General features: G+C 42.1%; 8 protein-coding genes and 2 long non-coding RNA genes across 17 annotated transcripts; 3 read left to right on the forward strand and 7 right to left on the reverse strand.

Moving 5' to 3' along the window:
- Window positions 1-4,616: 4,616 nt before the first annotated feature.
- On the reverse strand, window positions 4,617-5,356 carry LOC119657860. Its single transcript, XM_038064986.1, has 2 exons — window positions 5,139-5,356; window positions 4,617-5,073 (listed from the first exon to the last, which is right to left on the reverse strand). Exons 1-2 carry the CDS (start codon window positions 5,281-5,283, stop codon window positions 4,772-4,774), a joined length of 447 nt encoding a protein of 148 aa, XP_037920914.1. The 5' UTR covers window positions 5,284-5,356; the 3' UTR covers window positions 4,617-4,771.
- An 11,410-nt stretch (window positions 5,357-16,766) lies between these two features.
- On the reverse strand, window positions 16,767-46,070 carry LOC119657558 (NPC intracellular cholesterol transporter 1 homolog 1b). The gene is made up of 11 exons (XM_038064516.1): window positions 45,987-46,070; window positions 38,584-38,796; window positions 37,567-38,525; window positions 37,203-37,504; window positions 32,258-32,937; window positions 27,406-27,652; window positions 27,206-27,341; window positions 26,985-27,148; window positions 26,776-26,888; window positions 17,819-17,970; window positions 16,767-17,749 (listed from the first exon to the last, which is right to left on the reverse strand). Exons 1-11 carry the CDS (start codon window positions 45,997-45,999, stop codon window positions 17,000-17,002), a joined length of 3,729 nt encoding a protein of 1,242 aa, XP_037920444.1. The 5' UTR covers window positions 46,000-46,070; the 3' UTR covers window positions 16,767-16,999.
- A 17,018-nt stretch (window positions 46,071-63,088) lies between these two features.
- On the forward strand, window positions 63,089-74,921 carry LOC119657880 (transmembrane channel-like protein 5). The gene is made up of 11 exons (XM_038065011.1): window positions 63,089-63,423; window positions 63,480-63,570; window positions 63,623-63,743; window positions 63,802-64,210; window positions 64,574-64,722; window positions 64,805-65,099; window positions 73,374-73,480; window positions 73,540-73,660; window positions 73,722-73,831; window positions 73,894-74,184; window positions 74,310-74,921. The coding sequence occupies exons 1-11, from the start codon at window positions 63,235-63,237 to the stop codon at window positions 74,737-74,739; spliced, it is 2,313 nt and encodes a 770-aa protein (XP_037920939.1). The 5' UTR covers window positions 63,089-63,234; the 3' UTR covers window positions 74,740-74,921.
- An 18,516-nt stretch (window positions 74,922-93,437) lies between these two features.
- Window positions 93,438-168,359, forward strand: LOC119657128 (AMP deaminase 2). Of its 5 annotated transcripts, XM_038063892.1 has the most exons (15): window positions 116,812-117,365; window positions 125,784-126,001; window positions 136,274-136,436; window positions 156,729-157,033; window positions 157,806-157,841; window positions 158,921-159,036; window positions 159,101-159,195; window positions 165,132-165,257; window positions 165,313-165,643; window positions 165,699-165,862; window positions 165,927-166,217; window positions 166,281-166,575; window positions 166,662-166,772; window positions 166,840-166,977; window positions 167,801-168,359. In XM_038063892.1, exons 2-15 carry the CDS (start codon window positions 125,878-125,880, stop codon window positions 167,879-167,881), a joined length of 2,376 nt encoding a protein of 791 aa, XP_037919820.1. In that variant the 5' UTR covers window positions 116,812-117,365; window positions 125,784-125,877; the 3' UTR covers window positions 167,882-168,359. The 5 variants fall into 5 exon arrangements, with proteins under 5 accessions (XP_037919823.1, XP_037919820.1, XP_037919824.1 ...); XM_038063895.1 differs by lacking the exons at window positions 116,812-117,365; window positions 125,784-126,001 and adding an exon at window positions 93,438-93,884; XM_038063896.1 differs by lacking the exon at window positions 157,806-157,841 and having other exon boundaries at window positions 116,815-117,365.
- LOC119657129 lies at window positions 116,074-116,746 on the reverse strand. 2 transcript variants are annotated; one of them, XM_038063899.1, is made up of 3 exons: window positions 116,643-116,746; window positions 116,391-116,537; window positions 116,074-116,333 (listed from the first exon to the last, which is right to left on the reverse strand). In XM_038063899.1, exons 1-3 carry the CDS (start codon window positions 116,716-116,718, stop codon window positions 116,191-116,193), a joined length of 366 nt encoding a protein of 121 aa, XP_037919827.1. In that variant the 5' UTR covers window positions 116,719-116,746; the 3' UTR covers window positions 116,074-116,190. The 2 variants fall into 2 exon arrangements, with proteins under 2 accessions (XP_037919827.1, XP_037919826.1); XM_038063898.1 differs by having other exon boundaries at window positions 116,074-116,537.
- A 6,954-nt stretch (window positions 168,360-175,313) lies between the features above and the next one.
- On the reverse strand, window positions 175,314-209,791 carry LOC119656482 (transmembrane protein 94). 3 transcript variants are annotated; one of them, XM_038062804.1, is made up of 12 exons: window positions 209,197-209,791; window positions 208,503-209,136; window positions 208,354-208,450; window positions 198,643-199,269; window positions 198,393-198,510; window positions 197,616-197,621; window positions 184,307-184,403; window positions 182,945-184,252; window positions 176,408-176,977; window positions 176,213-176,336; window positions 175,828-176,077; window positions 175,610-175,682 (listed from the first exon to the last, which is right to left on the reverse strand). In XM_038062804.1, the coding sequence occupies exons 1-12, from the start codon at window positions 209,310-209,312 to the stop codon at window positions 175,610-175,612; spliced, it is 4,020 nt and encodes a 1,339-aa protein (XP_037918732.1). In that variant the 5' UTR covers window positions 209,313-209,791. The 3 variants fall into 3 exon arrangements, with proteins under 3 accessions (XP_037918731.1, XP_037918732.1, XP_037918734.1); XM_038062803.1 differs by lacking the exon at window positions 197,616-197,621 and having other exon boundaries at window positions 175,314-175,682; window positions 198,351-198,510; window positions 209,197-209,789; XM_038062806.1 differs by lacking the exon at window positions 197,616-197,621 and having other exon boundaries at window positions 209,197-209,790.
- Window positions 209,792-214,248: 4,457 nt separating this feature from the next.
- Window positions 214,249-216,315, reverse strand: LOC119658282. Its single transcript, XR_005250209.1, has 2 exons — window positions 215,459-216,315; window positions 214,249-214,872 (listed from the first exon to the last, which is right to left on the reverse strand). It is a non-coding gene; the product is annotated as an uncharacterized LOC119658282 (long non-coding RNA).
- On the forward strand, window positions 214,866-221,902 carry LOC119658281. The gene is made up of 4 exons (XR_005250208.1): window positions 214,866-215,405; window positions 215,470-215,545; window positions 220,808-221,092; window positions 221,156-221,902. It is a non-coding gene; the product is annotated as an uncharacterized LOC119658281 (long non-coding RNA).
- Window positions 221,903-230,968: 9,066 nt separating this feature from the next.
- Window positions 230,969-243,955, reverse strand: LOC119658488 (protein tweety). The gene is made up of 6 exons (XM_038065947.1): window positions 242,641-243,955; window positions 242,360-242,537; window positions 232,710-233,017; window positions 231,517-232,274; window positions 231,252-231,424; window positions 230,969-231,192 (listed from the first exon to the last, which is right to left on the reverse strand). Exons 1-6 carry the CDS (start codon window positions 242,776-242,778, stop codon window positions 231,110-231,112), a joined length of 1,638 nt encoding a protein of 545 aa, XP_037921875.1. The 5' UTR covers window positions 242,779-243,955; the 3' UTR covers window positions 230,969-231,109.
- A 6,297-nt stretch (window positions 243,956-250,252) lies between these two features.
- LOC119657325 (pyridoxal-dependent decarboxylase domain-containing protein 1) lies at window positions 250,253-262,057 on the reverse strand. The gene is made up of 9 exons (XM_038064187.1): window positions 261,822-262,057; window positions 260,879-261,703; window positions 260,748-260,819; window positions 260,479-260,682; window positions 252,991-253,059; window positions 252,721-252,933; window positions 251,692-252,207; window positions 251,443-251,636; window positions 250,253-251,387 (listed from the first exon to the last, which is right to left on the reverse strand). The coding sequence occupies exons 1-9, from the start codon at window positions 261,894-261,896 to the stop codon at window positions 251,201-251,203; spliced, it is 2,355 nt and encodes a 784-aa protein (XP_037920115.1). The 5' UTR covers window positions 261,897-262,057; the 3' UTR covers window positions 250,253-251,200.
- Window positions 262,058-288,358: the final 26,301 nt, after the last annotated feature.

Genomic DNA, 288,358 nt, shown 5'->3' on the forward strand with positions numbered 1-288,358 from the left:
TGCTTATCCAACAACTACCGAGTCGATAATGAATAGCTCTTTCCAACCCCTTAACCCAACTCGGCAGCCCTTCTGCTCCTCGCACAGAATATCGTTGGTCTCGAGGTGCACATTGACCCTTCCACTAATAATGGACGTTATGAATTTGTAGAGGGTTAATTAAGAAGTAACCGGTCTTGTATTTGCGGGGTCCTGCACCGTGTCCTTCTTAGGGATAAGAGGAATAATGGTGGAAATTCCTCCGGCCGACTCATGACCTGATTTATACTGTGTGCCAACCGACCATGTATGCTGGTGAACTTTTTGTACCAGAAGTTCTGCACTCGATCCAGACCTGGACCACTCCAGTTCTTCGAGCTGTTTATGGCTCGTCGAACTTCCTCTTCGGTAACATCCGCAAAATTCATGCCAGGCGTATTGGCATGGCGAGTGCATTAAGCGGGGTCCACTCAGTATGCTCAGCATGTGCAGGAGGGTCCTTCTCCTCATCCACGATGACGAACAGCTAACAGTGAAGTTTCACATTTTGCGGATAAAATGACTAGTCGCCATAACATGTGGCTATGGACTGCTCCTCCAAACAGATGAAAAAGCATTTCGGTCAGCAATGCAGTCAAATGGAGTAAAGTCGCTGGACTCGATGGTCTCCAAGCAATGAATTATTTATCGCTCCACCACCTCCAGACCTGTTGCTTCCATTCTTGCGGAAATCTTGGGAATCCGAGACTATTCCTAGAGAGTGTAGAAAGGGGATGATCGTTAAAATTCGAATGAAGGGCACCCGTCTTGAGTGGGATAATTTAAGAGGTATCGGCGTGCCCCCTACCGTTACACACAACTGTAATAACTAAAATAATCCTATAATGCATTGAACAACATCTCGAAAGTTTAATTGACAGACAGCAGACTGGTTCCACTCCCCATCCACCTGCATCGCAGATAAAATCTCAGAGTCCAAGACCAAAGTGGAGTCCGTCAGGGTTGCAACTCATCGATATTATTTATTCTTGCTATCGGTAATGTTCTTCATGCTGCCTTGTCAGGAACCCGTAGAGGAAACAATGAGCCATGACATGTTTCCTCAAACACTTCGACTACGCTTCTGGCATCTGTTTCCTCTCTCGCTGGGTCATGGACCTTGATCAAACGGTTCTAAATTTGGAAAAAGAGGAAAGTGGAGTTGGACTGAAGATAAACACCAACAAAACCAAGGTTTTCATTCTGATGGGTCATTGTACTCTCCCTATCTGTATTAATGGACAGAGCATCGATGGCGTTGATCAATTTGTATATCTAAAAATCTTGGTTTCAATGAATAGTCGTACTGAACGGGCTATTGGCCAACGCATTAACAGCGCTAGATCATTGCCTTGCCGAAAAGTAAAAATAACGGTTTTTCAATACCAACATCAAGTTGGGACTGTTCTGCGCTAGTGTCCTTTCTATTTTACTATATGGGAATAGCATATTGAAAGTGGCACCCACTTTTACTCAAAAACTCAAAGCTTCCACTAATATTTGTCCGCGTATTTTCTGAATACGCTGGCCTGTAATTATTACCAACGAAGAAGTTGTTCAGCGTACAGCCCTGGCACCCGCACGTGTTACGATCGGGAGGCGGAAGTGGCCATAGATAGGACACACATTAAGGAGGGACGATAGTTTCATTGGTGGCTACACTATGCAGTGGAATTCAAAGATAGCCGACCGGTAAAGAAATAGGGAAGAAGTACAAGTATCTCAATAAATCGTGAGGTGAGTCTAAGCGCAGTTCAGATATCCGCGAAATCCACTGAAATCACCTGGAGTGGATGGCATCTTTCCAGCATTATTTCAGATGTGGGAAAAGTGGTCTTTATCCCGAAACCGGACAAAAATGATCCATCGACCTTAAATTTGTCTGACTAATTTACCTTACATCGTTTGTACCGAAAATAATGATGATGAAAATAGGCAGCTACATTAAAATCAACGTTCTAATACGTAACCCATTACAGCAGAATCTTAACCCAAACTATTGGGAACTATTGAGATGAGAAATACAGGTTGAATACTTCGGAATTAGCCTGCATCATTGGAAATATATGTTGAAAAGCTACAAGAGCTTCGATAATTTGCATTTAGTCCATAGCAGGAAAAGTGGGGATGCATCCCGAAAATACTACTGGACATATTCTACAATAGCAGAGCCACTGGTTACTTATAGGGCGGTCATCTGGCCAATCTGAACATATGCATGTGCCCAACAGCATTCCTGGAGATTCTTTAAGAATTGACTAATCTTCATGTTTACATGCAGGCAAGGACGGCAACCTTCCAAATATCTGGGGGGTATCAGCAGCGATGAGCTGCCTAAATCGAACTAAGAGGTGTACTTTCTAGGCGATATCCCGAATTATTGATACAAGGTGGTAGCAACAGGAAATGTGAAAAGCGGTAGAGCAACAAGACAAACTCGCCTGACTTAAGGCTTAAACCTTGCAGCCTTTGGATTTGTTTATTCAGAGCACTGCAATGAGACCGGCTCATAGACTAATTCGATTAGATCTATGGGAAAACAATGGACGTGGAGGGCACAAAGCATTGGAACTGAATCTAGTTTTCGCAATGCCTTCCGATTCTCAGATCTCCATACATCTGTTTGGTAGAAGATATGATGTTATCTTGAGACGAAGAGAAAACTGGGACGAACCAGAAGAATGCGTGTCATACTGACGTCTTCTACATCGATGGCTCAAAGACAGAAAATGGTTCTGAAGCAGGAGTCTACCTCTCGAATAAAAACGAAAAGTGGGCTTTTCCCTTGGGACAATACACAACGGTTTTTCAGGGTGAAATAAATGCGATCTTAAAGGCTGCAACCTGGATGATTGACGAGAGGTTAAAGGACAGACGCATCGTAATCTGTAGTGATAGTCAAGCTGCGTTGAAGGCGTTGAATAGTACTTTGATCACTTCGAAAATCGTTCAGGAATGTAGAAACCGATTGAATTCTATTTCTAGATTCAATACGGTGGATTTACCCTGGGTACCTGGACATTGTGGTGTGGAGGGAAATGAAATCTCGGATGCCTTAGCAAAAGGGCTTCAACTTTCCCCATGCCCGGACCGGAACCAGCAATTGAGGTATCGGTAGCATTGGTTGATGATGTTATCAAAAACTGGGAACAATGATGACAGGTGGCGAAGCCTTAATGCTGCTAGACAGACCAAACTCTTCCTATCAAAACCAAACAAGCATATTGCAAAATTTATCCTGTCGAAAACCAGGAAGACTTGCAGAAGTTTTGTGGGCATTCTGACTGGCCCTAATTCACTAGCTGGGCACATGTTCAGAATAGGAATTATCCAAGATGATACGTGTCCATCCATAATGAAGAAGCGGAATCTATGAAACATTTTTATGTGAGTGGCCCGCTTACGGACGCATCGGACGTCAGATTTTTGGTGCTGATGTGCTCCAACTACAGCGGATAGCATCACATCCATTAACGGAAATCCTACGATACATAAACAAATCCGGGATATTCCTTTAGACCGGGGAATCGAGTACAGTGAACCACTAATGTCTGAGTCTCAGAGGTTCTGCGTCTCCCCCACCTCAAACACACACACACAAAGCTTAAATCTGAAATTGATTATTTAGTAACCTGGTGGATCCCTCACAACAGAGGAAGGAGCGCAGGGGCTATTAATCCGAAGGAAAATCACTTTGAAAGGGTAATCATACCAGTATATTTCAGGAGGAAATATACGCCGTAGGTAGGTGTGCTCACTTTAACCTTTGTCAAATTAGGTATTATGGTAGGCCTATTTACCAGAAATGGAATAATCCAGGGTACGCGTGGGGGAGATGAACCCAAGCGCTCGCAGGTTTATTTAAACCTCACCAAGATGAGCTTGAGGACTAGTGGAAACACTCACGGGACACTGCAAATTAAATTAGCACCTGGACAAGCTATAGATATCTACAGTTACTGGCTGAAGATTCTACGCGAGAGTGATTAAACTTTCATTCATATTCTGGGACAGTATCCAGAAATTACGCAAAGCAGGTTAAGACTTCTGGGATAATACTTAATAAGTGCCCCGTTGAAACACCTGAAAGTAGAAAACATCTTAAAATTTCTGTCTGGCTTTATCGACATAATATAGTTGGCACGTATGCTGCCATCATTTAAGGGGATAATAGTTGCTTTAAGGCGCAGTGCAACGTCCCTAAATACTATTATTATTATCCCACGCATCTTTCATGGAATCCAGTTCCTCTCCCTCATGTGCGCGTATCAAATTAGATTAGAATTCCCTCCATTGCCCTATCACTGCTGGCACTGGAGAGTAAAAAACTTCTGTCTCTCTGTGCGTCTTCATCCTAGTTATTTTATCTTCAGCATATCCTTCCTGAGTTTAAGCATGTCATGCATGGCGATACTCATCTGCCGCCAGTTTGCCCGCACTTAAGGCCCACCTGATGCTAGCTTTACCAATGTAGGTATGTTATGGTTGCCAATGATTTGTAAGGACACTATACAACAATGAATTTTATTAATATACTTCTAACAGTACAAAAAAACAACTTTATTTGAATGAATGATTTAATGACTTCAGCTCATAACTTTACATATTTCTATCTATACTTAAACTACATATCATAGTCAATCATGGGGACACTATTGCACATGCTCCACAATAGAATAACTGTGTCATTAAATATGAAGCTACTTCTATCTTTCCTACTTTTATCCTGTGCATCTATTTATCAACGCCAATTTTATCGAAGATAGAAACGGATTCCGCCAAATTTTGCCCGTTCAGTCACTCGGTTGCATGCCAGTTTCTCACCAAATATCGTTATTTCCGTCCGAATTTTCGGGTACAAGATATGATTAAGTTGAATCGTTTTATTTTGGAAAACCGCTTCTCGAATCCAACCATATTTATGACTCTCCAGAATCGGCTCCTTGAACCTTCTACTCGGAATTTCTAATGATGTATCCACAAGTTTGAAGTATTTCAGAAAAGGATTGCAGATGTTATCGTATTTGGAGTAAAATTTTAATGTCAAAGGGATAACTGGAAATGGAGGAAACTCTATAATTAGGCAGCTGATCCTTCGAGTTGAAAGAAATAGCACCAACCGTTAAGTACATTCGGAATATACTTTTCTAGAAGATAATTGTGTTTATTTTGTTTTTCCACCAACTCCTTCTCAACCATGTAAGGAAGTTCTCTCGGAGCACCGTCTTCACTATCATCCTTTCCACCGTACTTTCCGCAAGGCATCTTCTTAAAGGTTCACTTTCAATGCACAGCCTTTCGCGATCGGTAACTAACTAAATGTCTCCAGCCGTCGAAAAGCTAAATGGAAGCAAGTGTCCTTGTCAACCTATAATTGAACAAAATGTGGTTAAGCAAGTTCAAAGGACAACCAGAAGTAATTGTCTTTCCTATTGTTGCTGCTGTTATTTGAAAACATGCTGTGGAAAAAATTAATTGTAAAGAATCCTTGAAAAATATTTTCCGGCGAATATACATACATATTACGTTGATATGTAGAACCTAAAGTAATTCAAGGGTAAGAAGGGAGAATAATGCTTTCGACCGCCTGTAATGCTTCCATTTATACTTTCAGCGCGATACAAACTATAGGAAAAGTTTCAACACGCGACAAAAAAGTGAACAGTTTAATGTCCCTTTTGTGGATTTTTACGAGTTTCCTTAGAGAAGAGAGTAGTTGGGTTGAATGAATTTGTTGTAAATATTACTTGGGAAATTTATTATAATTCAAGTTTACCAAAGTTTACCGCAATTTCTAAAGAATTGAAGAATCCACTATAATACTATTTGAGGACTGTCGAAATTGCTAAGGATACCAACGACTTTAACCTTACGGATAAACAAACAAAGTTCCAAAGGACAATGTTTTCCCGTATGTATTTTGTATAATGTCGCAACTGTCCTTCGGCGCGTTTAGGAAGGGCAACAAGCTGATTTTCTTGCAATTATCAAGGCTAATATTATTATTAGTCAGGTAAATTACATAAATGGTAAGGAAATGGCAATAAAGTTATTATAAATGCGGACCGAACTTCATGCAATCCTTAACCGGTGCAAAATCATTCCAAGGAGGACCACATGTTGGAATAAACGAAATGATTCACAATGAATTAACTTTTATTCAGGAAAACTCGACTAACAGAATTCCATAACACATTAAAGGTTTCTTGGATATCCTTATTTTGAATGTGATCAAGATGGGTCACGCTATTAGTCCAACGCAACATCGTCGTCTCCATTACCGTAAGACGCCGTTTATTAGCTTTTATAGTCGGCCAACACTCAGAGCCATAGAAGGCGAACAATATTGCGGTAAATTTTGAATTTGAGACGTTCGTTGATACGCGGATCACAAAGAAGTGTTGAATGAGGCAATCATTCCACTTTCGGACCAGTTGCTTGAGATCATTATTATTAAGGTTTTGAGCAAAACAAAACCTTATTAAAATCGGCTTACTGTCTTTCTGTCTGTCTGGCTTTTTTTATGGTAGTGGAAATTTTCAAAAATGTCTGCCCTGGGCTCGCCAAAGTGTGGGATTTTTACCCACTAAAACCACCCGCGACTCCCCCCTCCTATCTCGTAGAACCACCTTTAGGTATTACATCATGGGGCGGAGTTAGCTTACTTTAGCTAGGTCTCCTTCCGTCTACCCGCAAGGTTCGTAACCGCGTCTTCCTCACTTCTTCTGCTTTTCGCAGTTTATCCTGGATTTCAGCGATCATTGAATTGATCGCATCCCAGCCTTCCTAACAGGCAGGTGATAGCACTTCACCTAGAGTTTCCTCTAGGTTCCTCCTTTCTTCCACGAACCTAGGACACTGGAAGAATACGTGAGACCCCGTCGCAGTTTGGACAATTAGGCGAGTTGTCCAATTTAAATCTACACAGATATTGACGGTATCCTCCATGGCCGGTGAGAAACTTGGTGAGATTATAATTTATCTCCCAAAGCTTTCTCTCCAGCCACTCCCCGATGGAAGGAATCAACCTGTAAGTCCAACGACCCTTTTCTGGCTAGTCGCATCGGTGTTGCCATTTGTTTATGGATCTCTCCCTTTCGTCTTTTTTCACCTGAGATAAGAAGAGAGGACCTGGTGTTATAAATGTTCAACATTTCGGTTGTCAGGATGTCAATCGGCATCATTCCCGAGATGTCGAACGCTGCGTCGTCTGAGACGGTCCTGAAGGCAGAACACACCCTTAAGGATGCTCTTCTGTAAACCCTACTCAGTTTATGTGTATTGCCTAAAATCCGCAGTGCTTTTCCCCAAACTTGGCTTGGAAGTGATGATACGATTCCCGATTCTAATGCAGGCGTAATTTCTTTTGCGGCGCTTAGTGTTGAGGACCGCTTCCGTTTTTTCCTCCGCGAGTGCCAGTCCAGCACTCTCTAACCAAGCCTTAACAACACTGATTGCAGCATCCTCGAGATGCTTTGCGAGCACAACCAGTGCTATATCATCGGCGTAACCCACCACCGTGGCCCCCTCCGGAACCGGAAGGCTAAGTACATCATTATGCATGATGTTCCACAATAGTGGGCCCAGTACAGAGCCCTGTGGGACACCCGCGGAGACAACGTACTCTTTAGGTCCATCATCGGTATTATACCAGAGTGTCTACTCTTTCAAATAGCTATCGATAATAGCGGCGAGGTAGGTTGGAACACAAATCGTCGCCAGAGACTTTCGTAGAAGGTTCTAATTGGACGAGTTGAATGCATTCCTCACATCCAGGGTCACCACCACACAATATTTGCTGGTACAATCCTTTCCGTGAATTTTTCGGCCAAGCCAGCAACCATTTTGATGGCATCAATGGTTGATCTGGCTTTACGGAACCCATACTGCCTATCAGAAAGACCCCCTTGGTTCCCGACGACTGGAAGTAATCTGTTATAAATGACCCGTTCCAACATTTCCCCATAGTGTCTAGAAGACATATGGGTCTATAGGAGGACGGTTCCCCTGGAGGTTTGCCAGCCTTAAGCAACAGCACCAGCTTCTACCTCTTCCATGGTGCAGGAAAGATACCCTCGACCATGCACGTTTTGAACAACTCCGCGAACATATCCGGCCTATATTTGACGGCAAGTTTGAGGGCTTTATTCGGTATGCCGTCAAGACCCGGAACTTTACTGTCGCCTACTCGACTGCAGATTTCCAGCAGCTCGTCCCTGTTGACTGGTGGAATCGGCGTTACATTCAAGGGGCGCTGGAAGGTGTCAGTACCCCCTCTTGCTGAGGAAACAACCCCTGGATTATTTTCAACAAGAGTATAGGGCACGTGATCTGCGGAGATGATCGGCCTCTGAATCGTCCTGTCACGATTTTATAGGCGCTACCCCCCGGATTTATGTCCGCTTCCGAACAGAGCTCTTTAAAACATTCCCTCTTACTCCGCTGGTGGGCGAGCTTGCGGTTCTTGCGAGCTTCCCTATAGGCATGCTCCCATCGATCCTACCTATTGCCGTCCGAGCCATTCGTCTAGCTTTGTGACAAATCGATCGAAGGCCGGCAAGTTCACTATTCCACCAAAACTGGGTCTTCTAGTGGGGAATGAGCATCTCCTAGGCATCGACGCGACACATGCTTTAGAGATGCTCTGTGTGACACGGAAAGCTCTATCCGTGGAGGGGCCTGCTTTGCTAGGCAAGTCTAGCCACAACTCCGTGAATGTTCTTTTTTACTTCGGCTTCCGGGGTGCGGGTCTTCTGCCTTGTGGCTCTGTACTTAGTTCAAAGGTGATTGCCTGGTGTTCGCTGTACGTGAAGTCCACGATAATTTACCAGGACCTGTCGCATCGTAACACAGGGGTGACAAAAGTGAGATCTACAATTGAACCAGTTCCGCCTTTCCGATAAGTGTTTATATCGCCTTCGTTGGCCAGAACCACACCCAACTGGGCGAATTCTTCTAACAAGCACCGCCCACTTGCGTTAGTCTCTTTGCTGGCCCACTCGATAGTCCACGCACCGGTTAACACCTTTGGACCTCGTCCCCTTGCGTCGTGAACAAGATCGTCTAACAGGTCTTCAAACTCAGGCAGTGTGAGGCTCGGTGGGGTGTAACAGCTATATACGAATGTACCGTTTATTTTTACCCACACAAAGCCAATAGCCGCCTGACCCATGCTATGTTGTATGGCTTGACGACCGCACGCCCCTATCGCCGCTCCAGCAGTCAAATCGGTGACCCCTGCACCACCGTCAAGATTTCGGTGCGGTTCACTAATTATAGCAATCTCCATCGCGGATTCGTAAGTGGTCTGCGCAAGCAAATATTGTGCGACCCTGAAACGATTAAGGTTTTTTTGTATTAACCTCATTTTTTCACTGCAGTTAACGCCTTCCTAAATTCTGGGCATTTACCACTGCCGGCAATATGCTGGTTACCCTTGCTCATTTCTCAGCAGAACCGGGACCCACCCTGCCGCATCCACTGACGGGAACGCCCTAGCATTTTCCGGAGGCTTATGTTTTGACTTCAGACGACCATTTTGTTTTTAATGACATTGGATGTACATTTTTGGCCTGTCGCAGGACCCGTCACCAAGAGAGATCAGATTAAATTGAGCATAGTGGAATAACTCCAACTATATCTTATTTATTAACTTATTTCAGCATTTTATTTTTAAGGTTTTGTGTAAAACAAATGAGCCCCTTGTAGACTCAGGTCTGATCGCCATTACCGCAAAATGCCGTTCATTATCTTTTATAGTCGGCCAACACTCAGAGCCATAGAGAGCAACAGGACGGACGATATTGTCTTAAATTTTAGACTTGAGACGTTCGTTGATACGTCGATCACGAAGAATTAGGCATTACGCAGTTCTCCGTTGGTTGATTGACTTGATCAGAGATATTTAAATCGCTCAGTTCTGGCGTCACTGCCGCTAATAGAGCTGAGCGATTTAAATATCCCGAGTCAATGCTATCAGCCATTGGAGAAGTGCGTTTTACTTCTCACATTGGAGAACACAAAACCTTTTATACCTGAAGCATTAAGTTTCCGGTTTCCCAACTTGTTGTTTCCTTAGGATTGTACAAGGTACATTACCTCAAACCTTCTTCCTTTACCTGGGCATTCTATAAAATAACATGGCGGAGGTCAAACGTGAACTTTTTTGAGGCCTTTACCTTATGGCTAAGTATATACTGACTAGTGGTGTAATTACTATAAACAAAAGTGAGCAAATACCTTATTTATCAACCTTAATATTGCGACCATTTATCCCTTGGTGGGGTACCTAAAATGCTCTTTAGTACCCCCACGATTACTCCAGACGCCTTCTGTTTTGCGTCAAGTGTCCTTCGAACGACCCACCCATCGGCAATCTTGGGAAAGTGGACTCCACTGCACAGTGTAGCCCATAATACAATTGTCGCTCCTTTTTAATGTATGATCAATCACTTCCACCTTCCGATCACAGTGACTGCGAGTGCTAGGTCAGCGTAATCCGATGATACGACGCAGACAGGTGTGGACGAAGACTTGAAGCTACAAATGGATCGACGATTTCGATGTTCTACCCATTAATGCAGAAAGGAATGGAAACTATCCCTGACCCGTTGACCCCCTTGGTTTCGTTAGTGTTTATCTCCAGGGCCAACTCCACTTACCACTCTTTCCAAACCTAGATCCATTTGACCAAGATGCATGACCCAGTGGGAACCAAACTGATATCGTTAACGTATACGAGGCGCTCGGCGAAAGATGACGCGAACGGCACCGATAACAAGAAGAAATAATATGTGTGACAAGATGTGAACCTGGCGGACTCCCTCACAGCATGTGACAATTTGCGCCATCATAATTAATTAATTAATAATAACTACTAGTTTCTCCGGAATACCCCTCTTAACTTCCAAAATGATTCATTGGGTGTAGATGTGGCGAATGCAGGAGGATCCGGAGCGGAAGCCGACAGCAGCAAGCACGCAGATACCCCCACAATTATCCCACTCGAAATGGTTGCCCTTCTTTGTTATCGTCATGATCGCCCCTTCTTCTACTCTCTGAGAAAAGTCTCGGATTCCAAAGATCTCCGTACGAATGGAGACACCAAATAACCAGAATAACTGCTGATGCAACGATAAATAACTCCGCGTTGAGACCCTTGAACGAAACGGCTTAACTCCGTTTGCATGCATGATGGCCGAGGTGATTTCTCTACTGCTTAAAAGAACAATCCGTATCCGCCAGTAATGATAACTAGCGATTTCATCGGTTAAGAACCATAATGAAATGTTGTTTCCACCTCATCAGTTGCGCGCCATCTTGGATGAGAAGTCGGCCGCTAATGTCCTTCATAGGATCGTCGAAAGATTTGTGATCACAAATAAGCTCTTACGTGATGCGGTGTACAGTTCCGAAATCATTTCGTTCTGTGGCATCTTCCGCTTCCCGCGATAACAAAATCTATTTTGTCACGGTCCATACTACGATAAAATTCTCGAGATTTCGCACAGTATCGGAATTCGAGCACTTTATACTGGTCATCACTTGCAGCAGCCGAAGGACTTTCATGGGTCCGTTGCCATGATTGCGCAATCAGGAGCATTTTATGACACCCTTCGGGACATGGTCGGCGACCTGTCTAGCACCAGAAAAAAGAACATTTTTGATGGCGGCCCAATGCTCATCGACATTCTCAGTCGGGTTATTCAGTATATGTGCCAGTCGATCAAAAAAATAGCTCTCCATCTGCCCAGGAGCAGCTGGATCATATAAGTGGTGAACGCAGCAGGCAAGCGAAGATAAGCGACCATCAAATAGTAATCCCGTTCGAGACCGATATCAGCACCTCTCTTGTTACGCACATCTAGGAGGCAACTTCTAAATCTTCTACCGATCCCAAATTAGTCGATCTGATTACTCGTATGGTGTCGGTCAGTTGAAACCGAACTGCCAGGCTTTGTACTCAAACAATGTGCCACCAACGACGAGGCTGCGGAAATTGCAGAAGTCCACAAACCCCCCACTATTATCGTCGCAGTTACCAAGATCGTGTTTGCCCATCACATGAGCCGAGTAAAATGTTGTTAGAGCCCGCCTTGGCATTCAGATCACCCATCACGATTGCAATGTAACTTTTAGGAAGCCTCTCCTGAATTGCATGCATTTGCTCGTAGAAAGCATGATACATAGCACTATACAATTGCTTCTTAACCTGGACCGGAAGCTTGCAATCAAAAATATGTCGGAAACCGGCTCCCAAAGAGCGCATCTTGGGGTATACGTTAGAAACTACTCGACTCCGAATCCACGCTCCACTAGGCTTTCCAGAGTACAAAAAGACATTGCTGATGGTGTGGTAAGAGGAGAAAAATACTCTGCAGAGTCTCACCATCTTCCTTTCTTAAGACCCAGAATGCTCAGCTTATATCGTTGGAGTTCGCACTCTATTTGGAAAAAGCAAGCATTCTGAGGAACCCCGATACCGTTGCCGAGGAGTGCTCGCGCATTTCAGAAATCAATCACAATCCGTTTTCGATAGCCAAAATTCTTATGCGTGAGTTCAGTCTCAATCCGAGGCATTGTTGACGCTCCAGAAGCAAGAAAGTTTTAAAATTTGCAGGTTGCCAGCCCACAAGTTTCTATTCCTTTTAGTGGCATCTTACGAAAGACAGGGAAGACTTTGAACTCATAAGGCACATAAGGTCGAACGTTTCAGTAATGTTGCACTTGATGCTTTATGCGTTCCATAATAACAGACTAATCGTTTTAACCATAGATATATATACTTAACTGTAATTTGAAAGATAGTATTTAATTGATCCTCACAGATTTTGTAATTAGCTAAGTTCTTTACGATTACTGCCTCACTAACTCATTTGATGTGATCAAATCATGGATGATTTTAGTTGTGAGTGGGTATTTGCAGTTTTTTTTTAAATTTTCAAAATAAAAAAATAGAACAGGAAGTTGGTTGATGTCTTTGCTGAGCGGAGCTTGTATGATGCATATTTTTGGAGGGAGGGTAAGATTTGCTGTCAAGCTCGGAAAGCTTTAAACATAGACAACGAAGTTCTATTATGTCTGTTGCGTGCAGCCAATTTTGATGTACTCCAATCTTTCATACCGGATTCACATGTTTACCAAACCTCGAAAAACCATGACAAATTCAAATGCAGGGATAGACTGTTTGGCTTGGTTTGTGTAACTTTGCTTTTGCCGCCGATCCAATCGAGTGTTGGTTTTTGGGACAAATCAAAAGGAAAAAACCCAATCGCACTTGGAAACGTCTGGATGGCGATATTTGGGGTACAAACATTTGTGGAAGTTTGGAGTTGGCAGCAAGTGACAAACATGTGGAGTCGGCACTAGAGCAATTGGTGTCATTGGATAAATGACTATGTCCGCTCTTGGCAAAATTTGATTTTATTTGGTAAATTTTTTTTTTGACGGTACATATTGTGTAATTGTGTCGCCCACTAGATATGACTGTTAGCAATGGGAGAATGATAATAATATTTGGCACAACAATCCATATTGGATCAGAGTTTTGAAGTGTATTAGAGGACCTCATTCAAGGCCGTAACGGCACAATACAGTATACTGTAGGGAGCAATGTGGTCAGCATTGCGCTCGCCCGCGATTATTACACTGACTTGACTCAGGTACTCATTCACAACTGAGTCGGCTGGTATCCGACATTGAATTACCATAACAAATCCCTCTGCCACCAATGAGATTTCGACCGCGACCCTCCGCTGCGACAGCCAGCACTCTAACCACTTGAGCCATCTGGAGAGAAACCATGTTGATATAATTGGCCGTACATTGAGTTCCACCAGTATATTTCCGAGTGTTGTAATTCCAATACACAAAAGTATGCATTTTCGTCCTTCTACTTCGATCCTTTCTTTCCCTATTCCCTGTTCCTTAACATCTCCTCCCTGTTTTTTAACATCTATCTATACAATCCCGTGCTCATTGTAAAGACAGAATGGATTGGCGAAAGCCAAATGACCGTCCTGACTGACCGGAGAGACCAAAAGAAAAGATGGCGAAATCGACCGCAAATATTTAGGCTCCATCGAAGTGCTCCGTCGATATGTGCTTGCATGCCTCTATGCTAACCAGGCTCGAGAATATGGGAAGTCCTTCGATGGCTCACGTGTCATTATACAAACATGCACGTATCCTTTCCGATGCGTGGGTCCGCACCGGTTCCTAAAAATTTACAGACAGAGAATTTGCGCGAGCCCACCGAAATAACATGACGCGAACTAAACTAACAAGTCGAAATACCGAAAAGTGGGCGCTTCATGTATTATATAAACGTTTTGTGATTATCGTATGTTCCTATGCACGTTTTTTTTTCGTAGGCAGTTACAAGTTCAAAATATTCCTTCATATATGTATTTCCAAACTTGCAAATATGTATAATATTGGAGGCATAAATATTATCATCATCATCATCAACGGAGCAACAACCGGTATCCGGTCTAAGCCTGCCTTAATAAGGAACTCCAAACATCCCGGTTTTGCGCCGACGTCCACCAATTCGATATCCCTAAAAGCTGTGTATTATACTTATCCTAAACAAACATTGTCTATTAACGCAACCTGATGTATGCATATATATTTTTTGCACATATCTACCTGAATTGATAGCATGCATCTTAATATTTCCATTTTACTGTATACAGACGTGCATACATAAGTACAAAAGTTGAATACCGCTGATACCTAATAACCATATGGATGAAAGACTGCCAGGAAAAAATTTTTGTAGGTGGTCGTTTTTGATCTCAGAGGCGTTAGAGGCGATCTCATCAAATGCTGCCTCTCGCTTTCATCCTGAGGAGCAGCGTGATCCAAACCGGCATTTTGCTCTATATTTGTTTAATTAAAAACCCACCAAGGGTATGAATTATTGATCGAAAATGCCAAATTTGTTGAGGATAGCCAAAACATTGAGTAGTACTGAATCGATTCAACAAAAAGTCATCCCGCAATATTATTCTTTTTTTCGAGTCATTCATTTCAACAATTGTAAAATCAAGATCCTGGATTACTACTTTTCAAACACTAAGAAAAAATTTGCAGAACGTTTATATTATCTCATCATCATCATCAACGGCGCAACAATCGGTATCCGGTCTAGGCCTGGCTTAATAAGGAAGTCCAGACATCCCGGTTTTGCGCCGAAGTCCACCAATTCGATATCCCTTACAGCTGTCTGGCGTCCTGACCATCGCTCCATCTTAGGCAGGGTTTGCCTCGTCTTCTTTTTCTACCATAGATATTGCCCTTATAGACTTTCCGGGTGGGATCATCCTCATCCATACGGATTAATTAAGTGACCCGCCCACCGTAACCTATTGAGGCGAATGTTATCCACAACCGGACGGTCATGGTATCGCTCATAGATTTCGTCATTGTGTAGTCTACGGAATCGTCCATCCTCTTGTAGGGGGCGAAAAATTGTTCAGAGGATTCTTCTCTCGAACGCGGCCAAGAGTTCGCAATTTTTCTTGTTAAGAACCCAAGGTTCCGAGGAATACATGAGGACTTTGTAAGCTGAAATAGGCTTTGTTGGCTGACAACAAACGTGCGCGGATTTCATCATCGTAGCTGTTATCGGTTGTGATTTTCGACCCTGGTTAGGAGAAATTGTCAACGGTCTCAAAGTTGTATTCTCCTATCCTTATTCTTCTTCGTGTTTGACCAGTGCGGTTTGATGTTGTTGGTTGATTCGTCTTCGGTGCTGAAGATGCCACCATATATTTTGTCTTGCCTTCATTGATGTGCAGCCCAAGATCTCGCGCCGTCTGCTCGATCTGCATGATGGCAGTTTGTAGGTCATATTATATTATCTAATAAACCAAAAAACAACAAAATCTACAGCGACCATTTTCCTCGAAAGACAGCATCAATCTCCTCTTCTCTACTCCGTCCAGTCAGCTGCCAACCTCTACCTGACGGTCACCATCCAGCTATTTCCCATTTTTTCCGAACCCCCTCTGAATTTCAAATTCCAAGTTAATGCCGCGAAAAGCAGAATTACAAAAACACTAACCACGTCTCGCCCAGAAACGAACAACGGCTGAAGCATGCCCCAATAACAAGATAATCTCTTCGACATGTTAAAGTAACTTAAAAAGTAGCTTAAACTTAAGTACAAGCGAAAGGTAAGCATACATTTTGCCCCTTCAATATTCGCTTTCACTATTAGAAAATTATTATTAAATATAAATTGGAATTGTTCAAATGAAAATTCACTTTCGGATTTAGGGGAAGGCTACCAATTGTTAGGTTTTTTCTAAAATAAATAAAACTACTCATTGTAAATGTCTGGATAGGAATTGAGAAATTGAAAAGAGTACATTGTAAAAGCTGAAGGGTGTTAAAATGTGAGAAAACGAATTAATGTTGCATATGGCCAAGGTAAAGGAAACTTTGCATATGTCGCAAGGCCGAGGGCATTACATCATTTTTTAAAACTTTTCTAAACTCTTCACAATTTATATCGTGAATGCCGAAAAGCATTAGTTTTACGTGGCATTGATCCTAGCCCTACGCTTGGTAGAAAAATCGACCTTCTTTCCTCTCCATCTTTTGCTTCTTTCCTAGATGATTCTTCTGCGACTGACATCAGCCTAACAACGGAGTTGATAATTCCCAGCTCTCATTCATAATCACAGGAATAGTTCCCTCCTAGGGGGTACGAAATGATTTAAATTAGCTAGGAGCTCCAATCTCTTTGATTTGACGACATTTATTTAAAATTATAAATTTTCCTTTCATACAATAATTAATTTATTGCTAACTTTCTTTCGCAGAAAATACATCTAAGTATTGACATGTCTTGGCATCATAAAAGATAATTGAACCAAATTTTGTTCAACTGCATCACTTTCTAGATTAATTCTCTTAACCTATCATTACCTTACAAATATCTTAAATGAACAAATAAATTACATTTCAAAACCTACAATCGTGTGTCAATCCCATTTTTCTGCGTCTTTACCGCAATACTTTTCGGTCCAAAGTAAGTGAGAACAACCGGCAATACAACAAGCCCGTGAATAGCTCCAAGTAGTACTATCAATAGATACATTCTAAAATAAAAGATCTGGAAAATGTTTGATTTCGCAAACGCCAAAACGATGATTCCCGCGAATTTGGTTAATGTTATTCCAGACAACACACTGCTGCCTGTTTTTGTAAAGGCTTGATGAGCTCGTTCAATGGAAGTACCCTCCGAAATCTTAAAGGTTCTCACAATATGCGATATAAATTCAACTGCGATTCCAATACAAACTACTAAGTTAACTAAGGACACTGCATTCAGGGTGATATTCCACAGCCACATTAACGCAAACATATGGATTAAGATCATAATAACCATTAATAAAACTATAAGCGACGAAATCACATCCAGTCCAGTTATAATAAAGGTCACGACAAGTATAGCCAGCAAAGATAATCCAAGAAGATACAGAGCATCTGACCAGATGGTGAGATATTGCTCATAGAACACAAAGAATACACAGTAGGGGAAAACTCGCGCATCCACCCCGTACTTCCTCATGGTCTTATTGATGTCATCAGCAACCTTTCTAGCTTCACTCAAAGATGTGTAGAATTCCTTGGAAGTGACTGAGGTTACGGAATACTGCATCAAGTATGTATCTCCCACAGTTGCATGATTGTCGTAGTCCAGAACGTAGTTGACGGCCTGTTAAAAAATAACAAGGACATTTTAAAAAAACTTCTTGGACTTTTATGCATATACAAAAGCACTCACGTCAGCATAAGCAGCTCTTCCAGCCTTAGCGCACTGGGGTCCTGGCAAATCGAACAGGAAGAACGGAATATATTTTGAGAAAGTCTCCACTGTCGGTCGTAACCCATCTGGATTAAACTCTCTCGGACATTGAATACAGTCACTATTAGTTGCTGAAAGAAAGATAAAATATTATTTAAATAAGAACAACCATACAGAAGATTCCGATAAAAATAAATAGAAGTTTGAAAGCCGGGACTGAGACACTTCAGTTGTGAAAGATTTCGTTTGCTTATGTGCGGACTACGGGTGGACCACAGCATCATTCGTGCGTGTTGACAATTTAATTGCGTAACATTTTATAAGACCATTTTACAAGACTAATTCATTCTGGCAAATACTGTAACTCCACCATAAACAATCACAAGCATGTTTAAGAGAGAAAGAGGGCACATCCTTATAATTTAAATTATCGTCTAACACCTGAAAACCTCAGGGGGTAGGTGGAATAAACCTAACTAGGTCAAATAGTATCTACTTTCAAGCCAGGAAGTTTATGCCCAGCTCAGCTGGTACCGCCATTTTGAACAAGGGATTGCAAATTGTCTACTTCCTTGCTTATAGTGCAGGGAGCAAATACACGAAAATTTTACCAACAGGTCAGCAGTATGAAGCTTTATAGACCTCAAGGCTCATCCTAATGAGAGAAAAAGACCGGATTTCCCACCGTATGCGCATGTTGGAACGATGGGTTGAATACTTTGATGAACTTCTCAATAAGCAAGATATCGGCTAATCGGAGGTCCGGGCAACTGAAGACGACCGACAAATGCAGCATCACCAAGCATGGAAGAAACAGTCGATGCAATCTATCAGCTTAAAAATCATAAGTCGCCAGAGGACACTGGAATTACAGTTGAACTATGGCATAGCCAGACTATTGGCAAGGAGGCATTATCTGCCCCATACATAAAAAGGGAGATATGACGCAGTGCAATAATTATAGAGATGTCATGTTGAGTAGCATCTATTAGATATTCTCCGCTATTTTACGAGGCCGGACAAAAAGACCTCACTCCAGGCACATCAGCAACAGGTCAGATTTTCTCTGTGCACTGCAAGCGATGGAACAACTGTTGGCTGACTCTGACCAATTTGCAAAGTCAGATAAAAGTAGCAGGTTCACTGTCGAGACCATATCACATCAACAACGGTCTATCATAAATGCATCATTTTTAACCTGGCACAAGAAAAGTGAGCCGCTATGTAGATTTTATTCGAAAGCATCATCCTCTTCCAGTCTACTCAACTACTGGCCTGTGTTAACAATATTGACATTATGGGAAGAACGACCCGAGATGTACAATCCACCATCCATATCGAGCAGGAGGCGCTGGATCTTTGGCTCCACATTAATAAAGACAAGACGAAGTACATGGTGGCAACACCAGCACCAAAAACCAAAGAACAAAAAATATCAAATGGCATTAGTCAAATGAGAACAATAAACGTAGGAAACGACAACTTTGAGATCGTTAATAATTTATCTTGTCTAGGATCGAGAATCGTAACTGATAACAGCCATGACGATGAAATCCGCGCACGATTGGTAGCTGCCAGCAGAGGCTATTTCAGCTTACAAAAACTGTTTCGCTAGAAACCTCTCACCATAGGGTCGTAGCTCTCACTGAAGAAGACATGATCTCGCCAGTTGTTAAATATTAATCGGAGACCGGGGTTCTTAACAAGAAAAATTGCGAACAATTTCTGGCTTCCTACATGAGGATGGACGATTCCGTAGCCTACATAACGACGAAATTTATGAGCAATACTACGACCGCCTGGTTGTGGATAAAATTCGGTTCAATAGGTTGCGGCGGGTGGGTCACTTAATCCGTATGGGTGAGGATAATCCACCCCGGAAAATCTATTAGGGCAACGTCTATGGCAGAAAAAGAGGACAAGGCAAACCCTGCCTAAGTTAGCGTAGGCCAGGACGCCAGAAAGCTTTCAGGAATAGCGAAATTGTGAATCTCGGTGCAAAACCTGGATGTTTGAAGTTCTTATTGAGGCAGATGTAGACCGGACACTGGTTGTTGTGTCATTAGTGATGATCGTGTAACACCTAAGAGCCTCAGGAGAGGGTCGATCTAATTGAATCTACTACTATGCCAGGAAGTTAATACCCCTCTCAGGTGGTAACTCCCCTGTGAAATGGGGATTGAGAACTCTCTGAAGGTAGTCATACCCAGTGTCCGGATGGATCAAGCGCTGGGCTATCGTAGCGGAAAGTAGCGGTTTAAATCCCTTGATGACAGAGGGATTTGTTATCATGATTGGATGTCAGATACCAATCGACTCAGCTGCGATTTAGTACCTGAGTCAAATCAGGGTAATCATCTCGGGCGAATACAATGATGACCACATTGCCTTCTCCAGTATACTGTAAGGTATCGTTACAGTCTTAAAGGAAGTCTTCTAACACACTTCAAGGCCCTGATCTAATATGGATTATTGTGCCCACGATTATTTGAACACCAGTAAGGTTTGAATCGCAATCTTCCGTACGACAGGCTCGCACTCTAACAACTGAGCTAACCGGACACACATTGATGCCGATTTGAAATAATTAAGATTTGATTTTGCGTTTCGCTAGTATTATAGTATAGTATAATAAATACTTGCATATACCTCTATTTCGGGACCCACCACTTCCCTTCATCAATGCAACAGGACTTTCAGCAAAAACAAGTCTTAATTATTTCAAATAATCGTTAAAATCACGACAACATAACCTTTAGATATACCCGATTTTCAATTCGATGTAGGAGTAATATTTTATCTGGTAGGGAGTAGTACTTTGACGTGCTAGCCTTAATAATAGTAGAATTCCCACCAAACTTTCCAACATGATACCCTCTCCCGATAAACTTAACTATACTATTCGTAACTTTATTTGAGTAGATATCAAAACCGAGGGTACTTTGAAGCCTAGATAGCAATTTTTGGGAAATTAGTTAGTTGCCCCCTCCCTCTTGCAACCAGTATCCGTTTCGAAAAGTACTAATCGGCGCCTTTCGTTTGATACCCCATATGACTATATTCGATGGAAAAAACTCCAGCCATATTTTACGTGAATTTGAACCCTCTTAAGTTCAACTTGTAGCAGTTTAATTCACCTCATGCCGAGTCTACCGAATTTTGTGTCAATCGATGCAGTCGTTTCTAGGGGAAGTGCATGTGACAAACGGACTGATGGGCGGACGGTGAACCGAACCAACAAAACCTTATTATAATAATAATAATAAAAAAACCTTAAAAACACTTATGAATGAAATTCAAATTAAGGTAACATAAAACAGGAAGACGAGGCAGACCCTGCCTGAGATGAAACGGTGAGGTAGATCAGGACGCCAGACATCTTTTAGGGATATCGAATTTGTGGACCTCGGCGCGAAACCGGGATGTCTGGAGTTCCTTATTAAGACAGGCCTAGACCGGATACCGGTTGTTCCGCCATTGATGACGGTGATGACAAACATAAATAGATTGAAGCTTGGAACTTTCATTATAAATGACAAGGAAAGTTATTACTTCTTATATTATTCCCACAAATAGAAAGAACATTGGCGCTATGGAGATTATGGAGAATTGACAATAAAATCGACGGATTTTATAGTAGCAACGGAAGGGGCGGACAAGGAACGAGAAGTACGGCCATGCGTCCAAAATGATCTGAATTCCCGACTTTCAAATGAAATCAAATGATTCAATCCTCGCTAAACACCGCGAGTATAAGAGATAATTTTCTTTATAAGAGATAATTTTATTTTCAAATTCTGGGCAAATAGTGAAAACAGATTTAATGCTAGGAAGGATACTGATTCCAGAATGGAAACCAGCCTAGTTTCAGCCAACGATGTTCCTCGATGAATCCCAAGATGATTTTAGTTAATATCTCAGCGATTTCTGGAATCACGCAGATATGCCTTTAGTCTTCAAGGGTTTTGCCCTTTTCTGGAATCTACCCCTGTTCCACTCATTGGGGAAAGTCTTAGATTCCCGTCATTTACGAATTACTGGAAGTAACATCTCTGTAGAAACTGCAGTAACTGCACGAAAAGTTACGCAGGGACACCGTCAAGGCTCGGGAATTTATTTTGTTTGAGTGCGTTTATAGCAAAGATAATTTCGCTTCTGTAGTCCGTATCCGCATGGCTGTCACAAGAGGTGAAATATTACTTGATGTCATATAACTTGGAATCGTAGTGAAGTCTTCCTCCATGTTCTCATCATCGTGGTGAGAAGCTTACTGTTAACATCCCTCACAGGACTATCGCAACCTAACGACGGCCAATAACCGCCTGCAAGTTCTTTGGTGGTGGATGCTCTATACTGTAACTGTGGAATTTGTTTTGCCTCGGTATAAGCTTCTTGTACTTTTTCGCGGTAGTGAAGCTCCAGCACGTCGCAGCCATCAATAACGCTCTCAGCTGCTTACGTTTGTCGACCCGCCTCCACGTCCCTGCAGTCAGCCAAGTATTTTATCAACCCTTTACTGTGTGGACAGCAGCTCCATCTACACTAGGGATAAAGTCGCTCTTGATTACGGACCATTGGTCATAACTATTGTTTAAAGTGTGTTGCTTGCGCTGCAAGAAAGTGTTCTCACAGTGGATAACAGCCGGTCAAAATTCTGCTCTGCGTACAAGCGAAATTAAGCGACCATAAAATAATGACCGGCACCACTTTGATTACACATATTCAGAAAACAAGCTCTAAATCTACTGCTGATCACGATTCGGTCAATCTAATTAGATGTTCATTGAAACTCGTTGACCTTGCAGCAGACCTTGTGCTTAAATAGTGTGTCGTCGATGAGTTGGCCAGCTAATCCTTTCACCATTGCTGTTACAGTCAACAAGAACATGACTGAGCTAGTGTTGCCTCTAGGAAGCCTGTCCTAAACTGGGTGTAATTGCCTATAATAAGCACCTATCTTCACTATATTAAACATCTCCACTGGAGCACAGCACTACATAATTCGGTTGCAGTTTAAACTGTAGTCAAGATGTTACACACTTGAGCCCATATTCTAAAAGTTGGCGTGCAGGCTTCTGCCTGAACCAAGCGTTCCCAATCCTCATCAGCCATCTCACCTACAGTAGATTTTCCTAAGCGTTTGTGTTCGTCTTGGGACTTGTCGTCTTGTAGATGACTACCTTCCAGAAGTGTTTGTATTTACGATTCTTTACGGCTATAAACTGGAAAGCATTGCTATCCGAGCTTTTAAAATACACTGGTCGGCGCGCATTAAATGGTGGTGATTTCGTGAGAAGAAAGAAGAAATCATCTCACGATTACTAACCGTTACGAATGTGCGAGAATCGTGGAACCAAATTAAAGACACGATCTGCAAAGCGGCTATTGCAACCCTCAGGGTCACCAAGCTAGGTAAGCGCTTCATCAACCGTGATACTTAACTTTGGAATGATGATGCAGAAAAGAAAAGAAACGCTTCTACCACAAGTTTCTCGACAATAGAAAACTCGTCAATTGGCAGCTTTATAAGAATGTCAACCGGGAAGTGATCCATGTCACCCGAGCGGTCCATTACAAAGATCTTTACGATAAACTGGATACTCGGAATGGCGAGAGAAATCTATATCGTCTATATCGACTTACCAAAAGCAGACACGAACGCACGCAGGATATCGAATACTTCTGTTGCGTTAACGGCAAAAACGGTACTTTGTTTACCAACCGTCAAGCCACGACGGATAGATAGCGAGATGTTGGAAGAGATTTCGTCATTGCCGATATTTGGAGCAATTCCACCTGTCAGCGCAACTGAAGTCAAGGAAGCAATAAAACGAGTGAAATCGGGGAAAGCAACAGGATCTGACGACATCGAATCTGAGCCCTAGAAAGCGAAGAGCTGGGACCCATCACTGTAGCTAAGTGAATTCTTTAATCGGATTATTCAGGAAGGTAGAACAACATCTGACTGGCAAGAAAGTAGCACAGTTCCAATATGGAAAAATATAGGTAGTCCAGCAGAATGTTCAAATTACCGTCCGATCTGGTTATTTTCGCATACCATGCTAATGGTCCATCACTAAGTTGCAATCCCTTTTTGGTTAAATTTTCTATCCTTACTTGCATTTGAATAACTTCCATATTTTGTTCTCCTTTTTCTACTTTCTTTCTGAGTGCTGTTTTATCAACCTCGCAGAAGGATTTCGGGCTGCTAAATTGTAAGATGTTATCCAGCTTAGAGAGGAAACTTCTCCACTTTCTTATTAGTAAGGCGCGTGAGCTGTGCAGCAGGGAGAAGATTTGGAAAATGGTACCTCAAATTCCCCTTCTTACCGAACAGCGGTTAATGCGAATAATGTAAAAGTGTAGTCTCTATTACCGCACAGTTTTCACCAACTGGCCTAGCCATAATATCCAACGTTATGCAGATGCCACCGTCTTGGGTGAACGAATCTCAGAAGAAGATCATTAGTGATGGTCATTACAAATTGCAGAGGTTGAACCTCGATCTCAAGATAGCCGACGGGACTAGTTTATCAGGAGTATCATTCTCCTTCTTTGTTCATTATCATCAACGGCGCAACAAAGAGCATCCGATCTAGGCATCAGACATACCGGGTTTGAGGTCCACCAATTCGATACCTCTTGAAGCTGTATAGAGCAACGTTTGCCACGCCTTCTTTTTCTAGCATAGATCTTGATCACTAGTCCTTATAAACTATACAGGCTGAATCATGCTCACCCATGCTAATTAAATGACCCACCGAGCGGCCTGGCATTGCTCATAAATTTCGTCGCTATAGAGGCTATAAAATCGTCCATCTTGAAGAGGGGACCTAAAATTCTTCAGAGAATTCTTCTTTCGAACATAGCACTCCCGAATCATGTGGCGCCTGCTCGATCTGTCAACATAGGCCAGTAGTTAAATTGAGTTGAAGTGGATGGTGCCTCTTGCATTGACTTCAGCATTTTTTCCAGGGCTAGATTAAAGAGGATGCATGATAGGCCATCCTGTTTTCTTAGACCGTTGTTGATGTTGAATGGTCTCGAGAGTGATCCTGCTGCTTTTTTTGGTCTCAAACATTGTTCAGAATTAACCTACTCAGTCAATTTTGTCGGTATAGTAAATTCTCTCATGGCTGTTTACCCTGATGGGCTTGAAGTCGATGAAAAGATTGTGTAACTGATGGCCATATTCAAACAGTTTTACCATCATTCGCTAGCTCCCGACGTTAACTCATGTATTTTATCTCGGTGTAGATTTTGTGCGCAAATTCGAACTTGGACAAGATTTATGTGCACTTTCTCTAGGTTCAATTGAAAATGTCCAGCAAGTCAACCAATGTCAAATACCTCAATGACATATTGTATATCAGCAGTGTCACCGCGGAGGAGGCTTTTTCTTTATTTCTCCTCAAGACGATTTTCAATCATCACAGATTTATTGCAAAGATACGTTCTTTCACTTATACAATTCCAGGACCACCTCTCTATTAGTTGGTGACCGCTTGAGCTCAACACTTTACCTGAAACCATGACTTGCTTCTTGTTTCTTGACACATAATTTTGGCCAGCATTCGCTGCCGTTGAAAGAAGTTCGTCGCTGCATGAGCCGCGCTCGCGTGATATTGAACATACTGAAAAGCTAATTCGAAACGAAATTCTTGGGGCACATCGTTGGTAATAAGTTGATTTGTACCATCCGACAAAGAAGGGAAATGAAGTTCGTATGACGTGTGGAATAATTGTGTGTTGAAATGCTATGTGGTACAATGTCAAACTGGATCGCAATTTTTTTAAGACAAAGGTTATAGGAAGGATGCAACCGTTCAATACGAGTTGAATGACGTGGTTGGCCGTAATCTAAATGTAGCCCCTCCTCTTGGTCTCTGGCTATCTTTCGTTAAGCAACTCTCGGAAACCCAGCTGCCCTATGGTAGCCGTGCCTCTGATGGTCATTTTGGCCAACCAATACTATAGCGAATATGGACAAAAGGCAAAGAAAAGGGGTAGAAAGAGCATAAACTTGCCTGCAATTTGGAGCAGGTATTTTTTCTAAGACGGTTTTTAAAAAAATCCAAAAAAAAACCGGCATAACCCGTCGGACCCCGCGAAAAAACTAGCAGTTGTTGAAAAATATTTACGGTAAAACTGACACGTTCGAGTTATTTAGTAGTAAATGAAGACACATTTATCATTAACATTCTTCCTTAGATTTCGAGAGGCCTGCAAATAACTTAATAGGCAAACTTTCGGATTAAACATTCCAGAAGGTAGTACAGTAGCTCTCTTCCGGCCTGCTTGGTTGGACGATTCTTCCCATTACTCTTCATCATCATCAACGGCGCAACAATCGGTATCCGGTCTAGGCCTGCCTTAATAAGGAACTCCAGACATCCCGGTTTTGCACCGAAGTCCACCAATTCGACATCATTAAAAGCTGTCTGGCGTCCTGGCCTACGCCATCGCTCCATCTTAGGCAGGGTCTGCCTCGTCTTCTTTTTCTACCATAGATATTGCCCTTATAGACTTTCCGGGTGGAATCATACTCATCCATACGGATTAATTGACCCGCCCACCGTAACCTGTTGAGTCGGATTTTATCCACAACCTGACAGTCATGGTATCGCTCATAGATTTCGTCATTGTGTAGGCTACGGAATCGTCCATCTTCATGTAGGGGGCCAAACATTCTTCGGAGGATTCTTCTCTCGAACGCGGCCAAGAGTTCGCAATTCTTCTTGCTAAGAACCCAAATCTCTGAGGAATACATGACCATTACCATGTTAATTGTAATATTCGCCAGTGGTTGAATTTTTTCTAGTTTCATTTATGTATGATAAACAAACCTACTTCTAAGCGATATATATCAAAAATGGTTTGCCCTGTAAGTCATTGGCGTTACCTTAACAAGAAGAGATCGTATTTTTACTACTTACAAGAACTAGGGCAAAATGATCCATCAGTTTTATTTATTCTACAGCATGTGTCAACTGCTAGCCAGTCGATATAGTCATCTAACCAGGAAGAAGCGGGACGCGCTAACTTTGTTCTGAAAAAAATAAGTATGTTTGTGTTTTCATATATATAAGAAAAGATTGGTTTTCCACCAAAGATTTGACAAATGATAAAAATAACAAATACTCACATTTCAGAATATTTGGAATTCATATATAAAATCGCCGCGGCAGAATCCTGATAGCATTCCTGACCACCACAAACTATATTTTGACCACTTCTCAATGTGTAGTTAATTCCGGGTGTGATAACCCAAAAGATTGGGGCGCCCATCTCAAGATATTCCGACATATACTAAAGAAGTGAAATACACAATAATTTCCAGAAAGTTACATCAATGCTAATGCATACCTGAAAATATTTTACGATATGAGAATCCTTTGGCATAGATAATTGTTGATCTAATCCCAACTCAACGGATGGAATAGCTACGAACGACACACATACCAGTGCTGTAGTAAGGACGATTGTAATTAGACGACTTGCTCTGTAATAATGAAAGGAAACTGATGCCATTGACAACATAAAAAGTTTTTGTTACTAATACTTACTTCGTAAAAAGCAACGGCGCCAAAAACTTATCGAACAATTTCTCCAAAAGGCCAACGTCTATTTCCTTTGATATCGGTCCCTTTGATTTAACGCACCAAATCAAATCCCAACGGCCAGACTCATATCGTTTTTGGTCCAAACTCATCAGAGCAATGAAAGTGGTAATTTGAAGCAAGAAATTCATTAAAATTGCAATGGCAGCATAAAAGGCAAATGTCTTCACTGCAGGCATCTCGGAGAGGCCACCTAAAATATAAATTACAATAAATGCTTGTAACAACTCTGAGCCACAAATTTAAAATTTGAAATCGGAAATTGGGAAATTACATATCGATCATAATTCCCTATAATGGTAATTAACGAGCAGGGAGACGCTTTGGAGGTTTCGTGTTTCCACAAAATGATGCAAACTCCACCATTATGTTTAGAAAGCATGCTGCTCCCAAGCCTAGATAAAGACAACGCACTTTGTACTATCCTTAGTAAAGTAAAAATAAAATGCTAACATCCGAAAAAGAGATAAATAAAACATCTGATCTCGCTTGACGGTAAGTCTCAGTGGACCAGGCTGGACGCCGTTCTTCCAAGAAAACAGCGAGGTTACTGGACTCATGAGCGGCCTCAGGAAGTAAATAAACACCCCAAATATTGGTGCCCTCACTGGAAAAGACGGAGGAACTCGCACGAGCCCTTCGGAAAACAAGCTCTGATGTTTGCGCTCCTCAATAAATTTAATGGTTGAATGCCAAAAGCTGTAACATAGAGCTCGTAAAAATGGTCATAAACTTAGCTATTTTCATAGTCCACACACTTAATATGATGCCAAGACCAGAGATGACAGATTATTTCGGATATGCTATTAGGCGGTAAGCGATTCTCCAATAGAGGTATTTAGCTTTGGAATGATGACATCCAAATTAAGGTCCATGAAAAGAGACACCTCTATCATAAGTTTCTCGACAATGAAACACTAACCAATTGGCAAATTGACAACAATGCCAACCAGCAAGCAAAAACCAATCGCTTTTACCCACTCGACTTGTCAAAAGTCGACACCAATGAACACAAGGCATCAAACACTTCTGTTGTGTTAATGACAGCGGTTCTTTGCTTACCGATCGACAAGCCACGACGGAGATATTTCAAGCAGATTTTGATAAATGAATTTGCTCATCGTCCGAGTTTATACGGCCTCCCGACATTTGAAGCAAAGTCTACCTGCCAGTGCCATTAAAGTCGAGGAAAAAATCCAACGAATGAAAAACGCAACTGAGCTTTAGAAAGCAGAGAGCTGAGACCTAACACTGTGGCTCAGGTTCAACAATCAGGTTATTAAGGATGGTGGCAAGGAAGCACGACTGTTCCAATATGGAAAAAGAAAGATTGTCCAGCAACGCCCTTTCTTCATTACATTTTTCCATCTAGAGAAAGGCGTTTGACCATGTTCCCCAGAAATTCATTTGGTAGGAAACACTGTGTGCCGATGGAACTCGTGCTTTAGGTTAAATTACTCTACCAGGATCCAAATAAGTGTAAAGTTCGAAGTGCGGCAGATAAATCAAAACTATTTCGTGTCTGTGTCGTTGTTTATCAAGAAAGCGCCCTCTCACCACTCCTCTCTGTTCTTGTTATGGACACTGTCACACCCGATATCCAACGAGCAGTGCCCTAGAAACTGATCAGATGATGTTTTCCTAACATCTCATAACAAAGCGACTCGTCCAAAAGTAGAATGACCACTTCAAGCAACACGGTTGAAACTGAAACTGATAAAACTGAATTTTTAACGACCGATCCGAATGAAATAGGCACTACCACCGCAAATCATAACCCCCGAATTGTACCAAGGTCTATACCGTAAAGTATTACGGGTAAACTTTGCTGATAAAAGTACGAACGATTGGCTTACGCAGTACTGGTTCTCCTTGAACGCTGTGTAATAGGATGCGCGGCTAACCCTGAAGAAAGTCTCTAAGTCAAAATAACCGTAAAAAGTCAATGGGAAGATAAATATTTTCTTTGGTGCGCTGCTTATTTCCCCTGTGGCGAGGACGATGTTCCAAAGGAACATACATAGGAGCTATCCAGTATGCCAAAAGCTGATATTAATCGATGGCAAAATCAAAGTTCGATCTAAGTCTTGAGACGTGTTGGAGCATTACATTCAAGACTGTAACGGTATACTAGGGTTAATAACAAGACGGAATATTAACCCACCATTTCTGTTAGGGAAGTAATAACGTCAACACTAGGAGATCCACATTACTAGAAAATGTTGTAGTAACCGAACTGCAGATCCTAACCTAACCTTGTGTAATGCTACTACTTTCTTCAATGTGGTCAGTCAAGAAGTCAACAACATCACGGTAGCATCTCTTGATATGGCGGTTCTTGTCGGCGAGTGGAAAGTACCAAAGGAAATATTGTTCTAAGATCACAAACGCATTGATTTCGTAATGACCATGAATCCACCTCCAGCAGTTTAATTTGGGAAAACGAAAAAGACAGATCTGCCCAACATACAAACTGAAGCAGATCCCTGAGAAGCGACACAACATCAGTCCTAATAAAAGGAGTGGATTCCCTGGATCTATATTTCGAAATATATATCCTGTACAGGCGTATCCAATTGTGTGGCATGATGTAAAGGTGGTATTTACTCCAAAACTAAGGAAACTCACATTAATGCAAAAAATTTCCGACCCATGTGTCTAACTTCCTTTCTACTAGAAGGACTAGGAAGACTACTAGACTAGTATATAGCTACACACTACTCGCCGTATGAGGGATGTAAATCACGCTGGTGCAAACTGTCAAGTATTTGTGAAGTGTATTTCGGCATCAAACGAATGTGCAAACATTATTACCAGGACCATATCAGTAATCCTGCTTATTGAGAAGAAATGCTGAGAAAAATGATCAAGAAATGGGCAGAGTCTTTTGGGATTAGAGACTTAATCATCTTCAATGGAAAAGATTGGGGTAGTGGTTTCGGTTGTGTGCAGCCAATGTGAGGATGAGGAGGAGACGGCCCTGCACTTTTTATGCAGCTGCTCGGCATCCTCAGATCTCAGACGAAGACACCTTGGCAAGGTTTTCTTCAATGAAGAATCTGCACACTCTCTGCCTCTGGAGAATGTTCTAAGATTCGCTAAAGCCACACCGTAGGCGGGAACCCATTGAATAGGCAACTTACGGGGATAGTACAATGGGCCTAACAATAGCTGCGGCTCCCCCCAGTTAACTAAACTAACCTAACTAAACAACTAATCATCTTCACCTACGTTTCAGTCATGAAAGATGGTTGAGATTTTCGGAAAACCCGTTTAGGGTAATATCTTGATCATGCCATTTTATTGGTAGCTAAAGAATGCCTTGCCACTTGCCTTGGCCGATTGACTGACCAAGGATCTAGCTCCATAATAGTGGATCAGAGTCACCATTTGGCATCAAGCCATCCACTGCCAAATCTACTTTAAAGGACAAAGTTGCAAAGGTTCACTTTAAAAGATCCCGGGGCCTCTAGAGCGACATTTTTATTGTGCCTTAAGAGGGAACGTAGAAACCCTGATAAGCCTTTTAACCAGGCACTGCTCATTAAACTACCAAATGCGAAAGTTGAAGTAATAATCCTCGCTATGTGTAATCAAAGTGAGGAAGAGAAGGCAACGACCGGCTGCTTAGATCTCAAATGAAGTTAGCCCGAAAGAAATTTCCCCTACAAAGAATGAGCGCACTTTCTGTCTTTAAAAAACTTTCTCATATTTGCAAAATGCTGTAAACGCCGCAGGAGAAACTAATCAGCAAACTAACCTAACCAATAGATTTTTCGTTTGACGCCCAATGTGGGTAATGACATGAATTCCTAATTTATAAGGTGTTTGTGTAAAACAAATTGGCGGGGGAAGGGGGGTGGGTGGGTTTAAGAACAAAACTGGGAACTGTGAACGCTCACGCATATCCTGAATTACATCCTTTTATTTCGAATTTTAGAAAGGGTCCCGATATACATGCAAAAAGTGGTCTCCTTTTTTTTCACCAAATAAAGTACCATGTGGGATATAAAATGAAAGGTCTCGGTTAGTACTTTCCGAAGCTGGTCCTAGTTTTGACGTATGCTGCAGATGTGGGGAATTCGGGGGTCGAAAGTGATCATTTATTTAATGGGCCCGTTCTCGGAAACTGGCGAACCAAAAAATTTGAAAAAAATCAAAACACTGCCACTAAATGGTGCCTAGGCTCCAAAATACCTTCCATACCGGTATCCCCTCAAATAAAGTTTGGCTTGTTGGCTGAAAAACCCCTTAAGTTCATCGTCGTACCACGTAGGCAGTAACAGAGAGCACCAATCAACCAAGTTTAGTGAAAATCGCACTATTACTAACAAAGTTATAATAGGTCAAAGTTGCCGTTTCTTTACAAATTCAAGATTATGAATGTCAGTATCACCTGAAAGTGGATACTCTCACATAATATAATATATGCATATATTACGTGGTAAACGATCAAAAGGCAAGCCTAAACAACGGTGGCTTGATACGCTGAATGGGGATTTAAAAGCCTCGAGATTGCACCCAGATCAGGCATTCAATGGAGCCAAATGGCGAAACTGATCATGACGAGCCGACCCCGCTTGTGAACGGGACAAAGGCTGAAGAAAAAGAAAGAAAGATTACGTGCTACCTACTAATGGAGCAAATGCTCACTCAAATGTCTTCATATAAGAAATACAGAAAACTTTTCATACCTAAAGCTTTCCCCGGTTTCCCCACTTGTTTACATTTAAATTGAAAATAATTATTTTACCATAGCAAACAAATTTCAAATTATCGATAATCATTTCACACTTACCAATTAAAAAGCAGAAAAGCTCAGACGATGCCGTCAACAATATCGATGGACCAACATTACCCACAGCTTGACCAATAGCGTCATGCAAATCTGGATACTGGGTGCGGTCGATGCGATTAAAGGCGTGCACCATTAGGAAAATATTATCAACTCCGACAGCTAAAACCAAAAACGGTATAACCTCTATGGCAAGCATAGTCGTTTTCAGCTCCAAGTACCCCCAAAATCCAAGACTGCAGAGGACAGACAATAGCACTATCGCAATTCCTCCGATAGCCAGGACAATTTTCGTTTCACGCAAGAGATTCTTAACACTTTTAATTTTGCCCAACGCTATTGCGATATACACGAACATGACGGCGTAGCTAATGATAACAGTGGAAGTTTCATTATCGGAAAGTTCTTCAATGTTGTCCTGCACGGACCGCTCTGCTGAGAACGCTATGTCTAACTTGTCATTTGTATAATTTTTCATAAATTTTATAAACTTCCTCTCCCATTCCATAACTGGTCCTAGTTTTGCTTCATCCACGTGATTTTTGGCCAAGAAGGTGAGGACAATCGCATGTGCCATATGGTAATCGGATGAGTTTGAACTATACTTTGAGAATCCGCCAACTGAAATGGCCGGTTCGATCGGTCCACCGTAAGGTGCATAGCAGTCGTAAGACATCGGCGCTCTGAAATGAAATATGGAAAATTTTGTTGCAAATGGGTTTTGTTACTCGAAAGTTAAATAATATTATGAGAGAGGTATATGAGAAGTGCGTGAGGTGAGGTGAGCCTTTATCGAACTATTCATAAACAAAATAACAAAAATAGGTAAATAGCCAAGAGGTTTTTCAGACCAATAAGACCCCTTGATGGTCGTCACCAACATATTATCATATAACATAACATTAAAGCACTAATAGATTGATTTTTCCATGATCTTGATCTTAAATCTACGTGTGATTAACATCTTATTATATACTGTTGTTACGGGATATGGTAACCAGGCATCAGAATGATCGATTTGCTGCTTACTGTTAGTGGACTCATATTATCGGACTCTTAAAATCAGTAGATGTAATCAGGTAGACGATGATACATGACATTCTTCCTCAGGAAGACTTGGAAGGTCTACCGGTGGTCCACAGATGTATGTAGAAAAATAAAACTGATGAAACCTTTCCTACTCCACATAAATGGGGAATGCCTGGTGACACTGGAAAAGACGGACTACAAACGGCTTCGGCGCCAAAGAGAAAGGATCCAATCGGCACCCCCAATAGGCTCTTGAAAGATAAGAAGATCCACGGTCCGGAGGGGGGACTGACGCAAGAAGATCACACTGAGAATAGCTGAGATACATAAATCTCCAGCACTCCAAGTGCACCTAAGCTAATCTACTGTCCTTCGCGGGAGAAGTTTAATACCCAGGCAAAAATCAGGGAAATTGGCCATTCACATAGGCTTACTTTCCTCTATGAGCCCTTCGATCCCTCACTTGTAATTTAACTAAACTTCACGTAGGCTTGAATTGGGACTTGATAAATCAACAAACATGGGAATTCACGTGAACCTAGCAAAAAATCAACACGCAAGTTAAGCCCGGAAATTCAAAATAAAAAAAATACAACTTGACCGTGCACGTGAAGCCGTTAAACTCAGGAGCCGACTACCGCTACCAAAAGCGAAGATCAACGACGGATCGCATCCTCAATCGATGCTTCTTCTGCCTCGGATGTGCAGTGAAGCGCGACCTTTGAGGTTCCATCTCTGCCTTGGCATCCTCAGGCCACTAAAGCTGGTGGATACCCCTTGAATTGTGTTCAGCTTGAGGTCATAGCGGAAACTGAGGACCAAGAGTCGCTGAGGGCAGGGCGACAGGACCAACAACATCATGCTGCACTGCAGTTTCTGTACTCGCCGAATCAATCTTCTTCACCGTCTGGCTCCGCTAAGGTTCAGAATGAATTCCAAAGACCGGGTATAGAATTTCCGGACCAGCACTATGCATTTTCAACAATTCAGAGAATTCTATCCCGAATCAATGATGAAATTGCATCTCAACTGCTTGCTGATATGTCGCTACTGCAACTACAATCACTTGTGTATTGTGGTGCAGTTACGGTTGTCAGATTGTACGGTGAGAAGATGCGTTATTGGTTAAATAACCAAGAGATTCACCATGAAAAATGCGTATAGAACGTCGACATGATTCACTACGGCAAGTCAGCACTGGCAATACCAAAAAAAGGGGGAAGAATAAAGTGCAGAGGGTATACGAACGTAGAGAACTGGAGAATATATGATCAGAAAGCCTTTTCTGATCTCAGTTGAATAAGTTTCAATCTGAATCACGCTGCAAAATTCTACTATCCTTTCAGAGCCCCCAGGAGGATCGACTGCAGAAAATTTGTGCCAAGTTATCAAGAACAATCACTCCGATGCTCAAAATAGTAGCTTGGAAAATGTCCGTGCTCTAGAAAAGGCATAAGAAACCGCCTCTAAAGTCCCTTGGACTGAAAATCTGGCCAGCCTCAGGAAGCTGACGAGGGTGGTCTACTTTCATGCCGTGTTAAACCATAGAAAGCACCCGCGAGTCTGCCACACTCAGTAAGATACTAGTGGAGAAACATTGGATGCCATTCCTTCTTAAAACGTTAGAAGGCTGCTGAACAGAAGACAAGATCTACTATTCCACATGCACTTCCCCGACAACGAGGATGATTCTGAGTCAAAATTCAATTTGAAGGTTATACAGCCTCAATGGTGTGAGATTATCGTATCGACAATTACAGCAGGATAAAGTCAGCTGGGCTATAAAGAACTTCTGGGCATATAAATGTTCAAACCAAGAAAGCATAATGGCAGCCATGCAACAAAGGGTTGCGCAGTAGAACCAGCGTAAAAACGTGAAAAGTCGCTAAATATTAGTACCCTCACTGCTAAGACAGATTGGGCTCTGTAAGAAACGCAATGATGGGGGCTGAAAAGCCACGCACTCAACATAGGGTCGATATTACTATCTCTGAGAGTTTTCGTGACTCTATTATAGAAGTTGTGCGTTTTCCGGTGACCGGAAGACATACAATCTCAACATCGAACTTTGGTCGCTTACCTGTGACCGGTGAAACACCGCGAGAAAAAAGAAGAAACAATCTCATACACACGTCTGCGATCTCAGTAAGGGTCGAGGAGTTTTTTAGGGCTCCGGAATGTAAATTTCAATGGAAAAATAGGATTTTAAGTAGACCCGCATAATTTTCTCCCCGGTGCGGTATATTTTTCACAGCGGACTCCGTTTTTCGGCATAATTTTCACCAAGGACCCGGATACTCTCACTACGGCCCTGGCTAGATTCAGTTAGTTTTTCAATTGGATTATCGAGGAGAGTGGAGCAGGAAAATGAGGGTACCAGAATATTCAAATTATCATCCAATTCAAAAAATTTTAAATGCACACTTAACAACTGAACTCGCGACATCGTTTAAATTACCATGGTTCCAGTGGGATATTGTCAAGCACTACGGAACTACTGGTGCAATGTACGCAACGCGGTTACTCATGCAAAAATACAATAAGTGACATCGCCCTCTTTACATTCCATTCTTAAATTTAGGAAAGATGTGTGACCGTGCACTACAAACTCATTTAGTCTGCATTGAGCCAAAACGTTTTACAGCAATTCCAAGAGTAACATGTCGGTGTTCATTAAGGAACCGCTCTCTCACCACTCCTTTTTGTTCTTGTTCTAGACGCTATCACAGGGGGCAACCAACTACCATCACTCTATACACTTAACTATGGAGATCATGTTTTGCTGGCATTTCACAACGAAACTGGCCTTCAGTAACTTCAATAATGAAATAATTGTCTTATGCAACACGGTCTTCGAGTGGATTTGAACAAAACAGAATTTTTGATAAACAGGCGCTATGATTGTCAGTTGTAAGGACCTGCCCAGAACTGAGCGATCAAATTATCTCAAATCAATGATATCAGACCAAGTTGAACTGCACCATCAGATTGTTTCATGCATCAACTCAAGTGGGATGAACTGGCACTTCACAATTGGTATTCTTCACGATCAATGAATCCAGAAGATCAATTCTATCCGCCCTTTTGCCCTCTATAGTTCTGAATGCCGATCATAGTGTTGTTAGAACATTGCAAGAAACATATGTATCTTGGATATTGGAGTCATCCAATTTACGGTGGCGGAAACTGACTTGCTAAGACACAAATCGTTGAGAAAAGATCCAAAACCCTACCGATACTCTAGATAGCGATTCCAGAGCTTCTCGACTCAATCAGGACCATACCTATAGTGGAGAAAAGTGGTGAACTAAATTTAGACGTGCCCACTCCGCCACGGAACTGGACAAAAACTAAAGCTGTCACAGGTAGATGCTCACCGTCCGTAACCAATCCTGATTTGCTGCCGCATCTTATTAGCACTGTTTTCCATAAGTCCCAAATAAGGCAAAACTTTTTAGGTAAACCCTGACGGAATTCTTAATATAACCAAAAATAAACCTCGAGCTTAAACGTTATCCTAAATAAAGCTCTGTCAGTAGCTGTTAAGACAGTTCCAAAGGGGTTCGATCAAGAATATGTGGCTTACTTGAAAGACAGGGTTTTCCCCGCAAAGTAGAAGCAAGTGCTGATTCTAAATCCAAATAATGAAAAGGTATCTGTATCCAACTAAAAGCAATTTTAGGTCTACCGGTTGTAATATCCAGCGGTAGTAGTTAAATAGGATATCATTTCAGTGATAACTCTACGAATCGTAATCCTGCTTCTTCGGACTTAGAGGGCATGTACAGCGGTCCTGTCATTCGAAACCCAATTTCATATGAGATTCTCTCCCTACAGCCTAACGTTAATAGTAAGTTCAATAAAAATTTTTAATCAAAAAATTACTTCTTATTATAGTAAATTGAACGGTTATACTCACGTTAAGCACAAATCGAGCTTATTCAAGTAATTAACAGTGAAATTATCCTTCTCAGTCTCTTTCAAGAAATTCGCCATATTATGACCGAAGAAACCATATATCGACTGTATCAAACATTTATCGATGGTTACCTTCTCTCCAAATCCTACCACAGGTGCGTAACAAACATTTTCGAATCCCTCTCCTTCCTCCTTTCCAATATCCATAATAGCCTCTTGCAACTTGAATACCTCCGTCAAAAATTCCTTTTCAAACGCTGGCCCGAAAGTTATTGTTCCAGCGTCAGCAATTTCATGATAAACCTGTGAATATGAATATTTTCACTAAAGTCCTTACATTTTGAAAAAAGTTTAAATATCATTACCAATTCATCAGAAAGGGGTCTGATGAATAATTGATTGGTACGGTAAAAGGGTCCAAAATGTGAATCAAAATAATTTTTGTCCAGCCGCGTTTGACTCGTTTCCGATGCCCACAACTCCACGGGATCTGTTGTTATCTCCATATACGTTATTCCATAGCATAAGCCACCAATCACCCACGAGGCAATTGCAATTACCAGAATAGCATTTTTCGCGCAAAGTCTTCCCCACCAACAAAACACTGAACCCATGACGTCGTGAACCTCATTGAATCCTGTCAGGAAATCGTAATTCAATTTTGGCATTTCCCTGTCTCTGCAGAAATACGTTGTAAGGAGAATGGTCGCAACTCCAACAACGCCGACGACAAGTCCAATAATGAAAGTAACTCCATTCCACTCGCCAATTATAAACCCTTCATCTTCCGCTTCTGGAACTTTGCCAGCTGGGCAGGACTGAGGACAATCTATGCATGAACACGCATACATTCCAGGATAAGCCTCATTGCATGATTTCGTAGAGCTGTTAAAGGAGCTCTCCTCATCTTCAATCGTGAAATTATATGATATTCTAAATGGCACAAATTCGTTCATGTCAGGATCCCCCAAATACCGATACCATCTTTCTGCATTACAGGTCTTGGAATTGTAAGGTGGGCATACGATATCCATAACGGGACTACCCGTCGCTGATAAAATCGTGTTCTTACAACTATCGTAGACGTTGTCCGCAAGGTCCTCATCAATTCGGAACTCGATTCCACTCACATAACCAACTCCATTGTGTTCATCATAAGTGGGGGTCAAAAATCTGCTATGGTCGGGCGCGCATGTCATCGCGCATATGCCCAACATGAAGTTCTGCAGACATGTGGAGCACCGTTTAAAAAGTCCTGCAGCTTGGCCCAGTTGTAGTTCCATTGAAAAGATTTGAGCGGCATCGCAGCAGACAGGTGTATCAGCTGAAAACCACATTGTGAAGTAGATAAATCGCTTTATGCCCAGGTCTCACAAACTTACGTCCATCATAAATATTAGGGCAGAGTTGTTGCAGCTTAGCCTCAGCAGTGACGTTTTGGAGCAGTTTCGCCGGTCCATCGTAAATACAATTTTGGTGGTGACCATTCAGATTGGTACACTCTCCATACCAGATGCAATGATGCTCTTCCTCCTCTGGTTCCTGAGTGAGGGCCCCAGTAGAAATGCAAAGAATTGCAAGGAGTTGAATGGCTTCTGCAAATAGGAATAAAATTTTTCGAGATTATTTCAGTATACTTCGGTTCTTGACAAGTAAATGTGATACCAAAGGGGAGAGTTAATTCTTTCTTTGCGGAATAGAAAGCAATTTTGAAATGTTAGTAGAAGCAAATGCAACGTTTAGCACATCATAATAGTATTCATATTCGGTGGCAAAGAGTCACGGGACGATTTTCAGGGCAACATCCTTGATAATATGTAGGATACCAAGACCTTCTTATAATATCACATAAAAACGCTTATCTATACGGTATGCTGGACCAGACAAATATACGGAAAAGCGGAGCCACAATCCCATCATGGATATACCAACTTCATTGTGGAATGGTACATTATGCTAAGCATAGTATTAACATTACACTCTTGTATGTTTTTAGGCATTCCTAAAGTTCTAAAAGCAATAGTACTGTTTTATGCTAGTTTTCTCTGGAAAGGTACGACATCATTCGTAGAGCAATGTGTTGAGTAGACAAGTGTCAAATTCAGGACTTATCTTATTTTGGCTGATTTTTAATATCGCTGATGAGGATTGTCTACCCTTCCTTCTTTAATCGATATGTACTGAGACAAGACTTAGTAGTTGTACAACTTCCAGTAAAGCTTGTGACACTGCAATATATAGAGGTTGAACTCGCTGAGGTTGTGGTCGAGATTCAAACAGACAAATGCATGCGGTTGCATTTTCCTAAAAAGTTGCCTTGTACTTGGCGCACCAGAGGTTCAGATAGGCTTCGGTTTAACACAACAACATTGAAGAGACCAGCTTCTTGTAATACACTTCCTGTTCTTCAACCTTTGTTTGGTTCTCGATCATAGGCTTGATCCGGGAATAGTCGAAAGGCTCTCAACCTACCACTTAGCAAAATAACATTGTTTCGGTTGGCCTTTTGGTCGTTTCCTATAGGCGTCGATGTTATAATCCAAACTTCCCTAGTGAGTTCATAACCACACCGTCAGAGATGTGTCTTTTCCAATGAGTATAATCCCATGTCAATCGTCAATGCCCTCTTTTCGGATGTGATTATAGCGTATTACTATGAAGCGGTATTCACTGTTCTGGTAGTCGGGCATCACCCAGAAACCATTAAAGACGACAGAGCAAACGACACTGCAGTGAACCAATCGTATGACCACTATAAGGCCAATTATAAGCACTACTTCATCTAGGCCTACTTTATTAGGGTCCATGTTCAAAAACTCCCTCTGTGTGGAAGGGTCCGCGACAAAACAAAGAAACGTGGCGACAGCTTCCGTAGCGAACACCGGATCGTTACTGATTACTACCGTAAGGTGAACCCTTTTATGCTTGTACAAAATTGTACAGTCCTAAGCAAAAAACGCAGGCTCGGATAAGAACATCCCTTATTCGTCGCTAACTTTCGCTGGTTTATTGCATCCGCAACTTCTAGCGAGGGTGGGGAGCCTTTACCCCAAAAGTTTAAGGAGTCCCTCTTCATAACCCAGCCGTCTTTCGACAAGGAAAAACTGTCTTTCTGATCATCATGCCGTCAACAAAAGTGCTCTTTTCTCTGATGCAATGCTAGTGAAACTATTGGTCACGTGCCAACGGGGGCCTTAATATCTGGCTACTAAAACTTTCAAGCGAATCAGTGAGCTTGGCAACCGCAAAGAGGGTAACAGATAACTGATAAAAAGAAACGTGGGGAAAATAGTGTAGATTTGCCGCGAATAGCGCAGTAAGGAGAGTTCCACGACGTGAAAACCAAAGTGACAAAGTGGCGTACAAAAAAGATGAAAATACAGCAGCAGTGCTGCAGCATAGTCAACTATGGCGGCAACATCAGTGTCAAAGAAAACAAGGATGAACGAACCATTATCAGAGGTCCTTCTCATGAAGTCTCAACAACACCAAACCAGAAAGCACTGGGGTAAACTTAAATATATCTGGCAGACTGACAAGAAGAATATATTCTGCAAGTCAACGCAGAGCATTCTAAGCACGAAAGCAGTGGTTTCCAGCCTATCATCCTTGTGCCCCTTCAAAATAAGCAATCTGAACTGTCTCCACTCCGACATTCAAACACCCTGATTGCGAGGGCACTGATGTGACCTTTGCTACGGGGTCATCACTGTCAGCGTTATAACGATCGACGGTACTGGAAGCTTTCACGCCGTTGATCACCAGTACATTTGCGTCGAACTGACAAACGGCTCCGCCTAATGTTCTGATTTCGGGCCTATCGGGTCATCATCATCATGAAAATTGATATTAAGCCGTCCTAAGTAAATAAGCCATAAGACCCGTGCCCAGACAAAAGAACTGCGACTTGATCGTTAACGAATTCAACAATGAGCCTCTTTACCACAGCATACAATACATCGGTGCCAAATGGGACTTTGCACACTAGTGGACGGCTGAAATTGTGAGTCTACAAAGAAACGGCCTGAGAATCGACAGATTGCTCAAAAAGCCAAGAGCAGGTAACCCTTAGATACGCGGGGAGCAAAAAAGCACACTGCTAGCACAAGCTAATCAACGACATTGACACCCAACTTGCCACGGGTGCAAATTAGTTACCAAAAACCTCGATCCCATCGATCACCTTTTTTCCATGCAAGCAGTGAAAGAAATCGTGCAGGCACTTTTTCTAATCACCCCATCCGAGCTGACGCTGTCAATAAAGGGGGCGTACTGAAGAATGCCCATTTTTCACTGTAAAGGAACTGGAAGAGGCGGTCTTGTCCATGAAAGAAGCAACAGGACCGGGCGGTTTTCCTAGTGAATTGCTAAAACTTCTGTTTGAGTATAAGCGGCACTTACCACTCAACACATTCAACCCGAGGGAAGGTTACGAGACTCGTGCTAATAAGCAAAGGCAAAGGCAACCTCATGGTTCCTATCTAAAAGACCCAAGAAGGACGACGTAGAATGAAGCTCACTTCGGGACGGTTCAGAGTTCTATCCTTGGCCCGGTTCTTCGAAATACCTCATAGGATAGTCTGATACGAATAAAGATGCATAATGAATCGCATCTGGTCGGATATGCGCATAATGTTGCGGGACTGGTTGCCGCACTCACGATTGCTCAAGCTCAGTGCATACTGGGAATGCGACAAGTCACCAGGGGAATAACTGAATATTCCTAATATATCTAGCTCTCGAGAAAGCCGAAATAATTATCCTGATCGAGGACATGATTTCCACAGTCCCTATTCATTCAGAATACCGCAAACAAGACTGCAGTTAGCCTATTTGCGATTTGGCGGCTAATTTTCAACGTCGGAGGTCCCTTATCCAGTAGGCGTCGTTTAATGATAAGTGCACCTCTGTCTGCCCTTTTTTCCGGTTCCGAAGAATGGGTTATGCCCTCAGTAAAGTGGTGTACCAAGCGCAAATACATTACTGGAGACATTGCCAGTTACGTTCGCCTATTGTAGTGATCGCTTTCCATACTGCTAAGCGGAGACCTATGTACTTCACTTATTACAAGGTTGTGGTAGATAATGCCTGTCACACCTTTTTCTTCTGCAGAAGATAGGAGCACCATCGCGATCACCTGGCGACGGAAGGGTGTGATGTGCCTTCGGACATCATTCGGGTAAGTACCAAAGTAGCTAATACATCCGGGACCAAGGATGTGTACTCCTACACTGCCCAGCCCCCAGAAACTGGATGCTTCAGGCATGAAAGGTTTTATGTAATTTTTTCCTCTATTTACTTGGAATTAACACTGAAGCGACAACTTTGACCTATTATAATATTGTTAGTAATAATGCGATTTCAACAAAACTTGGTAGGATTGTGCTTTATATTATAACATATTTTACAGCAATTTCATGCTTCTAGGATAAAGCTAAGGGCTAAGCTAAGTCAATAAATTACTAAAAGTTGTAAGAATAAACTATTATTAACTTTATTTGAACAGATATCGATATAGAGGCCAATTCGGAGCCTAAGAACTTATAGTGGTAGCTTCGTGATTTTTTTTCAGAATTTTTGGTTGGATAAGTTTTAAGAAGTTCCAGTTTCAAGCTCCCGCCCTTTTCCCTTTTGCGGGAAATGCCAGCTTTGAATAGTACTAATCGAAACCTTTGATTTGATACCCTGCATGGCATTATTCGGTGGAAAAAAATTTTACACTTTCCTTCCACGACACTGTTTCTGAGAAAAGTAAATCAGACAGACAATATACCTCCAGATGAGCCATCCTCCCATAGGCCCATATACCTTCTAGACACAATGGGGAAAATGTTTGACCGGGTATTTTACAATGGATTACTCCCGGTTGTCGATTTCAGATTGGCAGTATAGGATCCGTAAAGCCAGAACCATTGACGCCATTAAAATTAAAATGATTACTTGCTCGGGCGAAAATGCAATTCGCGGAAAGGGTTATACCAGCCAATGTTGCATGGTGGTGACCCAGGATGTGAGGAACTCATTCAAATGAAAGTCACTGACAACATTTGGTGCCCCCACCTATCTCGCTGCTATTGTCAATAGCGACTTGCGAGGACGGGCACTCTGGTATGACAGCGATGATGGACCCAAAGCATACGTTGTCTCCGCGGCGGTGTCATAAAGCGGTCCCATGAAAATGATGTACTTAATTTTCCAGTTCCGGAAGAGGCCACGTAGTGGGTTTCGCTGACGACATAGCATATCCTCATAGCCAAGCGCCCCAAGAGAAATTACGCACACATTAGCAATGAAAATCATATCATCCCTTTTAAGTCGGCCATCAAATACTTGGGAGTGATGGTATATGCAAAACTCAATTTTAAGCAGCCCTTAGAGTATACTTGCGAAAAAGGATCCGCTACAAGTATGGCTCTAGTAAGGATAATAATTATTAATAATAATTAATCTGCAAAGGAACTACAGGGGGCAGAACATAGCTATTCTCACCGATAGCCAAGCAGCGATCAAGGCACTTAGGTCCAACCAGGTGAACTCTAAACTGGTATGGGAATGCCTTGAGAGACTGAATACACTCGGCTCGTCCAACAAGGTCTGGATACTTTGGGTTCCAGGCCATGCTGGGCTGGAAGGCAATGAGGCAGCGGATGAACTAGCCAAGAAGGGAGCAGGGATGCCTTTATACGGGCCAGAACCCTTCTGTGGAATCGGAAACGGTTTCATGGCTATGAATCTAAGAAACGAAGAAAAACGATTGAGGGAACTATATTGGGCGGGCCTACCAGGGATGGAGCAGTCCAGGGTGCTTATTGGGGGATACGAACCCATGCGCACAAAGGATTGCTTAAACCTCACCAAAAAGAACCTCCGAATCATAGTGGGAATTCTCACTGGTCATTGTCGGCTGAACTACCACCTAGGGAAGCTAGGGATATCTACGGACACTGCCTGCAGGTTCTGTGAGGAGGAGGACGAAACCTCTATGCACGTCCTGGGACAGTGTCCAGCACTTGTGCAAAGTAGGTCGATACATCTGGGAGAACACTTAATACCAGATGCAAAGCTGAAACTTCTGGAAGTGGGGAACATACTAAAGTTCCTAACGGTTACTGGCCTGCTTGAGATACTATGATCAACAGGTACACTATAACCAGTAAAAGGGGCACAATAGTTCTTCAAGGACGTAGTGCGACTTTCCCTTAACAAAATAATAATAAGGATAATTCCGAACGGATTAGGGCCGCGGTATACTTGCAAGCTGCTCATAGTCAAGGTGGTGAGTTTCATGTAGATATATGTAGTCCCAGTTTGGGAAACAGCGCCTAAACTGAGTGGGGTCTACAGAAGAACCGTCCTAAAGCCTTCCGGACTGTCTCAGATCATGTCATGTCATCTGGGGAACGATGCCGATTAACGTCTTGGCAGACGAGATGGTGAACATATATAACGTCAGCTCCATCTCTACCTTAGGGCAAGTGAAAAAATCCAAAAGGGAGATATCCATAAGGATATGGCAACAGCGAGGGGTCCAAACAGAAAACAGTCATTGGACTTACATGTTAATCCCTACCATCAGGGAGTGGTTGAAGCGAAAGCATGGCGAGATCAATTATAATCTCACCCAGGATACCATCAATACTTGTATAGGTTTAAATTGGACACCAAACTGCGATGGGGTCCCGGAGGACCTAGCGCACGTGTTCTACCAATACCCGAGTTTGGTGGAACAAAGGAGAAACCTATCCGGAATCACCGAAAAATAATGTCCGAAGAAAGGGGGATTGGGATGTAATGAACTCCATCATCGCAGAAATCGGGGATAAACTGCGAAAAGTGGAAGAAGTCCGGAAGGCTCGGTTACGAACGAAGAAGATAGAAGAAAGGAGACCTAACTAGTGGTGGTTTCATGGGGCAGGGGAGAGTCGAGCGTGGTTTTTGTGGGGGAAACTCCCAGACTTTGGACACGCCCAGAGCCTTTTGAAGATTTCCACCTCCTTTAAAAAAAGAAAAAGACAGAAAGACAGACAGACAAATAGTAACCCGATTTTAATAAGGTGTTGATTTATACAAAACCCCTTGGTTATAGATGTATGCTCATAATCTGAGTACATTGATCAGAGCCAACCGTATTTTGATCTTCTCGCTGTTAAGAAGTTTCTTCTACGAAACGAAAAATGCTTGTTCAGGCGTTAGTTACCACTGAGCATTCACGCTTGATGGTCTCTTTTACCTTTTTTTCTGTAAGACACTCAGGATCTCGGATTGCCAAGCACATAGCCCTTGGCTAAAAACGTACTCCCTACAAAGCAAATTACACAATACTTATCATAGTGCAGAAAATATTTGTGCACTTTGTTATTTCCAACAATAGTATCGGTGCCAATTGTGCTTCCGGAAACCCTCGTGAGATACCCACATAATTCAAGGCTGAAATGCCAAATACAATTCGTTGTAATTGTTTGCTGTTGTGGGCGCTTAATATAGTATGTAAAACCAAATATCCAAGATAACCACATTCCAAACAGAAGACTTTGTGCAGAAAATGATAAGGAAACTATCATTCCGGTCAATGCCCTATTGGCCCTGCATGTGGCATTCAAAAAATGATTACCAATCCACGCATTGAACTTGATAGATATTTGAAGGGATTCCTCCTTTCCTTGGCTTTTCCAGGGTTTTCAAAGCAAATTACAAATCCTCCAACTTAAGGACAATATCCAAATAAGGACACTTCTCTTCACTTCACTGTATTTTTGTGGGTTTACACACTATTTATTTTACTCACTTTTCATCGTCATTTTCACTGAGGAACAATAACGACTTATTAATCCATTCGATTTGAGTATCGCGTTCGAACTGATTTCTGTTGGCCTTGGGTAACAATTAAATTAGAATTAATACTTCAAATCATTCAGAAATACCTAAATATTTGAGATAAATGGAATTCGATTAGAGCGATAACAATAACACCTGCATCCAACACCTGGATTTTCGTAAGATAATCAGCAGAAAAATTGCATGATAAGATTAAACGCCTTACACAGTGTCGATAAGGTCATGATGTGATTATTCTTGTAGAATTAAAGATTTTGATTGTCATAAAAGGTGTAACAACTGGAGTAAATAACAAAGTGAAATTTTCGAACTAACTTTAAAGAAACTATAGATAAGCAAGTATCTGTCTCCACTTTTTGTGAAAATGAAGTGTTGAATTTTTAACACGTGGAAAGTGATATTTTCTTATGTATGATACTATATATGTACTCGTATGTCCGTTACATTTGCAATTTGCGTGTCCGTTCAACGGCTCTGCCTACCAAATCGGTCCTTGACCTCCGAAATAGTTTGCACCTGGTTTTTCATTCCAATGATCATGTCCGCAGTTGGTGAGTCTTAAAAGCGATCTGTCTTCCGCATTGATTGAGTCCTCCCTTCTCTTGCTGCAACGAGGGGCTCTGCAATTGTCCTTACATCTTACGTGTTCAGCATGGTCCATTTTCTCGCACCTTTAAGGAAACGACGGACGCAGATGGTTCTCTTACTGGTCCTAAGATTGCTCACCTTGTCGCCCTTTGTGATTTGTCTTGTAACATCCACCCATATATTTACACAGGACTTACTTCCATCCACTTCCCATTCGCGACGTGTCGTAAATTTATTTAATGTATTGAGCCAAATCGTCCCGGTAAGTCATATGGGCGCTTGGGTTTCTATAAGTCGAGTGTAGTTGAAGATACTTTCAGCGATTTTTCGCCTTTTTCAGTGGAGAAACCACGTGTGTTCTAAGGTGAGTCCGATTTGAATTTCGCGTTCACCGCTTAAAAATGCAACCACATATTTTTTTTGTAATGGAATCCAAAAGCTTATTCATTGCGAAAAATAAACAAGTCGGAATTCCGGAAGCTAGCGCTTCGGGTATAAAGGTTTTGTGTTCATCTTATGTGAGAAACTTTCACATTTTACAATGCATGAAGTTCACACAAAATTAAAAAAGTTTCACCTTCTATAACTTTGACAGTATTAGTTGGATTTCCTTCAAACTTCCCAAAGTTATGCCTTATGTTATCCCTTATGCAAGTATTTTGTATTTCCTGCATAAAACAAAGGGCGTTTCCGGCTAAATTTGTAAAATATGCTAATATATACTAGTATTAACTTTATTAGGGGGTCATATTTTAAGCCCTCGCTCCCCTATGCTTCACCCGATATCAAATACGGGACTAGTTTCGAAAACTACTAATGGAGCCCTATCATTTGATACTCCATATGGCCATATTCTGTGAAAAAAAAATGTATCCGTCCATTCACATGTATGGGGAGCCCCCCTTAAACTGTACAGGAAACAACAGACCACACGCTCTCACCAATTTTCGTTACAATCGGTCTAGCCATTTCCGAATAAATCGGCTGTGACAGGTAGACAGACATCGACTCGATTCTAATAAGGGTTTGTTTCCCACAAAGGATTAAGGAGGTCATTATTGAAATACAGAGCAATTTATACACCTATCTCCAAAAAAAGGTGTTTTTCTACTAGAGGATGCTGCGATCATCTTAAAAAAAAGTAATGGCATTTTAACGTGCGAACTTAACTACAGTCCGCAAACTAGGATTATTAAAAAATACTAAAATCTAAATTTTTGGTGCCTTGTTAAACTTTTTTTGTGAATTTTGGTGTTTTTTCAAATCTTCTGCATTTATCCTAGTTTGGGGGCCATAGAAATATGTTCTGAATAATTCGTTAAAATTTCAAAGGATTTCGTTGAATCGATTTTGGGCTAGATTTTCCATATGCAGTTTCGAGAAAAACGCATTCAAAAAGGAGAATGTGAATTTTAGCCGTAAAATATTAACTGACCATTAATCTCCTATAATAATAATATAATAATCGTTGGCGCAACAATCCATATTGGATCAGGGCCTTGAAGTGTGTTAGAGCACTTCATTCAAGACCGTAACGGTACACTAGGAGGCAATGTGGTCAGCATTGCGCTCGCCCGAGATTATTACCCCGATTTGACTCAGGTACTCATTCACAGCTGAGTCGACTGGTATCCGACGTCAAATCACGATGCAAATTACACTGCCACCAGTGAGATTTGAACCGCGACCTTCCGTATGACAGCCTAGTGCTCTAACCACTATACCTAGCCGATAAACCTTAGGCTTCTTCAAGAAACACATGTACAGCCTTGATGGTTTTAGCGAAGTCATTCGAATGTCATTCGGACCACTATAACTAGATACGATTGATGCCAAAAAAAATTCGATTCCGCGGATCCGACAGACAGGATGACCTCCAAAAAGAAAATAGCAAAAGATCTATAAGAAGAACAAAGAATCACTTTCTGATTATTCGGCATCCCGATACCGAAGTGCATATTTCGCATGTAGCCTTCCCAGTGGGAAATTCAACGGATATCAAGTCAGCCAATAGTCGAAGTCTTGAAGCATAAAATGCAAGGACTCATCGACAACTTGAATTTCCTAGTTTCTCGCAAACTCGCACAACTTTAATGTGCTCTTTCAGAAATTGACAAAATTGACAACCCTAAGACCTGAGTTAATATTTCAAGAACTGATAACTATGGAACTGCTGCTATACCTTGGAGTGTTTTGCCAGTAAAACCTACCACACTGACAATCTACCATCTCAAATCTCATCAACGACGCAATAACCGGTATCCAGTCTGAGTCTGCCTTAATAAGGAACTCAAGACATCCCGATTTTGTGCCGAGGTCGACCAATTCGATAGAAGCTGTCTAGCGTCCTGCCCTACGCCATCGCTCCATCTTAAGCAGGGTCTGCCTTGTCTTCTTTTTCCACCGTGTACATTACCCTTATAAGCTTTCCGGACCGGATCATCCTCTTTCATACTGATTAAGTGACCCGCCCACCGCAACCTCATGAGCAGAATTATATCCATAACCAGACGGTCGTGGTATCGCTCATGGATTTCATCACTATGTAGGCTATAGCCATCCTCATGTAGAAGACCAAAAAATCTTCGGCGAATTCTTCATTCAAACGCGACCATCGCAATTTTTTTTTTGCCTCTGTTGATTGCCAACAACCGTGCACGGACTTGATCGTCGTAACTATTGTCCATTGTCATGTTGTTGCAGTCTCTTATCTTTATTGTTCCTATTTGACCAGTTCCATTTGATGTTGTTGTTTCTTTGGTTTTTGGGGCTGACGTTGAAACCATATATTACATCTTGTTTTCATTGAAGCGCAAGCGAAGATCTCACGCCGCTTGCTCGATCTAGATGAAAGCAGTTAGTACGTCTCGGTCCATTCTTCTCATGATAGTCAACATAGGCCAATAGTTTGGTGGACTTGAAGAGGATGGCGCCTCTCGCATTTACCTCAACATCACGGATCACTTTTTCCAGTGCCGGGTTAAAAAGGGTGCAGGATGGGGCATCTCTTTTTCTTAGACCGTTTTGGATATCGAATGGTCTCGAGAGTCATCCTGCTGCTTTTATCTGGGCTCGCACATTGGTCAGGGTCAGCTTAGTCAGTCTTATTAATTTCGTTGAGATACCGAATTCTTTCATGACCGTGTACAGTTTTACTCTAGCTATGCTATCATAGGCGGCCTTGAAATCGATGATGGTCAATTGATGGTCAGATTCCAACAGTTTTTCCATCACTTGCACCAGAGCGAAAATTTGATCTGTTGCAAATTTGCCTGCAATGAAGCCTCTTTAGTATGAACCAATGATGTTCTTAGCATACGGGGCTATCCGATCTGGCAGGGTAGCGGATAGCGGAAAATATTCTATAGATAGTACTTCTTCTTCTTTTTCTTCAGCCTTCGTCCCATTCGGCTTGTCGTGATCGACCTCGCCATTTGAACCGATCAAATGCCTGATCTGGATGTAATCGCAAGGCTTTTAAATCCCCATCAGCGTATGAAGTCACCATGATATCTCTATAATTACTGCACTGTGTGATATCTGCCATTTTATATGTGGGACAGATAATGCCTCGTCGCTAGTAGTCAGACATTGATTCGCTGTCCCTCACCTTGAGCATAAGTTGCTGAACCGCTTAGTATAGTTGGTCGTCTCCATATTTACCCAGTTTGGTTGTAATTCCATCGGCTCCTGGCGACTAATCGTTTTTAAGCTGATGAATTGAATGAACTGTTTCTTCTGTACTTGATGATGACAGCGTTTGTCTTCAGTTGGCGGGACCTTCAGCCCGCCAATGTTCTGACTATTGAGCTGTTCATCAAAATATTCCATCCATCACTCCAATAAGCCCACTCGGTTGGAACTCAGATTTCCCCCTTTTCGCGACAGGATGAACATCGAGATGTATAAAGCTTCATCCTGCGGATTTGTTGGTAAAACTTCCACTCCGCTTGGTGCGGCCGGTCCTTGCCCTTTTCGAGTTCACATTTGGTTCCCCAGGCTTCCATTTCCGTCGGTGGATGGCTTCAGAGTTAACTTTCCGCTGATTGTCAGAGGGGATCCTGGGTGGTGTTGTTATTCGAGCTCGGAGCACCATGCCAACGAGATAGAGATCCGAGTCTATATTAGACCCCTATATGTTCTGACGTTTATCAAGGCTAAAAGGTAGCAGCATTCAATCAACACGTCATCAGTTTGGTTGAAAGTGGTCTCTACTGAAAAGGCCCACATATGTGCGTGGACCGCTTTCCGCCCAAAACCAGGTACTTCCAACAACCATTTCGTGTGACACTGCTAATTGAATAATCAGCGGGCCGTTATCATTTGTATTTTGATGTAAGCTATGAGAGCCAATACGGGCTTCGTCCCTACTTGGCCGTTAAAATCTCCAAATATTATTTTGATATCACACCTGGGACTGACTTCGAGGGTTCGTTCTACTGCGTCGTAAAAGGTACCCTTCTTCGACTCTGCAGTCTCCTCTGTAGAAGCGTGAATATTAATGAGTTTATATTTCCAAATTCGCTTATATTTTCAAAGCCGATAACGGTAGGTTTCAGTTTTTAGCTGACTATGAAATCTACTCCGAGCACATGGTTTACTGGATGGCCGCTATAGTATATGGTGTAGTGACTCTTCTTCAGGAAACCGGTCCCTGTCCAACGCATCTCCTGCAATGCTGCTATATCAGCCCTATATTGGGGCAGAGTATCGACTAGCTGCTGGGCTCCTTCTCTGTGCAGGGAGCGCACGTTCCATGAGGAAATCTGCAAGTCATTATTCCGTTTCTGTTGCTGGAATCGTTGTTGTATTGTCCAGTCCGGGACTCCTTTTGTGGCTTCGTAGCAGATTATTTCCTGTGTAGGATTATTACCCTCAACCTGGAGGACCAGTTGGTATAATTTGTCCCGTTTTGAGACGCGGAAGACTCGCCTTCATCCTTCTCCCTCTGCAGTTTTCGTTAAAAAAGAACTGCTAGCGGTCACCATGCGGAGGTAGGTTTGGTAGTAGTGCTGTTAGTGTTGATTTAGCAAGCGATTCCCAGGTTTAATATCCCATCCAGGGTACCAGTTCACATTTATCCCTGGGACCTACACTACACTTTGACCACTCACTACTTATCAGACAGGAGCAATCAAAACTTTGCCCAATTTGACAAAACACCATCCCCCCCTACTGAAAATGATGTTCTAAACACTAGATTAAATAATATTCAACTATCCCTGAACCTAGAAAACATAACGTCTGAAATTCAACAGCAAGCTAAGTCCTCCACCTTTCCAACCAATGACCGTGGCTCTGCTGGTGGCTAACTAACCTTAACCCCTCCTTCATAAATAATCGAGCAGTTTTCAGATCAGTTAGAAATTCTCCCAACCTCAAAAACTGTAAGAACTAGAGGAGTTATAAGCTTTAATGGATAACCAAAGTGCTAGAGGTAAAAAAAGCCACTGAAACAAAACAGTTGAAGGTCTTTGCCAATCTGACAAACAGCATGAATTCCTGTCAACCACGGTAACTTACCTTGAATTTCTCAAATCCCTCCAACACAATATTAGCGCTTCGATCATCACAGGCCTCACAACTCCCCCCAACTTCTAATATTTCTTCATGGAAGAGCTCCGCCACGTATTATCCAAACAGAATACTCGCTTAACTCCTGGCACGAACTCTATTTTCTACCAACATCTCACCAGGCTAAATCTTCGGGCAAAGTCAAGTTTCTTTCAAGCTTACAACAACTGCTAGCTTAGCCTCCCCATTCCGCAATGTACATACGCTCCTCGACAACGGTATCGCAGACCTCTTTATCCAACATATATGAGAATTCATATAAGCTGGAGATCCTGGGCTTAAGCGAAATGATATGTTGAAACCCTGGAGAGCACTCTTTTCGCTTTACCGGCTGACGTGATTCCGATGTTAGCCTGTTACTGACATTCTCGGGAAAATGCTGATCTGAGTGCGGGTGTCTGACAGAGCCTTGACGATGAGATTTCGGCCCAGGCTAAGGAGTATCACAATTGTGCAGTGCTACCGATCGACGGAGATTTCCGATCTAGTGAGAAGGGTGCTTTCTACATACAATTACACGTGGTTTAGGAGGGGTTTCCTAAAGGTAGGATTGCGATAGGTGGTCTGAATGTTATACTGGGCGCTGACAACTCCTAACACTTTACTCGGGCATGTGATGGGTTGCCATGCTTTTAGTGTCCGAAAGAATAACGGTGAAAGGTTTACAGTCTCTACAAGTTTCACCGCCTCGGCATTGACAGAACATTGTTCGAAAACAGGGCTTGTCACAAGATTAGTTCAGTTTGGACTGACCAAAGAACATCTAATCAGATCAATCATATCGATCAGCAGAAGATTTGGTACTTGTCTTTTTATTATGCGTAATAGAAGAGAAACTGACCCCAAGAAGACCATTATCTGATGACTACTTACCTTCCCATGCATGCCGCCACTAGGTCAGCTTTCAGAGGAACTGAGCATGCCCCCCGTCGTCCAGCAGTGCGAAAACTTTCTTGCTACTCAAGTGAGACAGGCCACCCAAGAATATTAATAAGCGCTAGATGCTATCAAACCTGCCTTTGTTTCTGGCGTGGAAGTCGCCGGTTAATAGTTACGAGCGGGTGTGACCCCGCTCCGTTAAAAATGATAAAGTACTAAAAGTGCGACAAAAGGAACTCCAGCATCCCTTCGCATAGGAAAGCAGAAATTCTATCTCTTGTCAATGATATGGCAAGCATCATACTATACCGGTCCTCTAAACAGAAGCGAAATTATCTTTGCCTTAAACGAAATAAAGCCACCAACCTTAACGGTCACCCTGAAGTGAACAGTGAGCTGAGTTTGAATCACCCATTTCGATTTCAAGGAGAACGGTGCAATTTGAAGTCCAAAGCGGAGTGCGTCAAAGTTGGATGAAGGATGCGGATGGTTTAGTATACGATGCCATTTTTCTTCAAGCACCTCCGCTACTCTGATAAGACTGCTTGATCCTCCGCCGAGTCCGAGCCGAATGGGTCTGGGTTTGGAAAATTTTAATTGAAGATAAACAAATACGAAGCCAAGGTTCGGGCTGATCATGCAGACTTTCTACTTGCATTAATAAATAAAACGTCAATGGCGTCGAAAAGTTGGTATATCTAGGCAGCGTTATTGCCTCGAACGGCGGTATCGAACTCGATGTCGCACGACATATTAACAGCCTTAAATCCGTCTCTGCTTACTTATACAAAATACGTGAATGTTTTCTGTGTGCTACTATATAAGAGTTATATATGAAAAATTAACGTCACTGTTGCTATCATTTTGCCAAGCATCTCACCATGCAGTGCTTCTAGCTCAGCTGACTCTCGGGAGAAAATACCCTTAGCGGTAGTATTCTTCCCTGACAAATTCAGTTGGCTAAAAACCGGCGATTTCTCCGTCTTGCCGGCTTGGGAGTCAGGGGCTCGCCATAACTGAATCCGCAAGATGCGTGTAATACTCTAAATACTGTCTACCAACAGCATGGGCAATCAAATCCACATTGCCCCCACTACAGTAAGTATAAATCAAAGACTGTCCACAATCTGTCGCCATTTCTTTCCTGATGCCTCCCTTAGTCGAATACCTCATTAATAATGTTGACACCAATGTCGGGCTTGGTCCCCACTAGCTGAGAATTGCCTTAATTCACGACAGGAGATACACATTATTTATACCGATTTCGCCAAAGCCTTTGATACCGTTGACCACAATACTCTCCCATCCAAACCCTCTCTACGCAACTCCTGACCAAGCAATCTGTACTTCAAAAGTGTTAGAGAAAAGAGGAGAACCAGTTCGAGAAGTGAAAGGGAGAGAGTTGGCGATTCCTACAACCCCTTCAACAAGGTGAATTGAAACACTGCAAAAATGGTTGCCACCAATAAATACCTGGGAGCCGCTATATTATCCTTTGAACACTTCAGAGGAAGATATAGAGAACTTAGAGCGACTGCTAAGAAATATTATTCTAGCTTGTCTTGCTTTGGGCTACGTGCTTACATCTTGACAGAAGATTAAGGTAGTCTTGATATCTAATCCTGGGAAAGAAAATTATTCAAACTCAAAGCACTTCAGACAGATCAGCTTGACATCATTCTTCCTAAAAAAAAATGAAAACCAACATGATTACCAGCGTAGAAAATCCTGTAAGTCTGCTGTTCATTCTTTGGTTTCAAAGATAGAGGATACAACTCTGAAGGGTGAGTACCTTAGGATGGTGTTTGCCAACATTGAAAGAGCGTTCGATTGTACACCTTTCCAAAAACTTTGTGACCCGTCCAGAGCGCATAATGTTGATGATACTTTGATTAAGTGATTGATCTATGTTATGTAACGCAGAAATTGCTTTGCGCTGAGGTGGTCGTCAATCGCTACCTAACAGCAGAAGAAACGAAAGGCTGCCCCCAAGATGGTGTGCTACTGCCACTTATGTAGAGTATGCTATACACACTCGAGCTTATGCTGATGACGTGACTGTGCTTGCTGTTGATCGGGATCTCGGAACTGTGTGTAGAAATATACAACAAATGCCATTAATTTGATTGGCAGTTGGTACCTCGGGCATTGGCTCTTTGTAAATCCAAACAGATTATTGGAAAGCAGAACTGAATCCAGCTCTTACACTGCCTTGCGATTCTCGGTCACCATACATCTATTTGGTGGAATATAAGAAGTTATCCTGAAACGTTGAGAAAACTGAGAAATTTCGGAAGAACGCGTGACGGCATATACGGAAGTCTTCTTCACCGATAGATCGAAAACAGAACTCGGTTCTGGAGCCGGAGTCTTCCTATTGAATAAAAACGAGAAGTGGGCCTTTCCTTTGGGACAATATGCAACGGTTTTTCAAGCTGATGCCTTAGCAATGAAGCGCTCAATCTCCGCCATTCCGGGACCGAAACCAGCAATTAGAGTATTAATAGCATTGGCTAACGCTGTTTTCATAAACTGGGAACAAAGTTCCCATTATTACAGGGACCAGAGCCTAAATGCTGCTAGATATACCGGAGTTTTCCTTTCAGAACCGTGCACACCGCAAAGTTTATCCTGTTGAAAAGCAGGAAGACTTGCGAAAAGATTGTGGGCAATTTGTCAGGCCATAATTGACTAACTGAAATAAGTTCAGAATAGGAATTGTTCAAAATGATACGTGACCCTCCTGTAATGAGGAACTGAAATCCACGAAGCATTTTCTATGTGAAATGCCCACTTGTGAACGCATCAGACATCAAATCTTTGGTGCTGATGTCCTCCAGTTGCAGCGGGTAGCATCAAATCCACTAGCAGATATCCTGCGATACATAAACCAATCCGGGGTATTCCGTTAAACGGGGAGTGGAGTGCAATGGGCCATCACTGTCAAACAACCACACAAAGCCCCTCAATTTGTCAACAAAAAAAAATTAGTTCTCCCAAGTTTAGGTTCTCCCAAAGCGGTTTTTGCATTTGTGTGGGAGCGTTTGATGAGTTTCCTCAGGCCTAATCGAAACCGTCCAACTTAGAACATCGGTAAACTCAAGCGCATTGCCTTCTTTAAAGATAACCATTCTACCATCGTAACCACTGGCGTTATCATGAATTTCTGGGGCTGATCATATATCATCCAGCTACCGATAATAAAATTATATTAATAGCAAACTACAAGTTAAGGCATACTTGCATGAATTGATTGAATCACCCAAGCGGTAATGCTACGTAGGTAATATATGGGTTATTAGTCTTATTAGCCCCAATAAAGAAAAAAATATCCCATAATCTGGGGAACGGATTATTTAAAAGTCAAAGTCAACGTGTTATCATTGCTTCTCCTAAAAGATTGCAAGATTGTATCATTATCTCAGTTTCCAGTGGGTGCCTGCTCAGATTATCAGAAGCAATCATCAAATTGTTTTTACTTTTGAGGCAGCTGTGAACATCTGTGTAGCGAATACATTGATATCCAGAAACAGATGTTTTTTTGCTAAGTAATCATTATAAATTCGTCTAGTCAAGCTTCGATTGGTATAAATTTTAAATATTACAAAAGGTCAACTTTCATGGTGATACTGTTTTACCAAATACTGATGTTTCCACGAAAGGTATCCCTGTGGATATTACAGATTTTTTCTTACGGAGCGCAACTCTCCTTCACAACAAATTTAGACAAGAACTAATAGCAGGCGCACTCTCTCGGCGATCTGCCTTGTCGTGGTAAGGGAACTCAGTAGGATAGAACCTCTAGAGAACCAGATGTGGCAACTGAATCTAAGCGTTAATCATAACCTCAAGCCAAGATGTGCCTACTGTACCGAGGGTTGAATGATCACAGGGTTGAAATGTGGCCGTAAACTCTGAGTACCAGACGATCCTCATTTTCGCCTAACCTTGTTTTCCCCAGTAGAACAAAGAATGTGGCAGCCAACCATGACAAACTTAAAAACCTAAAACACAAAACAAAACAAAAGCAAAAACTAAATTTCGATCATGGCGATCTCACCCTGATCGAAGAAACAGTCCTGAGTTCATCGATGGAGATCCTGAATCTGGACTCAGATTCTTCACTGGAGGAACTGATAGGAACCAATACAATTGGCACCCAGTCCTTAACGGATGAGCCGCAACAGTCCTCTTCTGTCAGCACCCTAGGCTCCAGTCGGCGCCACTTGCTAAGGTTAAAGCCTTATTCACGGTTTCGCACTTACCTTTGGGCAGCAAACAGCCTCTGGGGAAATGGCCTTCGAGCAAAACAATGCCTTCGAGTTAACCACTAGGTTTGCCCATGTTGAGGGGATAGAATCCTCCGGGGCATTTGCGGCTAACGGCAAACCAAAAGGACAACGGTCTTCTAACGATTAATGGGTCTTGTGTAACGACACTAATCCATGCAGTTACGATACCGACCAGTGCGAACAGCTTAGGAGGAAATTTCTCCTAGCTGTAAAGAATTAGCAGCCGTTCAGTTTCTCTTTGTTTGTGGGTATATACCGTACACACGTAAAATATAAACGACGTGGCTCAGGCAGTACTACTCCTCACTGAACGATATCGTTCTGCAACAAGTTGATGTCCAGAATAACTTCAACACCTGCGCCTAAATGCTGCTACTCAGCAAAGCAGAAAGAATCAGCAGGCCGGGAACTTTACTTACTATCGGCATTCCTGAATAGGATATTAAGAAGGTTCAAGAATAAACCGGCTGCCGTCACGTAACAAGTGTCGCATCCTAAAACCATCGAAAGGAACGTGCAACCCACGCCATTTTAAACTGAAGCGGAGATGAGGTAGCATATTCCGAAAATAAATTTGCAGCATTGTAAAGTGGCAAATGCACTTATCAGTCGTCGAATCAATAACTGACAAGAACCAGGTGTAACTTATGTCAATGGAAATGACAGACCTCGCTCCAAGATGGTGGTTTTAAAAGACCTCCAGGCTAACTTGGTTAAGAATCTATGTGATGGCGACACCACAGTTGTTAAACAGACCATAAAAAGTCAACAGGGAGGTAAGGAGATTCTCTGATTCTCTGCTAATTTCCTCAATAACGTAGACGAACTTCCCAGGGGCACATTCATCAGAGCTAACCAATATGCGGAAAGTAAAGCCATGGAGATAGTGACAGGATGTGTTGTTACCGCCCATCATATATGCTGGGGGAAATTTCAATATCAGCATGAGAAGATTAATTTTCGTCCGCTGTCAAAGAATTCAAACCTTATTGTTAGTGTCCAGCCCTTATAGTGCGAACTGAGGCATTCCCATACCAGTTTAGAGTTCACCGGGTTGGACCTAAGTGCCTTGATCACTGCTTAGCTGTCGGGCAGAATAGCATGTTCAGCCCCCCATAGTTCCTTTGGAATTTGAAGGAGGTACATCCGGCTATGGCGTATATATCCGCATGGAATATACTAGTGTGCTTACCCATTGGTTCAAAGTATGGTTTTCTTGAACCAGTGACCTCGACAGCCGCTCTCCCCTTTGTGAGGGGTCCGTCAGGTAATCAGTTGCTGGTTTAAGCCGTATGTCAAAATCACGCTCTCCCAGTTTGCCCTGCCACTAACCGAAATTAAGTCTCGTTTTCATGTTATCCCTTGGTGTTAGTAATTCCTGGTACTGCCTAGAAAAACATCAATTTTCATTCGATTTAGGCAGCTCCTCGCCTCATTGATACTCCCGGCTATTCTGAGAATTGTCCTCAACTAATACACACACAAGCCAGTCTTTGAAGTTTGTGTAACTCCCTGGGCGTTGTGCTACGTTCAGTTCTTTCTGCCCAGATTCGGCCCCATAGGTAATCATAGGCCTTATTATTGCAGTCTATATCCAAAGTGGTATCTTTGGGTACAACCCCATTTTTTTCCTTCTATGAACCTGAAAGTCATCAGAGCACTAGCAGCTTTTTGACAAGGGTTTCCGACATGGGTCTTGCAGAGTAATTTTCTGTTTAGCCTAATTCCGAAATCTTTGACTTCTGTTTCTCTTTTCACCTCCCTGCCATGTAACCTAATGACTCTCAGGTGATGAAGCTTATGCTTCCTAGTGAATGGTGTCATGGCAGTTTTGTGTAGATTGATGCACAGCCTCGCATTAACACACCAGGCTGGATTACACACTCGTTTTGTTAATAGTAGGGACACCTGGTGCAGGGTGCGGCTACCACTACACCGCAAGGAGTAACCCGGCACGTGGAGCTGACTTTCGAGTGTGCCTAGCATATCCGCAATCTTACAAAATAGAAGGTATTTCAGACATAAAGCATTACGAGAAGCACTACATGTCGATATCAGCGATGGGTGCTTCACCGCGAAGAACAGCATCCACGACCTCCATGTCAACATCGCCTGTGGATTTCTCTTCTCTTAAATTAAGCTGTTTTGTCGATTTCCGACAACAAGAAAAACTGCCCCCTTCAGGTGAGCATTGAATGCAACGAGCAGTATGCAGGTCCAGCTGATGGCAAACCACCAATTTATATACTTCTGCCGGGATACCGTCGGGTCCTAAGGTCTTCTTATTTTTCATAAAAAGCATTGCCTCTTCCAAATCGGGGGTCTCGATTTTTCGGGTGTTTACCGTGTTCCCACGGAAAACTGTGCACCTCGTTGACTGGCTGCTTCCAGCATCGTGCTACGAAGTCTCCTTTTAGCTTATCTGCACAATTTAATGAGATGAATGCCTCCTCTCGGTCGTTTAAGCATTGTGTTTAACCGCGGAGCTTACGGCACTCCTTACGCAGCTCGATAATCACCGCCATCCACCAATACCTAGAAGGCTTGCTACGGCTAGGTGCAACTGATGTCGATATTCCATCGCTTGCCGCACACAGAAAATCTGATATGTTGCTGATTTGTCTGGGGTGAAGCCTCTTTGGTCCAGAATGCAACATACGCGAGGAACAGGCGGAGTTTTTTCAGATCTCTCAACGAATACCAGCAGAGCGTCCAGACAGTGCAGTTTTCGATAACAGAAGCGCAAGAGTGTTCGGGTGGACTTTGAGGGTTACCCGCCCAGCATGCTGAGTGGATCACCGCCGGAGGCACCCGCCATGCCAATACGCCTGGTATGAATTTTGCGGATGTTACCGAAGAGGAAATCCGACGAGCCATAAACAGCTCAAAGAAGTGGAGGGGCCCAGGTCTGGATCAGGTGCAGAATTTATGGTATAAGAAATTTACCAGCGTACACAGTCGGTTGGAATACAGTATAAATCAGGTCATGAGTCGGCCGGAAGAATTTCCACCCTTCCCCACTGCGGGGATTACCTACCTTATCCTCCAGAAGGACGCGGCGTAGGACCCCGCAGATACTAGACCGATTACTTGCTTACCAACTCTCTACAAATTCATCAGGTCCATTATTAGTGGAAGGATCAATGCGCACCTCGAGACCAACAACATTCTGCCCGAGGAGCAGAAGGGCTGCCGAGTTGCGTCAAGGGATTGCAAAGAGCAGCTCATTATCGACTCTGTAGCTGTAGGACAAACAACTAGAGGCCAAAGAAACCTCCTTATTTGCTATATCGATTATGCCAAGGCTTTTGATAGCGTTCCGCATACTTGGCTAATCGACATCCTACATCTGTATCGCATTGATCCGAAACTAATAAAGTTTTTGGCGACAGTCATGGAAGAGTGGCAGACTAGCTTATCAGTGCGTACATCTGAGGGTGCTAATACCTCAGAGCCCATTCGTATAAGCAGGGGCATCTTCCAGGGGGATTCGTTAAGTCCCCTTTGGTTTTGTATGGCACTGAACCCCCTTTCATGGTTACTGAATGATGCTAGAGGGCATGGTTTTGCAATAAAGTATGGCCTACGTGCTAAGTGCGAACTGACACACTTTATGTACTTAGATGATATCAAACTGTATGCTGGCAATGACGACCATCTTAGAAGTCTGTTGCGAATAATAGATATGTTCAGCCCTGAAATTCGGATGGAGTTTGGATTAGACAAGTGTCGAATCCAAGCCATTCGTAAAGGTCATCGCGAGCCGCATGCCAGGCATAGCATTAGTGACCTCCACATCAAAGCTATGACCGAAGCAGACTTCTACAAGTACCTAGGAATTCTGCAAGGAACCCATGCTCGAGTTGGTAATCTGAAGGATGCTCTGCTGTCTGAATTCCTGCGACGTGTAAAGCTGGTGCTGAAATTGCATCTCTCGGGGAAGAATAAAATAAGCGCGTTGAATGTATTCGCTATCCCTTCACTGGCTTATGCATTCGGAATATTGCCGTGGATGAAGACCGGCCTGGAAAACGTCCAGCGGCGGATACGGACAACTATGTCCAAATTCCGAATGCATCACCCAAAGTCTGCCGTGGAGCGGATGAACCTGCCTCGTGACATCGGAGGTAGGGGCGTGGTTGACGTGGCGGCACAACATGATCACCAAGTCGACTCGCTGCGCGCTTATTTTTACAGCAAAGAGCAGGCGAGTCCCTTGCATGCGGCTGTCTGAAAGGCAGACTGTGGGTTGACTCCACTTAACTTGAAGGATCGATTTTTCGAGTGGGGTGAAGTCAGACCAAGAGCGGATCGATGAATGGAAGTCGAAGGCAATGCACAGTAAACACGTGAATTGTCTTTGGCAGCCATTTGTCGACTTGTATTTGTCAAATAGATGGTTGTGTACTGGGGAGCTCTTTGCTGAAACGGAGCGATTCATGTGTGTTATTCAGGACGGCGTGGTCGCCACCCGAGCTTATAAAAAGCTCATCATGAACGAGCGGGTGGAAAACGATCAGTGCAGAATGCGTTAAAGACGTTAGACCATCTCATTTTTGGCTGCACTGTTATGGCATCGGTACAATACATCACCAGGCATAATGCTGTATGTAAGGTAATCTATCAAAACCATAGAAGCATGTTCTGATCACGGGAACATGTTCGGTTTGATGATATGAGTCGGGGACCGGAAATTTCTGACTGATCGCCATATTACACATAACAAACCTGACGGAATGTTAGTTGACAAGACGACTCGCTCCGCGTATATTATTGATGTTGCTATCCCCCATAACAGCAACATCGAACGAAAATATGTGAAGAAGAAAAAAAACTATGAGCCACTGGTTCTGGAAATCAAAGAAATTTGGCGTCTTGAGCGGGTGGTTGTAGTTCCCATAATATTGCCAGCTACAGGTACCTAAATCCTTCACGGCTTCCCTTGATGTCCTAGGACTTTCGCATAGTCTGGTTCAAACCATGCAGGAGTACACCATTCTGCACACGTACTCGGTGTTGCAGGGGTACTCGACGGATTCTCCCATTGACCTACCACCGGTCACTACCACCAGCGCCCGTTTGAATTTTAAGTAGGTAGGATCGTCCGAGCCTAAATGCTTGGCACTTAGTGCTAGTATTAGGTAAAATCCAGCATCTGCCGAGATTGTGGTAACTCGGGAATAATAATGGTAAAAAACACATGTCATGGGGCTTTTCGGATATTTGACTTCAAAGTGTATTGCCGTAACTGTCAAACGTTTTAATTGGTTCACTGCACCTAATTCTGCTAATGGCTTCCTTAGCACGACTAAGTAAAAGCTTTCTAAAGTCAATCTAAAATGTATGACTGATTCACGTTCTAATCTTTGTAATTTACTTTTCTCACTATTTTATCCATTATACAATAAAATCTTTGCATAAATACGCATTCGTGTGTAATCTTGTCTAAAACTCTTTTGAAATGTGGTAATGGAGTTTTTTTTAGCATTATTAAAAACGCTTGGAAATTAGAAATTAGATTTGCCCAAAATTGTTTACATCTTATTCTCGAGCTGGTGCTCCGTATCATTTAATTATGCGTTTCGCAATTCAAATAGACCGAAAAGACAGAAAAGTTGCTTCCGCCACTGCCGCCAATCGAAACAGCTGATCCCAGACAACAGCTGCTAATTAACAGTCGTTTACCAGGGGCTGCTGTCACCCTTAAGTTGACGTCTCCAGCTGTCAGTTGGCAATTACTGCCATTGGGTTGATTCCCGTAATTTGGCCTTTTGTTCTCGTATTTATCCCTTTTGTCACCGTTCCGCGACTCCATTTCACAACTCACCTATTTGATGAGAAGTCGAAGAGTCCCCTGTCCCAGAAATGAGCCACCAAGGACACGTGAACGCCGTGTTCAACGCCGATTTAGATCGGATAGAAGTGGCTCACTCGTCAACAAGTGATCTCCACTCGACAGGAAGTCAGAGTTTCCTCACAGATTCCCACACAAATTTTCGATTCACGCGAGCAGAATCGCCAGATGGAAGCCGTGTGGGAACGCCGAGTAATATGGTAAGAAGTCTACTTTGCTTTGCTGTCAGAAAAAGGCCTTGAACCCTCTGCAACAGGTCCGTAGGTGGTCGCAAAACCTGTCGAAGTTTGGAAAAGGAAAAAAGTCGATCCGCGAGAAGACTATCTACAGGTTGCCATCCAGGAAAAGTAAGTTATTCTGAGGATATATGATTTTACGTATCTGAGCATCGCCTCCCAGTCTTCCAGGTGGATGGCCAGCTCCTCGCCCAGAGTGACCTCGAAGTGGACGACCTGGCAAACGAAATCGAACAGCATGAGTACTTGATGCAAGACAGTGTGACCGGCGAACAACTGAGGATGTACGTTCCATCAATCCTTGCACTCATTTCCTCCCCAAATAAACAAATTCTCCTCTAGGGACACGATTCGCGCACTCCCGCACTCTCTGGCCACCAAGAGGCAGATCAAGGAGCGGCTTTCGGTCAGCATCACGCAACACGCTCAACAGGAGACGTCGACCGTCTTCAAGCGTACAAAGAACAAGACCATGAAGGCTGTGGTTCACTTCTGGAACAACGCGACGAGTTTCATTGGCGGATTGGAGCTCTGGTATGGGTCCATGAAGCAGATCGAGGGCCACTTTGGCAGTGGCGTGGGCACTTACTTCGTATTCCTACGTTGGCTCTTCTTACTGAATCTCTACTTGCTTTTATTCACATTCGCTTTCATCACTTTACCACAAATCACGTATAATGCAATCGAGAAAGAGGAAAGTACTTTGGGAAACACCAGTTCCGATAGAGTGTGGGATGTCCTAACCGGAGAGGTAAGCAAGGATTTAAAATTATCCAAGGATTACCGCTATAATCTAATGTATTATTAAGGCCTAACACATTATGTAGGGAAAAGGTAAGCTACTTTGTCATTTTCAGCATTGAATTTACCAAGCATCCATATGTGTTACTGCAAAATTTGTATTCATTTGCGCTTCCTGCAATTGGAAGTTCCCCCATCCCATTTTCATCCCCTCAACCTCGTAGTCGATGTATATTGTGATATTTCATGCTTCATGTTTAATGTTGACTGCTAAATAAAGTTATGTCTAAGTTATATTTGTAGATAAATGTTTGTGTTGGTGTTCATTATCTATCGTGAGGTTGTTCCGCCTTTCTAACTCCTCCTTTTCCAGGGCTTCATGAAACACTCGATCCTCTTCTACGGCGCCTACGCAAATGAAACGTTCAAGATAACGCCCCCAAAATACTACAGCCTCCCACACGCGTATTTTATGACCATGTTGTGCCTCTACATCTCAACGTTTGTCATCATATCAAGCAGGTAAGCCCCTAACCTAATCAAAATCAATTCATCTTTCTTTATTCTAATAATTTTCTGAATTTCTCTTAATCCATTCTCCTAGCATGGCACGATCATATCGGCGCAGTTTCATTGAAACCTCGGGCGGAATACGCCACATGTACACACATAAAATCTTCTGCGCGTGGGATTTTGGCATATCAAACTCGAAAGCGGCTCAACTGAAACATTTAAGTATCGCGAACGAACTGAGGGAAATCCTTCAAATGATCAACAACACCGAAATTAAGTTGACGAAACTGCAACGGTTTTGGATAGCATGCACACGGACGACAGCTCATCTATTGGTTTTCGGGATGATTATCGGATTAGGTGTCGGAATGTGGATGCTATTGCAGGTAAGGTATTTAGCCATCATCATCAAAAGCGCAACAACCGGTATCCGGTCTAGGCCTGCCTTAATAAGCAAACTGCAGACATTCCGGATTTGAGCCGAGGTCCACCAATTATATATCCCTAAAAGCTGTCTGGCATCCTGACCACGTCTTCTTCTTCTACCATAGATATTGCCTTTATATACTTTCCGAGCTGGATCATCCTTTTTCATACTCCCACTGCAACCTGTCGAGCCGGATTTTATTCAAATTTTTCGCAGAATTCTTCTCTCAAACGCGGTCAAGAGTTCGCAATTTTTCTTGCTAAGAACCTAAGTCTCGAGGAATACAAAAGGGCTGGCAAGGTCATTGTCTTGTACAGTAAGAGCTTTGACCCTCTGATTAGACGTTTCGAACGGAACAGTTTCTGTAAGCTGAAATAGGCTCTGTTGACTGCCAACAATCATACGCGGATTTGAGCGTCGTAGCTGTTATCGATTGTGATTTTTTACCCTAGTTAGGAAACTATCAACGTTCTCAAAGTTCTGGTCTCCTATCTTTATTGTTCTCGTTTCATCGCTGCGATTTAATGTTGTTGGTTGTTCGGTTTTTGATGCTGACGTAGCCACCATAAACATATTTCGTCTGGTCTTCGTTACTATGCAGCTTAAGATCTTGCGCGGTCCTCTCGTTCTGGATGAAGGCAGTTGACTGTCGGCAGCGTCTAATGAGTTGCCTCTGCCCTGAACGAAACCGTCAGTCAACTTTTTTAATAAACTTGGGTGATTAACCCGAAAAGGAGGAATCCGGAAGGTCTCTAAGTGGTCCGGTCCGGCATCATGTGGATGCGGACTCAGGACTCCCAGCATCCTCAACAATGGATGAAGGCAGTCTGTACGTCTGGGGTCATTCTTCTCACGATGTCGATATCGTCAGCATAGGTCAGTAGTTGGGTGAACTGAAAGAGGACAGTACCTCCCGCATTTACCTCAACATCACGGATCACTTTTCCCAGGGCTAGGTTAAAACGGGTGCACGATAAAGCATCTCCTTGTCTTAGACGGTTGTTGATGTCGAATGATCTCGAAAGTGATAATAATAATCGTTGGTGCAACAATCCACGTTCCATGAGAAAGTGCTAAATGTTAGTCCATTTTTCATTGCCGGGTCCGCCGTTTTGTTGTCAATCCTCTCCGAGGCCGCTTTTGTGGCTTCATAACAAGTTGTTTTCCATATAGGGTTGTCAGCCCTACCCAACTCTGCACAATTTACATCGTTTTTAGCCGCGGGAGACTGGCCTTCATCCTTCTCCGTCTGCAGCTTTTCGCTAAGTGCTAAGGGTTTTTGGGGATCTTAACAAATGCTATGGTTTAGACTTACTTCCGCAGCAGCCGAAAATGCTCTATTAGAGGCATGGATTATTTTGTTATCGTGTTCAACCAATTTCGCCCTTACGCGTTTTGCCTAAAAATCATATACTGTGCATTATGGAAAAGAGAGAATCACCCGCTTTCCATCCCCCATGGAGGGTAATCAGTAGTTGCCATGGATGCCAAACTGCGACCATGTCTTTCGTCAACCACGAGCACTGAGCTATCTCAAAACTTTAGCAAAAGAGACGATGTTAATCGTACAGGTCTACTGAAGTATCCCCTTGACACAGGCATTTTCTCAAGAGATGTTAGTTCTCAATTTCCTTTTTAAGGTTTTGTGTAAAACAACTTATCTTATTTCTGATATTGGATGAAACACTGAGGGCTCAAAATGTGTGCCCGAAAAAGGGAGACAGGTCTCGCTTTCAGAACATATTCAACCGAGAAATCTAAAAACAAATACACTGTGATGCATCTATATGAAATCTAGGCCTGAAAATACATCCCGTTCCGATATCTCCATCTACAAAATCTCTCTTACTAATCCGAACACGAATTTAATTATTCAGTCGATCAAAAAATTCACCGGGCAATATTAACGAAAATACCTATTCCACCGTCACAAGAATTTCCTGAGCACTTTCTTTTCTGATATTGCAACATGCTGGCCGATGCACCAGTTAGCAGTTTTGGTTTAATTTTGCAATAAACTACTAAAAATGGATAATATCCCACGCCAAACAGTAAATTATTAATGACAAGGTTAGTTTACAATACAAATGTATTATATCGAAATCAAGTATTAGCTTAGGTTAATGGGTTTAGTGAAATACCTACGTGTGCTGGTTACAATGTTTGTATATATACATATTGTCCAATATTGGTTGTCGGGTAATTTTGAATATTCAATATCGATTTGATTGGTAAACGATTCACGGGACCATTTCCTTAAAACTGTTGATAAGAGGCAGTTGCCTCCCGCCGGGTACTCGGAACTGCTTTCCCCAAACTCCCGGCTTCCTATCCTTTAGAGACAGGTGACTCACAGAGCTGGGTGCCCCTCTCGTAGTTAGCCTCCTCCTTCTAACCCAAAGCCCAATAGCACCCATAACGATACCCTACCCCCAACAACAAATCTACCCCGACGCATTCGTGCGAAACATATTGTAAAGACCTTCCTTCCGACCCCAACGTGTCTTCCAAATTTTGCTTCAGTGCCCTTATTTTCCCAGTATCCCATTCCGATGCAATTATTTTTAGATATCAGGTTCAGTGAAACTGGGTGTCGCGGTCAGATATTGTTTATTCCAATTCATTACTGGACCTCGGAGTATGCTTGTATAGCGATCCAAGATTGGCGCACTTGTATAGCAGTCGATCGAATGCAAAATCCGAAAAACCGAAAGCAAAATCCGTTCAAAAAGTTAGTAGTCATAAGTAATTGCGCCACTATCGTCCTCAATAGCGGATGAACAACAATTTATGGCTAGGTTCGCAATTTACTGCACTATATTCACAATATGACACAACTTTATACTTTAAAACTGCTCGCATGTCTAAAATACATTTTTTTCTTCTTAAGGTAATTAAAAAATTGTAATTGAATTTTTTTTAACCAGAATTTATTGCAATGGAAATTCAATTACAAGGTAAGGAAACGTGTGATTTGTTGCTGACAAGAACAACATTCAACAAATCAAAATAGAGTTATTCATTGGCTAAAACTAAAGAATATTTATAATATATTACGGATTGTTGTAGCGGCGTAGAATTCTACCGCATCCTTCTCGAAGCAGAATTTGCTTTTGAACGCACTTATCAAAAGTCCACGAAATGGAACATAGGCCCATCCCAAATGAGATTCCTGTGACCGGGGGTTGTAATAATTGCGACGTGAGAAAGTCACTTTTATTAGATCGTCCTTCTCCCAGGCTATCTCCGGATGAACCTCGAAAATACCCTTGGGCTATTACCTCAGATACTTCAACAATTTCTCCACAGGCTTAAGATTGGTTAGTTTAGTTAGGTTCCTCCTTTTTCGGAAAGAGAGGAACCAATTGGCGCATTGCCCGATGAACCTCCTTCCTGCTCGCTCTTTTAAGATTGATTGGGGTTACGATCAGGAAAGGTTTCAGCCATTCTCCAGTTCAGCGGACTATGGTACTTTTCTAAAAAACCATAAAAAAAAACATTTTTTCATAAATATCTTTTTTGTAACTACTCGTATTCGAATTTAGTCCAACATTGATTTGCAACTCCTTGATTCGCAGCCATTTTTTTGTCGCAGGTAGATTCTTCCTAACGCCTTTGCCCAGGCATACGTAGCTCCCGCTGAATCAGTTAATGTGTGAGAATTAAAACCTGAAGATCGCAGTGTGCTGCTGGGTATGAAAGTCCTCGTACGTCAGGTTCGCCACCGAAGGCATCTTCTCACATAGCGTTTGAAACTACCGACCGCGGCCTCGAACAATCCTTTATAATAGCTAGCCCTTGGGCGCCAGAAAATACGCTACTGCGCCATATTCTCCTCGAGACTGGTTAGCTATTGCTGCCAAGTTTTGTCTAAAACTTCGTTGTCAGACACTACTGACCTCGGATGACCTCGTCGGCTTCCGAATCTTCAGAAAGCGTTCAGATACGCATTTGTATTAAGATCGATGCACGCTTCCAGATGTAGAGCCTTGGTGGAGAGATATACAAAAATAACAACGTATATCATCATAGGTTTCGAGTTCCGGAGAAAACCACTTTTTATTTGGATAGGACCGCATAGATCGGTCCCCACATTTTCGAATACGAAATAGTGAGTCACCCTTTACGCTGGTAGTTCTGCCATCTTCGGCTCCACCGTTTGTGCTCTCAATCGAGTACATTTTACACACGTTCTGATCAATTTGTTGATCGTTGTTGCAGGGTGGAAACGTTCTCTCGAATCAATGTCACAATCAGTCCTATACCACAATGATCATGCACTTGTCTAATCAATAAATCCGTTAAATGAAATTTACCCGTGAGGTGAGTCGTATCTTCTCCCCGTACACCTGATCAGTATGGCTGACAGCTAACTCTTCCCGGGCGACTGAACGGAGGCCAAGCAAAACGAAAGGCAAGACTTGCAGCATCCCAGCATCCCATTGCACCGCCACAAGAGAGCAGATTTGAATTGCATTCGCTGGTCTGCGATTATTGCGGCTGGAACTCCAAAGGGTGATATTTACTGCGACACTGCTAATGATAGTCCAGCATAGCTGACCGTGAAGTAACGAATGGTTGAATTTTCAACATTTTGTGGTAATTGCGTGTTTGATAGTAGTGTTCGAAAAACGCCTTGATTCAGGAGGTGCTGGGAGTTAGACTATTCCTATCTTAGAATACGAGAGTCGGTCATAACTATCCTGTTCGTGGTGGCTGGAGATGGTAAGTGTATCGTGCCTCAAAACATATCTAAGCTAAATTTACAATAGCCCCGACCCTTGGACGGTGATTGACGACCTTCTATCTTCGCAAACTGCATGTGTTGTGGGTTGTTTGAGTGCAAAAATCCATCGTTTTTGCTGGACAGTCGTTGCCAATATTCCTTGCCTTCAAGTTGGCGATTTTGTACTCGCCGATATGTGAACTATTGTTATTTAATTCATATTAGCGAAATACCTAATTGTAATAGATCGGATGTAATTATTCGCAAATGTGCGTTATTTGCCTGAGAACGATACAATCGCTTAGTTCCCGGTCGTTCATCATGTAATAATTGTCACAATATAGACTGAGGACAAAGATTGGGAATGATAGCTGTATCGCAACCAGAGTGTCGTTCGTGAAGCCGGGAATCAATACGAGTTTGGAAAGATCGAAACTCTGATGTAATTATTGGAAATTTAAGATGGAAAACGACAAAGTCATTGTGAATCTAACTTTGCGTGGACATCAGTTTGTAGATTGACGGTGGTTGAAGTTTGCTCTTAATGGCACGAATTTCTTGTGCCAATCGATCTAGAGTTAAAAGCCTTGGGTTGATTTGTCGATGATGTGCGTCGATTAGTGTCTCCGCACGTGCAGTTTGAATCTGATTAATTTTCTTCAAAGCAAGTATAACTTCAATTATTATAAGTTGATAGTTAATAATTTCATCCGTTTCGATGCTGCTATTCAGTTGACCCAGCTGAGAATCCAGCTCCTCCTTCTTCGGCATTACAGCATGATTTAAAATTCATTTTATTGATCGTAATGTCAATGATTGCAGTCTGATTTTTTTTGCAAGGACACTAGGTCTTCCCGGTGCCCTTAGCATATTCTTCATCTAGAATCCCAAACAGCGAGTTGGCGATGTTCCCTGCAATATTAGGTGGTCCTCTTTTCACCCGATGAGTTCGCAGAGATTTCGTCGTTCATTTGATTTATTTGTGAAATTATTGATTGGAATGATATGTTACGAGACCTGGTCTGGCAGAATGATTACAACATCTGGATTCCCTTCTCCAACATTTTGTTCTCATTGCAGTATTGTTGAAGATGATAGTAGTAGTGTGACTTCAGCTTTACCGTTCCAATGTTATCACAATGAATACTCAGTCGATTTGCAGAATTTTCCATTTGAACTATTTGATTTGAAGGTAATTTTGTCGTGACCGCATAATTGGCTGAGAATCTTAAGCATGCGATGAATCAAGTGACCATAGCCGAACCTAATGTTGCCGTCTTCCTCGGTGTTCATTGGTTGCTTCAGAGCGTATGTTCCTTTCCTCAGTAGTTGTGGATGTTGTCGATTTGTTGGTTATCTACGCTAGTTCTGTTTCGGGCTCTGCATCGTTTTCAATGAGGAGCGGAGCTACTCGATGAATTGCAATGACAAGCAACTGAAGAGGTGGAAAGAACACTTCACCACCGATGAGATTCCTCCTCTTGAGGATACTACAGACTGCTTCCCCAAACAGAAGAAAAATCATTTCGGATATACATGCACTCAAACGGAGTAAAGGGGCTTCACCGGCTGCCCGCACAGTTATTTATCGCTGCTACTTCCACTCGTAAAGAAATTTTGGGAAACCTATACCGTTCCTAGGAAGAGAGAGGTGAGCGTTAAGATTCCGTTTTGAGGGCGACAATTGCAAGGGTATCTGCGTGCTCCGTCCCGTCCCAAAAGATATAATCCTGGAATGTATCAAAGAACATTTCGAAAGTTTGATCGGCAGAGAGAGAAGCCTCTTCTTCTTCTTCTTGCATTGAACACATCAACACCCTACAGATAATTTTGGAATAGTGCGTGGAGGTTAGATCTTCGCTGCATCTGCTCTTCACCAATTTGGAGAAGGCTTTCGATAGCGTGAACAGAGAGTGTATCTGGCATGCTGTACGCACAAGGGGCAATCAAGCAGTGACGTGGCGATTTCAACCTTCAGGGACATGTAGATATTAAACCGAAAACAGTGCGGATCTGGAATAAAGCCCACTAGGCCAGACTATTACCGGACAGAAGTCTAGCATGGATTGCAAGGATGGCAGCTTTTTGCATCTCCACGTATACATAGTCCAGCCCTTAGATCGTCTTCAGCGACTTATGTAGATCTTGCGTCGGGATCTTGCGTCGTCGATGAAATTACAGCTGGGACTACTTGTATCTTTTATAGTTTCCATGTCTGCTTCATTGATGAATGATACAAGGAGCCGCAATTCTGATTTTTTTTCTGGCTGTGGTCGGGTCTTTTATGATTAACACTATGGTCGGTGGTAATAGTGTGATCCTACAATAGTCTTAACCGATAATTTTCTAACATATATATATAATCTGATGAAAATAGTTTGCCAATATCCTGTAAGTGCTCTTGAACTGCTAAACTTCTCCTGACTACTGCGTTCACAGAGTGTCTAATAGATGGAGTTTTTGAGTTGCTCCTTTGATTAGTCCGGTAAATTGACGACTCCACACAGAGATCAAGTGAAAGATCTTGGAAAATTTGTTGCCTAGTTAGTAAGGCAACCCGGTTATCATTCACTATCACCTGGTATTGGTTAAGGACTTTCTGTTCCTGAACATGACTTAATTCCGCGTAACGAGTTATAAACACATGATGTAGCCGATGTTTGTACCCTGCTGAATTCCCTTCCAAATCTGTGACACGGCAATAGGCGCGGACGATAAATTCGTTTAGTTGATTCTTCCAAACCATACAACGCCTTAGTTTTTCATCCCTGGTGATTGACGGCAGAACCACCAAAACATCCAAGGTCGAAGAGCGGCTCTAGTGTTGTTGAGCCATTCTCAATCATGTTGGGTGCTGTCTCCGTGTCCCTGGGGTCCTATTTATAGAATTTAAATTGTTATCGCCATTTTCTTCATATAAGTAATCGGCAGTAAGCACTCAACTCTGCTACAGAGGGCGAATGCTACAGTGTTCCACTGTTACCCCCGAAGGTAGAGAAGGTATTGTAACCTATTGTAAGGTCACTGCAATTTATCCCATAGACTGTCGATTCCGTCACCTCGGATTACGAATTTTTTTAAGACGCTTTACTCCACCAGAAGAGAGGAAAGGGTTAAAGAAGGCGAACACAAAAGGAAACGTTCTGCTTATCTGCAGCTACTTATTTACAAGATTAACTTGCGATATTAATAACTGACCGGGTGGGCCAAGTCATTATCCGCAATCCATGGCACGCGCCTGATCGCATGCAGCTTTTCATTTGTAACTCAAGTCGGGATTAACCTGGTATATCAAGTATATATAATTTGAAGCGGCTTCCGGCGTTCGACCCCGTACAAACTAAGCCCATTGGTCCATTTGTTCTCGGGAGGATATCTCTAAATAAGTTTACAACCGAACATTCATGAACATATTTTATTGCTGAACATCAAAATTATGCTGAAATTGAAATACCTTATCCAATTAGCATAAAGTTCATCAATCAATTGGTTTCTTTCCATTTTCAGGAACTCGCTAACGAAGGTGATACTTCTACGTGGACCACACTTTATCTTCCTCTCTCCGTTAATATAACAATGATAATTCTGCAGAATGTTTTCTCCTGGATAGCGCAGTAAGTTTTCTTTCGCTTTTTATCAAACCACACTCAATTACCATCCCACTTTATTCCAGCATGGAGGATTACAACACACCACAAAGAACTCTTCATGTAACTTTATTCCGCAATTTCCTATTAGAGGCTGTGATAGTGGGAGTTCTTGTTTATTTCTGGCTGCAAAAAGCCCACTCCGAGGTATATTCCAAATCAAAATTTAACAACGGAAAGCATTCTCAAAAGCCACGTTTCATTGCAGTGCTGGGAAACATCAATTGGTCAAGAAATTTATCGGTTGATCCTGATGGATTTCATTATTTCTATTCTAGGTACATCTGCCGTCCAAGCCTGCCAAGGGTTGTTGAATCTGTAAGATACTACGATACTACGATTGGAATGTAAAGTCTCATTAACCTTGACTTAACTTTCAGCAAATATCCAGAATTTATTCAAGTTCCCGAGTTCGACATTTCACGAAAAAGTTTGGGATTAGTTTATAATCAAACCCTTCTATGGGTTGGTTTGTTGTTTGCTCCAATGATAGCTCTTGTTGTGACTATTAAGATGATTCTCACATTTTACATTAAGAAGCTAACACTAATCTACTTCTGCAAAACTCCAAAGCATGTATGGCGTTCAGCTCAAACTCAAACGCTTTATCTGGTATTCTCATTTCTGTCGTTGCTGGGAGTGATCGTTGCTCATGGATATATTATGACACAGTAAGTACGAAAACCAATAAGTTTTTGAACCAAATGTCTTCTTAATAATTTCGATGTTGTTGCGAAAGTAGTGATAAAGCCCAAATTGTTAGAACGGACATGAATAATTTGTTTGAAATTCCCAGAGTTCCAGTAAGCAAAACTTGCGGTCCATTCCGTAACAAACACTACATGTTCCAAATATTCATCGAAGGCGTTCTTGCATTGCGTGCCAACCATTGGGTTTGGCGATTGATTATGCTCCTTGCCCGTCCAGCTGTCATGGGTGGAATTCTGCTGACTATGAGTGTTTTAGTCTACTATCTGCGCTCCAAGTCAAAAGCACGTATCGGCATGGTAAAGCTTTTGAAGGAAATGCTCTACATGGAAGCGAAAGACAAGGAGTTCTTGCTATCCTGCATTACTCGGATTACACAGGATAAGGAGTGGCTCTTCGAAGATGAACAGGTGAAAGATGAAAGACGTGGCAGGCACAACTATGCAGAATCGAGCTCAACGTGGAAATATGAAAGACCTTTACGAAATGGTGCTACCATCCGTAGCCGACGCATATAGAATCGCTTTTTTCTGTTGAGTAATTAGTAATCAGTATTACTAGGGAAACTATCTTTAGAATATTAGAAAATTGGTTTTACATGTTTCTCGGTTTTTAACGACACTTAGTACAATATTTATTTGTATACTTATTTAGATGAAAATATCATTTTATCATTTTTAAATATAACTACTAAACAAAACTGCATTCGTTTTTGGCTGGTACATATAGCGTTTGAAGTTTATATAGACAGACCAACTTTATCGGTTTTTAGAAATGTGTTGTGCGCTTGCCCGAGAAATTCATATTCTTCTACAGCTTGAGAGGTATCCCATGTTCAGCCTTAAAACAGGACGCGCCGTTCAATTGCGTCATGGTGACTTCAGTTTATCCCCAACTGAATTTTTTACTGCAAATAAGACACTTAAGCCAGATCACGCAACAAACTGAGCAATCAATTAGACGACAATCGTTTGTTGACCACTGAAAATCACCAGCAGGTATGCTATCGACACGTCCATTCACTAATCCATGTCGAAACATCATGCAAACACGTAATTGCTGTTGCGTCAAGCTAATTGAAAAACCGTAACGATGCATTGCAAAAGTTGAAAGAAAACACAATTGGGGAAATGAAACATAAATCTGAAATCAGAAACCAGTTGAAATGAAGGCTTTCAATCAATCCAATGAAGATATTGTATAATGAGATAATGTGGACCCTCCGTTTCATTCTTAGATGAAAGTCTAACTGGAACAGAAAAAGCGTATCGAAAAAAACGGAATGACAGACAAACAGATGGCGAATATAATAGGTAAGATAAGTCAACCCAATGGCAAATCAGCACGTTCATTGTCTATGAGTCATGTGTGAATCAAATTAGGTCGTCGTTAGACGTCCAGGAATCATATGTGATCTGTTTCTTTCCTTTTAAGTTGAAGCTATTGTTAAAAACGTGCTATAATGGATGTTTAATGAAGTCAAATAAGCGCAGTATTCAGTCGTATGTGACTCATGAACATTTTGTAAAGACAGGTAAACATGGTGCGTAAATAAAAAGGTTTAATTTTATTATCTATCCCCCCAATAATTGTCACTTCTAACATCTTCATCTTCCAAATGCAAACGTATACAGCCAGTCACGTAAAACAGTTTATCATATCATAATTCATATAAAATTTATTCAATAAATATTTTTATACACATGCACACATAAAAGGTGTTGCGAGACAATACCGAAAAATATTAGTAAGGAGTCCAATCTCCAACGTGGCATCTCCTTTTCGGCGCATTCGGTCGGCAGCAATTGTCAAATGCGGTGAAGATGCTATTTTCCCGTTTCCTGACTGTGTCAGATCCTGTCCTCGTTTTCTGAAATGAATTGGCGCTTGGCAGTCTATCTCGACCTCCACGTGGTGATCGCTGGGAGTGCTTAATAAAAACCTGTAGACGTGAAAGGATGAAGGTGAGTCTCTCGCACCTAGCAACGGAACAAATTGTACAAATAAATCTCTCTGGAAGAAAGCCGCTACACCATATAGTGGCTATCCGCAAAACCATGCGCTTGGAGTAGCTTCCTAGTCAGACAAAGAAGAAACCTCCCACTTCTGATACCCGTTCTCCCGAGTGGTGTATTTCCAAGAGACTCTTTATAGATTCAACTTCGGAATTCGCGAAAGTTCTATCCGGTTTTCTAAGAGATTCCAACTCAGCCGACTCTTATTAAGGACTCTGCACAGTCTGGAAGTCTCCCTTTCACTTTCCAGCTCCTCACAGCAAACTCTAAAGCGGTCTCGCTTTAAACGTTTTACAAGCCTCTTATATTCACGCTGTGAGTTCCGGAAGTTTAACTAGTCTCTATTCTTCTTCCTTTTACAATCAGGATTTAGAAGTCGTCTGGCATATTTCCTCAGTCTTTTAAGTTCTCGGTTCCAGAATGGAAGCATTTTACTGCTTTGACCTAGGGAAATAAGATTAACCTCTTCCAAATGCTATAAAAGTAGGGTCCCAACCTAAAATCAAACAGCTTCTCACCACTAGGATTGTATTTGCTACGGCCCCAACAAATATCCTGAGCTTTCGCTTCACAACCTATTAAAAGTTCAAGGCCAGTTGATTCTTCATACACTACCTCATCCCTTATTTCTTGTGCCGGCGATAGACACAAAGAATCACAGGATAAATAAGCAGAGGCAATTATGACGTCTCTCCTCTTGCCATTAACCTAGTATTGTAAGTTGAATGTAACTAGGTACTGGTAACTGTCTCAGCATGGTTGCGTCTAACGATTTTGGTATCAGGACGCATGCCCTCAGTCTCGAGGCATGTTTCCACATACCGGAATTAAACCAGTTCGTCCACATCATCAGCTTCCCTTTCTTCAGTTTTCCTTGGTAGAGGTGGAGAAGAAGATTCTGACAGGCAAGCCTTTAATCCTTTCTCCTCTACGACTGAAGTTTCCTTCTGCGGATCCTTACTTTTCCGGTTTCTGGAAATATTAAGCAACAATGTCACTGACATTCCAGCTGTGGTCAGGTTTCCAGTTCCTCTTATTAAGGAAGTTGCTGCACCATCTTTTCTGGCCGACCGAACCGTAGACATCGGGCTCAGGCTTTCCACTGAAGTGCATGCGTGGGCGTTCACAGTTCCCACCTTCTCATCATATTTCTGAGAAAAGTATCACTATTCAGTATATCAAGTCATCGTTGTTCCGGCCGGCCTTTTGGTCGTTTCCCATCGACTTCGATACTCATACCAATCTTGACAATGAATTCGCAATCTCTCTTGTAATTTTTTACGATCGGAAAAAACCCCATATCGATCGCGGATATCCTCATTTCGGATGTGATCATATGCCACTGATCCAACCAAGCATCGTCGTTTCCATTAGCGGCGTTCATAATCTTTCATAGTCAGCCAACACTCAAAACCATAGAACGTGACATGGAACACGATACTGCAGTAAGTTTTAGATTTGAGCGCGTTCGTTGATACGTGGTCCTTAAGAAAGGCAAGTTACGGAACGTCACTTCATGCACGTTGTGTTAATGTGTGAAACAATTTTATAACGCAGCTTACCATTGGCTAATAGCATTGATTCGTAATACTAGACATAAATCTTGGGAACACCTGATGAGCGGCTTGGCCAGGAACTGGATGATATCGGATGAATCTTCTATTTCGGATCACAAAATAATTAGATTCGATATTTAGGGCAACTCGGAAGTAAATAGAATGATAAAGAATCCCAGGAGGACAGACTGGGACTCCTACACAACTCACCAAGGGGACAATATGGCTCATCTACAGGTGACATCAGGAGCAAAGTAGAGCTGGAAATAGTATCGGAAGGCCTGAACAGAGTCGTCATTGATGCGTATGAGGCCAGCTATCCGACTATGACTGTCAAATGATCAAGGAACGCAACTTGATTAAACAAAAATCTAGCCAGTATGAGAAAAGAGGCTCGAAAACTCTTCGACTGGGCAGAGATACAAAAGAGCACTGACGACGTTTAGCAATGCGATCAGGGAAGCAAAACGATACAGCTTCTGGGAATTCTGTGAAGGGATAGAACAACCAGAAGCATCCAGGCTATATAGCGTTGTAGCCAAAAGCAAGGCAATACCCTTTGTCTGTCTGAAGAAGGAAAGTGGTTAATTTGCCGAGAATGAGGAAGACAGAGTAAATCTGCTTCTCAGAACTCATTTGCCAGGATCCTACCCCACGGCAAAAGGCAATAGAATTCTGACTGACAACCCATCAACGAACAGAAAGCGAAACGGTGAATTCAAAACTAACAAAAGAGGTACACTCGGAAGCTAGTGTGAAATGAGCAGTTCGAACCTAAACTCACTGAAATCTACCAGAGTAGGCACAATTTTCCCAGCACTACCCTAGAGAGGCCTAGAAATTATCTTATCTTTTCTAAGACTGGTAAGGGCAGCATAACCTCGGTATATATACCTAGGACATAGAGGCGTAAAGGGTGGACTTTATTCCGAAACCGGGAAAAAAGAATGCTTTTCACTATATATCTTTGTTGCTGCAGAGAAAGCTGCTTTGGAGAAAGTCATAGACGACTATATTAGAACTAACGGTTTATTGCGTAATCCCCTACATCCGTGTCAACACGCTTACTCGGCAGGACGGTCAACGGAAATTGCGCTGTATCAACTGACGCATGTAGTACGGGATACCATAGAAGCAAAGGAATCAGCTCTGTGTGCGTTGTTGAACATCGAAAGAGCGTTCGATAACATGTCGCACACAGAGATACAAGATGCCCCAATCCGCATGGGAGTGGAAAACACCCTGGCTCTCTACATGGCCATAATGTTAGAGAATAAGCAAATAAAAGTACCAAGAAGTACAAATTCTGTTGTCATCAAGGTTGTTCATAAGGTGGAGTATTATCACCATTAATGTGGAGCATGGTAGTGGATGAACTCCTAGAAGAGCTAACAAACACTGGAATACAAGTCCATTGTTACGCAGATGACATTGTTTTCATCATTTGAGAGTCATTAGGTTACATGGTATGAAAGTGACACGAGTAACAGAAGTCAAATATTTTGCAATTACACTAAACCGGAAACTTTTCTGGAAGACACATGTTAAAAACATATGTCCAGAAGCCCTAAGGGCTCTGATGACTTGCAAGTCCATAGCAGGGAAAAAATGGGAATTCACCCCGAAAATACTGTATTAGTAAGGCTAATGATTACCTATGGGGCGATAATCTGTACAAACAGAACGGGACTCAGCACAACAGCGAAGTGTATCAGTGGGGCAATTAGAACACGCTCAACGGCATCCCTACGGGTCCTTAAAGGATTGATTCCTCGCTATCTTCAGAATGCCCGGAAGTACCAGTGGGGCGGCGAGTTGCCTAAATTGAAAGTAAGAAGCATCCTAAATTACTGATACCAAGAGATAACATGACAACGAGGTTTCACTTCGATAAGAAGTTTAAAGCTCGATGAAGGTACAGGGCAAACTAGGAGAGCGTAAAAACGAACAGGTGAAGCAATTATACTGGAGGAACTTATCGGATATAGAGCACTCCAGGATGCTCATGGGGGACACAAACACAAGTGCGTGAGAGGTACTTTATACCTTACTAAGAAAAACCTCCGGATCATTGTGGGAATTCTCACTGGTTACTGCCGGCTAAACTATCGCCTGGGGAAGCTAGGGATATCTACGGACACTATCTGTCGTTTCTGTGAGGAGAGTGGCGAAGCTTCCACACATGTTCTGGGACACTGTGTAAAGTAGATTGGGGACGTTGGAGAATACGTAATACTAGATGCTAGGTTGAAACACTGCTGCGAAGAAGAATAATGCCACTCACTGGCGCAGATAAATAAAGTGATGAATCACAAAAGTCCCCTTTCCTCTTCTATAACGTCACTATTAGACTTTGGTAAGTGTACCGAAACTAAGCCTTAGTCCAATGAACAGTTAATCGAAACCATCGTGAAGACAACAGAGCAGCTGAATGTATTCTAAGAGTGTTTCCTTACAGTTATACTTTGACCGTAATCGGAAAGAGGATCCTGGCAAAAGTCTGCTCGACCATTATTGATGGTAAATTTCAACTACTGAGAAATTTCTCCTTCAGTCACTGAATTATCCATTACTTAACAAACTCTGGGTATCTTCATCGATTGGACCAGTTAAATTGCATAGCATGAAACATTTTTACACAGAATTAATAGTATTCCCTAAGCAAGCGGAATAGGAATCTGTACTTGCTCATACATAGACGCATGCCTGCCTCTCTGGTATTGCTTAATTGTTATCTCAGCATTTCACAATAGATTTGCTAATCTACTAGTGTCGCATTCAAGCGATTACTAATTACTAACTGTAGGCAATAAAATGATTAAGTGCTACCATGTTAGATCATTTACATATATTGTTAGGCTCAATATAATAAAAATAAGCTTCAGCAATTGTGTTAAGCATATACGTGGCAGCCTGTTGTAAAATTTTACCTGATATAAAGATATGACTAGGAAAGCGTATGTAAATCTGACTCCATTTAGACTGATTCGTTCAATGATTGAGTACTACACATTGTAAAATGTAAATAACGCACTTAACACGGGGCTTGGAATTCAGCCAGGCAAGTTGTCTTAGAACGCCTGAAGAGGGGAGACTCCAAGAATTGTGGCATCTGAGGCACAAATCTAAGCCTTCCCAATATGATAGGTGGTATGCAAAGAGATAGCATAGGTAAGTGGACAATAAAACGAATCCCCAACGTAAGAAAATGGGTCAAACGCCATTTCGAAAAGGTGACCTTCAAGGTAACGCAATTTTTCTCCCAACATAGATATTTTCTGAAGACAGTTTAGAGGAAGACTTCAACGTAGCCTTAAAGTCACGATCGCCAGGGAAAGCTCGGCCAACAGCTAGATTAGTAGACGAAAGCATAATAAACCTGGAAAATGTCGCGATCTTGTGGAAAAGATAGCTATGGAATAGTAAACCGAAAACTTGTTGATGAGTTAAGACCGGTTAGCAGTAATTGCGTTTCAGGACATCCAAGCATCGATTATTGATTCAGGCTAATGCGGTAACTGTCTTTTTCGCCATTCGCCTGCTCGCTTTGGCGATATAGCGCCCCAGGAAAGCTGTGACTGATCGCTTGAGAAGAGCATTCCCTACGAGTTTCAGAATTCAACACACCACTTTGCGTCAATCTCTGACAGCCAATGGAACTTCCGTGAAAAAGACATTTTGAGGAATACAAATTCCTGTGGAACGCAGAGGTATTTAGAAGCAAAAAGTTGGCGATTTCTACAGTTCCGGTACTTAAACGCGAGCCTATACCTGAATTTTGAGGCAAATACGCAAAGAAAAGTATAGAAAAAAGACAGGAATTACCTTTGGAGGGAGGAGTATCAAATAACTCTACAAATAATAAAAAGAAGACAACGACTGGGTTCTGAAGATAAAATCCAGCAACTTCTGAAAGACGTTTCGCCAAACTAAGCCAAAAGCCGTAGGTCGTAAACAAGCACTCAACTTAACCTAGCAAGTGCTACGCTAAAGGTCTTCGAAAAGCGCCCCTGCAAATGTCTTCTTGAAAAATTGCCATTCTGCCGCCAACTCATGGCACTCTGCTCTCCACTCTTGTGGCGAATTCTAAACTGAGTGGAAAGCGCCGGTTGCGTCATCTGATCGCTCGGATTCGCAACATTCGAAATAAATTTCGAATGCCGAACCACATCACTCTGCCCCCAGATGAAACCGAGGGGTTTCAGCGACCGAATCCGGAACTGCGTTCCCCATTAGTCCGTGAAGCGAACGTGCCGTTGTTTTGGGGCGCACATGGGCTTCAGCCTGGACAGGGAGACCGCCGTTTCGTGTCCACCGATCTCGAGCTGGAAGAAATGTTTTCCCCGCTCGAGAACGCGGTACGGGCCTTCATAAGAAGGCTACAGCGACTTCCGGACGGCATCCGTCCTGACCAGGACGTGCGTACACGTGTCCAGTTCTTTGGGCGCACAGACAGTGCGGACGAGTGTTGGGTGGGAGGTATGGTTTTGATGTGTGAGATTGTCTCTTAGCAGACGCACCAACCCCGACTCTGTGAGACCCCATCTCTTGTCGAAGACCGGAACACTTGAGAGTCTTAGGTTCTCCCCGTATACCAGCTCCGCGGGACTGGCAACAAATTCCTCTCGGCGGGTTGTACGTAGGCCGAATAGTACGAGAGGCAAGGCTTGTGTCCAGGACAGATCTTCACGTGCCATAATGGCGGCGTTCCGGTGCCAACGTTCTAGCATCCCATCGGATTGCTGGTGGTGTGCAGAAGTCCGCTGGCGTTTAAATCCCAACAGCAACTGGCTGATGCTACACCCTTGGCATTTCCTCTACAAGATGCACCTCTAGCCGTTTCTGTTGATGCCTCTGACACCGCAGTAGGTGCCGCTTTTCACCAAAAAGTGAGTCACGTCTGGCAGTTGTTGAGCTTCTTCTCTAAGCAGTTGAACCCCGCTCAACGGAACTACAGTACCTACGATCGTGAACTGCTCGCCGCGTACTTGAGTATCAGATACTTCACAGTGTTCACGGACCATAAGCCTCTCAAACAAAAGCCCGGCAAAGCGTCCCCCGGGTAGGCTCCGACACCTGAGCTTTATAAGCCAGTTTACGTCAACATAGTTGCTGATACTTTGTCTCGTATCTCCAAGGTTAACATCCCCGCTTCACTCGACTTCTCGGCTATTGCCAAGGCACAGGACGATGATGCAGTACTTCAGAGCCTCAAATCCAACCCCAAATACAAACTTCGGGAGTTGCCCATCTTCGGCTCGAACCTCTCTCTCTGCTGCGAAGACTCGGAAAAGGGACTTCGGCCATACATTCCGGACACCTTTCGCAAGGAAGTGTTCCACGCGGTTCATGACTTAGCGCAATACTACTGACCGTCCATGAACAAGGAACTCAACTCCTGGGCCAGAGAGTTCATCGCATGCCAAAAGTGTAAAGTCACCAGGCATGTAAGGAAAGAAGTGGGCTCATTCCCCCGCACTACCAGGCGGTGCCACACAATACACCTCGACATAGTAGGGCATTTGCAAGACTCGCACGGTTACAAGTATTGCCTCACAATCATCGACAGGTTTACGCGGTGGCTTGTGCCGAAGCCCTCTGTCGAGAGTGGAAAGTTTGTATGTAGAAAATCCTCATAAATGTAAGAACAATTGCCTACTATAGAATTTGATTTGCAATGGATTTGGCAAGTAACCGGTACCAAAGGTGTGAATCCTACTTAACAACGTCATAGTATAATGGGTAATATTTTTTATATTTTCTTCGGAACAATGTCATGTTTTACATTACCAGTTATCATAATGGCAATAATGTAGATAGATTTAACTACGTCGTGGTATAACGGTTGAATTTTATATATTTTACTCGTGTAACCATAAGAATATGTTTGCTCTGAAGCCAGACACCTTGGGCTTTACTAATACCTGCCCCACATTTTAATTTCTAAAAAATTGTCACCTTTACACCATTAAAATTATAATAACTCAAAAGCACCGATAGCTGGAGCATTGGAAATGAATGTTGAATCGTAACTAAGGCTTCACTCTAGAAAATGAAAGCTTATTTGTGAAAAAAGGTAAGCTGTGTAGAAGTAATAGCTTCCCAAATGCAAAAATTATATTTTTCTTCCACAAAGTGTTACCCAGATTTCCTCGAATTTAAACATACTCAATGTACTAATTTTATGGCAAAAAATGAATCTCCCTTTTACTATGATAAGATTTTGTTAACATCATTTTATCTTATTTACTAAATTTGTGGTAGGTATAGTACGTTGTGGTGGTATGGTGTTCAAAGGGTAATATAGGTCCCAGGACGAAATGTGGATTGGTACCCACCATGGAGCATAGAACCTGGAAAATGCCTGCTGAACCAATATCAACAGCTCTACCACCAAACCCTATCTCCACCTCCACATGGGAGCTCTTTCTTAACGAAAAGCTGTAGACGGAGAAGGCTGAAGGCGAGCCTCCCGCGCCTAAAAACGGGACAAATTTTACCAACTCGTCCTCCAGTTTGGCGGTTGGGTAGCGCTGACAACCCTACACGGAAAACGACATGTTACGAAGCCACAACAGGAACCTCGGACTAGAATACGGCCACAAACATACTTGGTCCCAGCCGCAAAAGGACTCGGAACGGCTGGTTTGACGATGAATGTAAGCTAGCAACGGAACGGAAGAATGCCTTGTACCGAGTAATGTTGCATTCTCAAAGAACGCGGGCACGCGCGTCGAGCGGAGAAGCGACTTTATAGACGGAAAAAGGAAACCTGGGAGAACCAACAAGTCTGTGAACTAGAAAAGTACAGGGAGCAACCGCACCAGGCGCGGAAGTTTTACCAACAAGTCAGCAGGATGAAGCCTTATACACCTCGATGCTCATCCTACCGAGACAAAGAGGGGAATCTAATTTCCGACAGAATGGGCATATTGGAGCGATGGGTTCAGCACTTTGATGAGCTACTTAACAACCAGAACATCGGCGAGCTGGAGGTCCCGCCAACTGAAGATAACGGACAAATACTGCCACCACCAAGTTTAGGAGAATCAGTCCGCGCAATTCATCGGCTAAAAAATCATAAGTCGCCAGGAGCCGATGGAATTACAGCCGAATTGGTTAAATATGGAGGCGACCAATTATACCAAGTGGTTTATCAACTTGTGCTCAAGATGTGGGACAGCGAATCAATGCCTGACGATTGACAAAGAGGCACTATCTGTTTCATATATAAAAAGGGAGATATCACACAGTGCAGCAATTATAGAGGTATCACCTTGCTGAGTACCATCTATAAGATATTCTCCGCTATCTTGCTAGGCCGGATAGCTCCATACGCTCAGAACATCATTCGCCCATACCAAAGAGGCTCCTGGGAAATCAGCAACAGATCAGATTTTCTCTGTGCGGCAAGCGATAGAAAAACGGTTGGAATATGGACAACAGTTGCACCATCTATTCATTGACTTTAAAGCCGCCTATGAAAGCATAGCCAGGGCAAAACTGTAGACGGCCATGAGAGAATTCGATATCCCGACGAAATTGATAAGACTGACTAGGCTGACCCTGACCAATGTGCGAGGCCAGATAAAAGCAGCAGGATCACTCTCAAGACCATGCGATATCAACAACGGTCTATGAGAAGGGGATGCCCTATCATGCGTCCTCTTTAACCTGGCCCTTGAGAAAGTGATCCGTGATGTTGAGGTAAACGCAAGAGGTACAATCCTCTTTAAGTCCACCCAGCTATTGGCCTATGCTGACGATATCGACATGATGGAAAGAACGACCCAAGGCGTACAAACTGCCTTCATCCAGATCGAGCAGGCGGCGCGAGATCTTGGGCTGCACATAAATGAAGGCAATACAAAATATATGGTGGCAAGGTCAGCACCGAAAAACAACCAACCAACAACATCAACGGGAAGAATAAGGATAGAGAATACAACTTTGAGACCGTTGACAATTTCTCCTATCTAGGGTCGAAAATCACAATCGATAACAGCCACGATGATGAAATCCGCGCACGGTTATTGTCAACAAACAGAGCTTATTTCAGCTTACAAAAACTGTTCCGCTCGAAACGTCTCACCATAGTGTCAAAGCTCTTACTGTACAAGACAATGATCTTGCCAGTCCTCATGTATTCCTCGGAGACTTGGGTTCTTAGCAAGAAAAATTGCGAACTCTTGGCCGCGTTGGTGAGAAGAATCCTCCGAAGAATTTTTGGCCCCCTACATGAGGATGGACGATTCCGTAGCCTACAAAACGACGAAATCTATGAGCGATACCATGACCGTCCGGTTGTGAATAAAATCCGGCTCAATAGGTTACGGTGGGCGGCTCACTTAATCCGCATGGATGAGGATGGGCCCACCTGGAAAGTCTATAAGGGCAATATCTATGGTAGAAAAAGAAGACGAGACAGATCCTGCCTAAGATGGAGCGATGGCATAGGTCAGTACACAAATAGCTTTTAGGGATATCGAATTGGTGAACCTCGGCGCAAAACCGGGATGTCTGGAATTCCTTATTAAGGCAGGCCTAGACCGGATACCGGTTGTTGCGCTGTTGATGATGATGATGATCCACAAACAAATTTTTGAAGTTAAATTTAAGTTGTTGATTCTTTGCCTCTATGTTTTGTTTCCAAGTGAATCTTCTATGAACGTGCATCTCCAGGTATTTAATGTGATCCGATTGGGGTATAGCGATGATGTTGATCTTCACTTGAGGACAATTTCCTTTTTGCAAAATGAAAGTTACTTGTGTATAGTACAGTTTGATTTGTTAACTTTCATCCTCCAGATCTGAAGCTTGTTTTCTACTTCCCTTTAATGCCGTTCCAATTGCAAAGAAGCTAGTTTTGGGTCTGCATGTAAACTTAAGATTGCGTTGTCGTCAGCAAAGGTAGCTGTGGTGGTTGTAGAAGGAAATCCGCCGTGTAGATAACATACGGTACAGGACCGAGTACACTCCCCTGAGGAACTCCTGCGCTGATCTTATGTTGTTCACTAAGAATGTCCTTGTACACTTGTCTATACTTTTAAGTTTAGAATTTATTGTTTTGAGATTATTTTTGCTTTTATTCATTTATTTAAATTATTATAGATTTCACATTGGAATTTCCGCTTCGCTAAATGTGATATTACCAGATTATCGAAATAACCAGGGAGTAGACGTAGACGCCACAGCTAGAAATACTGATGTGCAATATCTTCTGCCCTTGGGAGCATTGTTTATTTCTGATACAATCCGGTGGAAGTATTCTGTTGCATTGTGCTGCTTTCTAAGCCCGAATTGGTGATCAGGTGTAACGTTGCTGCCTGCTAGGATTGGCAATAACTTCTGGAGTAGTAGTTTTTCGAATACTTTCGACATTGTCGGAGCAAGGCTTATAGGTCTATCCGATTTGGCATCCATTTTATGTTTTGGAATCCATTTTAGGGCCTTAACTGGCAGTTATTTCAACATGAAAGAAGTAATTAAATTATAGAGTCTTTCTAGGGTTGATTTTATCTTTAATGATGTATCATCTTTGAAGGAGGTTTGCATGTGGCTTAACTTGGTGCTAATTGGACGCCCGGGAAGTTTAAATGGCATTCCGAAAAACAACAATGTTTATTTAGCCTATAAAATTACACGTCTAAATTAACCTAACTTATGTACTACCTTAACAGCTTAGCTTAATCTAAGGTAAAAACTATGGCTTAAACTGACTTATCACTAAAGAATACATTGAAAAAATGAAAAGTGATCTGGAGGAAAAGTCGAAAAAAAACCTCCACTCGTTGACGTTTTTATAAAAGCGGGCGGGCGGGGAAGGAACTAGGATGTGAGTTGGGATGGGGGGCATGCGGGGGGGTTTGGGAAAGGAAGCTAGGAGTGGCGCTATAGATGGGTAGGTTTTGAAAACTGGGATGACGAGTAAATGCCGTTGTAGAAAATTACACTACCGCCGGGGTCGAAAAGGAGGTTACGGGACTGGAGAGATAAGACGATTTGAGGGAACAGATGAGTTCGTAGAAGATTCTCTTCGACGATCACTATCTGCATGGCCTGGGAGATAAGTGGATTTGGATGGGATATGGATTTGTCTAGGAATTTGAGGGCATGACGGGCTAGGACGGCGTCAATGAGTTTAAATGGCATTTGAAGATCGATTGGTTTAAATACTTCTTCCCAGTGGGCTGCTTTGCCCTCATTATTTTTGGCCCAATTTCCTTCCATAGTTCTTAGCGGGGACTCTCTGAACATTGCCTTATTAATATTTTTAGCTGCTTTCCACAACGAATAGTCACTGGATTCCGAAGTAGACATTCCGCCCAGAAATCGTTGAAGATGAGATTTCTGATCCTTTATAAGCGCTAATTTAAGCTCAGCCAGTCCTGGTTGAGAGTTATTGTACATTAGTTTATTTTGCACCGTAATAATTACGGGAGAGTGGTCTGACAATAGCCCGTAAATTGTTTACGCTATTGTACATTGGCGTGGGATTCCCTTTAAGACCCCAAAGTCGATTGAGTCCGGAATTTTATTGATATCAGTCAGCCAGTGAGTAGGCTGACCTGCAGATATGTGGTCAAGTTGGCTGTCTAAGCCTGCCTCATACAGTTCTTTACCTTTAGAATTGACTAGTCTTGAACCCCAGCGGATATGCTTTGCATTGAAATCTCCAACGGCGGTGAATTTGTTCCCTAAAGTCCTGAAGAACTGAGTAAATTGCTCCTGTGTTATTTTATTTGGCCGGAGGCAGTAAAACGATGATATGACAAGCTTTCCTGACCACATGTGCAGGCATAGCGAGGTCGTTTGAATGAAATACTTATTGGTTACGTCAAGTAACTGGCTTTCGATCCAGGGTGTTTAGCTGCCAAATGATCCACATAATTGATTTTAGCCAACTTTGATTGATTGAAAGACATCACCAACGCTTCCATGTAATTGATTTTTAATTATTAGGGGTTTGTAAGAGCAGTGGAAAAAGTTAAATGAAATTTTACTGCACCTTACTGAAATCATCATAAACTGAAGCAAACACAACTCGAAAGCAATCTCTCACATTTTCCTCTTCGTCTTATTATTATTATATAACTTACAACCCAAACCGATTGATAGCTGAAGGGTATCTATATGTATATTTTTTTTGGTGTCCCGCTCGATTTAGTATACCACTTATCAGAGGGGAAGAGGATGTATTTTCAACGGGATGCTAGAGGATGGGAGGTTACATCCTTCTTAACCATCTTCCTTTTCTTTTTCTTCAGCCTTTGTCTCGTTCACAAGCGGGGTCGGCTCGTCGTGATCGGTTTCGCCATCTTATTCAATCAAATGCCTGATCTGCCACCGTTACTTCGGCCGGCCTTTTGGTCGTTTACCATCGACTTCAATGTTCAGACCAATCCTGGCAAGTGAATTCTCGTTACCACGAATTACGTGACCGTACCATCGAAGCGGCCTCTCTCGTAGTTTTTCCTCATGAAAATAGAAGGTGGAGGTGAAATCTCATTTCTTGTCCTGAAAATAATTCTGTATACCATATGAAGCGTAACAGCTCCCTCAAAGTATATATTGATCCAGATTGATCCAGTTCCAAGTTAAGGAACATTTACAGAAGAACTAGCCAAACGTCATCATCATCAACGGCGCAACAACCGGTATCCGGTCTAGGTCTGCCTTAATAAGATATCCCAGACATCCCGGTTTTGCGCCGAGGTCCACCAATTCGATATCCCTAAAAGCTGTCTGGCGTCCAGACTTACGCCATCACTCCATCTTAGGCAGGGTCTGCTTCGTCTTCTTTTTCTACCATAGATATTGCCCTTATAGACTTTCCGGGCGGGATCATCTTCATTCATACGGATTAAATGACCCGCCCACCGTAACCTATTCAGCCGGATTTTATCCACAACCGGACGGTCATGGAATCGCTCATAGATTTCGTCGTTATGTAGGCTACTGAATCGTCCATCCTCATCTAGGGGGCCAAGAATTCTTCGGAGGATTCTTCTCTCGAACGCGGCGAAGAGTTCGCAATTTTTCTTGCTAAGAACCCAAGTCTCCGAGGAATACATGAGAGCTGGCAAGATCATTGTCTTGTATAGTAAGAGCTTTGACCCTATGGTGAGACGTTTCCAGCGGAACAGATTTTGTAAGCTGAAATAGGCGCTGGTGGCTGACAACAACCGTTTTCTCGTTTGACCAGTGCGATTTGATGTTGTTCGTTCTTTGGTTTTTGGTGCTAACGTTGCGACCACATATTTCGTCTTGCCTTTATTAATGTGCAGCTCAAGATTTCGCGCTGATTGCCCCCTGCTCGATCTGGATGAAGGCAGTTTGTACGCCTCGGGTTGCTCTTGCCATGATGTCGACATCGTCAGCATAGGCCAGTAGTTGGGTGGACTTTAAGATTATCCCGCCTCTTGCATTTACCGCTGATCACTTTTCCAGACCAAGTTCAAGAGGACGCATGATAGTACATTCCCTTGTCTTAGACCGTTGTTGATGTTGAATGGTCTCGAGAGTAATCCTGCTGCTTTTATCTGGCCTCGCACTTTAGTCAGAATCAGCCTAGTCAGCCTTACTAATTTCGTCGGGATATCGAATTCTCTCATGGCCGTTTACAGTTTTACCCTGGCTATGCTATCATAGTCGGCTTTAAAGTCATGAATAGATGGTGCAATTGTTGTCCATATTACAACATCGCTTGCCGCAGAGAGAAAATCTGATCTGTTACTGATTTGGCTGGAATGAAGCCTCTTTAGTATGGGCCAATGATGTTCTGGGCGTATGGGGCTATCCGGCCTAGCAAGATAGCGAAGAATATCTTATAGATGGTACTCAGCAACGTGATACCTCTATAATTGCTGCATTGTGTGATATCTCCCTTTTTATGTATGAGTCAGATAATGCCGTGTTGCCAATCGTCAGGCACTGATTCGGTATCCCATACCTTGAGTAGAAGTTGATGCATCCATATTTAACTAATCCGGCTGTAATTCCATAGGCTCCTGGCGACTTATGATTTTTAAGGCGATGAATTGCACTGACTATTTCTCCTATACTTGGTGGTGGCAGTATTTTTCCGTCGTTTTCAGTTAGCGGGACCTGCAACTCGCCGATATTCTGGTTGTTTAGTAGCTCATCAAAGTACTCAACCCATCGCTCCAATATGCCCATTCTGTCGGAAATCAGATTTCTCTCTTTGTCTCGGCAGGATGAGCATTGAGGTGTATAAGGCTTCATCCTGCTGACTTGTTGGTAAAACTTTCGCGCCTGGTGCGGTTGCTCCCTGTACTTTTCGAGTTCACAGACTTGTTGGTTCTCCCAGGCTTCCTTTTTCCGTCTATGAAGTCGCTTCTCCGCTCGACGGAGTTCGTGATAAGTCTCTACGCGTGCCCGCGTTCTGTGAGAATGCAACATTACTCGGTATAAGGCATTCTTCCGTTCCATTGCTAGCTTACATTCATCGTCAAACCAGCCGTTCCGACTCCTTTTGCGGCTGGGGCCAAGTGTGTTTGTGGCCGTATCCATGATAACGTTCTTCAGGCGATTGTGAAGATCATTTGTTGATGCTTCACCTCCAGGTCCTCTGTTGACTGCGGTTATTGCGGCATCCATTTCCCTCTTATAGGTGTTGCGGAGGGCTGTGTTGTGGATGGCTTCAGTGTTAACTCTCACTTGATTGTCAGAGGGGATTCTAGGTGGTATTGTTATTCGAGCTCGGAGCACCATGCCAACGAGATAGTGATCCGAGTCTATATTGGCTCCCCTATATGTTCTGGCATTCATCAAAGCTGAGAGGTGGCGGCGTTCGATCAACACGTGGTCAATTTGGTTGAAAGTGGTCCCGTCTGGAGAGGCCCACGTATATTTGTGGACCGCTTTCCGCGCAAACCAGGTACTTCCAACAACTGTTTCGTGTGACACTGCTAACTAAATTCGCAGTCCGTTATCATTTGTATTTTGGTGTAAGCTATGGGAGCTAACGTATCGCCTGAATACGGGCTCCCTCCCTACTTGGCTGTTAAAGTCCCCAAGTATGATTTTGATATCATACCTCGGACAGGCTTCGAGGGTTCGTTCTATTGCCTCGTAGAAGGTATCCTTCTCCGACTCTGCAGTCTCCTCTGTAGGGGCGTGAACGTTTATGAGGCTTATATTTCTAAACTTGCCTCGCAAGCGCAGAGTACACAGCCGTTCGCTTATGTTTTCAAAGCCGATAACAGCAGGTTTCATTTTTTGGCTGACTAAGAAACCTACTCCGAGCACATGGTTTACTGGATGACCGCTATAATATATGGTAGAGCGGCTCTTCTCCAGGAAACCGGTCCCTGTCCATAGTATCTATTGTAACGCTGTTATATCTGCCCTATATTTGGACAGGGTATCGGCTAGCTGCTCATCAGCTTTATCTCTGTACAGGGTGCGCACGTTCAATAAGAAAATGCGCAAATGATTGATCCGTTGTCGTTGCCGGGTTCGTCGTTGTAAGATCCATCCTGTCCGAAGCTCCTTTCGTGGCTTCGTAACATTGGTTTTTCGTGTAGGGTTGTCAGCCCTACCAAACCCCCAGCCAGGAGAACCAGTTGGTACAATTTGTCCCGTTTTTATGCGCAGTTGTGAGAATGCTACTAAATAAAGGCGACCCAAAGCCGATCCTTCGACTCCTTATTTCGATCCAACTGTATGCAGCCCCAGTATAAGCATATGAACTGAAAAATACAGCGAATAAAAGGAAGATTGGATCTGCGTATCGCATAACTGTACTCCAAACATGTTGTGCTTACAGAGCAATATCCAATGAAGTAGCTTGCGTGATAGCAGGAATGGTCCCGATTGATTCTAGCTAAAGGAAAACAACGACTTTACGATAGAGCATATCTCACCGGAGAGTCTCCTGAAGGTCGGCGACAGTTCGAATGAACTGTAACTATCGCGGAATGGCAGGAGAAGTGGGACGAGTCAGAAAAAGGCCGCTAGACTCACGGAATCATATGGGATATCCGAAAAAGGATAGAGCGACCCCACGGCGAAGTAAGTTTCGACCTAACTCAATTTTTGAGCAGGCACGGAAGCTATCGAGCATATCTGCATCGATTTGGGCATGATGATTCGCCATATTGCCCAAATATTGGGAGGACGCAGAACACTTTTTTTCATTGCCCCAGATTCGAAGCCCAAAGAACTGCATTAGAAGGGAATATGGACCGAAGTCGAAAAGATGATTACATTCATCGCTAAGAAGCTTACGCAGGAAGAAGTCAGCCGGAAGAATGAACGCGAGAGAAACACGAATGTTAACACGAGCGCAGAATAAATTCTCTCAAATCAGAAGTATTTCTATAGTTATGAAATGCACTACGGATGATTCACTTTGGTTGAATCACTTTGGATGTCCATCACATCTTATGAGAAAGGGAGACCGGCGAAACAATGACAAGGACTCTACTATCGCTTTGAAAGGATGTTATCAACCAGTTTTACTTTACTGTAAAAAAAAGGTTCCGACACGTCTCCCTGAGTCACAATTCACTCCCAAAGTTCAATAATGCATAGATTACACCAGTAAAACCCATCTGCGCCTCAAACGGCAACCCCGCCCGCCCAGCAGACAGCAGTTGCCGCGCCGGCAATACAAATCCAACGTCAGAAAACGCCGTGTCGTTGCCGCGTGGAGAGTGTTCTTGGGACGAGTTCTGCGCCGCCGTTCGTTCATTGCCACTTTGTTTTCTGTTTGTTGTCTCCTCGCCTAGTTTTCCGTCAACAGTGGGAAGGGAACAAGACACAAATTACCGTTCGCATTGTTTGCAAGGCCGTCGTGAAACAATAAACAAAGTGTTTGGTTGTTTGGATGCAAGATCGCGACGTTGGCGAAATTGTGCAGTTTTCCCGGTTGCAGTGTGTGCGTGGAAAGCGCCGCGGAGTGAGAAAAGTGCGTGCGGGAATCCGTCAATTTTGAGTTGAAAAGTACCCGGAGGAAGTGGCCAGTGGTAGAAATGAGTGCCTCCAAGATCGAAGACTACACCACGAAGAACTTCGCCTTCGACGTGGACATGGAGATGGACTTTAAGGAGTCCAAAACGGACATGGGTAAGTTGGCAACTTCTAGCTCTTAAGGGCGTGCGGAATTGCGTCGTTCAGATGACAGGACATTTGCACCCTCGTCAGCTGTGTTGAGCCCGCACTCAATGAATCCGCAACAGAATCGAGGAAGCTGTCTGTGCGTATCACAAAGCGGAGTCATGCTGGTCCATTGTTCGCGAAAGCGGTCGAGCGGGACGACCGCCAGACTCCGGCGCCCCAGCCTCGGATGACTGATTGGGGCGACTTGGTCAGTGGCGCTTTGTTCCTCCGAGCCCCGGAGTTCCCGCGAACCTGCTCCAAGCAGTTTCTATTTTTGGCCATTACTGCGCCATGGAAGTGATTTCTCGAAATCGCCTCGCTGAGATATTAATTCATTACTTTGCGAACGACTTTGATGTTCCCAAGTGTCGAAGGCTCCACTGCCAAGCTGGGCGGTCGTCCCCTTGCGAAAATGGGTGAGCGAGTTTCACTGTTGCCGTGCACCAAATTGCAAAGTTTGTTAGCCTTTCATCCCCCCAGTACGGAGCCCCCTTCGATTTGCTCGCACCTTCGAATTTTATTGATTCGGAATTCGAGTGTGTTAGGCTTTCCACCATTCTGGCATGCCACCGTGCTGGCTCGACTGCCTCACTCACGATTTATGGCCAATTAACTGCAACGGTGGCAGCAATACGTTTCCAATTTCGGTGTGGCTGGCAAATGTTTACAAAGCGCCGCGCAAGGCTCGCACGCGTTCCAACTACATCGCATGCTATCAAGCAATTGAAGTCATTGTGTTGTTGCAAAAGACAAGTATGGAGCGAATTGCCGCCGCTTGGAGTGATAGCGATGAACTGCGACGCTTTCGAGTCAGCCGCTCGGTGTCTGCCAAGTGGAACTACTCAAGCGAAAGGGAATATCGAAGGTCATGCACATTCGTTCGCTAGATAAGCATCTCAGATAGGTGCTAATTAATGTGGAGTAAAGAGCCAACTTCTGGAACTGTTATGGTGTGGCAAGTACGTGTGGAAAGTTACCTAGTTCAGGCGGCAGGTAACCTTTACATTAGTGCACCCTTGCATGTAGGCAAATCTAGCGAGCCCAAACTAATCATCCCCATTTCCTGCGCCAAAAACATGTTCCGAATTACCTCCCACTATCATTTCACTATGTTGGGAAGTTTGTCTCGTACTTTCCCTCCGTGGTGATAGAGTATAGACTTGGGGATTTTGGTCTATACGGAATTGCAGAACAGGCGATTTGTTTTCGATTTATCTACGTAAAGATGAACATAGCCCAGGTTATGATTACTTTAAAAATACATTTAGAACCGCAAAAACCTATATAACTTGCCTCTAAAAAATCTTTATCATCGTCTTCTAGTCCAGGGAGATTATAATGTTGGTGGCGTCGCGATTTGACGATGATAGCTCATAATAAGACGAAAGTAATAATAATCAGTTTTTAGTGTTCGACTTATCAAATTATTTCATATTTCGCTGCTTTCAACGTCTAAGAACATAATTCACCTTGCTCTCTCTTTAATTTACATTTTTTAACATAAGTAAGCATTCATTCGAAGGAGAGGAGTTTGATGGTTAGCAGACTATTATGTATTTAAAAATGAGATGTATTTTTTAAACAACTACCTCCATCATCAGGGATGAAGTAAATCGCAAATCGAGCCTAGGTCTCCAGAGTACATTGCTTCTCCTGACCGAGTCCTCCAATTTTTCTTTTATGGCTGATGATTCCGGTCCTTGGCTTTCCGGAATCTTCGACTTCCCTTTTCTCAGTCGCGTGACCGCGTTTATCCGGCTAGATACCAAGAGCCTGACCGCCTGATAGCATCGCTCCCACCTTGTAACTGGAGATCTCTTTGGGGTCTTCAAGGAATGGTTTAGCTGATGCCCGCAGTCTAACAATGTCAGGGAAATCGCTAAAGAAGTATCTGAGGGTTTTCCCCACCCCTCCGCAGCTTCGGTAATGCGAATTGTATGTATGATCCCCTATCCTATAGTTCATCGTGCAGACTGCCGTAACCTTGTTTGTTGCATTTGGATGCATCTGGGATAAAAAATCTTGTGATCGGGTCTTGTTATAGCCGGGGCAAATCCTCCTTCATTTGGTATAAGCTCTCGCCATTTGAAGTCAGCGGCTGCTAAGTAGTATATGTAGGTTTCGTTTCTGACAGTCGCCAACGGTATGCAGACTGCACCTACCACCTGTTCAGTCCGTTAGCCCGCTCATTCTCTCTATGTTCCTATGACCGAGAACCCAGAAGAAGATGACTTTGAGCGTGCGGCCCTAACTGTTCAGCGTCTTCAGTATAATGTCTTAATGGCGGCTTGACCATAGGTCAGAATGGGTATGTTACGCTTGAGGTTAGGATGATGCTCCAACCATCGACACAAGCTTCCATTATCGCCACTACTTCCGCCTGGAATACATTGGCGAAACCGAGCCAGGCTTTCTATATATTTTTTTAACTAAATTTATTAAAATAAACTCAACCTTTCACCAAGTTGACGAGCAAACCTTTGTGCCGTCTTGCAACACGTCTGTTTGGAAAGCCTGTAGCAGACTGCCTCTTGAAGATCGGCTTGCCTGTGGCGTAATCTGCCGAAAATTCCCAGAGTTCCATAGCTGTTTGATTTGCTGTCCTCAAGGAGCTGTGCTATCGTCGCTGCTGCCGAGTACGCTCATCGCCTCTCTACAAGCTCAAGCTTATGCTGATGACGTGGCTGTGTTTGCTGTTGAATGGGATCTCGGAACAGTGTGTGCAAATATACAACGTACCTTAGGCATGGACTGTCAGTTAGTCAAAATAAAAGCACAATGATATTATTTATAAATAAGAGAAAACTTGAAGGTTTTTGCCTCCCCGAGAGGAAGTGGAATATTTGGGAGTCATCATCATCATCATCATCAACGGCGCAACGAGGTCCACCGATGTGGGAGTTACTCTAGATAAAAGACTTCTTTGAAATTAACATATGGAGGTAAAGTTGAAACGAGCTCTCACAGCCTATTGGTTGTGCAGGCGAACTTTTTCCTCGAAGTGGAGACTCAGGCTTCATGTGGTAATGTGCATATATGTTGCTATCATGAATTATTTGTTTGCTTATGCATCCGTAGTGTGCTGGGTTAAGGTGAACCAACAAATTTTCACTATAAATTAGGCAGTCTGCAAAGAACTGTGTGTCTGGCTATTACCGGTGCCATTGGCACGATATCCGGCGCAGCTCTAAACACATTAGTTAATTTGCAACCCCTGGATATATTTATTCAAAGCACTGCAATGGGAGCAGCTCATAGATTAATTCGTTTAGATGGAGAAATAACGGATTTTGGGGGGAGGGGGCAAAGACCATTGGAAGACTGACATAACTGAAACCAGTTCTTACAATGTCTTCGGATTCTCGGATCTACATCTTCCTACATCTGGTTGGTGGAAGATGCGAAGTTACCTTGAACTGTAGAGAAAACTGGGTAGTCCCAGAAGAATGCGTGGCGGGATACATGGAGGTATTCTACACCGATAGCCCAGAAACAGAATAGGGTTCTGGAGCAGGAGGGAGCAAGAGTCTACCTCTCGAATAAAAACGAGAAGTGTGCTTTTCTTTTGGGACAATATGCAACAAGTTTTCAAGTTGAAGTATATGCGATGTTAAGGGCGAAAAACTGGGTGATCAACTAGTGGTCGAGGGCGTTCAATAGTCTTTTGATTACTCCAAAAATCGTTCAGGAATGTAGAAACTCTATTTCTAGATTCAATACCTGGTCATTGAGATGTAGAGGGATATTAAATCTCGGATGCCTTAGCAGAAGAGGGTTCGATCTTCCCCATGCGGATCGGAACTAGCAATTGAAATATCAATAGCACTGGTAAACGTTGTCCTCATAAACTGGGAACAAGTCTCCCATATTGGCAGGTGGCAAAGACTAAATGCTGCTAGACACACTGAACTTTTCCTGTCAGCACCTAACATGTTTACCGCAACGTTTATCCTGCTGAAAAACAGGAAGATTTGCAGAAGTATTGTAGGTATTTTGACAGGTCATAATTCACTATTTTGTAATATAATCAAAATAGGAAGTGTGCACAAGGATACGTACTCTTGTAATGAAGAAGCGGCAAAGCAGGATATTACCGATAATGAGAAGAAGAGGTATCGATGACGAGATGCAATCCTGGCGGGCTCGACTTTAGACCTCAAATTCCTCTGAGATTTTAATTCCTCCATCATATGTCGCTCTGATCCCAGCAATTAGTTTCTGCAAAATGCTCCTCCCTTCCTCGAAATCGATGAACAGCAAGTGTAAACTACTCTACACTCACGCAGAGAAAATGGTTGCAATGAACAGTTATGTCCGCGGTTTTGCTTCGTTTGAATGAGTTGATGGGAAAGATAATAATTACGTTACCATTTGGATGAGCAGTCCGCGTTCGCATTTTACGACGGGTTGCCTTTGCCGTATCAGCCACAAGAAGTGAAACTTCGCCGAATGATACAGAATTGAGAATTATGTTGAAGTTATCCTTCCACCTCTTCAGTTTCTTATTATCATACATGAAAACCGTATCGTTAATTCCCTCTCCGAAATATTTGACTTTGCTTCCCAGACCAACGCAATGGTGCAATTTCTTTGGTAAGGGCTTCCTCTAGGCTGCACATTCCCTACTTTTCCACGGTAATGGAGTTCAATCTTACCCTACTTTCCTCTGCTCGCAGCGATCAACACAGCTTTCAGTTCCTCAATTTTCTCGGGCGAGTTGTTCAGTGTTTGGGTCGTTTGCCATACAAGGTTTTCCCACTGCTAGATGGTAGCCGGACCGCGGAAACGTGTATTGAATTTGGCGCGGTGGGCTCTGTTTCCCTATGAGTAGACGTAGTAGTGAGATGCACGCGAAGGTAATTGATCATGAGACGATGGTCCCTTTTGAAGCCTGAAGGGATGCTGACACCCTTTTGTTACGCACATTCAGATGACGACTCCTAGATCCACCGCTCATTCCGATATGGTTGATTTCATTGGATGTTCGCTGCCGGTGGGTTGAAACCCATCTGACCCTACCAGGCTTCCTTATCACATCCCAAGATCAGGCTTTCTTATCACATGTTTCAGTAAGATGTCAGAGCCCGCCTTGGCATTCAGATCGGCCATTACTATCACAATGTCACTTGTAAAAATCCCTACCGATATCCTTCTCGCATATTTCAGAACGCAATTAAAAATCATTTTCGATAGTTCAAAGTCATAGCTGTGAGATCAAGCCCAATTTGAGTGACTGTAGAAGTTTCGATAGTAAGAAGATTATGAAATTTGGATGGATTTTGAAACCCCAATTCAAAGGGTAAACATGAAAAACAAATCAGTGATTGGATTTTATATTGTTTGGAACGCAAAGGGGTCATAACGGCATAAAAATCATTTTTGTGCATATTTGCAATCCAAATGACAGATTTTTTTAAGGTGACATTTCTCAGAGGGTAAAATATATATATTTTGAAGTGGATCGATAACGTATGTTAAAAAAATTCTCACCAGTGCTGTGTTGCAGATATATTGTAATGAAAAATCTAACTTATTGTGTTTTAGTTGCCGTGGGGCAAGATGTTGAGCCCAACTATAGCAACGTTGTCGATGTATTACCTATCCTGGGAACTCCGCTGCCAGATTTCCAACCGGGGGAAGTGGAAGATCGGCGATGTGTTGCGTGCGGCTATGACACATTATTCTTGATTAACAGATGAAAGATGGTCGGCGGAATCGGGGCGAGGGTATATTCGAATTCGCATAGTGTGGCGGACTCATACGGCCCTCCAGGATGTCTCAGTGCATTCCAAGCAGAGGCATTGGCAAGCGCAACAAACTCATTCTGATCGATAGTCAAACTGCTATCAAGGTTTTCAACTGAGTGGCGACATTCTCGATCCTGGTGGGAAAAAGTGACACTCCTCTAGATTCACTGTCATAGGAAACTATAGAGGAATGAGCAGGCGAAACGACACGGCCACCCAACCCGAGTATTTTCAGTGCCTTCCCTGCATTATGCGGTTCTCGAGGCGAAAGCTGGTACCAACAGTTTTACTTGCCCAGAACTACTCATTATTACATTATTCAGGAAATATTTTCCAACAACATTGGATCCAGTTGGTTTGTGATCTTCCGGCTAGATATTGGGATTCCATATGTCACAAATTTATTAGACAGTCCCAACGTTTAGGCCACTAGTTTTGGCCTTGCATCGGTTCGGATTTTTTCCCGAAGATATCATCAATGGTGCGCATCCAATACGAATCTTATAGTACGTTTAATAGCGATCATTGTAAGCTACAAATTTGTGGATACCCCTCCAATGAAATTCCCCAGTTTCTGATGGAAAGGGAGCCTGGTTTTGAGGAAATTAATCTGGATCATGCCATGAAGCCATGGGACCAGGTAGTTGAAAGAAAATTGGATTGGAAAATTTATCTTTAATCCGGGCCTCATGCAGGTTTTAGGTGTTAGTAATATTTTGGATATAATACAGGTGTTATGTTTTCTAACTTCGGGGCCCTTCTTTTGGTTGGTAAAAGGTCTTGTCGGGTAATCAATTAAATTCAGGTTCCTGCCTGTGATTATAAAATATCTCCACAATGGACAAGTGACGTTTATGCATAAATGAACTGGGAGTTCTATCAGATATCGTGGTAGCTATCTACTTGCCTCATTGAAAAATGGTTGATACTGCTAGTCCAAAGTAAATTTTATAATTGTAAGAATTTTGATTAAGATTCATTATCAATCGGTTTTGTATATTTAATCAAATTGTTAGCTATCAAAGAGCATATCAAACCTAATATGCAATGCGATGTTTTACTGAACCCTTACGTCTCTTACGCCAACTTTCATACAACAATCACATAGGAATCCTTTTATTGTAAATAAATTTACCCTGTACTCTTCTTTAACTTATCCTGCAACTGCAAGACAACTAAAATCGATTCCTCTTAGTGTTTGAAGAAAGGACAGAGCATTTTCAAGGGTTGGGGTTATGCGCCAGACAGACGACATGAACTTCAAGCAAATAGTTTTCACATTATTATACATACGTAGAAAGACTATTTTTGGCAAACGTGCTATTTATAAATCAATAATCTTCAGACATGATCTGGAACCGGTGACTCCTTAGCTAGAAAAGTTGGCACTAGTTACTTACTATAATAGTTCCTTAGACTTATGTCGAGATTTTATATATCGGAAATTTGATAAGACCACACAAACTTCTGGTGTTATGTATGCTGATGTAGACGGCAATTGCAATGATACCAGCTTCCTTCACAATTTACCCAAATCTATTCTTGGAAAAGTTCTTGCAACTATCAAAGAATCAAATAAATTGTAGCGTAATGCAGAGCCTACTTACCATGTGTGTACTAAAAAATGAAAGAGAGAGAGAAGAGGAAATTATATAAAAAATGCCTGAATTCATTGTTAATATAACAATTCTATCGCTGCAATTCTGAAGAAATGTAATATCTATAAATAACTTCGCATTTCTCTTACGAATGGATCACGTAAACATATCAAATGAGTTGTTTTATTGAAGGTCTTCAGCATTCGAACAAAACAATGGGCTCTGTAGTGTTGATTCATGAAGTATTGCATCCTATTACTGCCAACATGCATTTTCTAAATATAAATGTGACAATCAAATATTTTTGGTAGAACTTTATTCTTTCATTTCTGCTTTGTTTGGAAAGAAAATTTAATCATTTGTTTAGAGTACTAAGCTGCTTCCTATGCTGTTTTTGTTTGTTCATTTGGAAAAAGTAAACATAATGTTTAAATGTCAACAAATATTGCATTGGTCAAAGTTTAAAATAATATAAAAGGGATAACCGCTAATGATGAATACACAATCGAAACTGAACCGCATCATTTTCAACTATCTATTCCATCCTACCCTTCTTTGGAATTCCTTAAATTTTGATACACTTGCTAGTTACCTTCCGAAAGCCTTTTAAATATGCTAAAAGTATTGAATCAATATATTTATGATTTTTAAATTGAGAATTATATGATGATCTATAGATGGGGTTGTTGCGAATGAAATAGGTAGGAAGAAATGGAACAACACTTGTATTATTCTTCCAGATTCCTCAACCTACTTTGCACAAGTGCCGGACAACCTCCCAGAACATATGTGGAATTTTCGTCACACTCCTCAAAGAATCTGTAGTCTTGTAGTTCCTCCAGTTTACCCAGGTGATAATTGTGCCTACAGTGACCAGTGAGTATTTCTATTATGATCCGCAGGCGTTTCTTGATGAGGTTTAGACAGCTTTTCGACCGCTTTAGTTCGTATGTCCCCATGATCACCCTAGACTTTTTCATTCCCGGTAGATTCGCCTAGTACAGTTCTCTCAGCTGTTCTTCGTTCAGCGTCGTAGTCATGATCCGATTTTCGATTCCACAGAAGGACCCTGGTCCGTGTAGTGGCGTCGCTACTCCTTTCTTGGCCATCTCATTCGCTGCCTCATTGCCTTCTAAACCAATGTAGCCTAGAACCATCCAAAGTATTTCGACTTTCTTGAGCGCGCCGAGCATGTTCAGTCTGTTAAGGCATTCCAGTTTAGAATTCATCTGGTTGGGTCTAGCTTCCTCCAAATTACAATTTTCAGTTTTCAATGTAATTTGTAGCTTTGTACTGATGAAAAGGGTAAGTTACTCCCGAAATATATATTACTATTGAAAACTAAAAGTTGTAGTTTGAGGAAGCTATCTCTTGTCTATCAATTTTAGGCTAGACTACAAATAGCAGGCAAAAATCCAATCTCTTAGAAATGAGTCTAAATAGCTGCCAGCATTTCGGGGTACCGCCTAGGTAAAATCAATCCTTTTTCAATTTAGGCAGCTCCTTTCCTCGCTGACACTCGAGGATACTCTGAACATCGCCTTGCTTGCCAGCATCTGTAGTTGAAGGTAGTTCCTGTGCGATTTCCAAATATTTGACCTCTGTTACCCGTTTTACTTGTCATGTAATCTAATGGCTCTCAGGGGATCAAGCTTACACTTCCTAGTGAATGGTACCTTATTGGCTTTGGCTGGATTGATGCCCAACCCCGCCTTCCTGCACTAGGTGCTAGTAATTCATAGTCCAGTTTTGATTCTGACAGATAGGGTATCGTCATATTTCCCTCTACAGATTAAAATAATGTCGTCGACGTAAGCCTGGAGCTACATTCCACTGTTTGTTAGCGTCCCTAGAAGTTCGTCAACTACCCCCTGTGGAAAGTCCTCGAGTAGTGTTCATGACAATAGGGGTTGTATCTGTATATCTGTATCAATAGGGTTTGTATTTGTGTCTAATATCCTGCCCATTCAGAACGCAATGGTATTTTTCACTCTTTTGAGCAGCAGAGCATCTTGTATCTCTGTGTGTGATGTATTCTGGAATGCTCCTTCGATGTCCAAAAACTAAATGGTGCTATTTCTATAGTTTCTGTCATATGGTGGCCAGTAGTACATCCGTCAGTTGACATAGAGCAGTTTTGGTTGATATTCATGCTCAGTAAGCGCGTTGACATGACGGTAAGAGATTATCGATTAGGTCGTTAGTGCTAATATAGTAATTATTTGAGTACCCGCTTTTGGATTTTTTATCTCCGCCATGAGGTAGGATTCCGGGAAATAAGTTCTAAAAGGCAAATATATTTCGTCCTTCTCATTCTTGGTCAATTTTCCTTCTTCAAACCGACAGAAGATATTGATCTGTCTTTGACTACGGCTTTGTATGACCTGTATGCTTCTGTTTTCTGATCTCGTCACAGAATTCCCTAAAACGGTTTGGTTTTGCTTCTCTGATCTCATTCCATGTGTTCCACCACGGTACATCCATTGATGTTATGATTGTTTTAGTCGGACAACTGGGTTCAAAAATCTGAATAAAAGGGAAGGATCGCACAATAATTTGAAGCGAAGCGACGTGAAATTGGGAATAATAACATAATGAAGGCTCGTTCCCGCACTTGGAGCCGAAAAATCCAAAGACCTGCAGTCGCAATCACAGAAAGGAAATCTATGTAGAGGAACTGTCCCCTGCGAATCAACCTGAAAAAGAAATTGATTACCAACGGTTGTTGCTAAAACGCTTTAGAAGCAGTCCAACTAACTTCGCCCGCGCAATTTACGTACTAGACTTAACAGGGAAATTGATTTCATCTTCGGATAGTGATATATATAGTTGCCATTCATCCTTTGATGGGGTACAGCGCATCAAACACACGTTCACTGTTGGCTGAAAGACGTCCTAATTTGCCCAGGACTTTTCGAGCCGCCCGCACTCTTCTACTCTTCTGCGCCAAATTCTCTTTGGGCGAGCGACTCGTCGGTCATCTAGGGAGAGTGGGCTCCACGGCATGACGTAAACCAGTAATGAAATTGTCGCCCTCCACCCTTTATGCGTGACCTATACACTACCACTTCCGCCTTTCGATCAGGAATGTGTGTCGGCCAAGTTCCTCGTTTGAAATATAATAGTATCAAGCCTGCGTACTCCGATAAAGTGGATCTAGCTTTGCTGATGCGTCCTGTGACATCTAGTTCAGCGTCGGCAGAAATCAAGCTTCTTAGATATACAAAAGTGACAGATTGAAAACCTTAGTTTTGTTAATCTTTATCTTCAGTTCGACGGTACTTGCCTCTATTTCCAAATCCAGAGCCATTTGGCCAAGGTCCATGACTTGGGGAGAGAACAAACAGATGCCATTGTCCATGGAATTCCTCCATGTCTTCTGGACAAAGCAGCATGAAGAACGTCTCTGATTACAAGAAGAAATATTATCAGTGACAAGATCCAACCTTGGTGGATTCCGCTTTGGACCTCAAGTACCTCTGAGTTTTCACCTTGACGTAGCACGTGCGCCATCGCCATCGCATATCGCCCTGATAATAGCTGTTAGTTTCTCCAGAATGCTTTCCTGCACATCAGATACACTCTGTGTTCAAGTTATCGAAAGCTTTCTGGAAATCGATGAAGTGAAGTGAAAATCTAAACTCAGCACTGTTCCGATATGATTCGTAGGAGGTTGAATTGATCAATGCAGGAGGATCCAGAACGGAAACCAACCTGCTTTCTGTCGACCAAGCTTTTTTATTTCGGGATAGTATTCTAACATCTTATATGATAAACAAGAAAAACAGAAAGCCTTTCACTGCCGCCTGCGCTAACGCTTAGAATTAGCTAATAATATAATTGACATGGATAAGTGTAGTGAAACGGTGACTTGGTGAAGGAAGTTAATGCATAGCAAAAGGACTTAAGGGGGTCATGCCATGTGAAGCCCGTTTTTTTGCCTTTTTTTGAAAAATTATTTTGAAGGACTGGATAAATATAGAAACGTGATTTTTTCACCATATGTTTATTGACATCTCTAGTATATGTGATAAATTTTTCAGCTTGATTTCGTAGCTAATTTTCGGAATAGGTGTTAATTTATGCACCCATCTCCAAAAAGAGGTGTTTTTCTGCTGCCACGCTGGAGGGCGCTGTGTTCATCTGAGGGAAAAAAACTAAACGGCATTTTAATGTGGACAATATTCTATGGTCCGCAAACTAGGATAATTAGAAAATATTAAAAGGTAAATTTTTGGTGGGCTTTGAAACTTAATTTTTTGGATTTTGGTGTTTTTTTACGGTTTTTTTATGAATAAAACAAAAACTACCCGTCCGATTGCAATTATCCTAGTTTGCGGACCGTAAAAATATGTACTAAAGAAGCCGTGAAAATTTCAAAGAATTTGGTTGGATAGATTTTGAGCTATGGTGGCAGCCGATTTTCAAGATGCAGTTTCGAGAAAAACGCATTTGAAAATTTAAATGTGATTATCAACAGTAAAATTTTAGCTCACCATTAATCTGCTATACCTGGTCCATAGAGAGCACCCTCCGTTTCTTCAAAAAAGTCTTGTAAGGCCGATAGTTGCTCTCTGGTGTCAATTGTGGCTCTTTTAGCGAGGTCAGTCGATCGTCGTTCGGACCGCCAAATTCGCGCTTCATTACGGCGGTCGGCATAAACCTGACATATGTGACCAACTTGACATCACATTGTCACTAGGATTTGAGAATACCATTGAAACCTTCATTGAAAATAATTACAGCCAGAAAAGTGGCTATTTCTACTACCTTGGCCCCAGAATGAAGGTGTTTAGGAGCGAAAGTTCAGATCAATGCATTTAACGACTCATTGTTATTCTGGGTCTCTGCTCCTAAACATCTGATCAAATCTTCGTAGATTGGTTTGATAACTGTTTGAACTTCTTTAGTCGAAGGTGCCTTCTCGTGGTGGAAACTATTCAGTTCTCCTTTAGCTTGCGCTTTGCGCCATTTGCACCAACTGTCCTCGCCTGCTCGACAGTTTTGATGCTGAGAATTTTCGTCTGTAGAACATTTATGAAAGAAAGTTGCCCAAATTTCTTGCTTCATTCCTTCTATCGAATTTGCGTGTCGACGAATAGTTAGCCCAGAAAATGTAGTGAGGTCCTTATCAGTAAGTTTTGCAGCCCCTTTTCCACCAATGCCTTTGTGATTCTTCTTTGCATTTCTAAGCCGCGTTCCCATTCTTTTCTCGACATATCCTACGTACTCCTTTTTTACTACAACATATATTTTAATATTTGCAGAAATTTGCAGAAATACCGGAGAAAACTCCAGCAAAAGCCAATATACAATATACAAAACTTGTCGCAATTGGAACATCCACGTTCATGCTTGCTAAAAGTTTCTTTGCTGATGTTGATGCGAAGTCCTTTTTCTTCTCTGATAACTATTGATTCCCATGAAATACTCGTTTTTTAGTGCGAGCATGACGGTGAACGTTAAAGCGATCTCCCTTCGTACTATCCATTTAAAAAATCACTGAACACACAAACAGCACAATACTTACCTGTTTAACCCTGTAATTTCTGAAGGACTCGGAATATCGGAAAATCCCTTTGCCCACATATTCTCCACTATATATAGATACAATTCATGCAAAAAAAAATCGATTTCTCCAACCCGACACACGGGATGACCCCCTTAAATAAAATGTATCATCGTGTTCTATATCTTCTTTAGATGCGGGATGGGTACCGTTCCGCTCGTTACCACAAATTAGCCGCCTTTCTTTTCGAGGATTTCTATGTTAGAGGGCGGCGTTAATACTATTTCTTTCTTCAACAGAACCTCCTCGCACCAACTCTATGCTTCCTATTTTCACCTACTAAAACTTTTCGCTACTAGTTTTTCTTCGTTTAACAATTTGCTTCCTCTTTCCTATGCAGCGCCATTTCCTTCTGATCCCCCAACTCCTGTCAACCCGTTGGGAAGTGTCGTCCCCACGAACTTGAGGAGGGTAGTCAGACGCTCTGTCTGTCATGGGACTTATCTAAAGTAGTCCTTGCCACGAGGCCTCACCACCATGGGAACCAGGATTGGCCCTCTGAGATTATATTCTCCAGGGGAATTATTGGGGAATGTGTTCTCGGCCCGGTTATTTGCGAATAACCTCCTTGTGAGAGTTTCATGGTGGTTCTGCCTATATCGCGGTCGGAGTACAACTCCGGCGCCCTATACCTTAGCAGAGGTAATAGATGGGCCTCGCATCCACTGGTGTGAATGCTGAGTCGCCGCTCAGTATAAACCAGTAAGCTGTGTCAGTCACGGTGATTGATCTCCAAGTCAATTCGTATCCGAAGAGGACATTTTGCCTAAATGGCAGTTACTCACGTTGAAGCTCAAGGATTTTCATGATTTCCCACCTAAGACTTTTTTTTCGAGATATCTACATATATCGTTTTTCTTTCGCCTCCAAAATAAATAGGAACAAAGGCCAAGATATACTACCCCCCGCGTTTAGATCCGCGCCTTTGAAAAACGTTCTTTTGCAAAACATACTTTTTCGCGATGGTTCTGTACTCTATTCGTCAACAACGAGTCATCCAGCGAGCCATCCCGACAGTAGTTTTGAAACGCCTCATCAAAACGATATGTTTTGTTTGTAACTAGTGAATCCAGATGAGTATCTTCAACTGTGCCCAGTTGTCATCAGAAGTGCAGAAGGAAAATTCCTTTCGGAAATGAATAGCATGTGGTTTGGAAAGTCTACTCACACGGACATAAATGTCTGTTCTTTCATTTCTGTACATAATTATCTTCTAAAATTTTTGCAAAGTTATACGTTAGACTCAGTTCTGAGCAGATTAGATTTCGTTGGAATTTACTGAGATACTTATCTCGTAAGCTAATATGATTTGTTTTTCAAACGGCTTTTATCAGATAATGAGTTAATCATTACTGGATTTAGTCTTCAAACATGAATAATTCTCCAAAAATTTTCCTATGGATGATAAGATAACCTCGCCCTTATCTTTGGTAGTCTATATTGATAGAATAAATCGTTCTACTAATAACAGCTTGAGTCAATTTCTATGAAGAAATTTTTACGTGATTTAATCCATCTAATTCTCGTAATAGCTCAATAAATAAATGATTTTCTAATAAGTTCGATTTTGTTTGATAGAGGCAACATTTCAGAATAGAAGCTCCATTTAAATAGATTAATACTGCACGGTTAAGCCGTATCCATAAAGATAAACATATGATTAACTAGCAAGTGCAATAAACAAAGTCAAATATAATAGAACAGAAAGAAGATTGAGTCAACACTTTTTGCTCTTTGTTTCTTTAGAATTAAAAATAAAAAGGCAATTCACAATTTGAAACGAAGTTTGGAAATGCGTTTCTACCACTGGCTTTCTGTAATCCCCATTGGCTTATCAGGGCGCGTTTTTCAAAGTCAAGATTTGGGTGACCTCGTTGAATTCAAAGCATTTTCTCTAATCTGTGGCAAGTGCTTCACTTGTTTCTTCTCATTTTTTCATAGCTCCCACCGCCACTACATATTTCAGAAATATCATCCCCATGACTTGGTGCATAAATATTATATTTAGATATAGATGCCAGGAAATTTCCAGAGTATTGTTGGTATTATATTTCTTAACAGATGTCAACGAAAACGTGCCAATTTTAGTGTCAGATATGTATGTATGTTCTATTTGTAAATGCAAATATTCATTTGAATGGTGTTAACAAGTTTTGTAAATATAAAAATAAAATTGAAAAGAAATACATTCTGAGGAGAATTATCACAAAAATAAACTTAAAAGAGTAAAGGTTTATTTAGAATGTGTAAATTGCATATTGGTAGAAACGTTACTTCTTCGAGCAGATAATTTGTTCATTCACGTTCTGGCATATTCATATGAACAGCTGTAATGTTTCAATTGCTATTGTCAGCGAATTTCGAGGTACTGCTCTTTCATTATTTTGTTTTAAATTTTTCTAATGTTTGATTTCTTAAAAGGTACCTTTAGTTCTCAAAAATACTCATGTCTGACTTTAAAAAAACTGCCGAGAAAAGTAGTCACACACAACCGCAAAAAGTCTTGCACGCAAAGAGTTGATGCGGCTCTATACGCTCTATGTGCAAGTCGACCTAGCTACGGTGGCTGCCATTGTCGTCTCTAGTAGTTTTGCTGTTTCCATCTGATTGTTTCCATCGATTGCTCACAGCTTCTAATGGCTGAAATCGTATTTTTAAGATGGTTGTCATTCACCCCTTAATGGAACGTAGCGCGTCAAATATCTCTACGCGCTATCGCTGACGGTTTGCTGAAATATGCTTCGACTCCCCAGTTCCTGAGATGCTTGCACTCCTCCTCCATTGTTTTGTGTAATGTGCTTCTGGGGTGACCCATTCATGGACCATCTTGGGATAGTGGGTTCCATTGCATGTCGTAACCAACAATGGAGTTGTAATCCTTTAATATGTTGCCTATCCATTGTCACTTCCCCGTTTTTATCACGCCTAACTGGTCTATGCGCAGTCAAAATTCTTCATTCTTGTATCAGGCCAGAGTATCCTGATGAAATGTCGCACACAAGTGTTGATGAAGGTTTGGAGCTACTCTCATATAATAACACAGAAAGAACAGTTAGAGTGTTCTAGTCTCTCATTTTGATGTTGGCGATCGGATAACTACATTTCTAGCTTTTAGACATAGCGGCAAAGGCTAGCGCTGTTAATGCATTGAGAGGAATTAAATTCGATGTCACTGCTGGCAAAAGAACGTCTCCTAGATATATAAATTGATCTACTTTTTTTTTTTTATTTTCTGTCCATTAATGTGGGTAGGAAGAGCGTGATGACGGCTCAGACTGAGAACTCTGGCTTTGTTTGACTACTTCTCTCTTTTCAAATTCAGAACCATAGCATGATCCGATAATGATTGCAGTGCCGTACAGGAAGCAATGTGGAAGTATTGCGCTCGCCCGAGATTATTACTCTGATTTGACTCAGGTACTTATTCACAGCTGAGTCTACTGGTATCCGACATCAAATCACGATACAAATACAGACAATCAATTCTCGATTGCGATGGTAATCTAACCACATCAAATGCATAGGTATTCCTGCAGTATTTTTGGAGATTCGAGAAAAAAAAAATTCCCAACAACATATCCTATCGCTGCACACCTGCCATGGCTCCACCCTGTCGAATACAATACAGTTGCTTAATAAATAGACTACCACCTTGGCAGCCATTCAGTGCGACGTTGAGGCTTTTACTTTGGTACCGCATTTGCTTGGTATCTCTTTACCGGCGGTATGCTCTGCTACGACGGATTCAGCTGTTTCTACTTTTCCGGTTTAACCAAGCCTAGCAATTCAGCATTTAGTATAAATACCCTCGAGAACGTGAATCGCAACACTGGTGCAGGGTCAAAAATGCCATGACGAATTGCGGTCCACCAAGTCTTCGATCCTGTCTCGCTCCATTGCGTCTTCAATTGGATAATATCCGCAGCCTCCTTAGCAGGACAAGAATCGGAACACAGCCGCCTCACCTTTTGACATCGTTTCCATCGCCAACGAAGCTCCACTTCCCGCCGCTGCTCTATACCCTAGTACTTCATCCATCGGTGTCAGTGGTCCCGGGTTAAAGATGGCCTTCATCTCCAGCCTATTTCGCTACTTCTACGATGTACGATGATGTGCTGGAGTAGATAAAGAGTAAAGTTGGTTTACTTTCTCCTCTGTCCTGTGTCAAACTGTCAAAAGACAGCAACCCCGGCTGAGGGATAGCGTCTTTCAAGGTCACTTATCCTCACGAATTTGTCGTTATGGGCAATTCTTCTTTCTGGCTTGAAGGTGTATTCATCAAGCCACACATGCGCACCAATTCGGGAGTAAATTTCAGGACAACCCGCCTGCCTCGCCGGTCAATGTAACTGGATCTGTCTTTACTATCCATCTGTTCTATCAAAGTGTTAGGGGTTTAACATGCAAGCGGCTTCTAACTTATCCGCGCCGACTCACCAGCATCACGCCATCTGTGTTTCTGAAAGCTGGCTGGACGATGCCATATTAAACTCCGAGCTCCCCAAAAGGCACTCCACTTTCCGCCGTGACAAGGATCAATACATCACGAGTGCACTGGCATTGGGGTCCTAATTGCAATAAAAGATATACTTCGCGCCGAACCCGTCTTTTCCTCCTTTGGCTCTCCTTACGACTGTGTTGCTTTTCGTGTCTACCCGCCCAAATCGCTCCCGCTGTGCTTGCCCTTCTGACCTGTACGAAGAATTGTTTCACAGTGTGTCGGAACTCCTTATTCTCAGATTCCCTTCCTTCGTTTTTTTTTTGCGAAGACTTTGGCTTCTCTATGCTAAACTGCCCTAAATATCCTGGCCTTTCGATTCCTTCCAGCAATCTCTTCTTCCCTTCTACTTTCTTCCCTTAAGAACATTTGCTACGCCCTAGATTTCAATACCACCAATGTTTCATTAGCGACAAAGATGCCCATAAAATATTTGTTCACAGCCTAAACAAACATGAAGTCCTCGCTCACATCCTAAACAAACATATCTGCCCGGTTGGCAGAATCTTTTTCAGTCGGTCACCGACCACCTGAATACTCCAAACTGACAGACAAACTACATCCCATCTACGTTACGGTCACCGGGCAAATGTTGATTCTGCAGGCGTAACTGACAGGTCGAACTGAACGTGAATGGCGGGCGTTAGTGAGATTCTTCGATCCCCAAAAAGTGGGTGGTCGGAGACGACCGTGAAGGTCCGTCCGCAAAAAAATGAAGTGTTCCGTCGAAACGCGCTTTCCACTAAGCTAGTCAGGCTCGGCGATGGGCTGGGTTCTTTGAACACTTCGCCTCCCGTGTCATTTAATGAAACTTGACGTGTCCTTAACTTGAACTAGAAAAACCATCAAATATGGGGCTTCGCGCGACCCAAACACGTGAACTAAACCTGGAGTTGAAGACAAGAAAAATAACGAATCGACTGCGTGCGTGGATCCGTAAAACGCCGTATCCGACTGTCGCGCTCGCGGGAGAAGATCCACGACGGATGGCATCTTCATTCAATGCTTCTCTTGCTTGCCATCCTCTGGACATTAAAATAAAAGGATGCTTCTTTGTTAGCTTGAGTTCTGTGGGTTTAGAGAAGAAGTCCTCAAATCGCGATTCAACACAGATTGTTTGGACGAACACGCCTTCTTTTCAAATGTTCGTTACACTCAATAATTGAGGTTAACTTCTAAAATTCTCAGCTAGGTGATCGGCAGAATCGCGCCTTAAGTTTATAAGTGTCAATTTCTGTACAAGTACAAATCCTCCATCTAATCCATACAATCCCCCAAACTCGACTCCAAAAATTTAAATGACCCAATCCGTTCTACCCTGGCGGCAACTCTTCACCAGCTTGATGAGCCCAGCATATCTCTCAGCTGGTCCAGGTCCCACTAACTTTGCTATGGTTGATCTCGACCTTGACCTTCAAATTCCATGGAACCGTAGCAAAAATTGCCTCGAATTTTTTCTAGCTTGTATCCAGTAACAAACGTTCAAAAATCTACTAGCTTGTACCTTCTTCCAATCCTCTAACCTCTTGTGCCAATGATCATTTGCAATATTAAGAAATTGCGTCGGTAGAATTTAAAATATTTAGATGAAAATGGGTTTTAGAGTATTTTTTTTATGGGTTGAGGTGAAAATCTTAAGAAGACGCTGCTGCACCAGGTTGCAGCAGTATCAGGATTCTCACTTACGAAAACCAGCCCCACTTCTCCGCCGTCAGGGACAGGGACAGTGTGGGAATTTATTCAATCCGAAGGGATGCAAGTACTTCTGTATCCACCGTGTCTCGTAAGCAACTGCGTTAGGTGGTAATTTAATTCTCTATGTAGAAGATCCAAGGGAATCATCCCCGGGATGATACACACTGCCTTACCAGGTACCATCTTTATGCACACCGTCAGTTTGATTGGTCGGTATGCCGATTTTACCCTTCCCTGTGTTACTGTATTATCCAGTGCGCACGCTCATACAGGGGCCGCGTATAGCAGGATGGGTTTCACTACCCCAGCGATAAGCAGTCGGCGGCTAGATTTTGCCCCTCCAATATTAGGCATCATTTTTGCTAGAAATGAGCTAGCGTTTGCTGCCTTTCCGCGTGCATAGTCCAGGTGCCCCTTGAAGCTCAACTTGGCATCGATCATTGCCCCCAGGTATCAAATGAACAAGATAGGTGGTACCTACACCTGCTGTCATAACATATTCCCTCGGCCCGTCGTCCGTCTCGTAACAAAGATGTCTCTCCGAAAGATAATTCTCGATTATTTGAGCTAAGTAATCGGGGACATCCAGTTTACTCAGAGTGCCTTTAATCCAACCCCAGTTGGCCGAGTTCAAGACATTCTGCAATCTAGCATCACCACTGCGCAACACGGCGCGGCTGATGCCTCCAGAGCCATGGCATCGACTGTGGACCGCGATCTGTGAAACCCGTACTGCCGCTCCGATAGACCATCCGCAAGCTCGACGAACGGAAGCAGCCTATTGTACACCACCCTCTCCAAAATCCCTACAATGTGTAATAGAGAGATAGGGCGATATGAAGAGGGTGTGGCAGGTGGTTTTTGGGGTTTCGGTAGCAGAACCAACCTGCACCTTTTTCATTGCGCGGGAAACACTACTTCCCCCATGCACGATTCAAATGTGCTTATAAATCATGCGGGCCTGATTTTAGCTGGCAACTTCAGGGCTTCGTTCGAAATCTCATCCAATCCCGGAGCCATATTATCCCCAATTCGTCCGCAGATCTCCTGTAGTTCATCCTCGGTAACCCCGGCGATTGTGAAGGTGTCCTTTTGGCCTTTTGGCCGTTGGTTGAGGTCCACTTTCTTCCTGTTGTGGGAAAAGAATTGCGAGTATTTTGAACACGAATCCCGGGAATTTCATAGAGGGTGATTTTTGTTCACGAATCTTGTTCATTACAACCTTGTAAGCAGCGCCCCACGGTTTCGTATTTGCCTCAAGGCACAACAGCATTTGCGCTTACTTTCCCGTAAAGCCTTCTTAAGTCTACTTCAAAGATCGCGTTTTTCATACTCCGGCTGCCGATGTTCTGGCTTCCCTCTGGTCCTTTGGCTAAGCTTCCTCGTTCGCAGTCACGATGCCCTCAGCAGCGCGATTTCTTGGTTCTACCAGTAGTTTGGTTTCCTACTCTGGTGGAACTTCCGTTGACATAACTGGCTCACTTTTCCAGCGCCGTTCCCTCTGGATCCTCCTTCTAAAATCGCCAGTAATGCCTCTTCTTCGAAAGCTCCAATGGACCACTCAACTATCCTCGTTTTGCCGTTTCACTCGACCGTCGCATCCCCCGTTCCTGATGTCAAGAAAGATGGCCTGGTGGTCACTGTGAGTGTAGTGTTCACTCACCCGCCAGATTGTCCCTCTTGTCAACGAGGTAGTGAGATAGGTCAGATCGACGGTTGGGCCTAGCTCTTTGCCCCGGAAGGTGGGCACGCATCCAACATTGGCTAGTACGATATCTAGCTCTGCCAAGATTTCAAGCAAGATTTGGCCCCTGGTGTTTTTCACTCGACTTCCCCAGTCTAAGGGCCCACGCATTGAAATCACCATCTAATGATGTTGGGGCTGTAGTCCCTATCGTTGCACTTGGAGGAGCATAACAGCTGTAGATATGGAGCCGTTGACTTTTCCCCTAATAAAGTCGGCTCCTGGGACTGCCATTGTTTCTTGAATGTCTTGCCGTCCACATGCCCATATAGCCGCGTTTCTCGATCAGTAGTTCACTCATTGAGCACTATCGTAATCTCGGTAAGGTTAACATATTACTGCCACGTCCAAATTCGACTCTTGAATGGATTGCGAGAGCAAGTCTTGAGCTACCTCGCAATGGTTGAGGTTGATTTGTACCAACTTAATTTAGCCCTACGATTCAACTCCCTCCTATATGCCGGGCACCTGTCACCACCTGCAACATGCCAGTCGTTCACTCCCTTTATCCCTTTGCACATCGTGCATCGTCGATCCCTTTTGGTAAGGTGGCTCTCTTCTCCACACTTCCTGCACCTTCTCGAACTATTGTGCTCATATGCTGCTGCAAAGTGACCGAAATCAAAGGATCTGAAGCAGGTATACTTGCTCCCTAATTCAGCATATGTCCTCTTCATCCTTTTGATCGCACTTTCTTCTATTCCGCTAAGGTTGAATTGTTCCCTTAGCGTAACACAGATATCCTTTCCCTTTATTCCTTACGCCTGATATCAACGCTCTAATATAGGACAACTTAATGCCCCGTATCAGAGCCCTGATAGTTTGGTGGATATTGCGTCTCTCCTTAATGAACTAACAGAGGTCATTTATGCGTTCCACGAGTGAAGCAAACGCGGTTTGTTGCCTCCCACGATCGTCTTTTACAGTATCGATATTTATGTCAGTCTGGGGACTCTCCAAATTCTGCTTCGAGTCTCGCGACGAATTTCGATTGCCTAGAGGTAATGTTGCCCTCAGTGGTGACCTCCCAAGTTATGAGCTTTTGCGAAAAGGATCCGGTGTAGATCTCAAGTAGTCAAGTTTCACACTACTGAGGCATTCGTTCGCTGGATATCAACGGCCGGGAACCCGCTTGTTCACTCCCAAAAACCGCGGGCACTGGGTTTCCGAAGCCCTGCACCACTTGTTGCAAAGTCACAGATAAATAGGGTGGTCTTGTCCAATTTTCTTACTAGTACATGAAAAAGTATGGGATCGCAGGTCTTTATCGAAATTCCTAGATTAATGCAACGATGCAACGGTGCCGCTGACCCCACGACCGATTCTACCAAAGATAACTGAAACTAGAATCCTTGTGTTACTGTATCTCTTTTGAAACAATTACCAAACGGCTGTATGACTTTAATTCGATAAAGTTAGATGTTATATTAGATGGTGGTGTGGATGTCTTCTCCTTGATCCCAATAGCACTGAATGATTGTTCCCTGTAATTGATAGAATTGTTGAGATTCTTGTTCCAGCAGTGCTTTTCGCACCACTCGATTTAACGCGCTTACCACGATTTACTTGAATGAATGGATTGAAATTAAAAGTTGACCCAAAGTTCTTTTTCACTAACTTACCACTTAATTCCAAAATATTTGAAGGATAATGTGTTAGTTGGACAAGTGTCCTTCTCATTATTTCCGATATGTCATTATTAAAGTTTATACAAATGAACGGAAGAATAGTGAGCGTGATGCTTGTCAGGCGCTTCCAATCCTTGAAGGCTGATAGGTATCAATAAGTTCCCCATAGTTACCGCTTTTATTATGTATTGGAATAGAAACCGCGTAAACTTGCAGCGGAAAATCAATAAATATAACCATACGTACCTCGGCTGTTTTCATAGCGACACATTTCATATTTTATAGGCATTCGAAATATAAATATATTTTCCAACAAAAACATCCGAACTTCTCGTGCATTCCGGTCAACATCTAAATATACTGGATATCGTCAAAGGCCAAACTTTTTGGTCCCGGTTCCCATGTTTTTCATAGACTTACGTTATTTTTAGTTTTCTCTCCCGGTTGAGAAAAACACGTTTAGACTTTTAATAAGAAAATAAAATCACTTTGCTTTGTGTTGTGTTCATGTTATTTCCCATGCCTTTTGTATGTGCAACATTTCTTCTGTTCTCGTGCCAAACACAATCAGTTCATTTTCATCTAATCAGTGAAAATCGGTTCTCCTTGTAGACAGGTAGTTTGAAACGTTATCAAGGAGTTCGGGGTTGCTTGCATGCTCAGTGCCCTAAATCGGTGATAGACTACATACTCCTTGGCTTTTCAGTCAAATGTCCTCACGAATTGTAATTTTTATCTTCATCTGTCCTAAAACGTCATTAAATTATCGTAAAATCTGTGGGCTGAGAAGTGAAGTGCAAAATTTTTCCGGTGTTATGCAATATGTGAACTAACAAATAAACAATCTGCGTTTCAAACCTTAAAAAATTAAGCGTCGGTGCTGCGGTTTTGCTACTCAATAATCGAATCAATCTGATATAAGACGGCGTTCTAAGTGGTGCTGTTTGGGTTTCTATTAAACAACTTTGGGTAAATTGGAAGAATTGAAATATTTATAATATCGGAAAATGTGACTCACGTCTTGCTTCATATGCTCTAATTAATGTGCGTTTACGGGCCGTGACGGTAGTTCAGATAGTTTGTGTTTAGAGATTCATTAGCGCAGTAACACTTTAAATATTTCAAAGATGACAAGATGACAGCAATTTACATCTTCTTTGTGCATTTCTATGACTAATACTACGTAGTTCCTCCGACAAAGTCTGTAAATGTTCTGTCGACATGTGGCGAAAATGAGCCACGACTCGCCATAGCAGCTTAAAAATAGAAGTTGAAAGTCATTCATCATTGCAATTTGTATATTGGTTCAATGTACTAGAGCTATTTATTTACGTTTGTATTTTTAAACAATATCTTTGGGAATTGTTTATCAACCGTAGATTTAGTGAATTTTATTTACAAGTATTAGGTTCATTTCCTCGGAACATTGATTTAGATAAAATGGAAGGGATAGTGGTAACAAGGAAACATTTTGGGAAAGTTCGTTTAGAGCTTTTTTTAAGGTTTTGTGTAAACACAAAACCTTATTAAAATCGGTTTACTGTCTGTCTGTATGTCCATCACGCGCATTTTTCTCGGAGACGGTTATAGCGATTGACACCAAATTTGGTAAAAAGGTGGGAACTGTTAACGCTCACGCATATAGTGAGTTACATCCTTTTACGACGAATTTAAGGGAGGTGTAAATTTTTTTTTTCATCAAATATAGTCATGTTGGGTATCAAATTAAAGGTCTCGGTTAGTGCTTTTCGAAGCCGGGCTTAGTTTTGACATTTGTTGAAAATGTGGGGTGTACGGGGGGTTGAAAGTGGTCATTTTTTTAACGAACCCATTCTCAGGAACTACCAAACCGAAAAATCTAAAAAAAATCAGGGGGTTGCCACTATATGGTGCCTAGGCTTCGAAATACCCTCCATACCAATACCTGTTCAAATAAAGTTAATAATAGTATATTACTATAATTTTTAGTAATTGACAGGAGAACCCCCCTTAAGTTCACCCTAGAATCACAATATAGGCTACAGTATAGAGCATGATCCTGCCAAATTTGGTGAAAATCGCACTATTACTAACAAAGTTATACTAGGCCGAAAGTGGCTATTTGCACATAATATGTGCATATTTTACGTGCTACAAATCTCTTTATAAAAGAAATACACAAAACCTTTCATACCTGAAGCGTCTAGTTTGTTTTATCTTTTATTGATGTTTACAACTTATACTTCAATATATATATACTTCACAGATTAAGTTTTGTTGAAATATCCTGGTTAGGAGAAGATAAATATTTTTCACTGTTTGATTTACGAAACCACTGGCTCGTCAGAACTATATACTCGGCAGAGGAATACTTACTGTGTTTGTTTGTTTTATTTCTCTTGGGATGTTCTATTTAATTTAAAGACGATTTCTGTCACGAACACCTGTTTTAATAACATTTTTTGTAAATGTTTCATGGTTCGCTACAACCTGAACCAAGAATTTAAAAGGTCGGGAAACCAGAAGCTGGACGCTTCAGGTATGAAAGGTTTTGTGTATTTCTTTTATAAAGACATTTGAGTGTGGATTTGTATATATTAAGTGAGAATATCCACGTTCAGTATTGAATTTGGGAAAAAGCGACAACTTTGACCTATCCTATCCTTATAACTTTGTTCGTAATAGTGCAATTTCCACCAAACTTGATAGGATCATGCTTTATGTTGTACCCTACATCGTTGGTGGTGGTAGAATGAACTCAAAATTTTTGGGCTGCATAGTTTCTGAGAATGTGTCCATTGAAGAAATGATCACTTTCAATTTCCCGCACTCCCGACCTTTCAAACAAATGTGAGACCAAAACCGACTTCGGAAAGTACTAATCGAGACCTTTCATTTGATACCCCACATGACTATATTTGATGAGCAAATATTTACACTCCCTTTTTGCATGTATGGGGACCCCTTCCCTTAAATTCGATGTAGAATTATGTAACTCACTGATGCATGAGCGTTCACAGCCTCCACCAAATCTGGTGTGAATCGCTACAATCGTCTCCGAGAAAAATGCGTGTGACGGACAGAAAGACAGACAGTAAATCGATTTTAATAGGGTTTTCTTTCACACAAAACCTTAAAAAATGCGGGAATTCCAAAAGCCAGTCAAAAATTTCTCCTGTTATCAGAACTCTTTCCAAAAAGAAATCGAAAATGCCCATGTTTACGGCTATAGCTACAAGTGTTTTGCATAATTTGCATCCAAATTTATTCAAAGGGATCGCCTACCTTCTATCGTTCGAGGCTATTTTTGGGAATTAATTGTGAAGGAACTCTCGATGATAATTTGGAATTTCTCTCTTTATTTTTTTGATATGCAGTGCCTGTCCATCGAACAATGAGCGTTAAGAAAATATGCAAAGTTTCAATTTTGAACAGTAATAAAAATCAAAATTTTCAATATAATTAACCGAACATGACTTTATTATTTGAGGGCGTTTGTAATATTATTGAAGCCCAACAGCTCCTTACATTTAATTCTTTGTAACCCTGCCCCCATTTTCGATTACATCTCTTATGCGATTAGGTATATTGCCGGTACAATTTCTAATTATCAACGTCAGGGTACCATATATCCTTAATGTTTTCTTTCAAATTTATAGGCGTAGCGTTTCTGCACTACCTAGTGTTTCAGATAAATCCCATAATTCCCAATCGTAAGTCCGATGAATTGCCGGGCCAAGGCGGTAGATCCAAATCCAGTGAATTTAGATAATTCATGCTAACTCATGTTGTACGGCAAGGTTCGCCGCCTTGCATGAAGGTATGCTCCGTACGCGGAAGCTGGACTGTTGATATATAGCACAAAGACGTTTTGCATTACGTTAATGTACTCGATCGCATTGTACCTTTAATAAATTGTATTGGATCAGCTCCTTCTTCAATAATGCAGTCCCAAATCATATAATTTGCCGCTTCAGTCACCGCATTAAGTGACATTTATCGCTAAAGATGACCTACACAAATTAAGTGGGGAGTACAGTGTAGAAGGGTCCAGATGAGGTCTATTTTCGGAAGTAAATCAGGGCTGAAATTGGCAAATTAGGTATTTATTGTTTAGATAGAATTATTGGCCATATTTTTGGCGTCGATTTAAAAACAAGCCGGGAAACCGGAAGCTCGACGCTTCAGGCATAAAAGCTTTTGTGTTTCCCCAGGTGAGAAGTAATGAGTGCATTACAGTTCCGATGCACATACTTAAAAGGTCATCCCGTGCGTCGGATCCGTGGAATCGAATTTTTTTGTTTGGCATCAATTGTATCTAGATATAGTGTAGAATATACGGGAAAAGTGATTTTTTGATATTCGGAGTCGTTCGGAAGTTATAGTGTTAAACACGTAATAAGTCACATGCCAGATTTATGTCGATCGCCGTAATAAAGGGCGTATTTATCGGTCTGAATGACGTTCGAATGACTTCGCTAAAAGGATAGGAATTGAAGCCAAGGATGTACATGTGTTTCTAGAAGAAACTTAAGGTTTGTGGACGAAGTATAGCAGATTAATGGTCAATTAAGGTTTTATGGCTAAAAATCACATTCCACTTTTTAAATGTGTTTTTCTCGAAACTGCATGTTGAAAATCTACTGCCACCATAGCCCAACATATTCAGAACATATTTCTATGGTCCGCAAACTAGGATAATTGCGATTCATTCAGTAGTTTTTTTATTCATTCAAGAACCTTTGAAAAGACACCAACATTCCCAAAAAAAAAGTTCAACACGGCACAACAAATTTGGCCTTTGATATTTTTTAATAATCCTAGTTTGCGGACTGTAGTTAAGTCTGTACGTTAAAATGCCGTTTCCTTTTTTCTCCAAGATGATCGCAGCGCCCCCTAGCGTGGCAGCAGAAAAACACTTTATTTAGAGATGGGTTTATAAATTGCTCGGTATTTCGATAACGAACTATGCTGTCGGGCTGGAAAATTACTACGCATGCTCAAGATATTAACAAATATATGGCGAAAAATTCGTATTTGTATATTTATCCAGTTCTTCACAAAAAATTTCTAAAAAAGCCAAAAAGCGGACTTCACACGGGATGACCACTTAAAAATTCCATTGCCCTCTATTTATTAGAAAGCCATTTAAATAACTCATTTAATGGAAAGCGTTATCTTGATACTCATATGCATCACACCCCGAGTTTATTGTATTATTAGCAAATGTGAAGAACTTAACCTACAACAGGTACAAAAAAGGCTGGTGAGAAGTAAATTCTTCATGAATGGAATTTTAACATTTCACTCAAATGTCAATTATTCTCGTTAATTATGAAGTTAGCATGTTATTTGCATGGCATTAGAAGCAGTGAATTTGCGCGAAATTGCTAAGTTTGAACTGCTATAACTTTGGCGTTAATGGCCAGATTTCCGTGAAATTTGGCACTTGTATGCAAGATTTGGTATTGTTGCAAAAATTGGTATTCCTAAAATGAACTTAAGGGGGGTTTTCCAGTAAATTTCTAAAAGTTGGTAATGTTCTATTAGTAAGTTTATTTGAGCAGATATCGAGAAGGCGCATATTTCGAGGCTTAGATTTCATCTAAGTGCACCACTCTGATTTTTTTCCGATTTTTGTGTTGGGTAGTTTCCGAAAATGAATCCTGTCTCACTTTAAGTGTGTACATTTTGACTCCATACTCGCGCAATTTACAATTCATGTCAAAACTAACACCAGTTTCGAAAAAGTACTTACCTTTAATTTGATACTCCGCACGGCTATATCCGGTGAAAAACATTTTTAAATCCCTTATTTCAAGCCCCCTCCTTAAATTCCACCCAAATTTATGTCATCCACTGTATGCGTGGGATTTCACAGTTCCCATTTGCCCACCAAATTTCGTTCGGATCGGTTTAGCCGTTTTGGAGTAAAGTGCATGACAAACAGACAGACAGTGAATCGATTTTGATAAGGCTTTGTTTTACACAAAACCTTAAAAATATCCTCCTAGCCCCTCTCTAGCTCCATCTATATGACAAGACCGTTTCGCATGTAAAAAAGCGGTATCCATTCGTGGGCACGATTGCAGCCCTCCGATTTGATTTAAAAAATGACAGAATTCTTTATGAATACTTGGATAAAATGGTTCTTCATGTCCAAACCAATTCCCGGACCTTACAGCACTCTAACCTCTTCTCAGTTCAGCAGAGAGGACAGTCATTGCAAGCATTCTGTAGTCAGCTTTGACTCGAAGATGATCAGAGACCAACACACAGTTGGGGGAGGGGGTTTCGCTGCTAGATCTTGAGCCACATGATGGGATGAAAACTTAGTTAAAACTTAGGATCTTCTGTTGTCCAGGTATTTGGGCATCAAGAGCGTGGAGGCAGCAGCATAATCAAATATTGGTCTCACAATGGTCCTAAACAGTTTTACGGCTCTTTCAGGTTTTAATCCCCATGAGAAACCTATGGCAAAGTTTACTACCATCCAAGCCCGACGTGATCTTCCAGGGACAGGGATTTCGTAATTGTCCTGCTCAGAAATGTTATCTCCGGTATCTGCTTTAGCGGGGACTGATGTACCAAAATTTTACATGTTTTGCTATAATTTCTCCTAAAAGCAATAACGCTAGACTTATGTCTGTTTACTGGGAGTTTCAGGGTGTTACATTTATTCATAAAACGGTTAACCTGTTTTTGTAGTAGCCTATCCACCTGATCATCTCCTGTCCCCATAGCAAGGATAATAAAGTCGTCTGCGCATTGGTAGATGTGAGTAGAGCCATTTAGTTTAGAGTGAGGCGAGGTTGTGTACAGATGGAAAAGTACCGGGCTTGGAACACTTCCTTGGGGTAGGCTACTGTTTACTGAGCACGACCACTCATCCAGCTTCAGCTCCCTGTATTCCAGAAACCACAGGCTCCAAATGTAGATGTCAGATGGCACCTTTTTCTCTCTCATAGTTTCGGTAAGAAGGAGTAGGTCCACTTTTTCGCATGCTTTGTTGATGTCAAGACACCGCTTTCACGTTTCAGTTATTACTCTTGGCTATAGATATTTTTAGTAACAGGTCGTTTAAGCACGCCGTGATCGATTTCCCTTTTCTATACTCATAGTAATGCTCTGTAAGCACGTTTTTTGCTTCTAGGGACAAGGAAAGTTCTTCCTTGACCATACCGTTGAGAATTTTGGCGAAAGTGTTTATTGGGGAGCAAGGTCTGAAGTTCATGGTTGAGTATAGGAATAATCTTCATTGTTATCCATTCTTGTGGTGGCTGGAGGCCCCTCCAAGTGCTCAGAAAGTGTAATTTAATTTCTTCATTCAACCAGTTTACATAATAGTAAGGTATCTTATCATTCCTTGGAGCGGTCTACCGCTTGTGCTTAGCAAAAACTTGGTTGAGATCATCCATGTTAAACTCCGTATGGCAATAGGTAGCATAAGTTGTTGTATCTAGGGGTATAGATTTTTGCCATTTCTATGAGAAATGTTTGTTTCTTGTCTTTATCCCATGATGTAAGTTGTCTGGACTCTTCCTGAAAGTTTTTGAACCTCCTGATCTTTAGTCAGAGGTGTTTGGTATCGGTCAGGTTCGACATTTCTTCCCTAAGTTGTCCCAGAAGTTTCTTTTTGCTCTCCTGATTTCCCCCTTGCATCGTTTAGTTGCCTGTTTGGTCCTGAAGAAATTCTCGTAGTTTGGAGTTTGCCTTTCACCGTTTCCATTGTTTCCCTTAGATGGGATGGGATCGTAGGTCCTTATTCCACCAGCCCTCGTGGTTCTCTTAACTTTGAATATTGCCAACTTGATTTGCTCCTGTATTTGAACCTTGAAATTCCTAAGGTCATCTTGGGGCTGTAGGTTCTGAATCAGTTCCCTAAGTTTGACTTTAGCTACTCTTAAGACATATTTACGCTTGACATCCAGGCTCTGTATCAAGATAGGTTTGTGATTGCGGTTAGAGTAGGATGTGATGGGGGAGGTGGTGTTTCTGCAATTTTTTATTCCGTTGCGAAAGGCGAGCGCCACTCCACCATATCCATCGTTTCTCAATGTGGGCACTAAACAGTATCCTGTTATAACCTCGGAAACCGGAGTAAAGTGAATGTCATAGGATTCTTGAAGGGACACTACGTTGACGTTGTTTAAATTGTAAAATCTGGTAGTCTTATCCTTACAGTTAACTATGCTTTGCACGTTGTGTTGAAAGATCCTTACCATCGAGGTTTTCCATAAATAGTACGTCGCTAGAGTTGTTCAACTTTTCTGTCATAAGGTCCTGGAAGTTGTAACGGGGTTCTTTTTCTTCACAGTCGTACTGTACTTTTTTGACCCCGTTCTTAACATTTGAATTAAGTGTCAAATAGTACGTTTCGCAGTTTGTCAAAAGTCTTCTCAAATCCATGTACTTTGGCTCTGCATGTAACCTACATAGTAATATTCACGCCATCTCTTGAAAAAAGACTGAAATTTTTTCACATAGCCAATACTTCTATAGCTTTTTTCATACCTAGTAAAATTTTTATATTAAATTATAACCTATGAAAGATAATTTCAGATACACTACCTTTTATGTTTGAACTTTTTTCTTAGTAAATATCAGGAAAATGTAGACAGCACTTGTTGAATGGCTTTTCGCCATTGCCTCTATAAACTATCAAATTAAAATTCTAATATGAGTTGGATTTTCGTAATAGGTGAAATAAGAACTGTTGTGTACAGTTTGGCATTTATTCAGATTAATATAATTAATATTTGCCAAAAAAATGAGGGGAAGGGTCTATTATGCTAACCTAGAACCAACGCAATTGTTAACATATGTGTTTGCTCATTTTACACGAATCTCTAGTCTATAATTACTAAGCAAATAAATTAAATTAAATGTGCATATTTATCTACAGATACATAAGCACAGGAGTCATTAATTGCACTGCCTCATCACAGTTTCAATAGTCATATTTTACTTAAGTATAGCTCAGATATAACGTCAATCTAAGATATTCGCGCATGTGCAATTTAGCGATATGTGATAATTAATCTGTTTGTTGTGCCCTGTTGGTAATAGATATAGTAAATACTCCATAAGGAAAATTCTCCATCAGTTCTGCGTGGCGACCCATTTTCGGTACTGGTAAACGATCTAAATGCATAATAAGTTTGAACCCTGAACATGGGGCTCAGTTATAAATCACCATTGAAAGTGAACCGGTTGAACTACAAATTAGATAAATTGCACCGCATAAAAAGCTTCATAGAAAAATTCACTTTGTGTGTACACACACATTTGCATCTTGTTATCTCAGAAAAGATAAACCGTGAAACCCAAACAACACTCGATAATAGATAATTCCCTGGAGTTTGCTAATAATTGTGACGCTATTGCATGTCTATACGAATATTTTAGATTACGTTCAGTTGAAAACAGTTTTCCTGGATTGGTGTCGGCTTTTTACTATAAATTCTTGCATTTTGTGGAGTGAAATTTCGAGTAAGCAAAAATGAGTGCCCGCGGAGTTATCAATCGACAAGGTTCAAATGATTCGTGCTTTACCGAATGCGGTAATGTCAGAAAAATTCCTCAGCCCAAAAGTCCAAATATTTTGGATAAACCATTCTATTTTGGTAAGTATTATATAAAGTGTGTTGTCGATATTTAGACCGAAACAATTTGTCTTTTGATTGCAATTATAAATTCTCTCGTCCTGAATTATGTGCTACAACATGGTTGAAAATTTTGAGATTAGTGGGATGGCAAATTAACAAGCTCCGAATCAGTGCACCATTGATTTAAATCGAAATAGTACATTTGATTTGTATGCTTTAAAATTAGATTTCACACACTAAGAAATAGTGAGTTCAAATGGATCAGGAAATGGGTTCTAATAGATTCACTCTGTGTTTATCCATTGGCTGTTAATTGATTGTTTAATTAGTTCGCATTTTAAGCATGGCTGTGCCAAGATTCTTTTTGCTTTCCTTTGAAACGTAGGAGACGTCTGAATAGTTTAGCCTTGTTCCCTCTGCTTGTTTTCACTTTCAATGCTGCTCTTGCAACATACAATCTATTTTCCTCGAATCCAATATATTTTGAGGCATCTCCATATACCTGTATTTCCATCGTCAAATAATAGCAGCTACCTTCCAAGCATTCCAACTGCTTGACTCCAGTTTTAAAGGGAGTATTCCTATCATTTAAATTTAAATTATTAGGTGGATAAGGGTCAATTTTTTGTTGCTAGCTAGATGTTCCCATTACTTGTAAGCAATAAGTTCCAAAAGCTGTTGAACCCTGTTTTTGTGATGATACTTTGTCTATTGGAATGTTGTTTTGAGTGCATCTAGGTGTTCCAGTTATGTTCTGATCTTCGTCGTAAAATTTAGTTCAATAAAACTCTGTTGCAATTGATTAATTGGTTACTTCTAGCGTTCGACGCATTTTGGCCTCAGTCAATAGATTTGATACTTATCTAGCCCTTTTCACTTTTTCTACTTTGATGATTTACGTTGCCAGTAGATACCCAGAACTTTCACGTTCCTGGTCAGCTTTCAATTCCTTGTCATCGAAATTGTTAGTCGGTCGTCCATGATGCAATAACTTACTCTTCGTTGGTTGCACATGTTCAAAGTAAACACGTTCGCAACTGGAGAACATCGGCACCAAAGATCTGATGCCTGATCCGTCCATAGGCGGGGCATTCACATTGAAAATGCTCCGTGGATTCCGCTTCCTCATTACAGAAGGGACACGTATTATCTTGAATAATTCCTATTCTGAACATATGCTCAGCTAGTGAATTTTTGCCTGTCAGAATGCCCACAATACTCCTGCTTTTCGACAGGATAAACTTTGCGATTCCCATGTTCGGTTCTGGCAGGAAAAGTTTGGTATGTCGAGCAGCATTTAGGCTCTGCTACCTGTCATTGTGGGAAGCTTGTTCTCATTTTTTGAAGACAGCCTTAGCCAATGCTACTGATACTCCAATTGCTGGTTTCGGTCCCGGCATGGGGGAGATTGACCAGTCTTTCGCTAAAGGAACCGAGCCACAGTGACCAAATACCCAGAGTAATTCCACCGTATTGAATCTAAAGATAGAGTTCAAACGGTTTCTGCATTTCTCAATGCAGCTTGGCTATCAATTGCGATGTGCCTGCCCTTCAATCGCTCGTCAATCACCCAGTTTACCGTCTTTAGGATCGCATGAACCTCGGCTTGAAAAACCGTTGCATATTGTCCCAAAGGAAAAGCCCATTTTTCGTTTCTATTCTATTCTATTTCTATTTGGGAGGTAGACTCTGGCTCGAGAACACTGTGCTGTTTTCAAGTCATCGATGCAGAAAAGTTCCGTATATCCCGCTACGCATTTCTATGAGTTTTCCCAGTTTTCGCTACGCTTTAGGGTAACTTCATATCTTCTACCAAATAGATGTATGGGGACACGAGAATCGGAAGGCATTGTAAGAACTGGATTCAGTACTCCCAGCAATTCTTCCAATGCTCTGTGCCCCCACATCCATTGTTTCCCCCATAGATCAAATCGAATTAGTCTATGAGCTGCTCTCATTGCAGTGCTTTGCCCATAAGCTGTGAGAGTCGTTTCATCTTTACCTTTACATGATATTTCGGGGAGGCAAAGTCCATCCATTGCATTTCTTTTTGTGAATAATACCATTGGGGTTTTATTTGGATTATCCAACTGTCTATCAGATGAACGGCACGTTGTATATTTCTACACACCGTTCCAAGATCCTGGCCAACAGGAAGCACAGCCACGTCATCAGCATAAGCTTGAGCGTTTATTGGCAAATTTTGCAGTTTACATGGTAGCGAGTCGATCAGCATGCTTCACAGAAGTGGCGAAAGCACACTTCCTTGGGGGCAGCCTTTCGTTGCTTCTGCTCTTAGATATCGGTCGAAACCCACCTCAACGCACAGCAATCTTTGCGTTAGCATAGCATGGATCCACTTAATTAAAGCATCATCAACACCATGCGCTCTGGCGGCATCATAAAGTTTTTGAAAAGGCACAGTCAAACGCCCCTTTAATGTCCACGAACACTCCCATCGCGTAACCAAAGAATGAAGAGCAGGATCACAGGACTTTCCACGCTGGTAAGTATGTTGGATTTTCATTAAGTGGGTGCGACCTAAGTGCGTTCCCACGAATGTGACGCTCGATCAGTTTTTTGGATTAGAATAGTCATCTTTCCCAGGTTTCGGTATGAAGACTACCTTAACCTTCTGCCAAAAGAAAGGCACGTTAGCCCAAAGCAAGACATCCACGAAAAATATTTCTTAGAGGTTGATCTAAGTGCTCTGAAGCCTCCTTTAGCATTGCTGGATAAATGTCATCCATGCCACGTGCGTTGAAATGTTCTAAGGACAGTATGGCAGCTCTCACCTTTTCATAGGTAACAACCGCTTTCGCAGTGTTCCAGTTCCACTTGCAGCACTTACGTGTTGACGGAGTTGCAGGAACCCTCAATTCTCCCCCTACCACTTCTCTCACCCGTTCTCCCGGGTGGTGTACTTCCAGGAGGGTCTGTACTCATTCCAGTCTGGAGCTCCTGAAAGTACCGTCGGGTTTTATAAGAGAGTCTAACTTGGCCGACCCATCCCTTTTAGGGAGTCTGCACGGCCTTGAAGTCTCTCTTTTGCCTTCCTGTTTCTCATAGTATGGTCTAAAGGAGTCTCGTTTTGAACAACTAACGAGCCTCTTATATTCACGCTGTGAGTTCCTGAAATTTTACGTCTTCCTTCTTATTACTTCTGCAAGCGCGATTCAGAAGTCGCCTTGTTGATTGCCTGAGTTTTTGCAGTTCCCGGTTTCACTAAGGAACCGTTGATCGCTTTGGCCTCGGGAAATAGGACGAGCCTCTTCATAGCACTTTATAAGTGCGCAGTTCAGCGTCAAAGGAGTCCTTATTCGCTTAGGGAACTGTACCTTATTGCCAAGAAGTTCATTGAACTTTGTCCAATCCGTTTTCCTAACGTTCCGTCTTTGTACTAGAGACTGTTCGCCCGCAATAGTCAGATTGAATTCTAGGTGTCGGTGATCTGACAGTCAGACCTCGTCTAGCACCCGCTCTGTAATCAACTCTAAAACTTTTGATGTACAGATTGTTAGGTTAATTACTTCGCTTCTTCTCGGTCCCACGGACGTAGGGACGCACCCTACTTTTGCGATACGATTCCTTCGTGTTTGATTTTTCTGAGAAAAGCCGCACTTGGGGGTACCGCAGTTTCCATCTCCTCATCTAAGCAAAATTTCATCTCATCCCGCAGAGTATTCCTCTGTTTTCCACTTAGCACCTTGACTGGTTTGCGGTGTTCGGTTTGCATAGATTCGATCACTCGAACTTGCGTCAAGTCAGTTCCGTTCACTACTCTGATTTCCGCCTATTCCTTGGAAGGTCTAGGAGAGGTTACTAGCAGGTAGGATTCACTCTAGTCCCTTCTCCAGTGCGAACCCCCATACAGTTCCGGCACTGTATGCACTATCCCTCCCGCGCTGCTCCATTGTAGGAGAGCGCTCCGGAGATGCTGCAATTTGCTCTATATTGTGTGAGTCGAAGACCATCATTGTTTTTCGCTCTCAAAATGGAGATGATGCTCTACAATTTCCTGATATGGCTGAATTTCAGTCTATCTAGGAAAAAGTGGAGCACCATATGGTGACTTCCCCTGAGCATATTCAGACCCTTTTGGTCCAGTTCGAGTACCAAGTTGAACTCCTCCGCCTTAAACTAAGGAACTATTTTTATAAAAAAAACAAACAGAATATTCCATTAAATCACATTGCATACAATTGCGTAAAGTATTGCCTAAATAGTCACCTCCCCAAAATCCAGTTTTGACAGGTAAACGCTGACAATCCAAAGGGAACGACTTTGATCGTTCTCGTCGTCCGTGCACATTCGGAACCCCTCTAATGAATTTTGCAACTGGGAATCAAAAGTGCTAGTCATTGGTTCATTTTGACAGTCAGTAAATATTTTTCAAAGCGATATAAATATCATCCTTGGGTCGGAACAACAGAACTTTTTGTTTTTCTGATTTCACCTCCCACAAGTATTAAATCGAAAGGATAAATCAGACCAAAAACTCATTTAGCCTCGAATAAAAACTTCAAAAAGTTGTTATTTCCATTTGGCAACTCGAGATAGCTGTCAGCTAAGTAAACAAGAAATGAACACATCTAAAAATAAGACAAAAATTGATTTATTATGATGGCAGTCTCTCTCGTGTCAATATTGATTCCAGAAATAAATTATACTTATAAGCCCCATAAACTCGCTGTTGATAGATTTCCTTCTTTATAACTTTCTTCGAACATTTACCATTCATCATTTATTTACTTAACTGAAGTGCGAGGATGTGGATTAGTTTCTTAACCAGAGAAGAATTGATCAGGAAGAACTAGAAGAAGTCTCTTTCGTTGGTGTTTGAATTAAATTAAGAAGGAAGGGTAGTGATGAGCTCGCATTAATGAAGATATCAATTGACTTACGAAGCATACCATTTGCAGAATAAAGATATTTCAATTAAAAAATGAGATATTTTCTGTTTTCTTCTAGTTAACAGTGTAGTAATAGGTTCAAATGGAGTGTAGAAAGGACGATTTGCGTTTTCGTCCAGAGCAGGGACAGCCCATCGGACGCCTCATGCGGTTAGGCTATTGTAGAAATTTAAAAAAATCTATCTTTTGTTTCTTTTTTGTTGTTGGAATAATGCCCTAAAACTTTAAGAATGACATGCTTAAAGCAAACGAAGAACGAAATTTGAATATGAAATGCCACGCATACAGTGAATAACGTAGATTTATGTGCAATTTAAGGGGGCTTCCTATACATGCAAAGGGTGGATATAAACATTTTTTTCACTGTAGATAGCCATGTGGGGTATTAAATGAAATACTTTCCGAAACTGATATTAGTTTTGACCGGGATTGCAGAATACTCGAGGGACCAAAATGTGCACACTTAAAGTGAGACAGGATTCATTTTCAAAAACTACTAAAACCAAAAATCTGAAAAAAAAATTGGCCTCAAAAAAAAAAGACGGGATCACTTTCAACCAAATTGACCACGTCTTGATCGAACGCCGCCACCTCTTAGCATTGTTGAATGTCAGAACGTACAGGGGGGCCAATATAGACTCAGATCATTATATCGTTGGCATGATGCTCCGAGCTCGAATAACAACACTATCCAGAGTCCCCTCTGACAATTAGGTCAGAGTTAACACTGAAGCCATCCACAACGCAGCCCTCCGCAACACCTATAAGAGGGAAATGAATGCTGCAATAACCGCAGCCAACAGAGATCCTGGAAATGAAGCATCAACAAATGATCTTCACAATCACCTGAAGAACGTTATCATTGATACGGCCACAAACATTCTTGGCCCCGGCCGCAAGAAAATTCAGATCAGTTGGTTTGACGATGAATGTAATCCAGCAACGGAAAGGAAAAATGCGGCATATCGAATAATGTTGCATTCTCAAAGAACGCGGACACTCACAGAGACCTACCAACAACTCCGTGGAACGGAGAAGCAACTTCACAAACGCAAAAGGCAGCCTGGAAGAACCAACAGGTCTGTGAACTCGAAAAGTACAGGGAGTAACCGTACCAGACGCGGAAGTTTTACCAACAAATCAGCAGGATGAAGCCTTACACACCTCGATGTTCATTCTGCCGAGACAAAGAGGGAAATCTGATTTCCGACAGAATGGGCATATTGGAGCGATGGGTTGATTGCTTTGATGAACTACTAAACCACCAGAATATCGGCGAGTTGGAGGTCCCGCCAACTGAAGACGACGGACAAATGCTGCCACCACCAAGTATAGAAGAAAGAGTCCGCGCAATTCATCGGCTTAAAGCCGAATTGGTTAAATATGAAGGCGACCAATTGCACCAAGTGGTTCATCAACTTGTGCTCAAGGTATGGGACAGCGGATCAATGTCTGATGATTGGGAAAGAAGGATAATCTGTCTCTTACATAAAAAGGGAGATATCACACAATGCAGCAATTATAGAGGTATCACGTTGCTGAATACTATCTATAAGATATTCTTCTCTCATTGGCCCATGCCAAAGAGACTTCACTCCAGGCAAATCAGTAACAGATCAGATTTTCTCTCTGCGGCAAGCGATGGAAAAACTGTTGGAATATGGACATCAGTTGCTCCACCTCTTCATCGACTTTAAAGCAGCCAGGGTAAAACTATACACAGCCATGAGAAAATTCGATATCCCGACGAAATTGATAAAACTGACTAGGCTGACTCTGACCAATGTGCGAGGCCAGATAAAAGCAGTAGGATCACTCTCAAGATCATTCGACATCAACAACGGTCTACGACAAGGGGATGCCCTATTATGCGTCTTCTTCAACCTGGCCCTGGAGAAAGTGATCCGTGATGTTGAGGTAAATGCGAGGGGTACGATCCTCTTTAAGCCCACCCAACTACTGGCCTATGCTGACGATGTCGACAGCATGGGAAGAACGACCGGAGACGTACAAACTGCCTTCATCTAGATCGAGCAGGCGGCGCGAGATCTTGAAGTGCACATCAATGAAGGCCAGACAAAGTATATAGTGGTATTTTTGGCCCCCTATATGAGGATGGACGATTCCGTAGCCTACATAACGACGAAATCTATGAGCGATACCATGACCGTCAGGTTGTGGATAAAATCCGGCTCAATAGGTTACGGTGGGTGGGTCACTTAATCCGTATGGATGAGGGTGATCTAGCCCGGAAAGTTTATAAAGGCAATATCTATGGTAGGAAAAGAAGACGAGGCAGACCCTGCCTGAGATGGAGCGATGGCGTAGGTCAGGACGCCAGACAGCTTTTAGGGATATGGAATTGGTGAACCTTGGCGCAAAATCGGGATGTCTGGAGTTGCTTATTAAGGCAGGCACCGTATACCGGTTGTTGCGCCGTTGATGATGGTGATGAATTGACATTCGAATGAAATATTAAAATTCAATTCATGAATCTACTTCTCCTCAGTACTTTTTAAGTTTTTGTGTGAAACAAAACCTTATTAGAATCGAGTCTGTCTGTCTATCCGTTTGTCTGCCACACCTGATTTATTCGGAAACGGCTAGGCCGATTGTCATCAAAAATTTGTCAGAGCGTGTGGTCTGTAGATCCCTTTACATACAACAAGAGGCGCCATTTTGCTTTAAGTTTAAGGAGGGCTCCCCATACATGCGAAAGGAAGATGCAGATTCTTTTTTCACGGAATGTGGCCATGTCGGGTATCAAATGAAAGGGCTCAATTAGTACTTTTCGAAACTGGTCCCATATTTGATCTCGGTACGTAGCGTAAATATGACCCTCAAAAAGGACAACAGGTCTCCTTCTCAGAACCTATTCAACCGAAAAACCATTAGGATACATATGTATACTTTTATGCACGAAGTAATTCGAAAATAGGTGTACGATCAATTTATATGCATGCATACAGTATACAGTATCCCGTAATAGGCAATGTTTGTTTGTTTACCATGAGTAATAATGAACTCCTAGTGTGCCTATGAGGTTGACTATTGTCAATACAGTGCTTTCCAGATCATTTTTTTTGTGTAAATGGATGTTTAGAAGATAGGGCACAATTGATTATTTAACTGTGTACCCGCGGAAAGTTCGTGCACTCATCGTTCCTCACATAGGGAAAATAAAAAACCTTTTATACCTGAAGCGTCTAGCCTCCGGTTTCCCAACTTGTTTAATAAATAATTTTCCGACAATTTTTGCCGAAAATGTTGAATTTTTTTTAAAAGCTACCATTTTTGCAAAAATTGATGTATCGGAAAAAAGTCCATGTACTTTTCCAATTGTATATATATGTGTATAACTGAATAAATACAAAATTTGAAAAAGCAAGCGTCATCGAAGTTCGATAGTTCTGCACTCAATTATACTCACAGAAAAAACACACAAAAAAAAACCTTTTATACCTGAAGCGCTTAGCTTCCGGTTTCCCGACTTATTTACAGACTACCATATGTACAATTAATGTCCTTTATGAGAATTTCAATTCACTTCATTGTCCCGCTCCAAAAACAAACCCTAAAATGCGCTTATTATTAGGCCGCTAGAGTGGCCTGCCTAGCCCCTTAAACCAAGTGGTCCGGTTCGGACTTCCTCAATCCCAAACAAATCTTCAGGAGAGTAGAATATTTCTCTGAGGATATTTAAAAGGCTATCTTGATCGTTTATTCTATTATAGCCGCACTTCTTCGTAAATTTAACTTTCAATATTATAATTGTTATGATTGCAACAGATATCACACGAGACAGGTTTATTTATCTGGAAAGTTGCACTTGTTAAGTTGACACCTAAATCTCGTTCAACACTAGATATACTCGAACCTGCTCTATCGCATTTTTTTTAAATATTAGGGCCGTCACAGATATTTGCTTTTTCGACTCGATTTCCTGATAACATTTTAAAATTTCGAAAATACTTATTTCCCTCGGAAAAGAATTGATATGGGCGGTGGGTAGAACTTTTTGCATGGGTTCTGTGCGTTCAGGTTCATCAATTCGGAAAGCGAATCTAAAAGTGAAAGTCTGTTGCGGGCTTTAATAGCGAATAAATCTAGAAAGTGAGAACGTTATCTTTCTTGTATTTTCTATATGAACCCGTATCGCTCTCCCAATCGCTACAAAAATGTTTGGTTTATAAGACGGCAAATGTTTACCTTTCATAGAAAGATTGCTCGTTACTTGTACGTAGGTCGTTTAACGTCGGACAAATGGTGGCCGTACATGCTCGCTGTACTCATATGCGATTTTCATTTATGGAAATATAATTTCAACGATGCTGATATGAATGTTGATAAGAGAGCGCGAACATGAATCGATACGCGTGGGAATACATTTGCATTGTTGAATGGAAGACTGAAATTATAAATAAAGAAATGAAACAAATCTTGTCGCGTAGTCGTCATATCAGAAATGCGCTTCTGCTGTCCACAGAGTGCTGATGATTTAGTTACTAAGGAAATTGGTGATCGGGCAGACGCAGCTTTCGAGTGCTTGGCATAGTTTTGTTGATTTGATATTTGTGTTTATTCTATCGCAGACTGTTTTGTTTATCTGGTTGCTATTTAGATGAAAAGTGCTCTTTTCCATAAGACATTCCTAATTTCCTACGATGCTTTTTAATCGAATGTCCTCGTCGCAAACAATTATTGATGATTTGAAACTGTTACCAAGGAAGAAATCTAAAATTGAACACCAGGAGGAAGAGGAGGAGGAAAGTGGGTGATAACAAATAATATTTTGATCACTAATTAACCAAGATAAAATTACTCTTGTAAAAGCACTAAGTGCCGTAAATTACGTTCTTGAAACGATGATAACAATAAGCGTATGATTGTTCTATGTATTGTCTGCTGAAGGTGAAGCGTTACGTTCCGAATGAAATCCATATCGCTCTATAATTAGTTTATGGTCGCAATAATAAAAATGCAAATTAGTGAATCTACAAATATTTTTTGTGAGCGCATATACAAGTTCCTTCTTCGTAAATTGAGTATCGTAAAAATTTACATAATAAAGCCGGTTATCTGTTGATGATTTAGAATTGAATTGCGTCTAATAAAGCTACTTAAAAATAGATTTTGAATGTGTTACTTTGCATAATTAATTGCAAATGTAGAGCAGTATGAATTGTCTAAATCTTAGTGCCCTCATAACCTTCCCTTGACTTCTCTGCGACTCAATGGTTACTAATTAAGCAGTTATCTTTCCAGATTTCTAAATCCGGTGCCTATAAAGAAAAATTATGATGTACCATTAAATTATAATAATGTTGCGAAAATTCCCATGATTTCTACTAATTTTTGTTTGTTTTATTCATTACAGGGATAGACTCCCCAACAGCACTAGCGGCCAATGCTAATTTGCCACCTGGAACTCCAAATGGACCAACTTTACCAAATGAAATATCTGCCCCGTATGAAGTACCTCAGTTACCTATTGAACAGATTGAAGAGAAATTACAAATACAACGACAGCTCAATGTTAAGTAAGTATAGTAATTTATTTTTTCTTTACCATAAAAAAAGCTATAAATTCTATGCAGTTTTCGCATGGTTAACATTCAAGCCAAGGTAAATAAAATTGATATAAATATTGTAAAAGTGAAGACTGATGAAATCTCAAGGATACATAGTTGCTTCTGTCCTTTACATTGGGAATTCCTTTTGTCAAAAAAAGTGACGATCGTTAGGGGTTGTAAAGAAGTAGATATAAATCTATATGTCGATCAATTTTGGGTGCAATTGACCAATTATAGTGAAAACGGTCCGTAGCTTCCTCATACGATGAGAAAACAGGTGGTGGTTCTTTGGAATACTTCAGTCCTTCAAGTGTCATATTTCAAAACTTGAGTTTTCCTTATACCGATATATGAATCTGCAACAGAATTTGAAAATTAAACAAACATCGGGAGTTGAAATTTGCGTCCATGTTTTTATTTTTTAAAGTAATTATAGATTAAGAAAAGAACTAGGTTCTTTAACATGCAATTGTTTCGGGGACTTCCTTCACGGACGGACAGACAGGCAGACAGTAAACCGATTTTAATAAGGTTTTGTGTAAACACAAAACCTTAAAAAATGCCAGTTCGACCCCGAGCTAGCGAGGAACCGTAAAAGTCCATCACATCCTTAATCGATGCTTCTTCAGCTTCAGATGTTCATGAGACACATCTTTTGGAGTTTCCACCCTGCCTTGGCATCCTAAGGCCATAATATCAGAGGATGCCCCTTCTATAATTGAGACTTTCGTTGGAGTTAAAGAGGATCAGGAAAAGAGGGAGTCCTGAGAGTTGCGGGCCTTAGAAATAAGACTTCAAATTTTAATTGATTTTGCTGCAGTTTAGTCTGGGAACTGGTGTTGTCTACGCAAAGTCAGAGCAAACGTTGAGATGCAATTCTGTGGACACTATGTCGACAGTTTCCGGGATAACTGTTATGTATCTTGAATTTTTATTAAGCTCAACATCTTATTCTGATGAAGAGCAAATAATTGCAATAATATTCCCTGAAAAGCTATTATTTGGAGAATTGAAAAAGGCGTGTAGAATTCCTCCTTGAGGATGAATTTTCTAAGGAAAAAAATATAAAATCTATTATCGTGTAATTCTTAAACAATTTTCTGGTTTACCAAAATTTATCAAGGAGTCAGTAGGCGCTTATTTTCACCTACTGGTCATAATGATTAGCTAAAACTGCGCGTTGTGCGCTGTCACGTCAACCTGCATACAAACACTACTTGCACAAAACTCACTTCCACAAAATTCACGGTGAGTCACGTCACATCACCTTGCTAACTGTGTCTCAACTTGCTGTCGCCTCGGCATTGACATCCTTAGGAGTTTGGTGCTGGTATTATTGTGGAGACCGTTCGTAAACTTCTAAATTCAAATGTTGAGCGAGGGTATTACATTCACATACAGCATATCAGATCGAGTTAAATGCTTCGGAGTTATAATTAAAGCACTTTTTCTTTCTATCCCTGACAACAACACAACTCTCTCAACTTCTATTCATTAAAAGGAACGGTGTGACCGACTATCGACCTACTCGTCGGCCATCTTGGGAGAATGAATTCCACTGCATTGGGAAGCCAATAATGGTATTGTAGCTCCTCTTTAATGTGCCACCATTGCCACTCCCGCAATCACAATCACATCACTTACGAATAACTGGTCCATGCGAAAACCAAGTCCTTTGTTCGAAATAGCTTCCGACCAGCGTATCCCGATGACATGCCGCAAACAAATATTGATAAAGGCTTGAAGCTTTTGAGCAATAGTGGGTGTCACATTCCATGTGCTACTTTCACAGAAAGAACATTAACCCAAAACCGTCTCAACGTGATCTTCGTTTTCTTCAACTTGATCTTTGTAAATTTTCTCATTTTAGACAAGCCAACGAAGGTGCATTTTGCGCTGTTATGTAACGGTAGTCCTTTTTTGGAATCATGAAGATCATCCCCTTCTTTTACTCTCTGGATTCTCGGATTTTCAGGATTTCCTAAGTTGATCTGCAGCATGTTACGATGACTAACCATTTAATTTGCAGGAGGCGGATATGATACGGTTGATAATCGTGTTGAAGTGTTTTTTCCACCTAGTTTGTTGTTCGTCATTGTGTATGAGGAGTCCATCGGTAACGTTCTTCGCAAGACCATCGAATGGTTTGCGACCACATACAAGATCTTTCGTAATACGGTTGATTTTCTCGGAATTTCGCGCAATATCGGAGCTCAAGCGCGTCGCACTTGCGGTCAATAGAGCCTTCAATCCCTTCCGTTCATTGATCCGCTTCCACGATTGCGGAGTCAGCCAAATTTTGTAACATTCTTTCGAGGCTCGGCTGACGGTATGCATAACATTAGAGGAAAGAGCAGCCTTGATGATGGTCCAGTTCTCATTGATGTTTTTAGGTGGAGTAGATCGGACGGCATCTGCAAATTAGGTTTTCCACCCACCAGCAACAGTTGGATCATATAAGCGGTTGATGTGGAACTTGGGGGTCGCGCCTCTCCAATCCTGCGAGAAGTTATGGACGAAACACACAAGCGAAAGCAAGCGACCATTTGGTAGTGATCCTTTTCGATTTAAGGGCTTCTCTTGTTACGCACTTTCAGAAGACGACTAAATTTACTGCTGATAGAAGTCAATAAGCTGATTGGTCGTACGGCGTCGGTTAGTTGAAACTTAGTTGATCTTATAGCTTTTCGGTAGCAGCATCGCAGTTTTCCGCTGTCGTTTAAAACCGAGGACCGAGTAGAGGGCAGGTTTGATGCATTCCTTGGTCTGTAATAATAATGGCTAGAACACCAAAGTGCGAATTCCACTCTCTCGAGAGGGCTTCAGCACATGATTTGAAACCACCGCGTAAATCGACCAATGATAGTGAGGCAATATTTGTAGCCGTGCGAATCTCACAGAGGGCCTACAATATCAAGTTGTATGGTGTAGAAGCTCTTTTTCGACCTAGGAAATACTTCTACTTCTCTAAGTGTAATTTCGCGATGTTTCTAGCGATTAAATTGTTTGAAATAATTAAGTAAATACTTGTTAGTACTGATGAAGGGAGTAAGTGGTTCCCGAAATATCGGCATTTGCAAGACCAATAAATACATGCAGTGCACTCTCTGGCCTAAGAATTAAAGTCCTTGTTCATGGGCGGCCAAAAATACTTGCCAGAGACTAGCCGGTCACTTGCTGACGAAAAATGACCAGAATATATGACTTAGGTCCCTTTTCGGAGATAGAAGAAGGTGAGCCGATGATGGGGAACTCCTGCAACTTGTATTTGAAGTCCGATTGCGGGCTCGGAAGAACTGCGTCATCCTCCTGAGCGACAGTGGATCCCGAAAAAACGTCTGTGGCTGGAATGTTTGAAATGTTTCATTCAACATTATTATAAAAAATCTCAGAGATCCGGGACAAAGTGTCGGCAACTAAGTAGTCTTTACCGGAAACACGATATGTCGAATATCGCAATGCCGAGTGTTATTTTGGTGCGTGCGGGGGTTTACCGAAATTCTTAGTTTTTTATAGGTGCGTTTCCTATTGATGACAAAAAGAATTCCTTTTTCTCTTCTAATAATTTTCAAATCCATAAATTCACGGTTTTCGATTTCCATTGTAAATCGCACATTCCAATGCATCTTTTCTGCCACTTTTTCCTTAAGGACAATGGTAAAAATCTCATTCGCAGATTTTGTGCAGAGTTTAGGAAGTGGGCATTTGGGTTGTAGATCACTCTTTACTCTCCATAAATAGGTCATTCGAGAAGGGTGACAGAGGGTTTATAAGCATGCTGGTTTCCGTTTCCCACATCAAGTTTTCGCATTTTTTTCATAACAGCCATTCCTTCAGGTAAAGGAGCGCTTTGAAAAAAGGGCTCACACTAATCGTTCATTCAGTGATGGAAAATTCACATAATGGAGCCTCTTGGTGGTAGTTCGTTGAATGTACCTAGTGGCGACATATTAACGCAAAGTGTCTTTCCTTAATTCAAAAGATCCTTCCGTTCAAAGCTTTTCTAAAATTGCACGCCTCACCTTCAATGGATAAAAATATTTCCGTTCTTTTCTCCTAATGATTGATTTTCAATCTGTCTATAAAAGGTTTCGTCTGTCAGTAATAAGAGTTTTCGTGGTTGACAAAAGTGTCACAGAATTTTTAAAATTCTAAATTTAGCAGAAGTTTGAGACAATGACCCATATCACATTGTTTCTTCTTTTCAAAATATTGGATTGTTGGGCAGTGTGGAGATAAATATTCCCAATTATGACCGAAGTGCCTACAAGGTGATATTTATGCAGTTGCCTCTGGCCTGGACGTGACCGCAAGTCACATCGTTTGGCAACTTGTTTGCTTGCCAAGAATAAGGGGTCCGTCGACCACAATCGTGGAAAAAAGTTGCTTCTCAACTGGTCCGGTTTGCCATTAAGTGGAAAGCAAACTCAGGACTCTCTCGATTTCCCAAACAGAAAGTTAGTAATAATATTCACCAATAGGTGCCAACTCCACTAGTTTTTCTAGGATACCAAGGTTTGCATCCACATTAAAAGAGTTCACGGTAGACCCACTTCTTGTTGGGCGAGGGAAATCTCAGTCCTGACTTATCTTCGCAGATGTTAACCCATGTTGAAATCGTTTTTGAAGATTGGGGAGTAGAGTGACGTCGAGTTATGATTATCTTTGTTTTTCCTCAATGTTGAGAACAATTCCTGAGGCTGCAATCTAGTTCGTGTTGTTTTATGGTGACGGTTGATAATGCCTCGGTTTCGATTTCGAACTGACCAGCTGGGGTAGTTTCTTTTGAAAAAATGACAAAACCTTGACTGTGACTTGTTAAATTGGCTTTAGAACAACTTCCTTCGTGTGGCTTCGATATGTTGCTTGTATGAATTATACCGGTATTAGATATTTCTTTTCCCTGTATAGCGTTAATCTAGCGAAAATACTTCTTTTCTAATTCAGGGAAATAATTATCTGCAGAAAGATAGGTTGAGATAACCTCAATGTTTATTCTGATAGGATCCACTTTCACATACCATCTCGAAATTTGATTAATCATGGCTTCGATATGAGTAAATCAAGTTGCTTCACTTTTTCATTTATGTTGCTGGTTGTTTGGTTCATCTTTAGATTGATCAGTAACATTTGATGGTTTGCGTTGTATAGGAGGATTTTCTGGTTATTTTTCAAAATTTCGAGATTGGTGTGGACTTCGTCGTACAGGAAACAAACTAATTTTCAGGTATTTCTCTCCGTTTCCTCCCGACTGTTGGTGATTAAGTAACCACCTCGCTCATGCTTTGGATTAGGTTTTGTTTTTAGGTATCCATGCGATGCAATAAGCTATGATAATGTGTAATATCCATTTGATAACTTTGTATATGTCGCTTATTTGAAGCCAAGTGTTGTTTACTTCTAGCTGATCCTAGGTCGTATTCGTGCTTTTTGTAGGCGAAATGTTCATTGTCTTCTTAGCCTAGGTCTCTTCTTTTTGTCACCTTTTGTTTTTAGGGAGAGAATTCGTTTGAATTCATGATCTGCTGGATGCAAACAGGTCAGGAATCTCCTGTTTTCGATTTTAACTTATTTTAAGTTAAATGCTTGGGAGCATCTTCGTCATCCAACCTGTTTGATTCCTAGTAATATGCAGAGCTGTTTAGAAGAGACGATTATCAAGATGTAATTCTGGCTTCGAAGGTTTGAAAACAGATTTGCTCTGTTTTTAAATATTTCTTTGCATTTTTATCTATTTGATTAGAACTTATTTCTTCTAAGATTCAGAAAGAAAATGATTGTATAGGAATGACAAAAATTATACCTTAGTTGTTTTTTTTATTAGTAAAAAGATTCGAATTTTTTATTGGGTCTAATCTCCGTCTGATTGATGAAATCTCTTTTTTATGAAATCTACTAACAACACATATCCTTGAATTCGAAGGAAAAGATCAAACACTCTCCTTTCAGCTAATTTAATAACGTTAACTTGCAGGGTTTCAGCTCACACTTGCTAATGTTATTGAACAGTCAAACTTGTTGCATCCACGGAACACATATAGTGACGAAACGTGGAAGGGAGAATGATAAAATGTTTGTTACTAATTACGAATGTTTCTAGTTTGAACTGAATCAGTTCGCTCTGAGCCTTCTTCCGATCCAACAAAGAATTATTTTTTGTGCGTTGTGTTGAAATAAAAAACATACATATGTGGCCGTTAAGAAGGTAGAATCGGAAACTAATCAATATCGATTACTCTACTCGTCGGAATTTGTTGCTAGTTGAACTGAGAATTCGGCAAAGCTATCAATTAGGATTTTTACTGATGCAATCATCAATTTATTCCGATTGAATATAGTATTTCATTTCGCGTAAAATAAATTGAAGTTTATTAAATGGTCATCATTTGAGTTTTTGTGCGACTTTCAACGGATTTAGATGCCTTCATTTTACGGAATCGATTAAAAAATATTTCAGAAATTTATCCATATCACTCCAATAAAATTTCTAAACTGTGTCATAGCCGATTTTAATTAACGTGTAAATTCGGGGTTGATTCAAAAAGGCACTCTCTACGGTGAAGTTTATTGTTTTGTCATATGTTAACTCACGGACCATCACAAGTTTTCTAACATGAAAAATAAATTATTTTTGAGTTGATTTTCTCAACTGTAAGTTCAGAGAGAATTCAGCTTCAAATTAATCGGGATCAGTCATGGAATACATTGCCATGCGGCTGTACTTTAATTTTTCCATTGCAATTTTAAGTGATCCGCTCCTTGCTCTTTGTCATTCTTGGCTTTTCTATACTTTTGCCTAATGTTAGTCTGTTAGCATAAAAATTTCAATTCCAAATCGAAGTTTGCGATTCGTATGGTAAGTTATTATGCTAGAGGGTGCATTAACTGAAACTGATCTAAAGGAGATACAAACTCTCAGTGCCATTAATCGTTAAATCAAATTTACCTTCCAGGACTATTCAACTTTCTTAGCCTCTCTGTCAGGACGAGTGATACATACCAGAAGATTATATCAATCCAGCCATGATCAGCTGTCTATGATTCAAATGTCGATGTCGGATGATATTTTGGCAGGTGCTTTAATAGCATTAGTCGTCTTTTCTAGGCATAATCTAGCCACCTCACGAATTCAACTTAGTGACAGTCATCAACCCCTACATATTTATTGGCTTTGAGATAACCCTATGCGCACTGTATTTAATTTAGATCGCCACTCCTGATTCCGTTACCACCAAGTGTCCTTTTTCTATCACAACTTAACTGTATTATTAAATTATGTAAATCACCCAACTTCTAGATGTTTTGGGGTGACGGACCTCGGTAACTTATCTTCAAACCGCGTAATTGTCCTGGTTCTACTAGAAGTTAACTGTACTACTAAATTACGTAAACTTGCTGATATGATCCTGAGTTTTGCATTTCTATAACCAATCATTCATACTTAAACATATTTTAGCTAACATGATGAAAGCTGATTTGTGTAGGCTTCAAAAAATAATATTTACCTTTATTGCTTCTCGAAAAAATTTCTGTCAGTTTCTTCAGTCACTTTCCTATCTCTCCTCCACTTGTTTGTTCGTTGAAATCTCTTTTCGTCCATGTGCACCTTCCGGAAAGTGAACAGATGATAATCTGAAGGCAACAAGCCAGGAAAATGCGTGGTTCAAAACGGCTTATCCGGAATGCAGGAGTTGCCTCGTGGTGTTGGCGATGTAAGATTTGGGATTGTCCTATAGCAGGCTGATCTCATTGCCAATTTCAATCGTCCTTTCCAATTTTTTTAGGGACTCAGAGTATTTTCCCACATTGTTGGCTAAATTAGCACGGATGTCGTGATTGTTTCGCTGAAATTGTGGTTTAAAATTTCTTTGGCGGAGGTGGAAAATGCATGTCGCCACTGATGAGACATTTTTTTGGTTTCAAACGTTTCAGTCGGCGTGTGAAGGGCAATCCTCATAAACATTTTTACCCTAGTAAAAACTCAACTGGAGTTTTTCCCTTCAAAATGAGGTAAAGGATGACAGCACGGATCTCGCATTTGACAGGAAATTGGATTTTACAAACGATGTTCCTGCGTCGAAGAGCATTCAACATACTAATCTCAAATTGTTCCCGTTTTGAAGGTGAGAAATCAGGCTACAGGAGACTTGCCGACATATTGAAAGACAATTCTCTACAGCCGTGAGAGCCGTATACACTTTCTGGATGTACCTCATAACTTCTGTGATACTAGTTTCCTGTCACCTTCTCCGATCAGCTGGTGGCTAAATCTATGCCCCGCTGCATGGCTTCCAATGTAGACTCTTGAAATTCGGTTTGCTCAAATTCTCATGCCAAGGTTTGCAATGGGAGTTGGTTCAGATACATATTCTTCAATTTTAGAAGTTCCATTACATGTGAAGCGGTTTGGGAAAGATCAAAGAGAGTAATTACTCGGACATTTTTATAGCTTAGGCCGATAGATCGAAAGCTTCCGTCTCTTTCATTTCAAACCAATCCGTCTGGCAATTATAATGGGGTGTATAAGTGTCATACCCTTATTACACGGCAAATACTATCATAGTTATGGGTTTAGAAACCGTACTGATAGCTTCATCTCGATTGATTGATTTCATTTTGGAAGGGAGTGAAAGTGAATGAAAGTCTCTATTCATTTCCAGTACTAGATACTGTTATAAATCATATCATCCGGGAAAAATCGGAGGAAACTAAAAAGAAAACTATATGCTAAGGTTTTAAAGGCAAGAAATTTTCGTTCTGCTTCCGAAAACTTTTAGCTGAAAGATACAGGTTTTCAGGTTTTATTTAGTAAAAAAAGTGTTTTTTTTTAAATATGTTCCTGCTCCTTCATTTCCCACATATTTCTGCAATTGATTGTACGCGCGTCATTGACGAAAACAAATAGTAGCCAGAGGGGGCGAAGTTCGATGACTAGAGCGGCGTTTCCAATCAAGTTGCAAAAATGCTGCTTAATGGGTGTTTTCCATCATTCGTTGTTGAGTGAACTGGGGCGTAGTCCTACTGCAAAATGGGTATGTCGTGCCTCTATGCTCATTTCGACCCTTTTCAATGAGTTCATAATTCAAGTTGTAAAAATGCTGCCAGTAGTAATCAGCCGTGACCATGTGATCGTGTTTTAGCAGTTCCTTTTACTACCCTTTTCTAGCTGAATCGATTGGCTTTGGACATGAAACCTACGATTTCTTGCGCTAACACACCGTTTTCCGACTCTCTATCTGCCTTTGCTTCAGTTGATGAACTCGCTTTTCTGCTTTGTGAAACTTCCCTATAGCACATAGACGATCGGAGATGGTTTGCTAGTCGACCAGTTGTTGCTGACTTTGTGTAGGATCCAATAATGCTTAGGGGATGGTGTCTTCAAACTTTTCCGATTGGCCTTCAAGTCGAAGTCGCTTTTTCGGAAGCGTTGAAATCAGCGGACGTAAGTTTCCAACGTGTTCATTAGTATCCTATGGTTTTTCTTCGCGTTTTTTCCTCGAATAGAGCAGGCAAAACAATACGTGTCGCAAATGCTCCCCAGGTGGCTTAAAACGTCGACACTTTTGACGATTTGTGATGCTTGTAATCAATCACGTTCACAGAGGTATAGGGTTCGGAAGGTTACTGCACATCATTTACCGTTTTATCTTCTACAGCGAAAAAATTTGAATCATGGGAGGGGGGGGAGGCTTTCACTCTGTAATCCTTCGTTATTAGTTCTTGCGTATCCAAGAAGTATTCCTGTATACAATGAAATTTCCTAGGCGCAATTTGATTTTGTGGTACAGATTTGTCCTGAGTGCAGTGTCTGTGATTGTTATGGCATTTGTTACCGCTGCACGATGAGGTGCATAGCCACTAACTTTGGGATGTATAAAAGATGAAATGCAACATCTTACATTGACTATACAATGCACTCTGCCTGTGAATATGGAATCCACCACCATACAACTTCGGGGTAATCATATAAGTTGCGCAATCTATCATGCTCTGGAGACCGTATAACAATCGCATATTTTTGCATCCTTTAAAGTTATCCACCTCCAGTTCGTGTTGCCACGGGGTCTACGCGATACAATTTTTCTTGTATTATTAAAATGTAAGAGATCTGTAAGAGGATTATCCTTAAATTTGACATTATGTTCATCACAGAGATCTGACTGGTATATCTGAACCTAATTTTTTTTATTGCGTCTGCGAAATCAACTCTCATCGAAATCGTAATTGATTTAGTTTCTCCAACATTGCTGACAATCGCTTCCTTTTACGTTCAAGTGACGTCTCTTATCTTAAAATCGATGCTCATCGCCCCTTCAATTATTTCTACAGGAAGAGCATTTCAATTTGCAGCTTCCTCGTCCAAGTTTAGCTTTCACGATCCGGGTTTCAAGACTTTCAATACATCTTCCTCTATCTGTTGATTGCAATTGGCTCTACATAGTCTATGTACCGTGGAATTACATTACGCTTTTCATATTTTGTTCCTCCTCCTCATTTTGGCGTGCGAAATATTTTCTCTGACTTACCGTAGAAATTTGTGATGCTCTTCGTACTAAACATGTATCTCCACTGAAATGGTATCAAAAATCACGCTAAGTTTATCGCTCAGATGTCTACAATTCGCGGTCTATGACAACTCTTTACTCATTTAACAGTAGCAAATATTCTATTTGATTATGCTCAGTCGGTGACACCTAATGCTTAGCGGTAACCAAAACCCCAGGCCAAGGTGTCATTACCATGCCGAGGGCTGAATGGCCACAGTATGAACGGTGAACTTTAGATATTAGGCAACCCCAAGTTTCAACTAGCCTGTCTTAGCAAAAAGGAGCTCTTCCACGATAAAACTAAGGCCGTGGCCAATAATGAAAATCATAAAACAAAAACCTAAAAGAAAACAAAAGCTTGAACTAAATTTTGATAGTAACGATCCAATCCTGAGTAAAGGGCAACCCCGAGTTCATTAATGGGGAAACTGAGTCTAGGCGCCAATTTTCTCCACTTATTCAAATAGGGGCCAATCCAATTGGGACCTAGTCCGTAACGGACGATCCGAAGTAAGTCCCTTCTGTCAGTACTCCTGATTCTGGGCTCCAGTCGGTGCCATTTGCTGATGCTAAAGTCTTGCCCACAGCTAAGCATCTATCTTCGGAGAGCTCCCAGGCAAACGACCCCCTGAAAAATCGCAAGCCAACGGCTGTACCAAGGAAGAGGCCAAAGGAGAATCCGGGGCATCTGTGGCTAAGGGCAAATTGTAGCGGCAGCCGGCCTTGGGTGATCATTGTCAAAAACCGTATCCAGAGGATGGGTTATCTATGCTTAGAGAGCGGGAATTACACAGAAAGCGGTGAAGAAACGGCAAAGCATTTGCTCGAAGGGCATTTTTCAGGCAGCATCCAAAATCTCATTTCGGGACCGACAGGTCCTCAAACGAGAGACTGAAATCTGGCGTGCTCTGTTATGGCTCCTGGTAATGGACACCTTGCTTTGGTTCCTGTAGCACAGAAAGGTCTTTCCGCAAGTATTTGCAGACGATTTAGTCGTAATAATTACCGGGAACTTTGCGAATACAGTATGTGACCCCTTGAATGATGCATGTAATGCAAAGTTGGTACCCCCGCAATTTACTCATGGTGAATGCTAAGAAGAATCGACTAGTTATGTTCACTAGGAATGTGGTGGAGCAGCCACACGCTGCCCACCTTATCAGGGGCGGAAATCTATCTGGTACAAATATTCAACTTTTTAAAAATACATACCATATTCAGGAACAATATCAGACATTTTGAAGAGTACTCTGGTGCTTTTGTTTTCACCCCAACGGATTCATGTATACATTCATTACCAAACCCACTTTGATGTATTCATGCATCGTCTGGTAGCCGATACTGAACTTTGCTAACAGCAGGAAGCTGCTGGCACAGATTCAAAGGCTCGGTTGAATAAGTATTATTAGAGCAATAGTAGGGTCAGAGTCCGTTTTTGGCATCGAGTCATCCACTGTCAGGTCTACTATAAAGGATGAAAATCTTACCGGCAGGCGAAAATCTTTGTGAAAGAACCCTCAGCCGCTAGAGCGATATCTTTGTTGTCTCTTTAGGGGATTTTAAAACGCGACACTGACCTTAAATTACTATGTAGGAAAATTGGAGTGGAGGTTTTGACTATATGCAGCCAATATGAGTAAGAGGAGTAGAGGGCTCTGCACTTCACATGCAATGTTGAAGGTTTTTTTAACGAAGAATCTGTGCACTATCTGCCTCTGGAGAATGTTAGATTCGCAAAAGCCTGCGAATACCGCTGTCGGGAGGCTTACTAAAAAGCCCGAGTACTCGGAGCTGCTGTTTCTCCCACTAAACTAAACTAACTACAAAAAATACTCAAATATCTTTTCATAATTTTGGCTGAACAAAAATCCAAGTTATCGAATAAAACAATTTAGAAATTTATTAAATGTCCTCATAGCCATCGGTAGATCGTAAAATGCAATCGAGACTTTTCTACAAGTGGGCAGACTCTAAGAAAACTGGCTTTGCCATAGGTTTGTTATTGTTGTTCTCGAGGTTTTTGCGTGTCCTTTATTTGGACGACTCCCATTTGCCAAGTAGTTTAAATTTATTTTCTCATATAAAAAAGGAGGTACATATTATACTTCCAATTGAGAGCCTGCGTAGTTTCAATTTCCTTCAGTAGTTTCAATTTCCTTCTACATTGGAAACATCATCGGGGAAAGGTGTAAAGGTTTGGTCCTGGTTGAAGTGTATAGATGATTTGTTTGGAAGTATATCGAGGTTGAATAACAACCAGGCAGGTAGTAGCTTACCCTTTCAAAGAAACTGCTTGGGCCTTAAGTATTTTTTCTAAAAGGTGCCATTTACTGCCCGCATCCAATACTGTAGATGCACGGCACCAATGAATACACTCTAGAATCCACTTATGCTGGTCTTGAATCAATTATATTCAAAGACAGATTCTTCCATGAGTGTACACACGTTAATCATTGCTTGTTGTGCGTGCCTTATGGATAAAATTTGCTTTCAATGTGAATATCAATCAGAAAGATCCTCCTGCATATGTATTTTGGATTAGATTCAGTTCAGAGCTCGATTTGAATTCAAATCACGCCTGTTAAAACCATTAGACAATATGCATACCCTTTTCTACGCGGCAGTATGTCTGGTGATTGATATTGTTCTCGTGCTTCTGCTTTAATCAATTTGCCACCATCATCTTTGAAACGTGATCGTTTAATGTGTACTGCGGTAGCTCCAGACAGAAGGTTGTTCCTTAGAAGTCAAATGCCAAGGTTAGAAAAAGTGAAACATTAGTGGCTTCCGATTATCAATTATTTTCTTTGGTGGATTATACCTACACGTTCGTGTATATGAATCATACCGGAAGGCAACCGGCCAGAAACGCAGCAAAAGCTCATTACCCACCACCCTTGTGAAAACTAAAAGATTGTCGTAATTCAATAAGTCATCAGCGGTTATACCAATATTTGACGTCATTATTGCTGGCACTTCACTTGAGGAATCCGACAATAAAATGAAAAGACTTATTACTAGTGGGTCACCGAGAAAATTGTACTTATCTCCTTCATGTTTGCTTACACTCCTTGGAGATTATGTTTTATTGTTTATGGACTAAGCAAGTCGACATTGGCCGGGTGAGCACGAGATATTAGTTTTCGATCCATTTTTTTCTGTCTCGATAACATTTTTGCCTGGGCTTATTTGGCTATCGTGCAGCACGAAACCTCTTTAAAGTTGGTGGCATAACACGATAAACAACAACTAACTCCTTAAAAGTGCGCTCTCGACTAAACTTTCGTCGAAATCGATCCTAATGACCATTTTCATACCTCAATGACATTCATTTTTCGCGCTTCGACTCGTATTCAACTCAAGTTCGCCGCAAACTGCCAATGAGCATTCGTAATTGTTCTTTCATAACAGCGTACATAGGAGAGGATTCCATGATTGAAATATGACAGTGATAAGTGGATTAAAAGGCATTCCGAACGGTGTAACGCATCTCATTATTTCAAGTCCCCTGCGGTACTTAAGTGGTGCAAAGAGCTATCCGGTCGTTATAGGCAAAGTGGCTGTGAATATCAGATAGAATTTCTTCATTGTTGCGCTTGTGAAACTGAGTGAAGAGTGTTCAGTATGTCATTTCTGGTGGATACGTATGTTTGGTAAGTTATCCTTTTCCTTCAAGCAATTGTAGATGTTGGCCCTATTGTAGTCACTAGTGTAACATTCACGCTTCACTTTACACGTTTATTCATAAATTATACAAACTCTTAGCGGTAGTTCTGTCAACATCTGAGGTAGGATACCTTTGCTATATTGGTTTTGCATAATTCATACCAATTCCTTACCATCCGTTCTCAGTTTTCGGTATTATCTAAGGTTCCTAGGAATTTTTTTTTTCTGAAAATTTCATCAATTCGATGTTGCAGAGATTGTTGATTTAAGTTTGAATTTAAGATGATCGCCTGCAGAAAAGCTAAAAAAATATTTTCTTCTCAGTTCGCATGTTTTCCTCTTCGTCTGGTCATTTTTCAAATTTCATCTCTGGATGACATCCCTTTGTCGATTTTTCCGACTAAATAAGAAATTCGCATTCGGGCAAATTCTTGGATTGGAAATGTTATTGTACATTGAACAAAACAGCTTTGAAGGTTAAGCTCTTTTCAAGGATAATTGCTCATCTCTCGGAAAAATGCCTTTTATGGATGATAAAACTCCCCTAAGATTGGCTTATCGCTTGTTGGTGGAAATAAAGGAAAAATCAAATTGTTTAATTTTCGCTTAACATTAGTACTGTCGCTTGTTAATATTCCATTCTATGATTATTCGATAAAGAAGCGTTGGTACCCTATTCCAACAGTTTCGACGATCGTTAAAATGACTTAGAATATTGTCGCAGATAGCTGTCTAGATAGCTCTACATGGAAAAATTTCGAAGTAGCCTGAGAAATGGCGGACAATGTTTCCCCACAGGTGCAAGCTTGCATGGTCATATTTTCGTTGTCTTATCGGACGGAAGTGGCAGTGGACAGGTCACACTATCCCAGAATGGCCAATGGGTGATTTTAAAGTTATATGGCGCAGAACAGTGAAGGAGGAGCGCAAACTTCATGTAGGTATGATTCGATAGCATGTAGGTATGATCCGCTACCATTCACATACAAGAACCACAACTGATCACTCTCGTCGCCCCTGTTTTAAGTTTTTTATTCTTGTATATATGTACAGTAATGTCATTTATTGTTGAACAGTTCAATCTTGCTGGAAAAGTGTGTGCCAATCCATAACGTGCCATATAATATTTCAATCTGCTTGAAGATTCGAATATTTTCAAGTAAAGCCACCCCTTTTTTGAAAACTGTCAAATTTTCTATGATTTTACGACTGGCTGGGTTATCTCTTCAGCATCATCATCAAGGGCGTCGTAACCGGTGTCCTGTCTTTGTCTGCCGCAATAAAAAGTTTCAGATACCCCGGTTTCAAGTGAACGTCCTTCAGTTTGTCATTCACTATAAATTACGCGTCTCTTACCGTAGATATTGCTTTTATAAACTTTCCGGGCAGAGACTTGCTCATCGGTTCAGTTGGTGGGATCACCAGTTCAATCGACAGATTAATAAGAAACTCATCAAAGTATTCTATCAATGGGTTTAATATTCCCATTTAATCGGAAATCAAATTCACCTCTTTATCACAACGCAAAGAGGAGGCGCAGCGTGGCGTAATTGTCACGTTCTGTTTACGCTTGGTTAGGCCTCGCGAGAGAGGGGTAGAAAGGGGGGGGGGACTTCCCTTGGGCCCGGAGTGTCATCGAAGGTCCGTAATAGAAATTGCAAAGAAAAACAAAAATAATAGGAAGGCAGGCATAATTTTTGCTCCACATCCATATAATCTCCTCCCAGGCCCTGTTTTTCCGGATACTTACCATGTTATGAAATGACCTCGTATATCAGTGTAACTTAGATGAAAGTTGCCTCCAAAAGTTAAAGTTAGCCTGAATACCGCCTAAAGGCCGAGCGAAACAGCGACAGTAACAATGATTTGAAAAACTTTCTAATCCAGTTAGCAGATAATTACAGCAATGTCTAATTGCAGGATAATTTCTTAAAGATTTACCAAGAGACTATAGTTGAGTTAGGCAAACTGATTGCACTCGAAAGCGTAATCCTGACAAGAGTATGGGCTCCAAAAAATGCTAATACCTTCCTCTAATGCGATTAACGTTTTCAGTCAGTTGAAGTCTGTGAACTCTAACAAGGATCCTGGATTCTAAGTTATCCTGCTTTGTAGCTTGGCAAACATAGTTTACAACTTTCACACCTCTATTCACATTGAACTTATATGTATTTCTGTTTCGTCCTTCGTTAAGCATAGGTAGGCTCGACGAGACGGAAAGGGAAAGGGTTGATTCACCCCGGGCATGGAGATTTCTCAAAGGTCGGGAAAAGCGACTTTAAAACAATTATTTTTGTTTGACAATACAGAGGTACCCGTATTCACATCGGGTACGACCTTTCTTTGTACAGTCCTTATCATGCATGAATACTTCATCAAAGCATATATTAGGGTACTAATTGGTTTGATTGAGGCAGAAACGCATGTTGATATAGGTCACAATGTCATCGAATGGGATAGGATCTCAAATTGATATTGTGCGAAGGAATCAAGGGTTTACATAATAGCCATATTGTTGGGAGCACCATTTACCTAGAATTGAGATCGATATTAACTGGAATGGAGAAATGAAGTCAATCTTATATAAGCCCTCTTAATAATATATGGATCACCGATTAGACTAAGATGCACATCCCCTCCTCTCTACTTCGTTCTTCGGCTTGATTTAGACTGAACGGAGAATCCCCTAAAGAGTCGTCAAGTTAGTTGCGTAGCCAAGGAAAGGGCTCGGAGGCGAACATACGTCTTTCATGGATGAAGGCATATGTTCCCGCGGATCACGTTGACTAATCTTCTGTTGAAAATCATTTAAGGATTTTTCCTTCAGCAAAAAGGAGAAAAGGAAATCTCCACAGTCAAGTAGGAACGGAGTCCGTATTCAGGCGATACGTTGGCTCCCATAGCTTACATAGGGATATCAATGATAACGAACTGCGGATTATTCAGTTAGCAGTATCGCACGAAATGGTTATTGCAAGTACATAATTTGCGCGAAAGCCGGTCCACAGAGATACGAGGGCCTCTCCAGACGGGATTTTTTTCAACTAAATTGACCACGTACTGATTGAACGCCGGCACCTCTCAGCCTTGATGAATGTCAGAACATATAGGGGGCCAATAAAGACTCAGATCACTATCTCGTTGGCATAGTAGTCCGGGTTCGAATTACAACACCACCTACAAATCCCCTCTGACAATCAGGTGAGAGTGAATGCTGAAGCCATTCACAACACAACCCTCCGCAATACTTATAAGAGGGAAATAGATGCCGCAGTAACCGCAGCTAACATATGTCTTGGAGATGAAGCATCAACAAATGATCTTCACAATCAGAGAAGAGCGTTATCATTGATGCGACTACAAAAATACTTGGCCGCAGCTGCACGAAAAGTCGGATCGGCTGGTTTGACGATGAATGTAAGCTAGCAACGGAACGGAAGCATGCTGCATACTGAATAATGTTGCATTCTCAAGGAACGCGGCCACACAGAGATCTACCAAGAACTCCGTCGTACGGAGAAGCGACTTCACAGACGGAAAAAGGAAGCCTGGCAGAACCAACATATTGCTAACACTCAGAACCATAGAGAGCAACAGAACGGACGACATTGCGGTAAATTTTAGATTTGGGATGTTCGTTGATACGTTGATTACAAAGAACACCAGTTGTGGAACGCCACATCATCCAGGTTGCGTTAATGCGTGGAGCAATTTCATAATGCAGTTCTCCATTGGCGGACAGCGTTGACCGGACGTATTTAAATCGTTCAGCTCTGGGCAGATCACTGTCGCTGAACTTGTTAGCACTGATGAAGGGAACAAGTGGTTCTCGAAATATCGGTATTTGCAAGAATAAATATCCACACCAACGAAAAAGAAACAACAAGTTTTTATTATTTCAATTAATTAATCGTTGGAAACACTGCATAATTTCACTCAGACTATGGAGGTTCTACTCGGCCACTTGGTTTTGGTTTGGCTGACAGGGCTGCCGCCCCGTCTTCCTCACCGCCACCTCTGAGCACCAGTTGTGCTGACAGATGGAACTGGTCCAAATGTCGGTAATGATTGTGGAAGTGGAGGATGAGCAAATTCTTCAGTTGAAATTTGCTCGAAGTATTCTCGCCATCTATCCGTCGCGGTTCGACGATTGGTAGGCAAAGTACCGTTCTTTTCATTGACGCAACAAAAATGTTCGATATCCTGTGTACGTTTGTTTCGGATTTTGGCAAGTCGATATAGATCTCTCTCGCCATCTCGAGTGTCCAGTTTATCATGAAGATTTTCGTAATGATCCTCTCGGATGTCAGCGACTTCTTTCTTATAAATTTGTCAAAATTGCATTCTTATAAATTTGCCAATTAACAAGCGTTTTATCGTCGAGAAATTTGTAGTAGAGACGTTTCTTTTCACGGACCTTCATTTCATCATCAACATTCCAAAATCAAGTATCTCGGTTGATGTACCGCTTACCCGGTTTGGTGACCCCGAGGGTTGCAGAAGCCGCTTTGTGGATTGTGTCTTTCATTTGGTTCCATGATTCTTCCACATTCGTAATGGTCAGCAATCGTATGAGTGAGATCGTTTCTTCTTTCTTCTCACCAAATCGCCACCATTTAATGCGTCGCGAGTCAGTGCGTTCCTCACGCTGTTTTATCGGTGGCTTAATTCGCAGGACGGCAATGATTATATAGTCGTCAGCAGGCACGTGACAAGCCTTTTCATCGAGAAGTTGCCAGAAGAGATCTTTCTCGGCATCAGGTCGACTTGTCTGTGGTGGGTACGCGGTGAAGAAGTGAATAGTGCGATCAGCAGATATAATGGTGAGCTTCATCAGCCGATCATCAAATCGTTCGACTTCTTTAATGGCATCACGGAAACCCTCTGAGATCGTAATGCCAACACCATATTGAGTGTATGGACTACCAAAATAGAGAAGTTTATATCCATTTTTACCGCGTTCGCGTTCAATGTCGCAGCTAGACCATTGGGTTTCTTGCAGAGCGCAGATATCAATGGGCCTTTTTCGAAGGACTCTTGCGAGTTTCTCGGTCTTTCCAGTTAGGGTACCAACGTTTAGCGTACAGACACGTACTTGTTTTGTTCGTTTTGTTCGGACTAACTTGCTTACGTCCTGATGCCGTCCATGCGTCAAGAACCCTTGCCCATTTCTCGACCGGACCGGGCGCCGGCCTGCTGCTGAGGTGAACGCCCTAGCATTTCTCCGAGCCTTGTGACTCAATCCGTCTGGTTTGTAACATTGTATGCATTTAATTGGTCAGCCTGTCGCGGGACCTGCCACCAAGAGAGATCAGGTATGATTTAGCTTAGTGGAATACTCTATTTATTTCTTTCCCTGATCTGAGCATTTTATTTGTGTTTTACTGAGGACAGCACAGAGTACGTTGCCTCAGACCTTCCTTTACCTGGGTTTAGGACAAGCATACTATGTTAATACCATGGCGGAGTTTTCCATATTTTCCATTCCTCTAATAGTTGTTGGTTCATTGTTTATTCCCTTTCCAGCTTATTTTAGGCTTTTTATTCCGATATTAAAGAATTTAAAGTAGACGATGGATTGTGAATGTCACTTAATATTTAATTTGAAGGTTGGGCACGTTAGTTATCGCATCGGCAGGAGAACAAAAGTAGATTCCTTTTCTCCCTTAGAAGTCTTCTTTAGTTTTGGTTTTCTAAAGAAATGTTTAAGTAATTTTATGAACATTCACCATTTTGGTAGTTGTGATAGGTTTATTCAATTCATCGACTGCTAGATGATTTCACAATGTTACTTCTCGCTACTCTAAAATTGCCCAAATAATTCCACACTTTCATGTAATTTATGACAAATTTAGATAACCATAAAAATGTTCATTTATGACAAAAAACAGTTTACTGAGTAGCAAACATTCGTCGCAACATATTAAATGCAATTACGTCATATGCCACACATTTTTTCGGCTAAGTCTAAAAATAGCCATCGCTTCTATATACCATTCTCGCAGTTTTTGGAAACTTGATAAATTATTTTATTCTTATTTTCCAGGGCCTTGGGTGATAAACTTTCCATAGCGGCCGAAGTTAATTCAAATGAAAACCTCTCAATCCACGAGCAGGATATTGTGCCACATTTTCAACGGGTTTCAATTTCTGGAGAGGACACTAGCGGTGTTCCTCTAGAAGATTTAGAACGAGCCTCACGTCTAGTCATTCAGGCCTTAGAACTGCGTGAGAGGTATATGTCAACCTCATTGCAAACTTTCCCAACAACCACAACGAGATTCCTGAAGTCTGTACATGAGAAAGATCGTTTCAGTCATATTGAACACGAAGACAGGAAAACCATTGCAGGTAAGAGAATCGCAAGCCATTCTATATCACTCACATATGAATGATTGCAAATCTGACATTTTTGATAATGAAGAGAATGTTTGAATTTTTAAGCTGATGTATCCAGTATCGTGAAACAATCTATTTTCGATGTAATTTCTTAGTTCTAGATAGATGTAGACTAGTACGCTAGTATGTAGCGAGACAATAAACATTTGTAGATATCTCCATTTGAATATCTGGTTTGTATTCACTTTTGAATATTTGGTGTCGAGATGCAGGTATTAATTTGATAGAAATATATATAAAGAGTCTATGGACAAAAAATCTAATATGTACATTTAAATAAAACAAACGAATTCGCCATTAAATATTAACCAGCTGAACTCTGCAAATTTGTTATTGCAACGGACTTGTTTTTCAAAAATATGACCAATTACATTCATATGGCTCTAGTCCCATAATTTGCTCTTTGTGCCAAACAATGGAAATATGTTGTAGAGACCAAACAAAGTTGTGCAAGTGCAATTTTAAATTCTAAACTTTTGATATGAATTTTTAAATTTCTCGGAAAAAGTACACAACGCAATGAATCATACAGAAAAGTGTGTCTCGAAAGAATATTCAGAATAGAAAAGCCATACTTGAATACAACGTAAAAATCCAGCGAAATTATAATAGTTGTAGTCATACCGATAGGACGATTTGCATTTAAATTTTCATTTTCCATGAATTTTCTTTTGGTTTAATGTTTTTTTCTTAAATTCGTTTTTTCTTTGAACACTATTTATAGAGTTAATCCGCAAGATCAGCCTTCCTCCTGCTGAAGGTAATTCGTGCGTTTTCATGCGAACGAATCAATTTCATTGTGAAATTAAAAAGAAAAGAAACTGAAAAATCTTTGTATCATTAGTTATGACATTCCTATTTGTTTATTTTGACCTTTCTAAATGTTGATTTACAATTCTGTGGAATTTTTGATGCACTCTCATTTCGTAAAGTTACTCTAGAAATTAGACAATTGTTTTTAGACGTTTCGTTTGTGTTGACAATATGTTCACAGCTAAGTTTTTCGTCATTTCAGTGATATTAATTAACTGTAACTTGTAGAAATGTTAAGTTATAGTTGATTGCTGGTGTAAAAAGGAATTTTGTTTCGCTATGTTGAGCTTAAGCGGCTTACGCAAATCACCATACGCGGACTATGGTCGTGATAGTTAACAACGGAATCAATCGCAAACTTATTTTCTTACTTGGAACCAAATTCAGAAGTTATGCACATCACATCGTCATAAATTTGCTTCGCGTACTCATTGTAAAACATTTTTGACATCGAAAATTCAGGACACATGAAAATCACACGTTTCCTCGACAACCATTTATCCCCATTCTTATTTCAAATAGAAAGCCCATAAGTCCTCTGAATCATTTACGAATTTGTGAAGAATTCACTATTCCTGAAGCTGTGTAAAAATAATTTGTAATTACTTTTAGGCGAACTGTATCGTACGTAACATAATTTTTCCTTCTAATTCTAATTGACTAAATCCGATGTTACTATACCTTTTCCAGTAACTTATAACACTATAAACCACAGATCACTCTGCAAATTTTCCAGCTAGAATAAGCTGCATTTGTAATCACATTCCTAAGGCGATTAATCTAAGAGAAATGAAAATTTCCTACTAGAAATCATTTTAGGCATTGTGAATATCAAAACGAAAGCTAAACTTACATTCAATCAATTCCCGGAAAGCGGTTACACCCGTTCTTAAATCACACAACATCAGTGCTACATTTAAGCCATTTGTTGCGTTTCATGCTATGTTTCAGTTAAAATTGAAATAAATACATGTAAAATGGTAGAAGCCATACATGATATTTTAATACTTATCCGGCACGTTTCAGATCATCCAATACATCCTCCTGTAGATGGAAGCGATCCTTGGGATTTGGAATTTCCACCAGATAAGGAATATTGTATCAAAGCTGTAGATGGTGTCTTTAATATTTTTGAGGATAAGGTAAGCTGAAAACTTGGACAAATTAAGATACTTGATTTTTTCAACACTTCTATGCATTTTACAGGAATGTAAGAAACCTATAAACTATGAATATACAAAGCTGGACCAGTTCGTAAATGATATGCAAGTGATGTGCTTTATGATTGCCGATGGACCATTGTAAGTATTTGTTCCTTGAATTCTCTCAAAACTTCATATTATATTATATGTACGACTCTCGACATTATATTATTTGCATACTGAAAATTATGTAATAGCCGCCTATGTTAATTTAGATACTAGTAATCGGAAAAAATCCATGAAAAAGTAAATTCTGTCACGAATAATTTTACTGGCAAAAATGTCTACATCTATTTACAATCCCTGCCGGTTTCTGATCATTTCGGTTTCCTACACGTTTCTCGAAAACTTGCCCTCTTCCCTTGCTGCTCTGTCTACTACGTAGCTCTAGGGCGTCTGCAGGTTAGATGCATGGTAAGCAACCACTAAATACAAAAAGCTACTTGACATTTGAGAAGGGCAAATATTGGACTGTCACTGACTGCAAAGTCATTGCAAAGTCGTTCCCTATGAGACTATCGCACCTCAACATCGACCGTTGATTGCCGTCCTGCGAATTAAGCCACCGATAAAACAGCGTGAGGAACGCACTGACTCGCGGCGCATCAAATGGTGGCGATTTGGTGAGAAGAGAGAAGAAACGATGGCAGTCATACGATCACCGACCATTAAGAATATGGAAGAATCATGGAAGCAAATGAAAGACACTATCCACAAAGCGGCTTCTGCAACCCTCGGGGTCACCACCACCGGGTAAGCGGTACATCAACCGAGATATTTGATTTTGGAATGTTGATGTTGAAATGAAGGTCCGTGAAAAGAAACGTCTCTACCACAAATTTCCCGACGATAAAACGCTTGTTTTGTTAATTGGCAAATTTATAAGAATGCCAACCGGGAAACAAAGGAAACGGTCGCTGTCACCCGAGCGAACCATTAGAAAAATCTTTACGATAAATTGGACACTCGAGATGGCGAGAGAGATCTGTATCGACTTGTCAAAATCCGAAACGAACGTACACAGGATATCGAACACGTCTGTTGCGTAAATGACAAGAACGGTACTTTGCTTACCAACCGTCGAACTGCGATAGATAGATGGCGAGAATACCTCGAGCAGATTTCAAGAATTTGCTCATCCTCCACTTCCACAATCATTGCCGACATTTGGGACTGTCGGCCAAACCAAAACCAACTGGCCGAGGAGAACCTCCATAGTGGTGGCACCGGGAGGCGTTGTACTCACTTTGGCTTGCCGGCCGTGATGCAGTAGGCGAATGCTCCAAAGGCCTATCTGAAGTGGCAATTTGGTCACGAAACCTTACCAGGGGTATATTGGCACCATGGGAACCGGCATAGCCCCTGGAATCTCATACTTCGAGTGAACTCCCGTTGTATGTGAGTACAGCTCGGTTGTTTGCGGTTGGCCCCCTAGTGGAAGTTTCATGGGGGTTGTGGTTATGCTCAAGCGAGAAGAGACTTTCGGGCCTTGGCGTGGTGTTGCGTTTCAACACGGGTGCCGTACTCCTTAGTTCGGTATAGATTTAGGTAGATCTTGCATCCACCAGTATGAATGCTAAGCCATGCCATGCCATGCAACTGGTACCATTGTTGCTTGTCTCAGCGAGGCTTTGATTGTGGTTACAAAATCAATCCGTGTCATAAGGAGACCGTGGGATTAAGTCTTCCAGACAGGTGCTCACGTAAAACCCTCAAAGACTTAACTCTCAGCGCAACTGCAAGCTGCAAAGCTGCAGGACCTGACGACAATAGCATCTGAGCTCTGGAAAGCGAAGAGCTGAGAATTTTTTAATCGGGTTATTCAGGAAGGAAGAACACCATCTGACTGGCGAGAAAGTACCACTGTTCCAATATGGAAAAAGGAAGGTAGTCGAGCAGAATGTTCAAATTATCGTCCGATCCAATTACATTCCCATACCATGAAGATTTTTGAACGCATTCTTGACAACCGTATTCGCGAAATCAGTGAAATAACCGTAAATCAAGCCGGATTTATCAAAAACTGCGGAACTACTGACGCAATACACGCTGCGCGGTTATTCACCGAAAAACACGATGAGAAGCAACGCCCTCTTTACATTGCATTTCTGGATCTAGAGAAAACATTTGACCATGTGCCACACGAACTCATCTGGTATGCTTTACGACAACACTTAGTACCAGAAAAACTCGTGCGCTGGGTTTAATTGCTCTACCACGATCCGAAAAGTAAAGTTCGAAGTATGGCCGGTGTATCTAAACCGCTTCGTGTATCTGTTGATGTTCATCAAGAAAGCGCCCCCTCACCACTCCTCTTTGTTCTTGTTATATACACCGTCACACGGGATATCCAACGTCCAGCGCCCTACCCACTGCTTTATGCAGATGATGTTTTCCTAGCATCTGACAGCAAAAATGATTTCGAGCAACTTGTCCAAAAATGAAATGATCAAACTGAATTTTTGACGACCGATCCGAATGAAACAGGCACAATCACTGTCAGTGGCAGTGATCTGCCCAGAACTGAAAGATTTAAATACCTCGGGTCAACGCTATCAGCCAATGGAGAACTGCGTTATGAAATTGCTTCACGCATTAACGCAACCTGGGTAAAGTGGCGTTCCACAACTGGTGTGCTTTGTGATCGACGTATCAACGAACGTCTCAAATCTAAAATTTACCGCAATGTTGTCCGTCCTGTCACTCTTCATGGTTCTGAGTGGTGGCCAACTATAAAAGACAATGAACGGCGTCTTGCAGTGATGGAGACAAAGATGTTACGTTGGACTAGTCGCGTGACACGTTTTGATCACATGCGAAATGAGGATATCCGCGATCGTTATGGGGTTGGGCCGATCGTGGGAAAGTTGCGAGAGAGGCGTCTTCGATGGTATGGTCACGCAATTCGTGCCAACGAGAATTCACTTGCCAAGCTTGGTCTGAACATCGAAGTCGATGGTAAACGACCAAAAGGCAGGCCTAAACAACGGTGGCTTGATACGGTGGATGGGGATTTAAAAACCTCGAGATTGCACCCAAATGGCGAAACCGATCACGGCGAGCCGACCCCGCCTGTGAACGGGACAAAGGCTGAAGAAGAAGAGCAAATATTGGATTAGGTTTCTTATGAAAACATAAGACATATTCGTTTTGAGGCCAAGCTCTGGTCAATAAGGCGGATTTGCCCTCAATATAATTCGTAGTCATGTTTTGTTCTACGAATTATATAAAGCAGCACTTAACATCTGCGAGCCGCTACGGTCACGCTGCTCCCAGGGCAGAGGTGAGGCAGCGTCTGACGATTTGCTTCTGCCCTGGTGAGAAACCGTAAAGTCGCCATCGCTTCACTTTTTTTTCACTTTTCATAAGACATATATTAAAAATATTTTAACTTTATTTGATTAAATATTGATTAAAGCGATGTGCAGAATTTGATCGCGGTAGCTTCTCGTCACGGCGCGCGCCGCAACTACCGGGCTGTCAAAAAATAATAAAATATTAAATTCTGAAGTCGTGCCCGTCTGTGTTCTTTCCAGTGCGTTTAAAATGGCGTACATTCGTTTCGCAAATTGCATACAATAGTACTTCGCTTCCGCTAGACTCATCGCTCCCTCCGCTCGCAATTCTCAAAAAACAATCCACGAGTGTTTAAGACTTGACCTAATATCGAGTGCAGGGTCTGTAGAGAGTCTCAGCTTTCCCCGTATACCGGCTCCTTGGGGCTTGCAGCAAATTCTTCGCGATTGGAGGCCAAATAGAACAGGTCGTCTTGTGCTAATGTAGCGGCTCTCAGCGTCCTGTGCAATATTTCGAGGATCTTGGGCTGCAGGTGGTATGTGTTGTCCACGTTTGAAGCGTTGAGTCTAATCCCGAGGAAATGGGAGGGCTCGAACTGCATTCCCTGATCAGTGATTATAATTGCCGGCACACCAAAACATAGAATAAACTTTGGACAAAGCGCCTCGAGACAAGAGTGTGCCGTAATGTCTTCCAAACGTATCGCCTCATTCCTACACCCATGATGATTATCAAGCAATACCTGAAACATTGCGAGTCTTGCAAATGGCCAATTATGTTGAGGTGGGTTGTGTGACCTGAGACAAATACACCTACCAAGAGATTAGATTTTTATCTGCTATTTGTAATCTAGCCTAAAATTGATAGACACTGGGTGGCTTCCTCCAAACTACAATTTTCAGTTTTTAATGTAAATAAATATTTCGGGAGCAACCCGTACAGTACCTCTGTATTGATGAAGGGGGTAAGTTGCTCCCGAAATATAAATTTACTTTAAAAACTACAAATTGTAGTTTCGAGTCCAAATGTCGGCAATGACTGTAGAAGTGGATGATGAGCAAATTCTTCAGTTGAAATCTGCTCGAAGTATTCTCGCCATCTACCCATCGCAGTTCGACGGTTGATAAGCGAAGTACCGTTCTTGTCATTAACGCAACAGAGGTGTTCGATATCCTGTGTACGTTCCATCGTTTACCATCATTCGAAAGCCAAGTATCTCGGTTGATGTACCACTTACCCGGATTGGTGACCCCGAGGGCGCTTTGTGGATCGTGTCTTTCATTTGGTTCCACGATTCTTCTACATTCGTAATGGTCGGTAATCGGGTGAGTAAGATCGTTTCTTCTTTCTTCTCACCAAATCGTCACCATTTAATGCGCCGCAGGCCAGTGCGTTCCTCACGCTATTTTATCGGTGGCTTAATTCGCAGGACGGCAATCAACGGCCGATGTTGAGGTGCGATGGTCTCATAGGGAACGGCTTTGGAATCAGTGACAGTGGTAAAATATCGACGTCTTATGAGAATATAGTCGATTTGCGTTTTACTGTTCCCACTATAAACTGTAGGAAGATGAGATAATCGTTTGTTGAACCAGGTATTCATAAGTACAAAATCATGGGTGTCCGGAAAATCGATTATACGCTCGCCACTCGCATTGCGTGCTCCGAACTGCTTTCCCCCATGGCACCTGTTACTGTCTGCCTTTTCACTCACATGACCATTAAGGTTGCTGGCAATGATGATATAGTCGTCAGCAGGCACGTGATAAGTGTTTTCATCGAGAAGTTCCCAGAAGGCATCTTTCTCGGCATCAGGTCGACCTGTCTGAGGTGGTTACGCGGTGAAGAAGTGAATAATGTGATCAGCTGATATAATGGTGAGCTTCATCAGCCGATCATCAAATCGTTCGACTTCTTTAATGGCGTCACGGAAACCCGCTGGGATGGCAATGCCAACACCATATTGAGTGTGTGGACTACCAAAATAAAGAAGTTTGTAGCTGTTTTTACCTCGTTCGCGTTCAATGTCGCAGCTTTTGGCACCATACCATCGGGTTTCTTGCAGAGCGCAGATATCAATGCGCTTTTTCCGAAGGGCTTTTGTGAGTTCGTCGGTCTTTCCAGTTAGGGTACCAACATTTAGCGTGCAGACACGTATTTGTTTTGCTTGTTTTCTTCGGACTAACTTGCTTACGTCCTGACGCCGTCCATGCGTCAAGAACCCTTGCCCATTTCTCGACAGGACCGGGGCCCCTCCTGCCGCGTCGACTGAGGACGCCCTAGCATTTCTCCGAGGCTTGTGACTCAATCCGAGTATCATGTTTGTAACGACATTATATGCATTTTCTTGGTCGACCTGTCGCGGGACCTGTCACCAAGAGATATCAGGTAGGATTTAGCTTAGTGACATAAGATGAAAACAAAACCTTTTACCTGAAACGCCGAAATTTCAGTATTGCGATTTGTTTTTTATTCCGTACGTTATTATGCGTTCCTAAAGCGACTCATATCCTTTGTGGCTCTTTCCTCATTTATATGCTAGCCACTGTAGATAGAAAGAAATTTTACCCTCTCACTAACGGCACCAATAGTTAAATTTTATTGCATTGTAATTTCTCATTCCGCAAGCAACTTCCTTCCAAAGTGCAATCATTACAATTAAATTTACATGGTTTACATAGCCCTGAACAATTTGAAAATACTAAATTACCAAGTTCTTTCTATTCTGCCAATTCCAGAAAATCGTTTTGCTACAGAAGATTAAGTTATCTTTATTCGAAATTCCAACTGCACGTTCTATTGAACGAATTACGGGAATTAGCGTCACAAAAGGCTGTACCTCATCGTGATTTTTACAATATTCGGTAAATAAATTTCTCTAAAGATGAAGCCACAGATTATAATACTTTTTTATCACAGTAAGGTTGATACTCACATACACGCAGCATCTTGTATGAATCAGAAACACCTATTGCGCTTCATCAAGAAGACCCTAAAGAAGAATGCTGATGAAATTGTCACAATTACCAATGGGCAACCGATGTCGCTACAACAGGTCTTTCAATCAATGAACCTAACAACGTACGACCTCACAGTTGACATGCTGGACGTGCATGCAGATCGGAATACCTTCCATCGCTTCGATAAGTTCAACGCAAAGTATAATCCGATCGGCGAGTCACGTCTCAGAGAAGTATTCTTAAAAACAGACAACTACTTGAATGGCAAATATTTCGCTCATATTATCAAGGTATGTATTTTTCGTATGTGAAGTTACATCAGTAGATGAACGTCCGACTTTGCAGGAAGTATCATTCGACTTGGAGGAATCAAAGTATCAAAATGCTGAGCTTAGATTGTCTATCTATGGGAAATCAAGAGACGAGTGGAATAAGTTGGCGAAGTGGGCTATCGACTACAATGTTTACTCTACAAACATTCGCTGGTTGATTCAAATTCCACGTCTATTGTATGTGTCGGATGACTTGTGTGCCAAACTTCGGCTTTATTAAAATTTCTTTTCTCTATTACAGTGATATCTACAAAACAAACAAACTGATGACCTCATTCCAAGAGTTCATTGATAACATCTTTCTTCCACTCTTCGAAGCTACCAACAATCCTTCGAAGCATCCTGAACTCCACCGCTTTATGCAGTACGTAATCGGCTTTGATTCAGTCGATGATGAGTCCAAACCAGAAAATCCGATATTCGATGGCGAAATTCCACCGCCACAGAAATGGACAGACGAGGACAATCCCCCATACGCCTACTATATTTACTATATGTACGCCAATATGACGGTTTTGAATCAATTCAGGAAGTAAGTGCTTGATTTTCGTGTTGATTTTTGAATCAGGGGTTGATTCTCTTGTTTTCCCTTTAGGGCGCGTGGAATGAATACTTTTGTGTTGCGTCCCCATTGCGGTGAAGCCGGTGCTGTCCAACATTTAGTGTGTGGCTACTTAATGGCTGAAAATATTTCTCATGGTTTGCTGTTGCGCAAGGTGCCAGTACTTCAATATTTATATTATTTAGCACAAATCGGTATCGCCATGTCTCCACTATCTAATAATTCGCTGTTCTTGAATTATCATCGCAACCCGTTGCCCGAGTATTTGGCACGAGGTCTGATTGTGTCGTTGAGTACAGATGATCCGCTGCAATTCCACTTCACTAAGGTAGGTTCCGCATTGATTTACTTATTTAGATTATCTCAGCGAAATGGTCGCAGTGTAGAGGATTTTCACACTCTCACTTCTCGTAGGAACCCTTAATGGAAGAATACAGTATTGCTGCTCAGGTCTGGAAGTTGAGCTCATGTGATATGTGCGAATTAGCACGGAACAGTGTCATTATGAGTGGTTTTCCACACAAGGTAAAGTATTCTTCTACTACAGGTGGCATGTCGACTAACAGGATTTGCGTCCACGTTTAAATTTCAGGTAAAGCAACATTGGCTTGGACCAAACTACACGCGCGAGGGTGTTGCCGGCAACGATATCACACGAACCAATGTACCGGATATTCGTGTTGCCTTCCGTTACGAGACACTACTTGATGAACTCTCGAATATATTCAAAGTACATGAGTTTCCACAAGACAGTTAAGCTTCTGAATTGCTTTTCCAATAACTGACAATGTTTTCCTAAACAAAGAATTTGAATCTTCTTTCACGTGAAGTGTTAATTTAGCCATTCTAGAACTTAAGTCTTTGTGAAGAATCTTAAAACAGTATATTCGCCGTTAGGTTGTTGTTTCCATCTAATATCTTGTAACAAAATCTAAGCCTAATAGCTGGAGTTTTCATATTAACGATAATTTACCGACAACTATCATAATTGAGATTGAACATTATTTTTCGATGATATTATTGTTGAAAAAACATTTTTATGATATAAAAAGTCGATGCAATCCATTAGACTATGTGTTTACGGAGTTGATCCCCACCAAATTCAAGCAATTGCATATAATCAACCACTACTGAATTCAATCACAATTGGTTTTATTAGCTCTTAGCGATATGTGTTTTCTTAATAACTGTTGTGCGTTGTGTTTGGTGTGTCATATATGTTTCGTATAAGCTCCAGAAAAACTACAAACCAACCGGGAAAGGGACAAGACTTTGGGAGATGTGTGCTATTCTCTTTAATTCCAGATAACATTACGAATTTAGTTCTAGCAAATAATTTCAGCTGCTTTTATTGCTTCTGTATATAATGATGAAGATTTATTTTACTTTCTTTTTTTAACAACTAGTTTGTAATTGAATCAATCTTTATAATATGTTTCCTAAGATACATACAGTTGAAAAGTCTATGCTATTTTTTATGAGTGCGAAGATATTTATGAAATATATTGAGAGCATGTTAAACGACGCTTCAAGTTTTCTTTCTTTACTTACAGAATGGTCTGCTTTGTGACAAGGTAGTTATTCCGAAAGGATCTGACAAGTGGTGGTCAGATGTATATTTGACGAAGAATTAATTGGACAATTGGCTATTAAGGGCGGAGGTGTTTCGAAAAGTTGGTTTCAGGGAAAATATGGTCGCAAGTTCTGCTGTTTATTATGTGGAAATGTATATTTATTGAACACTTCTATCCATATTAAGACGTTTTTTTTTATTTATTTTATTCTTAAAGTGTCGTTACTTGTGAAAATTGATATTCGCTTTACAGTTCGGAATCTATCACAAAAGATTTACCCTTAAACTTCAATTGGGGATTCATAGTGCAGTTTACTATATTCTGTGAGTTCATCGAGAGGAAGGTGAACTGCGTTCCACGCTTCAAAGTAATGCATCTCGTGGAAAAACAAACTCGCTCTTAAGAGAAAGTGCGCGCAGAATGTGTTAAATTAAAAGCATTTTCTGGATAGGCTAGTTTTTCATATGAATCTACTTTCATGCCGTGGGGCATGTTATTTTATTACAAAAATATCTGAAATAAATTATTTTTAAGATAACGTGGTTTTAATGTGTTCCTCACCTATTCGGTCGTTTTTTTTCATGCTCAGCTCTTGTAATGAATCCTGGTAAGCTTAATACTATGAAGAAAATTAAATAAAATGATGACATTGTATACCGTCGATTAAAATTTGTAGTAATGGCAGTCAGCAACGAGGCATTGTATAAGAGTAGACCGAATTTCAGTAAGAATATTTGTGAATATCAACAGCAGTTTTTCAGGTCAAAATTCCCGCACACCAGCCCAAACAAATGACTGTGCGTCTAACTATTAGTATTTTACGTAGCAACTGCACCCGCCTTCCTAAAATTACGCGGAAAGAGCGAGACGTAGAAACACAGAAAAGGTAACCAAACAACCAAAACCGTTAAAGCCTACAAAGGAGCAACAGTCGATGACGGCGAGTGGTAAGAACTTTCGGAGCACGAAACCAGCAAGTCAAACCGACTCAAATGGCAACCATAAAGGCAACGCAATTTCTCGGTTCTTGGACCTCCAGCCTATATTTCGTTTGTGTTTCGTAGTAGTGATCACGAATTAATCTCCTTTTCGCGTAATTCTAAACATTAACGGAGATATGAGCGTTTAAAGTTCTTCCCAAGATTCCTCAAAAAATCAGCAATTTTCCTGGCACCCAGACGCCCAACCTGTATACCATTTTGAAGCTCAGACCCTCTCCCGGTAGCAGTCATCACGAATTAAGCTCCTTTTTGCGAAATTCTCAGTATTAACGGAGATATAAGTGTTTAAAGTTTTTCCGAAGCTTCCTCCAAAAATCAGCAATTTTCCTGGCACTCGTTCTCAATATTAACGGAAATATTGCCGTTTAAAATTTTTGAAAAGATTCCTGCACTTTTCGGCCATTTTTCCAGCTCCTAGATCATCATCATCCACGACACAACAACCAGTGACGGGTCTAAGTCTGCCTTAATAAGGAACTCCGGACACCCCGGTTTTGCGCCGTGGTCACCAATTCGATATCCCTAAAGGTTGCCTGGTGTCCCTAAGCCATCGCTCCATGTCAGGCAGGGTCTTTTCTACCATAGATATTTCCCTTTTAGACTTTCCAAGCGGGATCATCCTCATCCATGCGGATTAAATGAGCCGCTCACCGTAACCTATTGAGCCGGATTTTATCCACAACTTAACGATCATGGTATCTCTCATAGATTTCGTCGTTATATAGGCTATGGAATCGTCCATCCTAATGAAGGGGGCCAAAAATTCTTCGGAGGATTCTTCTCTAGAACGCGGCCAAGAGTTCGCAATTTTTCTTGCTAAGAACCTAAGTCTCGGAGGAAAACATGAGGACTGGCAAGATTATTGTCTTATGCAGTACGAGCTTTGACCCTATGGTGAGACGTTTCGAGCAGAACAGTTTTTGTAAACTGAAATAGGCTCTGTTGGCTGACAACAACCGTGCGTGCATTTCCTCATCGTAACTGTTATCTGTTGTGATTTTCAACCTTAGTTAAGAGAAATCATCAACGGTCTCAAAGTTGTAGTCTCCTATCTTTATTGTTCCCGTTTGACCAGTGCGGTTTGATGTTGTTGGTTGATTAGTTTTTGGTGCTGGCGTTGCTACCATATACTTTGTCTTGCCTTCATTAATGTGCAGCCCAAAATCTCGCGCCGCCTGCTCGATCTGGATGAGGGCAGTTTGTACGTCTCGGGTCATTCTTCCCATGATTTCGATATCTTCAGCATAGGCCAGTAGTTGGATGGACTTAAAGAAGGTCGTACCCCTCGCATTTACCTCAGCATCACGGATCACTTTCTCGAGGGTCAGGTTAGGGGGACGCATGATGTCGTGGACCGTTGTTGATGTCGAATGGTCTTAAGAGTGATCCTGCTGCTTTTATCTGGCCTCGCACATTGGTCAGGGTCACCTAGTCAGTTTTATCAATTTCGTCGGAATACCGAATTCCCTCATGGCCGTGTACAGTTTTACCCTGGCTATGCTATCATAGGCGGCTTAAAGTCGATGAAAAGATGGTGGAATTGATATCCATATTCCAATAGTTTTTCCATTGCTTGCCGCAGAGAGAAAATCTGTTCTGTTGCTGGTTTGTCCAGAGTGAAGCCTCTTTGTATGGGCCAATGATGTTCTGGGAGCATCTCTGTAAAGTCGCTTCTCCGCTCGCCGGAATTCATGATAAGTCTCTGCAAGTGCCCGCGTTCTTTGAGAATGCAGCATTACTCGTCATGCAGTATTCTTCTGATCCGTTGCTAGCTTACATTCATCGTCAAACCAGCCGTTCCGACTCTTTTTGCGTCTGGGGCCAAGTATGTTTGTGGCCGTGTTTATGATAACGTTCTTGAGGTGATTGTGAAAATCATTTGTTGATGCTTCATCTCTAGAATCTCTGTTGACTCCGATTATTGCGGTATCCATTTCCTTCTTATAGATGTTGCGGAGGGCTGTGTTGTGGATGGCTTCAACTCCCACCTGATTGTCAGAGGGGATTCTGGGTGGTGTTGTTATTCGAGCTTATATTGGGTTGGGGAAAAGGAAATGTCGCGTTTTGCCAATAGATGGCGGCACTTAAACATATCTTGTGTTGTACTTATCGCATCGGGTCATACTATACGGCGATTTGAAAACGACAATCTGTGCTACAAGTGTTTCTTTGACAGTGTTCTGATCGTACGTTTCAGTCTCAAGTTATAAGGCGTCAAAATGGAGTCCACCAAGCAAGAAATTCGTCATATTTTACGTCTTTACTATCTAAGAGGTAAAAATGCAACGAAGGCAGCCTAAAAAATTTGTGAAAATTATGGGCCCGATACTGTAGCGATTCGCGCGTCAAAACTGGCTGTCAGAGTTTTTTGCAAATAAGGAAGGGTGTTGTAATGATAAATGTGGAATAGGAGATCAGGCCGATCATCCTGAGTGGCCGATACCGACCTAGAGGGCAGAGCTATCCCAAAAAGCTAAACAAATTGGCAAAATTGACCGTGAAGGTCTGCCCACAAAGATTGAAACTCTATCAAAGCGCTCAAAGGAACCCCCCCACATTCCCGAGCCTGGCTAACACAGAGGCGTGCAAGAACGTGTCGACCGAGCACTTTGATAGAGTTTCAATCTTTGTGGGCAGACCTTCACGGTCAATTTTGCCAATTTGTTTAGCTTTTTGGGATAGCTCTGCCCTCTAGGTCGGTATCGGCCACTCAGGATGATCGACCTGATCTCCTATTCCACATTTATCATTACAAATGCATATGAGGTTTGCGACTCCCTTCCCCGAGGGAGCGATTTGTCCAGTTTTTTTTTTGCACTGAACAACGAGGACATTGTGGCTTCATGATATTAGGAGTTCCGCAACCGTAGCAAAATCGACGCAACTCCCCCATACAATCCTGCCATTGGTGTTCTAACTCCCCACAGTTCCAACAACCCCTGGGCTGTACCGCTTCGACCTCTGCTTCGAGCATATCATGGCGACTCGAGCTGCTGCGTACGCCAGAAGGTTCGGTAGCGTCCACTTCCGACAAATGTCGCTTCGGACCCGACCATTTAGCCAATTGGCGTACGGCCAAGCGGTCTTGCTCATTCTCGAACTTTTCAACCCATTCACGCAATTCACGAATTGTCGCTAGGTGAATGGGGAAAATAGCCCGCATGATTTCCGGCCGGAGATTGCGCCGTAGAGTCTCCACTAACTCAGCTTCTTTAGGCGGTTGTTGGAGTCGGGACACCCAACGTCGGACGTCCTTATAAAATTCATTGAAAGGTTCCCGATCCTTTTGAGTCCAGCTCCGAATTCGCTCCCAAAGATCAATGTCCGGCAAACGATCTCGGAGAGCGTCCCGCAGATCCGTCCATTGCGCGTCAGGGTTGCTTTGCCGATACTCCCAATACCAGTCAGCCGCTTCCCCAGAGAACAAAGTGTAGGCGAACTCCAAGAGAAGAGAAAAGTTCCCCTGCAGAGTCGAATGAGTCAAAGATTCGACTCTGAAAAGGAACTTCTCTATTGGCAACGATCCCTCAGAGCCGTCATATTTTAAACCCCACGAGTTTATGATGTGAGTAATTTTGTCTGGGGACATCACGCTGCGTAGTCGTCCTGAGGAATTGGAAGGGAGAGTTAATGGGGGTAATGGCGATGAAAGAGAAACAGGTGCCGGGGGGGCGATCCACTCTCGGAGGATTTTTAAGCGTGGAAGAACGCTGTTCCTCGTCCAGCACCTCCTTCACAAACATGCTTAATCGCGACATTAATCTAGCTTCTAGATATGATACCGACGGTGATTCCGGTGTCACATCATATGGTCCTCTAACCTAAGTCGCCGTGCTAGAAGTTCCCTGTTGGGTGTTGTCTGTCGCTGGATAAGCAGAGTCTTCGCAGGTTGCCGAAAGGCAACGCTGCTTTGTTCGCGCCCCTCGATTATGTGTCGACGCCCAGGCCCCTGCCCCTCGTTCATCTCCATGCGGCATTGGGTCACCTTCATTCTCGGACATTTTGAATGAGAAGAAAAAGAAAATGAATAATGACCAAATAAAAAAAAACCAAATTTATCTGTCAGACAACCCGAAAAATCACAGCAAAATAAAACCAAAAATGCAGTAAAATGACTCCTCTCTCTCCAAATGTTCACTCCATATTCAACTCCCGGATGACCAAAATGCCATCCCAACCTCATAATTTTTTTTTTTTCATCTGTGTGCAGAAAACTTCCACACACAGTGTTTTTCATGAAGAGACAACAATCGAGCTGCTCCCCGTCGCAGAATATTAAAATAAAAGAACAAGCAAAAAGGGAACGCGAGAATTCAATCTTCCTCATCTGGAGTCAGAGAACAAAGTGAAGATGAATCATTGAGGACGGAACGGCACAGCATATAGCCGACTACCTCCGTATTCCATCAAGGATCCATCTCACCCGTCACTTCATCCCTACGAAGAAGAAAGAATATTTAATTTTCTTCAAAATTCCGAAACGAAGAGATAGCCGTTTCACATAAAGGTAGGGAAGGACACTCCTCAGAAGCTCGGACGGCAATACCTTTCAGCTTATAGCCGCAAAGGCCCGTAGATCCAGAGGCTTCTGGGAGGCAATCACCTACGAGACGTTAAGTCTCAAGACAAACACAACAAACGACTAGCTCTTTTGGTATTCTACCAAGGATAGGGCAGGAAACTCTAAGTTACAAGGTGGGAAAGGAAATTGAGGCTTAGCAACACTTGCTTCCGGGGAAAAAGGCGTGAAACCTAAAACTAGAAATCTGAAGACAAGTGTACGTGGAGCCTAGCCGGGAACAATATTGAGAATCTATTGATTCTCTATCCGACACCACCAAACGAAGTTGTGAGCCGGAATAGGCTATCTTCCACTTGATTCATGAAACCTGTAAATAATAAATTAAGCCTGAATCCAGGAAATGTTGGGCCCCACGTTGGGCGCCATTTGTAATGATAAATGTGGAATAGGAGATCAGGCCGATCATCCTGAGTGGCCGATACCGACCTAGAGGGCAGAGCTATCCCAAAAAGCTAAACAAATTGGCAAAATTGACCGTGAAGGTCTGCCCACAAAGATTGAAACTCTATCAAAGCGCTCAAAGGACCCCCCACATTCCCGAGCCTGGCTAGCACAGAGGCGTGCAAGAACGTGTCGACCGAGCACTTTGATAGAGTTTCAATCTTTGTGGGCAGACCTTCACGGTCAATTTTGCCAATTTGTTTAGCTTTTTGGGATAGCTCTGCCCTCTAGGTCGGCATCGGCCACTCAGGATGATCGGCCTGATCTCCTATTCCACATTTATCATTACAGTGTTTTATAAGGGGAGATAACGAAGTTGCCTTCTAAATGGCAACAAGTTTGCGAACAAAACGGCGCATATTTGGCTCAAATCGGATAATTCTAAGTATATTAAATAAAGCGTCAAATTTCGATCACAAATGCGACATTTGTTTTTTCCCCAACCCTATATTTCTAAATTTGCCTCGCAAGCGCAGAGTACATAGTCGTTCGCTTATGTTTTCAAAGCTGATAACAGCAGGTTTCATTTTTTGGCTGACTATTAAACCTACTCCGAGCACATGGTTTACTGGATGGCCGCTATTATATATGGTGTAGTAACTCTTCTCCAGGAAACACGTCCCTGTTCAACGCATCTCCTGTAACGCTGTTATGATATATCAGTCCTATATTGGGACAGGGTATCGGCTAGCTGCGTGGCAGCTTCATCTCTGTACAGGGGAGCGCACGTTCCATGAGAAAATGGGCAAATCGTTACTCCTTTGTCGTTGCCGGGTTCGTCGTTGTGTTATCCGTCCAATTCGAGCCTCCTGTTGTGGCTTCGTAACAGGTTGTTTTCCGTGTAGGGTTGTCAGCCCTACCCAACCCCCAACCTGGAGGACCAGTTGGTACAATTTGTCCCCTTTTCAGGTGCGGGAGACTAGCCTTCATCTTTCTCCGACTGGAGCTTTTCGTTAAGACAGAGCTCCCAGCGGTCACCACGTGGAGGTAGAGATAGGGTTTGGTAGTAGAGCTGTTGGTGTTGGTTCAGCAGGCGTTTCCCAGGTTTAATGCTCCATCGTGGGTACCAATCCACGTTTCACCCTGAGACCTATACTAACCTTTGTAGGTACCGACGTCGAATTTTAATCCTTTTCTCGAAATTCTCAATAGTCTCCCCTCTTCCCAGCATGTATGGCTACTGCTGGCCTCATATATTAGTTCTTTGGTAATTTGTCATGTTTTATGAATTCATTGCTTGCGTGTGACGTGTCGAAATCTGGGTAATAGGTCTTGAATATCCAAATCTATTCAGATCTTTTGTTTTCTGATGAATTATCATTCTGTGGGCTGTAAAATCATGGTTCAAAGTGTGTTTGATGTCATGTTCATTGGGTTTGATAATGACTTTCCATCGATGTCGAGCGCTATACTTCATCAGCCTCACGTAGTTGGAAAAAATATTGATTTGGGAATAAAACGCAACGTGAACTTTTAAACAAAAATATAATTTTTCAGTTTCATCCTTTATATTCTGACTATTATTCCTAGAATATGAACAGTACAATATGTATCCTCTTTTTTTCTGTTGGAAGTAAAAAGTCTGTATACAACTACTTAAAATAGTCAATAATGTAAATTACAAAAACAGCGGTAATAAATACCTACACGAAGACAATCCATATAAAATACTTTGTTCTTACGAGAAAGAAAAATAGAACACGAAGTACATACTAACAACAATGACAAATTGGTGAAGGTTACTTCTGGAACAAGTGTGATGATTTAAAAAGGTGAATTCATTCCAAGTTTAGTTCCAAAATCTAGTCTGGCACGTCTTTGGTAGCGTAGGTTAAATCTAAGTAATTATGAGGAAAAAAATGTTGGTGTGAATGACAAATCTTCGATATTTCGTGAAAAGTGAAAAGGAAATGGTGGATATGTGAAGATCTAGTAAAATGGAATCATGGATTATGAACAAAATCACCCCCGCTCATACTTACTTAATCTCCTGCCATTTACAAATCTCCGTCACAATAAAACTTAGCACACTTGATGTTATCAAAAATAGAACAATGGGCCATACTTTTGGCAATTCATGGATTATGTAATCACTCAACGATACTTGTAGACTGCAAATGATAGAATGGCACACTATGAGCGCTAAACTGCAGAGAATCCAAATTCGGTTTGTACACGGATTCTTGCGCCAGATGAGATGATCACGATGGACAAACGACGCTGATATTATCACTAATGGGAGAAAGAAGGAAGTTGTTAGGAGGGTTTCAGTGATAGTCTATTCTCGGATCGGTGCACGGTACGGTTTTTCTAATGATCTAAAAACACATAGTGTTTGCACTCGTATATTAAAAGCTCTAATCTTACCAAAGTGTAAGACGATTGCCATCAGACAGAAAGATCGTGAGACTTCTAGGTTGCCCTCATATCTTTCTTCGTTTATATCTAGAAATTCCATCGGGTGGCCCATAAATGCACAGTAGGAAAGCATCTAAGAAAGAAATTGAACGGCATTGACTCGGGAATAAGACTTGAAACTTTACACTTTAAAAGAAAACTTACCACAACTAAAATTGGTGTTAGAAATTTACAACCATAGCACCAGATAACAAAGCCAAAAACTCTCGAGTCGAACTTAGTCTGTTTCTTTCCAGTCGCTCGATTCATAATATTCAAATCCAATTCGATTCGAATCAATGCCAAAGATAGTAACGGTACAGCAATACACATTAAGTACAACAAGGTTATTGGTGTAAATATGGGTGGGAGCGATATGCAAGCATTTAACATATTTATGACGGCAAGAGAACACCCGCAACATGCCCAGAACTGTATACAATTCCAAAGGCCGGCCGAGAACCGTCTAGACAACTCAATAATGGCAACAATTGAAAACGGGTCATCACGGCACACAGATATTGAACACGGAATTGAATTGAGCATGCGACTTAAATATATTGGTGATATGGTCATATTGCGAGAAATTAGGTTTGGTCTAATCGATTGGTGTTGTTTTAGGAACCGTTTTTGATTTGCTGATGTTTTCTCATCAAAGTCTTTTCGTTGCTTCGTAACTCGAAGCCTGTTGTTTAGAATGTTCGTATCATCATATGCCGCGATGTCCTGGCAAACCTGGAAGTAAACATTGATATTATGGCTTTGCTATCGCACAACTTAAAGGACTATTACTACAGCGCTGTCATCATTTTAAGAGCCACCTCGTTTGTTGACAAACAAACAATTATTGATAAATCCGATCAATCTGAATGTTTACAGGTTGTTATCATTATAATATACAATATTAACTCTAACTCTTAGAACGGACCGTAATGTGAATCTTGATGTTTCGGGTATGTAAAAACGCCAATCGCTTTTTTATAAGAATCTTTGATTGATACAATTATTTTCCTTGGAAATTTATTTATTGAGCTGAACCAGGCGCTAGAGTGATTGTTCAATGATATATTTAAGTTTTAGTGATATCGGTAGCGGAATTGGATTTAGTAGATTTATAATGAGCGAAAGAGTCTGAAAAACCACCGCTGATGAAGACCGCTTAGAAAAGAAAATGTGGGATCGGCTCTAAACTGCGGCATACATTAGAATAGTGCTTGAATAAAGTGAAGAACAGGGACCATTCCGCGAAGACTGCAGGAGAGCAGCTTATGTGCTCGAAACCCCGCCAAAAAGCCAATATCAACCGAAAAAATTCGCAAAGATCTTTAGAATGAGTTGAAAAACAGCACTCGACTTCAGAAGAAGGTTAGAATTTTTTGCAAGACAAAACCTTATTAAAATCGGTTTACTGTCTGTCCGTCCGTCCGTCTGTCTGTCTGTTACACCTTATATCTCAGAAACGGTTACCCCTATTGATACAAAATTTAGTTGAAAGTGGGACCTGTGAACCCCATTGCATGCAGAGAGTAACATAGTTGCATGTTAAGTTCAAGGGTGGATCCCCATATATGTAAAAGGGGGATGTAAATCTTTTTTCACCGAAAATAGTCAGGTAGGATATCAAATGAAAGGGCACCATTAGTACTTCACGATCCCGATTTTGATTTTGACATTGGTTGCAAAAGGGAAGAGCGCCGGGTTTCGAAACAGGTCAGTCACTTCAACGACCCATAATTGGAAACTACCGAACCGAACTATCTGAAAAAATATGGTGGTCCAGGCACATGATATCGAAGCCTCAAAATAATCACCATACCGATACTGGTTTGAATGAAGTTAATAATAATATATTACCATATTTATTATAAGTATATTTTTTAGGGTTGTTTTGGATAGTCCAAGGGTAGTATAGGTCTCAGGGCGAAACGTGGATTGGTACCCACGACCGAGCATAAAACCTGGGAAACGCCTGCTGAACCAACACCAACACTTTTACTACCAAACCCTATCTCTACCTCCACGTGGTGACCGCTTGGAGTTCTTTCTTAACGAAAAGCCGGAGAAGAATGAAGATGAGTCTCCCACGCCTAAAAACGGGGCAAATTGTACCAACTGGTCCTCCAGGTTGGGAGTTGGATAAGGCTGACAACCCTACACGGAAAACGGAAGTTACGAAGCCACAACAGCAGGCTCGGACTGGGCGGATAACACAACGACGAACCCGGCAACAAAGGAATAATGATTTGCGCATTTTCTCATTGAAGGTGCGCTCCCTGTATAGAGATGGAGCTGCCAAGCAGCTAGCCGATACCCTGTCCCAATATAGGACTGATATAACAGCGTTACAGGAGATGCGTTGGACAGGGCTAGGTTTCCTGGAGAAGAATCGCTACACCATAAATTATAGTGATCATCCAGTAAACTATGAGCTCGGAGTAGGTTTCTTAGTCAGCCAAAAAATGAAACCTGCTGTTATCAGCTTTGAAAACATAAACGAACGGCTATGCACTCCGCTTTTGCGAGGCAAATTTAGAAATATAAGCCTCATTAACGTTCACGCCCCTATAGAGGAGATTGAAGAGTCGGAGAATGACACCTTCTACGAGGCAGTAGAACGAGCCCTCGAAGCCTGTCCCAGATATGATATCAAGATCATACTTGGAAATTTTAACAGCCAAGTAGGAACGGAGTCCGTATTCAGGCGATACGTTAGCTCCCATAGCTTACATCAAAATACAAATGATAGCGCACTGCGGATTATTCAATTAGCAGTGTCACACGAAACGGTTGTTGGAAGTACTTGGTTTGTGCGGAAAGCGGTCCACAAACATACGTGGGCCTCTCCAGGTGGAACCACTTTCAACCAAATTGACCATGTCTTGATTGAACGCCGCCACCTCTCAGCTTTGATGAATGTCAGAACATATAGGGGACCAATATAAACTCGGATCACTATCTCGTTGGCATGGTGCTCCGAGCTCGAATAACAATACCACCTAGAATCCCCTCTGACAATCAGGTGAGAGTTAACACTGAAGCCATCCACAACACAGCCCTCCGCAACACCTATAAGATGGAAATGGATGCCGCAATAATTGCAATCAACAGAGATCCTGGAGATGAACCATCAACAAATGATCTTCACAACCACCTGAAGAACGTTATCATAAAGACGGCCACAAACATACTTGGCCCCAGCCGCAAAAAGAGTCGGAACGACTGGTTTGGAAGAATGCTGCATACCGAGTAATGTTGCATTTTCGAAGGGCACATGCGGAGATTTATCACGAACTCCGGCGAGCGGAGAAGCGACTTTACAGACAGAAAAAGTATGCCTGGGAGAACCGACAGGTCTGTGAACTCGAAAAGTACAGGGAGCAATCGCACCAGGCGCGGAAGTTTTATCAACAAGTCAGCAGGATGAAGCCTTACACATCTCGATGTTCATCCTGCCGAGACAAAGAGGGAAATTTGATTTCCGATAGAATGGACATATTGGAGCGATGAGTTGAGTACTTTGATGAACTACTGAACAACCAGAACATCGGCGAGTTGGAGGTCCCGCCAACTGAACACCACGTACAAATACTGCCACCACCAAGTATTGAAGAAGCAGTCCGTGCAATTCATCGGCTTAAAAATCATAAGCCGCCAGCAGCCGATGGAATTACAGACGAATTGGTTAAATGTGGAGGCGACCAATTACACCAAGTGCTTCATCAACTTGTGCTCAAGATGTGGGACAGCGAATCAATGCCTGACGATTGGCAAAGAACCATTATCTGTCTCATACATAACAAGTCGAGAAGCCGGAAGCTAGACGCTTCACAGCAACGTCAGCATCGAAAACCAACCAACCAACAACATCAAACCGCACTGGTCAAACGGGTACAATAAAAATAGGAGACTATAACTTTGAGACCGTTGATAATTTCTCCTATCTAGGGTCGAAAATCACAACCGATAACAGCTACGATGATGAAATCCGCGCACGGTTGTTGTCAGCCAACAGATACTATTTCAGCTTACAAAAACTGTTCTGCTCGAAACATCTCACCATAGGGTCAAAGCTCTTACTACACAAGACTATGATCTTGTCAGTCATCATGTATTCCTCGGAGACTTGAGTTCTTAGCAAGAAAAATTGCGAAACCTTGGCCGCGTTCGAGAGAAGAATACTTCAAAGAATTTTTGGCCCCTACATTAGGATGGACGATTCCGTAGCCTACATAACGACGATATCGATGAGCGATACCATGACCGTCCGGTCGTGAATAAAATCCGACTCAATAGGTTACGATGGGCGGGTCACTTACTGCTTTGGATTTCCCAAAGCACCAAAAGGTGTTCAACTATACAATAAATGGAATTATATCTTGTGGAAACAGATTGAATTAAAATTTGAATTGAGTTGTATTGTTCTATAGTCGTCTTTCTAGGCTCATCGCTTCCATCTCATCACTGTTACTTCTAAACCAAGTGATGTTAGTGTTGAGATAATTGCATTTCCAGGTTTTAAACAAGGCAACGAACGCCGATCTAGCGCTGTTAATGCGCCGAGCTAGATCTACTCTTTTGCCACCGTCGGCAGAAACCACACTTCTTAAATATACAAATTGATCGACGCCTTCGATGCTCTGGGAGGGTGCAATAACCCTTCAGATTGAGCACCTTGGTTTTGTTGGTGTTTATCTTCAGTCTAATTCCACTTATCTCTCTTTCAAAGTCTAGAGCCATTTGGCCAAGGTCCTTGACTCAGTAGGAGAGAAAACAGATGGCTTCAGCGTAGTCGAGTTGTTTGAGGAAAGATACCATAGTCCATTGAATTCTTCCACGTCCACCGGACAAGACAACATGAGGAACGTCACCGATACGAAGAAATAATATCGCTGACAAGTTCTCTGGAATGCCCATTCGATGTAGAGCACTCCAGATACATTCCCGCTGTCGAAAGTTTTTTTCGAAATCGATGAAGAGCAAGTGAAGTGAAGATCTACATTTCGTGTATTGTTTCAAAATAGTCCATAAAGCATTGATGTGAGCAATACAGGGGAAGAGGAGCCAAAATCAGCCTGTTCTCTGTCGATCAAGCATTCGAAGTGTTCTTCATGCGTTCCACGATTATTTTAGCTAGTATCTTTGCAACGGCGGGGAGCACGCAGATACACTTCCACATGTTACACTCAAAACGGAAGCCGTCCGTAGGAATCTTAACGATCATCCCCTTCTTCCACTCTCTGGGAAGGGTCTCGGATTCTCAGGTAACGTGTAGAAATAGCAGATTCACAGAAACTGGAAGTGCAACGATAAATAACTCTGAAGGAGACCGTCGATTCCAGTAGCTTTACTCCATTTGAGTGCATTAATGGCCGAAATGATTTCTATTCTGCTTGGAAGAACAGTCCGTATCAGCATGTAAATGTGACTAGCTATTTCATCCGCAAGAGGAGGAACCTCACCGGATGTGATACGGTTACTATGGTAAAGTGTTCTTTCCACCTCTCAGTTGTTCATTACCGCGGATGAGAAAGCGACCATTAACGTCCTGCACAGGACCATCGAAAGATCTGCGACCACATGTAAGCTCTTTCGTGATGCGGTATACATTTTTAAAATCATTGCGATCTACAGCATCTTCTGCTTCTCTCGATAGTACAACAACAAATTCTCTCTTGTCACTGTGCACACTACGCTGAACTTCTCGGGATTTCGGGTCAGTAGAGCCTTCAACCTCTTCCGTTCATCGATCCGCTTCCATGTTTCCGCAGTCAGCCAAATCTTATGAGGTTCCTTCGAGACGTGACCAACGACCTGCGTAAGACCCGAGAAACGAGCATTTTTTTATGGTGGCACAATGATCATCGATTTTCCGATCAGCAGGCTTTCCCACTGTCGAGAGACCTGGGAGGCCGCAGCTCTGCAACCCTATGAGAAGTGACGGACGCAATACACAAGCGAACGTAAGTAACTATCCGATGACGATCCCTTTCGAGGCGGTGGAAGCTGCAGAAATCCACAAACCTTTCACCATTATCATTACGGGCGCCAAGATCGTGCTTTCCCATCACATGTCAGAGCGAACAAGATGTTGACAGAGGCAACCATGGCATCCATATCACCCATCAAAATCACAATGTCACATTCAGGAAGCCTCTCCTGAACTGCGTATAATTGCTCGTAAAAAGCATCCTCCCCTACCATATCAGAAGTCTCCCTTGGTGGTGCACTTTACAATTGTGATGCTCCTTAAACTGGACCGGAATTTCGCAGAAGTCTATCAGAATGCGGTTTCCAGGTCAACAGAGCGCATCTTGCGGTAGCTGTCAGAAACAATCCAACACCGGATTCGCATCTGCTACCACTCAAATTTGCAGAGTACAAAAACATAATGCCATAAGAATAAGAGGAATTCTCTCCCGAGTTCCACTATCTTAGTTCGCTTAGGTCCAGAATGTCCAGCTCACATCATTGGAACTCTCGCTCAAGTTGAAGAAAGCAAATATTGTGGGGGCCCTGTCGAAGAACGTGCGCACATTCCAGAAACCAATCATAGTCCGTTTACGATAGTCAAAGGTTGTAGCCGTGAGTAAATATTCTTTTAAAAAAAATAAAATTAGGAGGTAGAATGGCTCTTAAAGTCCTTACAACACTTTAATCACTGAAACAAGTATTTACTCTTCCTAAAAAAAAGTTTTCACTTACCTGCGGATATAGAGGCTCCACGGCAATGCTACAATCCGCTTGTAGAAAAATCTCTGCATTTGAATTACTTGCGCTCGATCCGATGCAAACAACAATCTCCCCATATGATTGCATGATACTCAACATTTCACGGGTTGCTTCTGCAGAACAATCCGTGAATAATGACACTTGTAACGGGACATTATCAACCTTTTCCAAATGCGGTCGAATATTCTTGATACCTCTCGGTAACTTTGCACGATTCGACATATCGAAATTTATAGGAGCGCTTTGTTCCGTACTGTCTGTAAGAATGCTCAGTGAACGGCAGTTTTCTTCCAAAGCAGAGTCTTCGGATTGATGTTGTTCATTTTGGAAATTAGTGGAATCATTGCGTTCTAGGGAGTTTTCGGTGGTAACGCTTAACATGTTGCAGTCTTGATTTGATATAGCACCGGGAGCTGATGAGCTGAGAGTCTTTGACGATTCCAACCCAGTTGATGGAAGCAAACAGTTCATTTCAGAGTCTATGGCATTGTCGTCAATTTTATTCTGACTGGTATTTCGGAAATCGAATTTTTCAGAGTTTTTAGGCGAATGAGGATTCGAAACGGAATCATCACTAAGCAAAGAAATATGACAATTCCATCCTGACTCCAATCCGAGCTTCTCTGAAAATACTCTTGAACGCAATTCATTTTCTTTGCTGAAGTGTACGAAACGTATGCATGCGCGCTCCAATCGTTCTACTAAATGGACAATATCAGTTTGCGCTTGATATTGCATTGTTATCATTCCAATGAATACTTGATGACATTGCATTTCGAAGCAGCCTTCGACATCAGCCACATCTTCATCTTTCGCATCGGAGAACAAAAGTGAATCGGTACTAATAGAATGGCTCAACTTTGTATGACCCTCGAAATCGCAGTGTGACTTATCGACGTGCTGCATGCGATATTTGGATTCCGGTGGTAGTTCTAAATACGCAATTCCATCGTTGTTCGATCCACTTAATGAGCCGCAGATACCGTGGCGGAGAGGTCTGTATGAAAACGCTGTACAATACGCTGTCAAAGCACTCCTTTGATAGAAATCCTGGGCACGTTTCCGATCCTGAGGTCCCAGTGGTCTTAAATCCTTTCCATCCCAAAAATCATCGCAGCAATCGAGGATAATGTCCGCAGTTCCTTGTGTGAAAAGTGACAAATATCCACCCGGCGATTCACGCATTATCACTGACAGAGAGTGAGGGAATGGAACTTTCACTTTTGATGAAATTTGCAAGGACCGAGCGAAGCGAATATCACGACGAACGACTTCAGGTTGCTGAGGACAATAAACTGAGTATTCGAGTTTCTAGTCGAGGAACAGGAAACCTACCAAATGTCGATATGTTGCAAGCTGCCCTTCCAATGCAAATATATCGGTCGCGTGTGTTGTAAATCCAATCTGTTTCGCTAATTCACAAAGACATCGGCTGAAATTTACGCAGAGGTTTCTCTTTCAACGTCAGTAAATAAAAGAAAATGTTTTGTTTTGTGGTTCAACATAAAAAGAACTTTCAAGCGATAGCAACAAGTCTTTTGTTGTTTTGATTGATTAGCATTTCACCTTTCTGAGAAAAATAAGACAAGTAAAAAATTTAACAAAATTCTAGGGCCTATGCCTTTGGGAACGACAATGAAATCCATGCTGACTTGTATGATTGGTTGATTAATGACGGTTAATGTGGATTACAAAAACGAGGACAAAAGCGTATTGAATGTAACGATGAAATGAGATAGTAAAATGTTTATCAAGTTTTAGTTTTTAACTGCATGCTTTCTTCTATTCAATCAACATTTGAACAAGGAGAAAAATTTTATGGAAAAACAATCGCAAAATTCAAAAATATATGAGGGAATAAGGAACTCGCCCAAAATCAAAAACCATTCAAAAAAAAAAGAAAAACCAAAAACGGGAAGACTCAAGCCTACCCATAATTCATTTAACCTCGTTGAATTGACAACTGGAGATGAATATGAAATTCAGTCTTACAGAAAAGCTACCTACCTACTGGAAATTGATTACTTTGATTTTTATGAAGAATAATTTAGCATCGATACCAATTGCCTCTGTCAAAACCGACAACAGAGAAAAGCACTTGGCCACGACCCCCAATTGCCTAGTCTAATCTGTCTTTTACCCTCAAGAGGCGCATGCCTATAGTTGATTGGTCAATTTTAAAATTATGCTACAGTTTTGGATCTCACAATAACCGTGTATAGTTAGGAAAATAATTTTTAGAATCGGCAATTTACTGGTTCCCTTCGAAAATAAACTCTATTCAAAGTAAACAAGGCAATTCTTCATTAGAAGAAACACAATTTTAGGAAGTAGCAAAATATAGTTGCCGCAAAAAAGTTTTGGAAAAAACGACCAAACAAAAATTCCAATTGCACCTGTTTCAAATATGGACTGGTTTACGAGATTTACAGGCATCAAATACATGCAGCGCTTCCCTGAATAAGAATACACAAAAATGGACACCCCACGATAAAGACTGAGCAGGCCAAGAATCATCAAAAACAAGCAATTTGGAAAACCTTGAGAGGCTAAAATAAACCAACTTTGCCAACGCTGCACTAAACAGTGAAACATCTTTCAAGAAAGCTACGTCCAGACCAGACGGTTCATGAGCGTGAACTCTAGTTAAATGACAACAGAATAGTTTTCAAAAATAAGAGCTGTCAGCTTTTTACAGAACAAGGCTTTAGTCAAAGACCTGGGATCTAATTCGAGGCTTTTGCTCCAGTTACCAACATTGACTAGTTAAGCCGCTGATTCGGAATTACTGTGTATAATACAGTGTAGTCCCACATTTGATGTGACTGAAATGAGAAGCACGGAAACCCTTGTCGGAGACTTAACCTACATTTCTGGGACCACTAGATCTCGTATTAGACTTGACAATCAATCTAAGAGAATTTAGATGGCAATAATTATTCAATGATCAAAGGATTGAAAACAAGGCGATAAAATTCCGCTTCAGGTCAGAAAGGGCAGACGAATCAGTGTTCCTCTTCATGACTGTAGTTCCACAAGTGATAAATTCAATATGAAATATTATGTTAAGCATTACATCTTACTTTTTTCCATGCTTTACTTTATGGGTAAAGTCTAATATACCTAGATCAACATTTTCCCAGATTTTTTGTAGTTTTTAAAGTAGCTTTCATTGGGGTTACCCAATGGTTACTAGTCATTTATATTCAAATTAAGTTAAGAAGTTACCAGGTCTGTCCAAAAAAATCGTCACAAAAAAACTTGGTTAATAACACAGTGTTTTCGTAGTTCACCTGCAACGGAAGGGGGAAAAAGCAACGCGTTTCCATTAAATTTGGTATGAAGTTAGGAAACACATTTACCGAAATTTTCACATGCCGTAAATAGCTTTGGAGGGTAAAAGTTTCACTCATTCACAGTGAAAACACAAACAATCTTCTTTCAGAATACCCAACAGTTTCCTCTGGTGTTACTGTGGCCCAAGTAAATGAGGCGTTCAAATTGTCGTCAAAATATTCACAAAGTGAGGGAAAGAATGGCAAATGGCGATGAAAACTTCTTGAAAACTATTGCTACTACATGGGCTGAAAGCAAGCGTTACTTAGCTAAATTGTTTATGAACAAATTATAGTCGCTAGGGGTCAAGTCTGGAGAATATGGCGGGTGAGTAATCAATTTAAATCGCAATTGATCCAATTTGGCCATCGCTTTCAAGGACGTGTGTGACGGTGTGTTATCTTGATGGTACAGAATTGTTTACTTCGCCATATGGAGCTATCTTCTATTTATTTCGTCGTTCAATTTGTCCAATATTGCTGCATAACACTCTTCTATAACGGTTCAGGTAACCGATGAAGATCATGTCATCCATTCATGTTTCATCCATCCTCATAAAACGTCGAAAAAAATGCAGTCGATTACGTTTTGGTTGACCGTCAACAAATATTGCACCCATTGCGCGGATACCATTTCCGTGTCCAAGACATCGGATAAAATGTATCCATCACACTTTTGAGATGTCAATCCTTCAAAACGAATCGATTCACTTGATCTATGATTTCCGCATTCATAACCTCTTTTACCTTTACAGAATGAGATGCATGTTCTGTACGTGTACATTTCATTTTAAATTCACCAAACCACCAATAAACTGTTGCTCTGAAGAGCAGTTGTTTGCGAGTTTTTCCTATCAAAAAACCATGTTTGACCAAAATGCGATATTCCGGTTTTTCCATTTTCTTCACAAAAGGGAAGGCAACGACACGTAATCGAATGAACGAAATGGCATGAGTAATAACAGATTAGTAACAGATAAACCTCTCGAAACGAATCATCTTAATTTTCTAACAGCGCCTCCTATAGAAAAATCCCGGAAGTCTTAGCCCGTTTAGTACTGGAGATGAGGCGTGCGTAATAAGTGCAATGTAGAAACAACGGCTCAATCAGAACAATGGAAGAATGGCACCGCTACACGATCGAAAAAAAATCGCTAAATGAAATCTTAGGTAAAAGTCATGCTCACGAAAAGGCATTGTCTACCACAAATTTCTTTTTAGGGGTGAAACAATCATGTCCGTTATGTTGAGGTCTTAAGACATTTGGGAGAAACTGTAAGAAAGAAGAGGTCTGAGACGTGGACAAGCGGGGTGATATACCACGATCTCCCCCTATGCATTTTTCGCTCTTCAGTCATGTTTTTTGAACGACAAACACGACGACAGTCATTCCCGAGTTCCCTGATCTGGCCAAAGAAGACTTTTTCGTGTTTGCAAAAATGTATATTCCCATGATAGGAGAAAGGTTTGACAATATTGAGGCCATTAACAAAGAATCTCTAGAAAGCTGAAGAGCATTCCTGAAAGACTTCCAGAGGACCGTCCTGTAATGGAAACGGTTCCGGATACCATGTCCCCAAAAGGAGCACCACTTCGTTCTGTAACTATTACTTGTTAAAAATAAATTTATATAAAGAAAGTCCCGAAATTTTTCGATAAGCCCTCGTAAGTAAATTTTAGCTTACTAGAATGGCAGGCGGGTTTTGTATAAAACGAAGAGTTATTTAGTTGCTGCCAGTCTATTTATTGTGCTCTAAGGGAAAACTTAAATGAAACAAAGAATCAAAAAAATAAGCGGTCATGCATGAAGCACAACAACCCAGCAAAGCAGATGATGTAATCGGATGAAGTGCACCTTCAGTTGATAATGTTGCTTCTCCTCAAATAAAAGACATTTGTAACTTTTGATCGTTCTCAGCGTAAAGTCATGGATTTGGATGGATACTCTCGTGACTCATAATACTAAAGCATGTGTCTCAATCGACGCGGGTTGGCAAACCCCGATCATGTCGAGCAATAATTCTTAACGTATGCACGTCGTTAAGACTTAAACAAATTACTCGCTAAAATAAAGACGGAGGAACTTGCCAGTGAACTTCAAAAGAGACAGGACAATATCTACGCTCTACAAGAAACTCGGTAGTGTACTGCTACGAATTGCAAGATCCGTAGTCACGGGAAAAGTGGCTATAAGCTCCTCCTTCTATCTCTAATAGCTTCATCAATGCGGTTAAAGATGCAGAATGAATTTTTGTTGATCCCATGATTCATTTTTCTACACCACAAACACACCGATCCGATGCTAAGGAAGACGTTTTCTGGCAGATACTCGATACAAACATCTGAGCCTGCCGATGACTATATCATTGTTGCAAGTGACTTCAGTGATCATTATGGCGTAAAGACAGACGGTAACCAGTGCAATGGGAGTAAAGACATACACAATGAAGGTAGCGATCGTACTCGTATAGTACGAAGAAAAATGTATTTGGCTTGTTATTGATTTTTTTGCATAATATACCAGCACATTCCTCAGTGTTGGCTAAACAGCGGGGTGGCAGAAAACCCCCTCTGTTCTAAGAGGTCTGATTTTTACTTATTCCATAAGTCTTTCTCTGGTTAGCTTGTAAACCAACTTCTAAGTCGATTCCTCTGTTAGAATACATTTGAGAGCTTATTGAAAAAGACGCCTCGTTGTGTACGTGAAAATAGAGAAACATGCTATAACCAAATACTTCTATTTGAAAGGCCAAATCGAAAAAGAAATGGATTGGATACTGAAAGACTCTTCTCCGTGATATTCAGCAGTCAAACAGTAAGTTTCTGAGATTAAAAAAGGTAACACGAGCACTGTTGACCTTGAGGTCAGCACTGTCTAAGAAAAGTTATAAAATCGTAATCATAGTAGATGCTATAGCTGAGGCAACTGGAATATGCGCAGTTCATATATATTTTACATGAAAATTTCGGCATGAAGAAGCTCTCTGCATTTGTTAACGCTCGGCCAGAAAACTGTTTTGATCACGAATTTGGCACCCTACAACCGAAAATGCGGAGCATTTTTGCGTAGATTTATAACTATGGATGAAACTTAAGTTCACCACTACAACAATCGCTGGGGCATCGTACTTCAAATGATATGACCCTTTAAGACCACTGTTGTCTTCGTATCTAGGGAGTCAAACGATTATCCGTTCACAAGACTTTCATTTTTAATAACAACTTAGATCTTAGCTATGAGGGGTGGGGCAGCGTCGAGATTTCTTTTGCCAAAAACTGTCAAAGAAGCGGCAAAAACTGATGTAATAGTTTGTCGGAGAGATTCTTTTTGTGAACAGCACCATTGATGAAAACAAACAAATGAGCATTGTGTTCATTTCCGACGGAGATATGCTGGCTTGTTGAGACTCTCATCCGACCTCAACCCATTGTTTATTTTGCCAACGAATTTCGGATTCATACGGAAAGTCTTCGCTTCCATCCCCCGCAAACATGCCTTCGGCCAGTTCCACCCGTTGTTGGTGATGCACTCGAAAAACTCCTCGTCAATCGAAAAACAGAGCTCTTTCTGTCCCGCAGTAAGCGTTTTTGGAACCAATTCGCACACAGCTTATGCATCAATTAGTCTTCGTATAGCATTTGACAAACATTCTCTTTGTTAAAGTTGAGCTCTGTTTGCAACGTCAACTGAAACCCCAAAACGCACTAGCGCAGACAAATTCTACCACTTGGAACTTGAAACTTGCTAAACACTTTGTATAATTATTGGGTGTTTATGCCAAGTTTTTAAATACCCACCAAGGCCGTCAGCTCAAGGATGTTATTGCCATTTATCGTATATGGGCAAACTCTTCTCACCTTTCTTTAAGTGGTTCCATTAAAATGCTGCATCGGTCTTAGGAGAAGTATTAATCCAGAAACTTACTTCAAGAGAAACGGGATGGCAAATCATTCTGATTATAAGAAAAAATACACAAGGCCTGATTTTCTCAAGAGTATAGTAATAGTGAATCCATATACATGTAGTACACAAGAGATAACTGCAAAGGGCCTAAAATAAGTATGGGAAACTGGGAAAACGAGCGGAAAGATAACAAATAATTAAGACAAATGAGTAAACTTGCAGAATAAGACCAATCCACAAAAGATTGAAGCCGTCATATTAGGGGCAAAAAAAGAAAACTAATAAATTCACTAGAATATATTGCTAAAGGATCGAGACATCTATACTGGCATTTTTTTATAAGTTAGAACATCAACAGGGTCACCATATTTGAGTAGAACCGGGCTTCTGAAACTGCCTAACCTCCGTTTGTCCTTAAGCCTCAATAGACAATGCTTATGACTTGCGCTATAAGCTATTCTAAGCAAATTTCGACAAAGCAAAAGTACAAATTATCGTTCTTCAAGCGGATGAAAATAACAACTTATCGAAAAAGCCAGAAAAGAAAATTTGTTAGCAAAAGAAAAACGGAAAAAACTACAAAAAAAACTGGTTGATGTTAATGTCATAAGCATGTTCGTAGTGCCTCCAGTGGATAATATCCGAAAGGTCTTCTGAGTCCCGAGCTCGTTTTGATCCTTTTTTGAAGGTATAAGAACTAATGATTATTTTCTCATTACTTGGCAGCATACTTTCGTTTTTTTAAAAAACACTCACTTGTGTTCGCTAGTACTATGACGTTTAATTAGAAAGCACAATTGGCAGGATTTTCAAAAATTCTGTACGATTTTTGGCTTTGAGCCTTTCACCATAGGCAGCAAAAGGTTACAATAAAGTTTATAAACTACATATTCGTTGGTAGTGAATTTTCCGCACCTCAAAACGGAAACAATAATCAGACTAGTCCTCCAACGATAGTTTGAAGGCACCGTCATAGTGAAAAAGGAATTCAAGCCAAACATCCGACAGAAGAGAGTGACTATTTCTACGACAATCTAGAAGGACCTTTCAATCCACTGACACCAAAGTAACACTTGGCAACTTTAACGCGAAAGTTGGGAATGAGGAAACACAGTAGAAAAAGCGGTGGTCCCAGTCTCTATGATACATTGAATGACCACGATAAACGCCTCATTGATTTCACATGTAGCAAAAATTTAATAAAATATCGACATACTGCCCACGCAAACGCATCCATAAAGAGAATAAGATTTGTGTAGGTAGGTACAAGGTTCCAATCTGCAATCAACTTCAGTCAAACAAATACTGGAGAGGTGTTGGGTATTTAATATTGACGATCACCAAATATTTGTGGATTTTAAGCAAACATACTTGTCCTTGATTAACAAACGACCCAAGTCAAGATCAACAACAACTTGACAAACTCATTTAAAACAGAAAAAGGACTACAGGAAGCTGACGGACTGATACCACTTTTATTCAATCTGGCCAAAATTACGCTGTTCTACAAATCCAACCAAATAATGGCCTACGCGATCATATCGCGATCCTTTCAAATTCGCAAAAAAAAATGTATAACCCTGAACAAGACCGCAAATGAAGTTAGCCAGCAAATCGCAGAACAGAATATAAATAATGTCGCAAACCAGAAAAAGGAAGCCCATCAGACAAAACATCACAGTCGACCAATATAATATATATAGAAAATTTAGAGAGCTTTACGTACCTAGGAACAATGCACAGGGAAATGCCATGTTGGAGGCAGATGATAGTCAGGCATTGAAGAAAGGCTCCAAGCATTAATGGAACTAATGGCCAGCACTAAGATAGTTGAGGTGCAAAACCTGCAGGGAGTGGGCGCCAGAGTAATTTGTCCAAAGAAAACGTTCTTTAAACCAATGGATAAGCACACCGGTATATTTCCAACCCCTAAAGGATCTATAGCAGGCAGAGCATTGCTACTCTGACCGACAGCCAAGCAACTATGGACCAACCAGGAGAACTCTAAGCTGGTATAGGAATGCCTTAATATATTAATAGGTCTAGATACTTTGGGTTCCAATTTACATTGAGTTAGAATGAAATGAGGCAGCGAATGCGCTATGGAAATGGAAAGAGGCTCATAGCTTCGACGACAAAGAATGCACACGAACGGCTGACAGAACTGTACTGGGCAAACTTACTATGAATGGGACAGTCTACGGTGCTAATGGGGAGATACGAACCCAAGCGCTCGAAGTATTGTTTAAACCTCACCAAGAAGAGCCTTAAGATCATAGTAGGAATACTCGCTCGCCATTCTAGGCTAAATTATCACCTGGCGAAGCTACGAATCTATGAAGACGCTGCCTACAGCCTCATAAATGTTCTGGGGCAAAGTACAGGTGTTAAAATTCCTGTCGGTTGGAGACATAATCAACATATTATAGTGTGTAAATATACTATAACAGGCAAAATTGTAGCTTTCATTATATACATTGCGCAACAAAAGTTTACGTTCACCCTAAAATTTACGAGTTTTGAACTTTCCAATTTTTTTTTTTTTTGAAGAGCTGACTCGTACGAGACGAACGAAAACACACCCCACACCATCCAAACGCCTCGTAGTTTCGTTGCATTGAACCTAGTTCAAGAAAATATACTATAATTTTCTCTTGATTGTGAATGCCAACTTCCTCCAAACTATGCACTCTTCAGTAGCGATCATAGAAAGATCTTGATGGCCCAAAGGGTATGAATGGCGCGCATTTTCATCATTTGGAACTGTTAATGTAGCGAGTGCCGCAACGAAAATGAATTGCAGTGATTACATTTGCATCGAAAAACGAAAACCTCTTCCGAATCTCAAGCGTTTTCGACATATTTGTTTGATTTACCAGAAAAGTAACACCACCATCTTATGTAGCCGTGCGACTAAAACTTGATTTCAAACGGATAAGTGCACCCGGCTGGCCGATATCACCTCCTAACGGAACCTATGAAGAAATCTTGTGTGCAAAATGTACCCAAACAATAAACAGTACGAGTCAGCTGAGGAGCTCAAAGCTGCCATATTCACAAATTTAGTTGGCTGCCTGAAAGATGGTATTTTTACATCAATTGGGGATCACGCATTAACATCTTAGTTGTTATTTTTTATTATTATTTCACATTAAAAAAGTAGATTTTTTCAAGTAGACGTAAACTTTTATCACACCAGCGTTTTTAGTTCAAATCAAATGAAAACTTGTGTACAGCGTTTTTTCAGAACGCTTTAAATCAAAAAAATATTTTTGTACTTTAAAACAAATGGCAAATTCCAAAACTCGCAAGTTTAAGGGTGGAAGAAAGCTTTGGTCGCGCAGTGTATATGATTGCCACTCACCCCTTCGTGGAGGATACCACGTCAACTACGCCTACGTCACATCGTTTTTTGATCGCTGCACCGCGTAGCCGGCAGTGGAGTTGCCCTTCTTAACGTGTATCGTGTACTATCTATTGCCATTTCCGCCTTCTCATCACATCGTCCATAACTACCCTGTGTGCGATTTATTTTCGAAATAGTATCAGACCAGCGTTCTCCGATGCCACGTTGCAGACAAGTCTAAACTGAAGCTTGGAGCTTTTGAGTAACAGTGAAATCGCTTTCCATGTGCCACTCCCATATAACAACATAGAAAGAACAATACCACAGAACAGTCTCAACAGGTGTTAAGATAATTACATTTCTTCGATGCTGTGCCAATTAATGCAGATAAGGAGAGTACGATGACCCGTCAGACTGAGGACCTTTGTTTTTTTTTGTGTTTATCTTCAGTCCTACTCTATTTTCCTCTCTCTCCAAATCCAGAACCATTGGTCATAATTCATGACTCGAAGAAAGAATCAACAGATGAGCAGAGATCAGCGCAGTTGCGATGTTTGTGGAAGGATGTCATGGTCGTTCGAACTACGTCATATCCTCCGGACAAAACAGCATCAAAAATGTCACCGATAACAAGAAGAAATTATATCGGTGACAAAATAAAACCCTGGTGGACTCTGGTTTGGACGTTAAATTCATCTGGAATTTTAACTCCAGATCGGAACCAGCCTGCTCTCTCCATCAAGCTTAGACACTCTAACGAAAGTCTCGGATTTCCAGGATTTCCGTATTAGTGAAAGTAGCAGATCTGCAGGCACAAATTCCCTCTAGTCACCGCGCACACTACTTTAAACTTCCCGGGGTTTAGCATGATAACAGAGCTCGCAGGACCCAATAGAGCCTTCAAAGCCTTCCATTCATCAATCCACTTGCACGACTCCGCAGTCAGCTAAATTTTGTGACGCTCCGCCGGGATGTGACTGACGACCTGCGTAACACCAGAAGAAACAGTCTTTGTGATGGCGGCTCGGAGTATCTGCAATCAGCAAGATAATGTTTCCCCACCATATATCCTAGCAAGGTGTTGTTAGATTCCACCTTTGACATTCACATCGCCTTTTACGATCACAGTATCACCTATAGGAAGTCTCTCCTGAACTGCACGTAAATACTCATAGAAAACATTCCTCTCCATATCGAAAACCTTTAAGCCTGAACCAGCTCCCAAATCAATAAAAAGCATCAGCGCAAGATTCGCTTTAATTCTCGTTCAAGTTGGTGAAAGTGAGCATTGTGGTGACCCTCGATACTGTTGCCGAGAAGCACGCACACATTCCAGAAGCCAATCATAAGCCTCTTTGGCCAAAGGTAGTAGCTGTAAGGTCAATTCATATCCGAGAGACGTTGTTGGCGTAACGGTAGTAGTAGAGTATCTAAGTTTGCAGGTTGTTATCCTACAAATTTCTATCCCTTTTAATCGCCTTTCACAACAAACAAGGAAGACTTTGAATATAATGTTAAACCCTAACACATCAAACGCAATTTTCCTTGGCAATATTAATTATTATTACTGACACTGAACTAGCGAGAAAGTTTAGCAAATCTGACAAAATTAGCAGACGCATTCAATTAGCAAAAAAGATGTTCTATTCTGTCTTGGTAATTTTAAAGGCCAGCTCCATACGCAGGATTACAAGACTCCACATCTAAAATCAATTGTAAGTCCTTATACTTTAGAGGCGACACATCCCCGCTCACGCAAGCCTTTAACAATATACTGAATGGCTAGACAATAATTGCGTGAGGAATTCTTAGGAATTGGAAAACGTAATCGCAGGATCGAAACTTTTGTAGGCAATACTTTTTAAGGTCAAGAAGAATACAGCATAGATGTTAAATAAATGTCCGTCAAAAATTCTTCCGTGGATTCTTCTCTGAAACGCAACTGTTTTTCTTGGCTGTCGGCAACTGTGCGCCAGTTTCGGTTTTGTGGGTTGTAATTTTCAACCCTAAATAGGAGAAATTATCGACGATTCCAAAGTTGTATTCTCCCACTTTTATTCTTCTCAGTTGACCAGTGCTATTGTTGTTTTTTTTGTTTTTGGTGATGACATTGCCACCATGTATCCCGTCTTACCTTCATTAATGTGCAGCCCAAGATCTCGGAACAAGGGCCGCCTATTCAATCTTGATGAAGGTAGATTGTACATCTCGGGTTGTTCTTCCCATAACATCGATATTATCAACGTCGTAATTGAGTAGATTTTAGGAGCATGATGCCTCTCGTATTTACATCAGCAGCACGGATCACTTTTTCCAGGCCCTCGCCACAAAGACATCCGCTTGTCTTACGTTGTTGTTGATGGTGAAAAGTCTCCAGAGTGATCCTGCTACTTTATTTGGTCTTGCACATCGGCTAGGGTTAGCCAAGTCAGTCTTATCAATTTAGTTGGGATACCGAATTGTCTTATGACCATGTTCAGTTTTACCCTGGCTATGGTATCATCAGTAGCCTTGAGGCCTAGGAAAAGATGGCCGAACTAAAGGCCATATTCCAACAGTATTTCCATCGATTTTAACAATATTTCCATCGATTCCAACAATATTTCCATTGATTGACGCGCATGGTACTCAGCAACGTGATACCTCTATAACTGCTGCACTAGATAATATCCCCGTTTTTATGTATGGGATAAGTCGTAAGTTATTAAGCATTGTTTCGCGGTCCCACTGAACATAAGTTCATGAACCGCTTAATATAGTTGGTCACCTCCATATTTAACCAATTCGGTTGTAATTCCATTCACTCCTGGAGACTTATGATTTTTATGCCGATGCACTGCATGGACCCTTTTTCCTGCTTAGTCGTGCCAGCATTTCTCCGTCGTCTTTAGTTGACGGGGCTGCAAACCTCCCCGATATTCTGACTATTGAGCAGTTCATCAAAATACCCAACTCTTGATCTCGGCAGAGACTCTAGGTTGTCGGAAATCAAATTTCCCTCTTTCCCTCGGCAGGATGAACATCGAGGTGTGTAAGGCTTCATCCTGCTCACTTGTTCGGAAATATCCGCGTCTGGTACTGTTGCTCCCTGCACGTCCCCAAAAATGTAGAGAAGTGCAAACACAATTACTATGCGCTACACATTTCGACAAAATAGTAGTATCTATTGCAGGTGTTTGCAAGTAGTAAGCCGATAAAAAAAATGACCGAGCAAAAACCATTACAAAGTGGTGGTAAAAGAAAATGTAGGACAAAAAATGTCCCCACACTTCATACTGATCATAAAATCAAGGATAACTGCGTTGGAAGTAATCAAAAGAGTGTGGTTCGTCGATGATGAGGGAATCCATGTTTCCACTAGGACAGTTCGGAAGAGATTAGCCGATTAGTGGCCAACCTGCCAAAAGACCACATCTTATCCACGCCCTGAAAAAGAAGCATCTGGAATGGAATGGCTAGGACCATGATTATGGCCTATATTTTCAGGCAAGGGCATGGAGCACCTGTACATCGTAGAGGGGAGCATAAGGTAAGACCAATATAAGCAACTATTAGAACAGCTTAAAGAACGGTTCCATGGTGAAGAACAATGCATTTTTATGTACAATTTGGCACCGTGGTATAAAACCAGGATTGCTATTGCCTTCATGACCAAAAAAGAACCTTACCGTTCTGCTCTAACCGACATAAACCCCACAGAGAGCATATGGGACCTAACCAAACGGGCAATCCCCAAAGAAGGGTTGGTTCGTCTAAATGATACAATAGAGCCTTTTAAAATCGATATTTTGGTAAACCAAATTTAGGTGGCTCCAAAAACTAAAGCCGAAAATTATTTTACTGAAACTAATATAGTTGGAAGTACAATCGAATCGATGTGGATAAGGAAACGGAGTTAAAGAATTATTCTAGACGTTGATGAAATCAAAATGTCGTGCTCTCACTATAAGCAATAAATCTGGGAAATGAGGAAGAGAAGCATCAACCTTCTACCACTCGAAAAAAATCCCGATTGACAGGGAAAAAGAGGAGGAAAATTACTGTGTAAACCTTACTTACTTTCGACTTTGGTCCCGGATTTTTAGTAAGAAATATAGGAGAAAAATTATTTGCATATTTGTATTAAAATTCTTAACTTTTATAATCAAATCTAAACTACTCATACGGGAGAAATGCCTTTGGCGGGAAATATTACAAAAATATCCGAGCAAGTCTACGAAGTTTTGAATGTCGTGATAAAAACCAAGTTAAAATGGAATAAAATTTGAAATGAGTTGATGCCTAAAACAGCACCTAAAATAATTTAGTTTTTTTCTACCTAGTATGTAAATGAAATGGCTTGGATGTGAATCTAACATTAAATGCGCTGATGAATATTACAAAAATATAAGAAAAATAGCCTAAAACCCCTACAGTAAAACCAACATTAAAAAGAACAGAAAGGGAACCAGAGCAGAAATCCAACACAAAATCGTACACATAAAAGACACATTACAGCATGAATTCAACATGGAACATGTATATCCATTGAAAACCAAAAATATCATGAAAACAAAGTAAATAAAAACACTAAATGTACTTCCTTTATACAACTGTAAGCTGAAAAATGGAGAAAGATATCTCGATTAAAATAGTACTTCAATATTCAGGAGAGGATTACATCAAATAAGGTTTTGAGTGTGTTGTCGAAAGACTTAATGGTAAGTGGAGACATATTATCGTATTAATGTACATTTCGAAATAATATTATTCACTGGAAACACCAATTTCCCATTTTTATTCTTTTATACATACCCATGCATAAAGCAATTAAGACTGGACTCAATAATCGCATACCGATTGGTTACGGGAACTAAATCTTTATCGAGCATAGCGACGGCCGTTACGTGGCCGCAAAATTGTGCGTAATGAGCGTGAGTTAAAGGGCTACACGTGTTGAGGAGAATCGCTAGACCTGAGGTGAAACAATAGTTAATAGGACAATCAGACACCATTTAAACGCTAAAACTTTGAAGACGAAATCAATTATGTTTTGGTTTTAACTATTAAATGATTATATCGTGCAATTTGATCTACGCGTACTAACCTAATGGTTTTAACGATGTAATATGATTCTTCCACTCATGATCATCGAACTCCAGTTTGAACGGACACTGCTGATTTGGAGTTAAATCCAGTACTTCTGCAACAATTCCGGACTTTTCACTGTTATGTTCAGTTTGTGGTGCAGTAGGAGGTGGCGGCACGACATCATCATCAGAATTCTCTTCACTGGACTCCATTTCTTTTTCATCCGCATTATGGAGAAAGAAAACTTTCTCGGCTGTTGGATTGGGCCATGATAAAATTCCCTTTTTATCAACACAGCACAAAGCCGTTATCGAGCCTAATACTTGCACAACGTTTGCACTACGACCAAGCAAATCACTCGATCCATACCACAAGGAAATCCATGAAGCTAAAACTTGACGACGCGGCAATGAAATGTTTTCGAGGTCGTAGTTTGGTGAATCGAAATCTTCATTAAAGGATTTCTCCACATCATCTTGGGAGTGTGGAGTATATTCACGCATGAGTAAGAAGGTTTCTAGACGTGCTATGCCCCAGAGGTTGACCGCAATCCACATTATCGGGAAAATGAGTGGCAAAATTGGAATAATTGTGGCAATGGGTCCGTCTACATATAGTTCGATCCAATGTTTGGTCATTTTTTCTGAAAAAAAAAAGATATACATATTATATTATTTCCTTATAGATGACAACAAATGAAATTTAGGGTCAGTTTTTTCTTAACTAAACAAAAGCATGTCCGGATAGTTGAGTGGTTAGAGCACAAGGCTGTCGTACGGAAGGTCGGGGTTCAACTCTCACTGGTGGCAGTGGGATTTGTATCGGGATTTGACATCGGATACCAGTCGACTCAGCTGTGAATGAGTACCTGAGTCAAATCAGGGTCTCGGGCGAGCGCAATGCTGATCACATTATCTCCTATAAGGTACTATAATCCTGTAGTGTACCGTTACGGTCTTGAATGAAGTGCTCTAACACACTTCAAGGCCCTGATCCAATATGAATTGTTGCGCCAACGATTATTATTATTAAACAAAAGCGGTATCCTTCGCAACAAAGCAAAATAATACTGGAACGTATCAAATAACCGCAGAAACTTAATTCAGGTGCTGAGTGATCTCCCACAAATTTCGCAAAAAGGACTAAATGACGCTAGAGAAGACACTGAACACAACCCAACCCGTTGTCCGGAATCTCCATACAACCGGATACAGTGAAAAGGAAGGCGTAGTATTCATTCCATTTGTCGTGCCAAGAAAGATGGACATTTCATGGTGCAGATAATTCGGCACGTTGCGAGACCCAAAGTGCCAGACACGGCCGATGAAAATAGAAACGTAGTAACGCTTTTCAACTGGGAGAATATCCCAAGTTGGCGGAAAACAACGGGATGCAAGCGTCTCAAATATTACTGTATTGCACCCAATAAAGACTTGTAGTAGAAAACTAACTGACTTCATGCACAGAAAAACACCTTCTGATCAGATATTATCTTTGTGACAGCAGGGAGGACTGCAGATACGCCAACAATCGTCACGCACAAGATGGGTGCTCTTCGTTGGAATTTTGACAATCATCCCCTTGTTGTTGTGTGTTGACGATCATCCCCTTCTTCCACTCTTTAGTAAACATCCCGGAGTCCCAGGATCCCGGATCCAGGAATAAGTGGAAAAACAGATCTGCAGAAACTGCAGGCGCAGCGATAAATTACTCTGCAGAGAGCCGTCGAACCCAGTGGCTTTACTCCTTTTGAGTGCATTGATGGCCAGGATAATTTTTCTTCTGTTTGGAGAAACAGTCCACATCCACATGTTATGGTGACTAACCATTTCATCAACAAGAAGTGGAAATTCACCAGATGCTAGATAGCTCTTCTACTGTCGAGAGATAACTGCATCATACAAACGGTCGATCTTGAATTTGGGGGTCGCAGGTCTCAAATCCTACGAGAAGTGGCGAATGCAACACACAAGCGAAGGTAGACAATCCAGACGGGGATCCCTTTCGAGACCAATGTCCCAAACCCCCCTTAAGTTCATCCTAGCACCACCACCAATTGCAGCAATATAGGCTATAATATAGAGCTTCATCCTACCAAGTTTGGTGAAAATTGCACTATTACTAATAAAGTTATAATAGTTCAAAGTTGTCGCTTCTTTGCAAATTCAAGACTATGAATGTCAATATCATCCGAAAGTGGATACTCCTACGTACTAATGGGGCAAATGTACACTCAAATGTCTTTATATAAGAAATACACAAGAAATACAAAGCCTTTCAGACCTGAAGCGCCCAACTTCCGGTTTCCCGACTTGTTTCTCCTTGTCACTGTCACACGTGACATTCAGCGTCCGGTGCTGTTAGTTTTCTTAGCGTCTCATAATAAAGCCGATTCCGAGCAACTTGTTCAAACTGGGATGGTCGCCTCATACAACACAATCTGGGACTGAATCTGAACAAAACAGAATTTTGAACAATCAACCCCAATGAAACAGGCACGATCACTGTCAATGGCAGCGACCTGCCGAGAACTGAATAACTGAAAATATTTCGAATCAATGTTACACACACATAGTGAATTGCGATATGAAATTGCTTCGCGGAGCAACGCAACTTGAATGAACTGGGGTTCCCCAACTGACGTTCTTTGTGATCGACGCATCAACGAACAACTTAAATCTAAATTTTACGCTTGTCCATCCTGTCGCCCTCTATGGATCCGAGTGCCGATCGACTGTCAAAACTCCGCCTCGCGGTAATGAAGACTAAAACTTTGGACCGATGAAGTAATGTGCAATGGTCACATCCAAAATGAGGACAGATCGGCGTGGGGTTGCGGGAGAGACTTCTTCGAAGGTATGATCATGTAATTCGTGCTGACGAGAGCTCACTTACAAAGATTGGTCTTAGCATCGAATTCGATAGGAAACAACCAAAGAGCCGACCGATACAACAATGGCTTGATATACAAGATGGTGATTTGAGAGCCTCTCGACTAATGCTAGGGAAAAAACGGTCCTTTAGTGACCATGACTTACATTTCATTATTTAAAGGAATCTGCGGGTCAAATTTCAACCGCGACAGCCTAGTGCTAACCACTGAGCTATCCGGACACAAGCGAAAATTTACCGGTAAAAATGTTCGTTGAGCTCTCAGCTTGGACATAAACTTGCTTGGATTACCTATTATGGTTCCCCGGGAGATGCTATTTAATTCGGACAGCACCAACTCGAGCATGGGTTCCTCGCAGAATTCCAATATACTTGTAGAAATCTGTCTCGGTTATAGCTTGGATGGGGAGTCACCAATTTTATGTCGAACATGCGGCTCGTGATGGCCTTTGCGGATAACTTGGATTCGACACTTGTCTAATCCAGACTCCATCCGAATATCACGGCTGAACATGTCTTCTATTCGTAGACTTCTAAGGTGGTTATCAGTACCAGCCAGTACAGCAAGTGTATCAGCTCGCACTTAGCACGTAGACCATACTTCATTGCGAAACCGCACCCTCTATCATCATTCAGTAGCCATGAAAGGGGGTTCAGTGCGATGCAAAACCAAAGGTGACTCAACGAATCCCCTGGAAGATGCCTCGCCTTATACGGATGGATTCTGAGGTGTTGGTACCCCCAGAGGAACGCACTGATAAGGTGCTATCCCACCCTTCCATGATTGTCGTCAAAAACTATTAGTTTCGGATCAATGCGATGCAGATGTAGGACATCGATTAGCCAGGTGTGCGGGACACTGTCAATCGTTTTGGCATAAACGATATAGCTAATAAATATATTTCTTTGGCCTCTAGTTACTTGTCCCAAAACTAATGACTCGATAATGAATTGCTCTTTCCAACTCTTTGATACGGACAAAATGGTCTGGAGGTACGCATTGATCCTTCCACTAATAATAGACGTTATGAATTTTTAGTGTACGTCGTGCCAGAAGACAATGATTTCATTCACATATACCACATCAGAAAAGAGCTTGATGGCCCCGTGAAGCAAATCAACGGACGATTTCTCATCCACGATGATGAACAACTGAAAAGATGGAAAGAACACTTTACCAGGATTTTTAACCGTATAAGATCCTAGGAGGTTCCCATTCTTGTGGATGAAATGGCTAGTCACTGTAATATGCGGATACGGAGTGTTCCTCCAAGCAGAAGGAAAATCATTTCGGCCATCAATGCACTCAAATGGACTAAAGCTGAGCTTGACGGTCTCCCCACAGAGTTAGTTATCGCTACACCTGCAGCCACTACAGATATGCTGCTCAATCAAAGACCTTTCCCAGAGAGTGGAAGAAGGGGATGATCAACAATATTCCAAAGAAGGGGACCCGTTTTGAGTGTGACAATTGTAGGGGTATCTCCGTGCTCCCTGTCTTTGCAAAGAACGCATTAAAGAACATCTCGAAAGCTTAATTGACGGATAGCAGGCTGGTTTCCGCTTCGGATCCTCCTGCATTGACCACATCATTTTGGAATAGTACGCGGAGTTTAGAACTTCACTGCGCCTACTCTTCATCGATTGATTATCAGAACGACATATGATGGCGCTAAATGTCACGTGCTACACCGAGGTAAAATTTTGGAGAATTTTGAGGTTCAAAGCAGAGTCCGCCTGGGTTGCATCCTGTCACCGATATTATTTCTTCTTGTTATCGGTGACGTTTTTCATGCTACCTTGTCCAGAGAACTTGGAGGAATTCACTGGACAATGATATCTTTCATTAACCAGCCCGACTACACTGATGACATCTGTCTGCTCTCTCACCGGGTAGTGGACCGACAAATGGCTCTGGATTTGGAAAGAAAGGCAAATAGAGTTGGACTGCAGATAAACACCGAGAAAACCAAGGTTCTCAGTTTGACGGGTCATCAAACTTTAAGTAATCCAATTACTTTTTTATTTTAATAATCCGTTAAGTAATTAACACCACTTCTCATTTCAACAATCCTTATAAATATTTAAGATATTTTTAAATTAACAATTCATATGTTGTTTTCATTAATGTACACTTAACATTCTTTTTAATTCAACGAACTCAAAAAGACTTCTCTGCTCAATTCCCAACTTGATGATTAAATTTTAGTGACAGGTCTCAAAAAACAAAATTACTCATCGCACACTTTTCTGAGATCTTCCACTCCATTGGCGTGCTACGCAAAGTGGATAGATCCGCACCATCTATTCGCTCGCACTCGCAACATTCGAAATAAATTTCTCGAATGCTGCGAATCCTGCCGCGCCACATCACTCCGCCCCCAGATGAAACCTAGGGGTTTCAGCGACTGATCCCCGAACTTCGTTCGCCGTTAATCCACAAAGCGGACACGACGTTGCTTCGGGGCGCACGCGGGTTTCAGCCTGGACAAAGAGACCGCCTTCTTGTGACCACCGATCTCGAGCTGGAAGAAATGTTCTCCCCGCTCGAGAACGCGGTACGGGCCCTCATATGGAGGCTGCAGCGGCTTCCGGACGGCATCCGTCCTGATCAAGTCGCTCTGGCTGCGTCGGCTCCCGGAGGGCACCCAGGCGATCCTCGCTTGCGTCTCCGGTTCCTTGGAGGAACTGGCAGCGACGGCCGACCAGGTTCAGGAGGTGTACGTACGCCCAACCTTGGCGGCCGTTCAACCACCGTCGGATGAGGTGGGTGAATTGAGGCGCGAGATTGCTGCATTAACAGCCAGTATGGCCGAGATGAGGGCGACGTTGGACGCTCAGCGTTCGAGCGCCAGATCGCGAGCACGCTCGCGGTCTGCCATCCGAAAAGGGCGCTCTCACTCGCAACATTCGAAATAAATTTCTCGAATGCTGCGAATCCTGCCGCGCCACAAACTCTCCTTATTTGCATTCAGAGCACCGAAAGCGTCGATCAATTTGTAAATTTAGGAAACGTGGTTTCTGTCGACAGTGGCACCAAACTAAATCTCGTCCGACGCATTAACAGCTCTAGATCAGCTTTCGCTAACTTTTCTAAAATCTGTAAATGCCGTTATCTCAACACCAAGATTAACTTGTAACTTTCCGTTTTGCTATATGGGGGTAGCATATGGAAAGAGAACTCCCTAAACTCTCAAAAGCTCCAAGCTTTGGTCAATACCTATTTACGTTGTTTCATCAGAGTACACTGGCCTGACACTATCTCAAATGAAGAACTTGTTCGGCGCACAGGCCTGACACTCGCACGCGATATGATCGGAAGACGAAAGTGGCAATGGATCGGTCACGCATTAAGGAGAGGTGACAATTGCATTGCGGGCTATGTCATGCAGTGGAATCGACCTCCCAAAGATCGACAAGACGACAATGCTCGCCGAATGGGTCGCCTCAAGGGCACCTGGCGCTCACCAATAGAGGCGTGCGAGCGGGAAGTCATGTGGGGAACTGGAGGGCATTTCAAGCAACCGTGAACGATGGTGCTGGCTGTGATTGACGCGCTATATCCCACCAAGGAGTTAATGGCAACAATATAAGCAAGTAATCGGCCTAGCGTCTGCGAGGTCCTGCACCGTGTCTTTCTTAGGGACAAGGTAGGTAGTCCCACAGTGACGAAAGGTGGGAATTCCTCAACGCGACTAATGGTTTATGCTATGTGCAAAGTGACCATATATACTGGTGAACTTTTTGTACCAGAAATTATGCGCCGGATCCAGACCAGGACCTTTCCAGTTCTTCGAGCTGTTTATACCTCGTCTAACCTCCTCTTCGGTAACATCCGCAAAATTAATGACCGCCGCCGTAGCCGGGACGCAATCTCCTCATCGATTAGAAATAAAACTCTCGGAGCTTTTGAAGATGCAAAGAGCTTGGAAATACCTGGTTTATCCATTTACAAAAATTCTATACACGCTCTTTGGAATTCATTCCTCAACCTCAACCTCAACGGAGAAGAAGCGTACCTCGACGAGTACTGAAATTGTTGCTCGCAATGCGGCGTGGTATTATTGATGCCACCGTCTCTGCGCCCATCGACTCTTGGTCACCATTGTCCACGATAACCTCAAATCGACCACGTTCCCTGATCATGGCCGGGAATTTGTCGATGCGGGTAATAAAGCTTCGCATAGTCACGTATGCGTATTGCGCGAAACACTCGACGAATCTCTAGTGAATAATAATAAAAAAGCTCATTTCCTAAGTCCACTTCATCTGTTGCCTACGCAAACCTGCTGAAATGGTCGGCACAGATTGTAGTGAAACAGCTCCAGCAGGCAGAACCATGCTCCTGATCATCGCGGATCTAGTGTTCATTTCGACGCTTTTAGACAGAGTTACCAAAATTTATCCGCCTCAAACAAAGGAGGAAATACAAATCTAGTCAGGCACTGATTCTATCAATAAGCTGACAGCATTAAGGCACGATCCCATTTATGCTACGCGACGCGATGCGGCCACAAACTGCACTGCCTGTCAAAATATCTTTATATGGTTTGGTAGGCAACAATACACACTTGAGCGACACTCCACGATGCGACATTCAGACAAGCGACGTAACGCAACTGAGTTGCCTGGCAGAGAATCTTTTGCAGTGTCTTGTGGCGCAACAGGATTCGAAATAAATTTCGAATGCCGAGAATGCGAGTGAAAAAAGTGCCGTTGGTTGGCGGCAGAGGAATTTCTCTCTTCTGTTTCCAGCCTTGACCAAGGACACGCGCGTGCTTTGTGACGAGCCTATATTTACATTACTTTTGAGTGCAGTGAAATAAGAAAATATTGTTCAGTTATTTTTAAGTGATGAAAGATTGTTTGACTAATAAAAAAGTGTTTCTTCTGTTTTGAGTAGTTTCTGCAGTTTTTCATGTTCATTTTTCCACACCAGTCAATACAGCGGGTATTGCCTCTCGATTTCCGGACAATGTCATTTTCGATTTGCTGACAATGTCATTCGATTTCACTGGAAAATGATGCTTTTCTAAAGTCTCGTGTTATTTACATACAATGAACTCAGGTGATTGCTACGATTTTTCAGTTTTGATTTGTATCCACCTGTTAAAATGTCAAAATATGTAGTTGTTTGTAGTTAGCTGCCGCGCTAGTGCTATATAGGCATTCCGCGTCGCTGCAGTTGTGCTGAATATAGTATCACGTCGGGTAGTGTACATGGGGTCTTACCTTTCATCATCATCAGCGGCACAACAACCGGTATCCGGTCTAGGCCTGCCTTAATAAGGAACTCCAGACATCCCGGTTTTGCGCCGAGGTCCACCAATTCGATATTCCTAAAGCTGTCTGGCGTCCTGACCTACGCCATCGCTCCATCTTAGGCAGGGTCTGCCTCGTCTTCTTTTTCTACCATAGATATTGCCCTTATAGACTTTCCGGGTGGGATCATCCTCATCCATATGGATTAAGTGACCCGCCCACCGTAACCTATTGAGCCGGATTTTATCCACAACCGGACGGTCATGGTATCGCTCATAGATTTCGTCATTGTGTAGGCTACGGAATCGTCCATCCTCATGTAGGGGACCAAAAATTCTTCGGAGGATTCTTCTCTCGAACGCGGCCAAGAGTTCGCAATTTGCTAAGAATCCAAGTTTCCGAGGAATACATGAGGACTGGCAAGATCATAGTCTTGTACAGTAAGAGCTTTGACCCTTTGGTGAAACGTTTCGAGCGGAACAGTCTTTGTAAGCTGAAATAGGCTCTGTTGGCTGACAACAACCTTGCGCGGATTTCATCATCGTAGCTGTTATCGGTTGTGAATTTCGACCCTAGATAGGAGAAATTGTCAACGGTCTCAAAGTTGTAATCTCCTATCCTTATTCTTATTCGTGTTTGACCAGTGCGGTTTGATGTTGTTAGTTAATTCGTCTTCGGTGCTGACGTTGCCACCATATATTTTGTCTTGCCTTCATTGATGTGCAGCCCAAGATCTCGCACCAACCACCGCCTGCTCAATCTGGATGAAGGCAGTTTGTACGTCTCGGGTGGTTTTTCCCATAATGTCGATATCGTCAGCATAGGCCAGTAGTTGGGTGGACTTGAAGAGGATCGTACCTCTTGCATTTACCTCAGCATCACGGATCACTTTCTCGAGGGCCAGGTTAAAGAGGACGCATGATAGCGCATCCCCTTGTCGTAGACCGTTGTTGATGTCGAATGGTCTTGAGAGTGATCCTGCTGCTTTTATCTGGCCTCGCACATTGGTCAGGGTCAGCCTAGTCAGTCTTATTAATTTCGTCGAGATACCGAATTTTCTCATGGACGTGTCGTACCTTTACAGCGCCGTTTTTATAGAAAAAAGCGCTGGAGATCCTGCCCCAACTCGGTGAACCCAAGTTCATGAGCACCAGATCATCCTGTATCAAGAAGATTCTAGGGAAAACCGACTGTTGCAGAACTAATAATAGTAATCGTTGATGCAACAAGTGAAGTGTGTCCTTGTGTTACAGTACTTCATTAAAAACCGCAACAGTACACGAAGTTAAGAGAATATTATAAAAATTATAAGAATTGGATCCCATTTAGAGATTTACACCAAATTCGCTACTGAGAATGACAAATTGCCGCGGAGTGTTATGAAAAAAAACGGCATTTTTCATTTATTCGTTCATTCATGATTCAACTTTAGTCTCGCATTCAATCTTCTGACAACTTGTCCAAGAATAACCTGTTGGATCTGAACCGCCACGAAATGTTTAAAAATATATTCCGGATTGAACTGGTTAACTTTATCATGGCTTCTTGCCAATTCAACATTTTAGCGACTTACCTGGCAGTCCGTATTCCAAGAAGCGAAGTAATCCCGCCAGAAGCGTGACAAGGAGCGCCAGCGTGAAGCCAAACTGCTGAATGTACTTCGTGACGAGCTGCAACGGAAGAGTCATTGAATCACTCGCCAAGTGGATCGCCCAACCTTACCAAGTATCGCTGCTGATTATAGATCGTGGCCGGCCGTTTCAGGGAATTCTCCAGGATGACGGTCAGGTTGCTGATGAACGGTGTATTCTCCAGAATACACACAAGATCCGGAAGAGGAGTCCTCGCCACGGGCTTCGAAGGAGGGTCCACTGGCTGCGTTATTCCATACATTTCGTTAGTGCCAAATTTTCTTTTCCCTGAAATCTCGGTGCATGGGCCAGGGGCAACCTGCCCCGGTCGCATCACAATGTAATCGCCGTTGACCAGAAGCGACCATGGCAAGTTGACCATTTTTCCGTCTCGGTAAGTCCATTGCAGCGAGACGCATGGGGATAACGGACACCACTTGTGTGGGTAATTGCACTCTTGCCATTCGCCGCAGAAATGTTCGCGGACCAGCTGCAACTCATCCAGAACGCCTTGCACTTTGCGGAATATCTCTGTGCGTCGCAAATTATTCTCGCGAATCACAAAGTAGACGTTTAAGCCGAGGATGGTTAGCATGACCAGTGCCGGGAAAATTTCGTTGGTGACAAATAGTCCGATTATCGCCAGGACGGTTCCGATGATGGAGAACCATCCCAGGGGACTATCGTATCGCGTAACGAACGCAGACCTGGCCTTGGCAAGTTTGCTGCAAAAGGAGAGAGAATCGGGGTAAAAACCAGAAGCACTAGCGCAGCAACAGGCGCACCTTTCCCTGTTGAACTTTCCCTCGTATACATCCAGCACGGACTTGATTTCGTCGTGCAGCCGACCAATGGCGGCTTTCGTCGACAGACCGTGCTGGTGCCCGATTTCTTCTTTCATTTTCTCACTTATTATTGCACACTCCAACTTGGTAGAAGTCCGACACGCGAAATTCACACTTTCTACATCGTCACTGGTCGCTGCGGCTCCGCTGAAATTCCCGAGGTATTATGCACACAAAAGGACGAAATTATGACGTCGCGCCAGCTACAATAAACGTTTCATAACAGTAAAAAGATGACAGCGCTCTTGACAGAACTTTGTTTCTGTTTATGGTCTTGGGAGTTTGGTTGATTAGAATTTTGGCGTTTGAGGTTATGCTTTGTTTTCTTCGCAAATTCTTGGCCAATTTTGACACTGGAAAGTGCTGCTTGGAAGATAGGTCTTTCTAGGTCATGGGAATGTTGAGGTACAATGTTGCCCAAGTCAGAGGCAGTTGCAGAGGAAAATGTCCGGCAAAATTCAAATCAGATTTGATAAAATATCACATTGGGAACTTAATGTCCAACTCGTCGGGCTGTACTTCGCGTTGTCTGTCCACTGATGCAGCAAATTATCAAATTTATCGCGAATTTGACACTGATAATAGATTTACTTCTTATCAGCAACTCAGATTGATAACACGACATTCGTGAATGATTTTTCGATATTATGCTGGATTTGCATATGGAGAAGCTATTAGTGTACTAATGGCCCGGAAGTATTATTAAACCTTTTATTAGGCACGATAAACTTGATATGAGGACAAATTAGCCTCTAGATACCGCTATCGGTGTCCGTAAAGTCAACAAACAACAGATAAAACGCAAGCCGAAAGGGAGATTCCTTGGATGATTTAGTTTATTATCATAAATCATCAGCCCGGTGGGATGGGGATTAAGAATACACTCAAAGCTTTCCCTGCTTGTCATAAAAGTCCATTCACACCGTGAAGAATTTATGTCAGATATACATATATATTCCAACCTCCAGTAAACCCCGATTACTTGCGAATCCAAAGCCGTCTGACATTTACCATGAAAGTTAGTTGTCTACTTTTCAGGACAGTGAAATACACTAGGCGCCATAATTCATCGTACGAGATTTTAAAACGTTATAAACTGCAAGTGACGGTCAAAGAGTAGTATGGGTCCCAGGGCGAAACGTGGATGGTACCCACGATGGAGCATAAAACCTGGCAAACGCCTGCTGAAGCAACACCAACAGCTCTACTACCAAACCCTATCTTCACTTCCACGTGGTGATCGCTGGGAGTTCTTTCTTTATGAAAAACTGCAGAGGGAGAAGGATGAAAGCGAGTCTCCCGCGCCTAAAAACGGGACAAAATGTATCAATTGGTCCTCCTGGTTTGGGGTTGGGTAGAGCTGATAACCCTACACGGAAAACCGAAGTTACGAAGCCACAACAGGAGCCTCGGACTGGACGGATAACACAACGACGAACCCGGTAACGACAAAGGAATAAAGATTTGCGCATTTTCTCATGGAACGTCCGCCCCCTGTACAAAGATGAAGCTGCCAAGCAGCTAGCCGATACCCTGTCCCAATATAGGACTGATGTAAAAGCGTTACAGGAGATGCGTTGGACAGGAACCAGTTTCTTTGAGAAGAGTCACTACACCATATATTATAGCGGGCATCCAGTAAACCATGTGCTCGGAGTAGGTTTCTTAGTCAGCCAAAAGATGAAACCTGCTGTTATCGGCTTTGAAAATATAAGCGAAAGGCTCTGCACTCTACGTTTGCGAGGCAAATTTAGAAATATAAGCCTCATAAACGTCCATGCCCCTACAGAGGAGACTGTAGAGTCGGAGAAGGATAGCTTCTACGAGGCAGTTGAGCGGACCTTCGAAGCCTGTCCCAAGTATGATATCGAAATCATACTTGGAGATTTCAACAGTCAAGTTGGGACGGAGCCCGTACCCAGGCGATACGTCGACTCCCATAGCTTACATAGGGATAACAATGATAACGGACTGCGATTATCCAGTTAGCAGTATCGTATGGTTGTTGGAAGTATCTGGTTTGCGCGGAAAGCGGTTCACACACATACGTGGGCCTCTCCTGACGGGACCACTTTCAACCAAATTGACCACGTGTTGATCGAACATATAGGGGGGCCAATATAGACTCGATTCACTATCTCGGCATGGTGCTCCGAGCTCGAATAACAACACAACCTAGAATCCCCTCTGACAATCAGGCGAGAAGCAACACAGCCCCCCGCGACACCTATAAGAGGAAAATGAATGCCGCAATAACCGCAGTCAACAGCGATCCTGGAGATGAAGCATCAACAAATGATCTTCACAATCATCTGAAGAACGTTATCATTGATACGGCCACAAACATACTTGGCCCCAGTCGCAAAAAAAGTCTGAACGGCTGGTTTGACGATGAATGTAAGCTAACAACGGAACGGAAAAATGCCGCATACCGAGTAATGTCGCATTCTCAAAGAACACGAGCATGCGCAGAAACTTATCTCGAAATCCGCCGAGTGAAGAAGCGACTTCACAGTCGGAAAAAGGAAGCCTGGGAGAACCAACAAGTCTGTGAACTAGAAAAGTACAGGGAACAACCGCACCAGACGCGGAAGTTTTACCAACAAGTTAGCAGGATGAAGCTTTATACACCCCGATGCTCATCCTGTCGAGAGAAAGAGGGAAATCTGATTTCCGACAGAATGGGCATATTGGAAGGATGGGTTGAGTACTGAACAACCAGAACATCGGCGAGTTAGAGGTCCCGCCAACTGAAGACAACGGACAAATCTGCCACCACCAAGTATAGGAGAAACAGTCCGTGCAATTCATCGGCTTAAAAACCATAAGTCGCCAGGAGCCGATAGAATGACAGCCGAATTAATTAAATATGGAGGCGACCAGTTACACCAAGTGGTTCATCAACTTGTGCTCAAGGTATGGGACAGCGAATCAATGCCTGACGATTGGCAAAGAGGCATTATCTGTCTCATACATAAAAAGGGAGATATCACACGGTACAGCAATTATAGAGGTATCACGTTGCTGAGTACCATCTATAAGCGATGGAAAAACTGGATGGAATATGGACAACAAATGCACTATCTATTCATCGACTTTAAACCGCCTTTGATAGCATAGCCACGATAAAACTGTATACGACGATGAGAGAATTCGGTATCCCGACGAATTTGATAAGACCGACTAGGCTGACCCTGACCAATGTGCGAGACCAGATAAAAGCATCAGGATCACTCTCAAGACCATTCGACATCAACATCTTTAACCTGGCCCTCGAGAAAGTGATCCGTGATGTTGAGGTAAATGCAAGAGGTACGATCCCCTTTAATTCCACCCAACTACTGGCCTATGCTGACGATATCGGCATCATGGGAAGAACCACCCGAGACGTACAAACTGTCTTCATCCAGATCGAGCAGGTGGCGCAAGATCTTGGGCTGTACATCAATGAAGGCAAGACAAAATATATGGCGGCAACGTCAGAAACAAAAACCAACCAATCAACAACATCAAACCGCACTGGTCAAACGGGAAGAATAAAGATAGGAGAATACAACTTTGAGACCGTTGATAATTTCTCCTATCTAGGGTCGAAAATCACAACCGATAACAGTTATGATGAGAAAATCCGAGCACGGTTGTTGTCAGCCAACAGAGTCTATTTCATCTTACAAAAACTGTTCCGTTCGAAACGTCTCACCATAGGGTCAAAGCTCTTACTGTGCAAGACAATGATCTTGCCATTCCTCATGCATTCTTCGGAGACTTGGGTTCTTAGCAAGAAGAATTGCGGACTCTTGGCCGCGTTCGAGAGAAGAATCCTCAGAAGAATTTTTGGCCCCCTACATGAGGAGGGAGGATTCCGTAGCCTACATAACGACGAAATCTATGAGCAATACCATGACCGTCCGGTTGTGGATAAAATCAGCCTCAATAGGTTACGGTGGGCGGGTCACTTAATCCGTATGGATGAGGAAGATCCAGACTGGAAAGTCTATAAGGGCAATATCTATTGTAGAAAAAGAAGACGAGGCAGACCCTGCCTAAGATGGAGCGATGGCGTAAGTCAAGACGCCAGACAGCTTTTAGGGATATCGAATTGGTGGACCTTGGCGCAAAACCGGGATGTCTGGAGTTTCTTATTATGCATGTCTAGACCGGATACCGGTTGTTGCGCAGTTGATGATGATGATGATGGTTGCCTTGTCCTCTGTTTCAACTTCAAATTACTAAGTGTAGCAAAATGCATTGAAAAACGTTCAATTAACCAGAGAATCTAAAGAAAACGAGCTATTCCTTCGAAAAATCGAAAGTTTCGAATTACTGGGAGTTGGCCAGAGTCGACTGTAGCAGGATCAAGTGGATCTGCGCTAGTGGTCTTTCTATTTTGTCACCCAACACAACTCCAAACCTTTGTGGGCTCCTCTCTGCAACATATGAGGGTAGTCCGCTGGCAAATAACTTGGTGGGCGCACAGGCGATGTGATCAGAAGGCGGAAGTGGCAGTGTGGTAGTGAAAGTGGCACATTAAGGAGGGATGACAATTATGTTTTTTTTTTTGTTAAAAAAGTAATTTAGGTAATTAGTGTTTAAGTATAAATAGAACCGTATAATCGCAATTGTTTTCAGTAGCTTTGTACTGATGAAGGGGGTAAGTTGCTCCCGAAATATATATATACACTATAAAATAAAATTTTAGTTTGGGGTAAGCTACTGGTCTATTCATTTTACAAGTACGTTACTGGCCACGCTATGGCAGTGGAACCCACTCTCCTAACCTGGTCGATGAGTGGATCGCTCCAATACAGAACAGTAGAGAAGGATTGCGGGCGTCTCAGAAAAACCTGAGGGGAGTTAATGAATGCATGCATTTCAGCGAACCGGCAAAGGTGACGCATAGGTGTGGTTGACACGCTATGCCCCACCAAGGGGTGGGTAGTAACCATTTATAGTAGAAAGAGAAAAAAGCTATAATTAAATTAAACTTGTTGATGAAGTATTTTAACATATTCCATTTTATTAATTCTTTGTTTGTATTTTATTCAATAAACACTTCTCACTTTACTGAATTTGACTTACAGATAAGACATTACCTCATAGTTTTTATCATCACTATTCAAAATTCTTTTGCTCAACCTTTCTCATCCTTTTTTATCATTTTTATTTGTTCTCTAGAAAAATTCTACGAATTTATCATCATAACGTTTTTTTTCTTTTCTTTTTGGATAATTTGTTGTTATAGGTCTTATTTGATTATTGATAAACACTCAAAAATTATTTAACCAAGTTGGCATTTAACAAAATCTAAAAGGTCTACTTTGACTTGAAAGTATGCAATTAAAATATGTGTATGTGTTTATTTCTGTTTTATAGAATAATGTTAGGTCTGTTTGATATGGTGCATAGTTTAGAAATTTCTATCTTCAAAGCACAAAAAGATGCTAACGCTAAAACGGGGTTTCTTCATAAGTAGTCCGGGTATAAGAATTTTTATTCAGGAAATTCATCTCGAATCTCCATTATATCAAACAGACCCAATATTGATAATAACTGGCAGGGGAAGTTTCATTGCTCCTTCATTTTTTTTCCGTGCTTCTTAGCGATGCTGCACAACATCTACAGACATATAAACATTCAATATTAGGTTCATATAAAATTAAAAAAATCACTTATAAAGATTCCATTATATAAAACAGTCAATAGGTCCTTTTGTTTTATATTTTAGCTTTGTATAACTGGGTAAAGTATTTGTTTTTTTTTTCAATGGTTTTAATTTTTTTTTTGTATATGTTGCCGGTTAGGTATGTTTTTGTTTATGTCAAAATGAGGTTCGAATTGTAAACAATTGAAATTTTCAAAAATTATAAAAATTTTCACAGAAAGTCATGTGTCTTTTTAATTTCAATTTCGGACAAACTAAGTAGTACAGCAGAATCCTTGAGCAATCGGCAACAAAATATTGAAATTAATTCTAAAAACTCAGAGCGATCTAGCTATCATAAATAAGAGAGGCTGATCAAGAATTATTTCAACCAGAATGGACCAAATCTATCGCTCTATTGCTACTCCTAAGGGAATTCAAAAGCGTAAATGTGAAAACCATATTCTCCACGTAGTTCTGTATATTTTTACATCACCTACCAAAGCAAGTATGGCACTAACAGAAGGCTTCCCTGAAACTCTCCATTTCTAATGTAATTACCTTTCTTACAGTAAAGTGTCGGAAAATATCCTTCCATTTTTCGGTGCCTGTCTCCCCAGTAATCTAATTTCTAGGAACTTAACACAGGTAAAAAAACTGGTTGTTATTACGTCTAGTTCACTAGAGAATAACAGGCAACGCTTGCCAGTTTCTCTCCAGTTTGAGATTTACTATCACCACCGCTGACGGGAAGGGCAAGAAGGGTAATTCCCTCCGTGCCCGGAGTTTCCTAACAGGCTCGGAGTAGGAGCATAAACAAAGTTGAATTTTTTTGATAATATAGAGGAGCCATAATCATTTGACCTACAAAATCCTGCTCATGCGAATACTTCGCGAAAGCACTGAAAAGTGAGTTGATTAGTCGGTTCAATGTACATAGATGGTAAGGGCAGCAATTTTGGTGGTGGGAAGAAAAAGAGGATTTACATAATAGCGATATTGCGTCCAGAATTGAGATATATGTTAAATGGAATGCAAAAAGAAAGTTAATTTGATCCCAACTTTTGAAGAATTTCTCAGAATTTCCATTCCTCGACCACTTCCGATGAGTACCCATGGGAATCTTTTAATCATGTATGCATTACAAATGCGACTGATGAAGAAGTAATGTTACTTCTTATATGAGCGGACGGTAGACATATAAGATGGCATGAGACAGTTTTGAACCAGCTCAGATAACCGACCCATACGTTCATACGGTTCTACTTTGATGAATTCGAAAACACGCTTTGCAGCCTGCTCTCCTACGTCCAAATGATTGCTGATGATTAGCATAAACCAGAAAAAACTCTGTTCATTGTCAGTTTTTTCGCAATTATAGATAATACCGGCCAACGGGGAAGAAGACGTTCCGAAAAGAAGGATCTGCGAAGATTGTGAGACTATTGGTGCTGCTCCGATCCATAACATATCTTAACATTTCAATAAGGATTATTCCCACGGCAATTACAAACGATTTTGTTCGAGTTAAAGAGAGAGCCTATAGGAAACCTGCAGGCTCAAAAATGAAGACAGCGTCAAGTTGGCTAGCGAACTCAATGGATAAGCAAACTTCCGAAGAGGGGTGGTTAGATGAGGTACATGGAAAGTTTTTTATGGAACAAAATGCGATTCAATACCAAGTTACCGTAGCGGTAAGTCTGATTATTGGGAGAATAGTGTCCTAATCGTCTCTCGTATTCCTGAGATCTCATCTATCTCGAGGGATAGCATGTGCCTCAGTGGAATTTGAGGATTCGGTACGCTCAAAATTACTAGGGTAATTCTCGCTGATTAACTCCTACAGCTTGCTATCAAATCTTACTCTCATTTCCGAGCTGGTAACCCCTGGACATTGCAAAGAGCAGGTGTGAGAGTAAGAGAATAAATGGGAAGTTGTCTGCACCACAGTAGATCTACTATAGGCAGTACCCTTACAAAAATGACCCCACTTGCAAATGTCCTTGCAGAAGCTTATCTGTACACATCAGAGACGCTAAACAAGGAAAAGGCATAATCTTCGTCAAATCGTATTGGGAAGAGAGAGATCGGTGAGCTTTTGCTATTCTGGTACTACGGCGTGATCACCCATATAGCAAAAAGTTGTTTCACGTATTCACTTATCCATAAGCAAAAACTTGCCAATCTCACCAATACATTGGCAAGTCCGGGCGGTATCTCAAACACAGCTGATCGGATTTTCGTTACATCTTGCTCATGCTCAAGGGCAAAACAATTTGAAATCATGTGTACTCGCACTGATTTCCCCCCTTGAGGGGCAAGGGGGAGTGTGGTAGCTGTCTAGTATCTAACTGTGGTCTGCACCTTAAAACACAGACGCGCTGACTGAGACTCCAGGTTGTTATCAAGCCAAAGAATTCCGCATTGGGTATTAATATCTTATCAAAAACGGTTAGGAGATCATTCTCTCAGCTAGGAAGAAATTTTGGCCGCTGTAAAAAAACTGGAGAGATATAATACCCGGAATAACCAGAGAAGAACTTCTGGAAACTTGCGAAATTATATTGGGGAAAAATAATAAGGCCTTTAAACTCGCGGTAAAGCAGCTTGCTATGCGGAGCATATATTGTAGTCCAGATATTTTGTGCATTTGGTATGTAATTATGGCAGATTTATTTGTTTCCGAATGCAAAAAAAAACCTCCAGGTGAACCATCCTCTTATTGTCCAATATATTTTCTAGGCACTAAAAAAGCGCTGAAGCAAGTAGTGAATAGGCTGGGTTGTTGATGGCCGGGAAGCCTTTCAGATTGGCAATGTGATGCCCATAGGATTTCACTATAGCAACTGTAAAGCTCCTTACTTGTTTGGCTGAAAATTTGTGGCTTCGAAGAATACATCAAAATTAACCAACTAGAAGCACATTGGGAATCCCCTAGTGGAAATTCATGCACGTTGATTTAACGACAACAGCTAGTATAAATACAACCTTAATGCCTACAGATGAGCAAACTTGTTAGCACTGATGAAGGGAACAAGTGGTTCCCGAAATATCGGTATTTGCAAGAATAAATATTCATACCAACGAAAAACAAACAACAAGTTTTTATTATTTCAGATAATTAATCGTTGGAAACACCGCATAATTTCACTCAGACAACAGCTTTGTCATTAAATCCTACTCTCACCTCCCGAACAACGTAAAGAGCAGGCGAGATAGGAAGAACGTCGAGTTTTTTGCGTCTTGAAAAAGAGATGAGCCGACTGGTTTATCAGGTTAGGGGTTGACAGACAGACCACCTGTTCACAGCAATACTACGGTAACGGAAAAAGTTTGGCACCTGTAAACTGTGATCCTTGTTCAGAACTGGCAGTCTTAGAGGGTCATCTTGGAAACAAAAAAGTGAGTCATTTAGAGGTGTGGAATCCGAGAATCTGGCATTGCTTTGGTATCCACAAGATTTTTGCCTGTAACGCACAAACTAATGAAAGAAAGAAAGAAAATTGAATTTTTCGATGTTTGATTAATCACCGTGTATGTACTTTTCCGTTTGAACATGCAAGGACGACTCAGTAAAAGACCAGTTCTCTCTTGAGCGACGTAAAAATAACACTCAGCAATTTCAACGAGACAATTGGTAAGAGTCCATCGTAGAAATGCTGTGGCCATGGTCTCTTCGATGTAATTAACGAGAATGGGAGGATCCCCATTAAACGCACGGAAACATACCAATCTGATTGACTTGTTCTCATCACCGCAGTCTCGCCACATAGAGTAGTGTCCTTACTGAGGAACGAGCTGAATCTAGCATCCTTGACGTCCGTTCATACCACGGGGTAAATTGCGGCAGTGACCACTATCTCGTCAGAGCAAGGTATCAATGCCGGTTAGCACATAGTAGGAGTAGCACCCTTATCATGGCTATCAGATTTGATATTGAAAAGCTCCAGAACGAAGAAATGTCATCGAACTATGTCGGGGCGATGGAATAATAAATCCTCCAGACGCTGACCGACATCAGAACCGATAACATTGATGTGAAGTGGAGTCAGCTTAAAGACCTAATCATGACTGCCGCAGAGAAAACCATCCGATACGAACTGCAGTGCAAAAGGAATGAATGATATGACAAAGAGGATCAACAAGCCATCAAGGAGGAGCGATCCATGATAACCGAACGAAACAAATATGTAGAAGTAACATGTCCCGCTGGCAAGATCTGCAGGCAGAAGAAACGCAAGAATATAAATGAAGAGATAACTAGATTGAACAATAACTTTAAGACGCGGAATTTAAGATCCGTTTCCGACTTGATGAAAAAAATGACAACAAGATTCAAGCCCAGAACACATTTTGTGGGGGCGCACGGGCGGAATCTTATTGAAATCATAGAACCGGAAAAAATCGATCTGCTAATATTGCGATGAGTTACTCAATGCCGAAACACAATCTCCGTACATCGGAGAAGCATCCCGGCACCCAGAGTTGATGAAGTCAGGGATGCATTTAAAATTCTGGGAAAGAGCAAAGCGCCAAGTGTGGATGGAATGCGGAGCTATTACAAACAAGACATATAGGGATGACAACCATGTTTCATAAATTCCTCAACCCTTTTTAGTCTGACGAAACCTTGTTAGGAGATTGACGTAAAAGCATTATTTGTCCTATTTATAAAAAAGTTGACTAATGCTGCTGCGAGAACTGTAAAGGGATGTCTTTGTTTTATAGATATTAAAAAGGGCTGCCGATTGAAACAAGGCTCGGATCCTTCCAAAAAAAATGATGGCCAATACCAAGGAGAATTTCACGGATGTGGAAATCCTGCGGAAGGTGAGGGCAGACAGTTTCCCACGCGAGCTGAACGAACGCTTGAATTGTATAAGGTCTACGCCAAAATTTGTCTTATTATTTGAGCTCAAACACGGTGAAAGTAAGTCACAACACCACCATAAAAAAGTCTAATTATTACTAGACGAAGCAACGGAGGTGAAAATGAGTCAAGACTTAATGGTGGTTGAATGCAAGAACTGAGCTTGAATCATTACCCGGCAGCTACTTTCTCGAAATGCGCTCGAAAAAAAAATTGACGTTGCCATCATATGCGAGCAATATAGAGATCTCCATAGTGATATTTGGGTATCAGATTGAACTGGCAATATAGTCTTGCCAAAGCGAAATTGTTGTAAAGGTACAGAAATTATGTGATGCTTCCATATCACGCCGCTTTATATCCAAGAAACAAATGCCCAATTTCTGGTGAAATTCAAAAATTACAACTTGCTGGACAACCTGTGGTGATCTACCAAAATTGGTCCACGATCCTCTTCTGTGAATAATAATGTATGCCGGTGCGTTACAGCTACCCAAATGGGTTACTGACTACGCAGACAACTTCGGAGTGAACTTCGTGGTTCAAGATATTAAGGAAATCCAGGTCCTCATAAGTGTGGCAATTTGGGAAACCAGATCTTGGTTTGAAGATGGCGGACTGGGGCTCGCAGGGCATAAAGACGAGATAGTTCTTATTACCAAAGAAAGAAAGCAAATTTCGATTAAAATTAGGATTGGTGAACAAAGTATATATTCGCAACCGATATGCGAAACGATTACGGGAGATATGGACCAGGACCACTGCTGCCACCTGAGAATATCATGCTAGCGTGGAAATAACTTGGTGTGTCGTGGAAAAATTCATAAAAGTGATCTATGCTCAGAAAGAAGGAGCTTCAGGGGAAGATAATAATTAACGACACGAGCCATCGTTAGTAACTGATTCTGCGCCGCGACATAATAAAGTAGCAGCAGTCCGGCGGGGTAAGCGCAGGAGAAGAACTTGTTTTAGTTATAAAAAGTATCACATAACCATGTGGCAGGAGGCAGCTTTATGTTTTGAACATTTCCATTTTCCAGCGATAAAAGAATATAAGTACAGAACCATAGACAAATAAATTAAGCCACTGGAAATGTTCCGCGTATAAGATGAACACGGAAAGGCAACCTCTTACTGGAGCGTAAAGCGGTGAAGATGGAGGAAGACCTAGGACAGAAAATCGAAGAGTCACTACGTGATGCAGTGACCATCACAATGGACAAGGATTCGATAGCGGTCGATGAAGGCCTGGACGAGATCACTACGAAATCCGAGATCTGTGATGCCTGACAGTCTCAATTAGGGCTACAAATTGGTAAACGAAGGTAATGTATTATAGCTTGGGAAACCTACAGTGACATACAGATGGCGTCGATAAATCTGCCTAGAAAAGCAGCGAAAGTACGTGTTAGACGAGTGGTCTGCAAGCTAAGTGCTCGGAGTTTGGCCCCACTGTAAAAGTTTGTGCTAGGTCGCATATGTAATCTGTTTGGCAAATGTGAAGAACAAAGCCGTTTTGCCAATAACTGGAATGGAACCCCCAAATGTGTGTTCTATGGGTAAACTAATAATAGGGACAGTGCTCACATTGTAGGAAGCAGCAAATGCCTATTGTTCAGAAAACTGTTCATAACTATGAAATAAATGAAATTTATGTAACTAAATCTAAATCACTGTCATGCGGCCTAAACCTTGCTTTACCAGAACACGTTCAAAAACAATGTCAAGCTAGCTTGTGTGAACAGACAAAAACAGTCTAGCATCCAGACCATAAATTTTCGCGTACCAAAATAGGGAGCGTCTATGTAGCGAAAACTTCAAGTGGATGTGTATCGAAGTCGACTTTGGTCCATAAGGTGGCGAATACAGGTCAGTGATGTTATCAGTAACAAGTAAAGGCTGTCCACCGATTACTTGTCCTTAGCAACAAAATGGTCTACAATAAAATGTAGGTAAATTAAAAAATATATGACGCCGCGGAAGAAAACTACTTCACTTTTAGAGGTGAGTATTTTAAACAGTTAAAAGGAGCCCTGATAGGAAACCTCCCCTCCCCCATCGTCACTGAACGGCTGATATGGGTGATATCTGCGCTATCATAGGAAAAAATGAAATCGAAAAAACGCTCGAATATAGAATTCATCATGCACTCAGAACCATATGGATATCAAATATAGCTCATTTGATACACTGATAGCACTTCGGACAACTCTCATCTACAAAAAGTCGCCTGTTTCAAGCGGATGATCTACGGGATACAAATTCTTCCAATATCCTTCGAGGTGAAACAGACCAAAACCATTTTCGAAATTCACAGAACCTAGGAAGGCGGACTTCTCAACAGAGACTAAAGCAATCCATATTTAATCAGAGGACAGCTGCTGACTAGGATTCAATACCCACTCGTCATATAAGGCAAGGACCATAAATAGGGCAATTTTAGATTTCTATTCTTATTCTCACTGAGGAGAGCAAGAAGTGACTGCCAAAATAATTTTGTTAAGTTGTTGCAGAATATACTGAACTCCTTTTTCCCAGAAAATCTGAACTATACTAGTTTTTCTAGTAGTAGACGAGAAAATTTTAGATGATGGGTCCGAATGATATTTCGAATGTCGCTTTAAAGGTATCAGTTAGGATAGCGCCAAGAGATAGGAATCTTACTTAGCTGCATAGCAGGAGCCAATCGCAGGTTTTGAACCTTTGCACCTTCCATTTTGATAGAAGCTTATACCACTTGACGCAGTGTAAGGAATTCATACCTAGGAACTTAGATGAAATGAAACAGTAGTTTCTCATGATTCATGTGCCTGTGAGTAAATAATTGTCTCCTGACTTGCTGTTTCGTCCAGAGCAGAGGTAATTTATCAGATACTATCACACCTCTGCCCTGGGAGCAGCGTGTCTGAGGTAGTTTCCAGGGGTTATTCTTCCACTATATTGATCCGCAAACACGATATGGGTGTGAATTATATTGAGACTCGCCGAGTTTTCAAACTTAAACCGGCTAAGCTTTCAATCCTACAATGAAAATTAGTTCTGCTTTGGCCAGCTTAGGATTAAATTACTAGACGGTTTTAGATCTCAATATATCATAATTCGCACCCATGCTTTATTTGCGGATGAACATAAGGGAGCTAATAACACCTAGGAACTGCTGGGATCACACCACTTTCAGGGCAGAGGTGAGGAAGCCTCTGATGAGTTCCCTCTTCCTTGGACGAAATCACAAGTCGTGGACTAAAAAAGTGCGGAAATTTTTTTTTCAAATTGATTTAAAACGGATGTTTGGTCAAAAACGGATGCCTCAACTATAAAACAAAAAAATATCTCATCGTATTACTACAATAAAAAGCGAGAATATTTTATGATTGATACTAGACTAAACAAAGGATTTAAGTTTTTAGTTATTGATTAAAACAGAAAATGTAATTCATCCAAGAAACGAAAAAGACACATGTGCGTGAAAATTGGAAAAAATTAACACTATATAGAATATATCGCCAAAATGGAAGCAATAGTCCAATAAAATACAGTCTTTTTGTTATTTCGATAAACGCAGAAGACAAAATTTGAATTTTCCCATTTGCAAAAAGATAATTATTTTGAAATAAAAATTAACTTACACTAAACTAAAATTGCTACGTGAAATTCAGCATTATAATACCAAATTACCACCACATTACAACAATAGACCTTAATAATTTTATCGTAATTTCGCCTTCCTTTCGTGGAAAGTACTATGCAATAATTGTGATCCTATTTTCTCTGCCATTTTACCGACATTTAATAATATTATTATTTGTTCAATTACATTACAATATTGTAATAATATTACTAATATATCTTATATATTTCTTTACAATATTTCGAATATATTTGATTAAAATATGTAGAAAGTTGTAGCAAATTGTTTCACAATCGTTAAAATATTACCAATTTTGGGGTACGATTATAGAAATGTTTATTACGAGACAAATTCAACTAACTAAAATCTACGTTTGCACATTTTTTTTTCATTTTATATTCAAGAGGTCATAATTTGCGTTGAATATATTTAAAGAATAAATGCCTCAATAAGTCCTTCCAATGTTTGACACCTTAGGATCCATTGAGACATTTATTCATGGCAGTAAATTTTTTGCCGGGGTTTGCCTAAAAGAGCTTATGTAGAAATGTAAATAATATTCAAAATTGCTTTTCATCTCAGTCAATTGTTTCTCTTTGTAATTAGATACACTTTTAAACGAAAGTTATCCAAACAACTTATGACCATTTCAATATAAAAGGTTTCTGCTTTGCGCTCTGCGAAGCAACGTAGAAACATAACCAGGAATTATATCAAGTCAGAGATCCTTAACAAGCGCCTAACCGATCGTAAGGGTCTTCCAAGTAATTTCAATTTCACATTGTTTGTAACTATAATTTACAAAGTCTTATTGAAATCACGTTACACTTCTAATGCAACCTGCTAATTGGAGTAAACAGCGAATGGCTTTCGCGCTAATATAAGTTTGATTTTTTAATTTTTTGGTAATAAAATATGACTAGAATATTTTACAGAATTTGCAGCCTGTAGCGATATTACTTGATATCCTTTCGAACCGTAAACTAAGACATCTTTTTCCAATAAATCGAGGATATAGGAATTCCGTTTTATCAGCGAGGTCCTTCATTTGATCCTCAACTAAATCTAACCGTAAAAATAAGAGTTTGATAACTTAACTTCTGTCTTTCCTTCCTTGCATTCTAATCTACAGTTCAGTCACAGCATAATTGGATTCGTCATTTGGGTTTATACTGGTCTCCTCGGACGACAAAACTGCCGTTGAATTATTATTTGGTGTCTTCGGTGATTGTACTGAGGGTGGTGGAGGCGATGTTGGTTTCTGTTCGGGTGATATTACCCCACCCTTCTGCATTGTGGGTTGTGCGTTATTAAATTGCGTTACACCATTACGAGGGGGTGATGTTGGTGTATCGATTTTCGGTGGTGGTATAGCTTTTGCGTTCGGCGGTAATTTCATAGGAGGACGTTGTAAGGTCCTAAAATAAAATAATACATGTACTGATTTTAGATAAACATTTTAAGACAATTCAGGTATGAAAGCTTTGAGTATAGTACGTAGCACGTAATATACGCATATATTATGTGAAAATATCCACTTTCAAGTGATATTGACATTCAAAGTCTCGAATTTGCAAAGAAGCGACAATTTGACCGATCATAACTTTGTTAGTAATAATGCGACTTCCACCAAACTTGCTGGGATCATTACATATAGCCTACATTGCTTTCGTAATTCTGGGATGAATTTAAGGCGGATTTTCCAGCCAGTTGTTAAAAATTAAAGTAATATACTATAATTAACTTTATTTGAACAGTTGTCGGTATGTAGGGTATTCCGGAGCCTAGGCATCATATAGTGGCAACCTCTTGATTTCCTTCAGATTTTTCGGTTGGGTAGTTTCTGAGAATGAGTCCGTTAAAGAAATGATCACTTTCAACCCCCAGCACTCCCCACCTTTCGAACGAATGTCAAAACTAAGGCCCCCCCAACTGATACCCCACATGATCATATTTAATGAAAAAAACATTTACACCCTTATTCTGCATGTATGGGAACTCCCCCTTAAATTCAACCTAGAATGATATAACTCACTGTATGCATGAGCGCTCACAGTTCCCACCTTTAAACCAAATTTGGTGTCAATCGCTACTATGTAATTCGTGAAAAAGACATATTTGAAGTCAGATATTTGAATTCGTCTTACTGATACATAAGCTATAAAAAAAGATTGAGGAAAAACTGTATAGATATAATTAGGCAGCACTAACGAAAAGTAATGTGAGTAGAGCATCCAGAGAAGAAATACTGGCACACTATAGGTATTCCACTCAACCTACTCCTAAATTAATATTGTTTTCTTCAACTATCAGAAACAATATTCTTCTTGGAAACTTGCCTTAGATACCGTAACAACTGTAATGAATGATGAAGTGGAAGATAGCTACAATGACAATCTAACATGTAAAATAATAGAAGCGAAAGTGGTTTGTGCAAGTCCACCAGCAACTAAATGCAACTCCATTAAAGTGACACGAAGGGTGGTGTGCTAGCCAAACTCGGAAATATGGGGGAGGGTGTCTTTTTTTCACTACAAATATTTCATGTAGTATTGCACCGGGTTAATGGCGTGGTAGGTGGGACCGCTCCATGAATGGAAGAATATCGCCAGGGTCCACACACAGAAGCTAAAATTATAAAACAAAAAATACCGCCTCGTTCGCTCGGGTAGAGCCTGAAAAATGCGTGAGCCGAGTGCCGTAATCGGCCATCTGATATCTCTCCTGCCCCTCTCCATCTTTTCATCATTGAAATTGAAGAAGTCTCTCGTACATATCGTTTGAGCCCTATGGAGGGTGAATTAAATCAATTCAGAAATTTTAATAATTTTTGTTTAAAATGAAGGGAGTCCTGAATTCACTTGATGGCGGGTCGGACCAATAGGAGAGAAAGTGCCTCTCTCCGTGATCGAAGTGGTTAACGGATGTATTAGGTTGTTGCAAATGAAATGGCCGGTTTGGTACTAAAATTTCAAACGACTGTAAAGCTTACCAAAATTTATTTATTTAATCAAAATAGGTGTCAGTAGAAGTCCAACTGTCGGGGGTTGATAAATTCGTCGAAGGCAATTTTGACAACCTCTTCATTCCTAAATTGTTCTTCCGCCAAAAAAGATCCAAATGCTTAAAAAAGTGGTAGTCGATTGGCAAAAAGTCCGGTGAATATCGTGGATGAACCGTTGTTCTGGAAACATGAGGTCGTGCATTGTCGTGAAGGAGTATCACGCCATCTCTGTTGACTAATCTCGGCCGGTGAATACTCAATTTTTGGTGCATTTCCTCGAGTATTTCTGTGCATTTATCGGTTCTCCAGGTGCCAAAAAATATAGTGCTCCAGCTGTAGACCACCAAACAGTCACCATTATGGAGGCTCGGTTTCGGCATATGCTTCGTTAACTCATCAGCATTTAGCCATTGTGCCGATCGGCGACGATTGTCGTATAATATCCACTTTTCATCACATGTCACTATTCTGTTCAAAAAGGGATCGCTTCTGTTGCGGGAGAGTAAATAACTACAAATTTCCATTCGAAGTGCCATGTTTTGCTTCGTAAGGGCTTGCGGAACCCATTTGTCGAGCTTTTTCACCTTTCCAAGTTGCTGCAAATACCGGGAAATTGTCGAATAGTGTACGCCCAGTTTCTCTGCAAGGTCCCTAACAGACTAACGTGTGTCGGATCCGACTAGCAAACGCAGCTGGCCTTTGTTAATCGATGATCCTGGATGTCCACGTGACTCACTTTGAAGGTTTACGTCGCCTGACCGGGATTTTTCGAACCACCGCCGTGTGGTTCGTTCGCTTACCGTGTCAGCTCCAAATGCGCTGTTAATGTTCCTGGTCACCTCCACTGCTTTATGACCGAGTTTGAGCTCATACAGAAAAAATATACGTTCTTGGTTCTTTTCCATCCTTTTTTTTTATTTATACTTCATTATCCGACACCAACAGCGGCAACCGGTGGTGGTTTAATACATGAAAATCGCAACTAACTTCACTTGATTGCCAAACATTGACTCGAAATTAGTAAAGCTTATGGGGTATACCACCTTATCAGTGCGTACATCTTGGGTGTTAATCCCTCAGAGCCCATCCGTATACTGAGAGGCATCTCCCGGGGGATTCGTTGAGTCCCCTTTTTTGCATGGCACTGAATTGCCTTTCAGGGCCAGTGAGTGATGTTTGAGGGCATGGGCTTGGAATAAAATATGGCCTACGTGCTAAGTGCGAACTGACACACTTGATGTACTTAGATGACATCAAACTGTATACTGATACTGAAGACCACCTTATAAGTCTGTTGCAAATAGTTGACATGTTCAGCCGTGATATTCGGATAGAATTTGAATAAGACAAGTGCCGAGTCCAAGTCATCCGCAAAGGTCATCACGAGCCGCATGCCGGACATAGCATTGGCGACGTCCACATCGAAGCTATGACCGAGACAGACTTCTGTAAGTGCCTAGGAATTCTGCAAGGAACCCATGCTCGAGTTGGTGATCTGAAGGATGCTCTCCTGTCCGAATTCCTGCGACGTGCAAAGCTGGTACTGAAATTGCATCTCTCGGGGAAGAATAAAATAAGCGCATTGAATATATTCGCTATCCCTTTACTGGCTTATGCATTCGGAATATTTCCGTGAACGAAAACCGAACTGGAAAACGTCCAGCGGCAGAAACGGACAATGTCTAAATTCCGAATGCATCTTCCAAACCCTGCCGTGGAGCGGATGAATCTGCCTCGTGATATCGGAGGTAGGGATGTGGTTGACGTAGCGGCATAACATCATCGCCAATTCGACTCGCTGCTTGCTTAGTTTTACAGCAAAGAGCAGGCGAGTCCCTTGCATCCGGCTGACTGACTTCACTTAACTTGAAGGATCGATCTTTCAATCCTCTGAGTGGGGTGAAGTCGGACCAAGAGTGGATCGATGAATGGAAGTCGAAGGCAATGCACGGTAAACATGTGAATTGTCTTTGGCAGCCATTTGTCGACTTGCATTTGTCAAATAGATGGTTGTGTACTGGGGAGCTCTTTGCTGAAACGGAGCGATTCATGTGTGTTATTCAGGACGGCGTGGTCGCCACCCGAGTTTATAAAAAGCTCATCATGAACGAGCGGGTGGAGAACAATCAGTGCAGAATGCGTTAAAGACGTTAGACCATCTCATTTTTGGCTGCACTGTTATGGCATCGGTACAATACATCACCAGGCATAATGCTGTATGTAAGGTAATCCATCAAAACCATAGAAGCATGTTCTGATCACGGGAACATGTCCAGTTTGACGATATGAGTCGGGGACCGGAAATTTCTGACTGGTCGCCATATTACACATAACAAACCTAACGTATTGTTAGTTGACAAGACGACAAGACGCTATCCCCCATAACAGCAACATCGAACGAAAATATGTGAAGATGAAGAAAAACTATGAGCCACTGGCTCGGGAAATCAAAGAAATTTGGCGTCTCGAGCGGGTAGGTGTAGATCCCATAATACTGTCAGCTAGAGGTATTGCACCTAAATCCCTCACCGCTTCCCTTGATGTCCTGGGACTCTCATACAGTCTGGTTCAAACCATGCAGAAATATACCATTCTGCATACGTGTTTGATGTTGCGAGGAGTTCTCGACGGATTCTCCCATTCACCCATCTCCGGCCATTACCACCAGCGCCCCTATATAATTTGAATAGGTAGGATGGCACTTAGTGCTAGTATTAAGTAAAATCCGGCATCTGCCGAGATTGTGTTTGATTAATATAATAGTATGTAAAAGCTATGCAATATTTTAGCAATATCAAAAAATAGCTTTTTGAGTTACCTTACACGCCAACTTGGAAAAACACTGAGAAAAACATGTTTAATGTTCCGATAATGAAAAAACGATAATTGTAAAATTTCTTATCGGAGGTAAAGGGCGATCTGTAGAATCAAATGAGATCGGAAGGACATGTGTAGACAGGATAGTATGCAGCTTCTGTAAAGTTACTACACCCATTTATCCGGAAATTCTGAGAAATCAAGAGGGTGAAAAACACGGACCACATTAACATCCTTCGGATCATTGTGAAGTATTGGGCGGAGTTCAAGTTCTCGCTTTACCTACTCTTCATCAATTTCGATGAAAGTGTGAACAAGGAGTATAACTGAAATGTTCAACACAGAAAGTGCATTCCAGAAAAACCTCGATGTCGACTACGTTTATGATATCTGCCTTAGCCAATCTTGACCAAATGGCTATGGATTTGGAAAAGGAGGTAAATACACAAATTCTAAAGATAAACACAAAAAACCAAAATTCTCAGTTTGACGGGATATTGCATTCTTCCTGTTTTCATTAATGGGTAAAACATTGAAGGCGTTGAGCAATTTGAATAGAAGTCTTGTCGACGGTGGCACTGAATTTAATATCATTTGACTTATCAACGCCGGTAGATCCGTCTTTGTCTTTGTCCCAAATCTAGAAATATAACTCTGCACCTCAGCCCCAGTATCAAGTTGAGATTCTTTCGTGCTAATATTTTTTTTGTATTGCGATATAGAAGTAGGATATGGTAAATGATCCACTGTTATACGAAGCCTCCAAGCGTTCATACCTTCTTCCGTCATATCATCGGTGTACACTGCCGTGGAGAAATTGCTCACGAAATCTGCGCCAGCTTACGGGCCAGATACCAGTAGAGGTGTTGATGAGAAGTCAAAAGTGGCGGGGGATAGGTTACACTTAAAGGAAGAATGACAACTCCATTGCTGGCTGTCCCATGGAATAGAATCCACTGTCTCAGAGTGCCCGGCGAGTGGGTCGCCTTAGAAGCACGTGCCGCAGAATAGTAGAGGAAGGTGAAACACATTTCGATGAACAAAAGGTGTCGAAGCATTACTAGACGAATATGAGGTAACTTTTTCTCTAGAATGAGTTTCTCAACTTGAAAATATCCGCAACCATTGCTACACATATGTATGTAGCAATGCTGGTCGATGTTTGTGCGCAAAACTCTGAAGCGCGAACCCTATGACAGACATTGTCACAGAGTTAGCAAATGCTGTTGCAAGGAAGTTGGTGTTAGGCTCAAAAATTTTCATCTAGAACTTATATCACATAAAACGCCTATTTTTCGTTTTTATAACCCTATTCCCAGTAACTATGTAGTTAGTAGAAATAAGATAATTTCATACTTACTTGGAGTAAACACTTTGGTCCTTACTGGGTTCCTTCTTAGGCGATTCGGAGGCCTCCTTTGGTATTTCTGGCAGTGGACAATTGAGAATCGAAGGCTTATAGTTGGAGTCGAATTTTCCGCCCTGGCGCAAAGTTGAACATCGATAGATTTGCTTATCCCTTTCATACATGGCACTATCGATACTATTTGAATTCGGAATTGTATCTATAAGATCCGGCTGACGGTTTCCTTGACTGCTATTAGGTTGAATGGTGTTTCTACGCATTGTAGCCATGGCATTTGCGGTACTATTGCTTGCTGCGGAGTTATATATGGAATGTGCGTTAGATGAAGATGTTGTTGGTCCCGAGGTAACCGCTGGTGCTGGCATGGATGCCGGAATTTGTTGGTAGATTTGGTGATGTTGTTGCTGTTGATGTGCTGAATGATGCTGATGGGGATGATGAGAATGAGAATGACTACCGTGCATATGATGGCAGTATAACTGCGGCTGTGGATGATGTCCTGATTGATCGCTACAGGCTGGTGATTTTCAGTAAAAATCATTCGCTTCCAATGTCTTACATTGTTTACTTAAAGTTGCGTATTTACCATTATTGGGTCCTTTGGAATAGGCTTTTATTGGAATAAAGAAAGTTTCAAGAAGTTTTTAAGTTTGAATTTCATCTGTCTACCTGCAAGATGAGTTGGGCTGTGGTTGTGAGAAGGTAATCGCCCCAAAGTATGAGTACCCATTGTTCTCATATTTTGCTGTTGATGGGGATGAGGATGACCGGCCATCATTTCATGCTTTCTCGGTGGATGCTGTAGGGTGTGGGAGCCGCTAATTGCCGGTGGGCTGAAATGACTGAATAAAAGGAGATGATGAGATAAAGCATGCACATTAACATGTCCTTCGTACTCCACAAAGAATTGTACGCAAATTAAAGATATAATTACCCATTATGATTTCGCGGTAGTGTCCTAGCGTTCATTGCTTGATGGTTTTGTGGCGCTTGATGAGAAATGTACGACGGCTCCTCGACTTGAGCATAATCATTACGTTTTCGTATGTATATCCAAGTATGGGAGTCAACCCATACCATTATAGTGAGTAACAGGGCGGCAATAAAACTTGCGATGAGCATTAGAACAAGGCCTAAAAGACCGCCTTCACAAAGTCCTCGAGCAGCGATCAAATAATTCTTATGTATAGCTTTGCAGTCTACAAGGGCAGTCAGTTGCGTTAGAATACGTTCGCTCATATTTAAATCGGCAGTGACGGCACCCAGCTTTGGTTGTAAACCCGATGATTTAAAAAGCACCATTGAAACCTTCGTGACAACAGCCATTGCAGATCGAGCATTGTTGATTGCATTCTGTGACTCTCGCAATCGTTGAGTAAAAGGATTCGTATGACCAGGCTCGCATTGGGTATAGTGCAATAGTACATTTGTCGGCAGCTCACTCGGCGAGGCAGAGACTAAATAGTCCGCAGGACTAATGCATAAATCTCCGACGGCAACAGACGACGAGAGGTATAAGCCAGACATTAACCAGGACCCGGTAACAGCAAGCAACCCGCAAACGCTAAATAAAATCAAAGCACAACGCGAATGTCGTGCCACTCCAACTAAAAGCACAGCACAAAGGACTAATAGCAAAGCGAGCACGGCAACAGTTCCAGGCCATCGAATCAGCTCCCATTGATCTCCTTTCTGGAACGGAAGAAAGGAAAAGGACGTTGAATAGTCGGCATATAAAGGCAGTTTATCGTGCTTAATGGGGTGTTGTTGTTTAGAATGGCGGCAGAATTCCATTTTATTGGAACTTTTCGGTGATTTGAAAAGAAAACTTTGATTCCTTTACTCATTGTTTTGCTACTTAAAACAACTTGAGGTCTACTAAGGCTTAATACTATTCATTACAAGCATTAAATTAGGTGAATTGCCTTCGTTTTAATAAATAATTTAGAAGCAGCAAGGAATAATCTAAAATAATTTTGAAGAACTCTGTTACAAAGCGTATCTATAGCTTTATACATATCTAATAGAATCAATATGAGAATGTGTCTCTCGAATATTTTCCACATTAAAGGTTTCTTCTTTGCATGTCAATGTCCACCCCTTAATCAAATCAAACTTTAAACTTACCGAAAGGAAAGCCGACATGGAAATTCCCATGAGTGGACGGCGTATATCGCCTGCAGCATTTGTTGCCAAAGTTACGTTGCCTTGAACAACGTTTAAAGCGACAATTAGGAGAGATAATGCGGTCTGATTCGATACTGGCTGGTCAAATATATCTGCCAATTCAACAAGCTGTGGTCGTATCTTGGTCGTTAAAATGCTCTCCAACATATTTGTCTGGTTCCGTACAGTAATAACTAAATTGTCGACTTTCCGTCCAGATGTTAGCACTTCCAGTAGTCCATTGTGTAAGTCGTCGTTTCCATATAATCCTGAAATACAAGCAGAGCAGTGTTGAGATAGGATATTAGGATACATGGGAACTAATCCATAAGGGATAAATAATATGAAGTGAGAACTATTAGAAGAATCAATAAATGTAGGTTTTGATATTGAGCATGAAAACTTAAAGTGAACCCCGAGCCCAGATAAAGGACGAGAGTCTGAGGCAATGTATCTTCCACCATCCTCAGTAGAACACAAATAAAATGCTGAGAGCAGGGAAAAGATAAAGCACAGTTGGAGCCATTATGCTAAATCCTACCAGATCTATCTTAATGATAGACCCCACGATAGACCGACAAAAAAAACGCATTTGATGCTGATAGAAGTCGGAAATTGGAAGGTCGGCGATTTAGGTATAAAAGGATGTGTTGATTTTTTATGTAAGAATATTTGGGTACACTCTGGTTCCATAAATAGCTCGTAGTTTATATACATTAAATTCCAAGTTGTACTGACATTTTCTCTTTTAGAGAGTAGTAATTCGACGCAAGAGCAACTTTAACTTACTGTAACATTGTTAATAATACTTGGATTTCCACCAAACTTTCTATATTGCTTCATATTTATGGATTAACTTAAGGAAGTTCTCAGTAAATTTTGCAACTATAATAATATACCATTCTTAACTTAACTGCTCAAGTGAGCAGATATCGTCACGAAGAGTATTTCGGAGCGTAGACACTACATATTTTTCTTCAGATTTTCGTGGCTTATGGTGGTTTTTGAGAATGGGTTCTTCAAGTAGTTGACCCTTTTTGGACCCCTGCACTCCTCCCCTTTGCAACCGCTGTCAAAATTGATACCTGGTTCGAAAAGTTTTGTTTGTTTTCAACAATGGCGCATGGACGGATTCAGCCAGTTTATACAGCTCAGGTTGTTCTTCCCATTATGTCCATATCTAGAGGAGGCAACCTTGTCAATGAAGGATAAAAAAGCGCCAGGACCGGATAGTATGCCCAGCTAAGTGTTAAAACTTGTTTGTAAATGCAGGCTAGTCGGCGCATTCAACACATGTTTGACAGCGGGAGTGTTTCCCTCCCGCTGGAAGGTTGCGAGACTTGCGTTAATAAGCAAGGGCAAGGCGATCTCGAGGCACCGTCTGGGTATCGTCCACTTAGTAAGTTGGACTTACAGGGGAAGCTGCTTGAGAAGCTCACCAAGCCACGTCTGGCTGACGCAATACGTGCTGCAGGACAACAAAATATGGTTTCAGAGCGGGGCAATGCACAACTGATGCGATTGAGGAGTCCAAGCGGCGAAACTATCTGAGGCACACAATTGTCAATGTCGGCGAATGAGGCTGCTTGTAACCCTGGACGTAAGAAACGCCTTCAATTCTGTGAGGTAGTGTCACATGCGACATGCCCTACGGATATTGAGGGACTATTTAAAGGACGGTGCCTTGCTCTATGAGACCTGGGAAGAACAGCGCAGAATGAAGGTCACATGGGGGGCGGCTTAGGCGTCTATTCTTGTTCCGGACCTTCGGAACGCCTTATAATAATAATCGTTGGCGCAACAATCCCATATCAGGGCCTTGAAGTGTGTTAGAGTACTTTATTCAAGACCGTAACGGTATTCTACAGGATTATAGTACCTTATAGGAGGCAATGTGGTCAGGATTGCGCTCGCCCGAGATTATTACCCTGATTCGACTCAGATAATCATTCACAGCTGAGTCGACTGGCATCCGACGTCAAATCACAATACAAATCTCACTGCAACCAGTGCCACCAGATGCGAACCGCGACCTTCCGTACAACAGCCTTGCGCTCTAATCACGCAGCTATCCGGACACGTAGCTATCCAGAACGCCTCATACGATAGTCTTCTATGACTCAAGATGAGCAGCACTGGTTGCCGTACGCATGGTAGAGGAAATTCAGCGCACACTGGAAATGATGATGCACCGAGTAAGTAGACGGATGGCTAAACATGGTTTCTCCCTAGCCCTAGAGAAAATCGAAGCCGATGTTCTGACCAAGGAGAGGGTACCCACAGTCTATGTGGTGAAACCATGGTCTTGTTGAAGTCATCGATGAAATACTTTGGTATCATGATAGTCACGAAGATGAGCTTCTTCGAACGGATTTGCAACAATGGCAGAAAAGGCTGCAGATATAGAGTTTACAATTTGCCGGCTGATGTCCAATGTCGAAGGTCCGTTATCCAGTAGACATCACTTGCTGATGAATGCGGTTCAATCCGTCCTACTTTACAGTTCCGAAGTGTGAGCTGACACCCCCAGTAAGGAGATGTATCCGAAGCGCCTAGCGCTACAAGGGGCTCTGCGAGTTGTATCCGCATACTGTAGCTTCTCGAAACCAGCAATAATGGTGATAGTGGAAGTTATTCCGATCAATTTACATGCTGGTTAATATATCTCAGAAAAGAGAAATAAGGAAGCCGTCTTTTGTGAGGAGAGAGCCCGCACTCTCTGCGCATGGCAGCAATCCTGAGAAATAGAGTCGAGAGGTAGGTAGACCGCGCACCTGATCAAAGATGTGCGTCCGTGGTTCAATCGAATGCATGGTGAGATTGGGATATTTTTAATCTTACCTGTATATAATTGGAAAATCACTGTTACCCGACTGCATTTATTGTAAGGATCTGATGGACGATGCCTGTTACACCTGGTCTGAGGTAATGTGACAAAGCTTCCAAGTTCGAGTCCTAGACGCTCCAGGGGGTGTTTTAGCCGGTAGTCCGGCACTTTGTGCGTAAATGCATTTCACCTCCCTACTCAAAAATATGTCAATATCTTCAATATAGCCCAGCAGTTGGATCAACTTGAAAAGGACGGTTACCATTGCATTTACATCAGCATCACAGGTCACTTTCCTCAAGTCCAGGTTAAAGAAGATGCATGCCAGAGAGAGGTTCGAAAGGGATCCTGCTACCTTTATCTGGCCTTTCTATAATACATTGGTTAACGTGAACCTCGATTTTATTAATTTTGTCTCATAATCGTGTACAGTTTCACCCTGACTATGTTATCAATGGCGCCTTCAAGTCGATGAAAATATGGTGCAGTTACTGTCTATATTCCAACAGTTTTCCCATCGATTACCGCAGAGAGAAAAAATCTGATATTTTACTGATTTATCATAGATTTACTGATACATAGAGTGTAAACTCTTTGTAATGGATCAATGATATTCAGGGCATCTGGATCTTTTTGGTCCAGCAAAGCTGCGGAGCATATCTTAAAGATGATACTTAGCCACGTGATACCTCTAGAATTGTTGCATTGAGTTAAGTTGAGTAGCAGAAGTTACTCTAGAGGTGGAACCAGCGGAGAGAATCCACACAGTGCAGTTTTCGATGAAGGAAGCAAAAGAATATTGGGACAACTTTGGAGAATTGGTGATGAATGGATTATCGATCAAGGGGTTGCAAAGAGCAACTATTTATCGACTCGATACTCCTAGGACTAAAGCGTTTACTCCTAGAGTTTCGGCAACGTCCCACACACCTTACTGATCGACATTCTATTTTTGTATTGCATTGACGTGGAACTGTTAAAGTTGTTGATGCCAGTCATAAGAGCGGCATACCACTTTATTGCGTTGTTTTGAGAGTACCAACACCTTAGAGCTCATCCGCGTACGGAAACATTGTTACTAAAGAGACTCATTGAGTCCTCTTTTATTTTGTATGGCGCTGAATCCCCTATCGATTCGCCTACTGAGCAGTGCAAACTTAATGTTTCAAAGCTTCCATTCGGGGAGTGATTAGAATCATTTGCAGCTTGGACTTCTGGCTTCATCATTAACGACACATAAAAAATAGAGTTATCGACGCGTTGTCATTTTTTTCTGTATTTATATTCAATAAGTAATTGGAGTATGTTCCGTTTATTACCGATTAAATAACTAAATAAATTGCGAGCTGGATGGAATGTCAAATCCAAACCAAAGGTGATCAAAAATTGCATCACTCGGGAGGAATAAAATAAGGGCGCTGAATGTGTTTGCTATCCCTTCACTGGCTTATGCATTCGGAATTTTGCCGCGGAAGAAAACCTATCTGGAAAACGTTCAGCAGCAGATCAACCTGCCTCGTCACATTGAAGTTAGGGATGTAGTTGACGTCGCGGCACAACATCACTGTGACGTAAACTCACTCTCTCGTTACGCGCTTATTTTTACAGCAACAAGCAGGCGAGTCGCTTGCATGCGGCTGTTTGTAAGGTAGATTGCGGGTTGACTCTACTTAAATTGAATGATAGATCTTTTATCCATTCTGAGTGGGTTGAAATCACACCAAGAACGGATTGATGAATGGTAGTCGAAGACTTATCATGTATTGGCTGAATTGTCTGACAGAAATTTGTAGACCTCCATTTGTCAAATGGATGACTTTGTGCTCGCAAACTCTTTGCTGATAAGGAAAGATTTATATGCATATATGTGCCATCCAGGAAGACATGGTTGCCATCCAGCTCGGTCAGTGCAGAATGTGTGGTTCGGCGTTAAAAATGATAAACCATCTTATGGCGCCGCTGTAAGACACGGACGGGCATAATGCTATATGCAATATGATTCATCAGAGCCTTGCATATAAGCATTGGCTGATCACGGGAACATGTACGGTTTACCCTATATGAGCCGAAGCAATACTCAGTAGTTCTGTTTACGGCATGCATTCGGGCCGGCAAGTTTTAACTGATCGCCATACACACAATATAAGGCTGGCGCGGTGTTCGTTGATGAGACGGGTCATTCCGCGTATATCTTTAATGTTGCTATCTCGGACTATGAGCTACTAGCTGCTCACCTCCTAACCTGGAGAACCGGAAAGAATTAGAAAAAGTCTTTTGGACCCACTGAATTATATGGAATATTCGGAAATGGATCGATTACCCATACGGCGAAGTAAATTTCGACCTAACACAACTTTGGACAACACCGAGCAAATCTATACCGATTTGGGCATCACGATTTGCCATATTGTCCAAAGTGTCCGAATATTATGGAGTACGCAGGGACATTTTATTTCACTGCTCGAGATTCACAGCTCAGAGGGCTGCATTGGAAGCTATAACCGGGGAGCACTTAAAAGTCAAAAACATTATGCATTATATGTTAAAGCCGAAGACGATATGGCCTGAAGTCAAAAAGGTAATAGCAGCCATCCACAAGAATAAGAAATCAGCTGGAGGAATGAATGACAGAGGGGCACGAACGTGAGCACGACTGCAGGATAAATCCTGATCCGGTATTCGGTCTAGGCCGGCCTTAGTAAGGAACTGCAGACACCCCGGTTTTGCGCCGAGGTCCAGGAAGGTAATGTTTATATTCACACTAGAGAAGTCCACCCCGATCGACGCAAAAAGGTTTAGACTTGTCAGACTAGTAGGGTGACCTTTTCACTGAGGCAGCATCCCTACTGAAGACCCAAATTCTCCGGAACAGCGTCTTAAACTTGAAGGTAGCATGGAACTGATGGGTTTTCAATCAGTTGGATTCTTCACATGCTGGAGCGAAGGAAGATTCTGATTTGGCGGTCCATTGAGATAAAATGTGGTAGGGGTTCTTCATAGGGAGGGGTTTTCTTTCCTTTATTATAATAATAATAGTCATATAATGAGGTCAGCAGCGTGCTTGTCTGTGTTTATTATTCTGATTTAACTCTGGTACTCATTTACTACTGAGCCGACTGGTATGCGACATCCACTTACAATATGAATGCTTCCGCTACCAGTGAGAATTGAGCCGCGCCCTTCCGGAACGATAGCCTAGACACAGGCACGATTCATCTTGACTACGCGAAGAACCGAATGATTTCTGATACAGGTCTTCTAAGCCGAACTTTGCTAACAGAAATCCGTTACCTAAGTATTACTGGACAATGAAAATTACGCTGTCCATGGTACTCTTAATCTATCCTCTCCTTCCCCTTCACTTAGAGGTGAAACGGAAAGCAGCCAACGCTGAGCAATCATTAAGTTCATTTGTCTTTCAGAAGACATACTCTGTTGTAATCACCAAAAAGGAATAATGGTTGATAAATCACCGCGAGTCTTTGGGATTACAGAAATAATGTTCTCTTCCCTCAAGCGCGGTTAAAAGTTTCCAATTTTTCTTGCTAAGAATACAAATCTCTAAGGAATACTTGAGGACTGGTAAAACCATTGTCTTGCATAGTAAGACCTTTGACTATATGGTAAGACATTTCATGCGAAACAGTTTTTGCAAGCTAAAATAGGCTCTGTTGGCTGCCACATAACAGAAATTGTCAACGATCTCAAAGTTGTAGTCCCTTTCTATCTGTCTGTTTCTTTCATTAGGATGGATGAAGGTAGACTGTACATCTCGGATTGCTCTTCCCATAATGTCAATACCGTCAGAGTAGGCTAGTAGTTGGGTGGACTTGAAGAGGATGGTGCCTGTCACATACACATTTGGATCGCAAATCACTTTCTCCAGGGACAAGTTAAAGAGGACGCATGATGGGGCATCCTCTTGTCTTAGTCCTTCGTTGATATTGAATGGTCTCGAGAGTGATCCTGCGGCTTTTATCTAGCTTCGCACATTGATCAGAGTCAGCCTAGTCAGTCTCATCAATTTTGTCGGGATACCTAATTTTCCCATAGCCGAATACACTTTTACCCTGACTATGCTCTCATAGGCGGCCTTAAAGTCAATGGAAAAATTCCATTTCCATCCCTTTCGCAGAGAGAAAATACTGATTTGCCTCTTTGCTGTGGGCGGACAATATTTTGGGCGTATGGGACTATCTGGGCAGGAGCATTCAATCAACACGTGGTCAATTTAGTTGAAACTGGTCCAGTCTGGAGAGGACCATGTCTGTTTATGGACCACTTTCCGCGCGAACCAGGTACTTTCCACCATTTCGCGATACTGCTAACTGAATAACCAGCAGCAAGTTTTCATTGGTGCTCTTATAAAAGGTATGGGACGTATCGGATGAATAAGGGCTCCGTCCCTATTTGACTATTAAAATCTCCATGATTTTGCTACCATACTTGGGGCAAACTTCGAGGATCGGTTCAACTGCCTTTGAAGGTATCCTTCTCCGACTCTGCAGTCTCCTCTGTAGGGGCGTTAATGAGGAGAGAGTAGAGTGCGCTGCCTTTCGCTTATGTTTTCAAAGCCGACAACTGCAGGTTTTATTTTTGGCTGACTAAGAAACCTACTCCGTGCACATGCCTTGCAGGACGGCCAGTATAATATATGATATAGTGGCTATTCTCCAACGGTCCCTGCCCAGCCCTTGCCCATCTTTTGTAACGTTGTTACATCACCCTTATATTGCGACAGGGTATCCGCTAGCTGCTGGGCAGGAATCTTTGCATGAGAAAATGTGCAAATCGTTAGTCCGTTGGTTCGTAGGTCCTTGGACGACCTTTGTTGTCAGCGCTACCCAATCTCCAACCTGGAGGACCAATTGATAAAAATTTGTCCCGTTTTCAGGCGCGGGACACTCACACCGAAGGGAGAAATTTACTTTACTGTTGGCAAGTGCAAACCTTTATGAAAGAATTCGGGAAAGAAGAGAAAGCGGAGTCCTTCATGAAGAAGGGGACGTAAAAACCCTGATAGGGGTTTGGGCGGAAAATTTCGGTAATATAGGTGTAGCTTGCGAACGACGTAAGCAGAAGACCATTGAATACCCAATTTTTGGGGATAGTCAAATGGTCCTAATAAAAGGCTGCAGCTGTGTTCCCTTCAATATTTTTATCTAATTAAACCGCAACGCAGTGGGAACTTTCTTTTTATCACGACGCATGTTACGCTGCTTTTAAGGGGTTTGTTACGTTATTGGATATCTAGGATTCCACTACACGTTCTCACAGTTAGCCAGGCTCATAAGTCGACAACCTGACCAGAATCAGAGACAATCGCATTCTTAATAGACTTGTCAATATTCTGTCGTTGAGTGTTCTCTTCTTCTTCAATGGCGCGACAGGCCGAATCGACCCTTGGCCTCCAGGATAGATTTCCTCCAGCCATTTCGATCCTTCGATCGCATTGTTTTTTACTGGCCTCGTCCACTGAGTACTTCCACCGCTTGCGTAGCTTCCCCACTGGACGGCGTCCTTCGGGTGCGCTTTTGAATACCCTGTTAGGTATTCACTTATCGTCCATCCGCTCTGCGTGACCGACCACCGCAATTTTCGTAGTTTTACTACCACCGATGCTGCTGGGTCGTCATAGAGCTGGTACAATTCATGGTTCTATTTAATTCGCCAGTGAGGTTCATCTTTTACCGGTCCAAGTATTCGACATGGAACTTTACGAATGTGTCGATGGACTTCTCTAACGCCGGCCTTGGAGACCACGCTTCAGTAACACAGATCATGTTATGGTCTTGTAAATTCGGAGCTTATTTTTCCTGTGAACACCTTTACTTTTCATTATCCGTAGGACTGAGTAGAATGATTTGTTGGCCATAATTATCCGTCATTGGCGAATGATTTGTTGGCGTCTGGAATTCAGCGAATTTGCAAAGATTTGTAGGGTAATATTCCCGTGGTATCTATCTATCTATCGCCCTCAATTGTTTGAGCAAGGTTTTTCAAAGCCCACTTTTGCGTTCAGGTTATCTCCTATGGTCACAATGTCACGTTTGGCAAGCCTCTTCTGAACTGCATTCAGTTTCTCATTGAAGATCTCTTTCCTCTTTGTGTCGGTAGTCTTCGTTGGCGGGTGGTACAGTACTACTGTCCTATTGAGATACATATATTCTGAAGCAGAAGCTCAGAGGGTTGCTCTCTTATGGATACCATTAACATTTGTTTGATAACTTATTCCCACCTGCTTCCGATAGGTTTTCCTGAAATGTGTATCCTTTTTATTTTCCTCGTAAGACAAACACGGAATACTTTGAGTAAATTCTTAATCTCCAACTTACAGGGGAGCTACTATCTCCGTGACATGCACCAAATTAACACATAAAATAAATTTTCTTGAGAAGCTTAGGTGTTTATTTGACACTTAAGCTACAATGACTAAAGTCTCCTTAGCGGTTTTGAAACCTTCTTTGGGGGCTGTATCAAAGTAGTAGCAATATTATCGGAAGACGCTGGAAAACGTCCTGTCACCATGTCCTTCCACTTTAGAGTAAAGAAATGTAGAGGTCTATTATATGTAGAATCATACAATAGGAATATCAAGTCAAAGGATCAGAATGTGTTACAAGTAACATTAGAGAACAATTGTTTCCCTTATGAAAGGGAGTAAACTTTGTACATGTATGCTTATGTGTGGAGCCTGATCCCCTTCTGTTTAGTAATATAAGATGATACGTATGTTTCAAATGAAGTGCATATCTGTATTAAAAACATTATGAATACGACTCACCTAAACCAATTGCAGCACAACACATCACTGTAACAATTGACAAAGCTACCTTTAAGCTGGTTATTGAGTGAGCTGGTCTCGGTTTTCTATCACAGCATCTTGTCATTAAATAAAGGAGCAACCCGAGGAGGGATATAATCAAAAGTGCAGCGGGCGCTGACGCCAATATGCCCAGGCTCTGTAATCAAAAGGAAACATCGCCGCATTATTCAGGACTGCCAAATGGCCCACATAAGTGGAACTAATTGTGTTTGCCAAAGCAATAGCAATTTGCATCTTACCTCACGGTAGACCTCATCGTTCGGTCGGAATGTATTATTTATTCGATGAAATGTGATGTTGTAATGAGGCAGGGCATGTAAAAGTTTCGCAATAACAGGCACTTTATATGTGTCAACGAACTGAGCAGATTCACTCATTTTTGCGGTTATTGTGTGTACGTAAAATTAGTATTTGAGCACTTTCTAACCTGTGTTAATGTTATTAATTAATAAATTACTTGACATTCATTCTACACAACGAAGCGACGGCACTTAAGGCCTGCTCTCTCTTTATAATTCCTTCAGGCTAATGCTAAAGAGAACAGGAGAACGGCACACAGCAGGGAAGGATCCTTGACGGGCCTAAGTACTTATACAAGTACCCACTTTGCATATGACACACTTCCTTAATTGTTGATGCTGGGATCCCAGTTGCTCCTTCAATGGATTTCGGTATATTTATCGGGTTTTGTGAATTGCACTTTTTAATTTGATTCGCGCCTCATCCGTACAGTGCCTGCGATTTGCCCTCAGGTCAGCCTGATACAATTTTCTTTCATAATTTTGTAACTGTGACCGCACTTTCAACAAATTTTCACAAAACTCAAGGCAACTCGCACGAATGGACTGCAAAAGTACACCAACCTCACCACTACCACTGAACAAGTGGTGTGCTAAATAACACCGAAACCGTCGACCAGAAGGATGTTGAGCCTGCGAATACACTCGCTCGTGACACACTCCAATAAGGATCTCTCACTGCACACTATTGAATTTCGCACTACATGTTTCCTTATTAGAGCACGCCGACGTTGTTTGGATTGCATATACCCCAGGCAGGATATATGGCGCAGCAGTGTGTGTGATGTACAATATCCTCATGAATAATATTTGCCCAAGGGATATGTCTCGGTTCCCCTTTTCGTATTACGGACAAAAAGACAAGAGCGAGAAAAGCCCATTAAAAGGATCCTCTAAAAAAGTGAATAATAGGCTCCACAATGGCTTTAGATTTCATAAATCGAATTACGGCTTTTGTTTAGTGATTATGACGCTCCTCCCTTAACTACCCTAATATACAATTAATTTTTCACAACACTTGGTTCCCGACTGTTAACTAAGTCGTCCGGATGATTTTTCCTCTTTCCCGGCTGACCGAGACAACTTTTTCTTCACAGAAGAACTATCCACTTCATCACACTGCACTATGCTAGTTCCCTACGAATCCTTGAAAGGAACTCTATCACTACATTATCTCCCACATTTTCCACTTATCCCGAAACGAAAACCGATTTTTCTCACCGAGTCTGCATCACTGATAAGAACTGCAGAAAAAGATTTCGCTTCCTAACTCGGTCACACCCTTTAGGTACCTACAAGGACTGAACTATGCTGCGGCCGAGAGCTCATTTTTCGAAATTGTCCCTTTTCCTGATTCACAGTGGATGCTCTCCTCCTCTGGCACGCGTGACTTGTTCATTTTCTCATGTGTTTTCACGTTGGTTGCCTTTATGTGTGCGCGAGTCTTTGAAAGCAGTTTAGTTGGGCTTTGTTGATATGTTCCCAGTGGAATCAAACAATATTCCAAGTAGTGTGGGTGGTTTGGGATAAATACAGATAAATAACCTGATGGGAAATATGCGTGCACCCGGCAAATTTACAAACTTTCGAAATTCGTAGTATATTCGCTAGATTTTCCCCAATTTCGAATTTGCGGTGCGTGGAGCTATTCTTCAAGGATACCGGAGATGAGGAAGTTACAATGTCATAAGGGTTTGTGAATTTGATGAAAGGTTGCAAGGATGTTAGAGATAAGCCTGAATTAGGATAGTATGCAGCTAAGAACAGGTATTCTTTGTACTAAGAGTCCTAAAAGAACACATGGATATTGAGGGTTGAAGAGTTATTTAACTACAAAAATGGCACTTTCATAAATTATTCTAGTAAATACGAGCATCAACCAAAGTGTATCTAGAATAAAAGGATCTATCTAGCTCTTGTCAAAGTAGTCATTTTAATATGATAGTGACATTCTGCGATGACTTTTACAGGAGACACTTTTGACCTAACCATTATAGGTATTTGTGTCCGGATAGCTGAGTGGTTAGACCACAAGGTGGTCGCGGAAGTTCGCGGTGTAAATCTCACTGGTGGCAGTGGGATTTGTATCGTGATTTGACTTCGGATACCAGTCGGCTCAGCTGTGAATGAGTACCTGAGTCAAATCAGGGTAATAATCTCGGGCGAGCGCAATGCTGACTACATTGCCTCCTACAATGTACTGTAGTGTACCGTTACGGTCTTGAATGAAGTGCTCTAACATACTTGAAGGCCCTGATCCAATATGGATTGTTGCGCCAAAGATTATTATTATTATAAGTATTTTAATAATGGTAGAACTTCCACCAAACTTCCCCGTATCTATATACTTTATCGTACATGAATCCAAAGGGGATTACTAGTAAATTTTGACAAAATAGTATTTTACTATTATTAGCTTTATTTCAACAAGAAGAGGGAGTGTTTTGAGGCTTATAACGAGTTGCGAAGTGGGGAATGACCAGAATGACCGTCCGGGTTGACAAAGGTCAATCACCAGGACTGAACTATTCCAAAAACCGAAAATGAGTCTAAAACTGGAAGTTCAGCGATTCAAATGTGAAAGGTTTTGTACGAGGAATATTTCGCTGCATGGTTCCATCTATGCATAGTATTTAGTGTATATAGATGCAATGTGATGATGAATATGTTCGACTATTCACTTCAATGTGACATAGATACTTTATGTCTTAGAGTACAGTAGGTTATAGTAGCTGTAATAGTATGATGCTCCACACTACGGCTTGTGTTACATCATTCTGAGATAAACTCAAAGAAAGTTCCGCAGCAAATTTATTAAACATAGTGATATACTATTATTAACTTTATTTGAGCAGACATGAAGGAAAATAGTATTTTGAGGCCTACACATCGTTTATGATGTTTTTGACTTGAAATAATGGTTTCCTCCTCCCATTTATATCTATAAAGTATGCTACACCACCTTTTCGCATGCACAGGAAATCTCCCTTAAACTCGACGTATAATGATGCCATTCGCCTGTGACATATAGATTCACAGTGCCAACCCTTCTATCAAATTTCATGCCTAAAGGTGTAAATGTAGCTCTAATGAAGTGTCCTGACATTGCACGCTTCCATGCCTCTCTTTTAACCAGGCTCCGAAATTTGGTTGCGGGTTTCTTTTGACATTTCAGCCCAATAAATTTTGAAAATTATAAAAATACTGACTCGATCGCGCTGTTTGAGTCGGAACCCCTGTGACAAGAGTGCCTCCAATCAAGAGGGAAGATCCACGCCAAAACTTCAATCGATATTTCTGCCACCTCAGATCTTAATGAAAGCGAACTTTGGGATCACTTCCCTGCCTCGGTATCTTGCGGCAGATTACTTACAAAGCAAGCCCAAAATGGATTAATGATGGGAGTCGCCTGACGCATGGCGTCTTCTTCTTTCGCCTTTGTCTAGTTCAGAAGCGGGGTCGGCTTGTTTTCATCAGTTGCGGTTTTACTCTGTCAAAGGCATGATCTAGATGCAGTCGCCGGGCTTTCAAAACAGCATCCAAGCGGCTTTTTCTCATCTACTTCAATGTTCAGACCACTTTTGGCAAGTGAATTCTCCTTAACGCAAATTACGTCACCATATCATCGAAGACGTCTCTTTCGCAATTTTTCGAGGATCGATCCCTATCAATATCCTCATTTCGGATGTAATCAAGGCGAGTTACGCCACTAGTCCAACGCAATATCACTCTCCTTGGACTAGAGTGGGTACAGAATTTCTAGCACAAGAAGGTTATCAGTGTACACAGCCGGTTTACACATAATATGAATCAGGCCATTAGTCGACCAGAGGAATTTCCACCGTTCCTCAATGTAGGGATTATTTACCCTCTCTCTGAGGCGGACACAGAGCGATAGACGCAGACACAACACCGTTGATTGTTAACCATCTATAATTTCATAATGTCCATTATAAATGAAAGGTTCGGTGCCCAACTCGAGACCAATAACATTCTTTCCGAGGAGCGAAAGGGCTTTCGAATTGGATAGAGCGCGAAAAGGCAATTCATTATCATTAGTTGTAAGGCCGGTAACTAGAGGCCAAAGAAATTTCTTTACTTGCTTTATCAATTACGCCAAGACGTCCCGATGTTTTACGTCATTATCGTGTTGATCTGAAACTAGTCAATTTTTTCGTGATAGTTATGAAAATATGGCATACTAGCTTTTCAGTGCGCTCATCTGAGGATGCCGATAACTCAAAGCCCATATACATACAAAAAGGTATTTTCAATTCGGACTCATTGAATCCTCTCGTGCTTTGTATGGCATAGAACCCGTTTCACGGGTACTGAAGTATGCTAGAGAGCATGGTTTGGCAATAAAGTACGGCCAAAGTGCGAGCTGACACATTCGATGTATTATATTTATATATGTATCAAGCTGTATGCTGAAAGTGCCGACCACCTAAGAAGTCTCTTGCGAATAGTAGACATGTTTAGCCGTGATATTCGGATGAAATTTGGATTAGACAAGTGTTGAATCCAAGCCATCCGCAAAAGTCATCACGACCCACATGTCGGACATAGCATTGGTGACCTCCATATCCAAGCTATGGCCGAAATAGACTTTTACAAGTAGCTAGGAATTCTTCAAGGAACCTATGGTATGCTAGAATCAGTGATTTTAAAGATGCCTTGTTGTCGGAATTCCTTCGAAGCTGGTGCTGAATCCGCATATTCTGAGGAAAAACAAAGTCGAATGTTCACTATGACTTCATTGTTATATGCATTCGAAATATTGTCGCGGACAAAGGCACATCTGAAAAACATCCATCGGTCGATGCGGATTACTATGGGTATATGGAGGCAGAGGTGTAATTGAAGTTGCGGCACAACATCACCACCGAGTCGGCTCGCTATATGCTTATCCTTACAGTAACCAACAGGCGAGTTCCTCGCATGCGGTCGTTGATCAACGCTTTCGCTCCTCCGCTCAATAATGGATTTTTTGGTGTTTATCTTCACTCCAACTGTGCTTATCTCTTTGCCAAATTTAGAAACATTTGGTCCATAACTCGATGAAATAACAAGCAGATGTCATTGATGCAGTGTGTAGGGTGTTTGATTACGTCGAAGATGGCTCAAATGCTCAAAGCCTACGTCAATACCTACCTTCGTTGTGTCATCTGGGTATTGTGGCCCGACACAATCTTTAAAGAGGAGCTGCGTCGACGTACGGATCAGGTATCGACCAGGAGCATTGCTCCGCCTGCTGCAGCTGTTTCTGTAGCGACCACTTCAGCAGGTTCGCGTTGGCAGCGGATGAAGTGGACTGAAGAAATGAACCTCTTCATCATTCGCTCCTACTACGAAATAACTCGCAGCGACATAATCCCGGCCATCATCAAGGAGCGTGTTCGACTTGAGGTTATCGCGGAAATCGGTGACCGATAGTCGATGGGGGCAGAGGCGGCGGCATCAACAACACTACGCTGCACTACAGATAACAGATTCGGGTCTCGCCGAATCATTCTTCTCCACCGTCCAGCTAAGGTTTCCGCTGAGGTTCGGGACGAATTCCAAAGAGCGCTGTCCGAATTCCTGCGACGTGTAAAGCTGGTTCTGAAATCGCATCTCTCGGGGAAGAATAAGATAAGCGCGTTGAATGTATTCGCTATCCCTTCACTGGTTTATGCATTCGAAATATTGCCGTGGACCAAGACTGATCTGGAAAACGTCCAGCGGCGGATACGGACAATTATGTTCAAATTCCGAATGCATCATACAAACTCTGTCGTGGAGCGGATGAACCTGCCTCGTGACATCGTAGGTAGGGGCGTGGTAGGCGTGGCGGCACAACATCATCCCCAAGTCGACTCGCTGCGCGCTTATTTTTATAACAAAGAGCAGGCGAGGCCTTTGCATTCAGCTGTCTGTAAGGCAGACTGTCGGCTGATTCCACATAACTTGAAGGATCGATGTTTTTCAATCCTCTGAGTGGGGTGAAGTCGAACCAGGAGCGGATCGATGAATGAAAGTCCAAGGCAATGCACGGTAAACACCTGAATTGTCTTTGGCAGCCATTTGCCGATTTGCATTTGTCGAACAGATGGTTGTGTGCTGGGGAGCTCTTTGCTGAGACGGAAGGGCTCCTGTGTGCCATTCAGGACGGCATAGTCGCCACCTAGTTTACAAAAAGCTCATCATGAAAGAACGGGTGGAGAACAACCAGTGCAGAATGTGTGGTCTCATCTCATTTCTGGCTGTACTGTTATCGCACCGGTGATGTATGTAAGGTTACCCATCAAAACCTTGCATACAAGCATGGGCTGATCGCGGGAACATGTCCGGTTTATCGATATGAGCCGCAAGCAGGACATGATAGTTCTACTTACAGTATGTATTAAGACCGGCAAATTCTGACTGATCGCCAAACTCTACATAACAAACCTGAGCGACGCGTCTTGTCAACTACTGTTAGTTGTCGCTCCGCGTATATAATTGATGTTGCTATCCCCCATAATAGCAACATCGAACGGAAATACGTGGAGATAAGGTGAACTATGAGCCACTGGCTCGGTAAATCAAAGAAAGCGGGTAGTTGTAGTTCCCATAATATTGTCAGCTACAGGTATTGTACCTAAATCCCTCACGGCTTCCCTTGATGTCCTGGGACTTTCGCACAGTCTGGTTCAAACCATGCAGAAGTATACGATTCTGCATATGTGCTCGATGTTGCGAGGAGTTCTCGACGAATTCTGCCAGTAACCTACCACCGGCTCCCACCACTACCCCTTTAGTTTCTAAGTAGGTGTGATTGTCCGAGCCTAAATGCTTGGCATTTAGTGCTAGTATTAAGTAAAATCCGGCATCTGCCGAGATTGTGACAACTCGGAAAAATAATAATAATCGTTGGCGCAACAATCCATATTGGATCAGGACCTTCAAGTGTGTTAGAGCACTTCATTCAAGACCGTAACGGTACACTAAAGGATTACAGTACCCTATAAGAGACAATGTGGTCAGCATTGCGCTCGCCCGAGATTATTACCCTGATTTGACTCAGGTACTCATTCACAGCTGAGTCGACTGGTATCCGGCGTCAAATCACGATACAAATTCCACTGTCAACAGTGGGATTTGAACCGCGACTTTCCACTCAGCTGTTCGGATTCTACGGAGTGTATATCCTTCAAAATCATGATTTGAAGATGTCAGGGAGATCTCGCGCCTCACAAAACATCTGAGGCAGGAAAAACATGAATTGAAGATGTGATCGTGGATCCTCCCTTTCGATCGCGACACTTGGGTTCGAAGTTTTAGGGCTCCATGCGTGGGGTCGACCCGTCTATTTTTTATTTCCAGGTTTAGCTCGCGTGTTGTTTATGTCGTTAGGCCATGTAAGAACATTTTTCAGGATCCAGTGCGTGAAGGATCGAAGTATACGAAGAACACTCCCACATATCAAAACCGCGGATACTGCAGGATATCTGGGTGTTCGAGATCCACTCAAGGAAAGGAAATTGAGGATCATCAAAGACGCGGCTACTACAAAAGACACAGCTTTGATTTATTAAATTAAATTTATTTATATTATTGTGCATTCCACATTTTCTTCGTCTGTTTGGATTGTTTGAATTTTATTCGATCATAAATAAATAAAACAGAAACAAAAATCAAATAAGAACCAATAAATTTCTTTTAGATCAGAAAAAAGAATGATAAATGTGTAAACCATTTGGTAGTTTCATATCACTTGTATACATAACTTAGACGGTAGTTTCTACAGAGCAAATTATGTTCTGAAATTGAAATCAACAACAAAGAGGGAAAGTTCCATTGATAAAGGTCACTGCATACACATATATAAATACTTTTAATACAGATAAGGTAAAACAAAACCATACTAGTACTATATTGCAGTGGTACCGTCCTCTCTTGGTGCTACCTGTTCATAACAACTTTAATGGAATGAAAATAATCCTAAATTACCATTTCGGCTTAGATTAAAATTAGATACACATATATAGGTAGCCAATAACCTAAAAACTGCATAAAACATACACATAATAATGGGAATAAAAATTAACTAACTTAGAAGGATAAAGCAGGGCTTGAAGCACTCGTGGATAAAATATAATGGGTTTAGAAGCGATTAACGAAGATTGACAAAAAAATTCTTACCAATCGGAAGGAGAATGCAATCAATCTAGTTTCGAATGAATGATAAAAAATCGCGCAATTTAGATGATTTAAAAAATTGATACTAGAGATAGTAGCAAAAGATCAGTTTTTTTACGAAATGAGTCATTGGAACTCGATGCATGTAAACTTTTCTTGGAAATCGACATGTACAATCTACTCTTCTTTCTATTATATTCGTTTCTGTTTTAATTGCTAATTAACGTTGTTTTCTCTTCTTTTTTTTTTTGTAATTTATTCAATTTGAATTGTATGTTCAATAACAAGTTTATCTTATTTAATATTTATAATTTTAATTTTATAATTTATAATTGTCCTACTTTTGCGTGGATGTCTCCTGTACTGAAGTTGCCGAAGCGGAAGCTGAAGCAGCGCTGCTCTGGCTAACATTCCGTGAGTGTCCGGCTGACGATGTTGTGCCGACTGGGGTTTGTACCATGGGTGTAGGCGGGGACTTATTAGCTGGCAGTTGATTAGGAGCACCAGTCATTTGCATGTGATACCTTCGAATACATTCAGTTAATGTTACGGTTTTATATTTTGATCAAGACCACATACTTATAAATATTTTCTGTGCTTTCGACTACACCTTGCGTTAGATTTAGGCTTCTACCTTTAATACCAGACTCCTTTATTGGCGGCGACCACCAGTTAACCATACGCCCGACTACCGGCACATGTCTGAGCAACCCTTCCGACCAAAGTTTCTCATCAGATTCGCGTTGCAGATCGGCAGTTGCCGTTTCGATGCCCTATGCGATTGAAAAGTTAACAATTTGCTTGAGGTATGATGAAAATATGTCTTACCTTCTTCACTATTTCCGACATAGTATCCAAGACTTTTGAATTTTCTTGTACACTCTTTCCAACTGAAATGACAAGATCGAGAAGTTCTTCCACGTCCGTGTCGTGTGTGACCATTCCAAAACGAACGCAAATAAGACCATCTGTACCTTCGCCCAGTGAAAAGGCATTGTCTGTTGATCGCAGGGTATCAACCAGGTCTGTATTGAGTTTATTCAACTCGGTTTTCGCTTGATCTGTGAGCAACGTCTCCCAGCCCTCGGGGACAAATCGAACACCTCCCATGCCAGCCCAATCGGGCAGTGGAACCAATCTGAGCACTTCACTTTTTTCCACTAGTTTATTGAATGTGGCCTTATGTTTAACAGTGGCTCGCAGTATGTCTACATGCGCTTCCAAACAATGTGCGAAATTCTCTAAATTATCAGGCGTTGGGGGGTGTTCACCGAGACCTAGTTCTAGAGGACAGAACCGGATGCATGTGCCGTGGATTTGATGATCAATTATTTCAAAGTCGAACTGAAATGATAATCACGTTTGGATGAGGATAGACCAAGAATAAGGATGTGCAGTTGTGTAACGAATAGTTTTATTGGTACTAAATCATCCAGAGAGTCCGGAACTAATAACACCGTAATATATTGAAACTAGATTATTTTTAAAAAGGAGTACCTGCTACCTCTCCCAAAAACGGGTCTTTATGGAGAAGGAACGAAGAAAAACCGGAAACTTGTACGTGAATTTACTAAAGATCAACTAATTACAGTTAGAAGATGCGTGTCGCATCTCCAACTTTCCAAATATTTCTTCTAATACGCGTAATAAACAAAAAACAGAAAAAAATTCCAGTATATTGTCAAATTGGACTGGTTAACTTTACGTGGGGTCCATGGACCAAAAAAGAGTGAGTAAGTTGCTCCCCATTTGGTCTGGTCCAGCATTAAGTTGATGCAGACTTAGGACCCCACAATTCTCAAAAAAAAAAAAAACTTTACATGTTTTACTAAACAAAACTCCACATTTTGTACTCACATTATTACAATCGCGCTGAATGATTTGTCCAAGCCATGAATTCAAACGGTCAAAGTATGCTGCGTTCGCTACTTTTTCAATTGATTTATTAATCATTGCTTGCGTTAAATCTTGATTTTGATCACCAGTCGATGCTGCCACTTCTTGTTCCACTTTCACGGACGTTCCATCGAATTGGAATACTACGACGGGAACGGCAGTTTCAAAAAGAACCTGCATAAAATTGCCATTATTGTATCTCCTGGAATTCTTATAGTTAATTTCACTTACGTTTATGTCTACAGGCTTATGTATAAGATCACTTAAATGCACTCCCGATTGTCCGCCAGGCGCACGACTCTGAAAATATAATTGAATTGATTACTGGAAAATGTATTTTAATATTCATGGGCTAATTGAATTTTTCATGGAGAATAAACCTAAACCAACAAAAAAATCGGCGAAATAGCAGGGAAGGAGGAAGAGCTGAGTGCGTTTGGTCGCATCACAAAAATGCTTCGTTTACCCCAGCGATCAACGTAAGTGACCGCGAGGGCTGACATACTCGACGTGACACCGGGACGCCCAAATAAAGAGGAAGCCTAACCAAGGGAAGCGGCGGTGCGGGCACGGCAACTCCAATACCCATACAATGCCCCTGTTCCGAAAAAAGCCCAGTAAGAATAGCTAGTCTTGAACCTGTAGATTTGGACTCGAACCGAGTACAAGTGGAGTCTTATCTAGAGCTGAGGAGGAAAGGCTCATCAGGAAATGCGCGGCAGTGGTGAAGCATATACGGTCGGCAACGTTCCTCCAGAGAAACGTCAGCAAAGGCATCGGGCTGATGGAACTGGAAGAACTAATGGGTCGCATCTCCTGCTACAGGCGAATGTGGAGAGCAGCGGAAGACGATTGGAAAGCAGAAACAGCCGCACTGCCCGCTGAGAACCCTGCTTGCGCTAAAAGAAAGACAGATAGCCCACTATAAAGCGAACTGGGGAAAAAGCGGAAAGAGGACGATGTGCCCGAAGGAGATTTTATCAAAGTAGTTGCTAGATCCAAAATTGAAGGCGAGGAAGGATAAAAGGAAATAACTGACTACGCCGCTAGAAGCCCGTCTGTCTAAAGACAAGGAGGCTCTCATGTGTTCCCTAGAAATCCGAGATCTTGACCACCTCACAGAAAAGATCAAAGTGGAGGAGGCGATAAGGCATGAATGTCCACAGGTAACCAATGCCCGGATAGGTATCACTTCTGTAAATGCTCCAGGCCAAAAACTCGCCATGGTAAAAGTCTCCGAGCAATATGCGAGGAAACTCCTTAGCAGAGGGGAAATTAAAATTGGATGGGTAGTATGCAGGGTATAAATGCGGATAGTCCTCACCAAGTGCTGCAGGTGTTTGGACTATGGACACGTCAGCAACTTGCAAGAGACCGGACAGAAGGACAGCATACCGGAGATGCACTCAAGTAGGTCACCAAGCGAAGACTTGTAATGAAAGCAAAAGTCGTGTTCTCGGCAGGGATCGGGCGCGAATGATATGATTCGCATTTCACAAATTAACATGCGTCGGAGTGCAATCGCTCACCAGTTGGTAGCGCGGTTCGCTGCGGAGGTAAATGCTGATCTACTACTAATCAGCGACCCGGCTGCATGGCATATCGACTTATCGAATACCGCTGCCATCTGCATTCGGGACGACGGTCCACTTCGTGTTCTTTCCGAAGGCCGAGCGAATGGGTTAACCTGAATTCGGTGTTTAGGGATAACGTTTTTTAGCGTTAACCTGACGCTGAATGAGACGATGCTGGACTTTCGGCGCCGGCTTGATGCTTTGGAGGATGTCATTTCAGGCACGGAGGGTTGAATCTTTGTAGGCGGTGATTTTAATGCTAAGGCCCTTGAATAGGGCATGCCTCTGCCAGACTCCAAAGAGAAATGGATTCTGAAAATGGCGGCGAGAACAGGGTTCGTAGTCTTAAACACCGGATTCACACCAACGTTTCGGCGCCCAAGCTGTGGAAGAAGCATTCCTGACATAACTTTTGCGTCGGAATCTCTGGTGTCATCGGTGGACGCATAGCAAATCTTGGAAGACTTCTCGACAAGTGATCACCAGTAGATCGCGTTCGAAGTGGTTGACACTACTTGCCGGTAAGCATCAACCCGACGCTTGCCCTGCCTGTGGAATATCGCGAGAGTAAACATCGGGAAGTTCGCAGAAGCTCTTGGAGCAGGCAAAGCCGCACTGGAGGGCGCTCCGGGGGCGGTAGCGTCGCAGCTGACACCGTCGTAAATTTAGTGATAACGGCAGCGTGTGAGGCTTCCATGCCACGGAAGTGCCCCAGCCGTTACAAGCCTTCTATGGACTGGTGGACGGCAGAAATTGCCGACCTACGGAGGGAGTGTCTTGAGCTCCGCCATTTGGCACAACGTTTACACGCCAGCGAGGAGGCATGCGCCATAAAGGCACAGTATGGATCAGCAAAAAGAAGACTCCGCGGCGCGATCAATAAAAGGAAAGTTCGTGGCTTTCACAACCTGGTCGACGAGGTGAATGAGGACCCGTGGGGACTTGACTAAAAGTTCTGCGGAAGCATTGCATAGTAAGTACTGACCAGATGGACCGCAGTGTATGCACATTATTCGCCAGTCATCATGTACTGGTTGATGTTAATAGCGCGTAAAGCGTCGAGGATTGCCCCTTTTCACAATGAGAGAGCTCGAAGAAGCAGTTCTCAGTATGAAAAACACGAACGCGCCAGGTCCTGATGGCATCCCGATGGAAGTTTACAAACTGGTGTTCCAACGGCAAGACTTGCTGCTTGGGGCGTTCAACGCTTGCGTAAAGGAGGGCATTTTTCCTTGTCGCTGGAAGGTGGCCAGACTTGCGCTGATCAGCGAGTGTAAAAGTGATCCCGAGCTGCCGTCTGCATACCGGCCGCTGTGTATGCTTGACACGGCTGGGAAAGTGCTCGAGAAGCTCATCAGGAATAGACTCGCTGAAGCGGTCCGCGCTGCCGGGGACTTATCCCAAGGCAGTCGAAATTGCAATAGTGAGCGAGATGATAGTATTCCAGGTGACGAATTGCAAAAGAAGGATAGTTTCCAGAATGTAAATGAAAAACAAAACGCTGTGTATGCAAACTAATCTGTAATTTTATTTTGAGGGTAATGTATTCTGACGAGGAATACATCTGAATTTGTGGTTAAAAAACCTATTCATTTGGTCATCTTGGATGAGGAATCGACCGTTCATGTTATTTGTGCCGTGTGTGCTGGCACTTAAGAGTACACTGGAAGTTTTCCCTGCTTGTCGGCGACTAAAAGGGATAGAAACTGGGAAAATGGACTAGCAACCTGCAAATTGCTACCGAAACGTCAACAAAGCCTCGAGTAGGTACTGATCACATAGCTATAATATTTGACTACAGGAAACGGACTATGATTGGCTTCTGGAAAGCATGCACGCTTCTCGACAACGGTATCGATGGTCTCCAGAATGCTCGCTTTCTTCAACTCCAGCAAGATTTCCAACGATATAAGTTGGACATTCTGGGCCTAAGCGAAGTAAGATGATGAGACTCTGGAGAGTACTCCCCTCCATCTTGCGGCAATGTGTGTTTGTACTTTGGAAAGCAAAATGTTAGCAGACACGAATCCGGCGTTGGACTGTTACTGGCGGTTTATCGCAAGGTACAGCCTTTTGACCGGAGAGCCGGTTTCTGATAGGATTCTGACTGGAAGATTCTGATCCAGACTAAAGAGAATCGCAATTGGACAGTGCTATGCACCAATCGCCTTGTCATCGGTGGCACATTGTATGAGCACAGAGTTTGTCATAAGTTCAGTTGGGTTTCAATTTACCGGCACAGCATGAGCAACCAGATTGGTGGTCAAAGGGTAGTATAGGTCCCAGGGCGAAACGTGGATTGGTACCGATGGAGCATAAAACCTGGGAACTGCCTGCTGAACCAACACCAACAGCTCTACTACCAAACCCTATCTCCACCTCCCCGTGGTGACTCCTGGGAGCTCTGCAGACGGAGAAAGATGAAAGCGAGTCTCCCGCGCCTAAAAACGGGACAAATTGTACTAACTGGTCCTCCAGGTTGGGGATTGGGTAGGGCTTACAACCCTAAACGGAAAACAACAAGAGCCTCGGACTGGACGGATTACACAACGACGAACCCGGCAACAACAACGGAATGACGATTTACGCATTTTCTCATGGGACGTGCGCTCCCTGTACAGAGATAAAGCTGATAAGCAGCTAGCCGATACCCTGTCCCAATATAGGGCTGATGTAACAGCGTTACAGGAGATGCGTTGGACAGGGACCGGTTTCCTGGAGAAGAGCCGCTACACCATATATTATAGTGGCCATCCAGTAAACCATGTGCTCGGAGTAGGTTTCTTAGTCAGCCAAAAAATGAACCCTGCTGTTATCGGCTTTGAAAACATTAGCGAACGGCTATGCACTCTGCGCTTGCGTGACAAGTTTAGAAATATAAGCCTCATTAACGTTCACGCGGAGACTGCAGAGTCGGAGAAGGATACCTTCTACGAGGCAGTAGAACGAACCCTCGATATCAAAATCATACTTGGGGATTTTAACAGCCAAGTAGAGAAGGAGCCCGTATTCAGGCGATACGTTGGCTCCCATAGCTTACACCAAAGTACAAATGATAACGGACTGCGGATTATTCAATTAGCAGGGTCACACGAAATGATTGTTGGAAGTACCTGGTTTGCGCGGAAAGCGGTCCACAAACATACATGGCCCTCTCCAGACGGGACCACTTTCAACCAAATTGACCACGTGTTGATCGAACGCCGCCACCTCTCAGCCCTCCGCGACACCTTTAAGAGGGAAATGGATGCCGCAATAACTGCAGTCAACAGAGGACCTGGAGATGAAGCATCAACAAATGATCTTCACAACCACCTGAAGAACGTTATCATTGATGCGGCCACAAACATACTTGGCCCCAGCCGCAAAAGGAGTCGGAGCGGCTGGTTTGACGATGAATGTAAGCTAGCAACGGAACGGAAGAATGCCGCATACCGAGTAACGTTGCATTCTCAAAGAACGCGGGCACGCGCAGAGACTTATCACCAACTCCGTCGAGCGGAGAAGCGACTTCACAGACGGAAAAAGGAAGCCTGGGAGAACCAACAAGTCTGTGAACTCGAAAAGTGCAGGGAGCAATCGCACCAGGCGCGGAAGTTTTACCAACAAGTCAGCAGGATGAAGCTTTATACACCTCGATGCTCATCCTGCCGAGACAAAGAGGGAAATCTGATTTCCGACAGAATGGTCATATTGGAGCGATGGGTTGAGTTCTTTGATGAGCTACTGAACAACCAGAACATCGGCGAGTTGGAGGTCCCGCCAACTGAAGACGACGGACAAATATTGCCACTACCAAGTTCAGGAGAAACAGTCCGTGCAATTCATCGGCTAAAAAATCATAAGTCGCCAGGAGCCGATGGAATTACAGTCGAATTGGTTAAATATGGAGGCGACCAGTTACACTAAGTGGTTCATCGACTTGTGCTCAAGGTATGGGACAGCGAATCAATGGCTGACGATTGGCAACGAGGCATTATCTGTCTCGTACATAAAAGGGGAGATATTACACAGTGCAGCAATTATAGAGGTATCACGTTGCTGAGTACCATCTATAAGATATTCTCCGCTATCTTGCTAGGCCGGATAGCCCCATACGCCCAGAACATCATTGGCCCATACCAAAGAGGTTTCACTCCAGGCAAATCAGCAACAGATCTTTAAAGCCGCCTATGATATAGCCAGGGTAAAACTGTACACGGCTATGAGAGAATTCGGTATCCCGTCGAAACTGATAAGACTGACCCTGACCAATGTGCGAGGCCAGATAAAAGCAGCAGGATCACTCTCAAGACCATTCGACATCAACAACGGTCTACGACAAGGGGATGCCCTATCATGCGTCCTCTTTAACCTGGCCCTTGAAAAAGTGATCCGTGATGCCGAGGTAAATGCAAGAGGTACGATCCTCTTTATATCCGCCTAACTACTGGCCTATGCTGACGATATCGAGATCATGAGAAGAACCACCGGATACGTACAAATTGCCTTCATCCAGATCGAGCAGGCGGCGCGAGATCTTGGGCTGCTCATCAATGAAGGCAAGACAAAATATATCAATATCAATGAAGGCAAAATATATATATATATAATTAACGTCAGCACCAAAAATTTATCAACCAACAACATTAAACCGCCCTGGTCAAACGGGATCAATAAAGATAGGAAAATACAACTTTGAGACCGTTGATAATTTCTCCTATCTAGGGTCGAAAATTACAACCGATAACAGCTACGAAGATGAAATCCGCGCACGGTTGTTGTCAGCCAACAGAGCCTATTTCAGCTTACAAAAACTGTTCCGCTCGAAACGTCTCACCATAGGGTCAACGCTCTTACTGTACAAGACAATGATCTTGCCAGTCCTAATGTATTCCTCGGAAACTTGGGTTCTTAGCAAGAAGAATTGCGAACTCTTGGCTGCGTTCAAGGGAAAAATCCTCCGAAGAATTTTGGCCCCCTACATGAGGATGGACGATTCCGTAGCCTACACAATGACGAAATCTATGAGCGATACCATGACCGTCCGGTTGTGGATAAAATCCGGCTCAATAGGTTACGGTGGGCGGGTCACTTAATCAGTATGGATGAGGATGATCCCACCCGGAAAGTCTATAAGGGTAATATCTATGGTAGAAAAAGAAGACGACGCAGACCCTGCCTGAGATGGAACGATGGCATAGGTTAAGACGCCAGACAGCTTTTAGGGATATTGAATTGGTGGACCTCGGCGCAAAACCGGGGTGTCTGGAGTTACTTATTAAGGCAGGCCTAGACCGGATACCGGTTGTTGCGCCATTGATGATGATGATGATCAAGTTATTTTAAAAATGTTCTCCGTAAACATACCACGGGAATATTACCCTACAAATCTTTGCAAATAATGGGATTCGCTGACGACATAAACATCATGATACGTTCAATTCCAGACGCCAAGGAATTATTCCTACAACTAAATGATGATGAGAAGTCGCGGGCCTTAGAGAAGTTCATCGACATAGTCGTAAAGTTTCATGTCGAATACTTGGACCGGTAAAAAATGGAGCTCACTGACGAATTAAATAGAACCATGAGTTGCACCAGCTCTATGACGACCCATTAGGGATATTGAATTGGTGGACCTCGGCGCAAAACCGGGGTGTCTGGAGTTCCTCATTACGGCGGGCCTAGACCGTAAGTATGTCTTATTAGATATCATTCAAAATTTCTAGATTTCGGCTGCTGCTAACGTTTCCAAACATTTTGAAAATAGTATAATAAACCTATTTTAATTTTTCCCTGACCGGAAAATCATTTTTCTGTCAGGAAAAAAATAAAATGGGTCAGTATTATCTTTATACTCTTGAAATCCTGATACCAACTGAAGCAATTGAACTCTTCCAACTCTGTGAACCTTTTTCTCGTTGAAAACGAAATTCTCTGTGTCGAGGCCCGACCATTGTTTTTTTTGGGATCGAAATTTTTAAGTAATCAGCTGCTGGTTTTCAAACTCCTATTATTCGTGGCGCATGTCGGGCCAGTAATGCTATGACTGCCTTCTCAATTACTTTCGTGGATTTTCACATCATGGCCGCATTAGATGACGTGTATTTCCGTCATTCCGCACTCACATAATTCGATCGAGAAAATATTGAAAATTACTCACCAGAATTCTTATTCCATCACATTTCGATGCTATTTCGAATACAATACTGCAAGTTTGGAATGCTAACAAAATTTTCTCGGCAATCGTTTCTCTGCCCAAGGCTTGTAACGTTGTCCACAATGAGAGAGCCGTCAGACGGCGTGATAGAATCGGATCGGAGTCGAAAACCGTCAGCGTGATATTTTGCATCTGCCTATGAAGGAGCTGGAACCAGGAATATTGCGTGAATATGATAACTCAGAGAAGAGACAGTGACTCTGAATACTTACTACAATCGGGAGACTGGGAATGCCTAACCAACTGCCCAGATTAACTGTAATGGAGTCAGCCGCCGAGCGTAACTGAAATAATCATCGAATGTGAAAAACAAATCTAATAAGGTTGGGTGGTTCTTTCATACGTTGCCTGGCCCTTGAGTAACCGCCAGTGCAGCTAGTCCATGACCGGCAGCGTGCAACCAAATATTATTTGTCCGGCAAATTTCCTGGAGGCGGGTGAGGTTGTCGACGTTCCCACACAACGAGGAACCTATGTCGGCCACTACAAACAGAGGCGTTCTGTTGGCCGCCACGTCAGCTTGAATTTGTTTTTGTAGCACCGACAAATCCATCGTTCCGAAGGGCATGTTCGTAGTGATCAGTTTTATGCACTCTAAAGGGATTCCTAGCTGTCGGCAAGCGTACTGCAGCCTTATAGGTGTCGAGTTCTCTGAGATATAAAGACAGGGATTCGCTAGAGCAGGAATTCCGCCCTCCAAATAGCCGGGACATCGCGAGATAATCGCCAGACGAACTGCACGCAGAGTCGCCTCCGCGTTGTCTGTGTGGTAACTTGCCGAGCAGTCGATGAATCGGAAGATACTGCCCAGCCAGCGGGAAGTATCCCCCGATATTTGTCCCGTGACTCGTGCCAATTGTTGTCTATCCAAATGACTCAAATATGCAACGATGCTGTGCGAGATCAGAGCGAGATGTGAGACGTCGTCAAGTGCCGGCAGCGGGAAATCCGGGTCGTCGTCGGAGTTGGTAAAGGCAATAAGTTTCTCTAGCGACTCCAGGATTTCGGATGGGGGTTTCTGGTCGCCATGGAGCAATGCTGTGCCTTCCGTCACTGGGCCGGCGGCTGTAGGGTTTGCCGGGTCCTCCTTCGGCACATGACGTACATTCTCCAGACGTTGCAATGTCTGCGAGGTTCTCATCTCCAACTCAGCAAGGCCAGAACGTATCTGCAAGTACGAGGTGCAACGAGGCGGAAGCATGTAGGGAAGAGAGATTGATATCAGACGATTCGAGATAAGAGTTCGATAAAGAACATTAGCAATGCCCCAATAGCTGCACACTTACACTGGAGGCCGCGATTTCGGACACTTTTTCCTCGGTTTTGTTATTGTTCGGCTCTTCTTTCACGCTGTCAGTCATTTTGACGAGTGAGGGGAACACGGATCCTTATTTTGTGGCGGGTTCGATGGCTGTTTAGCGGTGGAATTGCTTTTTGTTTTGAGGTGGCCGACAGAACACAGGCGGAAGAATTTTCAGAAGCCGAACGACAGTGTTGTGTTGTCAACTTTTGACAGCTGACCTAGTTGTCAAATGCTCTTCTGGTCGAATGATTGCACCAGTTGATGTGGAATTCCAGCAGGTCATGGTTGTGACAGGAAGATGGCGCAAATTGAAATGACGTCACGATTTGACGGCCGTTGGTACGGTTACGATTTCCGTAGTGCCGGACGGGGATTCTGGTAGAATGGTCCAAAATAAAACTAAAATAAAAAGACAAAAATTTCGAAATCTTCTTTCGTTTTCAAAATATCATTGGTTGAAGCTTTGGAATTGGCCCCTAACCAAAACATGTACTTCGTCACGGTTCCGGTAGCCACGGGTTTCGATGATGGATTTTCATAAAATAAAACAAAACTAAAATAAAATTTTTAAATATTTGCTATACGGTTTCGATCGCAGGGCAGAGGCGATCTTATCAGACGCTGCCTCAGCGCCTCTACCCTGCGGAGCAGCGTGACCGAAAGCGGCAACAGGTGGCAATTGGCTCGTTTATATGCAATTCAAAACCCGCCAAGGGTATGAATTACAACGACCAAAATCGCATTTGTTTGAACCTACAACTGGTTAGAGCTAATAAAAATTAATTTTGTTTTGGGATGAGCTTGTCCTTAGCCCACCATCTACTTGATAGCGGGCTGCACATCAAGTAGATATTGGGCGATTTCGGTCGTTGTAATTCATACCCTTGGCGGGTTTTGAATTGCATATAAACGAGCCAATTGCCACCTGTTGCCGCTTTCGGTCACGCTGCTCCGCAGGGTAGAGGCGCTGAGGCAGCGTCTGATGAGATCGCCTCTGCCCTGCGATCGAAACCGTATAGCAAATATTTAAAAATTTTTAAAAGTACTGGGCGCTCGCCCATGAAAGTGTAGTCCGCGCGCTGAATAGAACAGTAAGTTGCTTCTCAAATATTTGCAGCCCGCCATCAAGTAGATGGTGGGCTAAGGACAAGCTCATCCCAAAACAAAATTCATTTTTAAAATAAAAAGTTTCGACATCTGGGTTAGCTTTCGGAATTCTGAAAACTTTTCAATATCTCGCTTAGTTTTTCGTTAAATTGAATTTCAGTTCGTTCACTGGCATTTTATTATATTTTGCTATTCAATTTTAATCAAACAAACAACTTAATAAATTCTTTTCTTAAACATATAGTTTAAAAAACTTGAAGGTAACTTGTTGAATTTACTTTAATCCTACGGCATCATAGTATATGAATATAACTAAACTCACAACACAAGAAAATCAAAAAGCATTTTATACAGGAAGCAACCAACTTCTGGTTTCCTTACAACTTTTAGACAAATTTGGCTATAAACGAACATTTATGATCTTTTATACTCGAAGTGCGGCACGGGAAGGTATTGTCAAAAGCATTCCATCTATAACGAAGAGGGGACCCATCAGTTCGTCACTATCGAAGTATTTAATGACTCCAAACCCGTCTTGGTGTGTAGCGACTCGGAAGTGTCTTAAGCAATTGCCCTGTCAATGTCATCTTCTGCGTCATCCGCAATGAATATTGAGGCGAGGTTGCTTCGCGGGGACCGTTTTTTCCACTTGCGGAGAGAATGAGGGCGGATCTATTTCATTCAATTTAAGACCATCCTGCAAAATTCCGTTTACTATCCCTCGATAAACTTGCCTTATATCAAGCAGGAACTGTGTCATCTGAGAACCAAGACCATCTCTATACTTATCTAGATATACCTCTCTGTAAAAGAGCAGAGCTATATATTGGTGTAATAAATGCGATGACCTCCGACATTTGATTGAATTTTTCAAAAGTTAGTTTTGGTTTTCGAAATCATTGATAGTATAGATTGGATTGGATTCTTCAACATATTCATCTGTTCTGTGGTTTGTTCGCAACTGAACACTACTAGGGCCGAACATTTGTTCAATGCCTTCGTACTGTTTTGCGTTGCCGGTTTATATACTTGTTGTTGAAGAATCCACATACTTCTGAATGTTTGGCCACAGTTTTCGCTTGCTTTTCGAGTTATCCCCATGACTTCGAGGCTATTGTCCAATCTTCCTTTTGGCCACAGGGGGTCTTCGTTGAGCCTTATCAGAGGTCTAAGCTTCGTGAAAATTTCCGCCCGCCTACCTCGCCGATAAACTTGAATGATTCCAATAACTATACGCTATTTTATCAAAATGTAAGGGGTCTAAGGACCAAGCTGTCGGATTTCAAACTGTCTGCCTTAGTCTTCCAACATCATGTCATCTGCATTTATGAAACCTGGCTGGATGACAGGATTTTAGATTCTGAGCTCCTCGAAGGTTACTCTGTCTTTCGTAGTGACAGAGGCTGCGTTGCGTTTGGCAAGACAACAGAGGTCCCCTAATAGCTGTTAAGTCCCCTCTCCGTGCCGAAATCATCTTTTCCTCCTCCTCCTCCTTCTACGATTCTGTTATCATACGTGTGCTTCCGCCAAACGTATGTCCCTTTATCATATCGCGTGTATATTTTCCCTGCCTAGGCCCGTCTTCTCTGTACGAGAATTTCTTCGACAGATTATCAGAGGCCCTAATCGTTTTGTTTCCCTCACTTCCTTTCGTCCTCCGTGGCACCTTTAATCTTCCTATGCTCTCCTGGCCCATTACTCCTGGCCTTTCCTCCCTCCTTAATAACTCGACCAAATTCTCTGGCGTCTCAGCTAACTCCCCCCAACTATCTTGTGATTTACTTTGCCGCTACTTTTCGTCATGTTCCCTCCCCCCCCCCTTCCTCCGAATCCCTCCCGATAGTGGATGTAGCCTGACCCGCATCGCCTACCATTCCCCTTATCACCCCTATCCTTGTCGAATACCTCATTGGCAAACTTGATGCCAATGTCGGACCTGGCTACAATGGTCTTCCAAACCTCTTTTTGCTCAAAACTGGTAAGTCCATCTCCTTTCCCTTACCTCTTATTTTCAACAAAAGCCTCGAAGAGAATCATTTTCCCCGCTTGTGGAAAGAGGCTCTCATTATCCCCATTCACAAAAGTGGCGATCGTTCGCTTGTCGAGAATTGCCGTCCCATTTCCCTCCTCTCCTCCTGTTCCAAAATCCTGGAAAGATATGTCAGCGACTGGTTGTCCGCCCACTTTGGCCAACACATAGTGAAAGAGCAACACGGCTTCGTTAAACGTAGGTCCACTGCCTCCAACCCGCTTGACTTTACCAACTTTGTCGCCAAATGTCTAAATTCACCGCAAGAAGTGCTTACCATTTACACTGACTTCGCGAAAGTCTTCGACACTGTAAATCGCAAGATACTTCTATCCAAACTCTCGTCCCTAAACGTTCCCATACCACTTGTTTTATGGCTTGCCTCTTACCTTTCCAATCGATCCTGCCGCGTCTCTTTTGACGGCTGTAATTCCCGCTCCTTCTTTGTCCCCCTCTTCTGGCGTCCCACAGGGATATATTCTGGGTCTCCTTACCTGTCCCTGTCTGCTCTATGCAGACGACCTTAAGCTGTTTTCCGCTATATCGTCGCCTATGGACTGTGTTTCCCTTCAGTCTAACTTGGACACTCTGGTTCGTTGATGCTCGAGTAATGGTTTAGCGCTAAACGTCAGAAAGTGTCACTCTATGTGCTACTCCCTAAAGTCCTCACCCACTTCTTTTCTTACTCGCTTAACGGACATTCCTTATCCTGCTTAAATTCCACTCAAGACCTGGGAGTCACTTTCGACAATAAGCTCCACTTTGACACCCATTGCCTCGATGTCATCAATCGAGCAGCAAAATTGTCGGATTTTATTGTTCGCTCCTCCTCTGATTTTGACTCCATCCAACCCTCCTTAGCTCTCTTCAATTCCCTAGTGAGGAATACCCTCGAGTATTGCTCCGTGATCTGGTCACCCTCCTGTAACTGTGATTGTCTTCCCCTTGAAAATGTGCAACGTAAATTCACCCGTTCCCTCTTCTTTAAGAAAAGCTTCCCTCGTGTGGATTACTCCTGCCGCCTCCGCTTTCTGAACCTTCCTTTCCTACAACAGCGTAGATCCTATCTGGATCTATGCACATTCTTTAAACTTTCCTCGGGTCTGATGGACTGCTCCGCCGCTGACGAGATCACCTGCCGTCCTGCGTCTTATAACACACGTAGTGCAGACATTTTCAACGTGCCCTTCGCAGAGCTCAAAGTCTACTTTCATTCCCCGATTCCCAGGCTTTGCCGAAATTATAATGCAAAACAGCTTGGCCCTTTTAACTTCTCTACTTTAAGTAGTTTTAAATGTAGGATAAGTTTTTTGCTTTCTCCTCCTCCTGAGGACAATAATTAATTGGAATTTTCTCTGTTTGTTGTCCGTTAATTAAATAAATAAATTTACTCTAAAAAATAAACCAAGTTTACTTTCCTTGTAAGGAAGCATGGTCATACTCATTTGCTCGGTAAAACGACTCCTATCATATTGTCTTTTCGTGAGAAAGATCTCATCAATCTGGACCGTTTTACCTTCGCCACCTAGTACCTTGTTACTGTGCGAAGCAATTACTTCAGCTATTTCTCGACAATAGCTGTAGTAATCAACTATTGTATTTCGGCTAAGCTCGGAGTCACCTCGATGATGACGCAAAGATAGCAGATGTCTATAGGCATCTGCAACCTGCATCTTGGTGCCTATGTGCTACTGTCTCCCAATGGAGATGTTCATCTAAATGATCGAAGAAAAAGGGTTCTGTCTGCTGCCACAAAATTTACCCCCATGGGTGATCGTTTGGCTCAGACGTAGAATTTTAAATGATATCTGTTGTTTATCAAATTCTCTGGGTAACATCTGCATAAAATAGCGAGAAAGGTTGAACCAAGCTTACTTCGTGATCTTTGTTGAAAAGGCTCTACTTCATCAAAGCCTGTTCACTTAGGAAAATTTGATAAATATTTATAGAGTCAGTGCATGGTATTAGTGTTAATTCGAAGATCATGAATATTTACAGAAAATGGTTTTGGGGTAAGCACAGTACTTTAATTTACCAACCTTTGCTTTCTTATCAAATATGTTTCACTGAAAATGAAGGACAACAAAATAACCCGATAGAGAAACGTTGCTTCCTAAGGAAAATAGACTACGGTTTCGTCTGGAGCAGAAGCAACTCATCAGACGCTGCCTCACTTTTCCACCGTTCATACCAATGTCGTGCTATGAATGGTACGTAAAGGAAAACAACACCTTGTAACTACTTCGGTCACGCTGCTCCCAGGGTAGAGGTGAGGCAATATCTGATGAGTTGCCCCTGCCCTGGACGAAACTGTAGTGGTAAAAACTTAGGTTCAGAACGAGGCCGCATTACGCATGCCTAATCCGTCTTCGCCTAGGTTCAGAATACAACCCAAGTTACATAAAAATGGGAACGAAACATGGGAAATTATCGTGGGCACTAATTCCCCTTCCTATAACATTGCGAAATGGCTACTACAAGAAGTAAACCCTATCGGTGACTATCGTAGCAAATATGCCGTAAAAACAGCTGCCAGGTGGTCGAGAAGCTGAAGGACACTAAAATCAAGCAACATGAAATCCTTGTTTCGTTTGATGTGAAAGCACTTTTCCCGAGTATACCCATGAAACAGGCCCTACACAACTTCGAAACGTGGCTCAATTAACACCGTACCTCAAACCAAGGAAAAGAGGGAGAATCGCCAATATACAGAACTAGCGTCTACTCGTATATGTATGAGTGAAAACTATTTTACTTTCCGGAATGAATACTATAAAACCACCGCAGGCACGGCAATGCGTAACCCACTTCCCCCTCTACTAAGCGAACTGTTTATGGCAGGTCTAGAGGAACTAATGGAACAGCGTGGGATAATGCTCACTTTTTGGGTTAGATATGTTGATGATGTATTAGCCATCGTGGACAAATCGCTGTTGAATGGATTGCTAGAAAAAATCAACCAGCTCCATAAAAATATTATATTCACTATGGAGACTGAACAAATGGGAGAAATATCATTCCTGGACATAATAATCATTAGAAACGGGGAAGACCTCGAGTTCGATATATTCAGGAAGCCCACAACCACCCAACGAGTCAGCTTTTTCCATTCGTGCCAGCACAAATTCGCGGTCTTCCACAGTATGGTACATGGAATGCTAAACATCCCCCTAACCAGATCGAGATATATCAAAGAACTGGTTTAAATAAAAGACACCGCGAGAAAGAACTGTTATAACACCGACATTATAGACGCTGCAATAAGGAAGAAACAGGCTATCAATAACAGGAAAAAATTGACGTCTTTGCCAAGTACCAATGATAAGACAACAGTGAAATCGAGCAATAGATACACATCGTTCTGGCCTAGGATTAGTAATGCGCTTAAAGGATTTAAAATAGAGGCTGTCCCAACAAGTAGACATGCTCAACTTAAAACGCGACCTAGGAGCCTAAAGGACCCAAAATCCAAGGAAGAAGAGAGCGGGATCTATAAAATCACTTGTCCGGAATGCATCAGTATATACAGGGTGCGGCAGCATAACTTCCTTTTTTCAAAACTCAATAAAAACTATTGTATGCATGTCTAAAGTTTTTATTTACATTGTTTTGAAGATCAAATCTGTTAGGTGACGTCCCCCATTCTCCATACATTGCGTAAACCGATTTCTGGCGTTTGTCATGACTCTTGTTAGCATAGCAGGTGTTATGTTGGCAATTTCTTCTTGGATGTTGGTCTTCAAATCTTGTAGGGTTCTTGGACGGTTCACATAAACACGGGATTTCAAAAAACCCCATAGAAAAAAATCACAAGGGGACAGATCGGGAGAGCGTGCCGGCCTCTAATTGAGATAAGGCGCTCTGGAAAGTGTTCTCTCAAAACAGCCATCGATGCTCTTGAAGTGTGTGCTGTTGCACCGTCTTGTTGGAACCAAATGTCCCCCAAATCCAAATTTTCTAGCCGTGGGGAAAAAAAATTCTGTAGAATGTTTACATACCGGTCCGAAATCACTGTCACTGTAACTTCATTTTCCTCAAAACACCAGGGACCAATAATTCCAGCTGAGGAAATTGCACACCACACTGTGACTTTGGGTGAATGCAGGGGTCAAGCAGTGTACTGCAGGATAGACTAATGCGGAACATAGCTCCCTGAGGCCAACCTATCTTTCTCTAAGGATGAGTTGTCTCTCCTCTGGGACGGTGTGTGCCTTTTCAGGGGCCAAGCCTCTCGTCTACCAAGACCGTTAGTGAGTGGTGATAGCCACACCCTGTACGAGGTGACCCTACTATTAACAAAACGCTACGGATCTAGACTGGGGAGTCGAAAAACACCTCCCCCAATCCAGGGTGTCATGCGAACCGTGCCCATTGGATGGTTTGCAGTCGGGGGTAACTGACTGTATTCGAACGGAGCCTCACTGATACCTGGTCGCCTCAGTGAGTAAGTTAGATCTTACCGTGCTACGGGGGGCTATGGCACGGCGGACCTCTTAACCCCCATACTCGTGGGAATCAAATGAGTACAAAACTGGAAAAAAAAACAAAAACCAAAAAAGCGGGGCCCCGTACCGCACCAAAACTGGTTAATCAGGCGGAGGCATGTCTCCGAATTAGTGAAAGCCAGGTGACAGTGGATCCAAGGTGAGCATTGGTATACTGCGTGGACTACAGCCAACGAACACCACCGCTCGAAGAGCAGGGACCAGCAAAAGCACGTCTGAGATAACTATAACAGACGTTAGGAAGGAGACAGGTCTCAGTGGCGCCGGGGTTAAATGGTACCTGCGCTATCTGAAGGAAGGCCTGAAACCAGAAGAGGCCCTTAAGAAGGCTCAGGACAGACCTATGCCATCTCTACCGGAGCCGAGAAAGCGGGGAGCAGCAGAGATCAGCCCGCATGAAGGGAATGCTCCCAAAAAACCCAGACCTGAACCCACGGGAGGAGAAAACCCGGGCAGGTCAGGAGTGAAGGCAGGACCCAGGAAGCCCGGCATTAGCTATGCTAGTGCGGTCAAGGGCATTCGACTGGCCATACTGCCAAAAAGGTTTCCCGAGCAAATACTCACTCGGGAGGAACAGGAAATCATTGAAGAACTTGTCGTCAAGCAGATGATCAAGGGTTGGACGTCGAAACTGGTGTTCACCGGGATACGCTTTCGACCAGGCCTTATACTGGTGGACTGCGCGACGGAAGGTACCGCAGAATGGGTCAGAACCATAATTCCTAGATTGCCAGGCTGGGAAGGGGTGGAACTGTCAACATGTGCTGGAGATGATATACTAGGAGCCCACATGGTGACAGTTTTTCTCACAAAGGCCGCGGCAATAGTAACAGAAGACCTCATGAGACTCCTAATTGCTCAGAACGAAGATCTCCATACTCGACTATGGAGAGTCTTCAGAAGCAAGGTGGAGGGAAAGGGTAAACTCCTCACGATCGGGGTAGATGACCGATCCCTAGAGGCAATTAAACGTCGGAGTTGTCATATCAACTACCGATTTGGCAACATACCCGTGTATGTGCACAAGGAAAAGCCAAGGAAAGAGACCTCGGAGAAGGCATCGGGTGGAAAACTTACCGAGGTCCCTGAAGAAGTCGCGGAAGCCATAGAGGCGGAAAGAACGGGATCAACCAGGGAAATAGACCTGCTGCCCAGTGAAGAGCAGAAGCTGGACGACCTAGACCTAGGACTGCTAGGGCTCGGGGTGGACAGCGACGCGCAGGAAAGCGCCATGTCGGAGGAGGAGGGTGACACTCCGACAGTGGAGAAGAGCTCTAAACAATAATGGAGCCAATGACCAGCATTAGGATAGCCCAGATAAACCTCCACCATGCGAGAGCTGCATCTGCAGTGATTGCAAGGGCAAATTCTAAGGAGAACATTGGAATAGTGCTGGCTCAGGAGCCCTGGGTGTACCGGGGGCAGATTCACGGTCTGCAAGGAGGAGACATGCAGGTAATTTGGGACTCCTCTTGTGAAAAACCAAGAGCTTGCATAATTCTCAAACGTAATTTAAAATACATACGTCTTTCAGAGTTCTTAACCGGGGACCTTGTGGCTATCCAAGTCTCATTGGAAGCCGGGAGGAGCACTGGAGAGGTAGTTGTAGCGTCGGGATACTTCCCAGGAGGCGAGAGCCGGGCTCCACCGGAACAAGTCGCAAAGCTGACGGAGTATTGCGAGGAGAGGGCGTTACCACTTCTTCTCGACTGCGATACCAACGCCCACCACGAAGTGTGGGGAAGCAGTGACACTAATCGTAGAGGTGAGTACCTTACCGAATTTATTCTTAGTAATAAGTTAGAAATATACAACGTAGGGAACACTCCAACATTTGTGACCAGCACCAGACAAGAGGTACTAGATATAACTCTAGGAAATACCCTAATGAACGGGATGGTCAGGAATTGGAGGGTGTCGGATGAACCCTCAATGTCTGATCACAGGATAATCAAATTCATTGAGGGTAACTCCGAAATAAAAAGAATAATAAGGAATCCCAAGAGAACGGATTGGGAATTCTACACAATGCACCTGAGCAACAACATTGCCCACCTTCAAGGGAGCGGTGACATCAGGAGCGAATTAGAATTAGAAACGGTGGTGGAAGACCTCAACACAATCGTCATTCGTCATCAAGGGATGTACCATGGTGGAACAGGAACTTAGCCAGAATGAGAACGGAGGTACGAAAACTCTTTAACCGGGCAAAACGAACCGGGGACTGGCGGAGGTATAAAAATGCACTGACTGCGTATAGCAACGCCATCAGGGAAGCGAAACGGAACAGCTTTAGGGAATTCTGTGAAGGGATTGAACAGATCACAGAAGTAACCAGGCTGTACAAGGCTGTAGCCAAAGACGGGGGAATATCCTCTGTCTGCTTGAAAAAGGAAGATGGGACATTCACCGAGAATGAGGAGGACAGGGTACACCAGCTTCTCAGAACTCATTTCCCGGGGTCCTACCCCTCGGCGGCAGGCGACAATAATCTGCCTGACACCCCAACAACGAATAAAAGGGGAAGGAAAGAGAGCTGGAAACTAGCAAAAGAGGTATGCTCAGAAGCTAGGCTAAGATGGGCAGTGGGAACCTTTCAACCTTTCAAATCTCCCGGATCAGATGGCATTTTCCCAGCACTTATCCAGAGAGGCCTAGGAATTATCTTAGAGTCTCTTCTGAGGGTGGTAAGGGGGAGCATAGCACTGGGTTACATACCAAGGGCATGGAGACGGGCAAAAGTGGTCTTTATTCCGAAGGCGGGTAAAAAGGATCCTTTTCACCCTAAATCTTTCAGACCAATCTGCCTAACATCGTTCGTACTCAAAACGGTGGAGAAGGTCATAGACAACTATATTAGAACTAACGTTCTAAAGCGTAATCCCTTATAACACTGTCAACACGCTTACCGGGCAGGAAGGTCAACTGAAACTGCTCTGTATCAGCTGACAGAGGTACTACGGGACGCCATAGAAACAAAAGAAATTGCACTGTGCGCGTTTTTGGATATCGAAGGAGCATTCGACAACACATCGCACACAGAGATACAGGATGCCCTGAGCCGCAAAGGAGTGGGAAACACCCTGGCACTCTGGATGGGCAAAATGCTAGAAAGCAGACAAATAGAGGTACAAACAGGTACAAATTCTATTATCATGAACACCACTCAAGGCTGTCCACAGGGCGGAGTACTATCGCCGCTGATGTGGAGTATGGTAGTGGATGAACTCCTGGACGTGTTAACTAATACTGGAATACAAGTCCAGGGCTACGCGGACAACATTGTTCTAATCTGTAGGGGCAAATATGAAGATACCCTATGTGATAGAATCCAAACTGGATTAAGGGTTACTAGTGCCTGGTGCAGGAAGGTGGGACTGCGGATCAACCCAACCAAAACCACCATAGTACCATTCACTAGGAGGCGTAAGCTGGATCACCTGGAAGCCATAACATTACATGATATGGAGGTGAAACGAGAAACAGAGGTCAAATACTTGGGAATCACGCTAGACCAAAAATTACTCTGGAAAACACATGTCGGAAACACTTGTCGGAAAGCCACGGGGGCTCTGATGACTTGCAGATCGATAGCAGGAAAAAAATGGGTTTGCAGCCCGAAGATACTACTTTGGATATATACTGCAATAGTAAGACCAATGATTACCTATGGAGCGGCAATCTGGGCAGAAAGAACCCAACTCAGCACACAAGCCAGGGAATTACATAAGCTCCAAAGGCTGGCTTGCGTGTGTATCAGTGGGGCAATGAGGACATGCCCAACGGCATCCCTGGAGGTCCTTCTGGGATTAACCCCTCTCCATCTGCACATACAGATGCAGGCAAGGAGATCAATATTCAGGATGGCCGGTAGCATGAGTGAGGCGGGGAGCTGCTTAAATCGAAGGAAGATTGATATCCTTTCTAGGCGGTATCCCGAATTACTGATACCGAGGGACAACATGACAACGAGGTTTCACTTCGATAAGAAGTTTGAAACACGTTGGAGTAACAAGGCAAACTGGCAGAGCGTGGCTGCGACATACGGCTTAAACCAGCAACTGATTACTTGGTACACTGACGGATCCCTCACAGCACAGGGAGCGGGTGCCGGTGTCATTGGTCTAAGGAAAATGTACTTTGAGCCAATGGGCAGGTACACTGGCATATTCCAGGCGGAAATTTACGCCATAGACAAATGTGCCTCCTTTAATCTGCAAAGGAACTACAGGGGGCAGAACATAGCTATTCTCACCGATAGCCAAGCAGCGATCAAGGCACTTAGGTCCAACCAGGTGAATTCTAAACTGGTATGGGAATGCCTTGAGAGACTGAATACACTCGGCTCGTCCACCAAGGTCTGGATACTTTGGGTTCCAGGCCATGCTGGGCTGGAAGGCAATGAGACAGCGGATGAACTAGCCAAGAAGGGAGCAGGGATGCCTTTACACGGGCCAGAACCCTTCTGTGGAATCGGAAACGGTTTCATGGCTATGAATCTAAGAAACGAAGAGAAACGGTTGAGGGAACTATATTGGGCGGGCCTACCAGGGATGGAGCAGGCCAGGGTGCTTATTGGGGGATACGAACCCATGCGCACAAAGGATTGCTTAAACCTCACCAAAAAGAACCTCCGAATCATAGTGGGAATTCTCACTGGTCATTGTCGGCTGAACTACCACCTAGGGAAGCTAGGGATATCTACGGACACTGCATGCAGGTTCTGTGAGGAGGAGGACGAAACCTCTATGCACGTCCTGGGACAGTGTCCGGCACTTGTGCAAAGTAGGTCGATACATCTGGGAGAACACTTAATACCAGATGCAAAGCTGAAACTTCTGGAAGTGGGGAACATACTAAAGTTCCTAACGGTTACTGGCTTGCTTGAGATACTATGATCAACAGGTACACTATAACCAGTAAAAGGGGCACAATAGTTCTTCAAGGACGCGGTGCGACTTTCCCTTAACAGAATAATAATTGGGTGAATGCAAAGGCTTTTGATGCAATTCTCGAGGGTTGGTGTCAGCCCAGTAGCGCATGTTTTGTTTGTTAACCGACCGACACAAATGAAAATGGGCTTCATCGCTAAAAAAACAATAGCACCCTCGGGAACGACATCAAGAAGAAGCTCACACGCGTTCATCCGAGAATTGAAGTCACGTTCTGAAATTTCCTGCACTATCGCCATCTTATAGGGATGAAAATGAAGATCATCACGAAGAATTCTTCTCACAGAACGATCGGATAGTCCAAGGGCAGATGCGTGTTGACGCTCTCACTGCTTCAGTGTTCTCAGGTGATCTAACGGGCCGAGGGGCTCCAGTTCTTCCTTTTGTCGCAATTGATTTGCGGTCTGGGACGGGAGCCAACGGGGCTAAATTAAAGCGATTCCGAAATGCACGCTGTGTTGCAATAACCGAACATCCGCTTGAAAAGTAAACCTCAACGGCAAAGGCACGCTCCTCACTATTCCAACGCATGATGGCGACTGAACCGTGTCGGGACAAAACTTTACAGTATCCCCTCTTGAACGAGACCACTAGCGCTCCGCTATGACATCAACTAACTAAGTGGCGCGCATTTTAAAGAAGGAAGTTATGCTGCCATACCCTGTATATAGGGCAGACTAAGCGATTTGTAAGAACAGGATTCGAGGAACATACTAAAGAAGCGGAACTAGCGACTAAAAATCCACTACGGCACGTTGAGTCTGCAGTCGCAAAACACATAGTAGACAGCGGCCATAAGATTTCATAGGGCAACGTGGACATCATACAAAAAATACCTTAAAGTCCACAAACTAGACGCTGCAGACAGTCTAGAAATATTTCACCAAAGTAACGCCGATATCGGTAATTGTTCGTCTAGTTTACTCCAGGTAATTAGGGTAAGTAATTAAGGGGGTATTACAATTTCAGACAAATTAGTTAGTTAGGGGGGGGGGGGGTATATAAGGCTTAGAGTTAAGTAAAACAAATCATTACAAAATAAGCACTGAAGAAGGACACATGTTGTGCCCGCAACACGTGTTTGCTACCTCAAGATAAATAAAATTCTATAGTTAAATTGGAAACCTTTCCTTTTAATAGTTTTATTTTAAAAAGGACTATAGTAAACTAAGCAACTATTTTTATAAAACTTAGAGAAAGAAAGTTTCTTTCCAATTAGTCCGGTTCGCTATCAAGTGGATAGCGGACTCAGAGCTCCCCTACATAAACACAAATTAATTGTTTTTTAAATTTACTGTGGATGGAATTGTAACAATAAAAAATACAAACCACAACGGAAATATGTTTCCATGTCTACAGTTTTTCTCTTTTTTATAGGGCGAAGAAATGCATTTAGGCACAGTGCCGACTCCTGCCTCAGACACACTACAAGCTAAAACAACAGAGTTTAGGACTCTAACCCGGAACCGTTTGACACATTACTTCAGGGCAGGCCTACTCAGTATAGGAGCAAAATTCCGTTCTTCAGGGAGCCTAAACCGCGCTGGCATCTCTTCTATCCATCCCTCTCTTTTCGTGCCACTCTCGATTCTCTTTCCCAAGATTGTTGCTATGCACAGAGGGGCGGACTCTATCTTCACAAGGGACAGTTTCCTTATTGCCCTCGGTTTTTCTGAGGTATATGACCCTCCGCTCGGCAGCATGCAGAGCGATCGGTATAACTCCCGCAATCACTATTACAGCTAGTTCCGTGACAGTAAGATAGGCGGGCACAACCGCAGAGCCCCTCACTAGTTGCTTACTGTACATTCCCTTACTTAGGAAGTCAGCCCATACTTCGGAACAGTAAAGAAGGACAAAATAAGCCGAGGTATTTTGTCACCGGCTTCGACAAGACCCTCTCCTTGGCCAGTACAACGACTTCGGTTTTCTCCATAGCTAGGTTGAACCCATGCTCAGCCATCCTTATGTTTACTCGTCGCAACACCATTCCCAGTGTATGCTGAGCTTCGTGGCCGGAACACCATCCGGGTACCTGACCAGATGCGATTCATCAGGCATCTTGAGTCATAGAAAATTATCGTATAAGGCGTTTAAAAAGCCCGAGTACCTGAGCCACTATCGAAGTCACCTGCATTCGGCGTTGTTCTTGCCAAATACATGTGGCACCAACTCACATAAATGAAGGCGTTCCTTAAATATAGGGTGACAAGCAGCACTACCCGCAGACAGCAGCGACTGTATGCCTCAGACAGTTTCACCGCTTGGATCACCTCCTCAATCGCATCAATTGTGGATCGCCCCGCTCTAAAACCATAGGTAGATAGGTGAGTAATCTTCCGCAGCACGTATTGCGTCAGTCAATCGTGGCTTGGTGAGTTTCTAAAGCAGCGAATTGGAACTTCCTTTCGAATTTTTTGTCCTCTGGTGTTGACAGACGTAAATCCCATCTCAAGATTGGTCACATCTGGGTAATCTCTTATTACCGCTTCCTTCATCTCTTCCGTATTAGTGAGACGATTCAGATCCCTCACCTGGGTTCTAGGCTGCAAACCACCGCCTGCGCAAACTCGACAAGTATATCGCCAGTTCGAGTCCTCCGGATAGATTTATCATATACCCCGACGTCTCCTGGTTTGCCGTTGTTGCGGAATTCTCGAAGAACTTCCACGAAAAATCTCCCTTCATTCGGCTTAATAAGAGTGGCCTCTAACCGTGGCTTGTGGCTTCTCTTTTTCTTTGACGTTGATGTTGACATCGTAATTGAATTCGTCTTTGCTACAGTGGAGCTGTCGCTATTCAACTTAGCGTTATTGTTGCTGAATTTTCTCCTTTCTTCGAGGCTGCTTGGTCCACCTCGCGGAATTCATCTTGCTGTGTTGTCGCCGATAGATCCACGGTGTTTTTCTCGCCTCCTTTTGTCGATTATATCCAATAATCCTTAGAGATCCTTCTGGGATTGACTTCTTCCCATCTGCGGGCAAGAAGGATGATCTTCAGAATGTCCATAAGTATGAGCGACAAGAGAGTTGCCTAAATCGATGGAAGATTGATATTTTTTCTAGGCTTCAACCCGGAACTCTCCAAGCGGTAAGAAGTCACAGACTTCGAGAAATCAGGTCACGGCTGAGGGTTTAGAAGGCCTTACCAGATTCATGTTCTCCCAAGAAAAAATCTGTGGAAGACATGCTTTAGTGGTAAGCCTGCACCCAGTGTCTACAGTGCGGTCAGCTAGAAAAGATAGTACAGCAACTCCTTTAATACGAGGAACTGTAACCCTGACTACGCCAACCTGTCGGTGACAGGTCCCAGATATTGGGAGAGGAGAGCTCGGCAGAAGGGAGCTTCAGCCGCAAAGGGGAGAGGATTACAGACTTGTCTTTCAGGACGGCCTTTACCAGGAAAAGCGAAAGAAAGCGAAGCTGGTGATTCGGACGCACATGGTCTGACACGAATATGAAGAGACAGATCTATGCAGCCCAGACATCTGTGAACTTGGGAAAGCTCCCAGCCGGTGACAACGGAACGCAAAAGAAGGCGAAGTTTCTTCTTTCTCACCACCAAGTGTGCGATATCCAGAGAAATCAGACGCAAGAAAGCAAAATTTTCGTCGGAGTGGAGACAAGCTGATGGACGCAGCAGACTTTTCAGTTAGCAGCGGGTTTCATATTAGACTACCCTTATGCCTACACACAAGAAGATTAGTCAAATTAACCTGCAGCATGCCAAAGCCTCCTCCTGTCTACTGGTAGCAAGGCTGGCAAAGCTGCAGGATTATTCTAATATATTTCTGGTGCAAGATCCATGGGTTCGTTTTAACAAAATCGGTCGTATTAGATTAGCAAAGAGGACTAGGATCTTTTCGATAAGAAGTCCTCGAGAACGATAGCCTGCGTCGTGATGCCAAAATTGTTAGAGACAACCATGCTGAGACAATTTTGTTCCCAGGACCTTGTTGCATGTGAGGTTAATTGCAAGAGAAGAAATGCCATGCTAATGCATAATATGTTATCCCATCTGATTGACGCTAAAGCTGAGTTGAGACCGTCAAAGGCTTTGTGGAAGTTGAACTTAATAGAGTTTTGGAGTTTGAATGGGGGAGCCCAGTTTTAAATTTCGGTTGGGGAGTGGTAAGCGTCAATTTTGACATACAGGGATATGAAAGAAAATAAAGAGAAGTAGTGCTCGGAGAAGTTGGAAAGGAAGAGATCGAGATTGCGTCCCAAAGAGTTTTTGGTGGAAGAGAGGAAGGGAAGGACCTGATAGTAAGTAGTTCCGAAAAACTGTCAAACGATTCATCGTACGAGTGACAAGGGCTAACACATCGGAATGAATATATGTACAAAATACAATAAACAGGATGGAATTGAGCGTAGAAGCACGAGGGCCATCACAGCCATAAGGAGAACCAGAGGTGGAGCAGACGGGTTCGGCGCGAACCGTATCTTTTATTGCAATTATGACCTCAGCGTCGGTGGGCTTACGTAATGCATCATGGGTCCCAGTCGTAGCGGAAAGTGGTATACCCTTCAGCGAGCTCAGGCATGGCCGCCTCTGCCCAGATCGACTCTTGATCACCAGTTTGCGCCATGACCTGAAGTCAAATACGCTCACCGATTTTATCAACGCGAGTAATTAAGTGAAACTGGTTTAGAACCATCTATATAGTTACGCGCGCGAATTACAGGAAACTCTCTATGTATTTTTGCTGCAACAGGGGTACATAAAACACGCCAGGACCATTCCGGCCTATCCCGGCCGGAGAGTTAAGTGTGTGCATTGAAGCGCCTTGCGGATGATTCAACGTCTTTCATGTCCAGAGTTGAACTGATGGTGCCGTGCAGCTTGCCGGTACTTTTCAGTCCAACAACTAGCCAGTTGAAATGTGAACTGTTCAGCGCGACTCACAGGGTTGCCCGATCGTGACTGACCAGCTTGAAAACCCGTACAGAGTGTGGGTTTTTCGGTTATGCCAGGATGTGGAACCTTCCAAAAACATCAGTAGAAGTTGCTGACGTACACGATTCGTGGATGTAATACCTATGTATTAAACCACACCCGTGCATCCTTTAACCACTCACCGCGTCGAGCTGTCGTTAGATATTACTTCACGGGGCCGGCCAGCAATTATGCTGTCATTCCTGTATGGCTGTTCCTTTTCCTTTTCTACTATACAGACTCTTTTTGTACATTTGTTATGAATGTCACTAATTCCTGCCATTTTTCTTCCGAGCATGCGGAAAGTCCTCCACGCGACGAAGCGACTCACCTGTGCAAGTTGGGTATGCTGGCGAGTCGTCATGCCCCAACCCCAGAAGATATTTGCAGTATCCACCGCGACCAGAAAGAAACTGCGTTAGCTGACAACCATAGTTTCCATGGTAAAGATTGACCCAGATAAGGATGATCGGAATCAGCTTATGCGGCTATCGACCTTTCGTTGAGCTATCCCATTGGGTTTGCCATCTGACTCTTGATCAATTATTCTTGACATCTTTTCAGTTAAGATGTAACACCCCGACTATAACTAACGCCACGGCGCTGATATGATATCGCTCTTAGGGCACATAATATGTACGAACGGAGCATGCTTTTCCTGATTTCCTTAGTTGTTAAAGCTGCAGTCCATACGTGAACGGCATAGAGTGAGATTGAGCTAATAACTCGAAATTGTCACACCCTACTGACTTACTCATTTGACAATTGAATTGAATTTGAGTCTATTGCCGAGCATCACACCTATGTAAGCATTTAACCGCCTTCTTGTTCCTTATGATCTGACTGCATACCCGAATTTTGCAGTACTTCAGGGTCTTCTGGCTTAGGTTTTGTGATCTGCGAATATTAGTCCGAAATGAAATTCGAATTTCAGTTTACAAAAACTGGTCCACTCAAAACATCTCACCATAGGGTCAAAGCTCTTACTGTACAAGACAATGATCTTGCTAGTCCTCATGTTTTCCTCCAAGATTTGGGTTCTTAGTAAGAAAAATTATGAACTCTTGGCCGCGCTCAAGAGAAAAGTCCTCCGAAGAATTTTTGGCTCCCTACATGAGGATGGACGATTCCGTAGCCTACATAATGACGAAGTCTATGATCGATAACATGACGGTAGACGGGTCACTTAATCCGTATGGATGAGAATGATCCAGTCCGAAAAGTCTATCAGGACAATATCTATAGTAGAAAAAGAAGACGAAGAAGACCCTGCCTAAGCTGGAGCGACGGCGTAGGCCAGGACGCCATGCAGATTTTAGAGATGTCGAGTTGGTAGACCTCGGCGCAAAACAGGGATGTCTGGAGTTCCTTATTAAGGCTTAGATCGGATACCGGTTGATGATGATGAAGATATTGTTATACAATTGATTTACATGTTTCAGCGTAATAGTTACAAAGACAATGCAGTGAGGGGAGTGCAGTTAATGCTGTAGCGCTGTAGCGGAAATAATGACTGAATACAGGTGTACAAGAAATTTCACTTGCATCTTTATCTATATTGCATCGACAGTGGAGCGAGCTTTCCAGAATCCAAATTGCATATCGGAAGAAGCCTTTTCAGTTGTTTCGCGCAATCTGTTGGTAATTATTCCCTTAAGTATTTTCCCCATAGTATCTAGAAGGCATATTGGCCAATATGATGACGGATCGCCAGGCTGTTTGTTTTCTTTTGGCAGCAAAACCAAACGTTGCTGTTTCCTTTTTTTAAGGAACATCCCTTCGTCGAGGCATTTTTTCATTGCTTGAATAAACATGTCCGGTTTCACGTGGGTGGCAGCTTTCACTGCTTTTTTGGGAATACCATCAGGTCCGGGTGCTTTGTTGTCCTTTTTTTAAAGCATACTTGGAGCAATTCATCTTCGGTGATACGCGATATGGTCTCTAAACCAACTGCATCGATTGCTTCGATGGCTGTGTTCCATCCTTGCGGAGACAGTGTCTTCACTATCGATGGCAGCGTTGTCGGACAAGTTACTTGCGGTGATTTCTTTCCCGTTATTTCAGACATCACCACTCTATAGACTGTGCCCCAGAGGCTTAAATCTGCTTCGTCGCAGAGGCTTTTAAGGTTTCTGTTTTTGTTTTGTTTGATCGCTTTTTGCAAATCGTACTTCAATTATTTGAGAGTGGAGAGCAGCTCCCGGTCCTCCAATCTTTTCCTCGGATGTTGGACGATTCTCCGGGCTCGCAGGCATTTTGTCCTCAGCGTCTTTATTTATTCCACTCCACCAGTAGCATGGTAAGCTTCTTCCGCTGAGAACTCTTCTCGGCATTGCAGCATCGCACGCTTTGACAACAGACTGAATTAGTTGTTTGGTCAACTTTTCTGCTGGTCCTTGGTTCATACCATCACCAAATCAAACGTATCTTTATCGAAGAGACTATCCTTCCATTTTGAAGCTGTCATTTTGAGATTTTGCGCCATTCTGTGCTCTTTGATTTCAAACACCGCCGCCTTATGATCACTGTGAGTGAATTCTTCGCTAACCCACCACCTCATCTTAGGCAGAAGGTAAAAAGGTTGTGCGGTGGGCGCTAGTATTTGTATTTCAAAACACAGGGCTATGCCTTTGGAGCCTGCAAGGGCAGATGTGCTGCTGGGAGTGATATTTGTCTCGACGCAATGAGTTCCTTGTTCTTAATTTTGGCATAGACTGGGCAGCTTGTGTCCTTAGCCGTCTGTCATCACCATTGTTGCAGTCTTTGCAGACACTTGGTAGATTGCAGTATGTTTTTATGTGACCAGGTTTGGTACTTTGCGTTTAGATACGATTCTAAGTTCTGAAAACAAAACCCTTAAAAAGCCATTGATCAAAACAGCCTGTGGCTTACCAGTTTTCCTCAAACGTTTTGTTAAGTTTATAACTCCCTTGGATTACTTTTAATGAGCTTATCCGGAATATTGTCAACTAGGAGCAGTATTCCCCGGATCCGTCGGAAATTTTTTTTTGCGATTTCATCTTTGTATGGAATTTGTGGTAGATGCTCAAATAATTTGTTACTAAAAAGATAAACAACATTTTTTCGTAAACCGTCTTTGCCTCAGAACCATATCACTTTTATTGGAAAACCTGATGAAGCAGGTAATCTCAGGATCATAAAACCGATCTAAATAGGCTGAACATTTACATGTAAAAAATGATCTCTCAACCCCAGAGATATTTCACCTCAAGGTCTTCTACAAGCTCTTAAGATACTCTCTAGGCTCGATCAAAGCATTTCATTAAAATTCCGAAATAGTGTAAATGAATCACTGGAAGAAAAACGTTTTTCCTGTTCCATTCGTAACTCATCCGTAACATATTCTTGTATGTGAATTTCAAATATCTGCCCGTTCATGTTGTCACTGATCTGGTTGATTTACTTTTTGTTGCCATCTACGAAGGGATCTTTCTTCAGCTATCCAACCTTTAGATACTTTTTCTGCGAACCGATTGTTAATGTTTGCTGATTTCAACGGCATCCACAGGTTTTTGTTTGAGGCAGGAGTTGAGCATGTCCAAATCGGACAGCAATAAGATGAATTCACTATATAAAGTGGACAAAGGAAAGAAATTCTTGACAATAAAATAAATCAACAACGAGATCATGGATGTTGATGATGATCATCATTACTGCTATTATCGTCGTCATCATCAACATCGCCGTGATCAAGACACCGCAGAACAGCAGTTCAGATTTGTATTCAACAGATGGGTCTGCAAAGTAGATAGCTATGTGAAATGATCTACTGGATGCAGATAAATTCTGTTGTAAATGTTTTACGAAAATGGGTCTGAAATTGAAGAGGGCAAATTTTCAGCGGGAATGCAGGCGAAAGGAATTAATGTTGATATGTACTGCATTAACTATTAGAAAACATATCAGGTCTGGATTGTATATGTTATGTTAGGCTTTTTTGAGGATTTTATTCGTGAATATCTAAATATTCAAATTAGAATGCTCTACGCAAAATTAGGACATTCAGCTCAAAATTGTCTGTTCTGGAAATAAACCTCAATTTTACATTGATGAAGAGTTAAAAAAATAAATGGCTGCCGGAGGCTCCCAATCACCCAGACGACTTCTGAATCGCGTTTGTAAAAGAAATAAGAGTAAAGACTGACCAAACTTCAGGAACTTACTGGCGAGGCGCGTTGAGAACATATTGTCAGGGACTGGAATGCAAAGGAGAGAAGTCCAGGCTGTGCAGAATTCATAAAAAGATTAATCGAATCTCTTAAAAAACCGAATGCTACTTTCACAAACTCTAGTACTGAGTCAGTGCAGGCTTTCTTGGAAGTATACCTCCGGGAGGACAGGTGGCAGGGGTGGGAGGGGGAGAATTAGCGATTTCAACACGAAAGTTCGCAAGAGCAATTGAACCGATGCGAAAGCAATGGTTACCAGTGGAAAAGCTAGACCTGCAATACTATCTTCTGCAGATTTCAAAGCACCTAGCATAGAAGGTTAGGGTGATCTTCATATCAAAGAACTTCAGATAAGTTAGCTCAACATATTCTCGTTGAAATGTCGGGAGAGACTGGTTGAACGTTACATTGGTGGGAAGCCACTAAGCCACAATACACCTTGCAGCGTAGAAAGCCCAATTAGCCTGCTCTTCATTCCTTGGTTTCCAAGATAGTGAACGCAACTCTGACAGGCGAGCATGTGATCGGGGTGCTTGTAAACATTGAGTGGCTTTCGATTGTGCGCCTTTCCAAAAACTTCGTGATGCCGCCAGAGAGCACGATGATATTTTATTTGACTGGATATATGTTATGCTAACCCAGAGATTGCTGTGTGATGAAGTAAGTGTTGCTCACTATCTGATCGCTTCCTGACGACAGAATTAACGAAAGCTTATCTCAACGAGGCGTGCTATCGCAGTGAGATAGGGGGAATAACCAACTCAACCCTCAACTCTTCAAAAAAGTGAAATGTATGCAAGTTATTTGAGGTAAGACAGTTCTTTGGGACAAATATGCAGTGGCAAAGATAAAACAAGTTCTTACAGCCTATGGTCTATGTAGGCGGACTCTGAACTGTGTTGAAAAGGCATTTGATCAGATCACAAATCATTCAGAAATGTAGTAAATGTGCGAACTCTATTTCTAAGAAAAAGCAGAAGTATTGTGATCATTATGATTATAATTCACTAGCTAGGAATATGTTATGTTCAGAAAAGGAATTTTTCAAGAAGATTGGTGTCCATCATATTCCGTAATGAGGAAAAGGAATTTGCGGAATATTCCCTATATGAGCGTCTCGGCTATGGACGCATTAGAAATTCGATTTTTTGGTCTTTATTAGAGATCGGAAGGTTATGTGCCCACAAACCGAGCGTGATCCAAACAATACAAATATTATAACATTACCAAACAGTACGACATCACCGCATTACCCAACATAATCATGTTACCTAGCATCCGCGCATTACCAAAGTGATGCTAATATTACTGTGTGTGGGATAGGTAGTGTTTTGTATTGTGCTATCGCATTACAAAACATCATCAAACATCTTCGCTTTTTGTAGTAAAAGTGGTCAGGGCAGTTGTGGAGACGGCACACCCCGAGCATCACTTGCGAATCTATTGTTGTTATGTTTGCCTGTTCTTTTAACTGGCTTTGGGCCGGCTTCGAGTTAGCTTCGAACTGGCTTTGGGCTAGGAAATGATTTTGTGTGCATGTCAATATAAATTTGCAGATTCTTGACTTTAAGCAATTCATTTGTAATGTTGCCTAGTAATGACTGTGTTGAAAAGGCAAAACAAAATATTGATTTCCTGTTCTTTGCAAGAGGAAATATTGTACTATCTAATATCTTATATGCTTTTTTTCCGGAATTAAAAAAAGTTCATTCATTGATGCCTATTTGGCGCTGGCATGCACTTTACGCTATAGAATTTAAAAAATGCAGAGCAAATCACCTATAATTCCCTATGCGGGGATAACACCTCAAGCAGATCCAGGCACTCTCGCCCTCGGGTCTTGGTGATATGCTTCAGTTGCCTCAACGATTTTCTAAAAAGCTTGCACTCCTCTTCCACTGTTAAATGTCACATAGATTTAGGGCTACCCCCTCTCGGGTATTCTGGCACAAAACGCTATTCTGACCTGTTAATTTAGTTATCTTCCCTCCTTAATATGTGACTTCAACGTGCAGGTGGTTCAAGTTTTTTTCAATTTAAACATTGTCTTCCGCCAAAGAACCTTCATGACCTGACGAAGAAATAGATTCCTGTCAGGTTAGAGCTATTGAGTAACAGTGACAGTCCAGTTCTATATACTTCTCCAAGAACCCTCTCTCAGTCTAGAATTAGCAGGTAGAGGAGAGCTCTCCAGAATACCATACGCCTTGAACCGGTTCAATAATTTGCAGATTGGCAGCCCATACATTTCTTTCAATATTATATGCCCTTTTACAACAAGCAGAAAATATTTTGGATGATCCCCAGCTCACATGGAAGCCACTATCTGAATGGGGCTGGAGGTAGATTGAATTAATCGTGATAAACATTAATAACTCATGAAATTTCCCCACCTACTTCCTGAGAGGATGATCCCACCCGGAAAGTCTATAAGGGTAATATCTATGGTAGAAAAAGAAGACGAGGCAGACCCTGCCAAAGATGCAGCGATGGCGTAGGTCAGCACGCCAGACAGATTTTAGGGATATCGAATTGGTGGACCTCGGCGCAAAACCGGGATGTCTGGAGTTCCTTATTAAGGCAAGCCTAGACCGGATACCGGTTGTTGCGCCATTGATGATGATGATCGAGTTATTCGCTAAATCCTACCTAATCTCTCTGGGTCTTCGCACCCTAAAGTCAGCAGCCAGTACAGACTATTCCCACCAAAGGACTACTAAAAGTGAAACCACACCTGATCATTTCATTGGCCTGTTTATTTGCCTCTATATTCCAATAATCGGGAGTCCAGAGGACAAACTTCTTGATCCGTTAGTGAAAAATTCATTGTGGTAACCTACATCGCTGATTTTCTAATCCGCCTTGGTTGCAAAAGCTGAAGCTACAAAATATTTGATATGCAGATGGATTGGAAAAAGTTGTACAATCAGGGCATATATTAGGTAAGACCGCATGGCTCCCAATAGTGCCCACAGCTGCGGTTCTTCGATTTATGTTAAAATTGGTCCTACTGTATTTTTTTATAAAACAGATGATGTTCCTTTGCAACTGCATAATCTCCAAATGGGGTTTTTACCCACAGTCCCATTTACCAAAAAATGCGTCTGTACTAGAAATTTTCGTTTCGCCAGGAGATCCCGTGTATCTCTTTAGTCAGTCTCCATAAGACAACGCGCTTTTTTACTTGATACTAAAGATCTTTCTGAGTAATCTTTCTCCGAATAGACAGATCCTCTTTACATCATGGTGGTAGTGTCTCATTGCAATATTTCACTTCCCTAAAGCCTCAACCTTTCTCTCAAGATCGTCTATAGTGCGAATGCTAATATTAGGGAATTTTTGGAAAATTGAGTTCAAATAACACCAGCCTGAATCCCTGAATGGTTTGATGGTGACGAGATTCAAATTGTAAAGTGCTCAGCTGCGATAGGAGAAAATTCTATTGTCAGTTAATAAGATGATATCAAGGACCTTCTTCCAGCCATTACAATGTCATGAGCGGGAAAAGCAAAAAATTGGTGAGTCGAGCTGTAACCCACAGATGGATTGATATGTGTTGGTAATAAAATCAAAAAGATCGTTGATTTCTGAGTATCCCAATAAGTGTGCCTTGGGTTGGCTTTGCAGCCTGTCAAAAGATTAGTTTCCTTCGATGTGATGGTTTAATGCTGTAGTTCATCTAAGGGTCTATTTGGGCTATATATAGCGAATAATCTTCTGCTTCCATCAACTTCAATATCACTATGATAAAATCGCTAGAAACTAAGTTAGGGCAGGTCAAGACAAGCATATAAGTTGGAAATAACGGAGAAATAATGGTCTATGGTTGCTTCCCGTGTCTGCGAGATTGGCGTCGCTGATGTATAGTGGGCAGCTGACCGGCGGAGTTCTAACAAGAAGTGAAAAAAAATTGGATGCTTTTTTGCTGAACCCTGTAACTTTACATTTTTGTCGACTTACCAAGGGTGTCAATAATTTCGTGGACTGTCGATTTTAGGTGATACTCTAATCATTTCTGTAAGGTGTTTTCTCTTCAAACGGGTATCCTTTAATATAAAATTTTCAGTTTTTCCATTTTTTTCCGGGGAACACTCAATTGTGGAACTGTCAACAAACGGATCTCTACTTTGGTTGAAAAGATTGTGCCACTTGAAAACCATGGTCCTTTCGGCCGGAGTCCCCGTGAAAAGATGACATTTTTTCCATAATGGTTTCAGAACCTTGCCTTTGCTTGGTAAAGAACACAATCACCGAATTGAATTGAATACCTAATTAACTCGGGCCGATCTGTGCAAATGTACATGATCGACAAGAGGTTGCATTTTTAAAATGAGACTTGGAGCTGTTTATGTGGAATTGTTATGAGTATAGAATAGGTAGGGTTGCTGCAATTTCCCCTCCCACGCTGGAAGATGTATATGTATACCTAGCGGATGTTTCATTAACTGCCGTAGATTTAGCTTGCGGAAGAGGCTCTTGCTAGTTGTTACGAAGAAAGTACGGCTAATTCTTCACATTGACACCAACACGGTCAGCAACGCTCTCAACCAGACAAACTCCTCTGACGGGTTTGACAGTCGTGAACACCGACTACGCGATTTGAATATTTTGAAGTGGGAGGCACGGGCTGGAGCTAACTCTGATGCTAGTAATTCAGCAAAATGAGGGCCGAGGTTCTTGATTTAACTATATTATCTCCCTGTCAGGACATAAAGATTTTCTCCGCCGTGACTCAATAGGCAAACACCTATACCCATCTGGAGTAAGCAACTCAACTAGAGACGTGAAGTCTGGAAATT

Source organism: Hermetia illucens, chromosome 5 (genome assembly GCF_905115235.1).
Source record: "Hermetia illucens chromosome 5, iHerIll2.2.curated.20191125, whole genome shotgun sequence".
NCBI lineage: Eukaryota > Metazoa > Arthropoda > Insecta > Diptera > Stratiomyidae > Hermetia > Hermetia illucens.

Coding starts and splice junctions, on each gene's coding strand:
- LOC119658488 (XM_038065947.1), bottom strand. CDS start 242,778: ATGAGTGAATCTGCTCAGTTCGTTGACACATATAAAGTGCCTGTTATT. Junction 233,018..242,359: donor TTGTGCTGCAATTGGTTTAG/GTGAGTCGTATT, acceptor CTTGTATTTCAG/GATTATATGGAAACGACGAC. Junction 231,425..231,516: donor CTACCGCGAAATCATAATGG/GTAATTATATCT, acceptor CCTTTTATTCAG/TCATTTCAGCCCACCGGCAA.
- LOC119657325 (XM_038064187.1), bottom strand. CDS start 261,896: ATGACTGACAGCGTGAAAGAAGAGCCGAACAATAACAAAACCGAGGAA. Junction 261,704..261,821: donor CCGAAATCGCGGCCTCCAGT/GTAAGTGTGCAG, acceptor TCGTACTTGCAG/ATACGTTCTGGCCTTGCTGA. Junction 252,208..252,720: donor TTCAGCGCGATTGTAATAAT/GTGAGTACAAAA, acceptor TTATCATTTCAG/TTCGACTTTGAAATAATTGA.
- LOC119657129 (XM_038063898.1), bottom strand. CDS start 116,718: ATGTTTTTGTTGGAAAATATATTTATATTTCGAATGCCTATAAAATAT. Junction 116,538..116,642: donor TCGCTATGAAAACAGCCGAG/GTACGTATGGTT, acceptor GATACCTATCAG/CCTTCAAGGATTGGAAGCGC.
- LOC119657860 (XM_038064986.1), bottom strand. CDS start 5,283: ATGCCTTGCGGAAAGTACGGTGGAAAGGATGATAGTGAAGACGGTGCT. Junction 5,074..5,138: donor TATTCCGAATGTACTTAACG/GTTGGTGCTATT, acceptor CTCCATTTCCAG/TTATCCCTTTGACATTAAAA.
- LOC119657880 (XM_038065011.1), top strand. CDS start 63,235: ATGAGCCACCAAGGACACGTGAACGCCGTGTTCAACGCCGATTTAGAT. Junction 73,661..73,721: donor TGCAAAAAGCCCACTCCGAG/GTATATTCCAAA, acceptor GTTTCATTGCAG/TGCTGGGAAACATCAATTGG. Junction 74,185..74,309: donor CATGGATATATTATGACACA/GTAAGTACGAAA, acceptor TGAAATTCCCAG/AGTTCCAGTAAGCAAAACTT.
- LOC119657128 (XM_038063892.1), top strand. CDS start 125,878: ATGAGTGCCCGCGGAGTTATCAATCGACAAGGTTCAAATGATTCGTGC. Junction 126,002..136,273: donor GGATAAACCATTCTATTTTG/GTAAGTATTATA, acceptor TATTCATTACAG/GGATAGACTCCCCAACAGCA. Junction 166,978..167,800: donor AACTCTCGAATATATTCAAA/GTACATGAGTTT, acceptor CTTTACTTACAG/AATGGTCTGCTTTGTGACAA.
- LOC119657558 (XM_038064516.1), bottom strand. Junction 26,889..26,984: donor AATTCCAAATATTCTGAAAT/GTGAGTATTTGT, acceptor TATTTTTTTCAG/AACAAAGTTAGCGCGTCCCG. Junction 17,750..17,818: donor GAAGAGCTGCTTATGCTGAC/GTGAGTGCTTTT, acceptor ATTTTTTAACAG/GCCGTCAACTACGTTCTGGA.
- LOC119656482 (XM_038062803.1), bottom strand. CDS start 209,312: ATGAAAGAAGAAATCGGGCACCAGCACGGTCTGTCGACGAAAGCCGCC. Junction 199,270..208,353: donor CTTGGAATACGGACTGCCAG/GTAAGTCGCTAA, acceptor TTTTTTTTTCAG/AAAAAATGACCAAACATTGG. Junction 184,253..184,306: donor TTGCAACATATCGACATTTG/GTAGGTTTCCTG, acceptor TATTGTCCTCAG/CAACCTGAAGTCGTTCGTCG.